The 288,358-nt window shown below is 32.8% G+C and overlaps 5 protein-coding genes across 7 annotated transcripts; 3 read left to right on the forward strand and 2 right to left on the reverse strand.

Annotated features, from left to right (window-relative positions):
- Window positions 1–3,784: 3,784 nt before the first annotated feature.
- On the forward strand, window positions 3,785–18,811 carry LOC118202412 (uncharacterized). Its single transcript, XM_085822781.1, has 8 exons — window positions 3,785–4,755; window positions 8,599–8,706; window positions 8,884–8,991; window positions 9,177–9,284; window positions 9,471–9,578; window positions 9,761–9,868; window positions 10,052–10,150; window positions 10,570–18,811. Exons 1-8 carry the CDS (start codon window positions 3,948–3,950, stop codon window positions 11,103–11,105), a joined length of 1,983 nt encoding a protein of 660 aa, XP_085678907.1. The 5' UTR covers window positions 3,785–3,947; the 3' UTR covers window positions 11,106–18,811.
- Window positions 18,812–84,159: 65,348 nt separating this feature from the next.
- On the forward strand, window positions 84,160–126,319 carry LOC118182705 (uncharacterized). The gene is made up of 2 exons (XM_035352090.2): window positions 84,160–85,343; window positions 125,608–126,319. The coding sequence occupies exons 1-2, from the start codon at window positions 84,329–84,331 to the stop codon at window positions 126,141–126,143; spliced, it is 1,551 nt and encodes a 516-aa protein (XP_035207981.1). The 5' UTR covers window positions 84,160–84,328; the 3' UTR covers window positions 126,144–126,319.
- Window positions 126,320–131,227: 4,908 nt separating this feature from the next.
- On the reverse strand, window positions 131,228–190,051 carry Hpr1 (THO complex 1-like protein Hpr1). Of its 3 annotated transcripts, none has more exons than XM_035352092.2 (20): window positions 189,852–190,051; window positions 182,472–182,551; window positions 182,322–182,382; window positions 182,140–182,206; window positions 173,947–174,065; window positions 173,818–173,866; window positions 171,168–171,263; window positions 166,214–166,346; window positions 160,920–161,028; window positions 155,826–155,960; window positions 155,632–155,732; window positions 153,994–154,060; window positions 151,558–151,608; window positions 150,680–150,774; window positions 143,764–143,814; window positions 140,105–140,170; window positions 137,344–137,418; window positions 135,591–135,741; window positions 131,801–131,918; window positions 131,228–131,624 (listed from the first exon to the last, which is right to left on the reverse strand). In XM_035352092.2, the coding sequence occupies exons 1-20, from the start codon at window positions 189,885–189,887 to the stop codon at window positions 131,350–131,352; spliced, it is 1,935 nt and encodes a 644-aa protein (XP_035207983.2). In that variant the 5' UTR covers window positions 189,888–190,051; the 3' UTR covers window positions 131,228–131,349. The 3 variants fall into 3 exon arrangements, with proteins under 3 accessions (XP_035207983.2, XP_035207982.2, XP_085678909.1); XM_035352091.2 differs by having other exon boundaries at window positions 135,588–135,741; window positions 189,852–190,050; XM_085822783.1 differs by lacking the exons at window positions 182,140–182,206; window positions 189,852–190,051 and having other exon boundaries at window positions 135,588–135,741; window positions 182,472–182,542.
- Window positions 190,052–205,695: 15,644 nt separating this feature from the next.
- Srp54k (signal recognition particle 54k) lies at window positions 205,696–264,527 on the reverse strand. Its single transcript, XM_085822784.1, has 15 exons — window positions 264,348–264,527; window positions 257,329–257,420; window positions 245,343–245,427; window positions 240,541–240,645; window positions 236,219–236,343; window positions 229,893–230,043; window positions 229,649–229,708; window positions 227,398–227,486; window positions 219,977–220,077; window positions 219,121–219,207; window positions 216,487–216,560; window positions 215,906–216,014; window positions 215,248–215,418; window positions 212,240–212,335; window positions 205,696–206,115 (listed from the first exon to the last, which is right to left on the reverse strand). Exons 1-15 carry the CDS (start codon window positions 264,423–264,425, stop codon window positions 206,027–206,029), a joined length of 1,512 nt encoding a protein of 503 aa, XP_085678910.1. The 5' UTR covers window positions 264,426–264,527; the 3' UTR covers window positions 205,696–206,026.
- Window positions 264,528–264,759: 232 nt separating this feature from the next.
- LOC118186706 (distal membrane-arm assembly complex protein 2) lies at window positions 264,760–285,608 on the forward strand. The gene is made up of 5 exons (XM_035356834.2): window positions 264,760–264,975; window positions 271,229–271,483; window positions 273,259–273,479; window positions 275,028–275,190; window positions 285,312–285,608. Exons 2-5 carry the CDS (start codon window positions 271,236–271,238, stop codon window positions 285,463–285,465), a joined length of 786 nt encoding a protein of 261 aa, XP_035212725.2. The 5' UTR covers window positions 264,760–264,975; window positions 271,229–271,235; the 3' UTR covers window positions 285,466–285,608.
- Window positions 285,609–288,358: the final 2,750 nt, after the last annotated feature.

The raw sequence follows: 288,358 nt of genomic DNA on the forward strand, positions 1-288,358 counted from the left end.
AAATGTATGTATATTTCTCGTATTGTGATAAAACAACGGTACATAGAGTCATCGAATTTTGAATAACGTAATCCTCCAACGAATATGAGCATGTGGAAGACCAAATTTGAAATTTGAAATTTGTTTTATGATCGATTTCCTATTTTTTAAAACTTTGACGAATTTTTGATTAACAAACTCAAGGATTTCAAAGCGAGCAATGGCAACGTTGTGCAGAAAAAACACTTTTATCTCCAGCGCGTGAGTCTCTGTATCGGAAATTCTAAAGATATGCTCGTTTTAAAACTATTTTGCGATATTGCTGTTGCACTGGATCTTATGGTTTAAGTGCGAGGAACATGATATTTAATAAAGAAAGGTAACACACAAAATGTTAAAAAACGCCCCTTTGGACGTAATTTAAAATCTGAAACATTTCAGATTTTTTATTTTTTATTTTTATTTATTTATTTATTTATTTATTTATTTATTTTTTTTTTTTTTTTTACATCCTCATGTGGAACATCTATAAATTAGCAGCTTTCGTGTTTAATATTATCAAATTACTTAACAGAATTCTAATAATTTATTACAGTTTGTCTTGACAACAATCTTAAAACAGTACAAAGAAATCACAGCTTTTATCTCGTACAGATTTGCTATTCTACAGACATACATAGCTTTGAGATTAGATTCAAACCCTCCAATATTTAAACTCCCAACAGAAATTGCTATCTCATAATAAAATTGAAATTATACATTTTTGCCTCCTTGTACGAAGTAAAAAGGAAGTAATCGCGAAATATTTCGGGTCTCATATTTGAACGAAAATATCCATTTTGACCGCTATCGAATGCAATTTAACGATGTTTTTGCATGACATCTGTACGTGAAGACATAATAAAAGACTCTTTTTCGCCCAAAAAAATTATGAAACTGATTTAAAATGGATTCTGAAGATATTTTTTTCGTGGCGTCTGTACGTACGTGTCTCTCATACTCAAAAACGAGTAGCCTCAGAACATTGAAATTTTGTATATAGGGCTGTTGAAATTTTGTATATAGGGCTGCTATAACATGTACATGTGAACCTCCTATTTTGGTTGCAATTGGCCGCACCAAAAGTATATAAATATATATATATATATATATATATATATATATGTAATAATAAAATTCCATAGTCAAGAATACACTTAAAATTCTTACTGTATGTTCTTTTCATTTTTAATGGCGACGGTCTCTTATTTGAAAGTACGTGGAATTAAATCCACAGCCCCATAGTTAAGTTGTTTTCCCCACCTTTTGTACACGTACAGTTATAGAATGTTCTGGAAATATTTAAAGCGAACTGGATTGGCTCACGAGGCTGATTTCTTGGAAGCTCCGCCTTTCCAGAGGCTATAAAAAGACTCGCAAAAGAATATCGGGGGCTTTTTCTTAAATGTCACGATGCAATAAACTTCATACAAAAAGTTATTAGTAATTTTTTTTATTTACTCCGGATATCTGATTTTGTAACTGCTATTTCTCCTGAATAATAATAAATGGATGCTGTTTTTTTTTTAAAACTTATCGTCTGATAATTTAAGCTACGACTAAAGCTGGTACATCACACGCACACACACACACACACACACACACACACACATATATATATATCCACTCTGCTACTTGGCTCAGTGAGCTCAATTACTTGGCTCAGCGCTTTGTAATTCTAATCATTTGCATGTCTTACCTCACTTTACATTTCTTGCAAGTTTGGATCAATTTGCATAATTCCTTCGCGGTGTTGCAATTTTCACAAACTTTAGTGTATGTTAAATAATTTTTGTAAATTTTCCCCTTATATTGATTTATGATTACTTCCTTTTACATGATATATCTTTATATCAATAAATAATTAATTATAAGAAAACACAATATTTTTGTCGGTGTCTGCCGAAAACATCGCGGTCAGGTCAAAAACGACGCAAAGAAAACAACGCAAGGCGAAAACGTCGTGGTGCAAAATATCGTCTTCGAAAATAAAGCAGTTCAAAACCTTTGCAGTTTAAAAACATCGTCGTCGAAGATATCGTGGTAAAAAAATAAAGTACCTACAAATTATCGCATGACGATAATATCGCAGACATGCGTTTTTCAGGCTTTAATAATTGTAAAAGCATACTCGCATAATGATTTATGAGCACAAGATGGAAAGAAGGATAATTTTTGCTTTACTTAACATATTTTTTATTAACTAAATAAAATTAAATATTTACTGAAAATTTAAAATGGAAACTTAAGCATAGAAAATTAATGCAACTTATAGCACTTAATAGGATTTTGAACTGGCATAGCTAACTAACAAATGTCATTAATAAATTATATTATTTTAGGTTTTGCTAGTAATTTTTTATGAAAGTATAATCTAAAAAAGATTAGAAAAAGGAAGATAAGTAACTGCATGCCCTTATCTATAAAAAAAACTTGCTAAGTTAATTATGAGATTATGTTCTTCCCTTTTGTTAATCTCTTATAGTGAAAATTATTATTATTATTATTATTTGTTTGTTTAAATTTCTTGTTTTGTTTTTTATAAATTTATTAGTTAATAAAAATATGAAAGTAAAAATTATCCTTCTTTCCATCTTGCGCTCCAAAAATCATTATGCAAATATCCATTTACAATTATTAAAGCCTGAAGAATGGTCATGCGATGATTTTGTAGGTACTTTATTTTTTACCACGATATTTTCGACGACGATGTTTAAACTGCGAAGTTTTTGAACCGCTTTATTTTCGACGACGACATTTTGTGCCACGATGTTTAAGAACTGCGATGTTTTTCTCTTTGCTTTATTTCATCCCGCGATATTTTTTATACCACGACGTTTTCGCCTTGTGTTGTTTTCTCCGCGATCTTTTCGTCCGCTATGTTTTTGCTGCGATGTTTTCGGCTGTAACCATTTTTGTTAGCAATGAGATATTTATTTTGTCGATAAAGGGCCAATGCTTAATCGGCTATCGACCCCCCTTGATCGTCATTGACTCTCTTTAAAATTTCATCTGTCTTCAAGTGTCCACACCGACTCCGCTGGGAACTCCTGTTTTAAATAAACATTTCTATTAAAACTTAAGTAATTAACAGCCTGTGCTTTACAAAATTAGTCTCGCTGCTGTGGGATTTAAGAAAACGTAAAATGTTAAAGTAAAATTTAAAGCAAATAAAATGTTAAAATGACGCTGAAAATTTACAGAGTAAAGTCTTAAAGTAAACTTTGATTCAGGATTTTAAGCAACATAGTTAGCAAAAGGCTAAATCTGATTTATGCAAATTTAAGAGTTGGGGAGACATATCACGAAGGTCAACATTGCTACCAAAAGCTGTTTCCCTAACTTTAAGAACTTCCTTTTATATATATATACGTCAACTTGTTTGCATCCTTGATGGGAGCCAATGAAAGAGACAGCAAAGAAGAAAATAATAAGGTAACGGATTAATCGGCATAGAACATTAAAACTAAACTAAGCAAGTTTTAATATTGAGTTACCTTGCTAATTAATTTTAAATGTTTAACAATATTTAGAAAACATTAATTTGATAAGTAATACATAACACGTGATCGTCTTAGAGAGGGCGCACGGCATTCAAATTATCGCTGGAAAGAAATTATAATATCCTATAACGTACAAACACTTTTTCTGCGCCGCCACAGAAGAGCATTTTGATTAAACTTCAACACTGAACTGATAAGAACACGATAATTTTGAATTGATAAATACACAATAAGGAGAAGAACGACCTATCAGTAACGGAAAATGTAAAGGTTATATTAAGAAGATGTGAATCATTCATGTTGCATCCCTTTTCAAGCTTGGTTTTAAAAGTATTTACAGAAATTTAAGTGATTTTCTAGGAGCTAAATGTGTCCCCTCGACCAACTGTTACTTCTATTTCTGAGGTTCTGGTGTATACTGCAATAATGTCCCAGTTTGAAGCGTATCGTGGAATTTTTATTCAATCAAAGGAGTCAAACGAAGAATTCATAAAAGCTTGCATAAGGGAACTTCAGCCAGTATGTAACAGTCCTATAAAAAGAGTTGTGCCTTATGGAGGTAATGGAATTCAAATGTATTTCAAGAATGAGAGAACAGTAGTAACTGTTCTGAGACGGAGAGTATTATTAGTGTCAGGGAAAAGATGTGAAATGTGTCCTTTAGTAACACATTTAACTATACATAAGGTTATTCCGAATAATGAGCATGATGTACAAAAAAAGCTTTCTGATAAGCTGCAGCTCTATGTAGGACCAGTACTAAAAATAAATGAACTTCCAATATCGAAGGAATATCCATCCATAGGCAGTGGTAATTGGAGAGTTGTTATTGATATTCCTGAACTCGAAGCCCTAAAAGTGTTTCAAAATCTCAAGAAAAAGATGCTTAAAAATTCATCGAACGAAACGAGCATTGAATTTTTTTACGCAGAAGACGGCATGAAACTTTCTTTCTTTTGTCGCAAGTGTGAAAAAGATGGCCATATTTCACAACGTTGCAAAATGCTATTGAAAAGAAAAAATAAACCAAGTGTTAATAAGCCATCTGGTAACAATATACGCAGTAATACTTGTTTTCAGAAAGGTGCCGCAGCCAGCGCATCAACTGCTTCTAACAATCCCATCCGAGAACAAACTTCCCGTGAAGCCACTGGACAACCGAAAAGAGAAACTTTCAGTACTTCTATGCGTAAACCAAGTGTAGATGATTATTGCCGGAAACTATTGCTTTTGAGTAAGTCAAAAGTTTTAATTATAGGTTTTCTATGAAGTCTCATATATATTTATTTTCCATAAATGATTTTACATGGACCTTTATATTTTAACCGTTGTTCGTAGATATACATTTCCATTTGCGAAAATGTAAAAATGTTTTAAATATTGCAGTATCCATATTTGGGAATTTTTAAATAAAAAAAAAAAGAATAATTTTCTAGAAGTCTAACATTTTATGCTGCCTCCCGATTCCTATAGTTAGGAAAATTTTATGCTCCTTACAAAAATAAAATACAAAAAGTGGGAGTTCTTACATTAAACCTTGATAGAGATATTTGGTATTAAATTCGGGGATCATATTGAGGGGCCTTACACAAATTGAAGAGAATATTTGCATGTGTAAGTAACTAAAAATAAAATAATAGTTAAATAAGAAAATGTTTCTGATGTTTAGAGATTATATGAAAAGCAATTTTATTCAGATTATTGCGAACATTATTTATTAATTAATGTAATTTTATTGAGATTTTATTCACACATTATTTTATAGAATTCGTAGTCAACTCGTATTATTTGCAGTAATTAAAAATGAATAATATTTTTATTTTAATGAATTATTTGTACCATTACCAGATTAATATTCTAATGTGATAAAATTTTATGAGAATATTAATGACGTAATTTTAGATTATGGGAACTTATAAATTAGTTATGTGAAAACACTTTTGGTGTACCAAATCTAAAGAAATTAAAGACATCAGTAAATCAGAAAACAATATCATTCAACGGCATTTAAAGGGGAAAAAATACACCTCAATTTATTTTTATTAAAGGATTTTTCTTTACAGTTTTATGTTTTTAAAACAATAGAGGTTTAGGAAATACTAATTTAAAAATCTACTTAACATCTAACTCTGACTAAAAATATTTTTTAATTTTTTATGGTTTTAATTTCATTTCTGTTTCTTGGAGATGATATATGAAAAGTTTTCTCATTATAAATTATTCGTTTATATATATATATATACAGTGGTGGCCAAAATTGTGGACACTTTTGGAAATTTTTATGTTTTTGAACTTTGTATGCTTATAAAAAACTTTACGTTTCACAAAATGCAAACTTGTATATATCATTTTAAACAGAATTTATTACTGAATTCAATACAAAACACAAAATTCAATTATTTGCAATACAAAAAAAAAGTTAAACGATAATAGTTATCGATATACATTAGATAGTGATGATTGCAGTGAGTTATCAGTACTTAGTAGGGTACCCTTTATTTTTGATTACAGCTTCACATCGACGTTTCATTGAGCTGACATGAGTTTTAAGCTCTTCTTTCGTTATTACATGATGCCAGGAAACAATTATAGCCTCAATTAGTTCCCTTTTATTTGATGGGCGCCTCATTCGGACAAGAGTTTTCAAACGGTGCCACAAATTTTCGATAGGATTGAGGTCAGGACTGTTTCCTGGCCATGACAACAATTTAATGCTCTTTGTACGAAACCACTCTTTCGATATTTTGGCCGTGTGGCAAGGAGCAGAATCCCGCTGAAAAATAAACGAAGCATTGTTGGGAAAGAGATCTCTGATGGAAGGTAGAAGTTTTGGTTCTAGAATAGTGTCAATGTATTTTCTGGCATTCAGTGTCCCATTGATGACATGAAGGCGACCCATACCATCTGCTGACATGCATGACCAAATCATAACACTTACTGGGTTCTTCACAGTTGCTTGAATGCAGTCAGGATGTAACTCTTCTCCTATTCTACGTCTTACATATTTTCGCCCATCACTACCAAATAACGATATCTTAGTTTCACCACTCCATATAACTTGTGACCACTGATCATCTGTCCAATTAATGTGTTCCTTTGCCCACTGTAGTCTTTTTTTTTTCGTTGCTGAAAATTAAGATAAGGCTTTTTTCGTGGAATTCTACCTCTCAGTCCAACATCTGTTAATCTTCTCCTGATTGTTCTTGAACTGACAGAAACACCAGCATCATTCAGATAACTTCAGTTGGCCGTTGATGGCATTTTTCTATCTTGGAGACATAGTCATTTTATTCTTCTGTCATCAATAGATGTGGTGCACCTTTTTCGGCCTTTTATTTCTTTGTTTTTTATTAAATTTGTCTCCTGATATCGTAAACAAAACTTTCGGACTCCAGATGTAGTCACTGAACCGCCCACCTGTCTTGCAATTTCAGCATAGGAAAGACCACTTTCTTGTAACACAATAATATTACATCTCTTTCTAGGTGTCCAATCTACTCTTTTATTTGATGTCATTGCTTCTTGACTAAATATTAAAAATTTTTACAAAAATTCCCACTTGTAATTGCAGCGTATAAGAAACAAGTCTTCCTTCTACAGAACAAAGCAAAATAATGAATTGTTTCAAGTGTAAACATGATGTCAGCTTCTACTGGCAGTTACTAACATTTAATTGGTTAACATTTAATTGGTATTTAATTGGTTCTCAGAACAAGAACAGTGATTGGCCAGGAAAGCTAGACATTACAAACCACTTCATAACTGTGTTTTTTAAGTACATATAACTTTTTTTGTATTGCAAATAATTGAATTTTGTGTTTTGTATTGAATTCAGTAATAAATTCTCTTTAAAAATGATATATACAAGTTTGCATTTTGCGAAACGTAACATTTTCTATAAGCATACAAAGTTCAAAAACATAAAAATTTCCAAATGTGTCCACAATTTTGGCCACCACTGTATGTACCGCCTGTTCAAACCGAGGTCTTTTGTATCATTCTTAAGGCCCTATGGTTTGTTAGAAACCAGAAGATTCACGACTACATCAAACTTGAAATTCTGCATGTTTTCATCCTAAAGGATATTTGTCAGTGTCTTCTTTCTGTCAGAGGACAAATCCCAGTGTGAGCTACGCCAGTGGTGTCAAACTGGAGACTCAGGGACCGCATGAGGCAATTTCTCGAAGCAATTTTATGCGACCTGAGAAGACATTTCAATTACGCATTTTTGCAAATACGATGTTGCAAAGATTTCAAACTTTTAGTTCTCTGAAGTTGGAAAAATAATTATTTTCATTCCCATTACAAATAAATATGAACAGAGCACCAGAAAATTTATCAATGTAGCTGCTTAATTCGTAGTGTGATATGTATATTACCTATATTCTTACCCAAAGATTCGAAGGTATAAATTTTATTAACTTTTTATTCGTATTTGTCATAAAACTAAATACGCTTACGAATTTTTCACTAAACGCTTTGTTTCGATTATTTTCACTCTTGAAAATTAAGAAAAATCTTATCTCAAGATCATTGGTATTGAAGAGATTGGGAAAGCCATAAGCAGAAAATTAAATAAAAATTCAAAAGATGAGTTTTGCGAAAGAATCAAGCAACGGTATTAAAATGCTAAGTATTGCACCGATTTACAAAGAATGTATCCTAAAAATTGAAAATTAAGTTCGCTATTTTCCTTGAGCTTAAGATTTAGAACGAAATTTCACCTCAACCATTGTAGACGGAGTGTATATAGTAAACACTTTAATATGTATGTTTAACTTCTCAGTCAGGGATGCTAATTATGTTACATCACGGAAATATCAAGATCTTTACTTTGTTACAGTGTCTTATATAAAGGTATTTTTTATCTTAAGCAAATAGATTTCATGTATTTTGCAATATACAAGTATAATAATTCAGTTTTTTACTCAATACACATTTTTGTTGTAGTGAATGAACTTAAGATCATCTATGATATTTTTTTCCAACATTTTAATGTCGCATGGCCTTTTTCATGTCTTGTAGATAAAATAACTATTTTAGAATATATTTTAATAGCATACTTTTCTATTTACAGAAACTAAAGTTCTTCAAGATACTTTAAGGGCTCCTTCCTTTGGTCAGCCAGTAACCACACCGCCTACAAAAAACATTCTTTCTCCTGTTACAGTGAAGAGTGAATCACGTAATCACGTATTTTGTTATATATAAAAATTGGATTCCTTACTTAATACACATTGTTATAGTGAATGAACTTGAGATCACCTGTAATATTTTTTTTTCCTTTTAATGCTTTCTGATGTCTTGTAGATAACATAAGCATTTTGAAATATATTTTAATAGCATACATTTCTTTTTACAGAATCAGAAAATGTTCAAAATACTTTAAGAGCTCCTTCTTTCTATCAGCGAGTAACCACACCGCCTGCAAGAAGCATTCCTTCTTCTGTTAACGTCAAGAGTGAATCACGTAATCACGTATTTTGTTATATATAAAAATTGGATTCCTTACTTAATACACATTTTTATAGTGAATGAACTTGAGATCACCTATAATATTTTTTTTTTTTTTTTGCCTTTTAATGCTTTCTGATGTCTTGTAGATAACATAAGCATTTTGAAATATATTTTAATAGCATACATTTCTTTTTACAGAATCAGAAGTTGTTCAAAATACTTTAAGAGCTCCTTCTTTCTATCAGCGAGTAACCACACCGCCTGCAAGAAGCATTCCTTCTTCTGTTAACGTCAAGAGTGAATCACGTAATCACGTATTTTGTTATATATAAAAATTGGATTCCTTACTTAATACACATTTTTATAGTGAATGAACTTGAGATCACCTGTAATATTTTTTTTTTTTTTTTTGCCTTTTAATGCTTTCTGATGTCTTGTAGATAACATAAGCATTTTGAAATATATTTTAATAGCATACATTTCTTTTTACAGAATCAGAAGTTGTTCAAAATACTTTAAGAGCTCCTTCTTTCTATCAGCGAGTAACCACACCGCCTGCAAGAAGCATTCCTTCTTCTGTTAACGTCAAGAGTAAATCACGTAATCACGTATTTGATAAATATAATAATTCAGTTTCTTACTCAATATGCATTGTTATTGTCGTGAATGAACTTGAGATTATCTATGATATTTTTTTCCCAACATTTTAATGCTTTCTGATGACTTGTAGATAAAATACCCATTTTAGAATATATCTTAATAGCATACGTTTCGTTTTACAGATTCAAAAGTTGTTCCAGATAGTTTAAGGGCTCATTTTCCTAGTCAGCCAGTAACCACATCGCCTATGAAAAACATTCTTTCTTCTGCTACTGTCAAGAGTGAATCACGTAATCACGTATTTTGCTATATATAATAATTCAATTTCTTAACTCGGTACATATTGTTGTTGTCATGAATGTCGTGATCATTTATGATATTCCCTTTTATTAGCATTTTAATGCTTTCTTATGTCTTGTAGAAACAATGCCCATTTTAGAATATATTTTAATAGCATACGTTTCTTTTAACAGAATCAAAAGATGCTCAAAATACTTTAAGAGCTCCTTCCTTTAGTCAACGACTAACCAAACCACTTGCAAGAAACACTTATTCTTTTGTTAATGTCAAGAGTAAGTAACGTAATTAAGTATTTGACGTATATAATAATTAAGGTTCTTACTCAATACACATCGTTATTGTCTTGAATGAGCTTGAGATCATTTATGACAGTGGTTCTCAACCTTTTGACTAATGCGTACCATCTAAACCAAAATTTAACACCTTTTGTACCACCTCTATAAAGTACTACTACCACTCTTGAACAAAGGTCAGATCGCATAAATTTAAGAGTGTTAGAGAAAGAACTCAATCAGGATTTTGGAGTTTTAATTTCTGAATTTAATACTTAAAAATACTTCTTTGCGTACCACCGGTTGAGAACCCCTGATCTATGATATTCTTTTTTTCAACATTTTAATGCTTTCTGATGTCTTGTAGATAAAATACCCATTTTAGAATATATTTAAATAGCATACGTTTCTTTTTATAGAATCAGAAGATGTTCAAAATACTTCAGGAGCTCCTGCTTTAAATCAGCCAGTAATCACACCGCCTACAAGAAACATTCATTCTTCTGTTACTGACAAGAGTGAATCACGTAATCCACGAAGAAATTCTGTGACTAGGGAAATCAAGATTCTTCCGAATTCGCGAACTGAGGAATGCATCCAGAAAGCCGGTGGTGCATGTAGGCTGAGTCAGCCTCAACTGGAAATTTTTTTTAACCATGTTAAGAGGAAGAAAGACATTCGTAGAATTCTGAAAATGTATAAGAATATGCATAAGATAAGCGAGAAAGCACTGGAAGAACAATTGAAGGAAATCGTGCGCTTATATTACGTTTCAAAATTACCAGAAACAAAGGAAGATAAGTCATTAATAAGATGGTTGGAGTGTTTAGTAGAAAGACTCAACAAAAAAAGTCGACAATTCAAGAAAAAAAAACATCTGGAAAAATCTCTCAAAGAAAAACCAAAAGGCAGCATTTTCAAACACACATGCACACACATAAGCGGCTGTATGTAAGAGAATAGCAGGTAAGCAATTAAAAAGTAGCAGCATAGTAAGAATCTTTTGCACCTGAAACAGAAACACTTCATAAATTATATTTGTCTGAAGGAAACTATAGTTTTGACATTTTGTCATTTTCATAGAGATTGTTAAGGGCTCGCACCAAGCAGTAGAATCAAATGTCAGCTACACAAACCAAAATATACTTTTGTGTTTGCAGCACAATATTTGATTTGTTTTTTGTAGATGTTGGCTACACCTTCCAGGTTTATTCTCAAGGACACTGAGGCAACAATGGAAGAGCATTTTGCAAACCTTGCTAATAAACTGAACTATGAGACGACGGCGGCAAAGCGAAAGAACGCTTAGACTTCCACAGTATTTTAATTGAGCCATCTTAATAATAAAGACTTTCAGAATGTCAAAAGAGCCCGAGTACATCTTTAATGGAAATTACTCAATATAGCTGATATGCATTGATGAAACACTTTTACTATATCACTTACTCATGCATGATCTTTATAATACCTCAGTTTGCCTGCTAATTTTTTTTTTCCTCAAATCAACCGATTTTTCTTCCTCTGGTTGCTCCTTCTGAGACCAAATTCCTTTTTCTGATGTCCCGAAAGCGTAATGACTTGTTTTCAGAAGTTATCACAGAATGTCAAACTATGCCCGTGATTCCAAAGTGAGCCTTTTTTTTTTTTTTTTTTTTTGGATCATTTATAGTGTGCCTTATACCTTTATCTCGACATTCTTATCAAGGGAGATTTAGCTTTCTGATTGTTTCAGTCTTTATATCACTTTTTCCAATTCCTTTTAGGTAATTTGTTCCAATTATGGGTACAAGTGATACTGTACCATTACAGTTAAATTTGTACGTATGTATTTATTAAAACTACGTACTTGTTAAAAACAATGTTGTAAAGCAGTTAAAACTGACCTTGAAAATACAGTCAATTTGTAAATGAATTACAAGTTTACTTTGATTTTCTCAGTAAAAGTATTGTAAATATGAATTCAGTTAAATGTGCACATAACTGTCAGGATTTTATATAACTATCACATGTAACCTGTACAATACATTGTAGTTAGTATATCTATGTGTTATACACAGGCTTTGTATGCCCATGTAATATTTGTATTTATATTTTTATACGGAAGAAATAATACTTTCTACTAGGATGACTATTAACATTGTAAGACTTTTACAACAAAGTCAGGTCAGTGGTTTTCCTAGGCGGCGACAGAAATCCCAATAGTGACAGAAATGAAGTACAAATTCGAGTTCTGGATTCTTGAATCTTTCTCAAGATTCATGCTAAACTGAAATATCCTATCCCTGTACGACAACCGATTCGGAATAAGCTAAGTAATTACTCAGTTGCTCCTTCTGAGGCCAAATTCCTTTCGAAAGCGTTAAATAAGCAAAAATTTTTAAAGCAAAAATATCAGTAGGAAGTCAATGAACCCAGTGTTATCTCGGAGGCTATCCTTTCTCAGAAAGAAAAAAGTACATTCATATCTGTTCGAAGTATCATGCGTTCGATTTCTTGCGCAGAAAGCTATTTTTTTATTATTATTATTATAATGGCGAAATTTTATTAAGTCACTAATGATTTGCAACGTTGAAAGTTCAAATTTACGGCAGTATACTTATTCTAACTCATACATTTTTTCTTCTCGTGATCTGTAACATATTTTATTATTGTATTGTTTTCACAAAATGAATTATGTTCTATTTTCCGAGCGTATATTTTCGAAAATTTAACATTCTCGAGAAAGTAAAAAATTTTAAAAGTTACAAATTATTGGGTTTATTTTTAATTTAGAGCAAATTCACTATTATATATTATGCTCTGTTAACATCAATGAATCGTTTCTCAGAAGACACAAAAATGCTTAAGACTCAACTGATGATGTAGTAATGGCTCTAAATAGAATTAATATACAATATATAAATAATAAATATCAAGCAAGTAAGCGTTATTTCTAAATATCAAGCAAATTTTGAAACTAATGCAATCTTCATAACAATAATGCAAATTAATATAATATATATGTAAAATAAACTGCATAAATGATAAAAAGAATATTTGCGCTCTTTTTTACTTCCTTGTGCGAAGTAAAAAGGAAGTATTGTAATCGCGAAAAGTTTCAGGCAGCATATTTCAACGAAAATATCTATTTTGACCGCTATCGAATGAAATTTAACGATGTTTTTGCGTGATATCTGTACCTAAGGACAGAATAAAAGACTTTTTTCCTCCAAAAAAAATTATAAAACTGCTTTAAAATGAATTCTGAGGAGGATTTTTCGTGGCGTCTGTTCGAACGTATGTAAATACGTACGTACGTATCTCGCATAACTCAAAAAGGAGTAGCCTCAGAACGTAGAAATTTTGTATATAGGGACTGCTATAACATGTAGATGTGCACCTCGTATTTTGGTTGCAATCGACCGCACCAAATAATGAGTGAATATATATATAACTATATATATATATATATATCCACTCTGTTACCCGGCTCAGTGATCTCAGTTTCTTTACTCTTATATGTTTGTAAATTGTACATTTTTTGCTTTAAAAATGATTGTATTATGTTGTTTTTATCTTCCAGTTAAGGGTTTTATGCCTTTAGTAAATATGTCTGCAATAATTTTAGAATTATCAACAATTTTAAAGTTGTTTAAGTGCCGCTAAGCCTTTTTTTATGGCGGACATTGATTGTTTACATTTGAAACAGCAGACTAGTGGATTTGTTCCCAATCTGAAGAAACTTAGCTTCGCAACAACAAAGATAATGCCTTCATTTATTATTTGCCAAATAAATCATGCTTAATCCTTTCTGGAACTTTTTCGAGGAAATAAGTGTTTAAGATTTACTTCGTAATTTTTAATACAGATATTTTGACTTTTCATGTATTTTTGCTTTGTCGCGAAGTGAGAACTGAATTAATTGAATGAGAAGTACTCAATAGTCTGTGAAAAACTGTTTCCTTTTTGTTTTGTTTGCTTAATTTCTTTTATACATAGTTCTAGCTTTATTATAGTATTTGAATAGGACATGTGGCAACGATTAGATAATTCTTCAAATAATATAAATTTTGTGCATTCTGAGTTATAATATGAACGAAATATAATACTGTTAAGTGAACCTAGCGCCAGAGTGTCGCTATGGTAAACAAATAGAGTGAATTTTAAGGAATGCATTTATTCTATTGTGGTTTATGCGCTGTCGGCGAAGTAGAATTGATTCAATCCAATAAGTTTAAATGAAATGCAAGAAAAAATGCGTATAATTTAATATTCCGTACAAGGAAGTCATGTGGTGTACACATCAGATTTTTTAATTATCTTAAAGTTTCGAATCTCTTGATGTACGTAGATTGCTGTGGCTAAACGTTTTGAGTTTTGCATGAAACAATTCATAGAAAATTACATGAATTGTGGCAAAATAACTCATGAGTCTTGCATCTCAATAATGAACTTGCTCCCAATGCTTTTGTTTGTAATGAATGTTTGGCCAAATATTCAGCATTTTCACAAGCTCTGTGTTCACCTGATATGACACCGTGGGATATTTTAATTATTGCTGCTGTTAAAACAGTCTTTTCGGTCATTGTTCACTTTAAGTATACTGATGCAATAAAATAAGATCCGCTGCTATCCCCGAAGGAGTTTCAGGTAAACGAATTTACTTTTCGAGGATTGTAAAAACGTTGGCCCAAGTATATTGTAGTTAAAGAAGATTAGTTTAAATGGTGTTCCGGCTTAGATAAAAACTTTTCTCTGCCTCGGAATGGCAATAGTCTGAACTTGAGAACTTGATTTTTGATTTGTTTTGACACAGTTTGAATGCCGCCATTGAGATGTTAGATTATAGGATATTGAATTAAATTCGTTTTTTAAACTAGATTAGGTATTTTGAATATAGAATTATCACTGATCCACTACATGTAGAATTTTAGCTGCGCTATTTGTATATTTGTCTAGCGTACAAACGGGATGTAATAAATATTAGGAGAAGAAATTGCGCTGAATTATGGAATACGAATATGTCTCTTCGGAAAGCACAAAAACGTATCCTTCAATCCACGGCTTGTTTATATGCAACATATTGAAAGATAAAAAAATTTGAAAGTTGCAGGCTATATTTCTCATTTCAAATGATAAGGTGTTGCAAGACATTTTTATTCTAAACTATTCGTTTTCTTATTTATTTATTATTATTATTATTATTATTATTCAAAATCCTTTTAACAATGTGTAAACAACCTCTGCACAATTTGTGAAAAATTCCTCATTTCTCCCATGGTCTGAATTACTGAACTTACATCCTTTGATAATTTGAAGATGATTTAATATTGGTGCGTTCTACGGGTTCATGGATCTGGAGTAATTGATAGTAAAAATTGATGAAGAATCAAAACAAAATTTATTCGCCAGCAAGCACTATTACACAGGAGAGTTCAAAGGCATATTACTGTCGTTTGAAAACTACGACAAACGCGCTGAAACAATCAGCAACACAGATATCAGGCTATCAGACAATAACGGGGAAGACAGCTTCACGGCATAGCATTAAAGTACAGCCCCCAAGTCAGTCGATCGCTCTCAAGCTAATCTCTGAACTCAAGTCACTACTACTCCACTACTGAATTCAAGATACTACTTTCTCCGCGTACAGGCAGGGTATATATAGCTTTAACCTACCTTCAAGAATATTCTCTAGAAAATCGCTAAGAATGTTCTCGCTCCGTCTACGGCATATCGTCAATTTTGTCTCCAAATATCTCCACATGGGCCATTTCACGCCAAATCTGGCAACCCTGACTTTCTCTGCCACTTTCTGGCAACACTAAGCTTACTTTGCGGGAAAGCTATCTCAACGCAGTTGGGCGTTTCGCAAAAAAAAATTTATTTACATCTGAGGTACATGGCATTTGACTGACTTTTTTCTTAACTTTATTCCGCTTTAAATTTTCAGCTGAGTTCTTCTATTCGGCAGTTTTACATATTTTAATGCATTTCGCCTGCATTTTCTGACAAACCTAAACCTGCTTCGCGTGGAAGCTATGCGTGGGGATTTCATAAGGACTGCACGTCCCGGGCAGTACAATCTTTGATCAGAAGCCAAATTCCATACAAACAAAACGTAATAAAACGAACAAGTAACATAACTAAAGAAACAAATATTTACACTATTTACAAATTATATACACGCATTAACCACATAACAATTTTAAATTATACAAATTAAAGTTCAGAATGAATTTCATTCTTAGTCTTTAAGTTATAGCCGGATCAAATACTTTTTCACTGCAGTTCTGATGTATTTCTGTTTTGCATGTCACAGTCTGAAAAGTCAGTCCTTTCAGACTTTTCAACCGCAGGAAGATCTGAAACAGTTTGTTCACAGCTCTGTAATTTATTCGCATCATGTATACAGTTCACCTAGGTAAATTCAGCAGCTGGTACGTGATCATTTTCAGCCGTTTCCCGGGAACCAGCTCCAAATTCTGCATCAGGGTTATGAACGGAACCCGATTCTTTACAAACACAAGTATCCTGGCTGAGAATCAAGTTCGTATCTGCACAATCTGTATTAGGAGACACACAGTTTGTGGAGTGGGTGAATTTTCTTGCAGCACTGGAGCACTCTGCATAAGTTGCACATCAGTTTCTCCCATCTCTGCATCAGGTGCATTTTCAGATGGTTCAATACTTGCTAACTGCGACTTCGTAATTTAACTATCCGTTTCGACGAACATAACAATCGCATTTTCACTTTCTTCTATCTCTGCTTCAGACACGTGCAAATCAAATTCTTCTTTGCCGTCTTTTATTTCTTCATGTTTTCGTTCTTTTCTTTAATCCCATTAAATGTTTCATCCATCATTTCTGGATCTTCCTCAGATACTTCACGAGCTATTACCTTCATTTCTTCATCTTCTGATTCTTCAGATGCCACTTCTATCATTTCCACATCTTCTTTTATGACTCCAATTTCTTCTGCAAGCTCCTCTTTTATCTGTTGGAGTTGCTCTCGCACCTCTTCTCGGCCGGCTTTCATCTCTTCTCGTCCGGCCTTCATTTCTTCCGGTCAGGCTTTCATCTCAGCTGTCATCTCTTCAAAACCAGCTTTTATCTCATAATATCCGGCTTTTATCTTAGCCAGTCCGGCTTTAATTTCAGCCTTCGTCTCTTCTGGTCCAGCTTTCATCTCAGCTATCATCTCTGCATATCCAGCTTTTATCTCATCATATCCGGCTTTTATCTCAGCATATCCGGCTTTTATCTCAGCCGGTATCTCTTCATATTCAGCTTTTATTTCTTCTTAGAATGCAGCAAAGGCAGTCACCAGCTGTCTTACTTGTTCTTCAATCGCTCTTATTACTGCCATTCACCCTCAAATACCACTTCTGACAGCAGTTGTTACTTTTTCTTCCTTTACGCTCGTACGGATTGGAGTGAATAACAACAACAGCACGTGATGAAGATGGAAACACAATTTAGTACCCAGTATTTTTTAACACAGCTCCAATAACACGTTTACAGTCGTCGAAGAACTACTATAATCACGCTGAAACACTCAGCGACACAGCCTTCAGTCTATAACGGTGAAGACAGCTTCACGGCAAAGCACCAGAGTACACCTACCGACTCTGCTCGGTCGTTCTCGGAACTCTACTTACTCTCGAGACTCTCCATGCTACAGCTCGCGATGCACTCGACAATACACTGAAGTACAGCTCCCAACTCGGCTCAGTCGTTCTCGGAGCTTAACACACTCTAAGAGAAAACTCGACGATGCACTAACTCGCGATACAATAAGAGACTCTCTCGATGCACTCGACGACCAACTCGGCGCTGGCACTCGCTCACTGACTCTTAGCTGACTCGACTAGGCTCTTTATGACTGATTACCAACTCGATGAAGTCGACACTGACCGTCTTTCCGCCTATCAGCAGGGTTTATATAGCTTGTGTTTGAGCACATTCTGGGTTAAACCAGTAAGAATTCGTTCCAGAAGTTTCTCCATCCGTCTATGGCATATCGCCAATTTTGTTGCCCAATGGGAAATTTCTCGCCAAATGTGGCAACCCTGCCTTCTCATGCCATTTTCTGGCAACCCTAAACCTGCTTTGTGGGGAAAGCTGTCCTACCGTGTATGAACATTTCGTAACAATACGGTAATTGCTTTAAAAATAATTGGCGACCTCAAAATTAACATTATAAATTTGGTGCTCTTCCCCTAAATTCATCTGTTCTCCCAAATTCGAGAATCTTCTATGCAATGTAACAACCTCAAATTAACCAATCACAGATTAACTCTACTTATACTTCAGACTTGGTATATATATATATATATATATATATATATATATACTCTTGGCACAAAAAACTACGTATATTACTGTACCAGAAGTTAAGACAGCTACCTATCTTGGTGTAGTCCTGAACAAGCAATTCAAATGAAAAGACCATATTTATTAAGGTCAGAAACAAAGCTCACACAGTTATGAACAATCAGACCTTACGCGGCTCACCTCACCTGTGACGATAATTTCACTACATAGTTGGCTTTCACGGATTTTCCTGTATATAGTGTATATATGTTATCTTCTATCATTTGTATCTTTTTATGTGTCTTGTATTTGCATTGTATGTAATATCTTACAATATCTGATTTAGATAATAAAACTTTTCTCAGACTTATTCTCATCTTTTAACCACCCACTTATCATGATACAACACTACCAGACACCCACTTGTATTTAGGCTCTCCATGCGCGCGGCTTTCTTGGTTTTCTTTCTTCTTGTGACGCTGGTCATTCCCCTTTTCCCATTTCCGACGCTTTCTCACTGCCCAACCTGTTCAACGTCTTGTGCCCTATTGGGATACTGAGTCATAGAGCCGGCAACGCCGCGTGCTCTACAGCGACAGCCCGGCATAACAGTATTTAAAAAAAAAAACTATGTCATTCCCTTACTAGCTTTGCCACTGCTATAATATCTCCATTGCTTCACTTCTTAACTGACTACGTCATTTTCTTTTTAAAATCCAATGTTCATAGGAATTTATCATATTTAATTATGATTGAATAAGTGTCTGCCAAGTTAACTGGATATGTGTAAAAATAAATATTAGTGATTTATCGAAATCCAAGCCCTTATCCTCATCTGTATGCTTTAACCACATGCCATGATTCTGGAAAGCTGTTAATAGTTACAGAATTATCAACAAGTTTAAATATCGCTAAGCCTAACGAAGCCGCCATTTTTTTACATTTGAAACTCTTAGTAGAATAGTGAATTAAGTCAGTTTCTGCACCAGCTTCTATGCCTATTTGCCCAGTGGGACTAAAAGTAAATGCTCAATTTTGTGCACAGAAAATTTTTTGTCTACCTGTTAGTTGGCGGAATTGCTTGTTTTTGCGTACAATCTTTAATTGTAGTTGCAAAAACTGTTTTTAACTGTATTTGGGGTTTTAGGTTTCTCTGCATTTTATAGTTTTTAATGAAGAAATTTTTAGTTTTTAAGAACTGAATTGATTGAATTCGAAATATATATCTAATGAAATTCGCGAAAATGCGTTTAAATGAAGTGCAGCAAAAAAGCTGTGAATAAATAACTTAACGGGCTGTCTAAGGAAGTCATGAGGATTCCAAATCAGATATTTAAAATAACACTTTAAATAGTCTAATCTTAAGTATCTGTAAGGCACTTGACTTGAAAATAAACGACCCTCTAACCAACGGGGATCAGTTTCGATTTCGTTGTAAACAAGTTCCATTCGTATATGAGTGTTGAGGAAATCTTCAAGGTTATTCAGAAGCGATCGTTGCGAGATTCTTCCCTTTTTTTTTTTTTTTTTTTTTTTTTTGTATGCGTCTTGTAGTGTTATTTATAGTTTATCAAGAAGTGGATAGTTAGAATTACTCGAGATCGGTTAAACATTGTTTATTCTATACCAGAGGTGGGGAACCTTTTTACCATCAGAGGCCACATTTAAATTAGGCAGCAATAAGAGAGGCCGCATAAGCTGATTGACCTAAGAAAGTGACTTTTGTGAAATTATTATAGTTTTTCTATAGATTTAACAATTTATTGCATTATATAGAAAAAATAAAGTATAATACTACAAAATTTTAAATATAATATACATATAAAATAATATAAAAATATTATAAAAAAATACAATAAAAAATATTTTTTTATTCACTAAGTTAGTGACTTATTTGGCTTTGTTTTTTGTGTGACAGTAATTCTGTAATTTGCGTTCTTAAATTTGTTTTTATTTTTGACATGAGAGAAAATGTTGTCTCGCAACAGTAGGTACTTCCGAAGCAGGAAAGTAAACGGCGAGCATGTTCTCGAAGGCATGGATATTCAACAGCATTTTTCCAGATTTATCTGGGTTCCTTTTTAGCGTTAAAAAGGGATTTGATGATACTATCTTCCCCTAAATCAATTAACTCCATTTGCAGTTCTGCAGGAGCCTCGGATATATCTATTAAATGTGGTTCAAATGCCAGTTTCATAGCAGGAGTGTGCTCGTCAAAATCAGAAAACCTATTAGTATACTCTTCTATTAAACAATCCAAGACACCTACATATTCATCGAATATTTTATTTTCACAGTTCCGCTCATTTAACATTTTAGCTAGCTCCGGGAAGTGTTGTGCAGATCTTTCCGATCGACAAAGCAATGTTTTGAAAAATGATAATTTTTTTCTAAACGCTTGGATCTTTTGCCACATTTCATAAATATACCTCGTTTTACCTTGCAGGCAAATATTTAAATTGTTTTGTTTTGTCATCATATCAGACAAAAATGCAAGGTTTCTGAGAAATACTTCATCTGATAGATCACATTGTTTTCCTTGTTCTTAATAAAAGTTTAAAATTTGTCGTCGTAAAGACAAAACTTTTATCAAAACCTGACCTGTTGATAGCCAGCGAACCTTGCAGTAGTATGGCAGCTCAACACTACACGTTTCCTCATCTAAAGAAAGCATCTGCCGAAATTCACGATGACGCATTCTATTTACGCGAATGTAGTTGACAATGGCAATGATTCTATCCAGAGTGTCTTGCAAAATGGTAGATTTTGCGCAAAGATTTTGCTGATGCAAAATGCAGTGAAATGATATCAATTTTTTCAAAATTAAGTTTTCCTTTTTTAACAAAGCAACGAATCCTTCTTTTTTGCCTCTCATGGAAGGTGCACCATCGGTGCAGACACTGACTAAATTACTGACATTCAATTGGAATTTATTACATACTTCTTTGAAGTTTTCGAAAATATCGGCTCCGCGAGTTCTTCCAGTTAGTGTACTCAACGCAAGTAGTTCTTCGTAACATTGAAAATCTTTAGTTATAGCACGAATAAAATATAAAACTTGTGCCGAATCTGTTTTATCAGTGCTTTCATCTAAAGCAATTGAAAAATAAACATCTTCATTTTGTATAATTGCATGAAGTTGCTCTGTTACATTTTGCGCTAATTCGTGCTGTCGATCTGTTACAGTTCTTCTTGAAAGAGGTAATTGTTTGTATTTGTCGACATTTCTTGGATCTAACATACTCACTGCTTCAACAATACATTCTTTAATTATTTCAATGTCACTATTTAATTATTTCAATGTACATCAACGCCATGACAGTTGCGCGAAAATCCCGCCAAAGACAGTCATATTGTAACATGACGTCAGAATACTAGTCTGAAATAGTATTATTTAGGGGAAGATAGTTGGTTTTTTAGCGATGTAAATCATTCTTCAATTTTTTTTTTTTTTTTTTTTACTTCTCGCCAAGCTATATACGTAGGAAACGGAGGATGTTTTTGGTTTAAAAACCTCATCGTGAGTTTTCAGTGAATAAGCACAAATTAGGGTACAGTCCCACAGTACGTTTTGCTATTTTTAAATTAATTTCTGTGTGTACGTGTGCGACGACTTTCATCCATAATAACTCTTGCACGAAACTTTCGAAAGTGTCTGTTTTCGGTATTTAAGCTTTCTACATTCATATAAAGAGTCAACTAGGTTATGGGCAAAATGGGACAACCGGAAGTGGAAATTTATATGAAGCCCGTAACAATATTTTAATGAACAATCATAATCGATACTTTATTTAAGGCCCATAACAATTTTTAATGAAAAATAAGAAAACTATGTCAAAACACAATCGAAAAGTTTTCAATTTTAGCATTTGACTTTCAGATCAATGGAAACGGCATATTAGATTTTAGCTAGAATTAATAAACTGGAAATAATACCTTATACGAAACTCTGAGAAGACTTCCGTTTTTAGGTTTGCCCCTTTTTCCAAGTATATGTGCTATTTTATACGTAACAGCAACTGCAGTGGAATTTTGATTTACAAAGGCACTAAAAGATGCCTGCTGATGATGCTTCTCATTTTTCAACTTTTGAAGTGCAGCTTTTCGTGATTCACTTTTTAAAGCGAAATATTTATGTTCTTTATGAGTCAAATAGTGTTTATTTGCATTCGCTTTTTTTAAAGTATTTAAAACTGTATTGCACAACAAACACATCATTTTATCTTTCTCAGCAGTAAAGAAAAAATCTAACTCCCATTCTACATTAAATGTTCTGTTTTCATCACCTAATTTTCTTCTCTTACTATTTGACATGATGGATAAAAAAACGAATATCAAATAATATCTTTAACAAAGTGTGTACTTTCTAGAAATACAATAAAACCGCGTACCTGTTATAAGCAAGCACTGTTAACTACAGTTAGCTGAAGATCGCAACAGGGAAGCGTTGAGAGATGCGAGTAAGAGAAGCCAAAGCAAGGTGTGACACTCAAATGGGAGATCTGAAACCGAGTTTTGTTTACTTCTTAGACAAGGTAGTTGGCGCTGCTAGCTGTGGGCCAGAGCCTCGCTCATGAGTGTTAGAGTCCGTTTCAGACTAGTATTCTGACGTCATGTTACAATATGACTGTCTTTGGCGGGATTTTCGCGCAACTGTCATGGCGTTGATGTACAATAGTTGTTTGAAACGAACTCTACCATTTTGTAATAGGTGGCAAAGGGCCGCACAAGAACCTCACGGAGGCCGCAGGTTCCCCACCTATGTTCTATACTGCTACTAGCTGCTCGTTATATGGTACATTTGCAGCATAGTATATGGTACGCAGTTTTTCGTTATACGATACACTATTACAGTTACAGATACGTATGTGACAGATGTCACTCTAAATGCTTATTGTTAGCTAAATCCACTCGGTTTTTTAGCGATGTAAATCATTTTTCATTTTTTTTTTTTTTTTTTTTTTTACTTCTCGCCAAGCTATATACGTAGGAAACGGAGGATGTTTTTGGTTTAAAAACCTCATCGTGAGTTTTCAGTGAATAAGCACAAATTAGGGTACAGTCCCACAGTACGTTTTGCTATTTTTAAATTAATTTCTGTGTGTACGTGTGCGACGACTTTCATCCATAATAACTCTTGCACGAAACTTTCAAAAGTGTCTGTTTTCGGTATTTAAGCTTTCTACATTCATATAAAGAGTCAACTAGGTTATGGGCAAAATGGGACAACCGGAAGTGGAACTTTATACGAAGCCCGTAACAATATTTTAATGAACAATCATAATCGATACTTTATTTAAGGCCCATAACAATTTTTAATGAAAAATAAGAAAACTATGTCAAAACACAATCGAAAAGTTTTCAATTTTAACACTTAGACTTTTAGATCAATGAGAGACTTTCATCCATAATAACTCTTGCACGAAACTTTCAAAAGTGTCTGTTTTCGGTATTTAAGCTTTCTACATTCATATAAAGAGTCAACTACGATTTGGGGCAAAATGGGACAACCGGAAGTGGAAATTTATATGAAGCCCGTAACAATATTTTAATGAACAATCATAATCGATACTTTATTTAAGGCCCATAACAATTTTAAATGAAAAATAAGAAAACTATGTCAAAACACAATCGAAAAGTTTTCAATTTTAACACTTAGACTTTTAGATCAATGAGAGACTTTCATCCATAATAACTCTTGCACGAAACTTTCAAAAAGTGTCTGTTTTCGGTATTTAAGCTTTCTACATTCATATAAAGAGTTAACTAGGTTATGGGGCAAAATGGGACAACCGGAAGTGGAAATTTATATGAAGCCCGTAACAATATTTTAATGAACAATCATAATCGATACTTTATTTAAGGCCCATAACAATTTTAAATGAAAAATAAGAAAACTATGTCAAAACACAATCGAAAAGTTTTCAATTTTAACACTTAGACTTTTAGATCAATGAGAGACTTTCATCCATAATAACTCTTGCACGAAACTTTCAAAAGTGTCTGTTTTCGGTATTTAAGCTTTCTACATTCATATAAAGAGTCAACTACGATTTGGGGCAAAATGGAACAACCGGAAGTGGAAATTTATATGAAGCCCGTAACAATATTTTAATGAACAATCATAATCGATACTTTATTTAAGGCCCATAACAATTTTTAATGAAAATTAAGAAAACTATGTCAAAACACAATCGAAAAGTTTTCAATTTTAACACTTAGACTTTGAGATCAATGAGAGACTTTCATCCATAATAACTCTTGCACGAAACTTTCAAAAGTGTCTGTTTTCGGTATTTAAGCTTTCTACATTCATATAAAGAGTCAACTAGGTTATGGGGCAAAATGGGACAACCGGAAGTGGAAATTTATATGAAGCCCGTAACAATATTTTAATGAACAATCATAATCGATACTTTATTTAAGGCCCATAACAATTTTAAATGAAAAATAAGAAAACTATGTCAAAACACAATCGAAAAGTTTTCAATTTTAACACTTAGACTTTTAGATCAATGAGAGACTTTCATCCATAATAACTCTTGCACGAAACTTTCAAAAGTGTCTGTTTTCGGTATTTAAGCTTTCTACATTCATATAAAGAGTCAACTACGATTTGGGGCAAAATGGAACAACCGGAAGTGGAAATTTATATGAAGCCCGTAACAATATTTTAATGAACAATCATAATCGATACTTTATTTAAGGCCCATAACAATTTTTAATGAAAATTAAGAAAACTATGTCAAAACACAATCGAAAAGTTTTCAATTTTAACACTTAGACTTTGAGATCAATGAGAGACTTTCATCCATAATAACTCTTGCACGAAACTTTCAAAAGTGTCTGTTTTCGGTATTTAAGCTTTCTACATTCATATAAAGAGTCAACTAGGTTATGGGGCAAAATGGGACAACCGGAAGTGGAAATTTATATGAAGCCCGTAACAATATTTTAATGAACAATCATAATCGATACTTTATTTAAGGCCCATAACAATTTTAAATGAAAAATAAGAAAACTATGTCAAAACACAATCGAAAAGTTTTCAATTTTAACACTTAGACTTTTAGATCAATGAGAGACTTTCATCCATAATAACTCTTGCACGAAACTTTCAAAAGTGTCTGTTTTCGGTATTTAAGCTTTCTACATTCATATAAAGAGTCAACTAGGTTATGGGGCAAAATGGGACAACCGGAAGTGGAAATTTATATGAAGCCCGTAACAATATTTTAATGAACAATCATAATCGATACTTTATTTAAGGCCCATAACAATTTTAAATGAAAAATAAGAAAACTATGTCAAAACACAATCGAAAAGTTTTCAATTTTAACACTTAGACTTTTAGATCAATGAGAGACTTTCATCCATAATAACTCTTGCACGAAACTTTCAAAAGTGTCTGTTTTCGGTATTTAAGCTTTCTACATTCATATAAAGAGTCAACTAGGTTATGGGGCAAAATGGGACAACCGGAAGTGGAAATTTATATGAAGCCCGTAACAATATTTTAATGAACAATCATAATCGATACTTTATTTAAGGCCCATAACAATTTTAAATGAAAAATAAGAAAACTATGTCAAAACACAATCGAAAAGTTTTCAATTTTAACACTTAGACTTTTAGATCAATGAGAGACTTTCATCCATAATAACTCTTGCACGAAACTTTCAAAAGTGTCTGTTTTCGGTATTTAAGCTTTCTACATTCATATAAAGAGTCAACTAGGTTATGGGGCAAAATGGGACAACCGGAAGTGGAAATTTATATGAAGCCCGTAACAATATTTTAATGAACAATCATAATCGATACTTTATTTAAGGCCCATAACAATTTTTAATGAAAAATAAGAAAACTATGTCAAAACACAATCGAAAAGTTTTCAATTTTAGCATTTAGACTTTCAGATCAATGGGAACGGCATATTAGATTTTAGCTATAATTAATAAACTGGAAATAATACCTTATACGAAACTCTGAGAAGACTTTCGTAATACATATAACATATATATATATACAGAGAGAGATAGATAGATAGATATATTGTTATATATATATATGTAAAACCGATTATGACATGAAACGGTGGTTTACTGATACATATGATGAGAAAATCTCAAACTTCTCAGATTGAGTACCTAAAATAGGTATAAGATTGAGAACAACATACTGTTACGAAATGTACAGGCGCGGTAAGATGGCTTCTCCGCAAAGCAGTTTTAGGGTTGCCATAAAATGGCAAGGGAAGATACGACTGTCACATTTGGCGAGAAATCGCCCATCTGGCGACGTTTGGACGGATGGAGAACCTTCTGGAACGAATTCTTACCGGTTTAGCCAAGAATGTTCTCGAACACAAGCCGTAAGCTATATATACTCTGCTGGTTCGCAGTCAGTGAGTGTCTTCGAGAGTGCCTCGTCGAGAGGGCGAGTTAGTGTGTGCCTTGCATAGAGTGCAAGATAGTTAGTATCGAGTTGGTGTCTCGAGTCAATCCCTGCAGAGTCGATCGAGTTAACAGCCGGGCAGCGAGTGCCGAGTGGGTCGTCGAGTGCACCGAAAGAGTCTCGTAGTGTATCGCGGTTAGTGCATCGTCCAGAGAGCGTGTTGAGCTCCGGGAACGACTGAACCGAAGAGTCGGGAGCTGTGCTCTGTGCGTCGTCGAGTGCATCGCGAGTTGTAGCGTGGACAATCTCGAGAGTAAGTGGAGTTCCGAGAACGACCAAGCAGAGTCGAGAGCTGTACTCTGGTGCTTTGCAGTGAAGCTGTCTCGACCGTTATAACCTGGTAGTGTGAAGCGTGTGTCGTTGATTGTGTCAGAACTACAATATAGTTCTTCGACGACTGTAAAAACGTGACTTTGGAGCTGTCCTGATCAGCATTGGCTAAATAAAGTGTGTTTCGATACTTCATCAAGTGTCGTCGATATTCACTCCAAATCTACGAACCCCGTACGAACGTGAAGGAAGAAAATATAACGTAACAATATTATAGCATTAGATGTATACTTGGAATTATACTGAATGCAACAAGAATAACCTCATTATGAAGACGAGCTCTTGAGCGCCGCGTGATTCCATTTGGAGTTTCGAAATGATCTTGGCATCATAATCACAGTGTTTTTGTTGCTCCTGTGTAGATTTCTCTTATGCTGGTTTTACTTATTTAATCTTCCTCCTCTTGTTGGAAAGAATTACTTGAAAAGAAATCGAGCTTACTCTAGAAGTGCCTTTTTCCCATTTTCTAATTTCCGTTTCTTTAAAATAGATTTTAAGAAGTATTAACTAGGCAAGGTTCTATATTTTTTATGATGACAATGCGAATAATAAACGATTTTTTTTTTCAAAATTCGATTTCCCTTTTTTTTTTTTTTTTTTTTTTTTTTTAGTGAAGAAACGATGTTTCGTACATATTTTTATTCAACGAAGGAGAAGTTTATTTTAGACATTATTAGACGAAATTTATTATTTAGACGAAAATGTTTATTTAGATTTAGACGAAATTGCTTGTTTGTTTGACCTTTTGACCAGAGATGTTGGAAATAAAGGCATCATTATTCATTGTCGAAAAATGGTTTTTCAATCGAATAATTATATTCATGATGTGTTATTTTGTCTAAAAAGATGAAAAATAAAAGGTTTTTTATAAAAAAAATTCAATTCATAAATAATTAAAGACCTTGTAAGATTCTATACTGTGTACTTCTATGTTACAGTTGAATACGAAGGATCTTAAGAACTAGTAAGCGAATAATCGCTTGAGTTCGTGGATAAGGAAACAACAAGTAAGAAAGGTGAAAAGGTGAAATAACCCTTTATTATTCCAATAAGGTGTAACAACACTCCGTCTTGGGGTTGTACAATAAAGCCGACACTTGGGCTTGAATTTAACAGACTAAGAACTAAACTTAACTAATCTTAACTAAAAAAATATAGCCGAAGCTATCAAACTTCTAACGGAGTTGGGCCCTTAACGTGAATTGACTGCGAAGCTATCAAGGGCCTAAAGTACGGCCGAGCGTAATAATAGCTTAAGAGAGAGTAGTCTAAAAAGGCGGACGCGGGCTAGCCAGAATCTCTGGTTCTCTCTGACTAAGACAGCAGAACTTCGCGGTTAAATACAGCTCTTCCTCATTTGCATTTAAACTTGGTTCTAAAACTACGTTCTGGCCTTAAGTTGTAAGCTGAAATTCAGAAATGACAGGAAAGGAAGTTTAACTCAAAATTTAACTGTTAGATAAATTAATATAATCCTTACAACCTAAACGTGAAAAATAATTTATCAGATTGTAAGGATTTATTTTATTCTAACCAATTATTTTTAGTTTAACTTTACTGTCCCTCCTGATTTCAGTTTTCTGCCGGAAATTAAAATTGTTATGACGTAACAAATTTAAACATGTTTCAGAAACAGTATTTAAGCTGCGTGTCAAGAGTTCAAAAGATTAGTACCGTACATAGTTCCGATGGTTATTCGGCGGTTATACCGGGCGCAGTTACTAATGAGATCTCCACATACCCATAGCTATAGCAAGCGTACGATTTTTCACCGCTTAAAATATGTCATAAAAAATATAATAGGACATCCATGAACAGATGTAGGAACGAACAGTTCCTACAGCAACGTTCTATGGCAGTGTTTACTTACTTTATCCTCTTTCGTTGGAAAATAGTAATAATAAAAAAACCTACAAGCTTTTGATTGCAATGAATGGTTAAATGTAAGACTGCCTTAGCCTAATTGTCTGCAAATATAGAACTTTAACTCTTTCTGGCGAATTATCATCGTCATAATAATTTGTCTATACTACGGCAAAATAAAAATTCAGGTTAAAAAGTAAAAAATAAAAGTTAATTTTAAAATTACAAATATGTTTACTCGCAAGAACTGAATTACAACAAAACAACAAAAAACGAAATTAGCAAGTAACCTCCAAGCGATTTCTTACCAATTTAAACCATGACTAATTAAACACCAGACAGCTAATAAATTTCACTTTTACAAATCTGGCTTCTGTTTCAGCTCAAAGGTGACCTTCCGAAGAAGCATGATACGCGTCAGTTACTTGTAAACGCTTTAACTATCGTATTTCTTCAACTTTAAGACGCATCTCTTTTCTCTACGTCTGTAAAAATGACGTGTGTTTAAAAATCGATGGTGTCTTAGAATCTTAGACTTTTCGAATTAATTATGACGTAATTAATTTTTTTAAATACTGAATTAAAAATAAATGCTATTATTGTTAAAGCCGAGGTCGATTATATTTTAATAAAATGTGTTTGCTAAATGAGTTGAAACATTTTATTTGCTTATAAAATTGCGCACCTTATTTTTATCTTATATATCACCTACCTAATTCGCATTCTGGTGAAGACTGACAAAAAGAACAGTAAAAAAGAATAGAGCTAACATAAAATTAACTCGTTAATTTAAATAACAACTTTCAGAATGATGTGGCTTTTCTAGTAGATATCATTAAGTAATTTAAATATGAAATTGCAAGTATCAACTTATCCATAAAATGTATACATTCAAACTTGCATGCAAAAGTTAAAATTATTCTATAAACCGATAATTGTAAATAAAATTGTCCGTTTCACGCCTTAGACTACCTTTGAGAATGACTTATAAGAGGAGTCTGATTGATTAAAAATGTTAGTTATGAATCTGCAAAACGATTTTCAGATCAAAGGGCACATGCAGTGAGGTTCTGAGATCTTTGTATACCTATGACTTCAGATAGCCGCATAGTAAAAACGTCATTATGGTTTTTATGTCTGGAAATCCCGATCATTTTCGATCTGAAAAATCCCGATGGATTTTTCAGATCGAAAGTGTCATCGTATTATTTCGCTCTCTCTAAAAGTTCAGAGACTGAGAAGATACATTGCTTATAGAAGTACCAACTCCCGGATGCTTCCCCAACCTGTATGAATGCTACAAAATTCAGTTTTTGCTTCTGTTCCTGGTCTGGAATAAATCAACTTAATGCTGATTTGTGACAGCGATACAGATAGTAATAAAGGTTTCCGTGCACAGCCTTCGACTTTTGCTACGAAGCTACTAGTGGCCAGCTACGAAGTTAAATTTATTCACAGGAAATCTTTTGTGAAGAAAATAAAAATTAGCAAATTGATTCAATACAATTACATATATCGCTTATGAATAGTATAAAGAAAACATATTGAAATAATTTAATAAATCTGAAGAAACAAAAAGTGCCACTAACGTGAAAAAAATTTCGTATGGTATTTGCATAATTTACGAAAGATATTTTCATATTAACCAAGTCATATTTAATGGTTGGCAGGCGCTTCTGTGACCTTTATTACATTTCTCAAACGTTGTGGCATAACTGTAACAATTTTTTTTTTTTTTGGTGGTTGTTTCAGACGAAATGTTGTTCCAAATGTCATGAATGGCCGTTTTTAGTTCAACATCATTCTTAATATGATATTTTTTGTGTTCACTACCGATTTCGTCCCATAAATGTTTGATAGAACTTACATCAGAAGACTAAAATGGACTATGAAACTGCTGTTTAACATCAGTCCCCATCCTTGAGAAATTTTGGATGTGTGTTTAGGATCGTTGTCCAGCTGAAAAGTTCCAAGGAACAATTTTTTGCACGGGTTAGGATGTTTTGTGTTAGAATGTCAAGATACATATACCTGTACATATATCCTTCTAAAAAAATGTAAATTACAGACACCAGCAGCACTACCCCTGTGTTTTTACTTAATAAATCTGCATAAAATCTTAGCATCTGTTGATTGGTTTTCTCCAAACCGTAAGTCGACCATCTGACCCATGGATATTAAATTGTAATCCATCACTAAAATGTACCAATTCCTTAGAAAGGTTCCTTACTTACATGCTTCTTTGCAAGCTCCAAACGCTTCTCTCATATTACAAAGACTTATAAAGGGCTTCTTACGGACCGCATATCCATTGTAATCTGCCTTTTTAATGACATTTCTCACAGCTTGTCGAGTCACCTCAGTGTTGTTAATCAGTCTTTAAATCAGATGCTACCTGAGGTGCACTTATTTGCGGATTTTCTTTAACCTTACGCATGATATTTCTTTTGTTCAGAGGTTTGGCTTAGGAGGTCATCCAGATCGATTTTCATACTCAGAATTTGAAAATCTTGGTATCTTTCAATAATATATTGTACTATAGACTTTATTATTGTAATAAATTGTACTGTAGATATTAACGTTTTCATTAGTTTTTTTTTTTTTTTTTTTTTTTTTTTTTTAGCATTTTGCGTCGCACTCATAAATGTCGGTTCACTTTTCAAACTGTTGCCACAAAATGTTAGAGTCCTGCATTATATTTGAAGAAATTAAATAATGAAAAATCTGCATAAATGTATGTATATTTCTCGTATTGTGATAAAACAACGGTACATAGAGTCATCGAATTTTGAATAACGTAATCCTCCAACAAATATGAGCATGTGGAAGACCAAATTTGAAATTTGAAATTTGTTTTATGATCGATTTCCTATTTTTTAAAACTTTGACGAATTTTTGATTAACAAACTCAAGGATTTCAAAGCGAGCAATGGCAACGTTGTGCAGAAAAAACACTTTTATCTCCAGCGCGTGAGTCTCTGTATCGGAAATTCTAAAGATATGCTCGTTTTAAAACTATTTTGCGATATTGCTGTTGCACTGGATCTTATGGTTTAAGTGCGAGGAACATGATATTTAATAAAGAAAGGTAACACACAAAATGTTAAAAAACGCCCCTTTGGACGTAATTTAAAATCTGAAACATTTCAATTTTTTTTTTTTTTTTTTTTTTTTTTAAGTTTTTTTTTAAGTTTTTTTTTTTTTTTTTTTTCCCCCAATAGATAGTTTCGTAACTGAATCACCAACTCATGTATAACTATAGAACTTCTATTTTAAGACAGGAAGTTAGAAGTTAGAACTAAACAACTGTTGTTATCATGTTTTCGTGAAGCTTACTTACGATTGAGTTTCGAGAATTTACTGCGGGTTAGTTGTAGGAGTCGTAACCCTAATTTACATATTGCTCACGAACACATTTTTTGCATATCACTTCACAATATTTCCTAAATATTTCAATTAAAGCACTTGTCGCATTATGTAAAGACAGACTATTTTTAAAGACTCAAATTAAACATATATCAGTAGTTACTGTGGATATGAAACAAAGATATATTCGTAACTTTTGATTATTATAACTAATACATTCGTAACTTTATATTGGTATAACTAATATATTCGTAACTTTTGGTTTCTTTACGGAAACATTTTTTACCCACTGTAGTTTGTAAGTAAAGCCACAGATTTAGTATTCCAAGGTATAATTGATGTCTGATGCAGAAGTCTCAAACTCAGATCACATGCGGTCTGAGTGGTCGATCTGAAAACAGCTGACACGTCCTTTTTTTTTAACAAAATAAAAAACTTTATTTAAAAAAAAAACTTTTTTTGATAAATTTTAAATTTTCTCACTAAATAATTATCAAAATACACATAGACAATAATAACAATATCGTAAAGGAAGAAAATTCAAATTTATATTCTTTTCGATCAAAATCTAAAGTTTGATACAAATAAGACATTTAATTAGAATTATATTTGTAATTAAAATATAATGACAGCTATATATTAAATTCATAGACTAACATTTTTTTTAAATAATTCTAACATGTGTAATTAATCAGTAAATAATTTATTTTAACTTATTTTAAAAAAATTCACGAAAATCTCCTAAGTTTTCAGAGAAAATTTATCAGTTGCAACAAAACTTGAGATTAGATAACAGCAACCTAGTTTATTTCCCTTATTTATTAAATTTTTCTTCGACGCATAAATAAAAATACATATGTTTATGATTATACACGTCTTTATTTCTTCCCACAGCTTGACACTTGTTTCCAATTAATTCCGATAAAGTTTGTTCCCTTGAAGAGAGAAATTACTAAAAATTGCCTTTATCATGGATTATAGATGCTTATTGTTTAATCAGGTTCTTTTCTCATTAAGTTTTAACTCCGAAAAATACTACTCTCGTATAAATTCATTTCCAAACAAAGAGATTATTCTTAGACCTAAAAAATTAAAGATAATATTTATCTTTTGATAAGTGTAGGAATAAATGTTAATATTGGATTAAAATATAATGACAGTTTTCATATTTTTGAAATAGAGGTATATCACATTGTAAATTAATTGGTTTTATTTACAAGATTTTCTGGTGCCTCATTCATGCCCATTTTTAATGATAGTGAAAATAGTGTAAACTTGGACTTCAAATAACTAAAATATTTGAAATGTTGTAACAAGTATATAAACTGTTCACGAGCCACATAAATTTGCCTCGGTGGCCGCATGCGGCCTACAGACCAACATCTTTACACCACTGCCTCAATAGAATATTACCATGGAACATTTTCCGTAATGAAATTCTTTAGAACTTAGCAAAGTATTGTTATGCGTTTCTGTGCTAATTGTGTTGTTACCTTGCATTGTAAATTCTCTTGAAGTACAGTTTCTTAAAAAATTGCTTTTTGACTTTCGGAATATGTTGTAATTATGAATTTCAGAAATTTTTACTTAACTTTCTATTACTAGTTATACAAAAACCACCGTTGCCTCCTGTGAAGGGACGGACAGGAGACCACTGAGTGAGCAGCCCAGAAGACTTTCAGCTTTATTGCTCACTCAGTGAGACCATGTTTATTTAGAATTTATAACTATAAAATTTGGATATATACATTAAATCATTATACATAAAAATATACATTAAATAAAGTTATAAGAAATATTTTGAAAAATATATATAAAAATTAATTAATTCTAATATGAAAGTTCTGTAGCAGCTTCTGAGATGAAATATCTTGAATCTTGGATTGACTTTATGTTCCTTTTAAATGTTAACTTTTAAATGTTTTCTATTAGATATTTGATTAAGTTAAACAGTTTATTACGAAGGAAATTACTTTTAAGAAGTTGTTTCAATCAGTTTTGTGCGTTGACAGCTGTGAAGGGTCGAAATTGGAGATCTCTGGTTATTGAGCATTCGAACATGTATTGATCTATTGTTCCTACTGAGCCACAGATGCAGCTGTCAGTATGATGGAAGCCAAAACGATGAAGATATGAAATAAAAGTTCCATGTGAGGTAAGGTAATAAGTTATTGCATTATTTGAAGTTATTAAATTCCCTGATGGGTTTGGTAAGAATAAGTATGTTCGTCTGCCTGTATTGTCTCTTGACCAATTTGCATTCCATTGTGCTATTATATCTTTCTCCAGTCTTGATTTTAATAATGAAATAGGATTTGGAAGTGGAAAAGGTATTGGAATAGTGGTATTGTTTGCAGCCTCTCTTGCTAATGTATCTGCTAATTCGTTTCCAAACGTTCCTATGTGAGCTCTTGTCCAGTGGAGTTTTGGTATGTACTCTTTATGAAAATTAGCAAGTAGGAGTTATATGTCTTGGACTAGAGGTGATTTATTTTTACCTGTTATTGCTTGTATGCTTGAGGCACTGTCAGATATTAACGGACGGACAGTTACAACTATGCCTTCTCCAGGAATCGAACCTGGGCCCATTGCTACGGCAGTCAGGGTCACTAAACACTATACTGGCTGAGCGGCCGGGAATACGAACTAGTTTTCCTTAGAAAATCCTTCACGAAGACATTCCTATACTTAAGCATATCGTCGTCATGGGCTTTGCCATATTCAAGTAATAATGACACAACATAACATACCTATTTGCATATTCCTTATCATATATAATGAACCCTTTCATGGCGAGTACCTTATTAAGAAGACCACCTCTGAAAATGACAAATATTTCCAACACCATAAGTAGTGATGAGTCGGTACTACCGAACCGGGTATTTTGTAACGGGTACTTAGTTGTAACGGGTACTGAAAATCGGTACATCCAAGTACCCGTTACTTCAGTACCGAAATCGGTACTTTTTCGGTATTCGTTACTTCTGTACAGAAACGGGTACTTTTCGGTATTCGTTACTTCTGTACCGAAACGAGTACTTTTCGGTATTCGTTACTTCTGTACCGAAAAGGGTACTTTTCGGTATTCGTTACTTCTGTACCGAAACGGGTGCTTTTCGGTATTCGCTACTTTGTAACGAAAATATGCGTCTCTTCTCGGTATTTCGGTATTCGTTACTGGAGGATCGATGAGGATTCAGCTCACTTTGGTTCTGGTACGAGGATAGTAGTATCTGGTTGTATTTGCGAAATGGTGATATGCGCTCCTTGTGTCCATGAATGGCCTGCTCCTCAGACACTTCCGTAGTTGACATGTTTTCTGATATTCAAAATCTTACTCCGTACAGATAAAATCAAACACGTGGTGACGTGGCAGAGTTCCTTCAGTGCGCAAAATCGTTAGCTGCGTATTTCGGTACTCCAAATCGTTACTAGGGCACTTCGGTACTCCAAATCGTTACTAGGGTACTTTGGTACTCCAAATAGTTACTAGGGTACTCCGGTACAGCAAACCGTTACTCCGTTATTTCGTTACTTCGGTACTCCAAATCGTTACTTTCGTACTCGGTACTTGAAATCGGTTTTCGGTACTTTTCAAAGTAACGGTTACTTGAGTAACGGGTATTTTGTACCGGGTACTTGTCTGTACCCGTTACTCTCGTACCGGGTACAAGAAAGTACCGAAGTTGCCCATCACTAAACATAAGTGTAATAATATGCCATTGGCAATTAATGGTACCAGGTACATTTCCCATAAGTTTTTAAATGCAGTTAGTTTAATCTTAAACCATGTTACACATTCATATGCAAGCTTCGAGCTATATCACTATCATTAATAACCCAAAGTTTACTGCGAACCTGATGCAATAAAACTTGAGCACCAACCTGCAAATGTTTAACATGATTATACCAAAATATTAATGCAATTATGGGCTATTGACGAGCCACATCTTTCCATGCCGATTCTTAGCTGGAGCGGATTGGCAACAGCGTGTTTTCTTTCTCTCGTAAGATAGCGGTATGTGAAATCGAACACCATTTGTGTAACTTTACTCCACCAAATTCTAGAAGACAGCTGTTCTAGAAGAATTCACCCTAGAATCCTCCACCATGTTCTAGAAGACAGATTATCTGTGAGTGAAAGGCCTTGGCTGCTTGGGGTAGAATATCAACTTCAGTCATAATCTACGTAACAGTCTTTTAGTATGGCTCTTGAGACACAAGGAATTTCAGTCGCATCATCCATTGCTAACTGCTTTAGGATCCTAGTTGCGAGGAATGGTGCAACTGGTGCTTCGTATGTTACAGTCTTCAGACAATTAAGTCAGCGCAGGGCTACCAGTCGATTCTAACCATAAGATTATCGCAGGTCTTTTGGTCTAATTGTTGTCTAAGTCAGTTATAGCGTATAGCGGATTATCCGTGTTTGGCAGTGCTGTTGACTCTATTGGATGTCATATACAGAGAAGCAAAAGGTTGGCCGAAAGTTAAAATAAATTACATTGGTTCGATCATGGAGAAAAATTCTTCGTAATATAGATATAGGAAATTTATCCAGTTTTGAAAAAGACGAAGTAATAACTGAAGAAAAGAACTGATGTAAAAATCTCTCAATATGTTAATCGGTAAAACATCGAGGAATGGTTCGAGACGGCGATTCCACTGAGCCAGCCTTTCAAATGTCACAATAACAGAAGAGGCAGAGAATGAAACTGAAAATAGGAGCGAAGAAGATATTGACAATAACATTAGTCCCGAGGCAGCATTGATTCTGCTGAAACTCTATTGGAATTCGTAGATTAAAGAGGATTTATCCAATACAATGATAACTCTCGAAAATGCGCGGTGTTAAATTCGACAAATATTTAAACATCCTGGGAAGTACAATTACTCATTTTTTAAACAAATAAACACATACATTATACATGAAATCAAATACTTTGGATTATCCTTGTTTTTAATTATTGCATTTTCGGCATTAGCTCGAATAATCATGAATACACTGTATTAATATTATGTTGTGTATGCTGTATTATAGGGAAAAATACGAGGAGGTCCATGAAAAATACCATTCCTTTAAAAAATGTCGATGTAAAAATTAAAATTATTGGGAATATCTGTTTTAAAGGTTCGGTTGTGAAAACAAAATCCATCAACACTTTATTCCATATTTTAAAAAGAGGTGTGAACGTAATTGGTTTCCTTCAGCCCTTATTATTTCCTTATCTAAACAGAGCCTTCTTCATGTACTCTGCAAAATAAATATTTATACGCTTAGAATCGAAACATTTTATCTAAAAAATATCCAGCACGTACTCTTTAGAACAGGAAATCATGTTAATGTGCTTCCACGCGATTAGATTTCGCTTGGAGTAAAAAATGAAGAACTGGGCTAACACCAATTAAGAATTTGATAATAAATTCATTTTGATAAATGCAAGCAGAAAAGTGCATTTTCATCGAAAGCAAACTGTAAATACAGTTTGGAAGTATAATATTCGAGTTACCAAATATAGTTGACCCGTCAATATAGGAGTAAGACGAAGGGAATCGGAACTAAATGTGTCTCTTTGAATTAAAAATTGTCTCCTAATGGATAAAGCTTCGAAGTTGTTTTAATAATTGCATCATTTGCGATTGCAAGCAATTATTTTGCGAGGGAACAACTCATTTTATTCATTTCCTTTTCTGTTTTTGAAATAATTTTCATACTACTAACATAAACCATCAACTTCTGAATCACTTCTAGAACTTCTGCTCCCGTTATCACTTTAATTAGTTTTTAAAACTTCTCATTTACTTCTTTTGCAGTTTGTTTTTCTTTCGTGGTAAGTTTTTCGTGGTAAGTTGGAAATATTTCATTATTAATTATTGCTTCGAAAATTGATGATTTCCCCGTAGTCGTTAGACACCTACCCACTTGTAAGATTTCTATCTTTTAATTTACAGCTAAAGTTGAACAACCTTAAGAACTGATAAGCGAATAATCGCTTTAGTTCAGTAGACAGATAACGGAACTCAAGAAGGGTTAAATACCCTTTATTATTCCAAATAAAGTTCACAGAAGACTCCTTCTTGAAGTTTACAAAAAAGCCTCCACTCGGGCTTGAACTCAGGAAATAAGAAATAAAACTTAACTAATCTTAACTAAAACGTTATAGCCGAAGGTATCAAAATTCTAATAGAGTTGGTCCCTTAACGCTAACTAACGTCGAAGCTATCAAAGGCCTACAGTACGGCCGAGCGTAAAAATAGGTGCAGAAATACCTTATACACCTCATGGTGATTCGATTTTGATAAAATTTGTGAGCTTGGAGAAAATTTATAATGAAATGTCTTCATCGCGAGTAGCAGATACTCATCTGTTCAATCTAGTTCTTTAATATTTATTTTACGACTGAAACTGCGGAAAAAAACTGCTGTGAAATAAATGTACTCCCAAACAAAGCAATTATTCTTACTGTGCAAAAATTCTTACCTGAGAGTCTCATGTTTGGATATGTATGAATAAAAGTTAATCAAATCTATACCTTCAAGTCTTTGAATAAGATTTATGTAACACTGTAAATTAATTAATTGCATTTGTAGAATTTCTGTGGCGTTACTCATATTTGTTTTTAATGAAAATAGTGCGAAACTGGACGCCAAACCATCAAAATCTTAGCTTTTTTCTTCCTATTTTTGTTATAATAGTTAGTGTCACAATAATCCTAATTATAAATGTATTCTAGGGCAGCATAAAATTGCTTCAAGGGCCTGCAGTTTGAGACTTATGGCGTATACCACAATTTAGCTGAAAATGTAGTTTGAAAGTTACATATACAGGGTGATCTTTTTTAAAGTGACAGTGTTTGGAGCGCCCTGTAGCGCGATATAATAGCCGAAATGGCACTAAACTTGGTATTCAGACTAATCAAGACATGCGAAAAAGGATTCCGTGAAAAAAAACTTTTTAGTTCCAAAAATCGTCACTAGGGCATTTTGTGGCGCTGCTGTAGTTTACAATAACGAGAATTAGCATAAAACACGGTACAGAACACGGCTGAATTCTCAGCTGAAGTAAACGAGCTCCAGTGGACATGCCTTTCACGTTACCGGAACGTGGGTTACTGGTGAAGTTGTATTACATGAACCAATGTAATGCATCCGCAGCTCTTCGGGAATTTCGAACGAGAAAAAAATTAAGAACGGAGTTTTTATTGCTGAATGGTCTTAAGAAAATGATTAAGAAGTTCGAGGAAACGGGGTCACTGACCATTCGCGTTGGGAGAGGATGTAAACCAATATCATAACATGTAATAACTGATGTGGCAACTGCAATTGTCGAAGGATCGCAAGGAACCATTGCTGGTACTAGCAGCGCCCGTGGTATCGCTCGACAATTGGACATGAATTATTCCACGGTATGGAGAGTTTTGCGGCGCGTTATTGGATTTTACCCCTACAAAAATCAGCCGTTTGCACGAACTGAAACCAAGTGATTATGATAAGCGAGTGACATTCGCTCTATCGTTTCTTGCCAGGGTAGAAATTAATGATGCTTTCCCATGGCACATTCTGTGGGGAGATGAGTGCCCATTTTATTTCAATGGGTCCGTAAACACACAAAATAGCCAAATTTGGGCTTCTGAGCAGCCTCACAGCGTGCACGAAATCCCATTAAATTCCCCCAAAGTCACTGTTTGGTGTGGTTTCACAGGCGAATTCGTAATTGGGCCATTCTTTTTTGAGACCATTACTCCGACAGGACCCCAAACGTGCACCATAAATGCAGAAAGGTACCACGAAATGCTGCAAACGTTTGTTGTTCCACAACTTCAGCAAAGAAACCGTCTCCAACAGACAATCTTTATGCAGGATGGTACTTCGCCACACATTAGTAATAAGGTAAAGCAGCTGTTGCGCCAAAACTTCACTGATGATAGAGTCATAAGTCGCAGTTTTCCAGTTGCATTCCAGTTGCTCGTTCCCCTGACCTCACGCCATGCGATTTTTGGCTCTGGGGTTGTTTGAAATCTCAAGTTTATGTTGGTGGAGTATCAAATTTGTCTATTCTAAAGGACAAGATAACAAAGACAGTGAGATATGTTACATACGGCTGTGGAGAACGTTGTGCACAGAATGCACGGTGTTATTTCTGAGAACGGTGCTCACATTGAATGTGGTCTAATTCCTCACCGGAGAAGTTAATATAGTAAATAAACATTAATAATTTAACTGTACGATTGTATGTCTTGATGTTCCATGTATTGATTAGTCTAAATACCACGTTTGGTGCCATTTCCTCTCTTAGATCGCGCTACAGGGTGCTCCAAACACTGTCACTTTAAAAAAGATCACCTTGTACATCGCTGAGTTTGAAAGTTACATATGACAACTGTCTGCCAATTTTCTCCTAAGAGTAACATTTTATGAAATTTATCGCCGGTTAGCATGTATGTTATAGGGCCACTTCATGGCCAGGCTGGCTGGCTGATCCCTTTATCTTACCAGTTACCTATCTACGGATTCCCCACTAGTCTTAATAACAGAAGAGGGATTTAAAGCACTATGACTTCGTGCTTCTTACCAACATGCCTTGAAATTCAAAACAGCTGTGTAATAATCAGAAAGCTCATCCCTCTGATTAATGCAAGTGCCAACCTTTGTTTCATTTTTAGTTAATAAGGTAAAAATTATTGAAACTCTAATAGTCTTGAATTATTAAAATAATATAACAAATATAAGGTAAAAGCTCAGACCACGCTGAATGGAGCTTAGTGACATCATAAATGGGGGGGACTAAGCTTGTGACATCATAATATAGTCTTGCATTTTATAGTACCTATATTTACTATTTTGTAATAAAAATAACAAAAATCAGTTGTTAATTGTTGTAAATTAAATTCTTTATTTTAAAGTTCCATTTCTAACAAATAAGCTTTGATTTTAATGAAAATGAGTATAATAAAGTATTTATTTTAGATTAACATAATAGATTAATTCAGTTCTACCATTAATTAAAACAGTGAGGCAACAAGTCTCGCATATTTGTATTTCAGACAGCTTCAGTATTTCTTAGCATGAATACAAATAAGAACAACTTTATTTAATTTAAAAACAATTCGTTGTTGTTAATAATCTCCATGTCTAGGAATATACTAGACGAGGTCCACGAGTCCATTCACCTTCAGAAAATCGAAAACAACTTAGGAGACTTGTAAAGATCCTCAAGAGACAACTCCAGGCACTCAAGGATATGTGCGGGTGCATTTTGACATTTAGAACAAAATGGGTGCATCTTGAGTCCTCTCTCAAAAGTAAATCCTTTCAGGTGTCCACTGAAGAATCGGGAAAGTGTTGTCTGAACACATCTATCGCAATCAATAGCAAGAGATCTTCCAGGACAATCATCTTGATACCAGGGATGATTCGGGGGAACGAGCCAAATTTGCCTATCTGCATGTCTTCTAATGGAATACAGTTCAAGATATGTCAATGAATTGGTAACTGGTAAAGGTTCTTCAGAACCCTCCTTCATCAGAATGTCTGCCATTTCATTCCCCCATATGTCAACAAGGGAAGGAATCTACTGAAGGTGCACTTCACAGAGTGACGAGACCTGCTTAAGCTTGCTAAGAATTGCAATTCCGGCCCTATCACCAACTCTTCGCCAGTTTGAAAGACATTGGATGGCGCTACGACTGTCAAACAAAAACCATACTGTCTTAAGATCTGTAAAGGACGGAACAGCGTTTAGTCCCTCTTCGATGGCTATAAGCTCACTCTTAAAAACCGAACTGAAGTCAGAATTTCTTTTCTTTATTTTAACGATATTTCCATTTGCGCATTTAATGACAACTCCACTACCGGAACGAGAGTCCTCGCTTTTACGCCCATCAGTACAGATAAGGGAAGCTTCAGAGGGAATTGTGTGTTATAGTTTCTAAGGCAGATTGTCGTAACATCGTAGAACCCTTTAGTTCTACAATCTTCACAAATAATTTTATTGCTACACAACGTCACAGTTCTGTATTAGTAAACAATATTCATATTAGCATAAAAAATTTAAGAAATTAATGTATTAATGAAAAAAGAAAAATAAATTTTACGGTAAATGACAGCTTTCATTTCACTATTTTTCATATCCCTAAATGATGTTATACTTTCTTTGCGTATATTAGTATTCCATACATCAATAACTGTCAAACATCTTGTAGCGTCATTAGATTTTTTTGAAGCAGGTGACGTGAAAAATGTGCAGTACCCTCGCCGTGACTCGAACCCTGGATCTCTCGAATACGCGTCAAGTATGCTTTAAACTACATCACGAAAGCATGCGGAAAGAAGAGAGAAAATACAGTATAATTTAATTTCTCACAAAAAAGAAATTAAGATACGAAAATAAAACATAAATTTGGAATAATACGCAATGTTTCAAGTAAAAAATATAATATCTAGTACATTTACAATACTAAGCACTATCTATTAAAATAACAATAAAGTTACTTATGGGGTGCAAGCTTTTTTTTTTTTTTTTTTTCGATTCTCTAAAGGTTACCAAATTACCGATATTTATCGTAAGTAGGAAAACATTATAAGCATTTAATAAAAAAAAAAAAAAAAAAAAATTCCAATTTGAAATACAAAAATGATAATTAAAAATATTTAAAATTTATACTACCATACAAATTAAAAATTCAAAAACGATGTATACAAACGACTGCATATAATATACGACTTACTACTGTTGTTTTCTTCATTTAGCAGCATATGGTCTGGCGTTATCATGATGAAGGATAACACCTGGACGATTGATGAGACCTGACCGCTTTGCTATCAAATGTGAATACAGCCTGTCTAACTGTAGATAGTAGAAGGCAGCAATGATGGTTTGGTTGAGTGGCAGGAACTCCCAGTGAATTATTCTATGCACATCCAACCACACACTCCACTCAAAAACACCTTCTTAGGATGAAGTTCGGCTTTCGAAGTCGATGCAGACGGATCGGAAGGGAGACACACACTCCTACGACGCTTTATGTTACGGTACATAACCCACTTCTCATCTCCTATCGCAAGTCGTGTCAAGAATGGGTCATTTTTGTACCCGGAAAGCAAGGAAACACAGGTGGCGATTCGGTCATCCAAGCTGTCAAGTTGTGTGGAACTCAACGATCCAACGTTCTCGCAAAACCCAACTTAACCAGCCGTCTCTCGACCGTTGTCCGGTGTACGTTGAAGGTCTCCTCTAATTCTTGCACGGTTGGGCTCGGGTTGTTCCTTATTAGCTTGATCAATATCGTCTTCTCCAACGTGTGATGGCCACCCACTCCTATCCTGATCTTGGCAGCTTCTGTCTCTTTCCCTAAATTTACGAAACCATCAATGATGTGTGCTTTCATCTACTGCATCCTCCCCATAAACTTGACAAACATTGTGACATGCTGCGGCTGCCGTAACCTTTTCCTCGAACTCGTATAACAAACAGTGTCTTATATGCTCCTTATCGCTTTCCATGTTACAGCTTCTGAGATTTTTTTTTTTTTTGATATGATTAACTATACGAGACACGATGCTTTTATATGTGAGGCATCCACAAGTTTGATTGGCCGATGATTTTCGTCATTACAATGCCATGTGTGACGTCAATTCCATTGCAAATTTGCATATCCAAAAATGAGTAGAACTTTTGCCCTCACCCAATACAGCGCATTCATTGACGAATTATTCAGATCATAAAACGTTTAACATACCGTGAAATGGACCACTAGAAAAGAATTACAATTCTTATTCTTATTTACCGATATTCGAAATACCCGTGAAATCTCTAATTCGATCCTCTACAGTATTACCGATAAGAATGAGACAAACCACACTGGTTAAGCCATTGTTCTCAAACTTAAATTGCATGTGATCCGAATCACGATTTGGAAACAAATAACAGACCATTTTTTTAACAAAATGAAATTTTTTACTTTTATAATTTTAATAAATTTTTAATTTGCCTTACTAAATAGTTATCAAAACATACATAAATAATAATAACAATATAGCAGACGAGGAAAATATCCAAATTTATATTTATTTTCTACGTGAATATTTTTTAGGTTTGGTATTTGGAAGTCATTTTTGATGGTTACACTGCGGAATTCAAATATATTTACAGCTAAATATTATATCTTAAGAATGACATTTGTTTCAAATAATTGCAACGTATTTAATTAATCAGTAAATAACTTACTAAAATTTGAAATAATAAAAAATAAATAACTTATGAAAAGTTTCCAAGTGGGATAAAATTTAAGAGTAAATAATGATAACCTAGTATCTTCCTATTATTCTTTAAATTTTTGTTCGACGTATAAATAAAAATACACATGTTTATACGTAAACAAAAACAAACTTCTTTATTTCTTATTAAAACTTGACACTTCGTTGTGGTTCGATTCTGATAAAATTTATATCCTTAAAGAGAAATTACTAGAAATAATTTTCATCACCGACTCAAGATACTCATAGATTAATCTGTTTCTTTTCTCGTTAATTTTCAATAGCTGTTCACCTATAAATGAAAAGCTAATCTAAAAAGCTGTTCACCTATAAATGTATTCTCAAACAAAACGATTACTCTTAATGTAAAAATTGGTAACTGAGTTTGTTTATTTTTTAATGAGTACAAATAAAGGTTAATAAAATCTGTGGCTTTTCGAGCAGCCACTCAACTTTCGGCAATTTCAAAAATTCGAAATTCTTGGACCTAACGCATAAAAGCTGTTTTACTCTAGTGGTAGAGAATTCTGCGCGCATGAAATAGATGGTTACAGGCGAAAACATCAGAGCAAAAACGTCGGGGAGAAAACAACGCCGTGCGAAAACATCGTCGGGAGAAAACATAACAATTCTAAAACATCGAAGGGCAAAACATCGTCGTCAAAAGTAAAGTGGTTCAAAAACTTCGTAGTCGAAAATATCGCCATAAAAAGTAAAGCACTTACAAATGATGTATGACGATAACAAAGCAGGCATGCTTTTTTTCAGGGTTTAAAATTTGTAAATGCACATGTACAAAATCCGAAATCCGGACGTCCATTATCTGGAATGAATCTAAAATCAAACCTCAAGCCACAAGCAATTTTTTGTATGCTTTACGCATGCGCATGTGATTTTTCCTTCCCTAATACAACGTGTGGAGATTTTCACTTAAAAATTCCGATTTTAAATTTCATTTGCGTACTAAATAAATACTCGTTATGGAAAAAAATCATGTAAGCATAAATTTGTGAGATTAATAATTTGGCTCCGTAGTTGAGTGAGTATCTGCATGACATACATCTCAAACCAAATATTTACCTATTTTATATCCCTGAAGCCGACCTGGCGAGTCATTATTTATTATTAGTCCAAAGGGATTTGAATCCCGAAGGACTATTAGTTTCGTTTTGGCATTTTGCGTCGGACTCATAAACGTCGGTTCACTTTTCAAACTGTTGCCACAAAATGTTAGAGTCCTGCATTATATTTGAAGAAATTAAATAATGAAAAATCTGCATAAATGTATGTATATTTCTCGTATTGTGATAAAACAACTGTACATAGAGTCATCGAATTTTGAATAACGTAATCCTTCAACGAATATGAGCATGTGGAAGACCAAATTTGAAATTTGAAATTTGTTTTATGATCGATTTCCTATTTTTTAAAACTTTGACGAATTTTTGATTAACAAGCTCAAGGATTTCAAAGCGAGCAATGGCAACGTTGTGCAGAAAAAACATTTTTATCTCCGGCGCGTGAGTTTTTGTATCGGAAATTCTAAAGATATGCTCATTTTAAAACTATTTTGCGATATTCCTGTTGAATTGAATTTTATGGTTTAAGTACGAAGAACATGATGTTTAACAAATAAAGATAACGCACAAAACGTTAAAAAAACGTAATTTAATTGGGACGTAATTTAAAATCTGAAACATTTCAGATTTTTTTAATTTTTTAGCATTTTTTTATTTTGCTTTCATCACCGCATGTTTATCAATACATCGCAGCTTCAGTAATAACTCATGCAGTGATATCTAAACATTTTTTATATTAGTAATTGAATATCAAAAGTATGGGAACCTTTTATGCTAACATTACACTTGACGATGATTATAGATTTTTAAATGCTCTAAGAAATGTTGACGCCGAAAAATTCAACGAATGATGAACGTTGATGATGAAAAATTTAACAAAAATTTCCTTTTATATGCTAAAAATAGATTTTGTTAATGAAACTCATAGGCCAAAAGATTACATTTGGTGCTATTTTAATTAAGAGTAACTGATATGTTATTCACCATAAACCCAAAAGCGGCGGTAGAATATGTCGGCACCGCACTGCAGAATTTTGGAAAGACGAAATTTTTTTAATTTGGGGAATCACCGAGCGGCAAAATTAAGGGATGAGAAATTTTTTATGATTTAAGGAAAGCACCTGGGTCCAAAGTTTAGGCGCGGTGAAAATTTAGAACTTAGGAAGGCGCTTTGTAGCAGAATTTAGGATTCGTAGAGACTGCACCAGGCGGTATCTAGCGCCGGCCCTAGATAAAGCGTTAAGTATATGTAGGAGTTTATTCATCTAGGACTCGGATTAGTTTGAAGCATATGCAAGAAATAAACGTAGGTATAGTAAATAACTAAACTAATACAATTCAGGCTTAATTCAGTACGCAGTATGAGCAACACAAAATTTAGCGAAACAACTTGGCTTTCGTCGCCAATCTTGTGATACACAGCCAATAATGTATAACGGACACTATTAAGCTAGGCTAAAATTATCTTTACTGAATCTAAGGCATTTCAGTTAATGTAGCAGACTGCGCTGGTCCCTAATCTTCTAATTTGGTCCAGCTTATTATTTTTTGCAGACTTTTATTATTACGGCAATTTTATAAAAATTAAGCTTGAACATTTGCTTATATCGAAAAGAGTTTCCGATTCTGGGGCTGCCTAAGGATCTACAAAGCGAAACCATGTTTCGATGTCCATTAAACAAAAAGTGGAATTGCAGCAAAAAAATGGATAAAAGCATATCCATCTCAAAATTATGCGAGAAGTATGGCATTAAAAAGTCGACTGTATGTAACATAAGAAAAAGGAACTTTTTGAATTTTTTGTGGAAACAACTTAAACAACCTATATTGAAAGAAATGGTTAATAAAGTAAACAAATAAATATTAAGATTTTCTTTGTAAATTTTGATACCCTTTAAACCATAATTGTTCTTTATTTCATAAATTACAATTTCATATTAATTTCTGCATGCCATCTTACCAGATTTAAATTGATGATCTAATATCCGGAAAAATCCCAAATCCGGAATCGCCAAAGTCCCGACGAGTCCGGATTTCGGACTTTGTACTGAATTTCAATATTTGGATTTACATTTATTGAATTATGGCAAAGCACACAAGCGCTATCTTCCTTTGTGAAGGAATTTATTAGGAACTGTCTTCCATCGAACCTTAGGAAACTCATGAAAATTTCATGCAGCCAGCTCATTCGTCGGATCTAACTATCGATGTTCAGCGAATTTTATCGCTCGGTCACTGTTGCTGTGGCCAGTTCAGCAGGGGAATATTAACGGAAATTAAGTCGCTTTTACATCAGTCCATTGGGGACACTTGAATTTAGCAATATTCTTCACTGCTTCTTGCCCTCCTAAATCATTCTGTGAATATGCATATACAACTTTTAAAGCATGAAAAACGCATATCCGCGATGTTATCGTCATGCAGTGATTTATAGGTGCTTTATTTTGTACCGCGATACACGATAATTTCGACGACAATGTTTTTAAGCGAAGTTTTTCAACCGCTTGATTTTCGATGACGATATTTTGTAATAGATATTGCTACGTTTTTTTTTTTTTTTTTTTTTTTTTTTTTAATTCTTCTGACAACAGTTGTCACGTTATTTTCTTTTCGTCAAGTTCGTACGGGGTTCGTGTGGATTTGGAGTGAATAACGACGACACTTGATGAAGTATCGAAACACACTTTATTTACCAAAATTGTCAGGAGAGCTTTAAAACACGTTTTACAGTCGTCAATGAACTACTATAAACACGCTGGAGCAATCAGCCGCACAGCCTTCAGGTTATCAGGCTATAACGGTGGAGACAGCTCCCTGCAAAGCACCCGACTCTGCTTTCCGGAGTACAGCTCCCGACTCTGCTTGGTCGCTCTCGGAACTCCACGTACTCTCCAGACTCTCCACGCTACATCTCGCGATGCACTCGACGACACACACAGCACAGCTCCTGACTCTCGGTTTAGTCGTTACCGGAGCTCGACACGCTCTCTCGACGATGCACTAATCGCGATACTCTACGAGACTCTTTCGGTGCACTCGACGACACACTCGGCATTCGCTGGCCGGCTGTCAACGCGATCGCCTTCGCAGGGATTGACTCGCTAGACGAGACACACTCACTCGATGAGAGACGCACACTCGGAGACACTAACTGACTGCGGACCAGCAGGGTTTATATAGCTTTCGGCTTGTGTTCGAGAACATTCTTGGCTAAACCGGTAAGAATTCGTTCCAGAAGGTTCTCCATCCGTCCATGGGATATTGCCAGTTTTGTCGCCAAATGGGCGATTTCTCGCCAAATGTGACAAACCTGCCTGACCTTGCCATTTTATGGCAATCCTAAAACTGCTTTGCTGGGAAGCCATCTCACCGCGTCTGTACATTTCGTAACAATATTTTAGAATTGCGATATTTTCTCCATGCTTTCTTTTCTCCCACGATATTTTGTTCGGTGGCGTTTTCCTCATCTGCTGTTTTCTCCGCGATGTTTTCGTCAAACACTGAAACCGTCAAGGCCAACGCCGACTCATGCATCGCACATCTGATTTCGAACCATAGATGTCACCACGAGCAAAGCCTCAGCTTAGAACGTCGAAAGCACAGAACAACCGAGCAATAATCAAGTCTCGTTCCGTGGACCTTCTTTACAATAACTTCAATTCAGGTCCTCATTGTGCATTCTCTTTTCCCTGCGCACTTCGATATAGATCCTAAGGAACAATTTGCACTAAAAGTAATGGTACGATACGCCACATGACGACAGCAATGTTTTTAATCCTGCCCTTTTTAAAAGGAATTGTAAATTAGTCCTTTAATTTAAATCAATGTATTGTAGAGTCATTAATTTTTTTGTAGCAGGAGACGTGTAAATGAGTAATGCCCTCGCCGGAACTCGAAACTGAGTCTCTTGTATACGCACCGAGTGTGCTACCATTACACCAGGAAGGCATGCTGAAAGGAGGGAGAAAATACCTTACATAATCCTTCTCTTAAAGGAAGAATGGGGATTAGGAGAACCAGGTACCAAATCCTGGTGCTGACGAATGATCAATCATCACCTTTTAGTTCGGGCGCCAATTGTACAGACATTATTATTATTATTATTATAGAGCAAGAGACGTGAAAAATTAGCAATGCCTTCGCCGGGACTTGAGCCTGTACCTCTCGAATACGCGCCGAGAGTGCTACCGTTACACCACGAAGGCATGCTGGAAGAAGGGGGGAAAATAGCTTAAGAAAGATTTGATTCTTTTTATAAATAACATTATCAAAATCAAGATACTCTCTTTTGATGGAGCCGTTATCCATGCTGTTTGTTAAAAAATTAATTAAAAAAAAGTCTCTTTGTATCTAAATCAAAAAGATCGAACTGGTACTGTAAGGATCTTAAGTTTTACTAACGTTTATTTTATTTTAAATCTTTACTATCACTTCTTATTTTCTACTTCCGGCCAGAATTATAAGCGTGAAGGAGTTTATGCAAAGTTGTCTGGCGAACGCCAAGTATTTAAGTGTGGCCTTTTTGCCAAGCAGAAGAGAGGAAGCAGTGAGTTCGAAGCAGGCCGCTTACCTTAGAAGTTACGCAGTTGCTATTTGCCTTCCAGGCCAGAGGTTTTAATCCTCTTGATAAATTAAACGTATTGTAGTGTTCACAGTCTCTGTGCTACATACGCTTCCTGTTATTATAAGGCCAATCTTATTCTAAAGTTAAATTAGAGTTTAGTTTTATTTTGATATCTTTTACGTTAGACCCCGAGTGGAGGGTCATTGTATTCCGAAGTACGGAAGTCATTGTATATAAAGAAAAATAAAGGGTTTTGTATACCCTTCGTCTGTATCCTGTCTACTTACTACAATTAGTGAACATAGCTTTAGTAAGCTCTCTGTTCTAGTCAGGTCATTGTATGTTTCCGAAGAAGGTAAGAAGAAACATTGAACCTGATAGTGGCGCCCGACGAAGAATAACCATGGCCGAGTTTCAGGAAGAACCTGTGCTGCCTGCAGAAACGGCTCAGAATCCAGAAATGCCAGCTGCCGCCCTTGAAGGATTTGGGTACATCGTCCAGACCATGCGCGCTTCGATGAAACCAGAAGCAACGTTTAATGGAAACTCACAGGTCACCAGTTTTTTGGAAAAATTGGATGACCACTTCATGCTCTACCCCGTGCACGAGTTTCAAAAAGTTACCTTAGCTACCAGCGCTTTGAGGGGCTAAGCGCTTAACTGGTTCAAATGTATCGGCAGAAGTCTCTTGGGTCAAGCAGGAAGTCCCACCTATACTTACGAAAATTTCAAGACTGCCCTACTAAAAGCCTTCCCTGTTGTAAGGGATCGTGCGAAATTAGAAACAGAACTTTTCAGTATATATCAACAAAGAATGGAAAACCTCTCGAGCTTTATTTTAAGAAAAATTCACGTTTTCAAGCTCTTGTATGGAAACCGTCCGGATCCTGAAATAATTCAAGTGATTTTGCCGAGGTTACTACCCCAAGTGCAAGACTTTATTGAATTACGAAATCCGACTACACTGGAAAAGTTATTTGAGCTAGCAATGCGGTTTGAAAGTAGAAGAACGGCGGACGTCGAAAGAAGACGCCAATATCAACAGCGAAACCAATTTGGTACGCCAAGACTACAGCAAACTCAAGCACATGGCTACGGAGAAAAAGCGAATCAGTGGGCAAGGAAACCCGAGCATTCAAAAACAGCCGGCGAACGTCGACAGTTCAATAGCAACCCAGGAAAAAAGTCTCAAGGCCAGTGGAGAAAGAAGGAAAGCACCGAAAGGAAAAATAATTTAAACTAAAACGAATTTCTGCTGACGAGAGGGTGCGGAAATCCGAAGGCCACGAAAACCCCTCTTCCTACAAGTTAAATACAGTAATGGTGAAAAATTTAACTCTTCCGAAGATTGAAGTCTTGGTAAATAATATCCCGGCCACCGCACTCCTGGATACCGGCGCGCAGTGTTCCTGTGTGGCAGAAGTCTTTTTTAGAAAGTATTTTCGCAAATACCGCATATACAATGCGGATAATACAACAGTATTAGCGGCGCAAGGAGAACAATGTAAGTGCGTAGGTAAAGTACCTTTGTACATCCGTATCAAGGACGAACAAGTAAAGGTGATGTTTTTTATAGTAAAGAATTTGCAAGCAAATTTAATCCTAGGAATAGACTTTCTTTCAGACGCACAAGCTACACTGGATTTTAATGCAGCGTCCCTTAAGCTGACGATGAAACCAGTGCGTGTAGAAAAGGTTGAACCGCCAAGGTTAAATCTTGACCACCTGCCTAATGACGAGCAAGATAGAATCCGACAAGTGGTAAGTGAATTTGCTTCCTTATTTAGTGATATTCCAGGATTTACTCAGGTTACTAACCATAGTATTGACACCGGAGATGAATTGCCGGTTCGTCAAAAACCATACCGGTATGATAAGAATAAGGAAAAAATTATAGAATGGCATATTACCGATATGCTACGTAAAAAGATCATAACGCCTATCTCAAGTAGTTACGCTAGTCCGGTGGTTTTATGTAAGAAAAATAATGATTATCCTTTGGAGCATCCAAAAAGGTGGAGATTCGCTATTGATTACCGTAAATTAAATTCCATAACGAAATATCCGGTATATCCGTTACCGATTATAGAAGAAATTTTAAGGAACATAAAATCAACCAAATTTATGACGACTTTAGACTTAACGAATGGTTATTTTCAAATAGGGGTCAGGCCTGAGGACGTCCCTAAGACTGCTTTTATAACCAAGTCTGGCACTTATGCATTTTTGCGAATGCCGTTTGGCCTTTCAGGCGCCCCAGCAACATTTCAGCGATGCATGGACATTGTGTTAAGACCTGTTCTTGGAAAGTCCACATTTATCTATTTAGATGATATCATTATTACTAGTGGTAATCTCGACCAACATATACAGGATTTAAGACAGGTGTTTTCTTTATTAAATGAGGCCGGTCTAAAAGTTAATGTCGAAAAGTGCAAATTTGCAGCCCCTGAATTAAAATATTTAGGTTACAAAATATCGCAAAAAGGGATCGAGACAGATGAATCAAAAATAATCGCTGTACAAAAGTATCCGACTCCAAACACGGCAAAGAAGCTCTCTTCTTTTCTAGGACTTTGTTCATATTATAGGTCCTTTATAAAAGATTTTGCGGCTATCGCTGAGCCATTGTTAAAATTAAAAAGGAAAAAGGCAAGATTCTCGTGGACTGCCGAAGCCAATAGTGCTTTCGAAAAATTAAAACAAGCATTAACGCAAGCCCCTGTGTTGAAATTTCCTGAAAAGGATGAAAATTTAGAAATTTCAGCGGATGCTTCGGATTATGCGGTAGGAGCGGTACTTTCGCAAAATCAGCAGCCCGTGGCATTTTTTAGCCGAACTTTAAATCAAACACAAAGAAACTATTCCGCGACCGAGAGAGAGGCACTTGCAGTTCTGTTAGCAGTGCAAAAGTTCCGAGTCTATTTTGGAAAGGCGCCGATAACAGTATATTCTGATCATGCGGCGGTAACTAGATTGTACTCAGGGAAAAATTTATCCCCAAGGTTAATAAGATGGGCACTCAAGCTGCAAGAATATAATCTGGTAATCAAGCATACCCCCGGAAAGGAAAATATCGTAGCAGATGCCCTATCACGAATTAAATTAGACGAACAGGGTAATACCGTAAAAGTTGCAATACTGACAGCGTGTACAATAAATTCCCTAGAAACTGTAATAACCGAACTGGGTAAGGATCCTGAGTTTGGAAGTATTTATGAGTATTTGAAGGATCCTGAAAATTTTAGCCACCAAGATATTGTGGCGATAAGAAATAGGGCGGCCCATTACGAACTAATAGATGGTCTATTATTCTACACAAAAACTACGAATTCCAACAACGAATTTCGACCTGTTATCCCAGCTAGTCTTAGATTAAATATCCTGCAAGAGCTCCATGACAGCCCTTTAGCTTCTCATGCTGGTATTCGAAAAACTATCCAACGCGTACGCGAGGCAGTCTACTTTCCTGAACTGCAAAAGTTAACAAGGGCGTATGTCCAGTCCTGCCCAACATGTCAAGCCGTTAATTATATTAATTTCCGCCCGGCCGGGTTTCTAAATAGTATTAAATCCGAATTTCCAAATGAAATAATCGGCATCGATTTATTGGGCCCTTTCCCAAAAAGTCAGTTAAATAAAAATCGCTATCTCCTTGTTATGGTTGATCATTTTAGTAAATGGACCGAAATTGTTCCCTTAAAACGAGCCTCCGCGAAATTAGTTACTGATTCTATTTTAAATAAATATATTTTAAAATACGGGGCGCCCCTAAAAGTTATATCGGATAATGGTCCTCAATTTGTAAGTAATATATTTGAAGACATGTGTCAAAAACTGGGCATACGTCATTTAAAAATGGTCCCGTATCGGCCGCAATCAAATATAGCGGAACGGGTCAACAGAAATATAGTGAAAATTATCCGTAGTTATGTTAAAAATTTTCATAAAAGCTGGGATAACTATGTCTATGAATTTGCTTTCGCCCTTAGGACCGCAAAACATGATACAACGGGCAAAACTCCTGCTGAGTTATTTCTAGGCAGAAAGGTTATAACACCGTTAGATAAACTATTTTATGTGCAACAAAGAGCCCCAGAATTTAAAATGGGTGATATAGAAAAACTAATAAAAGAAGCAAAAAAGAATACGGAAGTAGCACAAAGAAAACAGAAGTTATACTATGATCTGAAACGACGGGGAGTAACTTATAAAGTAGGGGATGAAGTTTTAAAAATTAAGCATTCACTTTCTTCAGCACCAGAAGATAAAACTGCCAAATTTTTTCCACGCTTTGAAGGACCATATGTTATAGAAAAAATAACTCACGCTGTTGTAGTGTTAAAGGCAAGAAATGGTGAAACCTGTTCCGCAAATATGGATCAAATTAAACCCTACTTCGATCGTAATAAAATGAAAATCTTTTCAGATCTTTTGCAGGATCCGGTACGGCAGACACCGCAGGTACAAGTTCCAGAGGTGGGAAAACGACAAGTACAAGGGCAAGCCAATGAGAGACAGAAGCAAGTGAAAAGAAAATTGCCCCGCGGAAAAACTGAAGGTAAAAAGAAAAAGAAGCCGTTCCACCGTCCAGAAAACAGAGTTCACGAACATCCCCAGAATGAAGAAGGGAGAAGGACGACGTATGTGGAAAGGACCGGGAGAAAGGACGGCAACTATAACCCGGCTGTGAAACGGAAGATTGACTCATCCGACAGAACTCTCCGCAGCAAAAGTCGCCGAACTGCGGAAGGGCCATCAGCGGCGGAGGAAAAAGTACAAGAAAAATTTGAACGGCCAACAACGAGGTCCAAGCAGGATCACGACAGAAGTTTCCCGGTTCCACCAAGACCAGCTGCCTTCAAACGGCCAAGACCACAAGCAGAGGACAGAAGGAAGATGTTCAAGGGTGGCCGTACTGGTGAAAAACGGAAGCTTCCAGAGAAAAGCACTGAAGGGCGAGCCCGTACAAGATGGAGGATCAACCAAGCTACTATCAGCTATACCTTTAAAGACTGGGCCCAGAAAAGGATGTCTGAATATTACAAAGATAAGTAAAATTTTATGTTACTTTACAAACTTAAGTTAATCTTTCATTCTTACTGCAAGTGGCAGATTTCAAGAAGTTTTACCTCATGCGAGGTCTACCTTTATCGCCAAAAGGGCGAGAAATGAGTTGTGACTGATTTTCTTATGTTTTTCAATTACTCGCGCGTAAAACTAAAGTTGATGTATAATAGCGTTGTGTAAAGACTTAAATATTGTAAAAAGTTATTGTATAAATTTTATTTAAAACATTCTAGCAAGAAAGAAGTTTTAGTCTGAAAGACTTTTTGAAATGTAGTATTATTTCAATGTAGAAAGAATTGGCACTTGCTTTGAAAAGAATAGAAGTTAACAATGTACTACTAATGTATGTTTTCAAATGTGTAAAATTAACGGCATGTTGATATGTTCTTGTATACATGTGAACTGTTATTTTGAATGTTAAGAAATAGCGTGATATGGTAAAAGTGAAAGTAATGTTAAAAATTTGTTATTCGTGTGACTGTAAAGATTAAATCATGACGAATATATGTTAAAGGTTGAATGATGTAGTTAGGCTCTCTGACGCTACACTTTAGAGTTAGCCACTTTCAGAATAGTACCTCAGGGTCTAGAGTTGAAATTAGGGTGTGTTAAGAGGTCTCGTATGTTGAATTTTAACACGTTAGTGTTTTGATTGTAGGAGGAAGTGTGGCACACGTAGACAGAAACACATTCGTGGTTGGTGTTCTTTTACAACACATGTCAGAGAGCACGGGGAGAGATAATTAAAATAGTCATGAATGAAATAAGAATGTTAAGAAAAGTATATTCTATATGTTATTTGCAATGTCATTCTGTAACATTTCATTAAACTAGTTTTCCTTCCAGATCTCTGGAAGGAACCAGAATTGAATAAAGCTCCTGTTTACATGCAGTACGGATGAAAAAGAAAAAAAAGATTGTTGTATATCCCGGGAGCTGCTATTGTAACAAATTTCTTTCTTTTAAATTTTCTAGTTTCTAGCTAAGTTATGATTGTAAAAGGTTGGCCTCGCGTTAGTTTTTAGAGTTAAAAGTTTTCAACAAGGTCGTTTTAGACCTCAGTTTCAAACAAATTAACTCTGGCGGGAAGTATGTAAGGATCTTAAGTTTTACTAACGTTTATTTTATTTTAAATCTTTACTATCACTTCTTATTTTCTACTTCCGGCCAGAATTATAAGCGTGAAGGAGTTTATGCAAAGTTGTCTGGCGAACGCCAAGTATTTAAGTGTGGCCTTTTTGCCAAGCAGAAGAGAGGAAGCAGTGAGTTCGAAGCAGGCCGCTTACCTTAGAAGTTACGCAGTTGCTATTTGCCTTCCAGGCCAGAGGTTTTAATCCTCTTGATAAATTAAACGTATTGTAGTGTTCACAGTCTCTGTGCTACATACGCTTCCTGTTATTATAAGGCCAATCTTATTCTAAAGTTAAATTAGAGTTTAGTTTTATTTTGATATCTTTTACGTTAGACCCCGAGTGGAGGGTCATTGTATTCCGAAGTACGGAAGTCATTGTATATAAAGAAAAATAAAGGGTTTTGTATACCCTTCGTCTGTATCCTGTCTACTTACTACAATTAGTGAACATAGCTTTAGTAAGCTCTCTGTTCTAGTCAGGTCATTGTATGTTTCCGAAGAAGGTAAGAAGAAACATTGAACCTGATAGTGGCGCCCGACGAAGAATAACCATGGCCGAGTTTCAGGAAGAACCTGTGCTGCCTGCAGAAACGGCTCAGAATCCAGAAATGCCAGCTGCCGCCCTTGAAGGATTTGGGTACATCGTCCAGACCATGCGCGCTTCGATGAAACCAGAAGCAACGTTTAATGGAAACTCACAGGTCACCAGTTTTTTGGAAAAATTGGATGACCACTTCATGCTCTACCCCGTGCACGAGTTTCAAAAAGTTACCTTAGCTACCAGCGCTTTGAGGGGCTAAGCGCTTAACTGGTTCAAATGTATCGGCAGAAGTCTCTTGGGTCAAGCAGGAAGTCCCACCTATACTTACGAAAATTTCAAGACTGCCCTACTAAAAGCCTTCCCTGTTGTAAGGGATCGTGCGAAATTAGAAACAGAACTTTTCAGTATATATCAACAAAGAATGGAAAACCTCTCGAGCTTTATTTTAAGAAAAATTCACGTTTTCAAGCTCTTGTATGGAAACCGTCCGGATCCTGAAATAATTCAAGTGATTTTGCCGAGGTTACTACCCCAAGTGCAAGACTTTATTGAATTACGAAATCCGACTACACTGGAAAAGTTATTTGAGCTAGCAATGCGGTTTGAAAGTAGAAGAACGGCGGACGTCGAAAGAAGACGCCAATATCAACAGCGAAACCAATTTGGTACGCCAAGACTACAGCAAACTCAAGCACATGGCTACGGAGAAAAAGCGAATCAGTGGGCAAGGAAACCCGAGCATTCAAAAACAGCCGGCGAACGTCGACAGTTCAATAGCAACCCAGGAAAAAAGTCTCAAGGCCAGTGGAGAAAGAAGGAAAGCACCGAAAGGAAAAATAATGTAAACTAAAACGAATTTCTGCTGACGAGAGGGTGCGGAAATCCGAAGGCCACGAAAACCCCTCTTCCTACAAGTTAAATACAGTAATGGTGAAAAATTTAACTCTTCCGAAGATTGAAGTCTTGGTAAATAATATCCCGGCCACCGCACTCCTGGATACCGGCGCGCAGTGTTCCTGTGTGGCAGAAGTCTTTTTTAGAAAGTATTTTCGCAAATACCGCATATACAATGCGGATAATACAACAGTATTAGCGGCGCGAGGAGAACAATGTAAGTGCGTAGGTAAAGTACCTTTGTACATCCGTATCAAGGACGAACAAGTAAAGGTGATGTTTTTTATAGTAAAGAATTTGCAAGCAAATTTAATCCTAGGAATAGACTTTCTTTCAGACGCACAAGCTACACTGGATTTTAATGCAGCGTCCCTTAAGCTGACGATGAAACCAGTGCGTGTAGAAAAGGTTGAACCGCCAAGGTTAAATCTTGACCACCTGCCTAATGACGAGCAAGATAGAATCCGACAAGTGGTAAGTGAATTTGCTTCCTTATTTAGTGATATTCCAGGATTTACTCAGGTTACTAACCATAGTATTGACACCGGAGATGAATTGCCGGTTCGTCAAAAACCATACCGGTATGATAAGAATAAGGAAAAAATTATAGAATGGCATATTACCGATATGCTACGTAAAAAGATCATAACGCCTATCTCAAGTAGTTACGCTAGTCCGGTGGTTTTATGTAAGAAAAATAATGATTATCCTTTGGAGCATCCAAAAAGGTGGAGATTCGCTATTGATTACCGTAAATTAAATTCCATAACGAAATATCCGGTATATCCGTTACCGATTATAGAAGAAATTTTAAGGAACATAAAATCAACCAAATTTATGACGACTTTAGACTTAACGAATGGTTATTTTCAAATAGGGGTCAGGCCTGAGGACGTGCCTAAGACTGCTTTTATAACCAAGTCTGGCACTTATGCATTTTTGCGAATGCCGTTTGGCCTTTCAGGCGCCCCAGCAACATTTCAGCGATGCATGGACATTGTGTTAAGACCTGTTCTTGGAAAGTCCACATTTATCTATTTAGATGATATCATTATTACTAGTGGTAATCTCGACCAACATATACAGGATTTAAGACAGGTGTTTTCTTTATTAAATGAGGCCGGTCTAAAAGTTAATGTCGAAAAGTGCAAATTTGCAGCCCCTGAATTAAAATATTTAGGTTACAAAATATCGCAAAAAGGGATCGAGACAGATGAATCAAAAATAATCGCTGTACAAAAGTATCCGACTCCAAACACGGCAAAGAAGCTCTCTTCTTTTCTAGGACTTTGTTCATATTATAGGTCCTTTATAAAAGATTTTGCGGCTATCGCTGAGCCATTGTTAAAATTAAAAAGGAAAAAGGCAAGATTCTCGTGGACTGCCGAAGCCAATAGTGCTTTCGAAAAATTAAAACAAGCATTAACGCAAGCCCCTGTGTTGAAATTTCCTGAAAAGGATGAAAATTTAGAAATTTCAGCGGATGCTTCGGATTATGCGGTAGGAGCGGTACTTTCGCAAAATCAGCAGCCCGTGGCATTTTTTAGCCGAACTTTAAATCAAACACAAAGAAACTATTCCGCGACCGAGAGAGAGGCACTTGCAGTTCTGTTAGCAGTGCAAAAGTTCCGAGTCTATTTTGGAAAGGCGCCGATAACAGTATATTCTGATCATGCGGCGGTAACTAGATTGTACTCAGGGAAAAATTTATCCCCAAGGTTAATAAGATGGGCACTCAAGCTGCAAGAATATAATCTGGTAATCAAGCATACCCCCGGAAAGGAAAATATCGTAGCAGATGCCCTATCACGAATTAAATTAGACGAACAGGGTAATACCGTAAAAGTTGCAATGCTGACAGCGTGTACAATAAATTCCCTAGAAACTGTAATAACCGAACTGGGTAAGGATCCTGAGTTTGGAAGTATTTATGAGTATTTGAAGGATCCTGAAAATTTTAGCCACCAAGATATTGTGGCGATAAGAAATAGGGCGGCCCATTACGAACTAATAGATGGTCTATTATTCTACACAAAAACTACGAATTCCAACAACGAATTTCGACCTGTTATCCCAGCTAGTCTTAGATTAAATATCCTGCAAGAGCTCCATGACAGCCCTTTAGCTTCTCATGCTGGTATTCGAAAAACTATCCAACGCGTACGCGAGGCAGTCTACTTTCCTGAACTGCAAAAGTTAACAAGGGCGTATGTCCAGTCCTGCCCAACATGTCAAGCCGTTAATTATATTAATTTCCGCCCGGCCGGGTTTCTAAATAGTATTAAATCCGAATTTCCAAATGAAATAATCGGCATCGATTTATTGGGCCCTTTCCCAAAAAGTCAGTTAAATAAAAATCGCTATCTCCTTGTTATGGTTGATCATTTTAGTAAATGGACCGAAATTGTTCCCTTAAAACGAGCCTCCGCGAAATTAGTTACTGATTCTATTTTAAATAAATATATTTTAAAATACGGGGCGCCCCTAAAAGTTATATCGGATAATGGTCCTCAATTTGTAAGTAATATATTTGAAGACATGTGTCAAAAACTGGGCATACGTCATTTAAAAATGGTCCCGTATCGGCCGCAATCAAATATAGCGGAACGGGTCAACAGAAATATAGTGAAAATTATCCGTAGTTATGTTAAAAATTTTCATAAAAGCTGGGATAACTATGTCTATGAATTTGCTTTCGCCCTTAGGACCGCAAAACATGATACAACGGGCAAAACTCCTGCTGAGTTATTTCTAGGCAGAAAGGTTATAACACCGTTAGATAAACTATTTTATGTGCAACAAAGAGCCCCAGAATTTAAAATGGGTGATATAGAAAAACTAATAAAAGAAGCAAAAAAGAATACGGAAGTAGCACAAAGAAAACAGAAGTTATACTATGATCTGAAACGACGGGGAGTAACTTATAAAGTAGGGGATGAAGTTTTAAAAATTAAGCATTCACTTTCTTCAGCACCAGAAGATAAAACTGCCAAATTTTTTCCACGCTTTGAAGGACCATATGTTATAGAAAAAATAACTCACGCTGTTGTAGTGTTAAAGGCAAGAAATGGTGAAACCTGTTCCGCAAATATGGATCAAATTAAACCCTACTTCGATCGTAATAAAATGAAAATCTTTTCAGATCTTTTGCAGGATCCGGTACGGCAGACACCGCAGGTACAAGTTCCAGAGGTGGGAAAACGACAAGTACAAGGGCAAGCCAATGAGAGACAGAAGCAAGTGAAAAGAAAATTGCCCCGCGGAAAAACTGAAGGTAAAAAGAAAAAGAAGCCGTTCCACCGTCCAGAAAACAGAGTTCACGAACATCCCCAGAATGAAGAAGGGAGAAGGACGACGTATGTGGAAAGGACCGGGAGAAAGGACGGCAACTATAACCCGGCTGTGAAACGGAAGATTGACTCATCCGACAGAACTCTCCGCAGCAAAAGTCGCCGAACTGCGGAAGGGCCATCAGCGGCGGAGGAAAAAGTACAAGAAAAATTTGAACGGCCAACAACGAGGTCCAAGCAGGATCACGACAGAAGTTTCCCGGTTCCACCAAGACCAGCTGCCTTCAAACGGCCAAGACCACAAGCAGAGGACAGAAGGAAGATGTTCAAGGGTGGCCGTACTGGTGAAAAACGGAAGCTTCCAGAGAAAAGCACTGAAGGGCGAGCCCGTACAAGATGGAGGATCAACCAAGCTACTATCAGCTATACCTTTAAAGACTGGGCCCAGAAAAGGATGTCTGAATATTACAAAGATAAGTAAAATTTTATGTTACTTTACAAACTTAAGTTAATCTTTCATTCTTACTGCAAGTGGCAGATTTCAAGAAGTTTTACCTCATGCGAGGTCTACCTTTATCGCCAAAAGGGCGAGAAATGAGTTGTGACTGATTTTCTTATGTTTTTCAATTACTCGCGCGTAAAACTAAAGTTGATGTATAATAGCGTTGTGTAAAGACTTAAATATTGTAAAAAGTTATTGTATAAATTTTATTTAAAACATTCTAGCAAGAAAGAAGTTTTAGTCTGAAAGACTTTTTGAAATGTAGTATTATTTCAATGTAGAAAGAATTGGCACTTGCTTTGAAAAGAATAGAAGTTAACAATGTACTACTAATGTATGTTTTCAAATGTGTAAAATTAACGGCATGTTGATATGTTCTTGTATACATGTGAACTGTTATTTTGAATGTTAAGAAATAGCGTGATATGGTAAAAGTGAAAGTAATGTTAAAAATTTGTTATTCGTGTGACTGTAAAGATTAAATCATGACGAATATATGTTAAAGGTTGAATGATGTAGTTAGGCTCTCTGACGCTACACTTTAGAGTTAGCCACTTTCAGAATAGTACCTCAGGGTCTAGAGTTGAAATTAGGGTGTGTTAAGAGGTCTCGTATGTTGAATTTTAACACGTTAGTGTTTTGATTGTAGGAGGAAGTGTGGCACACGTAGACAGAAACACATTCGTGGTTGGTGTTCTTTTACAACACATGTCAGAGAGCACGGGGAGAGATAATTAAAATAGTCATGAATGAAATAAGAATGTTAAGAAAAGTATATTCTATATGTTATTTGCAATGTCATTCTGTAACATTTCATTAAACTAGTTTTCCTTCCAGATCTCTGGAAGGAACCAGAATTGAATAAAGCTCCTGTTTACATGCAGTACGGATGAAAAAGAAAAAAAAGATTGTTGTATATCCCGGGAGCTGCTATTGTAACAAATTTCTTTCTTTTAAATTTTCTAGTTTCTAGCTAAGTTATGATTGTAAAAGGTTGGCCTCGCGTTAGTTTTTAGAGTTAAAAGTTTTCAACAAGGTCGTTTTAGACCTCAGTTTCAAACAAATTAACTCTGGCGGGAAGTATGTAAGGATCTTAAGTTTTACTAACGTTTATTTTATTTTAAATCTTTACTATCACTTCTTATTTTCTACTTCCGGCCAGAATTATAAGCGTGAAGGAGTTTATGCAAAGTTGTCTGGCGAACGCCAAGTATTTAAGTGTGGCCTTTTTGCCAAGCAGAAGAGAGGAAGCAGTGAGTTCGAAGCAGGCCGCTTACCTTAGAAGTTACGCAGTTGCTATTTGCCTTCCAGGCCAGAGGTTTTAATCCTCTTGATAAATTAAACGTATTGTAGTGTTCACAGTCTCTGTGCTACATACGCTTCCTGTTATTATAAGGCCAATCTTATTCTAAAGTTAAATTAGAGTTTAGTTTTATTTTGATATCTTTTACGTTAGACCCCGAGTGGAGGGTCATTGTATTCCGAAGTACGGAAGTCATTGTATATAAAGAAAAATAAAGGGTTTTGTATACCCTTCGTCTGTATCCTGTCTACTTACTACAATTAGTGAACATAGCTTTAGTAAGCTCTCTGTTCTAGTCAGGTCATTGTATGTTTCCGAAGAAGGTAAGAAGAAACATTGAACCTGATAGTGGCGCCCGACGAAGAACAACCATGGCCGAGTTTCAGGAAGAACCTGTGCTGCCTGCAGAAACGGCTCAGAATCCAGAAATGCCAGCTGCCGCCCTTGAAGGATTTGGGTACATCGTCCAGACCATGCGCGCTTCGATGAAACCAGAAGCAACGTTTAATGGAAACTCACAGGTCACCAGTTTTTTGGAAAAATTGGATGACCACTTCATGCTCTACCCCGTGCACGAGTTTCAAAAAGTTACCTTAGCTACCAGCGCTTTGAGGGGCTAAGCGCTTAACTGGTTCAAATGTATCGGCAGAAGTCTCTTGGGTCAAGCAGGAAGTCCCACCTATACTTACGAAAATTTCAAGACTGCCCTACTAAAAGCCTTCCCTGTTGTAAGGGATCGTGCGAAATTAGAAACAGAACTTTTCAGTATATATCAACAAAGAATGGAAAACCTCTCGAGCTTTATTTTAAGAAAAATTCACGTTTTCAAGCTCTTGTATGGAAACCGTCCGGATCCTGAAATAATTCAAGTGATTTTGCCGAGGTTACTACCCCAAGTGCAAGACTTTATTGAATTACGAAATCCGACTACACTGGAAAAGTTATTTGAGCTAGCAATGCGGTTTGAAAGTAGAAGAACGGCGGACGTCGAAAGAAGACGCCAATATCAACAGCGAAACCAATTTGGTACGCCAAGACTACAGCAAACTCAAGCACATGGCTACGGAGAAAAAGCGAATCAGTGGGCAAGGAAACCCGAGCATTCAAAAACAGCCGGCGAACGTCGACAGTTCAATAGCAACCCAGGAAAAAAGTCTCAAGGCCAGTGGAGAAAGAAGGAAAGCACCGAAAGGAAAAATAATTTAAACTAAAACGGATTTCTGCTGACGAGAGGGTGCGGAAATCCGAAGGCCACGAAAACCCCTCTTCCTACAAGTTAAATACAGTAATGGTGAAAAATTTAACTCTTCCGAAGATTGAAGTCTTGGTAAATAATATCCCGGCCACCGCACTCCTGGATACCGGCGCGCAGTGTTCCTGTGTGGCAGAAGTCTTTTTTAGAAAGTATTTTCGCAAATACCGCATATACAATGCGGATAATACAACAGTATTAGCGGCGCAAGGAGAACAATGTAAGTGCGTAGGTAAAGTACCTTTGTACATCCGTATCAAGGACGAACAAGTAAAGGTGATGTTTTTTATAGTAAAGAATTTGCAAGCAAATTTAATCCTAGGAATAGACTTTCTTTCAGACGCACAAGCTACACTGGATTTTAATGCAGCGTCCCTTAAGCTGACGATGAAACCAGTGCGTGTAGAAAAGGTTGAACCGCCAAGGTTAAATCTTGACCACCTGCCTAATGACGAGCAAGATAGAATCCGACAAGTGGTAAGTGAATTTGCTTCCTTATTTAGTGATATTCCAGGATTTACTCAGGTTACTAACCATAGTATTGACACCGGAGATGAATTGCCGGTTCGTCAAAAACCATACCGGTATGATAAGAATAAGGAAAAAATTATAGAATGGCATATTACCGATATGCTACGTAAAAAGATCATAACGCCTATCTCAAGTAGTTACGCTAGTCCGGTGGTTTTATGTAAGAAAAATAATGATTATCCTTTGGAGCATCCAAAAAGGTGGAGATTCGCTATTGATTACCGTAAATTAAATTCCATAACGAAATATCCGGTATATCCGTTACCGATTATAGAAGAAATTTTAAGGAACATAAAATCAACCAAATTTATGACGACTTTAGACTTAACGAATGGTTATTTTCAAATAGGGGTCAGGCCTGAGGACGTGCCTAAGACTGCTTTTATAACCAAGTCTGGCACTTATGCATTTTTGCGAATGCCGTTTGGCCTTTCAGGCGCCCCAGCAACATTTCAGCGATGCATGGACATTGTGTTAAGACCTGTTCTTGGAAAGTCCACATTTATCTATTTAGATGATATCATTATTACTAGTGGTAATCTCGACCAACATATACAGGATTTAAGACAGGTGTTTTCTTTATTAAATGAGGCCGGTCTAAAAGTTAATGTCGAAAAGTGCAAATTTGCAGCCCCTGAATTAAAATATTTAGGTTACAAAATATCGCAAAAAGGGATCGAGACAGATGAATCAAAAATAATCGCTGTACAAAAGTATCCGACTCCAAACACGGCAAAGAAGCTCTCTTCTTTTCTAGGACTTTGTTCATATTATAGGTCCTTTATAAAAGATTTTGCGGCTATCGCTGAGCCATTGTTAAAATTAAAAAGGAAAAAGGCAAGATTCTCGTGGACTGCCGAAGCCAATAGTGCTTTCGAAAAATTAAAACAAGCATTAACGCAAGCCCCTGTGTTGAAATTTCCTGAAAAGGATGAAAATTTAGAAATTTCAGCGGATGCTTCGGATTATGCGGTAGGAGCGGTACTTTCGCAAAATCAGCAGCCCGTGGCATTTTTTAGCCGAACTTTAAATCAAACACAAAGAAACTATTCCGCGACCGAGAGAGAGGCACTTGCAGTTCTGTTAGCAGTGCAAAAGTTCCGAGTCTATTTTGGAAAGGCGCCGATAACAGTATATTCTGATCATGCGGCGGTAACTAGATTGTACTCAGGGAAAAATTTATCCCCAAGGTTAATAAGATGGGCACTCAAGCTGCAAGAATATAATCTGGTAATCAAGCATACCCCCGGAAAGGAAAATATCGTAGCAGATGCCCTATCACGAATTAAATTAGACGAACAGGGTAATACCGTAAAAGTTGCAATGCTGACAGCGTGTACAATAAATTCCCGAGAAACTGTAATAACCGAACTGGGTAAGGATCCTGAGTTTGGAAGTATTTATGAGTATTTGAAGGATCCTGAAAATTTTAGCCACCAAGATATTGTGGCGATAAGAAATAGGGCGGCCCATTACGAACTAATAGATGGTCTATTATTCTACACAAAAACTACGAATTCCAACAACGAATTTCGACCTGTTATCCCAGCTAGTCTAAGATTAAATATCCTGCAAGAGCTCCATGACAGCCCTTTAGCTTCTCATGCTGGTATTCGAAAAACTATCCAACGCGTACGCGAGGCAGTCTACTTTCCTGAACTGCAAAAGTTAACAAGGGCGTATGTCCAGTCCTGCCCAACATGTCAAGCCGTTAATTATATTAATTTCCGCCCGGCCGGGTTTCTAAATAGTATTAAATCCGAATTTCCAAATGAAATAATCGGCATCGATTTATTGGGCCCTTTCCCAAAAAGTCAGTTAAATAAAAATCGCTATCTCCTTGTTATGGTTGATCATTTTAGTAAATGGACCGAAATTGTTCCCTTAAAACGAGCCTCCGCGAAATTAGTTACTGATTCTATTTTAAATAAATATATTTTAAAATACGGGGCGCCCCTAAAAGTTATATCGGATAATGGTCCTCAATTTGTAAGTAATATATTTGAAGACATGTGTCAAAAACTGGGCATACGTCATTTAAAAATGGTTCCGTATCGGCCGCAATCAAATATAGCGGAACGGGTCAACAGAAATATAGTGAAAATTATCCGTAGTTATGTTAAAAATTTTCATAAAAGCTGGGATAACTATGTCTATGAATTTGCTTTCGCCCTTAGGACCGCAAAACATGATACAACGGGCAAAACTCCTGCTGAGTTATTTCTAGGCAGAAAGGTTATAACACCGTTAGATAAACTATTTTATGTGCAACAAAGAGCCCCAGAATTTAAAATGGGTGATATAGAAAAACTAATAAAAGAAGCAAAAAAGAATACGGAAGTAGCACAAAGAAAACAGAAGTTATACTATGATCTGAAACGACGGGGAGTAACTTATAAAGTAGGGGATGAAGTTTTAAAAATTAAGCATTCACTTTCTTCAGCACCAGAAGATAAAACTGCCAAATTTTTTCCACGCTTTGAAGGACCATATGTTATAGAAAAAATAACTCACGCTGTTGTAGTGTTAAAGGCAAGAAATGGTGAAACCTGTTCCGCAAATATGGATCAAATTAAACCCTACTTCGATCGTAATAAAATGAAAATCTTTTCAGATCTTTTGCAGGATCCGGTACGGCAGACACCGCAGGTACAAGTTCCAGAGGTGGGAAAACGACAAGTACAAGAGCAAGCCAATGAGAGACAGAAGCAAGTGAAAAGAAAATTGCCCCGCGGAAAAACTGAAAGTAAAAAGAAAAAGAAGCCGTTCCACCGTCCAGAAAACAGAGTTCACGAACATCCCCAGAATGAAGAAGGGAGAAGGACGACGTATGTGGAAAGGACCGGGAGAAAGGACGGCAACTATAACCCGGCTGTGAAACGGAAGATTGACTCATCCGACAGAACTCTCCGCAGCAAAAGTCGCCGAACTGCGGAAGGGCCATCAGCGGCTGAGGAAAAAGTACAAGAAAAATTTGAACGGCCAACAACGAGGTCCAAGCAGGATCACGACAGAAGTTTCCCGGTTCCACCAAGACCAGCTGCCTTCAAACGGCCAAGACCACAAGCAGAGGACAGAAGGAAGATGTTCAAGGGTGGCCGTAGTGGTGAAAAACGGAAGCTTCCAGAGGAAAGCACTGAAGGGCGAGCCCGTACAAGAAGGAGGATCAACCAAGCTACTATCAGCTGTACCTTTAAAGACTGGGCCCAGAAAAGGATGTCTGAATATTACAAAGATAAGTAAAATTTTATGTTACTTTACAAACTTAAGTTAATCTTTCATTCTTACTGCAAGTGGCAGATTTCAAGAAGTTTTACCTCATGCGAGGTCTACCTTTATCGCCAAAAGGGCGAGAAATGAGTTGTGACCGATTTTCTTATGTTTTTCAATTACTCGCGCGTAAAACTAAAGTTGATGTATAATAGCGTTGTGTAAAGACTTAAATATTGTAAAAAGTTATTGTATAAATTTTATTTAAAACATTCTAGCAAGAAAGAAGTTTTAGTCTGAAAACTTTTTGAAATGTAGTATTATTTCAATGTAGAAAGAATTGGCACTTGCTTTGAAAAGAATAGAAGTTAACAATGTACTACTAATGTATGTTTTCAAATGTGTAAAATTAACGGCATGTTGATATGTTCTTGTATACATGTGAACTGTTATTTTGAATGTTAAGAAATAGCGTGATATGGTAAAAGTGAAAGTAATGTTAAAAATTTGTTATTCGTGTGACTGTAAAGATTAAATCATGACGAATATATGTTAAAGGTTGAATGATGTAGTTAGGCTCTCTGACGCTACACTTTAGAGTTAGCCACTTTCAGAATAGTACCTCAGGGTCTAGAGTTGAAATTAGGGTGTGTTAAGAGGTCTCGTATGTTGAATTTTAACACGTTAGTGTTTTGATTGTAGGAGGAAGTGTGGCACACGTAGACAGAAACACATTCGTGGTTGGTGTTCTTTTACAACACATGTCAGAGAGCACGGGGAGAGATAATTAAAATAGTCATGAATGAAATAAGAATGTTAAGAAAAGTATATTCTATATGTTATTTGCAATGTCATTCTGTAACATTTCATTAAACTAGTTTTCCTTCCAGATCTCTGGAAGGAACCAGAATTGAATAAAGCTCCTGTTTACATGCAGTACGGATGAAAAAGAAAAAAAAGATTGTTGTATATCCCGGGAGCTGCTATTGTAACAAATTTCTTTCTTTTAAATTTTCTAGTTTCTAGCTAAGTTATGATTGTAAAAGGTTGGCCTCGCGTTAGTTTTTAGAGTTAAAAGTTTTCAACAAGGTCGTTTTAGACCTCAGTTTCAAACAAATTAACTCTGGCGGGAAGTATGTAAGGATCTTAAGTTTTACTAACGTTTATTTTATTTTAAATCTTTACTATCACTTCTTATTTTCTACTTCCGGCCAGAATTATAAGCGTGAAGGAGTTTATGCAAAGTTGTCTGGCGAACGCCAAGTATTTAAGTGTGGCCTTTTTACCAAGCAGAAGAGAGGAAGCAGTGAGTTCGAAGCAGGCCGCTTACCTTAGAAGTTACGCAGTTGCTATTTGCCTTCCAGGCCAGAGGTTTTAATCCTCTTGATAAATTAAACGTATTGTAGTATTCACAGTCTCTGTGCTACATACGCTTCCTGTTATTATAAGGCCAATCTTATTCTAAAGTTAAATTAGAGTTTAGTTTTATTTTGATATCTTTTACGTTAGACCCCGAGTGGAGGGTCATTGTATTCCGAAGTACGGAAGTCATTGTATATAAAGAAAAATAAAGGGTTTTGTATACCCTTCGTCTGTATCCTGTCTACTTACTACAATTAGTGAACATAGCTTTAGTAAGCTCTCTGTTCTAGTCAGGTCATTGTATGTTTCCGAAAAAGGTAAGAAGAAACATTGAACCTGATAGTACATTGCTAAAAACACGCTCTCCAAAGAAAAAAAGAAGCAGAAAAGTTGATTCATTTCAAGATAATTTAACTTCTACTGTTAACATCAATATCTAAAGATACGTTACTAGCAAGCGTAATTGGGAAAGCTAAAGCAAATTTTTGTAAGCTAGGCCAAAAAGGAATTTGCGCTACAATTTAAAGCGCACCGTAGGATAATTGATTGAAGTATATTCCAATGCTAGCCTTAATTTTATATAAATCACAGTTTTATTTAAAAAAACTCAAAATGTTCTCCTATCCGGGAGGATCTTTAATAACATAAACTCTCACTGCGCTTCTTTCAGCCAAATGCATAAAACAGCATAATGATAGCGAGTCTCGTTTAGATAGGTTAAAGTGACCGGACGTCCTGAATAATGACGGACAGTGCCGGATTTTTGTACAGTGCCACTTCAAGGCATATTCCAGAAAATATCCAGGCTTCTGTAAATATTTCCTTATTCCGTAAACATATGACATGAATTTTATTTATTTCATCATAGAGTCATAGGTATCAATTTTGACAGGATTAAAAACAAAATCAACAGTTGAGTTATTATTAAACTAATTAATAAATATAATTAAAATACAGTAAATCTTAAAAAAAAATAATCGCATGTTTTAGACGTAATTTCTTTTTAATTCGGCAGGGGGAAGAAGTATTTGTGAAACACTCATGCACAGGAAAAAATTGTCTGTTAAAATATTTGTGGTTTAACTTTTGAACAGTGTTTGGTTAAGTTAAAAAATTACAGTAAAATTAAAGCATCTGCAGAACTTATATAGATCATCTTGGAAAATACTGTAGAATGAAAAATCGTGCATGAAAACAGGTTTTTCAAAAAGATATTTTGGTTAAGGAGAGTCTGAAAACAAAATATTCAGTGAAATGTTTTATTTAGAAAGACTGAGGTAAAATCAGAAAATTGTCCAAGTATAAAACCGAAATTCAATAAAATGAACACATCTTTTTCCTATGTTCAGAACAATCATATTTTTACGAAATTTGTAACACAAATAACTGAACTCTGCTTACTGGAAGCGACAAAACATAACTTTCGATAAACGTAAAATGCAAGGAAATCTTTCAAGGCTATCACCTCCCGTAGACTGCAATTTATAAAAGTAAACAGTATTTCCGATAATATAAATAAACACAGAAATGTAGATAATCATACATACTGGCACACGGCAATAATAATTTTCTCTAAGGCGAGCACCTCATCAGAAAAACAATTGAAAAAAATTCGAAATGTACATGTTATCTTAGTTATTAGTCTAAAGGAGCATGTAGGACTAATGTTCGTTGAACCCTGAAAGACTATTATTTTCGTTTTGCGATTTTGCGTTGGTTCACTATAAATGTCCGTTTCACTTTTCAAACTGTTGCCACCAAATGTTAGAGTCCTGCATTATATTCGAAGAAATTAAATAATGAAAAATCTGCATAAATGTATGTCTATTTCTCGCATTGTGATAAAACAGCGGTACATAGAGCCATCGAATTTTGAATGACGTAATCCTACTGCGAATATGGGCATATGAAAGCCCAAATTTGAAGTTTGGAATTCGTTTTATTATCAATTTCTTATTTTGTAAAACTTTAACGAATTTTTGATTAACAAATTCAAGGATTTCAGAGCGAGCAATGGCAACATTGTACAATAAAAACATTTTTATCTCCAGCGCGCGAGCCTCTGTATCGGAAATTCTAAAGATATGTTCAATTTAAAACTATTTTGCGATATTGCTCTCGAATTGAATTTTATGGTCTAGGTGCGAAGAATGTGATATTTAATTAATAAAGGTAACACACAAAATGTTAAAAAAACGCCCTTTTGGACATAATTTAAAATCTAAAACCTTTCGGATTTTTATTATTTTTGTTCAAATATTTTTCACCGTATTTTGTTAACTTGTTTGTTTTTTAAGTTTAGTCGATAAAATTGTCTTGCCTTGAAATGTTTGAAAAATATCTGATCAGCTGATGTCTGGCTAAAATAAATAACAAAATAATTGCTGAAACACTTCACGTTAATCAGAAATAATTAATGTTAAGTTAGAAACTAAATTCAAACCATCTAAAACCTTTCGGTTTTTATTATTTTTGTTCAAATATTTTTCACCGTATTTTGTTAACTTGTTTATTTTTTAAGTTTAGTCGATAAAATTGTCTTGCCTTGGACTGTTTGAAAAATATCTGATCAGCTGATGTCTGGCTAAAATAAATAACAAAATAATTGCTGAAACACTTCACGTTAATCAGAAATAATTAATGTTAAGTTAGAAACTAAATTCAAACCATCAAATGAAATTTTAAAAATTGAATTTATCGGAAAAACATGAAAAACAACTGATTAGATTTATGTCATTGTTTTAATATTTCTATCAGATTTTTAGAGAAAGTGATTTTGGAAACTGTACAATGGAAACTTTCATGAAGATTCCAAAGGTTCTGCAGTTTCAAAGCCAAGCTTGTGTATTTCAACAATTTTTTTCTAGTGCATATTGTTGCGGATTTCCTATATAAGTAAATAATATTAGTGAAATTACATGTGAAATTGCAGTACCTTTTGTATAATCTAACACGAAATGTCTGAAGACATTGAAGCTCTGCTGGAAAAATAAGATTAGAGGGGCACGTCTATTTCACATTGAGATAAATGGCTATCTGCGAAATCAAGCTGGCGTAGGCTTTGGTGACTAATTTTTGGCGCCAAATTTGGTGAGAAATAGTCAAAAGTCGCCAAACTTGGCAACCATTTATGGACATTTTGGTTCAGTCCCTGCATAACTGTAATTCATCCCTAAATGTAACTGTAACCGTATCTGTCCCTTATATGTAACTTTAACTCTGTATGCCTTCAAGTAATCTCGATAAGGAGAAAACTACATGAGCATCATTTCTCAGCGTTTGGTTCAGAGCTAACTTCGGAGTATTGAGGTACGGGTGCGATCTTCGCCTTTTATAAGACCTTTGCATTGCGTTGTGTTTAACGTTCTAAGTAGTTTGAAATATAACTACTGATTGTGCCTTATGATACTGAGAAGAGCTGTACGAGTAGTTTTGTGGAAAGTTCCAGAACTGAAAAGTGTTTCTTTTGGGAAAATAAATTTTTATCAAGCTATACAATTTGTCCTGTATGTATTCAATCCGTTACGAAGCCATAGTCAGGCAACAGAATGATTGCTATTAAACCTGATTAATAATTTGTTGTAATAATCTTTATTTATACTATGGATGGACCTGTCCCATATACAAAAAAGGATTCTTGAACTCGAAACTTTAGGAAGATTTCTTTTTTTTGAAACCCAGTAAATATGTTCATTAAAAAGGAATAAAAATATGTTTTTATTATCTTCTTAAATCTTTGGAGCTAAGAATTAATTAATCAAGAAATATTAAGACTTTTTTTCTTTATTTTCAGGAAAGAAATGAGCTTTTCATTTAATATAATGTATTTAAAATAATGTCTGTGTGAAATCTTGAAATAATTCTTCTGTCCCTACACTTGCTCTGAACTTTAAAAGTTCTTTGAAAAATATAAAAAATCTGAACTGTCCGAGTTTCTGTCAAATTATGTTGAGAAAATGAGCTTTAAAATTCAAGAATTTTAAATAAATATACAGTGGCTCACAAAAATGATCGGGCACTTTGATTTTTTGTATTCTTTAATGAACATAAAAACTAAAATAAATAAAAACAAAAAGAAAGGCTTTTATTTTAATTACATATAGATTCAACATTTTTTATAGTAAATACATTTTTGAAAAGATTAAAATTAAATTCAAAAATCAGTATCATTTGTTTAATGTGGAAAAATATTCTCTCAAAAATAATCGAACACTTTTAATAACAGCAAAAAATGACAAATACTTACATTGCTTTTGCTTCTTAATATTTTGTAGGATAACCTTTACACTTGTTACTTTTCGGCATTGACTCCACAAGTTTTTTTTTTTTTTGTTTTTGTTGTTATTTCTGGATTTATATTACGCCACTCCTCTTGAATTACTGCTTTCAGTTGCTGCCACGAAGATATGCTCTGTTTTCGAATTTTCGATTCTAGTTCCTGCCAAATATGTTCAATAAGATTAAAATTTGGCGATTGGGTTGGTGCCTTAATTACTTCTGGACATGATATAAAGGGCAGGGTTTAACATTGTGCGCAGTACGCTAGATCATTATCCCACTAGAATTTAAAACTATTTAGTCTGACGATGCCAAATTCACTTCAAGATGTCAAGATATTTATACTGATTCATTATACCATCTACAAACTCTATATTACCAAAACCGGAATGTGCCATAAATCCCAATACTATAACTCCTCCTCCGCCATGCTTAAACACTTGGCATTAAGTTTTGCTTCCAAAACTCCTTCAACACACCAACACTCGTTCATATGAGCCGAAAAAAGATGTTAAATTTGCTTTTTATTAGCAAACAGCACTTTTTTCCAGTAGTCGGGTGCCCTCTGTTTCATCGATTTTGCGAAAGCGAGGCGAAGTTTTCGTTTTTTTTTTTTTTACAGACATAAAACATTCTGCGTGCTACTCGCCCATAATATCCTGCAGATCACAGTACTCTTCTTACAGTTTCTGGATTTACATATAATTCACGAAGTTCCGCAATAAGTTTAGGAGTGTTGCGTAATTTGAAGGAAAAGGCTAGAGGGCGCTGTTGCTCGCATAGTTAAAAGAAATAAAGTTTGTTTATATTGAAGGCGGCGGCTTAAGAATACCCTCTGTATATAGTGAATTAAAATATTGTTAAAATGTAAAAGTATTAAAATTATTAAACTCACTGAACCACCATCATCTGATTTAGAAATGCAAAAATTATTTCATGGCGAATGCGGCCGAAAATTAAGGCTTTGTGAAGATTTTAGGTGTTCGATCTGAGTGTTTCAATTTGGATTTAACAATGGATATTTCATATTCAAGGGACAATGGAATGTCAAATAAAGGTAGGGAAACCTTAAATTAATTATTTAGTGATTATTTGTAGCAAATTAATAAGTATTTATTATTACTGTCGTGGGTGTATTTAAATTAAATAAAATGGAAGATAAATTAGACAGGTTGAAACGTAAACGTTCTACATTGATATCGTCTGTTACAAGGTTAATTAAAGTGATTGAAGATAAATTAAAAATTGAAGGGAAGGAAAATTCGATTAAAGAATTACGGGAATTGTTTGAATTATTAACCGAAAAGGAAAATAATTTGAGAACACTTGATGATGAAATACAAGAGTTAATTGATGTTAACTTAATTGAAGAAGATTACAGTATAAGCGAAGAATACAATGACAGATGTATGATTGCTTGTAGACAAATTAAGCGTTTCTAGATTCGCAATACCGCCAGCGCGGAATCCCCAAAGTTCTGATTTAAACCAGTCTAGTGGTAACGGAATTTTGCATGTAAGTTCCAGTTCTAGTGGGAGTAGTACGCTGAAATTACCAAAATTAATTATTGATAAATTTTGGGGAGACTCTAAACAATGGAATGAATTTTGGAATAAATAAATAAAATTCGATAGATAATAAATAAAATTCGATAGATAAAAACGAAACGCTTTCAAAAATACAAAAATTTGCATATTTAAAAACATTCTTAACGCGACAAGCTTCGAATGTTGTTTCAGGCTTTGAATTAACAGAAAGTAATTATGATACTTGTGTAGCATCTCTAAAAAACAGATATGGTCGAAAAGACCTGACCTTTAATTCATTCATGAATAAAAACTCTCAATTTAGAAGCCGTTAAAAATTCTGCTAACGTAAAGGCTTTAAATTGTATGACAAATTAGAAGTTTCGATTCGTAATTTGGAAACTTTAGAAGTAACTTCTGGCTCATATGGACATTTACTAATTCCAATATTATTAAAATTAATTCCGGACGATTTAGTTTTGGAATTTAATCGGCAAAAGGATTGAAAGATAAAGTTTCGGAATTAACACAATTTATTAAAATGGAAATAGAATGCAGGGAAGTTTCAAAACTAGTATTAAATGAAAGGAAAACTCCTGTGCCTCCGCAAGTCGATCAATCAAAATATGAAACTAGAAAATATGTAAAAAATACACCGACGGCTGCATTTCATACTGCAGTTAAAAGAAAATGCATCTTTTGTGATAATTTGCACGAGTCACTTAAATGCAAAGTGAATGTTTCTGATAAATTAAAGAAACTAAGATCCGAAAACCGCTGCTATTCGTGTTTTAAAAAAATTTCATACATCAAAAATGTGTAGAAATAAAACTAAATGTAATAAATGTGGCGGTATGTATCGCAATAAATCGATTTGTACTAATAAATCCCCCGTAAACAAAAAGTCGGAACTGTAGCCGTTCCTCAATAGACACTAATGCCCGGCTAGCTTTAAAAGGATTTATTAACAGAGCACACAGGAACGGTTACAAACAAAAGAAATATACATAAAAATGAAACATATACCAAATGGAACATCAAACAGTTGAATAACAGAGACATAGTAAACTAACATCATGGCGGCTGGAGGTCGACTGACGTTTTTTCATATCGCCACGAGATGGCGTTTTAAATAAAATAGTTCGGTTACAGTTCATGAGTTCATGGCGTGAATAAAATAGTTCAATTATACTTAAATAACTAACATCATGGCGGCTGGAAGTCGACTGACGTTTTTTCATATTGCCACGAGATGGCGTTTTAAATAAAATAGTTCGGTTACAGTTAATGAGTTCATGGCGTGAATAAAATAGTTCAATTACACTTAAATAGGTCTGTTACAGAACAAGGTTATTCCGAAAATGAAACTGAATCTCTGACTTTGAATTCTGAGGAAAGAAATAAAGTTCAAAACTTAAAATTGATTGCTTCTGTTCCTCAAGGTGATAATAATAATGACTGTAATGCCAGGGAAATATTATTACAAACTCGTACAGTTTATGCTTGTTCTAAGTATAAATGAAAATTAACTAGATTAATTCTTGCTCAAGGCAGTCACAGATCCTTTAAAACAAAAAAATTGGCCGACTATTTCAAACTTACTCCAATCCGTTATGAAAGACTTTCTGTTTATTCATTTGGTGCGACCAAGGCAATGAATTATTCCTATCCGGTCGTTAAAATCGAAATTCAGAATTGGAAACAAAATAATAAAATAAAAATTGAATGTTTGATCTCGGATGTTATTTCCCCGGCGCCCATCAGTGTGCCTAGTAAACAAATTGCAGACTTCATGGAGCATCTGGGATTGCAGATCGCCGATTGCTCAAGAAAAAATAACACAGATGTTAAGATATTAATTGGAGGGGATGAATTCTGGAATGTAGTTTATTCCGAAAGAATAAAAATATCTGAAGGGTTGTACGCAGTCAGCTCTGTGTTTGGTTGGGTTGCTGCAAGAATAGAGAAAAATTAAACAAATAAAAATTGTTCTGAAAATTTAGCGGTAATGACAAACACTGTTGTGTTGAAAGATTTAAGAGGTTTTTGGGAATTTGTACGTATGGAAATTAATGATTCTGATGATTATTCCGATATTGACTACGAAATAATAGACCAGTTTGAAAGACATTCACTTTAAAAACGGAAGATATGAGGCAAATTTATTCTGGAAACACAGTCCGAACAGTCTGGGAAATAATTTTAAAGTAGCTAAGAAACGATTCGCAAACCTTCACAATAAACTAAGTAAAACTCCGGAGATTTTTCATGAATATAAAATATAATTGAGAACCGGATATTAAAAGGAATTGTGGAGGAATGTCCGAATAATGATACAAATTTGGGATATTTTATGCCGCACCGAGCAGTGATACGACCTAGTGAAACTACTAAGGTAAGAATTGTGTACGATGCTAGCTCAAGGACAGAGGACACGAATTGGTTAAATGACTGCCTTGAATCGGGACTTAATCTAAATCCAAATATACTAGACAATTATGTTAAATTTTCGTAAGTTTAAGATAGCGTTTTGTGGAGACGTTGAAAAAGCCTTTTTGATGATAGGAATTGCTGAAGGTAATAGACAATTTCTAAAATTTCTTTAGTTTAATGAAAAGAATGACTCCTTTAAGATTATGCAAATGTGTCGCGTAGCTTTCGGTTTGACTATATCTCCTTTCATTTTGGCGGCCACTATAAAATATCACATTCGGAAATATAAAGATAAAATGCCGGACATTTTCCAAATGTTGAATTCTTCTGTATATGTCGACGACCTATATTTTGGAGCAGGAATGGTTGAAGATGCATATCGGTTATCTGTAGATGCGGTTAACATATTTAAGGATGCTGGGATGAATTTCAGAAAATTAAGAACTAATTCTAAAGCATTAAACGATTTATGGGTCTCAAATGGGATTAAGGAATCAGATAACAAATTGACTAGTGAATCGAATTTCTTAGGCATGATTTGGAATTCTAATGAGGACAATATAAAGTTAAATTTACAAAAATTAATTCACTTTTATACTGGAAACGATTTTGCTACAAAAAGGAAACTTTTGCAAATTATCGCCCAAATATACGATCCATTTGGATTTATTGCACCCTTTGTTATTCGGGCGAAAATTATTATGCAAGAAATCTGGTGTTCCGGTTCTGATTGGGATGAGGTCCTTCCTGCAGAGATTAAGGACAAATTCAACATTTGGCGGGAGGAACTTAGTGATTTAACTGAAATATCGATACAGCGAAATTTCTTTGATGACGATCCAATGAATATAAGCCTTCACCTATTTCCGGACGCTAGTCTTAAAACATATGGGGCCATCGCATATTTCAGATACCGTACGAGTGATTCAGAAATTAAAACTTCCTTTATCATGTCGAAATGCAGGGTTGCACCTTTAAGATCAATCACGCTTCCTCGTTTAGAGTTAATGGGAACACTCGTGGCTGCTCAAATGTATAAATATTTAAAAAAATTATTTGGTGATTTAATTGAGGATGTTTATTTTTGGAGTGATTCCGAAATCGCCATTACTTGGATTAAAGGTTCGCCAAACAATTGGAAACCATTTATCGCCAATCGTGTTACAGAAATAGAGGGTATATGCAACAAAAAATTGTGGAACCACTGCGAAAGAAAACAAAATCCTTCCGATTTACTGACTCGAGGAATTTGTGCTCGGTCACTAGTTAAAAATGATCTATAGTGGCATGGGCCACACTGGTTACGTTCACACTGGTTACGTTTTCCTACTGAAAACTTTCCGAAACAAAAGATATTACAAACAAATTCAGAATCGTTAGAGTTAAGAAAAAGTATTATTTTGATTGCACCTGTAATTAACAATGAATCCCCAATTTTGCATATAGAAAAATTCAGTTCTTTAGGAAAATTACTTCGAATTACTGCCTATGTATTAAGATTTATTGGGAGACTTCTGAAAAGGTCTACAGAGAATGGACCTTTAAGTGCTTTTGAAATTGAAGCAGCTGAACGTTATTGGGTAAAAATTACGCAACGGGAATCGTATCAAGTGGAAATAATTAAGTTATCAAATAAAACATCAATTCTCGATTTTTCCACATACACTCTTAATCCAAGGCTTGATGAGGAGGGAATTCTTCGGTTGAAAGATCGCATTCAATTTGCAGACTGTCACGAGTATTTAAAACATCCTATTCTATTACCCTCTAAATGCAAGTTTACCGAGTTGATCATCATGGACTCGCATGAAAAGGTATTCCATGCTGGAGTTAATTCGACACTAACTCAGATCAGAGACAAATATTGGATTATTAAGGGAAGACAGCGTGTTAAGACTATCATCAGCAAATGTGTGATATCCAGACGATATAGTGCTCGTCCTGGGGTACAGGATATCGCACCACTTCCTTCAACAGAATCCAAGAGTCGCCTCCATTTCCTGTGACCGGCTTGGACTTCGCCGATCCATTTTTTACGAAAGACAGGCAAGGTAAAGTTTACATGCTGTTGTTAATGTGTGCGGTCACTCGTACCTTACATATAGAGATAGTAACTGATCTCAGCACTGAAAGTTTTTTGCTAGTTTTCCGAAGATTTTTAGCTCGTCGAGGACTGTACCAATGTGTACTCCGATAATGCCAAGACTTTTAAAAGAACTGACAAAGAACTAAAACGTATTTTCAAACTTTGAGTGACTCATCTGTGAAAGAATTATTTTCTGCTAGAGGCATAAACTGGAAATTTATTATTGAGAGGGGTCCATGGTGGGGAGGGTTTTGGGAGCGTATAGTACGAACCAGCTTACTTCATAAAATCCAGCTTACGCAAAATTATTGGTCGATCATCCCTTACTGTGAAAGAGCTTGAAACAGTGCTCATTGAAATCGAGGCAATGATTAATTGTAGACCAATTACCTACGTGTTTACCGATCCCAATGAACCTTCTCCACTAACACCATCTCATTTTCTGGTTGGTAGACGATTACTATCTCTGCCTGCTAATAAAATAACATCAAATAATTTGATGGGATCAAGAAATTCATTTATTAAACGATATAAATACCATCAAGATATTTTAAATCATTTTTGGAAGCGTTGGAGATCAGAGTATCTTTTTAAGCTGAGATCTGCCAATATTTGTCCTCCACACTCTAACGCATCTCAGTTTAAAATCAACGATATTGTCTTGATTCATGACGATAAACATCCCAGAAATCTCTGGACAATAGGTAAACTTTTGGAATTAATGCCAGGCAAAGATGGGAAAATAAGATCCTGCATAATTAAAACACCTACTGGTATCTTAAAAAGGCCTATACAATTGTTATATAACATGGAACTCAACTAATGTTTGTATTGTATTTTTAGGTTTGATTCTCCTGACCTCGCTGATAGGTATCATTTAATGTTTTGTAAAATTTATATGCTTATAATTATGTATGCATGTTTGTTATATTTAACCATTTCTCTAGGATTGATTGTCGAAATATTAATTGACTATTCTAGAACCTATTATTGAAAGACGAACTCTCCACCGAGTTCAGGTGGGGAGTGTTGCGTAATTTGAAGGAAAAGGCTAGAGGGCGCTGTTGCTCGCATAGTTAAAAGAAATAAAGTTTGTTTAGATTGAAGGCGGCGGCCTAAGAATACGCTCTGTATATAGTGAATTAAAATATTGTTAAAATGTAAAAGTGTTAAAGTTAGAAAACTCACGGAACCACCATCATCTGATTTAGAAATGCAAAAATTATTTCAAGGAGCACTCAGTTTTGGATTCTTTTTAATATTCCTTAGAATATTAAAAATTTCATTCCCTCAGATAACTTAGATGGTCTTCCAGGTCTACTTTTGTTTTGAATACGATTCTGTATCTTATAACACTTAATTATATAAAAAACTGTAGAATCACTTAAATTAAGTAAATAGGCAATTTTTTTTCTAAATTTTCATTTTCTTTTGATGCAAATGTATAACTAATCTGCGGGTTTCTAACGATGTTTCCTTTCGTGACCGAGCCATTGCGAGAAAACATTAAAATAACGAATATTTTCTAAATTAAAAATAACGAACATTTTCTAAAAAGAAAATTCGAATTATAAAAGCAAATAATTTTTAGAGTTTTGCCGAGCTTCTTTATCCAAAATAATTCCATAAAATTTCGTTTTTTATTTATTGAAATTTTAATTAGAAATTATAAAAATGTCCGATTAATTTTGTGGTATCTTTTTCCTCAATTTCAGTCAAAAACGCAATTTTTTAAATTTACAATTTTGTTTTTCTAAATTTATTCAGTACAAAGATATAGCTAAGAAAATATGTATTCAAAGGGAAAATATTCCTTATTAGTAGAGTAAAAATATTGTTTTGCCCTATCATTTTTGTGAGACACTGTATACTTTATTTATTTAATTTCCTTTCCATCTTCTTATTCAATGTAAGTGTATCTTTAAAACTATATTCTTAAATTTGTCTTCTCCTTAAACGCGAATTTTGAATCTTGCTTTTAATACAAACTTTTAATACAAACCTTTTTTACTTCCTTGTACGAAGTAAAAAGGAAGTATTGTAATCGCGAAAAGTTTCAGGCAGCATATTTCAACGAAAATATCCATTTTGACCGCTATCGAATGCAATTTAACGATGTTTTTGCGTGATATCTGTACGTAAGGACAGAATAAAAGACTCTTTTCAAACAAAAAAATTATAAAACTGCTTTAAAATTAGTTCTGAAGAGAATTTTTCGTGGCATCTGTACGAACGTATGTACGTACGTGCGTACGTACGTATCTCGCATAACGCAAAAACGAGTAGCCTCAGAACGTTGAAATTTTGTATATAAGACTACTATAACATGTAGATGTGCACCTCGTATTTTGGTTTCAATCGGCCGCGCCAAACGTATATAAATATATTTATAAATATATCCACTCTGTTACCCGTTGATCTCAGTTTCTTTACTCTTATATGTTTGTAAATTGTACATTTCTTGCTTTAAAAATGATTGTATTGTGTTGTTTTTATCTTCCGGTTAAGGTTTTTATGCCTTTAGTAAATCTGTATGCAATATTTTTAGAATTATCAACAATTTTAAAGTTGTCTAAGTGCCGCTAAACCTTTTTTTAATGGCGGCCATTGATGTTTACATTTGAAACAGGAGACTAGTGGATTTGTTGCCAATCTAGAGAAACTTAGTTTCACAACAACAGAGATAACGCCTTCATTTATTATTCAAATCATACTTAATCCTTTCTGGAATTTTTTCGAGGAAATAAGCGTTTAAGATTTACTTCGTAATTTTTAATAGAGATAGTTTGAGTTTTTATGTATTTTTGCCTTCTCGCGAAGTGAGAACTGAATTAATTAAATGAGAAATACTCAATCGTCTGTGAAAAACTGTTTCTTTTTTGTTTTGTTTGCTTAATTTCTTTTATACATCATTCTAATTTATTATAGTATTTGAATAAAACATATGGCAACGATTAAATAATTCTATTCTTTAAATGATATAAATTTTGTGCATTATGAGTTATAATATGAACGAAATATATAAGTTAACTGTTATATAATTATTGGACTATATAACAGTTAACTTAGTTTCCGTTATAAAATTATTATATAAGTTAACTGTTATATAATTATTAATACTGTTAAGTGAATCTAGCGCCAGAGTGTCGCTATGGTAAACAAATGTTAGAGTGAATTTTAAAGAATGCAGTTATTCTATTGTGGTTTATGCGCTGTCGGCGAAGTAGATTTAATTCAATCCAATAAGTTTAAATAAAATGCAAGAAAAAATGCGTATAATTTAATATTCCAATACAAGGAAGTCATGTGGTGTACACATCAGATTTTTTTAATCCCAAAGAGGCTGTTTTCACAGAAAGGGCTATTAATTTCGTTTTGGCATTTTGAGTTGATTCACTATAAACGATGTTTCACTTTTCAAACTGTTGCCACCAAATATCACAGCCTTGCATTATATTTAAAGAGATTAAATAATGAAGAAAATGCATAAATGCATGTATGTTTCTCGCACTATGAAAACAAAAAGTACCTAGAGACATCAAATTTTGAATAACGTAGTTCTCCATTCGTATATGGGCGACTGAAAACCAAAATTTGGAATTTAGAATTTATTTTATTATCCATTTCATATTTTGTAAAACTTTTAACGAATTTGTGATTACAAACTCCATGATTTCAAAGCGAGTAATGGAAACACTATACGAAAAAGAAAAAAAAAAAAAAAATTTCTCCAGCGCGCCAGAATCGGAAATTCTAAAGATATGCTCTTTTAAAATTATTTTGTGATATTGCTGTTGAATTGAATTTTGTGATTTAAATGCGAAGAACATGATATTTAATAAATAACGGTAACACAAGAAACGTTAAAGAAACCCTTTGGGCGTAATATAAAACCTGAAAGCTTTCAGATTTTTTTAAAAATTATTATTCTTATATGAATGATTTCAGAGATCTGAGAATCTTAGGATCAGATTTCGGATTTTAGAAAATTTAGAATACAATCCAACTCTAATTTCTGCACACAAAATAATCTTCTATCAACACAGAAAAGAGAAAATAAATTGTACCACCTAATTAATTAATTAATCAGATCTTAAACGAATAAACATATTTTTAAAAATACTTAGGAATGCGAATCAATAATGAACTTCTTTAACACTAACTAAGCACTTTTATTCCATTTTCACTTTCATTGTCTACTTCTGAACACCATTCTCTTTTCTTTCTTAAAAGGAAATCTTCTCCCAAACGGGAAATGACAGCTATCCTTCCTATCTTCGTCATCACAGGCATGAGTTAATGATTTTTTATCTTTAAGCCGTTGAAAAACGCTGGCACGGATCCAAACTCTCAAAAACCTTGGCCATCCACTACAGCCTCGTTGCGTTGTTTCGATAACTTTTCGGCGTTCTGATTCGGCTATGTTCATTGGCTCATCGCTTGCATTTACCATCACAAGGGAGAAGCAAATGATAAGAGTGGGTGTAGTCAGTATAGTTGTTTCGTTTCCGTCGTGCTGAATGCGGTACGTGTGAGTTTGATATTTGAAAAGAAAATTGGTTAAAATGGGCGATTCATATGCAAATTATGGCATTTTGATTCGATCAGACAATAGCAGTGATCGTTTTAAAGGCGAGTGTATAAGCCAACTTCTGCAAATATGCAAAGGAGGTATAGCAAGGGTTGTGAATGATACGAAATACGATGGCTTTCGAATATATTTCAAGAATAAAGCTTCTGTAACTGCCGTTCTAAATCGTCGATCATTAACCGTATCTGGGCATAGCATTTTTATGTATCCCCTTATAACCCATCTCACTATACATAATGTCGATGCACACCATGACGTACAGAAAGATCTCTACGAGCAGTTGCAGAGCTGCCTAGGATCAGTTCTGAATGTAAGTGAAGTACCATTAGAGAAACATCCAGAAGTAGGCAGTGGAAATTGGAGAGCTGTTCTTGAAATACCTGAAGCTGAAGATCTGGAAGTGTTTCGAAAAAAAGGGCTACCGAACGAAATGTTTTTAAAATTACCGTACTTGAAAGATAATTTGAAAGTTACTTTCTTCTGTTCCAATTGTAAAATGAATGGCCATGTTTTACAAAAGTGCACAAAGCAAGATACTGTTCAAGATTGTATTACGGAGAAGAAAGTTTTATCTTCGAAAGAATTAAATGAGGCTGCTAAAGCTGAACTACTTGGAAATGTGCAGGTATTTGCAAGCCAAGTTGGTGAAGAAGAAGTTAAACGGCATTCTGAAGAGTATTCAACTGTGGATGTTCAGCATTCCAAACGTAAGCGGCCTTCTGGACAGAATTCAGGTATTGACCTTACCAGTCGTATTAAAATAGAATTGGAAGATACTGTGCCATTTAAAAGTAGTGCCAATAATGTAACTGCAAGTCAGTTTTCTAGAAATAATTCAGGTGATGATGTCCGTTTTGACTTACATCCTAAAGCTAGCAGCACAACTGCAGATGATGATGAGATACAAGTGCTGTCCGACTGTCAGATTGCTGACCAGGTGAAAAGAGCTACAATAGAGACTACTTGGAGTAATGCTGCACGAAAGAGAAGTAAGTGACAATTTTGTGTAATCTTTATGAATTTTGACAAACGTTTTATATTATTGTCATTGTACTATAAGAAACAATTTGTAGGGGTATAGTAAGATTGCAGTCAGAAGAAAACATTCCGTTTTCAAATGAAACGTACTTTAAAAACTGAATCCAGAGGAAATTTGTTAACTTTCATTAGTACTTTTTATTTTTGTTTGCTTATGTAAATTCAGATTCATATAACTTCATACAAAATGTACTTCAGAAATTACAAATTGCAGTTTTGTTACTATTTTTGGAGTTATTAAAAAAGGTCAAAAAATAAAATAACAAGAAATTGAAAATAGTAAAAATGTAACTGTGAAGCAGCGAATATTTTTTTTTCTTTCAAGCAGTTAATAATCATGTATAAGTCTTAACTTTCACAAATATTTTTTTAATATGAGCAAGCATGAACAACTTATCACTTAATCTCTGTGTGTATAATATAATTTTCCTGTTAAGCATCTTCTTACTCTAATTTATTTTCATAATTATACATGAACAATTTGTCTCTTTCTTACATTATATTTTAATTGAACAAGCTAAGAGAGAAAAAGAGCTGGTAAAAGATTTTTAAATGTTTATTTTAATAGTGCTTATGCATCTTTTATAAGGCCTTTTACATCGTAGACCTATAAGATAATTTATCTAACTATAAGAGTTTTCAAAATACGCTAAGAGAATGATAATTACGATGCTGGTCAACAAAATTTAATTTTCATAAGTTCGTCCAAGAACAAAATTGCAGTTAGCAGAATATTATTTATGTTTTAAATGCTAAGTAGTACTAAAAGTTACATATCTGTACTTGCAAACTTCTAAGACTGATTGACTGAGATCAATTTCCAGAGGACCATTTTATCGATCAAAAAACTTATTTCTAGCCGTATTTATAAAACAGTTATAAAATTTAAAAGAAAAAAAAATTCTGAAAGCTTTCAGTTTTTTTTTATATTAGCCCAAAGGCTCGTTTTTTTAACGTTTTATGTGTTACCTTTATTTATTAAATATCATGTTTTTCTCACTTAAACTATAAAATTTAATTCAACTGCAATATCACAAAATTTAAAAAAGAACATATCTAGAATTTCCGATACACAGTCTCACGTGCTGGTGATAATTTTGTTTTCTCCCGTATAGTGTTGCCATTGCGTGTTTTGGAATCGTTCAGTTTGTTACAAAATATAAAATAGGTAATAAATATTCCAAATTCCAAGTATGGGCTTCCAGATGCCCCTATTTGAGTGGAAAACTAAGTTATTCAAAATTTGATGTCTCTAGGTACCACTGTTTTTTGACAGTGTGAGAATCATACATACATTCATGCAGATTCTTCATTATTTAATTTCTTTAAATATAATGCAGGGCTCTAATATTTGGTGGCAACAATTTGAAAAGAGAAATGGCACCATTGCAAAATGCCAAAACGAAACTAAAATGCTCCTTCTGGTCAAATTTCCCCTATGGGCTAATAAAATTTGCTTCTTTTAACGGTGGTTAGTTCTGCAGCTTGTAACACATGTAAATAACTCTTTATCTTGTTTTAGAATGTAAATTACGCTTACATATGTAACGCGCAGATGTGGAGCATTTTGATTTTGACTTATTAAAAGAGGATTTTTAATAAATGAAGCATTTGCGTTATGGAAACCGCCTATTATGTTCATGTAGCGTTCTGACTCATAATGTTGAAACTCTTCTCTTCAAAATTTCTGCTTCCCCCCCCTTTTTTTTTTAATTTTTTTTTATTTTACTTTTTTTGAGAAACTTTGGAACTTAAGATGCATTGGGCTGTGCACAGTTCACGGGAGGGTGATTCCAACGTGACTACCACTGTCCAATCTGTGTTTTACAGAAAGGATGAATTTGAATAGTTTGTTTAGCTAATCTGTTGCACTTAGTTGTGCCATTTGTCTTCATTTAGATCGCGATATTAGTTTAATTATTCCAATCTAGATAACCTGTTTCAAAACTTGATAATTATTAATATTTCCAATATTTCTCATTGTACGCGTAAGCTGGTGACCACCCACGTGACAGGCTCCTGCCAATCATCTCCCTCCACTCCACCTACATTTCACAAAATTTGACAAGTTTCGCCTAGTTGGCGCGGCGTAAATCGCCTGTACCAACGCCTTAGGGCAATTTACCAACAGAGACGGTTAAAGTACCCGTTGGCTAATAATTGCCGCCTAGCCATTGACTCGATTTCGATTTCGGAACTAGGAGGTCTTAATTTCCACAACCGTGTCAGCGCACATGCCCCGGACCTATGCTTTTAAGGCGCCAAGTCTTTTTTTTTTTTTTTTTTTAATATGTTGTTTAAAAAAAAGGTCATCTGCACTAATTACTGTGGAGGGGTCATTCCGTAATAACTTGTTTATTTTGGGGGGAGGCAGGAGGTGGTATTTTCTTTCATTCTGGCTTTCTTCTGAGAAAACTTTTAATAATATTATGGATCCTTACTTTTCAGTAAATATCTTAGGATAGAATAAGAAAATGAAAAACTGGGAGCATTTTTATTTAAACTAATATAACATGAAAGCAAAGTAATAGGGAAAGTAAAGTTTCCTTTTTTCAGTTCAACTTTTATCCTATTAGAACAGTGGTCATCAAACTTGAGATCGCAAAGTAGCTGAAAAACTGCATAAAAGGGGTCCAAATATATTATAAAAGTATACATATTCCTAAGATTATGGTGTCGCAGTATAGATTCGAAAATGTTTGGGGACCATCGTATTAGAATATTCAGTTAACTGAAGCATTTTTAATTATAATTAATTGTTATTTAATAACAGAAGAATAAAGTATTGAAATGTTTTTCATTTAAAGTTTTAGATATCAAGTAAAATTTACAATTTTATTATTACAATAAAATTACAATTTATATCAAGTAAAATGACAATTTTTTTTAACATTTTCAAACTTATTTTTTAAGTAAAACAGACCTATTCCATGTTTGAAAGGAACTTAATTTTTTTTTTCCATTTAAATTAATTTTTTTCATATATTTGATTTTTGAAGTAATGAACAAATTAATTATATTTACTAGGTATCTGTAATTAAATTAAAATTTTTGGTAAAATTAATAACAATTTTTTAGAACCATTCCTTTCGTTTTTTCCTCTCCCCCTCCTGAAAAAAAATTCTGGTTTAAAATACGTAAGTTTATATTATTTTATACAATATGTTATAAAGGGGAAACATTAAAATAAAAAGTACAAAAGGCATGGTATATGCTTTTTTTATTTAAATTTGAATATTGAGTTTAGTTTTTTTTTTAGTCCAAAGGGGCTTTGTCCCTGAAGGACTATTGTTTTCGTTTTGCGATTTTGCGTCGGACTCATAAACGTCGGTTCACTTTTCAAACTGTTGCCACAAAATGTTAGAGTCCTGCATTATATTTGAAGAAATTAAATAATGAAAAATCTGCATAAATGATTGTCTATTTCTCGCATTGTGATAAAACAATGGTACATAGAGCCATCGAATTTTGAATGACGAAATCCTACTGCGAATATGGGCATCTGAAATCCCAAATTTGGGATTTGTTTTATTATAGATTTTATATTTTGTAAAACTTTAACGAATTTTTGATTTACAAACTCAATGCTTTAAAAGCGAGAAATGGCAACGTTATATAGAAAAAAAATACTTTTATCTCCAGCTCGCGAGACTGTGTATATCGGAAATTCTAAAGATATGCTTAATTTAACATTATTTTGCGATATTGCTCTTGAACTGAATTTTATGGTTTAAGTGCAAAGAACATGATATTTAATAAATAAAGGTAACACTCAAAACGTTAAAAAAACGTTTCTTTGGAAGTAATTTAAAATCTGAAACATTTCAGTTTTTTTTTTTTTTTTTTTAGTCCAAAGGGATTTGAATCCCGAAGGACTATTAGTTTCGTTTTGGCATTTTGCGTCGGACTCATAAATGTCGGTTCACTTTTCAAACTGTTGCCACAAAATGTTAAAGTCCTGCATTATATTTGAAGAAATTAAATAATGAAAAATCTGCATAAATGTATGTATATTTCTCGTATTGTGATAAAACAACGGTACATAGAGTCATCGAATTTTGAATAACGTAATCCTCCAACGAATATGAGCATGTGGAAGACCAAATTTGAAATTTGAAATTTGTTTTATGATCGATTTCCTATTTTTTAAAACTTTGACGAATTTTTGATTAACAAACTCAAGGATTTCAAAGCGAGCAATGGCAACGTTGTGCAGAAAAAACATTTTTATCTCCAGCGCGTGAGTCTCTGTATCGGAAATTCTAAAGATATGCTCGTTTTAAAACTATTTTGCGATATTGCTGTTGCACTGGATCTTATGGTTTTAGTGCGAGGAACATGATATTTAATAAAGAAAGGTAACACACAAAATGTTAAAAAACGCCCCTTTGGACGTAATTTAAAATCTGAAACATTTCAGATTTTTTTAATTATTATTATTATTATTATTTTGACGAAATACTTTGTACGAAGTATTTTACGTTTATATATGGAAGAAAGAATGTTTGTGTGTGTGTTTGTTCGCGATTAACTCAGTCACTACTGCAGCTATCGTCACCAAAAATTTCTACAATTCTTGTATTAATTAAAAACTTTGAAAACGCTAATTTTTGCCCTCATTTTTCCGAGTGGCAACAGTCTCGCACGCTGGAGATAAAATCTTCCGGAAGTGTTGTCACTGCTCGCTTTCAAATCGTAGTTTATTAATAACAAAGTTCTAAGATTTACAATGAAATAATTAAAAACTCTGAAAACACTAATTTTCGCACTCATTTTTCCGAGTGGTCTCTCGCGTTAGAAATAAAAAAATGCTTTACTTTGAAAAGTGTTGCTACCTCTCGCTTTCAAATCATAGAGTTTATTAATAAAAAATTTGTGAGTTTTACAAAAGCTCTCTATATAAAGAAGAATGTTTGTGTGTTTGTTCGTGTTATTGATTTCTGATCAATTATGATCAATGTTTTTGCACATTAAATCGGCTAAAAATGAATGTAGGTGAAATATTGGATGGAACATGAATTTTTAGGACTATTTGATTAAAAAGACGAAAATCATTAAAAACTGAGTGCCACTGCTGCTGATATAACGAGAGTGAATTAGTTTATTTTTCTATCGAAATTTTTATGTGGATTCCATATCGCATCAGACTGAAAAATGTATGATTACTGATCGTATTTTTTGCATCGGTATTAGAGGATTGCAGCGTTCTCTCTCTTGTTAGATACATTACTCTCACTCTAATATCTTAACTTGCATTGGGTACTTTCGCTGACAAAATATAAAGTACACTACTTACTTACTGTGGCATCTATTGTAAGTAAATAGTATTTCAAAATACAGAAAAGAGACCTGTCGTGTAAAGTAAAATAGTGCTAACTGAATAGTACTTTTGCATGTATTCCAATAAAAATAAATAAATACAAAATTAATATTATATACTCACTTTTCTACAGTGCTTAATAGAATTTACCAACTAGTATTTAAAATACGAAAAAGAGGTTTCTGTAGGAAGGGAAAAAAGTTAATAAAGTTTTAACTTGTGAAATTTAAGGGAGCACAAAATGTATCAAAAATAAGTATTAAATCTGTATACTCACTTTTTCTAACGAAGAAGAGATCTGTTATGTTAAGAAGGGGAAATCAAGTAGAACTTTTGGTTCCATATTTTGTATAATTTCAAAAGCGTTCGTCATCCTTTTAAGGAAAATAAAATTTCAAATTTATATGCATAAAATACTTAAAATTACAAAATTTTATACAGCGAGCATGCTCTGGACTGACAAACAGATAACAAATTAATTTAAACACAGTTTTGATCGGAAAAGAGATCTTTCACATAAAGGGAGGGGGAAGTTAAAGTAAATTTTAGGTTGTAAACGTTCTTCAGTAATTTCCAAAGAGCTCATTACTTACTACAGTCAAAAGTCGTTAATCCGGACTCGTCTGGACTTTGGCGATTCCGGATTATCGATTTTTCGGGATTATAGATCATCAGTTTAAATCTGGTAAGATGGCATGCAGAAATTATAAAATTAAAAATATGAAATCGTAATTTATGAAATAAAGAACAATTATGATCTAAAGGGTATCAAAATTTACCAAAAAAAAAAAAAGCTTAATATTTATTTGTTTACTTTATTAAACATTTCTTTCAATGTAAGTTGTTTAAGTTGCTTCGTTTTATGTGATAATACTTTCTCTTTAATTCTATAAACAGACATAATTTCTTCTTCAGGTACAAAGTTTCGCTGTCCTATAATTGCTGTGTCGAGAATACCGACTAATTTGTCAACCGAAATTTTTTCGTTTTCAATAACCTCTGTGTCACTTTCTTCGCTATCGGAAGTGAATTATAATGAGGAGGAATTTGATTTAAATCATATCAAAGACGGAGTACATCGAGATGAAATACTACATTTAGTAAGGAATTATAAGCCAAATAAAATAAAAACATCTGCCCTGAAGATAAGGATAGTGCTGACAGATCAACAATTCATTGCGCGCCGCGGCGTTTCCCTCCCCCCCCCCGCGCAGAGCAGCGTGAAATTGATAAACAGATTTCGGAATGGTTAGAGAAACGAAGGATATGCTTTTATCCATTTTTTGTTTGATGGACTTCGAAACATACTTTCGCCGTTTTGTAGATCCTTTACATATTAGTAAATATATATCGGAAATTCTATTTGACATAATCGAAAGTTCAAGCTTACTTTTATAAAATTGCTCTAACAGTCTGCAAAAAATAATAAGCCGAATCCAATTCGAAGATTAAGGAACAACGCATTCTGCAACATTAACTGAATTAGGTAATTTTAGCTTAGCTTATACCGTCCGTTATACATTAAACGCGCATGCGTAAACGTATTATGCGCATGCGCACACGCATATTTGCTGCCGTAAAGGTCTTACGCGCATGCGTCAAACGCGGCGCATGCGCAGAAAGTTTGTAGTTTTGAGGTACGGATTATAGATCATTCCGGATTATGGGTGTCCAAATTAACGACTTTTGACTGTACAATATTCGTTCACTTGAGATCTCGACCGCCAATCCCTCCTGACGGATGCGCTGTGATGATCCTCCTCCTTACCCACCCTCCAAGCCTCCATCCTGACTTCACTCGCTCATTACTCTGTGGTAGGGAATATGGATAGGTCATAGGTCTTCGCTTTGTGCACTTGAAGTGCTGAATGACATCCAATATGGCAGTATGTAACAGTGGCATAACTTTCGCAAAATAGCGATTTAACATATCTGAAGCATAACTTTGACATCGTAAAAGCAATTTAGCACATATAATAAAACTTTGGCGTAACTTTCTCCTCGTAGGTAGGAAGTAAGTCCTTTCTTACCTCCATGGGAGGGAAAGACAGGTCGATATACTCTCAGACCCGCATATGTATATATATAGAGAGATAAAGGCAGACACCTTTCGGCGACCTTGCATGTTTGTATGTAGTTTTAACTTCTTAATTTTATATGATTCATGTTATGATTTACCCCGCGCTGTCAATCCTCTCCATTGCTTATTGTTTGCTTGCTCTCGCTTGTCTTGTGACGCATGGCCACCCCCCTCTTATCATTTTCAACCTCCTATTTATGCGCCAGACTTACGTACCTTATGTGCTGCTATGCAATAAATTTACCCAGCTAGAAACGTCGCGCCTCGGCGTGATATTGCGGCAATACTCGTCCAAAACGAATCTTTCGGCGCTATTGCCTCCTGTGTAAACACCGCAAGACCAAAGGTCTCCTACCCCTCTTCCCGTACTCGAATCCCGGTGAATAGGCTGGCGGGTTGCACAACCATGGAATCCAGAAAGGGCCACACAGGGTCCGAAGCATGGATGTAGGAAATAATTATTCTTACTTCTATAGTGTGAGGTACTTCCTCCCCCTCTACTCGAGAATCTGTCTCTCTTAGGTCATTGCTGTGATAAGTGTCTACAACCTGTTACCGATATAAGATACATATCCCCTAAAGGACAGCCTAAAGAAAAAAGAGAAAAAAAAAACATATTTTTTGTAAAAAACAAAAAAGGTGCATATAAGGTGAAGAAAATGCGTATTGGGCCTAAGCCCGAACCCACTATGTCAAGGACTGCAGTCTTATGCTTTACCGACTGAGCTGTAAAGGTGTTGTCCTAGTCTGTGGATTAATCCTCCTCTTCTGCAAATTGAAGTATAATTTTAACTGCTTCGAAAGCTCCGATCAGTTTTTAACTGAGGTAGATTTTGTTTGCTTGATTTTCTTGATATTTGAGTGAAAATGTGCAATGCCTCCGTCGGGACCTCTCGAATACACTTGCAATTACACCACGCGAACATAGTCTGTCTCTCGATTGCTTTCTCTTCCCTTAACGCAGCATTTCTCAAACTGTGGGGCGCGACCCCTAAGGAGAGCGCATTTACATGATTGGTGGGGGGGCGCACTACAGATTAAAAATAAAATGATAATGATGGAATTGCTATAGATGGACTTAAAAAAACTTTATTTAAATTTTATTTAACAATGACAAAGAAACCTTCTAAGGCAGGGATGTCAAACTCATAGGTACTCTTGGGCCAAACAAACAAGGTTTAAACTTTAGTCGGGCCGGAAAAAAAAAAAAAAAAAAAAAATTCAATATTCATAGAAACGTAGATTTATTTCGAATACTACAATAATAAACATATATATATATATTTATATAGAAAAGAACAAGGAAAATTTAATGTTTACGTCCTGATACTTGACATCTCTTCTCTGCTATTATCGTTCCTATTTTGGGAGAAATTTTGTTTGCAGTGACAACTTTCAATGCTGACCCAAGGTGAGCATCATTAATACGGTTTCTAATAGGAGACTTATTACCTTTCATGACTGAAAATAACTGCTCGCACCGATAAGTGCTACAAAACATGGAAATAATTTCATATGCGAATTTTCGAGTATTTTCAAACCTGGCTGGTAAGTATTTGTAAAATTCAGGCACGCCCACTTCAATGAATTTTGCTTTCAAATTTGAGTTGCATTGAATCTCGATCATCTCCATTTGCATATGGGTAGGTACTGAGTCAATACTTATTGAGAAAAATCGAAGACAAAAAAAAAAAAAAAAAAAAAAAAATGTCTTCGAGGTATCAGGTTCAATGTTTCTTCTAACCTTCTTCGGAAACATACAATGACCTGACTAGAACAGAGAGCTTACTAAAGCTATGTTCACTAATTGTAGTAAGTAGACAGGATACAGACGAAGGGTATACAAAACCCTTTATTTTTTCTTTATATACAATGACTTCCGTACTTCGGAATACAATGACCCTCCACTCGGGGTCTAACTTAAAAGATATCAAAATAAAACTAAACTCTAATTTAACTTTAGAATAAGATTGGCCTTATAATAACAGAAAGCGTATGTAGCACAGAGACTGTGAACACTACAATAAGTTTAATTTATCAAGAGGATTAAAACCTCTGGCCTGGAAGGCAAAGTAGCAACTGCGTAACTTCTAAGGTAAGCGGCCTGCTTCGAACTCACGGCTTCCTCCTTCTGCTTGGCAAAAAGGCCACACTTAAATACTTGGCGTTCGCCAGACAACTTTGCATAAACTCCTTCACGCTTATAATTCTGGCCGGAAGTAGAAAATAAGAAGTGATAGTAAAGATTTAAAATAAAATAAACGTTAGTAAAACTTAAGATCCTTACATACTTCCCGCCAGAGTTAATTAGTTTGAAACTGAGGTCTAAAACGACCTTGTTGAAAACTTTTAGCTCTAGAAACTAACGCGAGGCCAAACTTTTACAATCATAACTTAGCTAGAAACTAGAAAATTTTAAAAGAAAGAAATTTGTTACAATAGCAGCTCCCGGAATATACAACAATCTTTTTTCTTTTTCATCTGTACTGCATCAAAACAGGAGCTTTATTCAATTCTGGTTCCTTCCAGAGATCTGGAAGGAAAACTAGTTTAATGAAATGTTACAGAATGACATTGCAAATAACATATAGAATATACTTTTCTTAACATTCTTATTTCATTCATGACTATTTTAATTATCTCTCCCCGTGCTCTCTGACATGTGTTGTAAAAACACCAAACACGAATGTGTTTCTGTCTATGTGTTCAACACTTCCTCCTACAATCAAAACACTAATGTGTTAAAATTCAACATACGAGACCTCTTAACACACCCTAATTTCAACTCTAGAGCCTGAGGTACTATTCTGAAAGTGGCTAACTCTAAAGTGTAGCGTCAGAGAGCCTAACTACATCATTCAACCTTTAACACATATTCACCATGATTTAATCTTTACAGTCACACGAATAACAAATTTTTTAACATTACTTTCACTTTTACCATATCACGTTATTTCTAAACATTCAAAATAACAGTTCACATGTATACAAGAACATATCAAGATGCCGTTAATTTTACACATTTGAAAACATACATTAGTAGTACATTGTTAACTTCTATTCTTTTCAAAGCAAGTGCCAATTCTTTCTACATTGAAATAATACTACATTTCAAAAAGTCTTTCAGACTAAAACTTCTTTCTTGTTAGAATGTTTTAAATAAAATTTATACAATAACTTTTTACAATATTTAAGTCTTTATACAACGCTATTATACATCAACTTTAGTTTTACGCGCGAGTAATTGAAAAACATAATAAGAAAATCGGTCACAACTCATTTCTCGCCCTTTTGGCGATAAAGGTAGACCTCGCATGAGGTAAAACTTCTTGAAATCTGCCACTTGCAGTAAGAATGAAAGATTAACTTAAGTTTGTAAAGTAACATAAAATTTTACTTATCTTTGTAATATTCAGACATCCTTTTCTGGGCCCAGTCTTTAAAGGTGCTGCAGACCGTAGCTTGGTTGATCCTCCTTCTTGTACGGGCTCGCCCTTCAGTGCTTTCCTCTGGAAGCTTCCGTTTTTCACCACTACGGCCACCCTTGAACATCTTCCTTCTGTCCTCTGCTTGTGGTCTTGGCCGTTTGAAGGCAGCTGGTCTTGGTGGAACCGGGAAACTTCTGTCGTGATCCTGCTTGGACCTCGTTGTTGGCCGTTCAAATTTTTCTTGTACTTTTTCCTCCGCCGCTGATGGCCCTTCCGCAGTTCGGCGACTTTTGCTGCGGAGAGTTCTGTCGGATGAGTCAATCTTCCGTTTCACAGCCGGGTTATAGTTGCCATCCTTTCTCCCGGTCTTTTCCACATACGTCGTCCTTCTCCCTTCTTTATTCTGGGGGTGTTCGTGAACTCTGTTTTTTGGACGGTGGAAAGGCTTCTTTTTCTTTGTACCTTCAATTTTTCCGCGGGGCAATTTTCTTTTCACTTGCTTCTGTCTCTCATTGGCTTGCCCTTGTACTTGTCGTTTTCCCACCTCTGGAACTTGTACCTGCAGTGTCTGCCGTACCGGATCCTGCAAAAGATCTGAAAAGATTTGCATTTTATTACGGTCATAGAATGGTTTTATCTGGTCAATGTTTGCGGAACAGGTTTCACCATTTCTTGCCTTTAACACTACAACAGCGTGAGTTATTTTTTCTATAACATATGGTCCTTCAAAGCGTGGAAAAAATTTGGCAGTTTTATCTTCTGGTGCTGAAGAAAGTGAATGCTTAATTTTTAGTACTTCATCCCCTACTTTATAAGTTACTCCCCGTCGTTTCAAGTCATAATACAATTTTTGTTTTCTTTGTGCTACTTCCGTATTCTTTTTTGCTTCTTTTATTAGTTTTTCTATATCACCCATTTTAAATTCTGGGGCTCTTTGTTGCACATAAAATAGTTTATCTAACGGTGTTATAACCTTTCTGCCTAGAAATAACTCAGCAGGAGTTTTGCCCGTTGTATCATGTTTTGCGGTCCTAAGGGCGAAAGCAAATTCATTGACATAGTTATCCCAGCTTTTATGAAAATTTTTAACATAACTACGGATAATTTTCACTATATTTCTGTTGACCCGTTCCGCTATATTTGATTGCGGCCGATACGGGACCATTTTTAAATGACGTATGCCCAGTTTTTGGCACATGTCTTCAAATATATTACTTACAAATTGAGGACCATTATCCGATATAACTTTTAGGGGCGCCCCGTATTTTAAAATATATTTATTTAAAATAGAATCGGTAACTAATTTCGCGGAGGCTCGTTTTAAGGGAAAAATTTCGGTCCATTTACTAAAATGATCAACTATAACAAGGAGATAGCGACTTTTGTTTAACTGACTTTTTGGGAAAGGGCCCAATAAATCGATGCCGATTATTTCATTTGGAAATTCGGATTTAATACTATTTAGAAACCCGGCCGGGCGGAAATTAATATAATTAACGGCTTGACATGTTGGGCAGGACTGGACATACGCCCTTGTTAACTTTTGCAGTTCAGGAAAGTAGACTGCCTCGCGTACGCGTTGAGTAGTTTTTCGAATACCAGCATGAGAAGCTAAAGGGCTGTCATGGAGCTCTTGCAGGATATTTAATCTAAGACTAGCTGGGATAACAGGTCGAAATTCGTTGTTGGAATTCGTAGTTTTTGTATAAAATAATAGACCATCTATTAGTTCGTAATGGGCCGCCCTATTTCTTATCGCCACTATATCTTGGTGGCTAAAATTTTCAGGATCCTTCAAATACTCATAAATACTTCCAAACTCAGGATCCTTACCCAGTTCGGTTATTACAGTTTCTCGGGAATTTATTGTACACGCTGTCAGCATTGCAACTTTTACGGTATTACCCTGTTCGTCTAATTTAATTCGTGACAGGGCATCTGCTACGATATTTTCCTTTCCGGGGGTATGCTTGATTACCAGATTATATTCTTGCAGCTTGAGTGCCCATCTTATTAACCTTGGGGATAAATTTTTTCCAGAGTACAATCTAGTTACCGCCGCATGATCAGAATATACTGTTATCGGCGCCTTTCCAAAATAGACTCGGAACTTTTGCACTGCTAACAGAACTGCAAGTGCCTCTCTCTCGGTCGCGGAATAGTTTCTTTGTGTTTGATTTAAAGTTCGGCTAAAAAATGCTACTGGCTGCTGATTTTGCGAAAGTACCGCTCCTACCGCATAATCCGAAGCATCCGCTGAAATTTCTAAATTTTCATCCTTTTCAGGAAATTTCAACACAGGGGCTTGCGTTAATGCTTGTTTTAATTTTTCGAAAGCACTATTGGCTTCGGCCGTCCACGAGAATCTTGCCTTTTTCCTTTTTAATTTTAACAATGGCTCAGCGATAGCCGCAAAATCTTTTATAAAGGACCTATAATATGAACAAAGTCCTAGAAAAGAAGAGAGCTTCTTTGCCGTGTTTGGAGTCGGATACTTTTGTACAGCGATTATTTTTGATTCATCTGTCTCGATCCCTTTTTGCGATATTTTGTAACCTAAATATTTTAATTCAGGGGCTGCAAATTTGCATTTTTCGACATTAACTTTTAGACCGGCCTCATTTAATAAAGAAAACACCTGTCTTAAATCCTGTACATGTTGGTCTAGATTATCACTAGTAATAATGATATCGTCTAAATAGATAAATGTGGACTTTCCGAGAACAGGTCTTAACACAATGTCCATGCATCGCTGAAATGTTGCTGGGGCGCCTGAAAGGCCAAACGGCATTCGCAAAAATGCATAAGTGCCAGACTTGGTTATAAAAGCAGTCTTAGGCACGTCCTCAGGCCTGACCCCTATTTGAAAATAACCATTCGTTAAGTCTAAAGTCGTCATAAATTTGGTTGATTTTATGTTCCTTAAAATTTCTTCTATAATCGGTAACGGATATACCGGATATTTCGTTATGGAATTTAATTTACGGTAATCAATAGCGAATCTCCACCTTTTTGGATGCTCCAAAGGATAATCATTATTTTTCTTACATAAAACCACCGGACTAGCGTAACTACTTGAGATAGGCGTTATGATCTTTTTACGTAGCATATCGGTAATATGCCATTCTATAATTTTTTCCTTATTCTTATCATACCGGTATGGTTTTTGACGAACCGGCAATTCATCTCCGGTGTCAATACTATGGTTAGTAACCTGAGTAAATCCTGGAATATCACTAAATAAGGAAGCAAATTCACTTACCACTTGTCGGATTCTATCTTGCTCGTCATTAGGCAGGTGGTCAAGATTTAACCTTGGCGGTTCAACCTTTTCTACACGCACTGGTTTCATCGTCAGCTTAAGGGACGCTGCATTAAAATCCAGTGTAGCTTGTGCGTCTGAAAGAAAGTCTATTCCTAGGATTAAATTTGCTTGCAAATTCTTTACTATAAAAAACATCACCTTTACTTGTTCGTCCTTGATACGGATGTACAAAGGTACTTTACCTACGCACTTACATTGTTCTCCTCGCGCCGCTAATACTGTTGTATTATCCGCATTATATATGCGGTATTTGCGAAAATACTTTCTAAAAAAGACTTCTGCCACACAGGAACACTGCGCGCCGGTATCCAGGAGTGCGGTGGCCGGGATATTATTTACCAAGACTTCAATCTTCGGAAGAGTTAAATTTTTCACCATTACTGTATTTAACTTGTAGGAAGAGGGGTTTTCGTGGCCTTCGGATTTCCGCACCCTCTCGTCAGCAGAAATCCGTTTTAGTTTAAATTATTTTTCCTTTCGGTGCTTTCCTTCTTTCTCCACTGGCCTTGAGACTTTTTTCCTGGGTTGCTATTGAACTGTCGACGTTCGCCGGCTGTTTTTGAATGCTCGGGTTTCCTTGCCGACTGATTCGCTTTTTCTCCGTAGCCATGTGCTTGAGTTTGCTGTAGTCTTGGCGTACCAAATTGGTTTCGCTGTTGATATTGGCGTCTTCTTTCGACGTCCGCCGTTCTTCTACTTTCAAACTGGATTGCTAGCTCAAATAATTTTTCCAGTGTAGTCGGATTTCTCAATTCAATAAAGTCTTGCACTTGGGGTAGTAACCTCGGCAAAATCACTTGAATTATTTCAGGATCCGGACGGTTTCCATACAAGAGCTTGAAAACGTGAATTTTTCTTAAAATAAAACTCGAGATGTTTTCCATTCTTTGTTGATATATACTGAAAAGTTCTGTTTCTAATTTCGCACGATCCCTTACAACAGGGAAGGCTTTAGTAGGGCAGTCTTGAAATTTTCGTAGGTATAGGTGGGACTTCCTGCTTGACCCAAGAGACTTCTGCCGATACATTTGAACCAGTTAAGCGCTTGGCCCCTCAAAGCGCTGGTAGCTAAGGTAACTTTTTGAAACTCGTGCACGGGGTAGAGCATGAAGTGGTCATCCAATTTTTCCAAAAAACTGGTTACTTGTGAGTTTCCATTAAACGTTGCTTCTGGTTTCATCGAAGCGCGCATGGTCTGGACAATATACCCAAATCCTTCCAGGGCGGCAGCTGGCATTTCTGGATTCTGAGCTGTTTCTGCAGGCAGCACAGGTTCTTCTTGAAACTCGGCCATGGTTATTCTTCGTCGGGCGCCACTATCAGGTTCAATGTTTCTTCTAACCTTCTTCGGAAACATACAATGACCTGACTAGAACAGAGAGCTTACTAAAGCTATGTTCACTAATTGTAGTAAGTAGACAGGATACAGACGAAGGGTATACAAAACCCTTTATTTTTTCTTTATATACAATGACTTCCGTACTTCGGAATACAATGACCCTCCACTCGGGGTCTAACTTAAAAGATATCAAAATAAAACTAAACTCTAATTTAACTTTAGAATAAGATTGGCCTTATAATAACAGAAAGCGTATGTAGCACAGAGACTGTGAACACTACAATACGTTTAATTTATCAAGAGGATTAAAACCTCTGGCCTGGAAGGCAAAGTAGCAACTGCGTAACTTCTAAGGTAAGCGGCCTGCTTCGAACTCACGGCTTCCTCCTTCTGCTTGGCAAAAAGGCCACACTTAAATACTTGGCGTTCGCCAGACAACTTTGCATAAACTCCTTCACGCTTATAATTCTGGCCGGAAGTAGAAAATAAGAAGTGATAGTAAAGATTTAAAATAAAATAAACGTTAGTAAAACTTAAGATCCTTACAGAGGGAACTAAAATCATTAAACCTCGTTTCAAATTCAGTTGTTAAATTTGCAATTTTTTCTGCGTATTTTTCATACGAACAAGTATCATCTAAACTTGATTTATTCATGCTGCACGTCGGGAAGTGCGTCAAATCTTCATTTTTAAGTTGTTTTTCCCAAAGAACTAGTTGACATTTGAATGCTTTAATTATGTCAAACATGTTCATAATGATATGATCTTTTCCTTGTAACGATAAATTTAAATCGGTTAAGTGTTTGGTTATATCAACCAATAAAGATAAATCTTGTATCCATATTGGATCGTAAAACAAACGTCTTGATTTTTCGTTTTTAAAAACTGACATATTTCTTCTTTCCAATCCCAGAATTGTTTGAGAATCTTGGAGCAAGATAACCAACGTACCTCGGTATAGTAGGACAAACCCGAATATTCACTAAGCAGTGAATTGACGCTGATTTAAACCTCGAGATTTTATAAAATTTATAACTTTTTTTATATATGACAAAACATTCTCCATATTTATTACTTTCGTGCATAGAACTTCTTGATGTATAATACAATGCATATGATGAATGTTTGAACCGTGAATTTCACTAAGTTTTTTTCTTAGTAATGTTACGAAGCCCTTGTTTTTCCCGGTCATTGATGGAGCGCCATCTGTAGCTACAGAATTTAATTTTGCCAAAGGTAGATTGTATTTCGGCAGAAGTCCAAAAACACAAGTAAATATATATTCTCCTGTGGTAGTACCAGGCATCGGTATTAGTTCCAGTAATTCCTCAAAAATGTTAAAATTCTTGTCACAAGAACGAAGAAACACTGCTAATTGAGCTTTGGCACTAATGTCCGTGCTCTCGTCACAGGCAATGGAGAAACTTTCGAAACTAGATGATTTTGCTTTGATCTGATCACTTAAATTCGCGACCAAATCAGTAACTCTTTCCGCAACTGTCTTTCCAGACAATGAAATTGATTGAAAAGCCTTCACATTTCCAGGACAAACAATTTCTCCAGCTTTCATTAGGCATTCCTTGATGAAATCACCGCCAGTAAAAGGCTTCGAATGTTTAGCTATCAACTCGGACAAGACGTAGCTTGCATGTATCGCCGCTTCACTTTCTTGCAATACTTTACTAAACATGGACTGTTGCTTTTTCACTCCTAACTTGAGCTCTTTCAACTTTTCCTCTCTCATTAATCCTTCGTAATTGTTATATTTCGATTTGTGTTGTTTGTAATGACGTTTAATATTATATAACTTTGGTTTATTAATAGTATTATTACATATCAAGCATATTATTTTATCTTTTATTTCACAGCAAAAATATTCTAATTCCCATTTTACTTGGAATATTCTATGTTCGTCAGCGAATTTTCGTTTAATTTTACTACCACTTGGTTTTGATATAGACATACTGAATACAAAGGGCTGGAATAAACACGGTTAACGTTAAAAAGTTAACAAAAATTTATTCTTTCCACAAGAGATAAATCAAAATGCTGAAATATTTCTTCAAAAATATTCTAACAATATCACAAAATGTCAAACGTTTAGCAAAAATCAATTCAAAACAGAGAAACTAATTCTATCTCACAGCGAAATCGCTACAAATCAATCACAGCATTAAGTAAACAAACAGTTCGCTAGAACTACAGCTACTACTGAGATGAGTTGTTTGTTCTCGGCTTTTATAAGCTTTATAATTAATTTCTCGAATATACTGGAAACATCTATAAATATCTGGATTTTTGTGGATGGCAACAGCAATTACGAGATATTTATTTATTAGGTATTAAATGCACGCGCTGTTCTACTTTTAACCTTCCAACACAGCTGTCTTTTCAAAAATCGTCTGCGTTGCTAAGGCAACATGAAGCAAATCTAATTACAATTCTAAATAAAAAAAAAACTAACTAAATAAATAACTATGAAATCCGTAACAATATGAATCAAGTAATAATTAATAATAAAGCAATGTGCATGCACCAATATATCGTACAAAACTATGATTGGAAAACTGAGACCATGAGTTCGGCCACATTCGGCTATCGGGGGATGCGTACAAGTTCTGAGTGCACGTGTCCCCCAAAAGCCGAAGGTAGCTGAACGCAAGCTACTCACACGCATTTGTACATAATTTAAGTAGTGTGTGTGTTAGCTCGTTGTGAGTAATCTAACAACACTGAATAAATTATCGTTAATTACTTAGCAGTAAACATTTCATTTTTTTCTTCGTCGATATGTTATTTTATTATTATATATTATTATTTGCCGATATATTGGCCGGGCCGCAAAAATATTTGTTGTGGGCCGCATGCGGCCCGCGAGTTTGACATCCTTGTTCTAAGGACTAATGGGCTAACATGAGCTTGTTTTAAGGCGCACAACTTTAAATTTGGTTTCATGTTAGAGATGGCCACTCTGAGTTCATTTTCTACTTGACGTTTATTTCTGTATTTAGATTTTAAGGCATCAAATGCAGAAAATACAGTTTGTTAAAGATTTGTTAATAAATTTGACTTTTGTTAACCCCTTCGAGCCGGGTAGCGAAAACGCGCGCTTATCGCGGAGGCCGGCAGTGTCTTCCCCGAGCGTCTCTCCAGGGCCGGGGGCTTTTTTGCTACTAAGCCTAAATCCATGAAATTTCCGAAGTATCAACGCATTGTTTAATAATGCTCTATAGAGTATTTAAACGGCTTATGCTTTATAGTTATTTTTATATATATACTTTAATTACCTTATTTCTTGTTTAAATGCATATTTTACACATTTTATTTTAATTACTCACCATTTTATGACTTTTAACATTATAATCTGAAAACTAAATATATTACTTAAAATTCTCTTTTCGTATGAAAAATTTTAAAACAGGGATCTATCTACACACAGTCCTACGTTACATTCCTTGAACTCGTAATAACTCATTTGCCGTTTTGGAGGATTTTTCCGGGAATGTGAACAAACGAAGCATCGTCGTCTCATTTTCTTATCAGTCTCTTCTGAACAAAGTTTTGGAAAATGTCTTTCAGTTAATCTTTCAGAATCAATATCAGAATATCAGAATTTCAGAATCAATATCTGAAATATTTTGCATCATTTCTGCTATTTCATGCTCTGTTAAACATTTTCGACGCTTCGACATTGAAACGGTAAAAACAGAAAGAATTCACGTCTAACAAGATCTAATTATTTTCTAAAAACTGAACTGTAAACCGAAATACTCAACGCTTTAGCGCATATAAAACTTCTGCTTACAATAAACAACTACCACGTGCGAATAAAGTGCGATTTAAAGAGACGTCATAAATCACGCCATTCGGAAACATTTAGTTCCCCGTTTGTTTATATAATCAAAAACACGTGTATGTGAGTCATGCTTCTCTCATTGCAAGTAGAAGGTCTAATGCACATGTATCTGAAATCATATGGATATACAGTGCCATCTTGTGGCAGAAATTATAGTTTGAAAAAATGTTCCAAGGTACTGGCACAAATACGTGACAGTCGGTAGAGAATGCAATAATGCTCTGGCACTCCTGCGTGTCGGCTGGTAGATAAGTGTGTTCGTTGCTGGCACGTATACGTGACATTCGGCGCGAAGGGTTTAAGGTACGTGTTGAAACATCTATCAGTTGTTCTTCTTCTTGTAGTGATAGTCTCACAGGTCTATTCTCAAATGAATTTAACATCCAGCTCCAGTCTGACAACTTGATATCATTTTCTGCAAAGAAGTGTCGTTCGAAATTCTCACTCAAGTTTTCTAAATGGCTTCCCAGTGTTTTTAGTATCTCAACTTTATGATTATGTTCCAATGGGGACTCTTTCATAAAACTGCACAACGTGAGAAACATTTCAAAACCGTTTTCTTTAAATTTGTTACTCCATAACTGCATTTTCTTACAAAAAGAGTCAATCTTTTGACTCAAATCAAATATATGTACGTCTTTTCCTTGGAGCTGAAGATTGAGTATATGAAGTTTCTCAAAAATAGCTACTAAATAAGAAAGCTTCAATAAAAGTAATCTGTCGTAGAAATCTGTTGGATTCTTATGATCCTCCTCGCTCAGAAATATCGTTATTTCCTTTCTTACTTCAAAGACACGCTCAAACGCCCTACCGCGTGACAACCATTTGGTTAAGGAATAAAATAGCAAAGATTGATGCTATTATATTTCATTATTAATGCTCCCATATCTTCACACAAAACAGAGAACACCTTAATTTTAGTGGGCTGATTTTTATGAAGTTAACTACATAATAACTACTTTCAAAACTATGTTTAGTCCAGGATTTAGCGATTTTGATGCTAACCCTTCCCGATGTATCATGCAGTGCGTCCAGATAATTTCTGAACATTCATTTTTTCCTAGTGCTTGCAAACTGTTGTATATACCAGACATGGCTTGAGCTCCATCGGTGCAAATCGCAACACAATTTTTCCATTGCAAATTCGTTTTAGTAATAGCATTTGTAATATTGAACATTTCGGTGGCTAGTTCTTCCTCCTATTTGTTTACAAAACAAAAATCTTCACATATTTTAGAACCTTGACAGAATTTAATATAGCAAATCAAATGGGAATCATTTCTGGAGTCAGTTGCTTCGTCAAGTTGTGTAGCAAACAATTTTCCACTAAGCTTCGATTCGAGTTGCTGTTGAATTATTAACTGATATATCGTTAATTCTTCGACCGATTGTATCATTTGACAGAGGAATATTGTTAATTTGTGAAGCAAAATTTTAACCAAACTATTTCTACAATGTATTTGCAAGCGGGTAAGATGAGTTGCTTTGCAATAGTGTTTTTTTTTTTGTTTTTTTTTCCATTTAGCTTCTTTGTAAGCCACTTTGTATGATGCCTAGAGAGCCTTCTCATTTATTGCCATCATTTTATGGAAGTTTGACCTCTGTTTTTTGAACAATCTCAGTTTTTTCTCAAAAATAAAATATCACACGGTTTATTGACATATTCTCTGTGCAGCGTTTAGATGGCTCTTCAATTTATATTTGGTTTCATACTATATGCAGCCAATACTTTTAAACAGATAATGCATTGAGGTTTTTCTTTGCCATCTACTTCAAGGCTAATAAAGCCGAAATTTAGATACGGTGGGTCATATTTTTTTGTTTTAGATTTCGGATGATCTCCACTTGAACCTGTCGATGTACAAGCCACATCATCATCAAGTTTTCGTTTTAAAAATTTATCCGTACTACATCTACTTATAATTCACAATAATGCTGCTGACTCACAATTTGACAAACATGTTTTTTACAATCCGTCTTAGTTCACTCTCTCGCACCTAGATGGTGCCACCTCTGGTACGTTCTGTCATTTCTCTACATCAAGTATTTTTACCTTTACTCATATACGCCTTACTTGGATATACACTCCACCACTCTTAAAGCCTTAAATGGATATTTAAAATAGGTCGAGTAATGCACTTTTATTAGTACGGAACTTGAATGTGAATGTTATGACCTGACCTGACCTTCGTGTTGGAAAACCTGAACTGAGAATATCGTGTGTGCACTTCTCTGTTTTATAGTCTCGTTGCTTCAATTCAGACAGTTCTCGAGAAAGGTCAGAAAGCTTGGATAGGCGACGCGAACTTTCCGACAGCATCTAGACTAGACTATTCGGCGCTCTACACTAGACAGTGTTGCCTAGTGTTATTTGAATTCCTAGGCCTATGGATTGGGTGGCGCAAAATTTTTCAAATTAAAACCGCGGAGGCGCAAAGAACAAAAAAAAAAAAAAAAATTTTTTTTTTTTTTGACAACCACTGCTTTAAAGAGTGGCGCTCTTTCTTGGAAACAAAGTTGGGGAAACGAATCCGAGGTTCCTCTTTACCGAGATCTGTCGTTTGGTATCTATCTCCCTTGCATCTCTTCTCAGAGAAACGGCAAGGCGATTGGATACCCTAATCATCAGTCGCTTACAGTTGTACCCACCATTTCTAAAAAGAAAACGAAATAATTTTTCAAAAGTAATTATCATAAACAGGAGTTTCATTAGTGATAGTTTAAGAATTTTGGATGATCATTGATGATATTTAATACGTTTTCCCCATTCTGAGTCAAATATTAAATGTTGCGAACATTATGCTGCTTATGGTGGCGATATTCTCCAACTGCCCTACATCACTACGAAGTGAAAACAGCGCATGTCGTCACACATCTAGATTAGAATACTACTACTTCGCACAGAGTTACAGATATAATAGTTCAAGATATGACACAAAATGTTTATTTATGTACAGTAATGTCACTGTCACTGATTAAATGTCCCTATTAACTGGAATTAAAACCCAAAATACGGAGCACTCCCCCACCCAGGGCGCCAGATGTATATTATGTAGTATGTTAATGGAAAAACAAAAGTTTGGGCATAACAATTCCGAAAGCTTTCAGACTCCTCCCTTTTTTTTAATATTCAACTTGTTCTCTTCTCTCTCTCTCTCTCTTTTTTTAAATTGTTTTTATCTTAGTTTCGATGGCACGGTATCAAACAAGTTATTCAATACAAAAATCGTTTTTAATAATAAATAATTATTACTATTTTAGTTTTATTCTATTATTACTATTTCAGTAAGTAGTAATTAATTTTAAAAATTGTTACTCTTTTTGTTTAATTCCAACAGTTCTGTTACATTCAACCTTTCTCACTCGAGAGCCACATCAATAAATTCACAAAGATCCGCGGGCCACATGTCTGTCAAAAAGTAGTGTAGTCAGAAAATTTGTGTGGAAAAGGGAGGTTTGTTTTACAGGACTACAATTGATTCTAAGCGAAGAGATAGTGTTAGATATTTGTATATATATATAGGTTTCCAAAAGTCAAGTGAAAATCGAATTAAAATCCTTTGCAACATTTTTAACTATGAAAAAAAGTATAAAGATGATTGTACAGAACGATTTTACAAAATGCATTTACATTAAAAAAAAACTCGCATTACTGGTGGGAGATGGTAATTACTTTAATGTGAAATTTGACAATGTTTTTGCTTGATTAAAGTTTCAATATCCGGTTTAATCTGTGTTGTTGCAATTCCTAAACTTTCCTCCAAATGTCTGTCTGCCAGCCGTGTTCTTGTTTTCGATTTTAGGATTTTCATTTTACTAAAACGTTGTTGACTTATGTAGGTAATGCCAAAGTTAGAAAACATGAAGAGTGCATGTTATCGAATTCTTGGATACTTTTCTCTGGTCACCATACTTGGAATAAAAATCAATTAATGTCGGATTTTCAAGAAACTTGCATATTACTGCAGAGTTACACTGTAAATCTATAAATTCTTATTGAAGTTCGGGCGGAACACTTCCAACGTCTACTCAAAATGGCGACATTCTCATGAACATTTCATTTTCACGAAAATCGGAAAATCTGCTTTTGAATTCCTCTTTCAACTTCGAAATGCATTATACATAATTATTTGAATTCCATACTGTAGAGTTCTTCATACTCTCCATCCATTTTGGAAAGTGAGTGGAATTTGTATTTAGCAACTGACTTTCCCACAGGATTAATTTCGTCTCAAAAGCTTTCAGAAAGAAATAAAGATTATGAACAAGTAGATCTTTTCCTAGTAAGCAGTAGTTGAAATGGCCTGTAATATCGACAAGAAATGAAAAGTCTCTCTACCGTTTTTCATCACTGAACTCATGAATCGATTTCTTTTGAGATTCTATAAATTGTTGAATTTTGCTCTTCAAAGAAAACACGCGCTGAAGCATCTTTCCTCGGCTCAACCAACGTACTTCCACGTTATACACAACATCACCATATTCAGCTTCCAAATCGCTCGATAACTGTCGAAATTGCCTGTGTTCAAGTCCATTAGACCGAAGGAAATTAACCACTTTTACAACAAAAATAAGAAACCTTTTTATGGAATTGAGATTTTATGCGTAGTCACATTTTTAATTTTAAAAATTACGTAAGATAAAGTGAAATTTTTGAAAAACTCGTCATTTTTAGGAAATTTTATCTCAAATAATATCAGTCATGTCAATAAAATGTTTTAAATATTAAGAATAAGAGAAAATTAATTTTTTTTCGACAAAAAGCTGACAAGGCAAATTTTCTTGAAATCAAAATTTAAAGAAAAATTTCAATTTTTCTTCAAATTCAAATGTGGGGCCACTAAAATGCCTTCAGCGGGCCACTGGTTGAAGACCCCCTATGTTACATTAAAGCGATGTTTTCATTTCGAAAACATTGCTTCACCATATTGTATTGTCATTCACAAATAGTGTGCATTCAGAATTAGAGCTCATCAGGAAATAATTTTAAAATCGATGACAGATTTTTGATTATAGCGAGAAGCACCATGAGTGAACTGAACAAAAGCTTATAAAAACGAATTGCACGTTGTGTGAATCAAGAACATTTAGTTATTTGACTGAACTTTGTCGAAAAATATCTTTAAAACAATTTTTTTAACATACATTTGTTTTGTATTTTGTTTAAACAAAGCTTCGTTTCTCTTAAACAAACCCTGATTCCTTCTATCTGTTTCTATTGCAAGTGATAAGTTAAACAGCTGTGTAGTGAGCATTTATTTCACACAAAAGTCACTTCCTCAAATAATCACCGTAGACACATGTAGAAAAAATACGCAACTTAGAAATCAGTGCATGTCCATAGTAATACGTTTATTTTTATGGGAACCTTTGCTGCTATTAGTTGGTAGATTCTAATTTTAATAATATAGTTGATATGTGAACGTTAGACTTGAGTTTCTAACTATAATGTTTGTAATCAATCAAATAGCAGTGGTACTCAGAATATCTATTTTATAGCAGAGAAACTGATGTAGGTTGAAGCTAGACCGGTCACCTGCGCATTCCCATAGGTATGTTAAATGTTAATCTTCCGGTCCAATTTTAGGGACCCCGGGGACGCGGTCCGAGGATTTCCTGACCCTCCCCTACTAGCAAATCACTCCAGAGGAAATTCGATTCGCGATATATTTCGAATATCTTCTTGCCTTGCAGACGCTTACAAACATCACCGCTTTCCGATTCATTGGCATGGCAGTCAATGTCAGTAACAGGTAGAAGTGAGCGGGCCACCAGTATTTCATAATTGGTCGTACAGTTATAGTCCCGCCACACTAACTGTACAACCCCCCCCCCATATTGAGAGGTGGAGTATATTCCACCCAGAGCCGTAGCTAGGGTTTTCAGCGCCCAGGGACAACTGAAGATTTCGTGGCCCCTACTGCTTGCCAAGGATGGAAAACATTTAATTCTAAAATGTCGTAACATCAGTTTGGCGCCCCTTGGATTCTGCGCCCGGGGACAGATACCCCCCTTGCCCCCCTCTAGCTATGCCCCTGATTCCACCCCTCTTCTTTAGAAAAGCTTGAGCGTTTGAAGATGCTATGAAATTGCTGGAAAACTGGAGGAACGGGGAAAATTGGATTTAAATATAGCTAAGACTTCTGCGATTTTGTTTCCTCGGGGCGGAAGGAAGGTGCGGGCACTGCAATTTAAATATCATGGTCAAAGATTCAAATTCACAGATGTTATTAAATATCTTGGTGTTACTATTGACTGACTGTAAGTCGACTTTTGTAGACCACTTCCGAAATGTTCACCAAAGTTCTGATAATGTATTAATGTATTATAAACGATCGTTCTCCGGAGATGCTCTATCCAGCAAAGCTCAGGGTTTTGAAGGATTATATTCAGCAATGCTATAGTGCCAAAAATATTTTACAGAATTGGTGCTTGGGGATCCAGATCGGGGGAATTGATTAGATTAAGGAGTAAACTTGACTCAATCTCAACGGAGTTGGTGTCTGGCAATCACAAGATGTTTTCGCAATGTGTCGACCGAAATGCTCTGTGTTCTCGCCGGCACGCCGCCTCTTTCTATCATGTATAAATTTTATTATGAAAAATTAAGAACTCATAAATAAGATTTTAAGCTGTATAATGATATTTTGATAACCAAATATATGTAAGGTTTTTTTTACTGATTTTGACATCCTGCTGAGAATTGTGTTTTTTATTTTGATTGTAATCTCCTTGTAATTGGTGAAATAGATATTTATGCTGACGGGTCGGGGCAGGACGGTAATTTCGGAGCAGCTTTTGTAATTTATTTCTATGGTACTGAAATTGTATCTAAAATATTCAAGTCGAATTGTTACAATTCCGTTTTTCAAGCGGAATGCTGTGCCCTTCTTAAGGCTTTACAATGTATCAAAGCTAACTGGACCTGTGCAAATATTACACAGATGTACTCCGATTGTTTTATCTATGCTGCAATCTTTAACCTCGGCCCGTACAGTCAATATTTTAATATATGAAATTTAGAATTTATTGAAATCTTCGACACAACGCATGGATGTTCATTTACACTGGGTAAAGGCCCATGCTGGCTTTATAGGAAATGAAAGAGTCGACGTGCTGGCAAACAAGCTATGTATGATGAAAGTGTTGAATATTTTCAAACGTCTAGCTCGAGAAGCTATGCCATTAGAATTATGAAAAGTTTCTATTTGAACATCTGGACAATACATTGGGAGGAATCTGAGAGAAGCGTGGGATTATTACAAAACATTAAAATTTAAAAAGGAATGAGGCCAATTAGCGACATTGATTTGAATCAGTTTTGACTGGACATGGCCGCTTTCCTGCGTATCTCTCTAGATTTGGTTTGCAAAATACAGATTTTTGTGTTATATGTCCTGTTGTTGGGACTGCAGAGCACTTTCTTAATCATTGTCCTTCGTTAAAAGATTTGAGAATAGAATGTTTTGGTAACAACTCATTGAATCTTAACACCTTAAAAAGATTTTCAAAGTATGCGATGTCTGTTATTAACAATATTAGAGAGGGTTTTGGTGTTTTTGTTTAAATTGAATTTTTTATGTTATATGATGCATGTGTTTTTATGTATTATTGGCATGTTTTGATCTTGTATTGTGTGTTGTCTGTTTTTGAAATTTAATTTTAAGCACATAACTACAGTTTAGGTACACTGTAATTACAGTACATAACTATAGTTTATGTACATTTTAATTGTTTTTAAGGTTCAAAATGTTTTTAATGTAATTTTATCTAATTTTAATAGTCACCAGTGGGCTTACATATATTTTGTTTATGCTAATTTAAATTATTTCTGAATTTTGAATCTTTTGATACACCTCTGATGAACGAGCCGCTTCTGTCCTAAGTCTGCCCAATAAGAAGTCGCCAATCAAAATTAAGTGCGGCCCGCCATACATCAATCTACAATGTTTCAACCCCACAGAGCAAGGGCAGACAAGGCAGCACCAGTACGGTCCCTGCCGAACCTTACTCTATCCCGAGAGCCCTCAAGCCGTCTGTGAAGTCTATTATTATGCCCCCGTGGTTGAGACGTTGAGACTGCCTAAGTACAGATCCTAACCAGTATTTCCCAGACGTTCGCCTGAGTCAATCCCCGGGGGTGGGGATCTTTTGATTCAGTTTGAAATCGGTTGTTTAACAGCTATTAGATAAAAATATGGTTTTTCAATCGTATTATCACAAACACTGTGATAATTTACGTTGCTCTGATATGGTCCTCTGCAGGTCCCTTTTTCCCCCTAGGAATTTCTCGATAAGTTCTGGTGGTGTTTTGGTCATTCCTGTTGTTTGCGTAATTCATTTTATCATTATGACTGATTCTGCCTCTCCTTTGTGTCTGTGTCTTGTATAATGTTTGTTTGTGTGTGTTTTATGTGTTTTTCCTTATTTTTAGTTGATTTTTATTAACCTTTTCTTATTTTTGGTTAGTTATCCTATGTTCTTTTCTTTCCTTTTGTGTTGTTTAAATCAGCATGTATAAAATAAAAAAATAAAATAAATTTAATGTCTGATTGAGGATTACGTATTATAATATTAATATATAAAATATATTATAATAATAATATATTATAATAATAATAATTATATATTATAATAATAATATATAAAATACGTATTATAATATTTTGAGTTCCTTTGGTTTTGTTATACTAACTTTTTAGTTACTCGGAACTCGGGCTTTGGGGACCCGGTTTTAATGTGCAATTAATCTAGCTTATTTTATTTTATTTTATTTTTGGTTCCTGCTCGGTCAATAAGATGGGGGAACCACGGGTCTCTGGCTGCCATCGTTATGGTTTGGAGGGGAGATGACCCATTTATAATCATACGGTCCTGGTGTGACGAGGTGGATTGGGTCTCCGTCGTATTATGACCCCTCTTCTTCTACTACCAAGATGTCGAGAGGAGGTTCAGCTCACGATTTTTTTTTTTTTTTGATTGCCCACTTGGTGCACAAACAGAATACTGTTTTACACATCCATCTCCAGGATTCGAACTCGAGCCCCTCCGGATGGCAGTTAGCGTCACTAACCAGTATACCGTATGGGTGTGAATATACCATTTAGATGGCAAAGAGAGGTACTGATGACAGTGCACTAGAAGATAAAAGGGTTCGTAGCAGTCCTTACAAGTGCGTATAAGTCCTTATATTTGAAAATAAAATATAAAGGCCCTTATAGGTGCTTACTTTTTCTTTAAAGCCCTTATTTTTTTGTTTTTAGCGCTTATTTTTTGCTTTTAGTACTTTTTTTAATGAACGCGCATTTCCCCCCCCCCCCACGTACCAAAGCCGAAACTAAATAAACAACTTTTCTTCCTTATATGGAACGTCAGATGGTGAATCATACTCCCAGAAATTGCTTTCTTCCCCCTTCCTCTGCATTAACGTAACCTATGGTGCGCGCGAGAGTACGGACAGGTGCATGTCGTTCTATTGGTCAAAGAATTGCGAAAACCGTAGAAAATTCGGGTACATTCGGTATTCTTTTTTCCTTTCACCCAAATAACTTGATATGAAACTTGATATGAAAGACCGAAATAGAAACACTCAAACGACGTTAGATTTAGCAGCGTGGTAATAAGAATTATCATGTAAACAAACTACCAGCAGTGAAGTTGAGTAGTTGCCATCCTTCTTCCCCTATACGAAAAGGAAATTTAAAAAAAAAAAAGTATTAAATATTTCTTTGCATAATAATAAAAATATGAGCTCGTATACAGGGTAACCAAAATGTAAACAACCACCATGTTTGTCCCTTTAAACGAGCGTCGCTGATTTACTATACGATATAAACTTTCATAACTCAAGAAATAATGCGAATTTTACAACATGGTTTTTTGCATTTTGTTCAGAAATGTTTATATATTCATAAAATGTAAAAAGGTACTTACGTATTATCGCAACCAGGTTGGCGCGATTTGTAAGTTTGAGTAAAAAAGTATGAATACAAAGAAACATTTATTAATTACAGATAATTTTTAATACAGTTTTTTATATTATTTTGTTTTAAAATATAAAATAGCAATTAAACCCTTCCGGTTTCGAATTTGAATAAGTTGCAGAATTATTTTTTCGGCGGAAATCTTTTGGCTATTGCTTTTACAGGGTTCGTAGCGGTCCTTACAAGTGCTTATAAGTCCTTATATTTGAAAATAAAATATAAAGGCCCTTATAGGTGCTTACTTTTTCTTTAAAGCCCTTATTTTTTTGTTTTTAGTGCTTATTTTTTGCTTTTAGTGCTTTTTTTTAATCCTTTGTTTTTAATGAACACGCATTTTATCCCCGTACCAAAGCCGAAACTAAATAAACAACTTTTCTTCCTTATATGGAACGTCAGATGGTGAATCATACTCCCAGAAATTGCTTTCCCCCCCTTCCTCTGCATTAACGTAACCTATGGTGCGCGCGAGAGTACGGACAGGTGCATGTCGTTCTATTGGTCAAAGAATTGCGAAAACCGTAGAAAATTCCGGTACATTCGGTATTCTTTTTTCCTTTCACCCAAATACTACACCCGTTTGAATTTCTATCAAGATTTTAATAATTTGCATTCTCGTTCCGCGGGGTCAGTTCATATTCGTGTTTATTATGATCGTTATGCTTATATTATGAGCATATGTATGAATATTTATAATAATATAGTTAGTTGCAGTAGCTGCTGAAGTGTAGATAAACTTCCAAAAATGGGTTTATTTTTTACACAGATTAGCTTTCTAAGGAATAATATTCGGAATGGCTTAAATAAAAGGAAAGTAATCAAATAGTCAGAATAATTTCTTTTCTTTTTTGCCAATACATCATTATACAGTACGGAGGTTGGGAGGTTCTCCCCTTTCTCCGAAAAATCTGTAATATTGAAGCAGCGGACTTTTTTTTTTTTTTTTTTTTTTTTTTTTTTTGTCACTGTCCAATTTGGATTGAATAGGACTAAAAGTTTCTGCAGTTGATGTCTGTGATCTAAACTAAATTTTTTTTTCAACTTTGGTACGCTTATATCTTCAGCTTATCTTCAGTTATTTCAAAAGCCTTTTCCTGTCTCATGCGTAGCTATGATTATCAGCTTCGTTCTCTTCGGAACATTCGAACCGTATCTTGTCTGTTTTACCTTTATGTTAAAGCAGTTGTATTAATCATGATTAGGGAAGTTATTCTGTCGCGGAAGGAAAGAGGGAAATTTACCGACTAGTCGCGTTAGAAATTTTGTTATTATTTAGAACATAAAATTTCTAACGCGATTAGACTGCGTTAGAAGTTATGAAATTTTGTAAACATTTCTGCGAGCTGCGATTTATATAATAGTTTCTCGGTCGAGGATTTAACATTTAGATTTCGGAGGGGGGACGCTAACCTGAAATGCAAGAGTGCCACAACTAATAAAAAGTTTAGATTTTAAAATTAAATGGAAATTAGGTTCTGCATTTCGTAATTGAAGTCTACTTTTAAAACGAACCAAATTCTGGAAATATATTCATCGTTGTCTATATCAGATTCAGATTACCCTTCAGCTGAACGACATTTTAATACATTTTATTATATACGCATAGGAAATTTTATAACTTTTATTTAGCTTATGGTGTTTGTTGGTGTAATCAAAAGGCAATTTGCCAAGAATTAATTTGGTTTTGGCATTTTGCGTTGTTTCACTATAAACGGTGTTTCACTTTTCAAATTTTTGCCACTAAATATTAGAGCCCTGTGTTGTATTTAAAGAATTAAATAGTGAAGAATCTGCATGAATGTGTATATATTTTTCGCATTGTGAAAAGAGAAGGGTACCTAGCAGTGGCGTAGCTAGGGTGGAGCAGGGGGGGACATCTGTCCCCGGGCGCAGCATTCAGGGGGCGCGAAATTGATGGTAAGAAATTTTAGAATGAAATGTTTTCCATTCTTGGCACACAGAAAGGGGCGCAAAATCTTAAGTTGTCCCCGGGCGCTGAAAACCCTAGTTACGCCTCTGGTACCTAGAGACATCAAATTTTGAATAACGTAGACCTCCACTCGAATATGAGCATGCGGAAGCCCAAATTTGGAATTGCTTTATTATCTATTTCATATTTATTAAAACTTTGGCGAATTTTTGATTAACACACTCAACTATTTTAAAGCAAACAACTGCAACATTGTACGGAAAAAATAAATAAATAAATAAAAATTATTTCTAGCACGCGAGACTGTGTATCCGGAAATTCTAAAGATATGTTCTTTTTAAATTATTTTGCGATGTTGCTGTTGAATTGAATATTTTGGTTTAAGTGCCAAGGACGTGATATTTAATATATAAAGGTAATATACAAAACGTTAAAAAAAAGGATTCTATGGGCGTAATATAAAATCTGAAAGCTTTCAGATTTTTTTTAATTGTTTTCTGATGAGATGTCGTATTTAAGTGTAGCATACGCTCTGTTTGTGAATGACAGTAGAATATGCTGAAGCGATTTTTCAAAATTCGATTTAGATTTTTTCTTAAATTTAATGTTGAAACGATGCTTCGCACATCACTTCGTTTTTAATAAAAATCTCCGAATTTTTACTCTTTGCACCATCGGATAGAGCAGGAAGAAAATTCTGTTCAGTGCATTATTTATGCAAATTTAAGCTTAATTTATGATTTTTTGTGGAATTTTCGAAAATTGCTTGTTTTCGACTATTTAACGTCTGAAAATTCTAAAAATCTAAAAATTTATCACTAACATCTAAAAATATATCAGTAGGAAAGTTTTGAAATTTTTCCTAATTATAGGACAATTTCTTCATCCTTTTTAAATTAAGAGTGATAAAAAAATATAAATTGCCCAATTTTTTACATAATAAAGAATTATGTTGAAGTATGAAGAAGGGGGTAGATATCTCTTCTTTCATTGGGCTATGCTTTGAAACATAGATTCGAGGTCATTATGTGGTACCGTGTTTCTTATTTCCTAAATTATACCCAATAAATAACCTATATTTTACCCTTCTGATTCACGCTGAAGCATTTGTTTTTATTCAGAAAGTGACCATATTAATATATTTTTAGTCCAAAGGAGCTTTGTCCCTGAAGGACTATTGTTTTCGTTTTGCGATTTTGCGTCGGACTCATAAACGTCGGTTCACTTTTCAAACTGTTGCCACAAAATGTTAGAGTCCTGCATTATATTTGAAGAAATTAAATAATGAAAAATCTGCATAAATGATTGTCTATTTCTCGCATTGTGATAAAACAATGGTACATAGAGCCATCGAATTTTGAATGACGAAATCCTACTGCGAATATGGGCATCTGAAATCCCAAATTTGGAATTTGTTTTATTATAGATTTTATATTTTGTAAAACTTTAACGAATTTTTGATTTACAAACTCAATGCTTTAAAAGCGAGAAATGGCAACGTTATATAGAAAAAAAAAAAAAATACTTTTATCTCCAGCCCGCGAGACTGTGTATATCGGAAATTCTAAAGATATGCTTAATTTAACATTATTTTGCGATATTGCTCTTGAACTGAATTTTATGGTTTAAGTGCAAAGAACATGATATTTAATAAATAAAGGTAACACTCAAAACGTTAAAAAAACGCCTCTTTGGACGTAATTTAAAATCTGAAACATTTCAGATTTTTAATTTTTTTTTTTATTATTATTATTTTTAAAAGAGGATGAAGTAGTTTTTAACTATTTTTTCAAATATATATATATGTATAACTAATTGAAATTCATCATTAATAAATTTCAAATAATCATAGAAATGCAATAATAAATTTTAAAATTTTAAAACCAAAATATTTCAAACAAGCAAAACCGCCTCTTCAAAAATTATGAAATTAAAAGAAATATGAACAAAAACAAAAGAAAAGTTCAATCAATCTCATTGTCTCTTCATCAGGAGGGAGGAACCTTGAAATTAATTGAAATCTGTCTTCTACAAAAATCCTTGCTTTTCTGTATCCAGAATTAGCCGATGAACCATTTCAATGTATTTAAATTATAATTATTATAGTTTATCCGAAAATTCTGGCCCTTCCCCAAAGCAAAGGAAATTTTTTTTCTTGATAAACATCAAAATCTTAAATAAAGAGATTTATTTAATAATCTTAAATAAAGAGAATTCTATCGCTTTAAAAGAATTGAAAACGAAAATGAAAAACAAAATTTATGTGATTTTTTTTTTTTTTTTTTAATTTAAATGTGAATCTTTAAACAGAAAATCCAATGAACTAAGATGTAGTTGAAAAACCTATTTATAACAAACAAAACGGATTGACTGTTTCTAGTATTGGATAAAGGGGAAAAAAGTCTTTAAGTAATGCTTATGTAAGGTTTTAAACATATTTTTTTAACGCAAAGGGGCGCTATCCCTGAAAATCTGTTAGTCTCAAAATGACATTTTGCATCGAATTACTAAAAGCGTTGAATCACTTTTCAAATTGTTGCCATTAAATATTACTGCCCTGTATTATATTTAAACGAAACTAAATAATGAAGAATCTGCATGAATGCATGTATGTTCTAGAGCCATCTCCTCGCATTGTGAAAAAAACAAGATTGCCTAGAGCCATCAAATTTTCAATAACGTATCATAAGTCCCAAAATCATGATTTTAATCCTGTCCTACCTAACGCTTTTAAATCTCTATTATCCTAATTTTTCAATTTTTCAATTTTGAGTAACGTAATCCTCCACTCGAATATGGGCACCTGGATGCATGAAACACTCTAAAGAATACAACATTTTATCTCCAATGTGCGAGTGTGTCTATCGAAAGTTCTAAAGATATACTGTGTTTAAATACACTGGTGAAATAAATTAAAAGAATTTTCGTATTTGATCTACGATCTCCAGAACTACTGGACAGATTTTAATGAAATTTGGTGTGAACATAGGTTGATATAATACAAGCAAACCCCTCTTACAGCCATACAGGCGTCACAGCGTGATGTCATATCGAAATAAGGCAGTTTATCAGTGCCTGTGGCAGTTGGTCCCACTCATTCAGCAACGCTGTTTTCAGTTCCTGGATGGTTCTCGGAGGGGGAGTGCAAGTTGCAATTGCCCTCCCCAGAGCGTCCCAGACATGCTCTATAGGGTTGAGGTCTGGAGACCAGGCTGGCCAATCCATCCGGTGAATGTCCTCACTCTCGAGGAATTCGTCGACTATGAGGCCTCGCGTTATCGTCCTGTAAGATGAATTCGGGGCTCACTGCACCCTGGAAAGGGCGATTAAAAGGCTCCAAGACCTTATCCCTATACCTCACACCAGTCACACAGGCTCTGTCATAGACGTGGAGAGCTGTGCGGCCATCCAACATGATGCCCGCCCAGACCATTACAGAGCCACCGCCATAATTGTTGATTTTGCAACATTGGAGGGTAGGTCGCGGGTCTCTGGCTCTCTCCATACAAAAGTATGGCGAGAATTGGTGTTTAGGCTAAAAGGGATTCGTTGGTGAACAGAACGGTCGCCCATTGTTCCGTACTCCAATCACTATGCTACCTACACTATGCTAATCGGACTTTCCTGTCCATAGACGTAAGCGGGACGCAAACAGCCGGTCTTCTGGCAAACAACCTTCTCTCATTCAGTCTTTTGGAAACAGTTACCTTTGTTACATTCGTTTCTGTGGCTGCAGACAGGTTTCGAGAGTGCTGAGAAGCTGTAGCCCCTCTGTTACGCCTCGCTAAAAATGGGCAAATAGCATTCTTCTCTGGCCGTCGGGGTTTGTGGACGATCTTGCCCAGGCTTTCTCTTGATGGATCCAGTATCCTGGAACTGTTTCCATAGGTTACACACGATGTTGGGCGTTAAATTAAACTCTCTGCATATCTGGACTTGCAATTGGCCTGCCTCTAGCCTCCCCACAATTCACCACCTCATTCCATCATCCAAACGTTGGCGGTTACTAATTTTTACTGTTCCGATGTGAGTATAACTGATTGCTGCAAGATAACACCAAGAAATTCGCCAAGATGTGCTAGCGAACGCAATTCGTCTTACACATGTGTACGCTTACGTATTTGTCATAAAAGATTTCCATTTTTATCTAGAAGCAGTGGTTTTTTTCCTTCAGTTCAGTTCTTTTCATGCAATTCGATAAAATATGCAAATTCTCTTAATTTATTTCACCAGTGTATTTTTAGCACAATATGGCATTAGCCGAAATGCTCTCGAAACGTGTTTGTATCTGTAAATAGGGGGGGGGGGAACCCCGCCGGTTTGAACCTAATATAAAATCTGAAAGCTTTCAGATTTTTTTCTTTTTTTTATATTATTATTATTATTTTCTAATGGCTGGCTCTAGCCGTTTATAGGCGTTGCCGACTACTGAGGCCAGAAGCGGTGGCCTCTTTATTATGGCGGCACCTAATAGGTGGGCCGCATCCTATGGAAAGGGACGGGCCTTCTCCGGGATTCAAACCCAGACTCTTTAGTAGAATCACCAACCACTTTTTTCCATCCGAGCGGCGATACGCCGTTTGTGGTGAACCGCAAAATCCCATTTCGGATCTACTTAGCCCCTTTTGCGCTAAAAGACTTGTTTAATAATTAACTGAAAATTACTGTTTACAATTTGGCGTTGTTTACAAGCTATGTAATTTGTAGAATGAGTTCATTTGATTACGTATGTTAAAGGACTTTTCGAAGCAAAAAGAACGCATTGTGCATAACGGAAGAATAAACATTTTTAGATTCGAAGAAATTAAGTTTATGTGGCACTAGAAAACAGTATTTCCTATGCCACTGGATTCATTTTCGGGGAAAAAATTCTGTTCTTTTGGTTTTTAACAATATTAATCTGGCAGATTGTAATTACTGTTAAACCACAGATTTTTCTTTTCTTTTACGTATTTTCACTAGTGCTGATTGTTTGTGGCATGTAATTTTTCCATCGTTCTGCGATAAGGAAACTTGGTATTTTTTAGACAGGGTAAATAGGTAGTTGATAGTATTCTCTTTCACCTTATTTTTCGGTATGAATTTTGTTATGAGAAACTATTAGTTCAAGAAAAAAATTTAATAATCATATAACAAACAAATTTATATAGATGCCATTAATAAAATAAAGTGGTTCTTAAATTCAAAAAAGAATAAAACATAAAATTCTTCAGAGATTTACTTTACATTTGCAAGACTAACTGGAAAAATGAAATTCTAAATTTCAAGATAATGCAGCAAAGAATAAACAAGAAAATGTGATTTAAAAAAGAAAATTTTAAATTTAGCTAATGTGGTTTCAGTGGAAGAAGAGGTAATGCTGGAAATATTTTAGGAACGTAAGGGGGAAGAAGCTTCATCCTGACCCCCCTCGCCCCGATTTCGACGAAAAATAAGACTTAGGTCAGAGATAAAGATGCCGTTCGGAGAATCTACTATATAGTAGCGCAGATTTTTCAAAGAATGATTCGTTTAAAGGAATGTTCTACAGTAAGTTACTATTTGTTTCTCTCAAAATTAATATTTTAAAAGAAACCAATCACAGTTGGCTTGTGTTAAAAGAAATTTCATTACTGTGCTTTACTTTCATAAAAATAAAAATAATTTATATTTTCAGATAGAAGAGGGAAGACTGGATAAACTTGAAACGAATATCTCCTCTTAAAAAAATCTTGTGTTATTAATGCGTTTCTTTGACAGAAATCTAAAAAAATCAGCGGACGATTCGTTATTTAAAAAAAAAAATGAATAAAAAAATAAATAAAAATCGGCAAAGAAGGATAACTAACAATGAGCATCAGCCGGAACATTTTCATTGGAATTTTTTTTTTTTTTTCCTTCCAACATGCCTTTGTGATGTAACGGTAGCACACTCGACACATATTCGAGGGGTCTAGGTTCGAGTTCTGACGAGGGCGTTGCTCATTTTTCTCGTCTCCTGCATCAAAAAACTTAATGACTCTACAGTAGCACCCGAACTAAAAGATGGTGGATAATAATTTTCACCACCAGAATTTGGCGATTGGATCCCTAATCCCTAGTCTCCTCTTTAAAGGAGAAGTATTTAAAGTATTTTTTCCTCCTTCAAGCGTGCTTCGTGGTGTATGTCCAGAGGTCCAGGTTCGAGCCCCGACGTCAGTGTTACATATTTTTCACATCTCTTGCATCAAAATAACTTAATGACTGTACAGTCAAAAGTCTTTAATCCGGAATGATCTATAATCTGGATCTCAAAGCTACAAACTTTCATAAGCTAAGCTAAAATGATCTAATTGTCTATTTCAGTTAATGCTGTAGATTGCGTAGTTCTTTAATCTTCTAATTGGATCCGGCTTATTATTTTTTGCAGACTGTTATAGCAATTTTATAAGAAGTAAGCTTGAACATTCGATTATGTCAAAAAGAATTTCCGATTCTGGAGCTGCCAAAGGATTTACAAAGCGAAAGCATGTTTCGATGTCCATCAAACAAAAAGTGGAATTGCTGCAAAAAATTGATAAAGGCATATCCTTTGTTTCTCTAACCATTCCGAAATCTGTTTATCAATTTCACGCCGCTCTGCGGGGGGAGGGACGTCGCGACGCGCAATGAACTGGAAGAGTTGATCTGTCAGCACAATCCTTATCTTCAGGGCAGATGTTTATATTTTTTTGGCTTATATTTCCTTACTAAATGTAGTATTTCATCTCGATGTACTCCGTCTTTGATTTGATTTAAATCAAATTCTTCGTCATCATAAATATCACGAATGCACATCAAATAGTTTTCTGGTTGCAATTTTCTAATTTCGACTATGCGTAATGTATGCTTTACGCATGCGCGTGTTGAAAGAAATGTTTAATAAAGTAAACAAATAAATATTAAGCTCTTTTTTTTTTTTTTTTTTTTTTTTTGTAAATTTTGATATCCTTTAGACCATAATTGCTCTTTATTTCATAAATTACGGTTTCATATTTTTAATTTTATAATTTCTGCATGCCATCTTACCAGATTTAAGCTGATGATCTATAATCCGGAAAAACCGATAATCCGAAGTCCCGTCGAGTCTGGATTAAAGACTTTTGACTGTATATGTTTTTCTCTTATGAATTTTCAACTGTGAAAACAGAATGGCGTTTTGCATTATTTCGTTATTGTGCTTAATAATATTCCAAACAAAGCGCATACATATTCTCTGCAAAAATTCGTAACTGAGTTTATTTTTTGATAAGTAAGAATAAAATTTAAAATCTGTGTTCTCAAATCTGTATCTGTTTTTTTCTTATGAATTTTCAACTGTGAAAACAAAATGCCATTTTGCATTATTTCGTTATTATGCTTACTATTCCGAACAAAGCGAATATTCTGTGCAAAAATTGTTAAATAATTTATTTATTTTTGATAAGTACGAATAAAATTTAAAATCTGTGTTTTCAAATCTTTGAATAAGATTTCTATCACACTGTAAATTAATTAGCTCCATTTACATATTTTCTGGTGCGCTATTTATGTTCATTTTTAACGGATACTAAAATAAAATAAACTCGTACATCAAATAATAAAATTAAATCTTTGCAACAGATGCATAATTGAACTGTACTCGCAGACCACATAGAATTGCTTTGGGGGTTTGAGGCCACTGCTGTAAGCCATATTTTGTATATCTATCGCAGTAAACCAAAATTGTCATTAATCATATATGGGTCACCTTGGGGCAGTTTCGATATTTTCTGAATTTGCCGCCCCCACTCGATACACAAACAAATAACTAAAAAGTGTAAAAATGGAAGATAGGAGAATAAATTCAAACTTTATATTTATTTTTGAAATAAAACTTTAGTTCCACCATTTTAAAACTATATTATTATTTTTTCCTGTTCACAAAACATAACCTCTGTCCGAATGGTTAAGACTGCTGAATACTGGTAGTTTCTACCTGGCTTGGGTTCGATCCCCGGCAAACGGGCTGACTACACGGTTGATTTTCATGGTTTTTCCCATGCATGTAACGTGAATACAAGCGAGTCTTCCATGAAGGCATCTCTCTCTTCTTAGGCAGATAACATTTGTGGGTTTACCATATTCAAATAACCTAACCTAACGTGTTCGTAAAACCGTTGTTTGCATTATAAAAGTCTATCTCATTGCTTCAGTTGCTGTTATTTAAAGAATATAGAGTAGGGCTTCTCAACCAGGGGTGAATTCTTCACTAAAGGGCAACTCCAGAGCTTTAGGGAGGAATGCAGTCAGCCTTCTATTCATCTGTCAAGTAGTCAGTTACAGATTGTGAATATAAAATAACTTTTATTCAAGTTTTGGTATTAATCAACATTTTCCATGTCTCCCCCCTTTTTTTGCTTAATTAATGAAACGAGTTAAAAATAATCTAAATTTAAATGAATTTCTATATGTAGTTTTCGAATTTTGGAAAGGAGACAGGGAAATGATTTCCAGTAATGGTAAAAAGGGTGCATGGGGCTAAAAAAAATTTAGAACCAGTGGCATAGAATGATTTCTAAAATGCAAAGTGTACAACATATTTATGTCTTAAATAGTTCTAAACTCTTTTTTTTTTTTTTTTTTTTTATTTCAAAAATGTCTTCTCACAGCTGGCACTTAACAGCAATTTTGAAGAACATTTGTAGCAATATTATAATTTTGCAATTTTGAAGAACATTCGTAACAATATTATAATTTTGCAACTTTGTTCTGGAGATCGTGTTTTAGAATGAACTGTGAAGTTTGTTCTAAACTTAAATGTAGTCAAGGAATGGAATTCTAAATGTACTCTGGAGACCATAATGAATGCCTTAGAGATCAATAACAGTATTCTTTTCAATGTCATAACCATCTTAATTGCTCATAGGAAAAAAAAAAAAAAAAAAAAAAAAAAAGAAATCTTTAACTGTGTTTTAATATCATTCATTTCTTCTTTTCAGATTCAGAAGATGATCGCAACTCGTTAAATGCTCCTACTTCTAGTCAGCCAGAAACCGTAACTCAGACAGCAAATGCCCACTCATCTAATACTGCTGTAACCGAACCACCGACTCCAACACGTCGCAGGGCTCCTCCCGTCGGAAGGATAGAGATTCCCCCCAATTCACGAGTTGAAGAATGCATCCGAGAAGCTGGCGGTAAGCTTTCGAAATCTGAGTTGGAAGCATTTTTTCAGCATGTTAAAAAGAAGGGGAATGTTTCGAAAATTGCAAGGCAATATACTGATGATGTCAAAAGATTGAAGGAACAGTTAAGTAGAATTGTGCATATATATTACCACTCGCCATTAACAGGAACGAAACAAGATAGGGTTTTCATGAAATGGCTGCAACAGTTGGTCGAAAGATTCGACGGCGTTCCTGTAAGCCGGAGAGATAAAAAAGGAAGTCAGAACATTCAACAAGAAAGTGGTTTCTTCTTTAAAAGTGAAACTGAGTACAGTAGTCATTCCTTTGCATCTGAAGGAGAAGCATAAAATACTCTTTCACGATTTCTTTTCATCTAACAAAGATCCATTCCATATTTTTCTTAATGTCAGTTTCCCATTGTGTAGTTTAGAGTTTTCTTCATTTCCTTTTTGACCTAATAAAATGTAATGAAAAAAATTATCTTTTTATAATAAAATGTGTTTTATATAAAGAGATAACAGAATTCATTTTCAAACATATACATACAGAAGTTTCAGGCAGGTCCATTTCTTTGAATGAATTTTTATAAATTATAAATTTTTGTTTTGATTTTTACTGATTCTTTCTACTTCTCCCTTTTAAATTATCAAAATTCATCCAGAAATATATTCAGAAAAGAATAGATTTTGGTATGTATTAGCTGCTCCTTGACAATGAACAGTGACATCATAATCACGCCTTCTGTTTGTTTTTCATTTGTTTGGAATATGGGATTTTGGAGGGGGGTTCACTTTGCTTTATATGATATCATCCTCCTCACTGTGTGTTTGACAAATTCTGACTATTAATTCCCATCTCCATCTATATAAAACTGATTTAACGATTTTGGCAAAACAAAATTACTTATTTACATTATTTGTAGAAGCCGTTGTGTACAATTTACTTGCTAAAGCAGTGGTTTTCAACCATTTTTGCCTCATTCACCCTCTTTCGCCATTGCTAAATGATCAACTCCCTTTTTAACAAAATTACTTATTTACATTATTTGTAGAAGCCGTTGTGTACAATTTACTTGCTAAAGCAGTGGTTTTCAACCATTTTTGCCTCATTCACCCTCTTTCGCCATTGCTAAATGATCAACTCCCTTTTTTCCCAAACTCAAAAGATATATTTACTTTTTACTTATGTAAATACATTTACATAAGTTTAGATTATCTTTTAATATGTTTTATTAATTAAACAAGAAAAAGCATAAAAAGGTGTTGATAAATGCCAAAACTTGAATAAAATAGTATTTTATATTCACAAACTACAACTAAATACTTAACAATAATACTGTTCCCTCTAGTTCTTGACTACTGATATGCAACTTATTTTGATCTGTGCACCTTTTTTCACTAGAGAGGAGTTGTTTGTGCAACTTTTATTTTTTACTTACTTAGATATTTAAATTAATTCTATTTTAATAATATCCATTATTTTCAAAAACACATGTATTTAAAAAATATTTATTAATTATAAGAATTAATATGAATATACATGTAAACATAACAAAACTATTTTCTAAAATATAACTTAACTTTAATTGTGAGTTATCAAAATTAAATAAATAAATGCTACGTTAAATATGAAGTATATATTAAATCTTTTCTATCTTTAAAATTTAACCATTCAGCATTATATACGATCCAAATTTATACTGAAATGAACAACGCAAGCATGTGTATTAAATTACAACAAATCTTTAACATATTTATTCTAAAAGTAATGTAAAAATTAATTATTATTATTACTGTTATTTTTGGTTTATGTGTGTGCTTGTTAATTTTCTTTGTGTGTTAAATTTTTTAAAGGCGTGCATGCACACCTTAGAAGTACTCTGCTTAACAGGTAAATAAAAGGCTGATGGCATTTTCCCTGATTGAGAATCCCTATGCTAAGGAAGAGGGGAAAACACACAGAAAACATTTTATTAATGCACAATGAGAAAAAAGATGCAGATTTGCATGCAGCATAAACATAAGCTGCATAAAAATAATTTTATTGAGTTTTATCGTGCGGTATCTGCTGTGATAATAAATTTAGGCTTGATTTTATGATTATTATTATTATTATTATTATGTTTTAAACATATACACTTGTTTGGGGACAAATTTGCTATAAGACTGCTGCTGTAAATGGAAGCCCTTTTTTTATAGGTGTTAAAAAAATACATGTTAATTATTAGTGTGTAAGTGCCAAAAAAAATCAAAACCCATTAATGGGCTGAGGGAATAAGACTGCCACTGGTAGTTCAGCCCAGCTACAGTCCTGGTAAACAGGCGACTGTATGGGTGGTTTCATGGTTTTTCCTGTGTGTTTAATGTAGACATAAAAACTATCCATTTTAGAATGCCTTCATGATGGCATTGCGGGTTTTGGATCATTAATTAAATAACATAAAAAAATAAAGGCATGAATAATATAATGATTTTTAGTAATTAATGAATGAATAGCTTGGTGATTTTTTAACTGCAACATCTATCTTCTGATAAAGTGAAGTTTGCAAACTGTGATACTAAAATACATTACAGTAGTTTTCATGCTTCACAGCACTATTTTCATACTTCAGCCTTGTGATCAACATAATATTTGAGTAGTGAAAACAACTGTGAAATGGCAAAAATTGTTGAAGTGATAGAAGAGCTAAAGGCAGGTGCATTGACAAAGCAGACATCTCATGACTGCTTAACACATTCTGGTTACACTGTGGAACAGGAGCACATTAATCATTATCAGTTAAATTTTAAAAAAAATTGTCATTTTGCAGAAAGGTTTAAGAATAATTACTAAATAAATGTGATTTCAGTAAGGAATTAAAATATAAAAACTTTAAAAGACGCAAGTTAAAATTTTATATACTTTTACTTCTGTGTTTAAACTACCTGATTTTAAATTCTAGTCCTAATTAATACTGTTTTAATCAAGTGGTTAAAATGGAAAGGCTATTTCAACATTTTGTTAAAAAAAAAGTGTGTCACAGCATAGATTGATTCATGAAGTATTTTTAAGTCTTTGGTTTCTTTCTACTTTTATTTCTTTTAAAATTTCTAAAAAAATTAGTTTAACTTATTTTTTATTTCCTTCTCCCATGAAAGATAAAAAATGGTTGTATTTTTTAAATGGAATGAATGACTTTTGAAGTTTTCAGAAAACAGCTTGTCCCTACAAACCCACATTTATTTTTAATGAATAATGTCATTATTTTGCAGCACCTAAAACTTTGATATCTATCCCCTTAAACATAAATATCTTAGATGTATTTGAATGTCATAAAATTGCTAGCTGCCTTACAGTTATGTGAGATAAATATCTCAAAAAGGAACAAACCGATGTAATTGGTTTATTTTACTTGACTACATTAATTACTTGACACAAGAAAATTAAAACTCTATTGTTGGAGAGGAAAATCGGGTTTATGAAGAATTAGTAAATCCATACTTCATAAATTTCATTAGAAATCAAATATTAATAAATAATGAAAAAAATAAATAACTTGGAGGCTAGGTTGCATGCTAATTATCAAGTACATCCTGTAAAGCATCATAAATGCTTTTATTAATCACTGTTAGTATACAAGCTTATTAAAGATTTATCAATTAGATATATTATAAGTTATACTAAAATATTCTTAAAACTAAAATAAAGATAAAATTGATTAAGAAATACCTGTTTTGTTTTTAATTTTTTCAGTTTATTATACTAATGCACAATATATTTGTATTTAAAATTTGGAAGCTAAATTAAAGGTCTGCCACAAGATTGGCAATATGCTGGACAGCTTGGATAATTAATACTGTCACAGAATCTAGCAACATAATAGGAAAAATAAGGCAGACTTTCTAGAAACATAATAGGAAAATAAGACGAGATTTTCTAACAAAATCTTAAAATTTATTGCTCTGTTATAAACTTAATAAGAGAAATTACAACCTTTTCACAGACAATACTCAGTCTCTGTAAGCGTGAAATTTCAGTGTGAAAAATCATAACATTGTTGATTGTATTGTATTATTTGTCAATGACAAAGTCCATTACAATAATAGCCCACCTAAGGGCAAGGATGTCTTCATGCAACACTTTTATACATCAGGAAAAGCACAAAAATGTCTATTCAGCTAACCCGTATGTTGGGACTTAAAGTTACGTCAAACTACAGTAATTTAGAAGTTTAATCCACTTTGTTACAGGTGAGGCTATCATGTTACAAAGTCACCAAAAACAAGTATTTAAACTAAAACTATTTAAGATGGAAACTCTTTATACAAATTTAGCTTTGTATATAAAAAAAAAAAAAAAAAAAAAAAGTATAAATGTGTGGTGGTTTGGCAAAGGGAATTCACAGGAAATTCGAAGTTAATTTTTGCCTTGTAGTAGGATATTTGGTTTCTATACCATAGACCCCTTTTTATCATTCCTCTAGCTTACCAAATTCAAGGACACTGAGGCAACCAGTGGAAAAATTGCTCCTCTAAGAGATAGCAAGAAAGTTAATGCCAAGTTCCTAATGAATGCATAAAAACGTATTACAGTACAAAGTCTGTAATCCGGAATAATCTATAATCTGGACCTCAAAGCTACAAACTTGCATTTACTCATGCGCGTTTAATGTATAACAGACGGCATAAGCTAGGCTAAAATTATCTAAGGCATTTCAGTTAATGTTGCAGATTGCACTGTTTCTTAATCTTCTAATTGGATCTGGCTTATTATTTTTTGCAGACTGTTAGAAAAATTTTATAAAAATTAAGCTAACTTTCCATTATGCCAAAAAGAATTTCCAGTTCTGAAGCTGCCAAAGGATTTACAAAGCGAAAGCATGTTTTGATGTCCATTAAACAAAAAGTGGAATTGCTGTAAAAAATGGATAAAAGCCTAGCCATCTCAAAATTATGCGAGAAGTATGGCATTGGAAAGTCCATTCTATATGACACAAGAAAAAGGAACTTTTTGAATTTTTTGTGGAAGCATCTTAAACAACACTGAAAGCAGAGTTTAATAAAGTAAACAAATAAATATTAAGCTTTTTTTCTGTAAATTTTGATACCCTTTACATCATAACTGTTCTTTATTTCATAAATTAGGATTTCATATTTTTAATTGTATAATTTCTGTATGCCATCTTACCAGATTTAAATTGATGATCTATAATCCAGAAAAACCCCTAATCTGGAATCGCCAAAGTCCCGACGAGTCCGGATTATGGACTTTGTAACTATTACAACTAGAGAACCATAACTAACCAGATTATGGACTATTATGTACTGTAATACAATGTTAAAAAATTGCTGAATTTTGAAAATAAATTATTTAGCACATAAAAAGTTTGGAAACACATCCAAATAAATTAATGTTTGAATGTCAAAGGAGTAGTAGAAATGCAATCAAGAAATTAAAAAGGATATTTCTTTATTCACAAAGGACACATGGCAAATAATGAAGATTATACAATGAAAATGTACAATATATTTAACAAAATATAAATCAGACTTAAGAATGCAATTATAAGCTCTCTTATTCTTGAGCAGGAAGATGTGGAAGTACATTGTTTAGCATGCCACAGCTTTGAAGAACTTTAGTAAATTCAGCTAGACTACCATCTCGCTCCATCCAAACAGTCAGCATCTGTTGTGTTTGTAATTTTTTCCCAGGAAAGTCTTGTTCAAAATATTCAATTTCATCTTCTTGAAATCCTAGATTTAATGCAAGTACCTGCCACTGGTCTTGCAGTTTCCCAGAGATGGTTTCAATTAAAACTTTGTTTAAAACATTTTCTTTTTTAGCTTTTTCTGCAAAGCATAAGACAAAAGAAAATTAATTTTAAGTTAGGAATTGCTAAGTAAACTGCAAATAATTTATTAAAGTATGATTGGATAATTAATTTTAATATAAAACACCAAAGAAATTTTAGACATTAAAAATATTTGCAACTACAAAATAGTTATAAATTTTGAATTTTTCGTACCTTCTTCTTTTGAATTTTTACTTTCTTCTTTTGAATCTTCTTCTTGTAAAAACTCATCATTTCCATCTTCTATGGAATCTTCTGCTACAGCAGCTTCAACTGTCACAATATCTTGTTGCTTTCAAAAGAATGAATTTAGCATTAAAAATTTGCATACAGCTAGAGTTATACATTAAATTATCTGAAAATTCTTGCTGAAATATAAACAGAGAAACTTAAAAGTTAGGTTATTTATTAATTCTTAAAAGTTAGGTTAATTTATTATTAGAAAACATTCAAGATGTCCAAACCTCACAAGGACTTTCAACATTGCATAGAGATAAAACTGCTCTTATATGTAATACAGGATGGAACAAGATATGCAAATGAATTCTTTTAAACGGGATAGCATTTTCTGCAATTTATATGTTTTTTAGTTTGCACAGCAAAAATATCTTTATCAGTATTCAATCTTCTACATAAATGCAATCTTTTTAATGTTATACATCTCTTAGGATATTTCTAAAGATAATGGTTTTGTGAAACTCGGCTATCTTTTAAATTTCTTTGTCAAAATAGTTGCCTTATTTCACTTCAGAACCTAAAATAAATCACATATCTAAAAAATAATGGCTATGGGAGATAGTTAAAATCAGTTACATTTTTCTTTACCATGAAACCATCTGATGATAATTTCTTTGTGCAAAGAGATTTTTTCATGAAACAGAAACCAGTTTGATTCTGATCAAGGTTTTTTGCTGGCTAAAATGTTGAACTCTTTTTCAGAAATTATTTCTTTGCATAAAATTTTCACTATCTACTGAGAATTAGTTTGCTGGAATTTATTATCTGCTCAGAATTAATTCCAACTAATCAAAGATACTTAAGTTGTTGCACAGGACTTCAAAAGCTGGAGTTTCTGTGACCAAAGGAAGTGCATTATGCCACCTATGGATATGTCTTTTTATGACTAGCATTTGTGTAAGGCAGGAAATTCTACCTAAAATAATAACTTTCATCGCTATAATTTGCTTGAAAAATTCAGACCAGATTTTGACATAAAGCAATCTGACTTCCTTTTGTTCTGCAATAAGTACATAAGATATTAAAAAGCAACCTCCCAATTCTTCCCCGGCAATTTTCTAGGCACTTTATTTATTTATATCAGATTCATATGCTATCCAAGCTATAGGCATTAGTTCATCACCAAAAGCTGCTGAATTTTTTCGATATTATTATCTGATCAATAAACTAGGAATACCAATAAAAACATTAGATGGCAAGAACATGTGATTCCATAAGTAGCTTGCTACTGAGTCAACAACAGCATTAATTGAATAAAATCAAAGAAATATTCTGCTCCTAACATGGCTTTTCTTTTCACAAACAATAGTTGTGAATATGATTTCAAATTATACAGAGGTTTTAAATGATGTAAATATTCAAGCTATGCACAGGGCTGCCACTCAAACAGGAGAAGAAAATTCCCTGACTTTTCCAGGCATGTTTTAAGAAAGTTCCAGTCTATCCACATAGTGTGCTTTGGCTGTGTTAAAGGTAAATTAATTATGGTACCACTTAAGAACACAAATATTTCACAATTACATATAACTTATAAATACTGGATTTTCTCCAACATTAATTGTAATACAATTATGTCATAAATGACAGCTATATTATTTTAAAAAGTATTACAGATAAATTCTGGAATAGCAAAGGAGCCAGTTATATCTATGATATTAGATAATATGTAATTGGCAAACAATCACCTCAGTAATATTACAAGACTTGCTAAATTCTGAAATGTCAAAAAAGCACTTTTTTTAAAGAAGTCAACAGACTTTTCATGCAGAACTTTTAATATAAGCATATGCAATAAAATTAAATGTAATTTTTTTAAAAAAATTCCAAGGCCTCCAAAATTTCAATCTGTGCTTGTACTTTCCTTTTGTTCAAAAATATTTTTTTACGTTTACTATCACACATTTTTTTTGCCTTCGAGTGCTTGATGATACGCACCACAGGCAGATCTGGCATATCATAACATATTTAGGAGGTTACTGGAAGCAAAGATGCTGGAAACTTGCATTGCCCTTCTAAAAGACAATCTGATTGGCTCTAACGCTCTAAGCTGCCTGAATAACGCTCACGCGATACATAATTCGGCAAGAAAGTGATTGCTTCCAACGTTGGCAAGGAAATCCCTTTTTGGGAGATTAAATTCCCTGAATTTTCCAGATTTTTGACTAAAACATTTAAATTTACTGACTTTTCTTTGACTTTCTTGGTCAGTTTTCAATTTGAAAAATCAATTTTGTAAAAGAAAATGAAATCTTTTTTATCTGGTCTATATACTTAGAAAACATTTATACTCATTCTAAAAAATAAAACATAAATTTGACTCTTGTATAATAATTGAACAAGATATTTAATTTGAAATTATTATAGATTTTACAGCACCAGAAAAACAAATTTATCGATCTCCTTAAAAGTTTGGTTTTAAAAAAATTAGGAGTATTTGAGATTGAATTCAGTCATTCACTGATATTTCTTTGTGATTTATGTGTGTAATATTTTTTTAATTACAAACGTAAATCAATAAGATAATTATAATATCTTTTTACAACTGCTGTGCCAAAATCATTTTCACGTAAGTACTTTATATAATTTCAAATGCTAAAAATATGTCAACAATATTTACATGTCTTTTAATACATTACATGAATCTAAAACTGTTTTTTAGCCCTACTTTAAATCTTTTTACTCATACCAGTTTCCAAAATTATTCAGAATTATTTTTAATCTCTTCTGGCATTTTCTAGGATGAAACTTAAAATCTGCAGTGAGAGAAACAGCTATATGCTCATTTGTTACAAGCAATCTGCTATACATTGTTTAAAAGAGGTTAATTTCTCAAATTATTGGCTGAGCAAAAATAATATTAATACATTTCCTTAAAAGAACATAAAAAATATACTTCAGCAATTTTATCTTGAATTAGGTTTTTCCTATGTGAATTTTTTTTAATGCAAAAAACAATAATGATCATTTAGGGTAAGTTTATACGATATAACAGCATACATCATGCATAACCTAATTTATTAAATATTTTGGCCCAATAGATATTTTACTTTGAAACTTTTACAATTGGAAGACTAAACTAAATTACCTCTACAGAATGCTGCCTATACAGTATAGTGGTAGGAGAGCGCGGGTTCGAATCCTGGAGAAAGCATGGATGTTTGTAAATGTATAGATAGTGCCTTTGTAGCACAGGGACACTAAATATATGGCAAGCGGAAAGTCATCTCATGTGGTTTGGTGGTAAGGAAGAGGGGTGAGAGACTCTCGGATTACAGTCTTTCAACATGCAATGTATGAGGAGCTAGTGTTGGATCAATAAAATGAAATTTGTGGTTCACAGGAAATTGTCTCGAACCTGCATTTTACAGTTCCTCTGGTTTATATGCTGACTAACAGTCAACAAATTGTTGATTCCTCTTGTTCATGGAAGAATAACAGCTTGCTCATTTCTTTGTAAATCAAACATTTTAACACTTTTTTTTCAAAAAAGAAAATGTTAATATGTGGAAATATGTAAATCAGAAAAACTGCAAGTGAATATTGGCATTAATTTTAAGATGTATCTTTTTAAAGATATTTATAACAGGGAAAAATATTGCATCTTACAATCAAAGTATTTAACTTCTTCTTTAAATACTTCTTATATAATTAAATAAATATAATGCATGACTTTTTACATCATTTTTAATTTAAATGAATATTCAGAATAATATTTAACACTCACTACCAAACATTTTTCCTTAGAAATCTTTTGAACTACTGACTCTAAATATTCAGAAACACTTTTTGATGTTGATGTGCTGGCAGTAAAAATATGAGGAGATTTCATACAAAGAAGTCTGAGAGCTTTCCATGTGTATTTGCTGTCCTCAAAATCTCTGGAAAAAAAAATATATATATATATATATATATATATAAAAAAATCAGCATTTCATCTTTAATTTTGTTTATTGAAATTCATGTCAGAATACTGCTCAAACGTATTTTCTCTTGGTTCATGTAATATTTTTAGCCACAGCTTATGGCCAATTTATGAATCATTAATTATGAATACAGAATTTTTTTATTTCTCCTTGATGCATTATAAAAATCTAACTGATCATAATACTTTATAAATTATACATTCATTTTACATGCATTTTCATATATACACAACCTGACAACTAAATAATGAGATTGATTTTATAATTGCCAATACAAAGACCAAGTTGCATCGACAATCTACCAATTTCAATGCTGCCTCCTAAAATATATCATGGTGCCATTTAGCTATAGAGAGAACATTGCTATAAGCAGGGACGGCATAAAACAATGTGAAAACATTAAAGTTTATTTTATACGAGGAAGAGATCTTATTGAGACATTTTAGTTAATAATAATAAGTTAATGTATATGAAAATAACTATTTCACACAGAAATATTCTAGTGGTCAATCCATTTCCAAAGTGGTGTAAAAATGAATGAAGGTGAAACTAAGCCTAAACATCTGATTTATGTTTGTTATGAGAAACTCTCTGTAGAAGTTAGAGAATACTTACAGAAAGTTGTAAAGATAATGGTACATGAGTGTAATGCTAATTGGGAAGTTATTTCATCAAGTTTTAGAGAAAGACACGGATAAGAAAAAACATGCTTTTCCATTTGCTTTACAGTTCTTCTTTCTTTTTTTTTTTTTTTTTTTTTTTTAATCTTGAACAAAAACATGTACTTAGTATATAAAAGATATCATTCTAATTTGTCAGAGAAATAAATAAAATAAAAACAAAAACTTTAATTGACTGCTGCAGAAAATGAAATGTTTTTATAGTAATCCTATAATCAAAAGCCATAATTCTAATTAGAAGTCACTATCAATCAAAGAAAAGAGATGAGAAATCAGCTTTAAACATAAAATGTGAATAGAATGTCAAGCGTATTTGAGCAACAGCAAGAAAACTTTTATCGTAAATAATTCTTGAGGGACAAATTATCAATGCGACTTTTTGCCTATGTTCATGTTTTTGCCTTCAATGCCTACGTTAGAGGATTCTCTTAAATCTGATACAGGTACTCAGCATGTGGCCATTGGTTTCTTATGAATATCAATGCAGCAGCTCTCAGAAATTTTATCTTGTCTTTGACAGCACTGAAAACGTCCAAGAGTTGTCTAATCAAATCTTTTGGAAGCACCACAAGAGGACACTTGCACAGGCAATTCTAGACTTTGTTAGATCATGGTACTCATTACTTTGAATAAAAAAATAAAAAACAAGCAGCCTGTCCTTTGTTTCATAATGTCTTGTAATTTAACTGTCAAATTGTGTATGCAATATATATCATATTAAAGAAATTAAGAAGTGAAACACAAAAGAGAAGATTAAATTATAAACTGTATGACAATGATCATAGCTATATTTTAGTGTAAATAATGATTTTACTTCTTAGTATTCTACTTTTAAATCATGATATATTTTAAACCTTACTCTCTTATGCAATGTTACCTTTTCAAATTAGAGGTAGCATCTGCTTTGCTAGAAGCAACACCAAAGAATGTTTCCAGAGAAGGAACAAAATTTCTAAAAAAGACAAAATTATTAGTAAAAATTTCATATTTAATAAGCAGAAAAAGAAATCACAGTGTCATTTCACAATTAAGTAACACAAAATATTTTTTAAAATAATTTACATGGCATCAAAAAAGTGATTAATGAAAGCCAATAAATTAAAACCTAGTGAGAAACATACCTATTATTTGTATTCATTTCCTGAATATGTCCAATATAAATTTCACAGAGAACTTCCACATTGATTTTCAGTAGAATATAATAAATTGATATTAATGAAATATTTTAATAAACCATAAATTTACTACTTAGATAGGAATCTGAAAGGTTTCAGATTTTAAATTATGTCCAAAGGGGCATTTAAAAAATATTTTGTATGTTACCTTTATTTATTAAATATCATGTTCTTTGCACTTAAACCATAAAATTCAGTTCAAGAGCAATATCGCAAAATAATTTTAAATTAAGAAGCCTATCTTTAGAATTTCTGATACACAGTCTCAGTTGCTAGAGAGATAAAAAAAAAAAATTTCTGTACAACACTGCCATTGCTTTGAAATTCTTGAGTTTGTTAAACAAAAATTCATTAAAGTTTTACAAGATATGAAATCGATAATAAAACAAATTCCAAATTTGGGATTCTAGATGCCCATATTCGTAATAGGATTATGTTATTCAAAATTGATGGCTCTAGGTACCGTTGTTTCATCCGAATGCGAGAAATATACATACATTTATGCAGAATCTTCATTATTTAAATTCTTCAAATATAATACAGGACGATAATATTTGATGGGCAATAGTATGAAAAGTGAAACGGACATTCAGAGTGATTTAATGCAAACTGAAAATAATAGTCCCTCAGGTACAAATTCCCTTTGGACTAATAAAAATATCTTTTCATATTCTGTGTTGAAACAGTTTGGTTTAAAATGAGTAATATGAAAATTATTTGAATTAGCCAAATTACTGATTGTACAATCTTATGCTAAAATGATTGTTTCTTCAATAACAAGGTATTTTATTTAGATTCAAAATGAAATTAAGAATCAGGACTCTCCAGATGTTTCATTATGCGCGGAGGGGGGGAATTAAATGCGCATTCGTAAAGCCTACGAGAAAAACGTTGGTGGTTTTGAGGTCCGGATTTTAGATCATTCCGGATATTGGACGTCTGGATTTCGGACTTTGTACTGTATTAGGCAAAAGCATTAATCAGAATTTGTAATCATCCATATCATAAAACTGTAAAACATTTTAATACAAGGCTCCTCAAACTCTGTGTGTTATGATCTAAAAATATAGTATTTAATCATTAATATTTCTTTTATATAAGTCTTTATCAACAATATTTAGAAGTCTTTCTGTAAGTCTCTCTCTTCTTTTTGGCAAAGTCAATATTTAATAATTTTAATAAATTACAATTATAGGTATAAAATTTTGTATATATATGTACTAGCGACCCGCCCCGGCTTCGCACGGGTATAAAATATATAGCCTATGTCACTCACTGAAAAAATGATTAATTAAATTAAAAATACTTAAAAAATAATTTGCTATTCGTGCAACTAAAAACAAAAGATAATCAACAATCATCAACAACAAAAGATACGTATTCTATTAAGTTCTTTTTCTGAACTTACATACCTCACCTTAAATTACGATTTTTGAAAATAATTTCTCTAATATTAAATTGATTTAACTCTAAAATTTAACCAAGATCTTAATAGAAAATTCCAATCCATAAATTATGGTTTTATTTAATCTAATCTTATCTAACCTTATGTACTTATAATTACTATAAGTGTGATTTAAAAATTAACCTTAGAATAGAATATCATTTATATTTTAAAACTACTATCATACAATTACTTATCGTAACTTACTTATAATTACTGATACGCTGCCGTGCTGAAAAGCAAGTTTTTATTAAGTATCTTGTTATTTTCCTCGCTAGAGAGCTCCGATAATAAACGCGTCTGATCGCTGCTAAATTCAACGTGCTATAGGGAGAACCGCGGCCTCCGACGTGCTATTTATAGGCACGCTCCCTCCACCCTGGCTGGCCGGTACTGCCGCAAACAGTACGTCCCACAGTTTTTAAATCTGTAGACCTTTTCAATGTGTACAATATTTAGTACATTATTTTGATAAATCTTGTAGGGTTCAGCCAGCGTTTGCAATGTAAGCGGAAAAAATGTAATTATTTACGACATCACATTAGAAACCTAAAAAATAACAGTATTTTTCCACTATTTAATGGATGTTATTATACATACAAACCTTCCTCTTTAATCACTCTATCTATTAAAAAAAACCGCATCAAAACCCATTGCGTAGTTTTAAAGATTTAAGCATACATGGGGATATAAGGACAGAGAAACTGTTTTTGTTTTATACTATGTAGTGATAAAATTTTTTATATAGAGGTATATGATTTTTTTTTTATTATAGGTATAAGTTTTTTTTATTACTTTTGTTAAAATAAAATTCTTCAACAAATGAATAATATACCATAATTAGCTACATGAATAATTATATGAAATAAAAGTATTCTTTGAAAATGCAATTACTATTATAATGGAATATTAAAAACAATTATCATATAATGATAAAAAATAAAAATACAGTTGGAAGCTGGTGCTTTGTAAAATAGCAAAACAATTTAAAATAATTAATGCAAAAATAATTTTCATACCTTTTAGCTGATCTACAAGCTTCCCAGTTGTTAGGCGTATTGCTCAATAATTTTGCCAGCTCAGGACTATAGAACAGGGGAGAAAAAACAAGATTTCTTTAAATCTGTGCTTAATGATTATATGTAAAAAATTATTTTCATTTTATAATGCAGACATTACAAAAACCAATATTATCAATACAAGGTTTAATTAAGCAGTAAAAATAAGGTCAATCAAAATGTATACAAAATCAGAAGAAAAATATTATTTTGACATATTTCTCCTTAAAAATAACCCAATAAGATGCCACCTAAAACAAAGTGACTTAATCTTTTTACAAGGAGATTAAACTTAAAAAAAACTAATACACTGTACTTTCATATTCAATTAATATTGAATAATTTACAATAAATATCAAGAGACACTAGCACAGAAAGGCAAAGTAACTATCACAAAAATTTAAATATGAATTTTAAGAAGTGGAAGAAAAATTTACTATCAGCAATTAAGGAATTATAACAATTCCATGCCAGAATAAAATCAATATTCATTGCACAAGCACACAGTAGGATCTAATTATCATTTCTGCAATTTTTTAAACATGAAAAACTGGTTTAGCATTTTAGATAAAAAAAACAAGTCATTTAGGGGGGGGGGGAAACCACCACTTTTCATGCAGCATATCTGCAAATTTAGATTTAACATAGCAAATACACAGTTTACAGAAAATATATTATTACAGTTTTAGTAATAACAGAGTTAATATTGCAATGAAATGCTTCCACGTATAAATAATACAATGTTATGCTACACATTTTAAAAATTTCAGTCAGTTAAAATTTTGGCCTTTTTATGTTATAGAGGGCACCATGAAACAAAACTGCCACCACACAATTAATTCTTAAAGTTGATCACAACTGAAAACTAACCCTATTTAACACCTCCACAGGCAATCGTAACAGTCAACTATCCTTTTGCACATTTTTAACTGCATCTTATACATATCTTCTGCTCAAAGTAAATAAACCACAGTGCTTTCATAAATTGTAGCCAGTAACTACAAAACCAATTCCTAATATAATCACCTTTCTTCTAGCAACTTTTAAAATACTGCATCTCCAAATGCTTTGACCAGGGCCAGAGCCAGCTTCAGGCATAGGCAACATAAGCAACCACCTTAGGTGCCAAATTTCAAAGGGCATCAGCTAAGTTTTCTTGCAAGGGAAACTGAATAAAGATATGCCAATCTTACTGTTTGTTCACCGAGACCAATGAAAATGTTGGAGCTAAGCCTGCTTTCATAACTGATATATAGGTATATTCCATGTTCATTTTTGCATATTATATTATGAGATTAAAACATCTTTCTTTTCCATGAAAATATTCTATGCACACCTCAGCACACTCCTGAGTCATACCTGAGCAGAATTTATGTGGCACCAGTGAAGAGGAAACAAAAACTCTTCTGAAACCGTATTAACAACTACCAAAACTATAAGCAAAATCATCATCAGAAACTATATGGAAGAAATACATGTAATTTTATTATATTTTAATTTTATAGTAACATTATTATTTCTGGATGTTTTCTGCTAAGTGGCTTTCTGCATAATTTTCGTTTGTGACTTTCTTTCATAGGATGTTATCATTCATTAGTACAACTTCATTAGTACAACACAAAATTTTAACTAACAGAAACTGATAAGGAAATAATAGAAGTAGAAGTATTATCTGTTTTTTTTTTAAAATTATAACAGAAATTCCATATTAAAATTTTTAAAGTAATTCCTTTAAAAAATAAATAAAATTAAATTAAATTTTAAAAAAATAAATAAAGTACCATGAGCAATTTTCATTTTAGTCTGTGAAAATGACAGGAGAAAGTCACAACATTAAATGCTAAGGAAATTCAAAATACAACTATAAAAATTATATAGGAAGGCATAAATGCACCTGAACAATGAGTATTTAATTTTCTTAATAGAGATTTTTTAGTAAAGGAAAATGAGAGATAACATCATAATTGCTCACCTCTACAGTATCAAATTTACAACATTTTGTCAAAAACACTGAAACAAATTAAAAAGAAAAAAACACCCCTTCCCCAACCTTGAAAAATGCAGATGACAGATTCCATATTGGATGAGAATGGTATTATGGTAAGTTTATAGTTAAACCTTTTAAAATCAGAACTGATGTGTGGGATGGTCAAATAGCAGTGAAATATTTCCACTAATTTACTTCTAATTAATTCTTGCATCAGTAGCAACTTTATTTTTTCAGAAATAACTGCAAAAGCTTGCCCATTGATTTTCTTAATAAGCTTTTCAATAAAATTAGGAAAGTAAATACTGTTTGTCACAATTTATGTATTTAAATTCATTTATATAAAGTTTGGATGTAGAACAGAATTCTTTAGCTTCATTTCAACTTCATTCTAATCTTTAGCCTTTTAATTCTTCAACAGCCTTTCTAAGTTAATGTAATGCTTGATTCCTCTACAGAATTTATCCTTTGGAATACTGTACGTTTCTGGTTATGGCTTTTTTAATACTTCAGTGTTATTAAAACATTGAGGTGAAACTTTAGAGAAGAGAATGAAGCCTGCAAGTGCCAAAATTGGTGGAAAATGGGGATGTTGAGAACGGGAATCTTTTCTTTGTTAAGAGCTGCTTTACAAGAATGGATCTGAATGATAATGCACTGAAATGTAGCAGAAACCAGTCATGTCATTTAGCAGTTATTCAATTAGATTTCTTATGTCTAACAAGCTAGATTCTCATTAAAAGTCTGTCCATTAACATAAAAAAATGGAGTTTATTTTCTGTTGAATTTATTGTGAATTATCCCTTCCTAACTAGAAAAGGCCCCAATAGGGCTTTTACACAACAATGATGAACCTTCTTGAATGCAAAGTAGATATTTGCTGTTTCATCTCAGGATCATAAGCAAGACATAAAATTTTATCTCGAGACACAATTTATTTTAAAAAATCAGGATGAATGTCCACCATCAAATCATGACACATAGAAATTCAGTCTTCTTTCTGCTCTGGAAACAATGCATGCAACACAAAACAAGAACAAATTTTTCTTTTTTAAAGATCTTTCGGGATAATTTTGTCACCATCCTTATTCAAGCGAAGCTCATCAACTATCATTCGAAGAAACGGGTGAAGATTTTTCAGCATCAGTTCTTGAACTTTTATATTTTCATTGATACGTATAAAGTGAACTCATGAAAGCATAAAGTGTGACATTTTTGCATTCATTATAGAATAATCTGTACCTATAAAAAAACATTGGATCATGTTAATACTTGACCTTTGTATATTTTACACTACGTTTCAAATGTCTCTGCTGCTGTTGAAACACTTTACAGCAAAACCTTATAGCTATGCTTTGTTCAGCTTTTGAAACACAACAGCAGACATTCAATAGACCAAAGTAAATTATTAATTGTAAAGAAAATTCTCTCCATACAGACGATATTTCAGAACAAGTAAGTTAAACTGTATAGCAACAAATGCTCTCAATTATTGTTTTACAGATTTGCTAGAATGTTTCCAAAGAGAAATTAGCCTTAAAACTTAATAAATGGATTGTGTATGTATATGTAACATTAATGTAAAATTATAATAAAATAAAATGATTAGAAAAACAAAACTGTGCAAACATACTTGGGTTTAAATTTGCTAACTTGCTGACATTCCCAGGGTCGTTTTAGAGGCCTGAAATTCATTAAAACAAATTAAGAAAATATTAAAAATTCATTCCTTAGTTTATAACATACACATACGCAATTTGATATGTATATTCATATGTATGAAAATAAAATATATATTCATATGTATATGTAATTACGTGAATATAAAATATATATTCATACATATATACAGAGTAAAAAAATGGACAGTTCTATATCTCCTGTTCTACTGTGCCGATTATCAAAATTCATCTAGTGTCTTTCATGTCTCCAAAAAGTGGTTGAATTAGATTTATATATGGCATTGTTTTAACATAGGCATTTTGGCACAAAATCTGACTTGGTTTCAATATGATATACCAAGTTTTTTACATATTTTAATCCTATGCCTCAAATTATGCAAAAGTTCCAGGTTTTGTAAAAGTCATCCTGGTAGTTTTCAGAATATTAGCTCCTCAATATTAATGAAATTTGGTATATATTTATTAATATTTCTTTTTTGAATATATAAAACTAACTCGATTCCTTCGCCATTTGAAATTTAAGTTCAATCCAAATAAAATCTGCACATGTTTCTATTCTTTAACTTTAAAATTTGTAACCTTAAATAATTTTTATAAATTTTTCAAAAAAAATTTCCGAATTATAACCCATAGAATTTTTATTATCATCTTAAAGTAGATTTATTTCTATGCATTAGATTTATAGTCAAAATTTCGCAAGATATATGTGAAGTTATGTACTAACACATTTTGGAATTTGGCATATTTGTGACAGCGATAATAATACCAAATGTGGTTTATGCACTTTCTTATAATTTTCAATGAATTGCACGAGTTATTTTGAAACTAAAATTTCCAAATAATATTTTATTGAGGGTTCTTCATGGGGAATTTTTTTTATTTTCATTTTTATTAATAATACATAAAAAGCTATTTTTTAAGTTTATAAGGAACGTTAAGATTTAAAGACCTCCCCCCCCTTCTTTCATAAAAATAAATTTTTACGTTGGCCATTTTATCACCATCTATTTTACTTAGCTGCTTTTTATATGCAACAAAGCTTATTTTGTTGATGTCAAAATTGAGCATCAAATATGCATTCAATATTTCTGAGTACGTCAAAAATATTACTAAAACCTACATTTAAAAAAATTTACTAGAATATTAGATTTTTATCTTCTCTTCTCTGTGTAGAAAAGGAAAAAAATAAAATAATTTTGAAGATATTTTATATTCAAAGATACTTCATGGCCTTTATTGCATAATAAATTCTTAAATAATCCGTTGTTTATGCTTAAAAGGGCCCCTAATTATGATCAAAGACTCTTTTTTTTTAAAAAAAGAAAAATACATTTTCATACAAAATCAGGATTTAAAAGAAACACATTTTTAAAAGACAGTTGTGATTTGTCAAGACTTGAATTCTAATCATTGTTATATTTATTTTCAAATTATTATTTCTGTTAAATTAGAAGTTATTAAAATTTTTAATAATTTCAAAAATTTCAAAAGTTATTTTCTGTGGAGACTTTGCTAACTTTATATCAATCAAAATTTTCAGACCTGACCTACTCTTTCTGTCAACTCTGCCAAAAAGTACAAATCAATTCAGAGACTGTACCTATCATATCCCCCCGACTGGATAATTATACTAGGCTTCAATGAATTTCTTGGTTTCAAATCTAGATTTAGAAATTGCGGTTGATTAATTGGTTATTCATATATGACAAAGCACATAGAGACTATCTGCCTAAGGGGGAGCAATGCCTTTATGGAAGACTCTTCTAAGGAGAAGTGGCTCATATTTGCATAGCACATGGGGAAAATCGTAAAAAACATGCAGCCAGCTTGTTCGCTTTGGTTGGTTTCTAGGTCAAATTATCAACAGTCTTTAAACCCTTGGCCACTAGTGGGACTGCTTAAATTATGAACCAAGTTATTATATTTATAAAGTATCTTATGTTTAACCAATTACTGTGATTTAAATTTTTACTATAACTTCTCCTTTCTATATTCCTCAACAGAATGCAAATTAAATTTTTATGTATTTAAAGTGAGGTTTATGTATTTAAGGTGAATCTATAGTTGAGAGAGCTTCTGGTTATCACATCTTGCTGTTAATACTTGTAGTCAGGTTTTGTTTAAAAATAATATTATGTCTTTAGCATTTTCACTAGCCGATGCTTTATATATGCACCAGTAAAATATATGAGGCAACTTATTCTATTTAATATGTAGTCTTAGACTACATTAATTGATGTTCAAGTTCAATTGTATGTTAATTTAGCATATTCACAAGTGGTAGAAATTTCGTGTATAGCATAAGTTGTGTCTTTATGTTCAAACTGAGAGTAAAATAAAAAAATTATGTAAACCTTCTTCTGTATTTTGCAAGTTGTTCAAGACGTAGCTACAACTCGCTGTTTGTCTAGTAGGCTGTGCAGGATTTTAACTCAAGTTTCCAGAGCAAAAGGCTGGCCAGATGTCACATTTGTCTTATCATCAGTGTCCACATACATAAACAACTGGGAGTTAATGGGCATACCCTCTCTGAGTGATCATTGTATAATTCAATATGAGATCAATAGTAGACTCATGTACCTAACAAAAAGATGTTTCAAGACCTGCTAGGGAGGACACAATACTTTAAAATTTTACCTCATGCCATGGGTGAGTGAAATCTTAAAACAACTGGATAACTGCGACTCCCCAGAGGAGCTGGATACTACATATGACTTAATCATAACTAAATTAACTCAGGCAGCAAGAGCTTCCTACAAACTTAAAAAAACTATTAAGCCGAAAACATTTACATCGTTGTGGAGCAACCACCTCAAGAAAAGAAGAAGCAAAATAGAGCCCTGAGAAGACAAGCGGAAAATGATGAAGAACATAAAATATTAAAGTTGGTACACTACAGGAAGGAACTAGCTCAATACAAAAAACAAATCAAGGCAGCAAAACAAGAGTCATGGCGTAAGCACTGCAGTAACATGCAAGCAACCTATGGTACATTACAGAAAATAGCCACCAATAAGATTTTTCAACCCCTACAATTTACCGCTAAAGTAAAACAAGATGCAAAAAGCAAAACAGAAGCTCTAAACACTATCCTAGAAACAATCTTTGTTAAAGACAAGATAGAATTTCATTTAGTAACTTACACAGAAATAAGGCAGAAGTTTAATAGGAAAAGCTGGAAAAGCAGCAACAGAGATATTACTCTTCTTACAGAACACAAAGTTCATAATATCATCAAAGCCTTAGCAGACGAAAAAGCACCAGGTCTCGATGGCATAGATAATACCATTGTTAAAGAAATTCACAAAGAATTTCCAGGTTTGTTTCTAAAAATATGCAGAGCCTGCTGGCTACTCGGCCACTTCCCTAGAAGCATGAAACTAGCCAAAATTGCACTCTTTCACAAACAGGGCAAAGACCTGTCAGGCCTGGCATCATATAGGCCTATAAGCTTACTGCCTTCAAACAGTAAGATTTTAGAAAAAGTAATTCTACAATGCCTTAATTTCCACATGTATAGGAACAAGTCTATAAACAAAAAACAATATGCCTTCTGTGCAGGAAAGTCCATAGACAATGCCTTAAAACAACTGGTAGATAACACAGAGCAGAACAAAGATCACAATTTGGACACATTGGTTATTTCATTGGACATCAAAGGGGCATTCGACTCGTTGTGGTGGCCAGACATTGTCGAATGCCTAGACATCATCAAATGCCCAAAGGAAATCCTGAATCTTATACGCAGCTACTTGCAGGATCATTAGATACAGGTTACAATGGACAATGATGTACTCAAAATCAAGTTGGAAAGAGGCTGTCCCCAGGGTTCCTGCTTGGGACCTACACTTTGGAATCTTGTACGGCACAGAGCCTTTGCGCTCTATGACCAACAGCAAGGAGTGGGTATCCAGGCGTACGCGGACGACTTTTTATTGGTCATTTCTGGTAGCACGGACATTAGGTTAAAGGCACAAAACGCAATCAATACTTTTCAAGCTGGTCAAATCAGCACAAATTAAATATCTCAGCAGATAAAACTAAACAACTGTTTATATGTAAGCATGGAGTGCGAAATAGGAATCCCAACATTAAGCTAAATGGAGTCTCTATAAAAGAGGTTACGGACCTTAAATATCTAGGTATTATAATTAACAATACTTTCCTGGTTACCTCACATTAAAGAGCTTAAGCAGAAAATAAATCAGCTTAGTAATTCCATGGTTAGAATAATAGGACCTCTTCGGGGCACTCCAATCACTAAGCTCAAAAGCTGGTACAGAACAATCTCAGAAAAGATCATATTATATGGGGCTGCCATATGGAGAAGGAAGCTTACTGCCCATATGAGGAGGCAGCTTCTCACCATCCAAAGAATGCAACTTTTGATCATATGCAAAGGTTATAGAACATCCCCAACTGCAGCACTGCAAGTGCTGGCAGGTATCCCTCCACTGGACCTTCTAGTGGAGAGAGAATCACTATTAGTAAAGACATTGTGCCTGAAAAATAATGTCTCTCTGTGGCAAAAAACATTCTACCACACAGACTATGAGAAGCACAAGCCGATCATGCTTGGACACCCTGCAGATACAGATTTATATATTTGATTTATACATTATCTGTATAAATATTACATATTTATACAGATGGCTCAAAGAGACAGAGAAAGGCACAGGCTGCACCTATGTACTCCAAGAAGGAGAAGTGGTTAAAACTTGGAGAAGACGACTGGCAGACAAAAATACCGTCTTTCAGGCAGAGCTTTTTGCATTAAAATCAGCCATCAATTTGGCAAAATATCAGTTAGGAATAAAGGTCAACATATATAGTGACTCTGCCTCAAGTTTGGAGTCCATCTGAGAGCACAAGACAAGAAGTCCTTTGGTGCAAGATATTCAGAAAATTCTTCTAAGTATCCCACCAGATGACAGACCTATCCCGATCTGGGTTCCAGCTCATATGGGTATTACTGGCAACGAAGCGGCGGACGTGCTTGCGAAATCAGTAGCCAATGACTCCAGTAGACTGGAAAATGCAGTAAGTGTTCTACAGTCCTATTTTAAAAAAATCATGCTCAATAGCCTTTTACAAGAATGGCAGAAAAGATAGAAAAGGGAAAGTACAGGGAGGAGAACCTACAAGTTCTTTCCGAAAGTTACATGCTCAATTAACACATACAGTGGAGCAAAAAAACTCAATTCTACACTGGCCATGGTCCCTTCCCACTTTATCTTAAAAGATTCGGCAAACGAGCATCAGAATTGTTTGAATGTGGTGTTGTAGATCACTTCCTCTTCAACTGCCCACAAACCGATAAACTGCATTTAAAAATGCCAAGCAGTGAATACTGGCTGCAATGGGTGGAGAATACCTGCGGCAACAAGCAGACAAAAATTAAAATAGAGGTGATCAGGCTATGCTGCACAAGGTACTAAGAAATTCTACCCCTCCCTTGAGAATTGTATCTTTGCGGCATAATTTTAATAGCAATTCAAAATACTACAACAACTGAAAATCAACACTAGAAAAAAAGCTCACCCCCGTAGAATAGTAACAAGATTGTAAGAACAAAACTATTGTAATGTAAGCATATTACTATCAAGTTTGTATGTACTTGGTAAAAATAATATTGTAAAGCAGTTTAAACGATATTGAAAATCCAGTCAATGTGTAAATGAATTACAAGTTTACTTTGATTATCTCAGTAAAAGTATTGTAAATATGAATTCAGATAATGTTTAAATCTACATATAACTGTCATGATTTTATGTAACTATCACATGTAACTGGTACAAGACAATGTTTGTAATTAACATATCTATGCTTATACATAGGCCTTGTATGCCAATGAGATATTTATATTTATATTTTTCACGTATGAAATAGAAATATTCCCTTTTGCCAGGATGACTATTAACACTGTAAGACTTTTACAACAAAGTCAGGTCAGTGGTTATCTCAGGCGCCGCTCAGTGATCATAACAACCCTACAGATTAATTACTATTTGATTTGCAAATACAATAAAGCATTATTATACTCTCAGGCACGAACAGCAGAGTTTTGTTAATGCATAAATTTTCAAACTGTCAAGTTTGTAAATGAAGTAGTGTGTAAATGAAGATTCCGTTACATTTGCTATTATTGTGTCACTTAGTGTTCTTGGAATCTAAGCTAAAGATTATCTCCCTACATTATTCACCATGGAAAGATTTTACAGGTATTTAAATTAAGTGACGTTCGGCTTATCTTACAAGCTCAGGTGTGATGTCTAAACATGTTCAGTATCATGGACAAAATTGCTTCACAGTAAAAAAAGTGAGTCAAGGTAAATTTTTGAATTACTGATTAAATTTCAGACCAAATTTAAAAAAAAAAAAAAAATTGGTTTTTAGGCATAATTTGAGATGTAGACTCAAAATATGAAATAAAACTGGAATGGTATTTCATAAAAAGTCTGATTTTGTGTCAAAATATGTATGTTAGAACAATGCTATATATAAATCTAATATATATTCTTCTAATATATATTTTAACTCGTGCTTTCAAGACATGAAAAACACAGTTTGAATTTTGTCAATGAACCAATTACAATGGGAGATATAGAAAAAATTCCCTTTTTCTTTTTTGAAATATTCCTAAAAACATTCATTGAATTAGACAGTCAAATGAACAACAATGTTTTGCCAGAGATTTTAAGTATTTCTCTTATCAAAAATTTTATGCAGGAAATAAAAAAAAGAAATCCTGACAACAATTTAAACAGATACATAACCTTTAACCAAAGAAAAGTATAACAGATTTAATGCCTATAACACGTCCTAAAAGTTCTTCAAAATGAATAAAATTAAGAGGAATAAATTTACCTTTTATCTAAATCTATTTTTTCAGATACTTGTTTAAAATCAGGGCAACCTTCATTTTTCCAAGCATTCCAATATTCTTCTCTCTGCAATATTTTCTATACAAACAGATAAATGAAACAGACAACATGAAACTTTTGAGGATGCTGACTTAAACTTTAATAAATTCAAAATAAAGAATAAATACAATGAATATAAAATTAAGGAACAAATGGATGAATACTGAATAAAATAACACAATTGCAATAAGACAGTAATGAGAAAGTCTTGAATGAGTCAATGCGAACTTCAAGATATTAAATAAAAACATTTAACTTTCACATTTTTATGATTTGCAATGTAAATAATTTAATTTGAATTATAGATTATTTTCTTCCCAAATGATTTAGCTCTGCAGGGTAAGGATTTCATATTACAGATTTGTGTTACATATCATATTTGTATTTCATATTATAGTATTTGTATTATCGACACTTAATTACAATACAAATTGCAATAAATCTTATTTGCTTCTGAAATGAGGACTATAAGCATGGAATTTTATTTCACAAATACATTACTTAAACAAGGTTAAAAATAATTATCTATTTAAGCAAAAAGACCTGACTCAAAACTTTACATTTTCCAAAGGTTTTCAAATTTTTTTGTATTAATTTCTTGAAACAAGAATGACAGGATGCATAATACTAATCAGGCACAGGCCTGACAGGATGCATAATACAGAACTAAAATCATACAAATGAATTTCCTTATTTATATACATCAGATAAAATCCTTTTCAATTTTTGATGGATGCTTAACAATTTTATTTGTGCTTATATTTGCTTTTCCTGCAGAGGTTAATAACATAATTCTGAAATGTATTATTAAATTTTCCTTACCTCAATGTGTTCAGCAAAAGCTAGTCCATCTGGAGGTGTTTCTTCCAAAAGCTATTAAAATAAAACAAGCAAAAAGAAATAAACCAAATTCCACACATCAAATTCTGCATCTACTTTCATTTAAATTAAATATATTAAATCCATTAATAAAATTCAAAATTTATTCTACTTTTCTAATCAGATATGATGAATGATATACAATATATATACACTAATGTTTCTCAACCTGTTTTGCCCCATGACACTCCTTTCATCATGCTTAGATCATCATCCCCCTTTTCCAAATCACAAAAAAATACATAAATACAGTCAAAAGTCGTTAATCCAGACTCGTTGGGATTTCGGCAATTCCGGATTATCGATTTTTCCGGATTATAGATCATCAGTTTAAATCGCGTAAGATGGCATACAGAAATTCTAAAATTAAAAATATGAAACCGTAATTTATGAAATAAAAAACAATTATGATCTAAAGGGTATCAAAAATTTACAAAAAAAAGCTTAATATTTATTTGTTTACTTTATTAAACATTTCTTTCAATGCAAGTTGTTTAAGTTGCTTCGTTTTATGTGATAATACTTTCTCTTTAATTCTATAAACAGACATAATTTTTTGTTCAGTTACAAAGTTCCGCTGTTCAAGTCCTGTTGATTGCTGTGCCAAGAATACCGACTAACTTGTCAATCGAAATTTTTTCGTTTTCACTAACCTCTCTGTCACATTCTTCATGTCTTTATCCATTTTTTGCAGCAATTCCACTTTTTGCTTGATGGACATTGAAACATACTTTCGTTTTGTACGATCCTTTGGGAGCTCCAGATTCGGAAATTCTATTTGACATAATCGAAAGTTCAAGTTTACTTTTATAGTATTGCTCTTACAGTCTGCAAAAAATAATAAGTCGGATCCAATTCGAAAATTAAGGATCAACGCAATCATCAACATTAACTGAAATAGATAATTAGATAATTTTAGCTTATACCGTTCGTTATACATAAAACGCACACGCAAATGCGCGGTCGTAAGAGGTCTTACGTGCACGCGTACACGCCTATGCGCAGAAAGTTTTTAGCTTTGAAGTCTGGATTATAGATCATTCCGGATTATGGGTGTCCGAATTAACGACTTTTGACTGTATATTTATTTAGAATTAAATTATTTTTTAATGTGTTTATAAATTAAATAACAAGAAGTATAGAAATTGGTGATAAATAACATAACTTGAATAAAAGTAGCTTTTTATATTCATAAATTAAAATGAAAGATTGAACAGCCAATTAATCCTGCAGGATCAAATTTATTAGTTTATAGTAAATTTATGGCAATAAGCTAACGTAGTTTGCAAATACGAACATTAAAACATAAATATGTAAGATTAGCTGATTTGAAATCATCTACAAAACAGGAAGACATTTTAAAGGAACAAACATTTGTGTATAAAGATATGAATATGTTTTAATCATCAGATTACAAAATCAACACTACAACTGATACATTATTGTGAAAATGTGATGGCTATAACAATAATAAGGAAAGTCCTTAGTGTTACAAATGTACCTAATGTTCTAATATGATATACTCACTAGTAACCAATCGTATGAAGAGTTTTAAACTTAACAAACATATAATCATGCAGGGAAGAAGGAAATCTTTCTTTGAAAAATAATTCTTTTATTAGGTAGAGGAACGAGATTTATTAGGAGAAAAGAAAAAGCTAGCTTCTCAACAAAATTCTAATATGACATTATTGCTAAATACTATACAAATCTTCACTGCACATAATTTCAGAAATGAAAATATTTCAGAGAAAGTGTTTTATCACAGCTCCTACACATAAAATACTTTAATTGATTCTCAATAATTAGGACATACCGAACAGAAAAAGTCTAGCCCAACTAAGCTAGTTAAAACAAGTAAATAGCCACCCTGATTAAATTTATTTTAAATTTAAGAAAAATATTCCAATTTAACATTTTGCAAAGCTAAAAAATTATTTACATAGAAGTATGAAATAAAAGTTCAATAACTGAAAAATTTAACATTAAAGCATTTGATTTTTTATGGAGAAAGAAATATACACATTTTATATTTTATGCACATGAAATATTTTAAATCTCTTAAAAAGAAATAATGATAAGAAGCCATACATTTTCCTACCTCAAATTTAATTTTTTATACTTCCTTTATTTTAAGAACAATCACTGCTCTTTTAAACAAAAAATATACAATTATTTTATGTACCTAACAACATAATCTAGTATTCACCACTTATGACTGGCTTAAATAAACACTTAACAATAAATACTTAAATAAAATTACAATGTAAATTCTTAAATCAGAAGAAAATCCAATGATTTTAGTTATAGCTAATAAAACATATTTGAATAGCAAAATAAGTATTCTGAAACTAAAAGTATAAAAGAAAATAAACTGACTTTGTAAACTTTCTTGGTGGTATCTTTGACCCATGTTTGCTGCTCATCACTTAAGACGAATGACTCTCTAAAATGAAAAAAGATCAATACATCAAATTTTCCTATGAATCTCATTTAAAACAAATTAGGTACATATTGAAATGTGATAAATAATTAATTAAAAAAATGCTACAAAGCATGCAAAATATATCAAACAAAGAATAATGTCAAGCCCTATACTTGAAAAGTAAATTTTCAAATTATAATCACAAGTCCATTATTAGACTACTCTGCTCAGTATAACCAGCAGTTGCCAACTGATGTTTGAATCCTGGAAAAAGCATGTAAGCCGTAGCTGTTTCTTTCTCACCCCTTCCTGTGGGTTGAGGATGAAACATCTAAATGACTGATGGGTTTAGCCACTCTTAACAAATGCTTAATTTCTGAGGAAAGAAAAACAGCCATTCAACCCACAATGAAGTGACATGGTTGATTTATTGATTTTAATTACCGCAAAGTTCTCAAGAGCTATCTGCCAAGGGAAGAAAAATTCTGTAGATGACTTTTCAAGGGAAAATGCCTTGAAGGCATACTACATATGTGAAAAATCACAAAAATGTCCATACAGTCATACTATTTGCAGGATCTGTCAAACAAACAATATTCAGTAATCTTATCCTCTCACCAATGTCAGCAATGAAATATAACATTATTTATAATTGGGTAATGAACAGGCTGCTACACTATTATAAACTCGTTTAAAGAATTTTTTTATTTATAATTTTTAACTGTACTATTTAACAAACGAAATTACACTAATTAATGAAATAATAAAAAAATTTTGAAAAAATCAGTTTTGATTGTCCACAGCCCTTGCCTCCCTGAAAAGGACTCATAAGGCAATGCACTAGGTAACCAAAATTTATTTATGCAGTAACCCAGTATGCAAGCACACGCCAGCAGGTCAGTGGGGATTTTCACCTTCAAATTCAGTGGTCACCAGTGTTGAACTGACAGAATTCTTTTTTTTCCTCTTGTAAGGAATCTTAATGGGACTGCTGAATTTGCTGGCTATGAAAAAGAAAGTGTTCTTCCTCAGAAATATGGCATTTTACCCAGCAGTATAGAATGCAAAAATTCACATTCCATGAAGTTCTATACGACCAAAGTTTATGGATTGGAATTTGTATATGTCTCCGACTTTTTTTTTAAGAGAAAACATTTAAGATTGTTGTGTACATGAAGTGAACAATAGCAATGTCAAATATAGGCAATTTTCTAATTTCTTTTAAACAAAAACAGATCATGTGCATAGTTGTAAATAACAGTGCTTAAAAAATTAAATAAAGATTTCTTAAGGTATAAAAGGTGTTTCATTAAGAATGTTTATTGTGTTTTTAATCTTACAAATTCATTACTATTTTCTAGGTGGGGGAAGCTTGAATAATATTTAATTTTGAAAAAGTTTCTTTTTTATACAAATGAAAATATGCACACTTTAAAATAAAATAAAACAGCTTAAGCAAATAATATCATAAATGCGCCTATTTTCAAATACTATCTTTGGGAACTTAAAACATTAATGCACCCCATGTAATACTATGAATATTGCTATTTGAGATTTTTTAATAAATACAATAAAAAGGAATTTGCACTTACTGTTTGAACTTTACTGGAGAGGTCAGATATTGAAAAAGAATAAGGAATTGCACAAGTACGTAGCGGCGAAAATGACTATCACTCAGCTCCAATTCTAAAAGCTACAAGAAAACTGGACATTGCAATTTCTCACACTAACAGCAATAACAGAAAAAGTTTATAAATTTTAATATTTGGGGAAAAAATTACTATACCTTAGGACTAGTCAAATATTTGGCAAAATAAAAACAAGCTCCATTAGGTGAAGATAATTTTGCATCTTTCCATTTTGATGAACTAGAACCATCAGATTTAAAGCTTCCAAATGCAACTAGTATGTCCGAAGTAAACTATGAAAAACAAATTTTAGATAAATAAAATCATATATATGCTTGCTTCACAATAAAGAAGTACATATGATAAAAATAAATAAATAAATAAACTATTTTCAATCATTATATGGAGCATGGCAGAAATAAAACACGCCTGGACAATACGTTGAAATGCTAAAAAGGGAAAAACATTCAAGAAAAAATTGCTCTTCATTTTAATTTATTTTCCTTTTCCATTCTAAAAATAATAACTCTTTATAATAAATTATTAAGCCGTAACATTTCAAAATTAATCCTTCTCACTAGATTCTTACATAACACAGATGATGCCGGTACTTATATAATACACCGGCTAATAACAATTTAAAATTTTACAAACTGAAATTCAAATAACCACATAAAAATGAAAAACCATAACTGTGTCAATCTTAGCCAAAGCTTCATTAAAAAACTGCACATTCTTCTCACCTTTCTCTGGCTTGCAAACATGCTGTCTGCTGCAGCACCTACTTTCTTCAGATATTTCCAAAAGAGTAAAAATACCATATAAATATTTGTGCTAAGTTATCTGTGCCTGCATTAAAATATTATGTCAAAAATGAAAAGTCTGTTGTGTTCCAGCACATGATCTACCCTCAATTCTATGTCTTAACATGGAATTGGAAGAATATTAAGGAGCTTTAAGTAAACTATCACTCCCGGTTGATTGTTTGTAAGTAAAATATAATTTGTTTATAAATGTTATGGCTCGATATTAATTATAAACACTATTTTTTTATTATTTTATCATTCCATATAAAGGACAGTGATAATTATACATGTGCATGTATACATCATTTCTCATGCTTTGATTTGAAAACACCACATAAATGAAAAGGATATCCCCTAATGATATGTATTTTGGATTCCCAAAACAATGATTTAACAATTAAAAAAAATTTTAAAGTATTCCTGATAGAGTGTTATGTGTTGAGATAGATACATTTATTTTTATATTCAATATTCAATGTTTTATTATTTACTATATTTCTTCAAAAATAATACATAGCAATAACATAAGGTAGCAGCATTATTTTATTTCAAAAGTGAAACAAACACACGAGGATTGAGGCTAATACATTTAATTGCTCCATAATGAGCTTATTCTCATTGCATTTAGCATAAATTCTAAAATACATTTAATGCTTATAAATGTAATATGTTATTCTCAATCACTATTTAAAATCTATTTTAAATACCAAATTTGGGAAGTTTAGGGTTATCTCATAATGCATTTTTTTACAGAAGGCTTATCAGAGCTTCAAGTAAAATACCATTTACAGTTTATTAATTTTAGCTAAAATCTAACACTTTGTTCCCATTGATACTAAATACTAAAATTGAAAAGTATGAATTATATTTTAATATAATTTTTCATTAAATACTGTTATAAGGATTAGGATTACTCAGTTATGGCAAATTACACGAGGGCTATCTGCCTAAAGGGAGGGATGCCTTCGTGGAGGACTTTCTAAGGGAAACTGGTTCGTATACATGTTACACATGGGGAAAACCACGAAAACGCCCATGCAGCCAGCCCGTTCGCGGGATTCAAACCTTGGACCGAACTACTAGTGTTGAGCGTCTTTACCGCTCGGCTGCTGATGAGCCACTAAATACTGTTATAAACTTCAAGTAAAGTACCACTTTCAGTTGTCCATTAAAGACTTATGAGCTTCCAGTAAAGCACCATTTCAAGTAGTCTAAATTTTAACCCAAATCTAATCAACTCTTTATATAAATGTAGGAAACAACAGAAATTTTTGGAAATTTCATGTAAGAGTTATCATGGACAAAAAACAGTTGCATACAAACAGATAGTCACATAGACAAACAGACAGATATCATTCTAATTTTTTTTTTTTTTTAAAGTGTTGTGGGGACTCTATTTCATGCTTATTCACTGAAAATTCACAATTGTATTTTTAGACCAAAACATCACCTCCCTTATTAAGGTATACAGGTTGGTAGGAGGTAAAAAATTTCAAGCTGTCACGACTACATCTTTATGCCATTGTCAACAATAATGCCATCTTAACTAAATCATCATATTTATAATAAGAATATTTTTAAAAATTTAATCATTCAGTTAAAAAAAATCAATAATTTTCCTTTTAAAAAAGTTAATTCTTGTTTTCAAGTACAACCTTACAATATATGAAAACCATTAACTAAACCATAAATTTTAAAGGCTTTCAATTTCAAAACCATTATTAGCAGAGTTGTTACTTGACTTCATGGTCTGGATAAAGTACTATGTCGCCTACAAGAGTAAAGAACTGTATTTTCCCAAGAACTTGAAACAGAAATTTGATTTCCAAGGAAAATGTCTCAATAAAAATAAGTTCCAGTTATATAATTGTATTTCTTTTTAAAGTAATTAAATATTCTACTCAGCACCAAAATTAGCATTTAATGAAGTTTAAATCTGAAACATTTCTGATCATGTATATATGAAATAATTACATAAATTTAAGTACATTAATGTTAAAAAAAATAAGTAATAAACAAAACATTTTAAATAAAACCAAACCTACAATAAATCCTTGCTAAAACAACTACCCACAGAAGATTTTGCTTCTTGTGAATAAAGCTGTCTTAAAGTGATTATATACAACATCCATCTTTATTTTTATTCTCTGAAATTATCATCCTTTCTTAAAGGATGCCAAAAGTCACTATATATTTTGGATTTTAGAAAAGTTTACAAAATAAGCAAAAATTAGGCAAAGCAACACCTATCAATAAAATTTAATAAAAATTTTAATTATTTAAGAACTTACAGCATATCTTGTCAGGGTAGTTTGAGATGCATTGGCCAAACTAAAAGAGTGTTGAAGTTTCGTATCAAGGAACATGAATCTTATGTCAAAAAGGCAAAATTAGCAAATCTTCTATAGCTAATCATAGTTGGGAATTTTATCCTAATTTTGAATTGGGTCATAATCCAAAAAGATTTTTTATTGGTGAATTGGATTTTCTTGGTTTCTTTCTTTCTTTCTTTTTAATTTCACAAAGATTTAGCTCTTTTAGTTCTTGACTTTAAGTCCAATCCAGTCCTTCCTAATGCATTTTAAAATTTTACAAACTTAATTTTTCAATTTTTGTTATTATTTCCGCAGATATGTGACACTACCTTCTCATTCTCTTTGCTCCTTTTGGGTATAAATGCAATCATAACCTTTCCCTTTGTTGCAGATTTCTTTGCTGCTGATGAAGGGAGACCTGTACTCATTTGCCCTCAAACTGATAGAATCTTAACTAAAATCTATGCCAAACACAAGGTTAATTTTAGACAAACACAAGGCTAATAAAATTAGGCTTAGGCTTAGCCTAATTTTATGTTTTACTTTGACATGATTCTTCTCTTCTTTACAAAACACGCTTTTATCGAGAGAAGCACATACTAAAAATAAATGCCAATTATGGCATTCTGACTGGTAAGACTGGTATTTAAAGACATTCCATAAGAATATTCATTAGATAATAGGAAAGATATACTTTAGCTAAAATGCACAACTCAATAACAGTGACTCATGCCTTTAATACTATTGATGATTGTTTGTCATGGCTGTAATATCATTTTCATAGAAAGACATATCAGAATTCTGGAGAGTACTTAATGATACATTGCAACCTACAGTCTATCTTTCTAATATACTTTCTAATTTGTATATACTTTATTAGAAACAAGTGGCATGATTTTGGAGATCACTGTGAAGGTAAAATTATTTCACTCTCCATATATCTCTAAAGACAACAAACTCTATACAATCATATATTAATTTCCACAAATATTACATCACTATACCCATTGCAGCAACAAGCGTATGAATAATAGGCTATAATATTTTATCTCAATAACAAACATCTATTGCTGAATCACCAGCAAAAAACATGTAGCTTTTTCTGCGCATTCATTGCTACTCCTGCCCATACTAGAAGACTGCTTCTATCGTAATGGTCTCTTTCTGTGCTATTTGCCACTTTGTATCAAGTCCAAGTTCCAAATCAGAACTCTAGCAGAATCATTCTGAACACTCATTCATAACAAATAAGTAGTTAATCCCATTGGCAATGGTTCTATTTTAGATGCTCAGGGGCAGAGTTCAACCGAATTATGACATGAAACAGAGACAAACATACAAAGATAACATTTCTCCTCGTAAAAAGTCAACTTCACAAGACATATACAGAACAATTTGCTGTGATACATGTCTTTCTGCAAAAACATCTGAAGCCAACTATAAAGCTATTAACGTTCTACTGCATCTTTCACTTTCTTCCTCTACTTAGTCTTTCTACACCATCTTTTCACACAGAAAGTGAATAACTGTTACAGAAATAGTCTTACAGCATTCAGATGCATGTCTTCAAGAAATAGTTTGTTGATGCTGGTAATGTTTGCACTGTTGCTTTATAACATCATGATGAACATGTTCTGTCATAGCATCAGTCTTGCACAAACTTGGCTATTCTTACAGACTGCCAATACACTTCATCATTCAAATGCTCTCTTTAACACAACTTCTAATTTACCTAATTCACATCTCTTGAAATGTTTCTTGGAATGAAATTTAAAGTTGAAGTCAGAAGTGCTTTATTTTAAATACTTCTGTTTTGACTCTGGAAACATTTTTTTGCAAAAACAAATTCCATATTTGTTATCGATGATAAAAACTATACCAAATATGAAAATTTTACACTTTAATTTCCAAATAATAAATTTTATATGGTTAGTTTTTTTTTATTTGCTCATTTTTAGCAGCAGTGTATGTGTACGTAAATATATACCATGAAATGTAAGTTAACTCAAATAAAAGAAAGATTATTCTAGCATATATTTGATAATTCAAACAATTTTACTGGTTTTTATGATTTTGAATTTATAAGAATGCACTGTATATATACATATATTTAAAATAGAAATTATCTTACATTTGTAAACTGCCTCCATTGAATTTTGTTGTAACAGGTATTAGGATTGCGAAAAAAGTCTTGAAGAGACCAAAACTTTCTATATAAGCTTATATCAACATTAATATGACTGAAACAAAACAAAACAAAAAAAAAAAAAAAAAAAGTCATTAAAACAAATTTTTCATAAAATACTTTTTCAGAATGTTATGCATGAAAGGAAGAAAAATACAAATTAAAATGAAACATGCAATATCAGCTTCAATAGTTATTTTATATGTTTACAGATGTGTTTATGAAGATTAAAGATATTTCACGAACTTCCAATGCAATTATTTTGCATTAGAAGTCCATCATAGACTATGCAAAATAATTGAATATTATCTTACAAAATAGAAACTACAACAGATGCCACTTAATGTGATCCCGATTAACGTTATCATTTGGATATTGTTATCAAATTGCCATAGGGTACTTATGTATTTATAGGGTACTTATGTATTATATGCCATAGGGTACTTATGTATTATATGCCATAGGGTACTTATGTATTTATGCAACCACCTTGGCAATTTTTTACAGATGAAAGTGTAAAAGTTACTTTATCAGGTGCAAGTTGGTGGTTTTTATGATCCCCCCCTTTTTATATAAAGATTCCAAAACTATCGATGTTTATCGTAAGTTGGTAAGCATTATCAACATATGAAAAGAAAACACACTCTAGCAATTTAAAATATAAATAAGGATAAATAAATTATTAAATAAGGATTATGTAATACATTAAAAAATGAAACACATTCGTCTTCGAATACTTCTGTAATATTTTTGTGCTATTGTTCTCCAAAAGTATACAGCCATCTGTTTTCGTTAAAAGACATCAGAGAATTGAGAAGACTCGGCTTCGTGCAAACCTCTACAACAGCATATATCTAGGAATTCTGTATTCTTGCAGAAATTTTACTGCAGTTATTTTCATCGCGGGCAAATTTTACAAGCCAATTTTAAAACTAAGTTTAAGGCAAAAAATATCATGATTTGTTTAAAAAATTGTTGGAACTTAGACTACAACAAAAAAGAACGCATACAAAAATGGTTGCATTGCTTGACTGAAAAATTATTATCAGCATGGTTCCCAGAAAAATGGCTATGCGCATGGTTGCCAGAGTTTGGTACACTCTAAAAATTTGGCGATTTTTAATAAGGTAGTAGCATTAATACATAGTACCTGCAGAAGTCCCACTCATTAGTACATAAGAAAATGGAAAATATGTTGCTTATTGTGATTAATGATTCAGTTAATATTATCAAAGAATTTTTTTTAACTGAAGTAAAGTTACAAAATAAGGGACAAAATATCCAAATAAGTCAAAAATGTTGCCAAGTAAGGAATTATATTGCTAAATAGCTTGCTTTGGTTTTAGAGAACCACTTTAAATTGGGAGGGGACAACTTAAATCTGGTTTAGATTTTGAATAACTCTATCGAATCAGAGGATGATGAAATACATCTTTCTTTTTCAGGAGAGGGGGGGGGGAATTCAGCCAAATTTTTCTCCTGATCCTTAAAACTATTACTACTACTAATAATAATAGTAATAATTCTCTTGGAAACATGTACACTAGACTAAGGTTACTATTTTCCCCATTTTAAAATTTTATATTTGCATGTTCACTTCCAGTGAATGAGCGATGCTCACAGAATATTAAAATTGGAGATACAGCATAAATCAAATAATTTTTATAAATGTTATGAACAGTTCATAAATTAACTGATGTGTTGAAGGCATTATGAGCAATTCATAAACAAATTTTTACATTTTCCTAATACAAATTCAGTGAAAGTACTTACATATTTCTTCTTGCATTTATATTAAATTAGTTAAATTCCATTGCTGTTTTGAAGGATATTTTTTTTTTTTCATTGTTACTGTTATCACTTGGTTAATGTTATCAAAATAGCTATGAACAAATCTGATCACATTATGCGGCATTACTGTGTTTCCAAAATAAAAATATTACTGATTAACTTTAGTAAAATTTAAATTTTAATCAAGGTAAATTAAAATGATATTTTGCTCTTAATAAGATATTAAAAAATTAGGCAAAATTAAGTTTCTGTAATAAAAAGTATAAAAAATAATTTACAAACACAGGATGGTTCCACATGAAGACCTAAGGATTTTGGTGTAACTCATATTCTAATGGAAAGAGTTACAGAAACACAATAATGGTATCTGGAGAGAGAAAAATTCAAAAAGTTTTACACGTCATAAATTCTCAATGTGCAAATTCTTTGTGCAAATTCTTGTCATTTTAAAATTTTATATTTGCATGTTCACTTCCAGTGAATGAGTGATGCTCACAGAATATTAAAATTGGAGATACAGCATAAATCAAATAATTTTTATAAATGTTATGAACAGTTCATAAATTAACTGATGTGTTGAAGGCATTATGAGCAATTCATAAACAAATTTTTACATTTTCCTAATACAAATTCAGTGAAAGTACTTACATATTTCTTCTTGCATTTATATTAAATTAGTTAAATTCCATTGCTGTTTTGAAGGATATTTTTTTTTTCATTGTTACTGTTATCAATCACTTGGTTAATGTTATCAAAATAGCTATGAACAAATCTGATCACATTATGCGGCATTACTGTGTTTCCAAAATAAAAATATTACTGATTAACTTTAGTAAAATTTAAATTTTAATCAAGGTAAATTAAAATGATATTTTGCTCTTAATAAGATATTAAAAAATTAGGCAAAATTAAGTTTCTGTAATAAAAAGTATAAAAAATAATTTACAAACACAGGATGGTTCCACATGAAGACCTAAGGATTTTGGTGTAACTCATATTCTAATGGAAAGAGTTACAGAAACACAATAATGGTATCTGGAGAGAGAAAAATTCAAAAAGTTTTACACGTCATAAATTCTCAATGTGCAAATTCTTTGTGATACAGCATATGTGCACGCTCTAATCTAATTTCGCCCACATTCAATCCACAGCTGCTTGGTTCTATCTGAGTGGTACTACTATTTCAGTTCCATGAAATCTTGAAAGACAAAGGCAGCTTGCAACATAAATACAGTGTACTCACGATTACCTGGGTTAATGCTGGGAAAGGAGGACACAAAATAACTGAAAAATGCAGATAATACTAACTATCAATTTCCATGCTTATTGCATGTGTTTATTTCTTAAAAAATCAGTAATTTTGCTTTGTTTTTGAGAATGTTTAAATATTTCTCAAATTTAACTGTGCATTTTGCAAAGTGTTATTTTATCACTATATTCGAATCTCCTTTGGTCAATGAAGCCCAATAGAGTGTCAATAAACATCTCTGCTGTCTTGTCAGTAGCTTCTTCATTTGTATTTTCAGTAGCATTCTCTGCCTCCTCTGTTCTTTTGAGATTTTAAACAATATCTGTATCACTTGTGCATTGAGCTGCCCAGCTGAGCCAAATCACCATTGAAACATTCAATGTTTTCCCAATCGATATTTATGCACAAATACGAAAAAAATGTGTATGAAACAAGAAAATCCCAATGATCAGCCAAAACAACATTTTTGACTACGCACATGCAAAATGAATTGCATGAGGAAATTGTTAAAATTAAACCTAAAGACAGAATTCAGCAGTTTTTAGAGCATGTTCAACCTTGCGCATATTCGCCTTTTACATATGCTCACACATAGTGTTCAGTGCGGATATGTGGCATTACCATGCATGACCAAATAATCTGCATCTGTGATAATGCATAAACCAAATAATCTGCATCTGAAAAATTGACAGCACACTGCACCAGATTCTTAATGTGAGCAAATAAAGATGAAATAACAGTGAGCCTATTATAAGTGTGAGCATTTTATAGTTATGCAGGATGTGACAGCTATCTATTTATAAAGAGCCGCATGGCCAAAAACCATACAGTAGTGAAACAAGCATAGATTGAGTTTTTTATAACAGAAGCATTTGCCATGCCATGAAAGAAAACATTGAAAATTTATAAAAACCATTATAAAATTTCAAATGTTTCTCTTTTTCTTTAGAAATTAAACATTTCTCTTTCCACTGCATTTACTACAACTTTCTATTATAAACTAAAGGCATGCCAAAATTCACCAGAGCTTATAATGCTCTCTAAATGGATAAAAGCCTACTATTATTAGAAGAAAAATTAAATTAAAATACATGCCAACACAATTTTAGATATTTAATTAATAACAAATTTTAAAGCATGCTCAACCAAAACAGAATCCTTGAAAAGACAGTATAGATCTTTTATCAATATTGCACATACTTTGGGACAAGTCTGAATCAGTTTAAAACAGGACAAAGGCGTAACTACTCTGCTATATTTTTAAAAAATTCAAATAATCAAAAGCACAGCAACTTGAATTTTAAAACTGGACAAAATCAGTTTCAGAAATGAAACATCCAATGCATTTCTAATTTTTCTAATTTATTATCAAACAAACAATTAACAATTATAAACTCTAAAACAAACAATTAGTTATTCATAAAATAAGTGTAACATAAAAAATAGTAAGAAACAGGCATACTATTTAAGTGTTAAGTAATTCAATTTAAATTAAGTAGAGAGCATTAAATAACTGTTAAGTAAATAGCTTTTAAATTCTGATGAAGTTCAAAAATTTAAATTCATTTACATTTGCTAAAAATAATTCTAATAGACAATATACTATAAAAATATCAAACATGAAATTTTAACATGATATGAAATACTTTCACATAATATAAAATTCAATTAAAACGAAATTACTGTATAAAACGGCTACACAGTCTAAAACATACAAGTTGAAATGACTTAAAGAAAACATATTATTGCGAAAAGGTATCATAATGTACTTCATTAAATTTTATAATGTTCTCTTTAAAGCAATGAAATCTGAAATAATTATTAAAAAATTTATAACCTGAAAACTTCAAATTAGAACTGAACACTAAAAATAAATAAATAAAATAAAAATGAAAAAGTTCAAATATATATATATATATATATATAAAGTACTCTTCTGTTATTGACCAAATTAAGAAATATATGTATGTATGCATGTGTGTATGTATGTGCATATATGTGTATGTGTATGCACACATATATATGTATACATGAATAAACACATGCACACATACAGCATTTCTGAATACATACATTTCATACATTTCTGAATCTGGTCCCGACAACAGAAGAGTATCAAAAAAATTTTAATTAAACATTATATAAAAAAATTTTTAATGATTTTATACCAATTATATCTCAAGATGCACATATATTTTACCTTTGACTGTTTGATGGAATTTCTCCTTCTTCAGGAATATCCCCCTTTTCAGAATTCAAATCACTGAACATTTCATCATTTGTGGTATATACAGTAGTATTTTCAAGATTAAACTCGCTTATGATATTTAAACCTTTAAAAAGAACAAAAAGAATAAGCAAACATTTTTTAATTGCACTTTCAAGATATAAGACTATACATAAAGTCTGATACCTTTAACCCATTAGCCGCTGGTGTTGCGTTGACGCAACGGTCAAAATAAATGCGTATATAAATATAACTACCTAAGATATTTTATACCAGCAGATGATTTTGTGTAGGGAATATTATGAAGATTATTTCTGTAAAAAATATTTGCCTTCAACAATCATTTGTTTATAATAATTAATCTCATACTTTAAGCAAAATTTTCGACCGGATATTTTTGCTGAAAATATTTAACGAAAGAATCGCCGTCTTTATGAGAGATCTATTTTTTTAAGTCAAGGTTACCGTTTATCAGAACATTACATCAGTCAGATGTTTATATTTGTGTTGGGAAGCAAGGGAAAACAGGTGTTGCGCTGACGCAATGTCAGCAGGAAACGGGTAGTCAATCTCCTTTTTTACTCATTCCTTTCGATGTTCTGGTTGTTCAAAAATATCTAGAACGAGGTATCTTACGTTAAGAGAAGCCCTTCAAAGATTTTTTGATGAAGAAATAGATTATGATAATGTTAATAATGACCAGAATGAAACTGATATTGTTGTTATTCCCCCAGAAATTGTAGAAACTAGTGACGAAGAAGAAAGAAAGGGCAATGTTTTAAATAATGATAATGATATTTTACCAAATGATACTGCTGGGGAAGTTGAAATCCATGTAAGAAGTAAGTTTTAGCCTTCTAAAAGCAGTTATAGTCGTACTAAAAAGTTTAAAAAGCAGAAGATTGAAATCTTGAAGTGGATAAAAAAGGAACTGTTAGTTATGTCTCAGGAAGAACATGAAGAAAGAGATAGAAGAGAAATTATAAAAGACAAAATACAAGGTAAAACTAGTGCATAGATTTTCGATTTTCGTTTAGATATTTACTCTTTTCTCGCTGAACAGACAAATATATACGCTCAGCAAAAAAATAAAAATTAAAAAATAATAATAATAATAAAATAAATAAATAAATAAAACAGAATTTATTGCATCTGAAGCCTATATGAGAAGATTTATTGGAATATTATTGCTTACAGGATATTATTCTTTACCTCAAGAAAAAGTGTATTGGTCTTTTGATAAGGACATTTCTGTTCCTGTTGTATGAGAATTGATATCACGTTTGCAGACTCCTATTGAGAGTGTAGAATTAGCCAGAAATAGATCAGCAACAGGAAGACCTAGTAAATTCAGCATCCAAAAACCACTGCATGGAGATAGTAGACATTTTATCGTAAAGTCCGTTGATAACAAAAGACTTTGTTGTAAAGAGTACCATAGCCAGACTGTTTATAGATGCAAAGTATGTAATGTAGCTTTACATCGTGATTGTAATCAAGTTTTTCATGCTTGAATCTTTCAATTGAAATAATCTGTATTTTTAAAAGAAATACAATGTATATTTAATATTAAATTAATTACAAGTAAAGTGATTTGTAGATTTATAAAATGTTATACAGCTAAAAAGTAATCCTGCGCTCTACTCAAAAGAAACATCACACGAGTACAATCCTACTCACTAAACATCCGTAGTCTTATTCCGCTGACGTTGCATGAACGCAATACTCACGTTTTCCACAGGTAAGAGCATTTTTTAAATTTTCAATGTAAATTTATGTTATAAATGCTTAATTTAATATTGTTATTATTTTTATGAAAAAAGAAACATTCCTTGTAGTTTTGGCGGTTAATGGGTTAAAGTACTACATCAAAATATTCCTTTAATAATAATTGCTTACACAAATAGAGAATTTTTATATTGAATATTCTTTAATACAATCTTTAATAATTATAAAAATATACCATATATATTATTATAAACATTTCTGCCAATTTATGCTTCTTTTCTGCCTAATAAATTATCAAAAATACTCCTTCAGAATACCTATCTGTGAAATACTGACGATACTAAATCTAATTAAATGTTACTGGTTTATTAATTGTAATAAGCATGCCAAATGAAAATGTTAATTGTCCTACAATGTGCTTCAAGATATTAAAAAGAAATTAGCACAGAAAAGTAATTTAGGTTAATTCATTAAAACTGGAATCATGGGAAATTTTCTGCAACAATATAAATGATGGTAACTTATGACTGCTTGAGAAAAAATTTAATTTAATTGCTTAAAAGAGTACTAAAATATTTTCATGTGATCTAAAAGCAACAAAATTCAATATCTTTCTAAAACATAAAATTCAGTTTGTCTGTTCAATAGTTCACCAGTATGTTTTCTTGATAAGTTCACCTGACATTATCTTGAACAATTTTCTTGTTTTTATGAGAATGATAATATTGCTCTTACACTATTGCTAAATGCATGATTTTATTTTCCCCCAAAACATAAAACTGACATTTTTTGAAAACAAAAGCAGTTTAAGGTTTCAAAGCATTTATTTTATAAAACTGCTTTGATGTGTTTTTAAAACAATTCTGCAGTCAAAAGTCTAAACTCTCAAATCATACTCTGTGATTATATTGTTTATAATATGGTTTTACTATTAAAATTTTGAAAATTCTGATTTTTTTTTTTTTTTTTTGCTTTGTTTTCTTATTTTAACAAGGGATTATGTTTCTAGCTTTATCAGTACATAATTGCCTTATGTACTGATAAAGCTAAATTACCAGTACAGATATTAGATGAGACAGAAAAAATAATCAAAGATAGTAAATTATAGATAAAATTATATCAAGAGCGCAAGCACGTTGCAATCAAAATAATTACTGTACAACATCTGAGATCCAGACTCGTCGGGACTCCTGCAATTCCGGATTTGGGATTTTTCTGGATATTAGATTATTAGTTTAAATCTATTAAGATGGCATGCAGATATTATAAAATTAAAAATATGAAACTGCGATTCATGAAATAATGTAGCATTTATGATCTAAAGGGTATCAAAACTTACAAAAAAAAAAAAAAAAGCTTAATATTTATATGTTTACTTTATTAAACATTACTTTCAATGGAAGTTTCTTAAATTGCTTTTTTTTTTTTTTTTTTTTTTTTTTTTTTTTTTTGTGCTAATACTTTCTCTTTAATTCTGTAGACAGACATAATTTCTTGTTCAGTTATATTGTTGAAGTCCTGTAATTGCCGTGTCGAGAATTTCAACAAACTTATCAATCAAAATTTTTCAGTTTTCAATAACCTCTCTGTCACTTTCTTCACTATAGGTAGCCATATTTTCTGGATCTAGAACTATACTACAGATTCCCCCTGCATTAATTTATTGACGATTGAGGAGCATTGTCATCACAATGAAAAACTTTTATATTTATCACATCACATTTCTTTACAGAATGCGTTAACTGGAAAATCTCACCTTTGGTTTGTGATATCCAAAAACCTTTAAAATTTACGGCTATCATCATAAAATTTAGCTGTCATTCACTATACATATTTGGCTATGTATCATGAGATTGGCAACGAAAGACAAGCTGTTCCGCTAAATTTTATCTTGCTTCTATCGTGCACTGTGACAATTAAGCCTGAATTGTATTAGTTATTTATTATACTTATGTCTATTTCTCGCGCGCCTCCTTTTGTTTTTCCTAAATTCTGCCGCCCAGTGCAGCCATACAAGCCCTGGTGCTGGTTCTGGGTTTATGTGAATAACAAATCTGTTATTCTTAATTCAAATATCCCTAAATTTAATCTTTTGGCCTATAAGTATCATTAACAAAATCTATTTTTAGTATATGGAAAAAATTTTTATTAAATTTTTCTCGTCAACATTTCTTTACACATTCAACTTAAATCTATAATAACTGCCAAGCGTAATGTCAACATAAAAAGTTTCCATACTCTTATTCATTTACTAACATAAAAAAAAAAAAAAAAAAAAAAAAAATGTTTAGGTATCACTACACGAGTCCTTACTCAAGTTGTCATGTATTGATAAACATGCAGTGATGAAAGCAAAATATAATAAATAATGATTCGCCAGTTTGGCATCAGGGATATACAATATTAGTAGGTGTAAAATCAGAGATGTATCTATTTAGAATGTTTCGGATTGAGATGTGTGCCAAGCAGATATGCATCTACGGAGCCAAATTACTGATCATACAAATTTATGCTAAAATGATTGTTTCTTCAATAACAAGTATTTTATTTAGTGCTGAAGTGATATTAAGAATCCGACTCCATATGCTTTATTATGTGCGGGTGGGGAGGGGATCAAATGCGCATGCGTAAAGCATGCTTTGTAATGTATAAACTAACCACTGATAGAGCTCATCAATTTTACAGTGACTCAATGAATCATGCTTATGAACTTAGCAACAGGAAGTATCTTGAGTAGGAGAGAAATTGAATTTACCCATTGCTAATTGGCATTAATTTATCTCTATAATGCGAATACTGCAGTGCTTTTTCATTTGCTAGTGAGTATATGAAAATCAGGCACTACTGTATCTATCACAGAAGTGTTAAACTAGACACTAAACCTATATATCCTAATAGTTTGAAAAGTCTACTTCTGGGACATAATCTGGATATCATAGATTTTAAGGAAAATGTTCTCTTTTACAATATTGTATTTGTTACAGGTGCATTTAATCCAATGGAATAAATCTCATTTTAAAGAATAAGGTATTAGCAAGAACATGCTAAACGTGTTTTCGGGGTTTGGCAGGCATTAGCGAACAGGAAGCAGAGCACTTGTTCATGCACTGCAATTTTATACACAAAAGTTTATTAAATATATATAAAAAATCAAGACAAAATATCAAATTTTTATTACAAATAATATAAAATTATTTACCTGAGCGCTCAGAAAGAGGAAATATGTGAGCTAGGAACAACAGTATTCGGCCACAAAATACTGTATTCTGAGATCTTGACAACCTCCGAAGCAAATCTAAGAGAATTTTTTCTTTAATTACATTGGAAGGCATAAAGTAATACCATAAATATTAAAAAAATTATAATAATTTCAATAATTATAAACAACATATATTTCTCAAAGAAACTACCCAAAAGTTATGAAAGCTGAAAATCAGTATGTATGATAACATCTCCAATTTACTGATATGTTGCTTTCTCCCCCCTTAAATCCTTCCCTGGACCTTCGTTTATCAACCATTAGTCTCTGTCAAGCAGACACATTAACATCTGCAGAATTACTACCTACAGTGTCATTAAATAAGAGCAACTGTAGAGGTGGTCACCAGTTTTGTCAGCCAGGGCACATTTGTGAGTTTACCAGACCTTATATGAGGGTTGGAACTTTAATAGTGGCAACACAGCTGAAAAAACGCTACGCAATAAAACCAAAGAATATCACGTATACCACATGTAAGCTACATACCTACCTTACCTCTCAGCAAAAAGACTCGTCCTGCCTACGTCATGCGCATGCGGAGTGACACGAAGAACGGATCCTTGTATTAGCTCGCGGTCTAAAGTAAATGTTGTCAGGATGTTTTCAAAACAAGAACAACGATGTTGGACAAAAATTTAATGTGCCAGAGGTCGTATAGAACAACAGTGTCATCAAGGGCTTCAAGAGGCTTGCGGGGAATCTGCATTGCCTTACAGAACCGTAGCAAGATGGGTGAAAGCATTCAATGAAGGATGCCAAAACGTGGCAGACATGCTGCGGCCAGGTCGTCCGAGTGTCAGCGATGCAGACGTGCAAGCTGTTGCCGCACTAATGGACAGTGATTGCCGCCAAACGATTCGTCAGCTGGCCGGACAAACAGGATTAGCGCATACGACCATGCTGCACATTCTGAAGGAACACCTGTCCATGAGAAAAATTGCTTCACGATGGGTTCCACATCCATTGACAGAAATGCAGAAATGGCTACAATACGATGCTGCCCGAACCCACCTAGAGCGCTATGAGCGTGAAGGAGATGCTTTTTTACGCCGTTATCATTACACTGGATGAGACTTGGGCCCGATCATACCAGCCAGAACTGAAACGCCAATCAAACGAATGCCGTCATCATGGGTCACCACGACGTTCAAATTTTCATCAGAACCCCAGCAATGTGAAAGTTATGGTGATTGTCGTGTACGACTGTGATGGTGTCAACCTAACGCATACCTTCACTGCGCAGTATTACTGCTCATTTTTGGTGCACAATCTCCAACCAGCTTTGAGAAAAAAATGGCGACACTTTCTGCAGAACGCTCCTCTCATTTTGCATAACAATGCTCGGCTGCATGCAGCACAAGCTGTGACTGATTTGTTCAAGTGATGGGGCTGGGAAGTGCTTTACCATCCACCATACTCCCCAGATCTAAGCCCTTGTGACTATGACTTAATTCTTAAGATCAAGGAACCACTTCGTGGCACTCGCTTCCAAACTGTTCCTGAGATTCTTGTGGCAGTAGACCGGTCCATTCAAACTATAAACAAAACAGGTGCTGCTACAGGTATTCTGCGACTTCCACATCGCTGGAAACGGGTTGTACACAATGCTGGCGAATATATTGAAGGACTGTAAAACATGGTGACATGAATCACTTTTGTATTCCTTGTAAATAAATAGTTGCCACTATTAAAGTTCCAACCCTTGTATGATGGAGAGAAAAAAAAAAAAAAAAAAAAAAAAAAAGAGATTGTGGCAGAGGTTAATCAGAATCAGCTTTCCCCAAGCCATTCACCAGGTCATTTAATATAAAATTACTAAATCTAAATTGAGCACTACCTTGCTAGGAAGGAATACCTTCATGAAGAATTTTCTGAGAGAAATTAACTTTCTTTAAATTAAGACACAGGAAATTTTATGTTCCTTTAAAATATAATCCACATTTAGAAAGACCTTCAGATGAGTATCTAAAAAAAAAAAAAAAAAACTTTGCGAAAATGGAAAGCAGTCCTACATTATTATTGAATCAAATAATAAAAATCTTGCAATAAATGCTTGTAATAAATAATCTAAAGCATCATTTTTACCTGCCACCTTATAACACTTAGATGTCAGTATTTTATCATTAATTTGTATATGTGTGATTTCATGGTTTCAATACATAAAATTACTTTTAACTTCCAACTAGGACTGACAAGTGGCCACCTAAGTAATTACAAGTACTTGATAACCAGCTAAAGCCAGAAGGGTACAAACTATTTATTTTATGAGTTTTTGCCATATAAGTGACAAGAACTGGCAGAAATTCATAATATAACTATCAAGTTATTGAAGTAGGAGACTAAAATGTATTTTAAAATCCAACTATGACATTTGCAATATTTATTTAAAAGTTACTTAGCAAGAGATTTATAATGAATGACTTAATTATGTGTACTGGTAACCATCTCTTTCTCACCAAAGCTAAAACGAGATAATTCTCATTTCTTAGATAATCAACAAGTTCCAAAAATTATATAATGGTCTTTTTTATGCCTGATAATTAATTATACAGCTATAAAATATTTGTTTTAAAAATAGAACAAAACTTACCATTGCAAGACCTTAACAAATGATTTTTGCACGTCTTAAAGAAAATATCCTAAAAATAAAATACCATTATTGACACGAAAAAGTATGAATAACAACTACAACTTCATGACATTAAAAATGAAAATGAACCTTTTTGAAAGTTTCTACTCTGCTTTCAACAAAAGCAAATATTTTCTCACATTCAACTACAGTAGAGGCTTCAAACATGTCTCCAAGCACAAGAACTGGAAGATTTCCAGGTGCTATATCTGAAAAGCAATAAAGAAGGAAATGGCTTATGTAAAATATCAAAACTAGTCTTTTTTTTTTTTTTTTTTCCAAAATTAACATACATAAGAATAAATAAAGGCAAACAATAGAACATCCAAATACAATTGTAAATCTCTGAGAAAACTAGACACCTAGAAACCAAATTTCAGGGTACAAAAGTAGTATAATCTCTTTTCTTTTAATAGTTTTTACATACTACTGCTTTCCAGTTTCAGGTCTGGAATTTTTGGAGTTCCATCAAACATGGAAATAGAACAAAATTTCTAGTAGTTTTTAAGCTGTTATCATTTTATTTGTTCTGGAAACTTAATGAGGAAAGGATCTCTTCTATCAGGCCATATTGATTCTGAATCAGATTATCAACCAGGAGGGAATGTGGTCAGCCTTTTATTTCACTGCTAAGTAATTAGTTTTACTTTTTATCAGTGTGGAGGGGGAGAAACCAGCTATTTTTATTCCAGTTTTGGTATTTACCAACACTTTCTACAGTTTATTTTGTTTAATTTATAAAACATGTTAGAAAATAATCTAAATAAATGTGTACTTGTATTTTTCAAGTGTGGGGAAAGCAGGGGGGAGGCCTAGCAGTGGTGAAAGGGGTGCAAAGTTCAAAAAAAGGTTGAAAAACACTGCTCACACTTTCATTTCCTTTTTCGTATTTTTATTTATTTATTTTCATTTTTTTTAACAATATGCCTTCTTAGAGCATTGTAAAAACATCAGAAATTTTTTTTTCATAATTTTAGGATGAAATTTTCAAATTAAAGACCATCTTGAGGATTTTCATATCCTTTTTACTTCCTTGTACGAAGTAAAAAGGAAGTATTGTAATCGTGAAAAGTTTCAGGCAGCATATTTCAACGACAATATCCATTTTGACCACTATCGAATGCAATTTAACAATGTTTTTGCGTGACATCTGTATGTAAAGACAGAATAAAAGACTCTTTTCCTCCAATAAATTATAAAACTTCTTTAAAATGAATTCTGAAGAGAATTTTTCGTGGCATCTGTACGAACATATGTACGTACGTATCTCACATAACTCAAAAACGAGTAGCCTCAGAACGTTGAAATTTTTTATATAGGACTACTATAACATGTAGATGTGCACCTCGTATTTTGCTTGCAATCGGCCGCACCAAACGTTATATATATCCACTCTGTTACCCGGCTCAGTGATCTCAGTTTCTTTAATCTTATATGTTTATAAATTGTGCATTTTTTGCTTTAAAAATGATTGAATTATGTCATTCTTATCTTCCGGTTAAGGATTTTATGCCTTTAGTGAATCTGCAAGCAACATTTGTACAATTAATCAACAATTTAAAAGCTGTTTAAGTGCAGTTAGGTCTTAAATTTTAAATAACATGGCGGACATATTTGTTTACATTTGAAACAGCGGAATAGTAGATTTGTTGCCAATCTAGAGAGACTAAGCTTCGCAACAACAAAGATAATGCCCTCATTTATTATTGTGAATTAAATCATGCTTAATCCTTTCTGGAATTTTTTCGAGGAAATAAGTGTTTAAGATTTACTTCATAATTTTTAATACAGATATTTTGAGTTTTTATGTATTTTTGCCTTGTCGCAAAGTGAGAACTAAATTAATTGAATGAGAAATACTAAATCATCTGTGAAAAACTGTTTCTTTCTTTGTTTGCTTAATTTCTTTTATACATTATTCTATATATATTACAATATTTGAAAATTTCACAGCTGAGTGTTAAACTGACTTGCTGCACACTTTTTCACATTTCTGATGTATGTACACTGCACAAAAAAAAAAAAAAAAAAAAAAAAAAAAAAGAGGGGACAGATCTATATCTCTCGTTCTACTGAGACGATTGAAGAAATTCAAACTACATTTTTCAGGTCTCGAAAGCAAAACTTAGGATATATATTACATTTATATATAGCACTGCTCTAATATAGGTATTCTGACACAAAATCGAATTTTCTGAAATGACATGACATCTTTTTCCATATTTCGATTCTATGACTCAAATTATGCCTAAATATTAATTTTTTTTAATTTGGTGCGAAAATTATGGAGAAATTTTAAAATTTATATTACAGCACTTTTTTCAGTTTGCACCAAGAATAATTCACTTGGAAACTTCTTAATTTATAGCAACCTATTTTCCTTTCCCTTTTTTTTTTTCATTGTAATTGAGCAGGGAAAAAAGTCATTGTTCACTATTTTAAATAATTTTAACAAAGTGCGTAAACCACATTTGGCATCATTATCGCTTATAACAAATATACCAGATTTCAAAACGTGCCAGTATGTAAATTAACATATACCTAGGAAATTCTGAATATAAAGCTCTAATTTTTTGCAGGTATACTTAGAAATACATCTACATCAAGAAGATGGTAAAAATTGTATAGGTTATTATTCAAATTTTTTTTCGAAAAATTTATAAAAATTATTTTAACATACAAATTTTAAAAATAAATCATAAAAAATGAGTGAATTTTATTCGGAATAAACCTAAATTTCAAATTCTGGAAGAAAGAATCAAGTAAGTTTAACAAAAAAGAGATATTAATAAATATATATCAAATTCAATTAACATGGAGGAGCTAAAATTTTGAGAGCCAATTTTTAAAAAACTACTCATGCGATTTTAAGAAAACTTGACAGTTTGACATAATTTGAATCAAAGAATCGAAATATGGGAAAAAAATTTGAATGTAATTTCAGAAAAAGTCCGATTTTTGTGTTAAAATACCTATATTAGAACCTATATGCTAAGTCGCGCTTTCAAAACATGAAATAGAACTGCCCCCTTTTTTTGCAGTGTTCATTTGATGCAATACAAGTTTTGTTCGCTGGCTCTTTCCTTGGTTCACCAAGCAAAAAAGGTCGCCAACAGGATTTATATTATATCTGCTTGAAATTTAGGCAGAAATCACGCATTAAAAATATAATATACTATAAAATTTACATTGCAAGATGGAATTTGTACAGATATTCTCTATCATTTATGATTTTAGTGTAGTTATGAAGCTTTTAAACATAGGGTGCACATTCACTGATGGAACACATATTTCTTGAAACAGTTTAAATAGGGTCTCGGAGCACTGAAAAAGCTGTGAATTCCATCTATTCTTAATAGTGCCTCTATATAATAGACAATCCCAGACATATAACTATAACATGATACTAAATAATGCATGAATATGGCATACACATATGATAAAATTTAATTGAACTATGCAGGCACCATCAACATGAAAAAGTAATAATGAAGTACACTGTATTGCTCATTTATTGTGCATATTATTTTCATTCTTTCTAACTGGTATAAAAAGTAATACATTCTGATTGTTAAGCATAATCCTCAAGGCATAATATGATATAGTATATGTACTGCATATTCCTAGGTATATTTCAAGATACTTTCTGATTGTATGCATCCCCCAGAAAATAGTCACAAGGAATGCAATATTATGTTGCCAAAATAAACAACCCCACTAAGTTGCCAAAATATATTTATATAACAAAACAGGTATGTGCATATGAAGCAGACGAGTGCCGGTCATTAATGCTTGTTTTTGCTGCACTGATATTGATCATCAATGTTTGTTGTTATTGTACTGAGTGTACTTTTTTCCTGTACGGAACTGTCACGAGATTGAGAGTTTACTGGTCGATGAAAAAAGAGAATTGCATTTCTTCAGAAATATGGCAGCAGAGAATGCTATACTTTGCATTTCATAAAGTTGTATTTCATAGATAATCAAATTTTAGAATAAAAAATTTGTCCAATCCTCTCATGTTTTTTAAAGTGAAAACAGATAGCTATTTACAAGGCATAACAATAGTGTGTGTAATGTCAAATCTGCCTAGTTCTTTGATCTATTTTAAGCAAAAACAGATTGCTGTGTACATGGAGAGAATAAAAGTGTGTGCAACGCCAAGTAATACAAGATGCTGAATTTCAACAATTATCTTATATTTTTTAAAGCTAAAGCAAATTGCTGCATGGGGGGAAAGCACAAAGAAAAGTAAAATTTTATTTTGGATGATTCTGGTATTTTTAATTTTGTTAACTGATTGCTGCTTTATGCAATTCTTAGTGGGCCACATTTTTTTTTTTTTTTTTTTTTTTTTGGCTGTTGTCTTTTGCACCTTAGCTTGGCAAAACATTAATTTCCAATGGTTGAAAACATTGCGAAAAATAAGAAAATACCACTTTCAGAGAACAGCAAAGTGCTAGAAATCAATGCCAAAAAACTCAGTACAAGTTATGAAATACTTGTTCAAAGTGCGCTTGTATATTTGCAGTTTAATGGTCATTATGCATTATGAAGATCATACTGTACATGTCTGGATTGCTGTTTTCAATCATGCCATGGGAACTTTTGCTTAATATGTATTTAAGAACCACTTATTTCTTTAATATACAGTCAGAAGTCTTTAATCTAGACTCGTCGGGACTTTGGCGATTCCAGATTATCAGTTTTTCCGAATTATAGATCAACAATTTAAATCTGGTAAGATGGCATGCAGAAATTATAAAATTAAAAATATGAAACCGTAATTTATGAAATAAAGAGCAATTATGATCTAAAGGGTATCAAAATTTATAAAAAAAAAAGCTTAATATTTATTTGTTTACTTTTTTAAACATTTCTTTCAACACGCGCATGCGTAAAGCATATATTACGCAGTCGAAATTAGAAAATTGCAACCAGAAAACTATTTGATGTGTATTCGTGATATTTATAATGACGAGGAATTTGATTTAAATCGTATCAAAGACGGAGTACATCAAGATGAAATACTACATTCAGTAAGGAATTATAAGCCAAATAAAATAAAAACATCTGCCCTGAAGTTAAGGAGAGTGCTGACAGATCAACTTCCAGTTCATTGCACGTCGCGACGTTTCCCCCCACCCTCGCAGAGCAGCGTGAAATTGCTAAACAGATTTTGGAATGGTTAAAGAAACAAAGGATATGCCTTTATCCAGTTTTTGCAGCAATTCCACTTTTTGTTTGATGGACATCGAAACATACTTTCGCTTTGTAGATCATTTTGCAGTTCCAGAATCGGAAACTCTTTTTGACATAATCGAAAGTTCAAGCTTACTTCTTATAAAATTGCTCTAACAGTCTGCAAAAAATAATAAGCCAGATCCAATTCGAAGATTAAGGAACAATGCAATCTGCAACAATAACTGAAATAGATAATTAGATAATTTTAGCTTAGCTTATACCGTCCGTTATACATTAAACGCGCATGCGCAGAAAGTTTGTAGCTTTGAGGTCCGGATAATGGACGTCCGGATTAACGACTTTTGACTCTAGTAAAAGTCCAGTAATTCAACATCTAATAATTCAGATAATCTGGTGTTCATACATCTGATCAAAGTGCTATGAGATGAGGTTTTGAGCAATTTTGTTTGGAAAAAATCAGAAGTGTTCATTATTTACCATGGGGCCAGCATCATTCTAGCTAAATATTATGTAGCAAAATGCTATTGAAAAAAGCAAAAATATCAATATTTTTATGATTAACCACTCTGAACTGCTGGATCTATTCCAAAATGCTGTTTCAAACAATTTTCTATGTGAAATGGGCTAAAGCAGGGTTTCTTAAACTGTGGGTCCCGCAGCAGGGGGTTGCCAAAAATTTTAGCAGTTTTGATATTTCTTTAACTTATTATAATAATTTTACAATTACCAAATATTTTTACACAATGTATCTGAAAATAGATAAAGATAAAACAATACAAAGAAAAAAAAAAGAAAAAGTTTTGACGTATTCCTTTTTGTAATATAAACGTTCATTTTCCTTGTTTTGCACATGATGCTGTCATTTCCTCTGTTACTTATTTTCACATTGTTCTAAGTCTTAAAATTAGGAATTAAAGTTAATGGCCTAAAACTGCAATAGTACGTTACAGTACAAGTGGAAAAAACTGACAGTTTCACTCACGCATGTCTCGGATTTGTGCAATACTTATGGGGTTGCACAAAATGTTTGTAAATATTATGGGGTCCCGGGATTCGTGAAAAAATCTCAGTGATAAAAAGGGATCACGACTGAAAATAGTTAAAAAAACCATGGGCTAAAGGAACTGAAGATGCAAAGATGAGCTACTTGTGGAAATCTTGGTAATGTCAAAAGAAGTAGACAATGAGAAGGAAGTAGTTCTAAATAATGTTATTTCGCATACAGCTACCAAAGCATTACATACACATGTGAAATCTAAACAGCTCAATAACTATAGTGGGAAAATAACAAACCTGCATATTTTCTTTGATGATGTTTTGACAAATTTGTGGTTATTCAAACTCTAAAATATTTTCATACAAAAGCAACACAGTATATTCAAAATTAAGAATAATAAATTGTAAATATTTTTAGTTCATCTCTTAATATGTTTTTAATCATTAGAAATTCTGCATACTCTACATAGTGCTTTGTTCAAAGTTTTGCATTCTTACAAAGGGTTACATAATGTTTATAAATTTGCTTTTGTCAAATTATCTTGATACAGTCAAAAGACGTTAATCCGGACACCCAAAATCCAGAATGATCTATAATCCGGACCTCAAAGCTATAAACTTTCTGCACATGCGTCAACACATAATGCGTTCAGGCATGCGTGTAATACGTTTATTCATACGCATTTAATGTATAACGGACGGTATAAGCTAAGCTAAAATTATCTATTTCAGTTAATGTTGCAGATTGCGTTGTTCCTTAATCTTCGAATTGGATCCGGCTTATTATTTTTTGCAGACTGTTAGAGCAATTTTATAAAAGTAAGCTTGAACTTTCGATTATGTCAAATAGAATTTCCGATATATATTTACTAATATATAAAGGATCTACAAAGTGAAAGTATGTTTCGATGTCCATCAAACAAAAAGTGGAATTGCTGCAAAAAATGGATAAAGGCATATCCTTTGTTTCTCTAACCATTCTGAAATCTGTTTATCAATTTCAAACTGCTCTGCGGGGAAAGGGGGGGACGTCGCAGCGCGCAATGAACTGGAAGTTGATCTGTCAGCACTATTCTTATCTTCAGGACAGATATTTTTATTTTATTCGGCTTATAATTCTTTACCAAATGTAGTATTTCATCTCGATGTAGACGGAAGTCTTTGATATCATATATTTTATTTTGATATGATATATTCACGAGTACACATCAAATAGTTTTCTGGTTACATTTTTCTAATTTCGACTTTGCGTAATGTATGCTTTACACATTCGCGCGTTGAAAGAAATGTTTAATAAAGTAAACAAATCAATATTAAGCTTTTTTTTTTGTTTGTAAATTTTGAGACCCTTTAGATCATAATTGCTCTTTATTTCATAAATTACGGTTTCATATTTTTAATTTTAAAATTTCTGCATGCCATCTTACCAGATTTAAACTGATGATCTATAATCCGGAAAAATCGATAATCCGGAATCGCCAAAGTCCCGACGGGTCCGGATTAAAGACTTTTGACTGTATAATAATGTGGCATACTTGATAACATGGCATTAATAGAATTCCATACTTTTATCCAACTTTTATTGTAGAATGGTAAGCAATGTACACTGAATGAGCAGGTATAGAGATATGCCTTTCCATAGAATTTTATATTGGTTATTCCCATTACTCAAGGAATCACTTCATTAAAACACAAACAGAGACAAATAGAATTATAAGTGTTATCCTTCTTTTAACATTAACAACCTTAAGGGTAGGAACAATAAAAGCATTACTACTTTTCCAATCAATAAATAACTTTCCAATGGAATAGTAACAATAAAAAATGTACTAATTTAAAATATCTTGCTAATGGTGGAGAATGTTGATGAGAATCCAGAGCATAAAATATGAATTACCAATATTATCTCTCTGACAGAGCTTTTTTATTCTACTTTGATAGTTATATTTAATATGTAAGTGGTTAAAAACATAATTTAAGAATGAACGAGCTACAAAGATATTATATTTGAAAATAATATTTAAAATTAAAATAGCAAGACATATTATGTTAAAAACTTCTTTTTTTTTTATTATTATTTACCCCGTAAAGCGGCATCAATGGAAAACTGGAAAACTCTTTCTAAATGTATTATATCTGTTTTCTGCATCTGAAAAAAAAAAGGGGGGGGGACAGAAAATGAGGGAAAAAAATACATGCAAATTCACTGCATTTTTATAACAGCATCTTTAACAGACCTTAAATTCTATTTTAATAATACTTACAATTAATTCCAGAAGAACTTCTCGTACAGTCAGTTCAATGATATTTTTTAAGTCATTTTCACTGCAAATAAATGGAAAAAAAAAAAGATTTAATTATACAAATTACAGTTACCTGCATCAGCAAAATTTACTTTACAGAGCATCACTTACTTTTGAGACTTTAGTAACTGGCGAGAGTTGGCAATAAAATCATCAAAACTATTTCTTTCAACAACATCTTTGAAAAGCAGCTGAAAAAAGGTATTTGCATGAGAGTAATTTATGCTATTAAAATTTTATTAATTGAAAACAAAATGAAGCATTCTATTTGCATTAGAGTAATTTATGCCATTTAATTTATTAATTAAATTTACATTAATTGAAAACAAAATGAAGCATTCTATTTCCATCAACTGGCAACTTTTGCAAAGATAACTGTCCTTGGAAAAGAAAACAGTTTTTTTTTATAATGTTTAGGAAATAAGCCATATTTTTCACTTTCTGAAGGCAGATATAAAATATAGCCTTTTCCACACTGAATTTTCGAATATTATGGTGGCACTGCTTAAAACCAGACATAAATAATAAAGAAGAAAAATTACAATTGAGGAAATTTTCCAATCTAGTGAAAGTAAGAACAAGTTGAATATGATAAGATGATTTTCTTTAGGTGCTGAAAGCTTTTAAAATATGTTGGCATTGGAAATTGTAAATATGCTGGAGCATTAAACATGAATCTCAAAATCTGGATTAACTTGAAACCACTTGATTACTCAAAAATCTAATTTAAAAAAAAAAAAAAAAAAAAAAAAAAAAATCAAGATTTTGTTAATACTCCCCCAAAAACAATTTTTTTAAAAATGCCGATGCCTAATATGACTTTTATTGCATATACATATATAAAATATAAAACTATATGTATTTACTTTTTGTGTACAACCTATTAACATTCTTTTTATTTCCTTTGCTGTTGCCTTTTCGGCAAAAATATATTTATGGGTGCCCCTTGGCAATAATTGGCAGTACATGGACACTGAGTTTGTGCAATTCCTTGTCTTTTTACTTTGACTTTGTGTAATGGGGAATTCTGTGCCAAAAATTACCGCTACATAAATTCAAAATAACAAGTCAAAGAATTGCACAAACTCAGTGTCCATGTACACATCGACCTATTTTCACTTAAAAAAACATCAGAAAATTGCAAAAACTAGGCATTGCACATTCTCTTGAGTTTGTCCATGTACATATCAATCTATATTCAATTAAAAAGTGAAAAGAGCAGCCAACAAAAAAAAATATATAATCTCAATAAACTACATTTTAAATCAAAGAATGAAATAACATAAAAAAGGAAATCCGTCTTAGCACTACACAAAGGAAATATCCACATACCTTATTTACAAATTTACGTGTCTTCAGTCAAACAAAATTCCTTAATAGCATCCAAAAACTTCCTAAAATTATCTGAACTACAATCTGTATACTGGCGTCGCCACATAAATTCACAAAAATATCCTCCGTAGTGCCAGTCTGGTGTTCAACCATTTCCTTCCTACAAACAGGACACTTAATAATGGCTACTAAGTAAACCTTCATTTACACAGCAGTCAATTAATGCTTTTTCCCCTTTTGTTCCAAATCGTACAGAAACTTAAAATGTATTTTACCACATTCAGATATTTTACCGTGTAAACCACAAAATAACAATGTACTTCTTATCCAAAATCCAACATACACTTTCCAAAGCTTTTCCCAACATTCAAATTCACTGCAATCATGCAACCAATTACGTCATAATAGAGTTTCAATAATATTCAACTATTCAGGTTACCATAAATGAAACAACAACATGGCAATAAATGAAGCAGAAACTTGGCGATAAATGAAACAACTTAGCAGTAATCCAAACTAAAATCTACTCTAACTGCCTTTTCTGTACTCTTTGCTAATTGTTACTAATATTTTAAGTTCAGTAAACAGAGAAAGAATGAATTTTAAAATTTAATATTAAGTACGTAAAAGACACAATTTTCTCATTTTTTGATAAATATCTGATATTTTCATCAGAAAAATCCTTCATTTCCGTTATGGTGTACCTAACCACATAAAGTTTAATTCTTGGTACCATTTGGCTACACCTGCATTAAAAGGTGTACAGTCATTAGGTTATATCATTGCAGGAATGTGAAAAACGTGCAGTCCCCTGCTGTGGTTTTACATCTGCATTTGAATTTCCTTTTTTAAAACTAAAAAACTGAATTTTCTTTTAACCTTTTACACGCCAATGTTCCATAAATGGAACATCGAATTTAAAATTTCATAAAAAACACAATTTTATTAATATTGCTTTGTATAAATTATTACATGGAGAGTAAATATGGATTGATGTTTTAGTAGCAATATAATTCTTCTAAAAGAAAAATTATCTTGATAAAAAAATTCATTATTTCACCCTTTTTCCTTCTTTTCTAAGAGCAAAATTCAGAAATTCATATAAAATTAAAAATTCAACAAATGTTTTTAAAACTCAATGAGAATATTTAAAAAAGATCATTTTATGCATAGACAGTAAGATATAATAGAAAGATGATTATTATTTTTTACTATGAGGTAAGAAATGAGGATGTTCCAGAAAGGGAACATTGGCATGTAAAGGTATATTTTTTAACATGATGAAATTACTTTGATTGCTGTGAATAGAGGCACGGAGAAAGATTTTCCAAATGTGAAAAGTTCCAGTAAGTGTGGAAAACAGATGTTTATGACTGTTAATCTGTTTTCGACTCCCATATATCCCCCTCCTCTCCTTTCACACATTCCCATAAGGGTTTGAAGGGAGTTATTTACAGGTGCTAGAGAAAAGCACGTGGCGTTTCTTGATAGGCTAGACGCTAGAGATTGTTTATGACTCAGTGAAAATGGCATATATTTTGGAGTGTGGAGTTCAATTATTTTCCCATTGTTTGCATTTTTTTTTTTTTTCAGTTCGTGAAGATATGCTACGCTGATAAGATGGCTCATTCAAAACCGTTTTAGACTATTGAAGAAGCATTGGAATATTTATATACATTATCAGATGATGAAAAGTGTATTGATATTTGTCAACTGCCTCCAGAAGAAACTGGATGTTTGACAGATGAGGAAGATGTAAATGAAGATAGTTTTGAGCCTGTTCTGCCAGCGGATGTATGTGGAAAAATTGAAATTTCTAATAAAATAGATGATAATGAAATATCTCAAGAAATTTTATTCGATCCTCAAGAACCTTCCTCTTCAAAGGGAAGGAGGAATTTGAAGCGAAAACTAAATGTGAAAGAGAAAAACACTGATCATCGGTGGGGGGGGGGATTTTAAATTTCAACAAAATTCTAAAAACTGACAGCATTGAAAGTATTTGCGAAGTGTTTCCTGAACTAGTTACTTTATCTCCAGTTGAGATTTTTCACAAGTTCCTAACTAGAGAATATTTGCTGCATGTAGCAAATATGACAGATCTTTACGCAATGCAGAAAGAAGTTTCAGCTGTAGATGAAAACCATATTGGACAGTTTTTTTGGATTACTGTTGTTTAGCGAGTATCATCGAGTACCCGGCGAAGATTTATACTGAAGCACTCAAGAAGATTTATCTGTCCCAGTAGTTTCTCCTGTAATACCAAGAAATAGACTTCGAAAACTGAAAAAATATTTTCATATTATAGATAATACCAAGTTGGCATTAGGAGATAAAGTAGGAAAAGTTTCTCCTTTTTATGAAGAACTGGGAAAAAACTTTCAATAGTTCGGTGTCTTTTTTGTATGGAGTGTGAATTTTTGTATGGAGATTATTTGTTACTTATTTCTACAACTCTTTTCCTTGTTTCAGTATAAACTGCTAACAATTAAAGTAAAATTCTTTTATAATTATTGCTTATCAACTATGTAATTTTTGTTTTAATTTATTATGAAAGCTTTTTTCTGTGGAAGCTTCATATCTTCTCCTAAGAAATTTTGGTGGAGTAGTTTTGCGGTTATAAAGGTGTAGGCTTCCTATTTTTCTGCTTAATCTATGTTACTTCCGAATAACATTGACAAATTCACTTGCTAATGCTGAAAAAGTGTAGACAAAAATGAAGCTTCAAATTAAAATATCGATAATCATGTTTTAAAAAAAATCATGTAGAAAAACTGTTTCCCGCCAATGTTCCATTTATGGAACATGTTATAAATCATTTTAAAAAATTAATTTTTTTTTTCTTTTTTCATAATTCTTATATTTCAGTTTTAAATCAATTTTTCACAACAAAACGTTTATTTTACTTTCGCATCATAGTTTGGCATGTAAAAGGTTAAAATCAAAAATTTATTTGCATTATTCTCCCTTTGTAATTTTAATTCTTATTTACAATTATATGCACTTCTGGCTAATGGAAAGAATGAAAATGTTTAAAATACTTTATATATGTATATGTGTGTGTGACTACTATATGTAAAACATCAAATGAATTGTGAATGCATATGATTAATCTTGCAGTACAGACAAAAGGTATATCTTAGTTTTCACTGTGGGACCTCAGGAAATCAGTCAGGTTTCATTGGTTCTAGGGACATCGAGAAGAAAATTGATAATGAGATCATGATTAAAAAATTTAATTGTTTAAACATATTTTAAATAAACACCTGAAAGCACAATTGAATATATAAAAAATTATCAGTCATCTTTACAAGAACTACAGCAAATCATATTAGTCGAATTTTTCATGTCTATTAATGCAGGTAATGTACATAAAAAGTTCACTTTATTCCTTCCCAAAAAAATTTACAAAATGCAATCCATTTGTCTTAAATTATAAATACACATCTCTCAATAATACCCAGTACAGTGATAGGAATATTCATAAGTTTTACCAGATACATCATCATAAATACTTCAGAAGTTTATAATCACTACTAGTCAGTTCTTTTAAAACTTTTATGATAAATGTCAACTAACAGTTTAATGCAATGCAAGTTCAATAAATAGTATCTAACAATATTCAATTAGTACCTACATATAACATTAATGAGTCATCTAATATGTTATTAAAAATAAAAGAGCTTCAATAAGGACATTATGCTCTGCTCTGGAAAATATGCAACTGCTTTGTACTGATAAGATCAAATATATATTTCTTTACAGATGATGAAAATCTACAGACATATAAAACATTATTTAAAAAACTACATATGTTTGCAGAAATCTGTATTATATTTAGCTTAAGTATATGGTTTGCTTATATTACTTATTATTTCTCAGCAACCTATTATTTTTCTGCAATTTGTAGCTTCAGTTTCTCCTTTAGTAACCAAAGAAAAAGTACAAACTACAATCTAAAGATAATGTTGATTTTGTTCAGAAAATTTTTATGGTTTATAAAAATGTAATTCATCCTGTTATCTCAGTTTATTCTTCTTCTTGTGAATCCATTAAGCAGTTGGGTAATATTTTAAGATTACTCTAAAGCTCTAAATGTAATGTTTTATTATTTGTTCTCTGGACCCTTGTATTTTTCATTTCATTTTATTGGTCATTTTAATTCAGTTTTCTCCAAATTCAAGTAATGTCAAATTAAAGAGCAATCCATGGTACATTTTACCTTGTGAAGTGCTTTGTCAGCTGTTACTTTCAGTACTTATGCATTGCACCATCAACCATAAAACTGTCACTATGTAATGCAATTTAGCACCCATTATAGATAACCATGACATAACAACACACTCATAAATCTATGCTCTTTACCCTGATTGATTCTCGACAAGCCATGTTTTGTTTGTATGAGCAAGGATATAAATTAACTGTTATTGTTGTATTTTTCCTTGCATTTTGGAAAAATTATTAAAATTTGGAGCCTGCCTTCGACAGAATTATAAGCAGTGGATTATTTTTCAGAGTTATAGAATGCTATCATCAAAACCATTGAAAAATGTGTGTAAGTATCAATGGACATGGATGTGGTCAGTTGAATATGGTCGACAAAACAGAAAAAGATGGAAACACCTATCTGTGGAAAATTTATATTCATAGCATTCTAATCAGACCTTCCAGTAAAATTAAACAGTAGAAATAGATGAAAGCCTTTTTACGAAGTGCAAAAATGATTGATCATACCATACTGATTGTTTATATATTACAATTTCTACAGAATTCAGCAGGAATGAATAATGCAGATTTGGCAGGATGTCTGGCAACTAACATGTTTCAATAATAGCCACCTTTTATAGTCAATGGAACAATACGTAAGTACTGTCAAAAGTCGTTAATCCGGACTCGTCGGGACTTCGGCTATTCCGGATTATAGATCATCAGTTTAAATCTGGTAAGATGGCATGCAGAAATTATAAAATTTAAAATATGAAACCGTAATTTATGAAATAAAGAACAATTATGATCTAAAGGGTATCAAAATTTACAAAAAAAAAAACCTTAATATTTATTTGTTTACTTTATTAAACATTTCTTTCAATGTAAGTTGTTTAAGTTGCTTCATTTTCTGTGATAATACTTTCTCTTTAATTCTATAAACAGACATAATTTCTTGTTCAGTTACAAAGTTCCGCTGTTCAAGTCCCACAATTGGCGTGTCGAGAATACCGACTAATTTGTCAATCAAAATTTTTTCATTTTCAATAATTTTTGTGTCACTTTCCTTCACTATCGGAAGCGAATTATGATGGTGAGGAATTTGATTTAAATCATATGAAAAACGGAGTACATCGAGATGAAATACTACATTTAGTAAGGAATTATAAGCCAAATAAAATAAAAACATCTGCCCTGAAGATAAGGATAGTGCTGACAGATCAACTTCCAATTAATTGTGTGCCGTGGCGTCCACATTTAATATTGTACGGTTTAAAAGTTTACAATTGGGTGCCCCTTATTTTTTGGCGATTCTTTTTTGACGCCAAGATTGACGACAGGAAGGCACAATTTCAGATGACTGCTACACAAAACCAAAATAAGAAGTCAAAGAATTGCACAAACTCTGTGTCCATGTGCACATGGATCTGTTTTCACTTAAAAACACATCCTAGAATTGCACAAACTAGGCATTGCGCACTGCCTTAAATTTGTCCATGTACACATCAATCTATTTTCATTTACATAAAATCAGGAAGCTAAAACAAAGTTAAAACTATCATGGTAACCAGAAGTGAGGTTTCATCGCCAAAATTTTTAAAAAATTGTCGCTAATCGAAGAGGCACCCAATTCTTCACTAGAGCGTGATATGGAAACAGGCTATCATATTTTATTAATTATTGAGTCTTAAGTTTCGAATTTAACCATAGCATTTAACCATAACATTATGAAAACGATAACTGCTAGCAGATATTCTACACTTTCCGAAAGTTATGTTTTTTAATAGCTCCATTGTAGATCAGATTTATATGTATAAACGTTTTGGAAAATTTAACCATTTCTGCAATGAAATATCACATAAATAATACGATCATACTTCACAAGATCATAGGATCACATGAATAATACTTAATACCAAATTTACATTAAATAAGAAATAACAAATGACTCACAGAAAGTTTCGATTTGAGATCCAAAACAGTACCCATATCAAATTAAATTGCTTCAAGCACAAATCAGTAATCTAAAAAATTTATTTTAAGATTCTTGATAACCATAGATAGGCATACAATTCGTTATTTAATTACACTCCACAGTTTTTTTTTTTTTTTTTTTTAAGCCGGAATGAAAACACTTCGATATTTCACTTCACTTCGAATTAAAGATCTATTTTAGTGCTGCCATATTAAAATCTTCATAAACTTTCCCGAAACTTCTTCTAAGCCACATAGAATTTTTTAAAAATATTTCCGTTTAAGAAGAAGAGAAAAAAAGTTATTAAATTAAGGTATCCGACTACGTTCGGAGCACTTTTTTTCAAAAAAGCAGTATAAGTATACTATAAACAAATTTTCTCATTTATTATCTACAGTGATTAATTATGCAATATCAAAATGTAATATATTCTATTATTATCCTGCAAAAAATATTAAATTTACGTTAAATTTTAAGCAAATTTTAAAACAATTTGAAACATTCTATACGAAACAATATTAAACTTATATTAAAAAAATTCATAGAATAATAAATTGCATGCTTTTACCTAGGGAATGGCATAGGGTTTTAAAATTATCTTTAATAGTAAAAAAATTTCAAAATTTTGTAATTTTTTTATGACATTTTCGATAAATTCACGATGTTATTCTTTAAATAACAAGCCACCATTTCAAAAATATTCAACATATAAATAATCTGGTATGTCATTCCCTAAATAATTATATATAGATTAAGCATACAACGTTTCATAAAAATAAAGTAATAATAATTTGGTTTATCTTGCACCAAGTGAAAAATAGATTTTGAGAAAAATACATTTAAAGTTTAAAATTTAAAAATTTCGAATATTGCGGAAATATTTTAATACCTTGAAAAGTATAATTTCTTACTGGATCATTAAAACATTGTTGTAATTATCTGTTTTCTAAAATAGGAATTCATCACTCTATCATTTAGAAAGTAATCCAGTGTTGCGTGACATCCATTTACATCTTTAGTGACATTATATTCATGGCACTGTATTATATGCTGCATTCATGTCATTCTATGGCGTTATATTAAAGTCGCAATGAGTTCGTTACATGAATGTCGCAGTATGACTTCACGACAATGTCACAGTGTACCTTCACAACAATGTTGCAGCGTGACTACGCATCAACGTCACAGTGGGATCAAAAAGCGGACACTAAGCCGCTTTAATGCCTGCAACATTGAGATCGTAACAGTGCGACACGTTTGCAATGTTACAGCAACGTGCCGTGCTGTTGGGGTTGGTTCATGCACTAGAAATAACACGTAATTCGTATCATAAGGATTCATGTTTTGAGATCACATATTCTTGAGCACACTGAAATGTTCTGCTTTTGGGATTGCATTACTATGTATTGCACAAATATGTCCATATATATTGCCATTAAGCGGGATTTAACAGTCGAAATTCATAAATCTCAAGGCAGTGTTTCATTTATGTGGTGATATTTTAAGAGAATTACATGAAATTCATCACAACTCAGAAACACTTTTCAATGCAAGTTTTTCAGGGTCTACCTCAGTTTTGAAACAAATAAATGAAAAATAATTTGATATATTTTCCGGGATTGGCAAGGAAGCAAACATGTTTCAGTATTAAAACCTAATCCACAGAATTCTATTTTCGATTACCTGTTTTTGGACTGTATGATTTTGCACTTAAAAGAACGTTTTAAACGCAAAGAAATATTGATTTTTTTTAATACTTTAATTTCTCAAAAAGAATAAGTTCCCTTTCCAATCTTAATTTGAAAGAAACTAAAAATACTTTTAAATGTATTTTCTTCTGATTTCTGAGATCGTAGCATTTTAAGAGATAGATATCAATTTTGGCAATGAAAAGTTTAGAAAACTCAGTGTTTAATTTTTTTTTATAAGTTTAATACATTAGCAGCTAACACGTGTATTGCGGAAAGACTGTTTCCTACGTTAAAATACACTGTTGGCCATTAAAATTACGACTTAAAGCATCCAAAATTAAAATTAATTTAGGATCAAAACGCAATCCCTTAACTATAATCACAAGCGTGCATAAAAGGTCTAACACTGCAGCTAAACATAATCAAAATTAATACAAGAACTCATCAGTAGGATAAACCCGAAAAAAATACAAGTATTTGTATATGTAATACACTGCTCGCCATTGAAATTGCAATAACAGGAAGGAATGATATGACGAACGTCAAAATCACATGAAAGGAAGAAGAGGTTGGGATATGCAAATGATTTTCATTTAGACGACGAAGGAGAGAGAAACAACGTCTGAAGCACTGCATAAAAGAAACGTTATATAGTATATTTCTCATTCGGAAAAAGCTTTGTAAGGTCGGATTTTGCTCAGAATATCGGGTTATGCCTAAAATAAGAAGAAATGAAATGCTTCCAACAAGTGTCGGAATTCGATAGAGGCAGGCTCGTTGCCTATCGACAGTGTAGTTTATCGTTCCGTGATATCGCCGGTCGCACTGGTCAACATCCAATCCGTGTCATGCGAATATGGAATCAAGGGATTGCTGATGGTCATACTGAACGGCATGCAGGAACTGAACGCCATCCCATGACTAACGCCAGAGAGGACAGGCATATTGTGAGGTCAGCCCTGCAAAACCGTACAACGGTATCACGGACCATCAGTCAGGAAATGAGCATGTTTGCAGCACTCCCAGTATCATCTCGTAAGGTGCGTCGACGGTTGCAGCAGCGTGGACTATCAGCAGGGTGACCATTATTTTAGCTTCCCTTGACAATGCAGCATAGACAGAAATCGCGAGTCTGGTGAGCCAAACGACAAAGCTAGGTACAGGAGGGGCACAATGTCGCCTTTTCAAACGAGTCCCGGTTCTATGTGAAGTATTCTGATGGCCATATACGTGTCTGGAGTGTCCGAGAAGATCGCACGTCGCCTGCTTGCATTCGATATCGACATAGGGTACCTGTACCAGTTGTGATGGTTGAGCAGCCATTGGGTACACGACACGCACATCTCTAGTTCGGATTGACGGTAATTTGAACGCAGATGGGTACGTTTCTAGCATCTTATGTCCGGTGGTTGTGCCCTATTTTCGAGGTCCCCAAACGCCATATTCTAGCAAGATAATGCAAGACCACATGTTGCACGTCGTGTTCTGACCTTCTTCGATAGACAGGGTATGCGATTGCTGCCCTGAACTGCACGGTCTCCAGCTCTGTCACTCACTGAAAACATCTGGTCATGGGTTGGTGAGAGACTGGCCCGCCACCCCTCTCCAGCTAATACGGTTGATGAAATGTGGCATAGACTTGAAGCAGCATGGAATGAGTTGCCCATTTCTGTCATCCAAGCCAAGTTTGACTCCATGCTTGATGGGATAAAGGGCCGTTTTAAGTGTTACGGGTGGCAGCTGTATCTACTAATTTCACATCCCTGCAAACCTCCAAAATGCTTACAAAATTTAATCATTTTGTCTTCATGCCATACGTCTCTAACGTAACCATGAATCCTTCCAGAATTGTATAACTGTAACTGCACAAGATCGAAATGCATAAATTCGTACAATGTACCAAATGTAGTGTATGCATCGTAATATATGTAAATAATGTAATGCAAGTCTCTAATGAAGTAATGTATGTTCCTAATGTATTTATCCAATGTATTGTATGTCTCTAACGTAACCATGAATCCTTCCAGAATTGTATAACTGTAATTATCCCAAATCGAAATATATAATATCCGTACAATGCACCAATGTAGTGTAAGCAACGAAATATGTAAATCATGCAACAGAAGCCCCTAATGAAAGTATGCAAATTATGTATTATGGTTACTGAGCATATTTCCGCATAGCGCTTCTGCTTTGCGCACACGTTACTATGTCTCATATGTTCTTCTGTGTGCAATATTTGCATTTATGTGCTCTACGTGTTTCCGTATGTATTCTATGTGTCATGTTATGTATTCTCGTGTGTGTTTTTATGTCTTTATGTTACGTAATTACGAGTGTGTTTTTATGTTTTTACGTTTAATTTTGTATATCTATGTGTTTCAGCTTATATGTGTGTTTTAGTGTTTTAATACTATCCTTTATATTCTTTTTAAGTTATTTTGTGTTATTAACAACGTCCTATATAAAATCTACTTGACATCTAGCCCCTGTATGGCCATGTAAACTCCCGGTGCAGCCTCCCGGGGTTCCAGCGAGTTGCTTCTTCGAGATAGTGGAGGACGTGGGACATATGCCTGTTTACCTATGTTATACGCCAGGCGTCCCCGTCCTCCGTCACCTGTCTTCATGTCATACTGTTTACGTGGAATAAATATCTTTTTTTTTTTTTTAATTTGCTTTCCTTTATGGTGTTGCAACTTTAATGTCCAGCAGTGTATTTAAAATTGTTTAGAAATAGCGCATGTGAAACGCTTTTAAATCGCATACATACATATAGAGAGATTGAAAATCCCAAAATTAAGTTCTAAGTACGCCAGTGACGCCCACTGCATTTTGTAATTCAAGTTAACAATGTCTTGCTCAAGTAATAGCATATATTCAATCGGCCTTGACGACTGCTAGTAAAACTATGTATTCACTCTGCTTTATGTTTGCGCCAACTTTTATATCAATCGAACATGTTACATGAACCCGTGCTGTGCTTTTTCTTTTTCAATTCCTAAGTTGTTACAAATACAACTGAACTCCGCGGTAAGGAACTTCAAGAAACCAAGTTTTGTTAGCTATATCCGACCTGAAAAGAAAAATGGATTATCTTCCCAAAACGTGTAAAAATTAAATGATGAATAAAGGAGGTAAAAACTAATTAATATTGTCATATTCACAAAAAAGTGAATAATAAATCTAATTTTTACGAGCAATTATTAAATTGGTTGTTCGTTCTTTTCGAGTATCTCCAAATTGTTTAGAAAATTGATTGGCTTTTGTCAAATTCACTGCCTTGATTTGTCATTTTTCGAATCGATTTTGTATTTTTTATGCATTTGTCCAGATACTGACAGATTATAGCTTCATTGAATGGCGAACAATTTCAGAAATACTTATTTAACATCCTATGCTCCACTTTACCTTTTTCTCGTATCCAATTTTTTTTTTTTTTTTCCAAGAGCAGTAGCGTAGCTATAGATTTTGCCACCTGGGCGGTTCTTACATTTCCTGCCTCTCTTGAAGCGCAGATAAGTCAAAACGCCATACAGGGGAATAAATTAAAATTCTAATGTTTATTTTTGAATCCAACATTTCAAGTATTATTTTGCTTATTTCTTTTAACCGCCAAACCACTGATGGCATTATAGAGGTCTATTTAATTTATTCAACTACTACTTAATTTGTGTAGACAGGAACAGAAGTATTTCTTAAATGCAAAATATACATATGCAGTTCTAAAAAATCTTTTTAATGATTTTATTTAGCAACCTTTCTGACAATAGCAATGCGTAAGCAGTTCTGAGGAAAATTCGCAATAGTATTAAAATATTTGGGACTTTTTTTTTGCAGCTTGTACTTACTTTGTTTGCATTAATTTTGGTTCTGAAGATTGCATTACTGATAAACTGCAAAAATGGAAAAGAAGCGCCCTTCTTGTTGTTTTGATTTCTTTGCCATAAAGGAAGAAAATTCTGACTAGGAAGAAATTCATCTTTATTAATATTATTGTGATCATAATTTAGTTGAAATTCATAATTTACATTCACAAGTTTTGATTTATTAAACAGGTATAACAAGAGTTTGTAGCTGTTGAAATCTCGTCGAGATTTCTTTGAATTCTTTATCTAGAGCAAAAACTATTTCTCTTAATTTAATTCCGTATGGGAATTCAGAATCTCATTATTCTTTACCTGCCTCTCGACCGTCCACATGATTAAACCCCTAAAATGATGCTTCAGGCAAAAATTCCGCCTCCCAAAATGTGCCGCTCGAGGCAGACCACCCCTCTATCTATGGCACTGTCCAAAAGCAGAAATTATAGAGTTTCGGGTGTTTTCACGAGGTCCTAACTGTAGATTTGTATAAACAGCATTTATGGCAGATATCGATTTGCCGCAACTATTTTGAATTTTTCGAATTTATTTTCAATGCAGAACAGCTCACCACGCAAATGAATTTTTGAAACAGAAATAGAGTACAGAGAGTTTGGTCGAATATGCGAGAGTTCTTGAAACGTACGAGAAAAGAAGATAATTTCGTTATTTACGTGTCTTATCCAATGCCCAATGAGAATACTATCATTTTCCCCAAGCTACGTATGGTTACAACACAAAAGATTCAACAACCTTATAAAGAATACCTTATTGTCTTGTAAAAGATCTAAAGAATTCAAAACTATGAGGATAGAGCTTGGACAGCATTTACACTCAAACAAAACAAACCATTAAGGATCAAAACATTTCATTTCCTTGAAAGATGAATCAACTGTAAAATCGCAAGCTTCTAAGATATACAGTCAAAAGTCGTTAATCCGGACCTCAAAGCTACAAACTATTCTGCGCATGCATCAACGCATAAAGCGTTCGCGCATGCGCATAGGCGTTTACGCATGCGCGTAATACTTTTACACATGCGCGTTTAATGTATAACGGACGGTATAAGCTAAGCTAAAATTATCTATTTCAGTTAATGTTGCAGATTGCGTTGTTCCTTAATCTTCGAATTGAATCCGGCTTATTATTTTTTGCAGACTGTTAGAGGAATTTTATAAAAGTAAGCTTGAACTTTCGATTATGTCAAATAGAATTTCCGATATATATTCACTAATATGTAAAGTATCTACAAAGCGAAAGTATGTTTCGATGTCCATCAAACAAAAAGTGGAATTGCTGCAAAAAATGGATAAAGGCACATCCTTTGTTTTTCTAACCATTCCGAAATCTGTTTATCAATTTCCCGCTGCTCTGCGGGGGGGAGGGCTGGACGTCGCGGCGTGCAATGAACTGGAAGTTGATCTGTCAGCACTATCCTTATCGTCAGGGCAGATGTTTTTATTTTATTCAGCTTATAATTCCTTACTAAATGTAGTATTTCATCTCAATGTATTCCGTCTTTGATATGATTTAAATCAAATTCCTCGTCATTATAAATATCACGAGTACACATCAAATAGTTTTCTGGTTGCAATTTTCTAATTTCGACTACGCGTAATGTATGCTTTACGCATGCACGCGTTGAAAGAAATGTTTAATAAAGTAAACAAATATATATTAAGCTTTTTTTTTTGTAAATTTTGATACCCTTTAGATCATAATTGCTCTTTATTTCATAAATTACGGTTTCATATTTTTAATTTTATAATTTTTGCACGCCATCTTACCAGATTTAAAGTGATGATCTATAATCCGGAATCGCCGAAGTCCGGATTAAAGACTTTTGACTTCACTACTTCCTCTTTACCTGTATGGTATAATGTTTCAGTCATAACCCTAGACTTAAAGATAGATTTGTCTGGAAACTCAGTCAAAGAATTTGAGAACCTATTCACGTTCTTTTTTTTAGTTCAATGGTCATGTAAACTATATGGTTTACTGTATTCTCCTTCTCCTAAGATAGGTTTCCTGTATCCTCTTTCTCCTAGAACTGGTGTGATACATGTCTTGCCTAGAATACAGAGAACAGTGGATGAGACGGTAGAGCATTGATTACTCATACTATGTCCGAGAAATGCGGTAGAACTTGAGTAGAACAATTTGAGGAAAGTAAAGACTTAGAACACTACAAAAGCATTGAGCTCCATGAATTTCAAAGTCTGCTGCCTTTTAACATACGTATAACGAATAGCAAATGTAGTGCCACTTTCCTGCTGTATAATTAATACTCATCTATACTAAAATTTTTGACATTCAGTAATATTGTCTGTTGTTGTCTTGTCCACGTAGTTCATGAAGAATGGTAGCCAGAGCCTCAAAGAGGTTGGACTTCTACTTTCACTCCAATTTCGAAGGACAACACCCTGGAAGGGGGGGCGGAGGGTCTTCCCCCTCCACGGAAACCACCCTATAGTACCTCTTCCTTACCACCAAACCACACGAGAGAACTTTCGATTTACTATATATTTAAAGTGCCTCCATCCTGCATAGATACTATACATTTGCAAACATCCATGCCTTCTCCGGGATTGAAACCTGGTCGCTTCGGTACTGCAGTAGGTTAGCCTAATAACTATACTGTCTGGGCGGTACTAATTTCGTCATAGCCTGTATTATGTGTACACATACATCTACATTATTTATATCTTTACACTATGATATATGTGATAGTGATCTATTTTCTTAAGTGATATACACACCTTTTGTTCATTAAGGTACTTCTTTAATGACACAAAATAAAGCTACAGCATTCATTTATAGCTTTGCAGCATAATACATGTGACAGTGGATCTTTCTCCTTTAAGCAATTTTTGTGTCATTAGAACTTTGTGTAACACCATTCTTGTACCTACACGCCTTTTTACATCTTCTATTCCAACAAACACTATTTCATTTTTTCTGCCTCTATACTTGCATTTCTCAAATTCCTAATATTTGCATTATCAGGCATCTTTTAAAGTATATTTAAGTCATAATATTAAAATTTCACTAGTTTTATCTTATGTGCTATTTGTAGTTCTATCTTATGTGCCTGTATATATATGCATGTATGTGCTCCTATGTGATGGTTCAATCTATTTACATGTGTGTGTTCCTATGTGATGGTTCAATCTATCTACATGTGAACTGCTGCTAATATTATTTTGCAATTACAGTAGAGTCCCGGAAAATTGGCCTAATGTGTGAGGGTGGGCTAGTTTGCGAAAATGCCGGGTTATTGGGAAAGGTTTTAAAACGTATAAGTACGAGTGTTTCCTCAGAAAATATAGTACTTGCATGTAGTGGTTGCTTTAAAATACAACAGTTTACAGAGAATTCAATATTGTAACACAAACTTAAACTACCCAAATACCCTTAAATAAAGGAAAAGTACGACTTTATGAAGCACAGAGCTTTTACTAATGTGACATTATTGAATACATACTGTACAGTAATTTATCTGATAAGAAAGACCTCAGAAAAATGAAGGCATAAAGCTGTCTATAATGAAAACTAAGTAGCCAATTTTGCAAAAACTGGCTACCTTTTTTAAAGAAATGTGTATTGTACTGTTTTCCAGAACAGCAGTTGTTTGAACTCTGTCCTTTGCTGCTTCATCACAAAGACAACGAAGGAACAGTAAGCCTATTATTACCGACGCACCTTGTTAAAAATACTGTAGGGTGGTTTTGACAGCCTTTAGTCCCTCACTATGTGATATTTTAGGGGCTTGCATGGTTGAGTCCTCAGAGCTAACGTCTTCACCATTTTCCTGCATTTTTTCATTAACTGTGATAGCAGCAATAATTTCTGCATGGACATACTATCTTGCTTGGTATCTTTTGGAAACACTGTTCGATGCCATTTTTATCGGCTTCTGCACATCCAGGAACTCTTTTCAGGAGGTCGAGTAAGTTTACATTTTCCGCATCATAATGTTCAATGAACTCACTTTGCTCATGATCAAGGAGTTTAGTGTTAATGACTCTTAACTTGACTAGAAGAGAAACACGCTAATGTGACAATCAAAATCGTAAAAACAACCTTGTATTTAGCGTAAGTATATTGAAACAATCGATTTCGAGGGCAGCTAAAGGTCCCTCCTCATCAGGAGAAAGAAATACCTAGAAAGAAGAAAATAAAGTACCAGTAATTCCTAAACAACCAGTACTTCTTAATTCAGTTATTTTTGCCGATAGATGGCGTTACCTCCTCGCGTTTGGTACTACCAGAGGGTATAAAAATCCGTTCAGTGGTTGCTTTCCATTGTTTGAAGTTCAGATTTTGAGCATGAAGGTGCATTTGCCCCTCGCTCCCTATTTTTAACTTCGCTAATTTTTCTTGTCCTTTATGCTTGATCAGATAGCCTGGCTCAGTAAAAGTAGGCGGCCAGTGCAACTCTGATTAAAAATCCAGTTATAACTACGTGCAATGCTGATAAGGACCATGTGTTTCTGAGACTCCTTCCCCTTTATTTTCTTCTTTCTAGGTATTTCTTTCTCCTGATGAGGAGGGACCTTTAGCTGCCTTCGAAATCGATTGAGTGTTTCAATATACTTACACGAGGTTGTTTTTACGATTTTGATTGACTCTTAACTTGTTCCAGGCATACACCACCCTCCAACTACATCTAATAGGTTATTCTTTTTAAGTTCTGGGAAAGACCTTGACCATTATCATTTGCAGAAAGAAGAGAGAATAATAGCTTGCGCCTATATCTTCCCTTGAGACTAACCAAAACTCCCTTTTTTTCAATTCCTCAATGTCTGGATGCGAAGATGCTTTGTCCAAAATCAGAATAGCCTTCCTTGGCAAGATTTTAGGTTTTAAAAACCGCTCAACCAATGAAGTAGATACTTCATGGAATCATTTTTTGAAAATTGCAGAGCTCATACAGGCATTTGCTGGGTTTATACACCAAACGTAAAGTTTATCCATTTCAATGTGCTTAAACGCACGTGGTTTCTTTGATTTTCCTATGACACTAAGTTTTAATTTGTTCACACCTGTTGCATTACGGCATGCTAGGATTGCTACCCACTGCTTGCTCCTTTTAAAACCAGGGGCTGACTATTCTTCCTTAAAAGCAAGACTTTTTGCCGGTAACAGTTTATAATTTAACCCTGTTTCATCACAAATGTACAATTGCTTTGCAGTCAAACCTTCAACTTCGGTAAATTTCTGAAAGTTTCCTTTAAACTGAGACATATGCTCTGTGTCCCCAGTTAGTCCCCTCCCCCACAAATACTAAGCTGTCGCACTCCATATCGTTTCTTCCAGCAATCAAGCCAACCAGCGCTTGCGACAAATTTAGGATCGGTGTCTTTTTTAATTCTTCATAAAATTTCAAGCCTTCTCTTGCGAGATTGGCCCACTAATTGGCATGACCTTCTCTCTTGTTTGGCGAAACCAAATGTAAAGCGCTTCATTTACCTCATTAAATTCACTTTCCTTCATATTTTTCCTTCCTTTCAATGTTTCTGTACACTTTCTCTTAACACAACATGATTCAATTTCTATTTGCTTCTTTTTCCTGTCTCCAATCATACTTTTTCCGACTTCCAAGTCCTTAGCCACAGCACTGACACTTTCTCCCTTATCCAGTTTTTTAATGCCCTCAACTTTTATTCCATAGACAAATTCACTTGTTTTCTTTAACAGAAGATGCCACTACAAAGTACTGTCCAGCACCCGCAAATTTTGAAACAGCTCTGAACAATACAGTACAGTCACTAAAATCTAATTTCGCTATGCAGCTAAGAAATCGACTAACCCTGGCAAAGGCTGCAGGTAGATTGAACAGCTGAATGTATGTGCACCAGCACCAGTCACGTGGTGGAAAAGTGGGAGTGTGACACGAGACAAAGAAGCACAGGAATGAGACGCATGCGGGCAATAACCTTGAGCATTTTTTGACCTGCCAGGGCATGGCCGAGTTATTAGGACTACCGGGTTATCGAGTTTACAGGACTCTACTATATTAAGTCTTTGTGTCTGCACCATGCCATATAAATTGTACCAAACTGCAAACTTTTAACTGCATTTTAATCTTAGTAAGTATTAAATGTGTACATGTGATGTAATTATAATTGCTTATACAGTCAAAAGTCGTTAATCCGGACTCGTCGGGACTTCGGCGATTCCGGATTATCGATTTTTCCGGATTATAGATCATCAGTTTAAATCTGGTAAGATGGCCTGCAGAAATTATAAAATTTAAAATATGAAACTGTAATTTATGAAATAAAGAACAATTATGATCTAAAGGGTATCAAAATTTACAAAAAAAAAAAAACCCTTAATATTTATTTGTTTACTTTATTAAACATTTCTTTTAATGTAAGTTGTTTCGTTTTCTGTGATAATACTTTCTCTTTAATTCTATAAACAGACATAATTTCTTGTTCGGTTACAAGTTCCGCTGTTCAAGTCCCGTAATTGCTGTGCCGAGAATACCGACTTACTTGTCAATCGAAATGTTTTCGTTTTCAATAACCTCTGGGTCACTTTCTTCACTATCGGAAGCAAATTATAATCACGAGGAACTTGATTTAAATCATATCAAAGACAGAGTACATCGAGATAAAATACTACACTTAGTAAGGAATTATAAGCCAAATAAAATAAAAACATCTGCCCTGAAGATAAGGATAGTGCTGACAGATCAACTTCCAATTCTCGGTGTGAAATTGATAAACAGATTTCGGATTTCAAAACATACTTTCGCTTTGTAGATACAAATGACACATTAGTAAATATATATCGGAAATTCTACTTGACATAATCGAAAGTTCAAGCTTACTTTTATGAAATTGCTCTAACAGTCTGCAAAAAATAATAAGCCGGATCCAATTCGAAGATTAAGGAACAACGCAATCTGCAACATTAACTGAATTAAATAATTTTAGCTCAGCTTATACCTCCGTTACACATTAAATGCGCATGCGCACAAACATATTAGCAGCCGTAAAAGGTCTTACGTGCTATCGTAAATGCCTGTGCGCATGCGTGAATGCGCAGAAAGTTTGTAGCTTTGAGGTCCGGATTATAGATCATTCCGGATTATGGGTGTCCGAATTAACGACTTTTGACTGTATATGGTTGATATGTGTATAAGTGTTTTATCTATTGTAAATGTTTTAATAATTGCACATTTTATGCACCTAAATGTCATTTATATGTTTATATGTATTTTGTGTAGTACCTATAAGTGTTGGTGAATATATAACTTCCATTCAAATATAATGTTAGTATCAAAATGTACTCCTAAACAACCAAAATGACTTGAATTAACAGCCCTTGTTTCACAACGTAACCAAAAAATATTTAAAATGAACTCTTAATGACACATCTCATGGCCTTTGAAAGTGTTGTCTCTACATATTGTGGTGGGAGTACGACAGACAAATGTTTGCCAATGTTAATTACCAGATGCTCTCATCCTCTGTCAGCTGCTACTAAAACTATCAAATTAATATTACCACAACAACGGTAATAGACGATACTACAAAATATAGTTAATGCAGTGGAGGGAATGACTTCAGATGAAGAAGAGGTGGGAAAGATATTAACAAGCAATTTAATTTTTATTCGATCTGCGAAATTTGTGTGAAATGGGGTAAGGTGCAAAGGTTCATAGAACATTCAGTTCCTGATAAAGCAGTGGTAAGCCACTGCATTTGCTTTATGAGTATTTTTAAAAAAATAGACAGAAACAAACCACATTGAATATATTTTTCAATGGAACAAAAGCTCAGTGATTCTCAAGTAGTCACCATTAATGTTATGGGAATGGGAGGAAAAACCCCTAGAAAGCAGCAGTTATCTGATACTTTTAAGGAACAGAAATTATCTTTTAAATAATAACATTTTGCAGTTTCAGCTTCTTCATCTACAATTTTCTATGTATGCAGACAACTTTCTTATCTGTGGAAAACAGTCTTTTATAACAAATGCATTCATGGAATGGATGGCATTGGTTATACAAAGCAACAGAATATATTATTCCATATAAGACTTTTTTTTTTTTTTTTTTTAACAATATAACTTCATGCTATTTAAAGATACAATGAGGCAGAAAAACTTCTTCACTTTTTTGTGACACAGCAACGAACAAAACTGAAGATTATGAAGTATCATTTTCTATTAATAGGTTATAGATTCCCAAGATTGGAAGCAATGACACATCATATTAAGTGGTACCCTTGAGGTGGCTTTAGATAAAAAAGCATGGATTTTCTTCTACATGGATATACGTCATCCAAGTAAAACAAACACGTTTTAATGTTTTTGATTAAGTGTATGAATTTTAAAATCTATGCAGTTTCTTTCTATTTTTTATGCTGACTTAAATATGAAAAATATTAACAAATGCTTCATTTCATACATTATTCCACAACAGGGTTAAATTTACAAATTACAACAAATTTAAATACCTCAATTCAAGCTTTTGAAAAATTTATATTCAATTTTCAAGATGGAAATTTCTTTCCTAAGTGATTCCTCCACACTGTGTTATATCAGACTGGCTGTTGAGCTACGTAACTCTTAGCTACTCCTTAAAGATTTGGAGTACCAGTCCAATGGTGGACATCTAAGCAACATATACAGAAATACACAAAGCAGTCAAACTTAGCATTGCCATCATGAGTCCTTGTTCCACTCAAATGGACCTTCATATAAATGATGCTTCTAGTGACCACGAAGGCAAATTATTTTAATCACAACATACAGACACTGCAAGAAAATGTTGTTGATGAATTCTGGGCCCATTAGCCATATGCCAAAGAAGCGAAGCATTTGTTGCAACCCCTCCATCACACCAAGACAATTCATAAATTGATTTCGGTAAAAAAAACTTTTCTTTGTGTGTGTCTTAAAAAAAAAGGTGCAATGTAGTAATTTAACATAGGAAGTTTTGTCTCGGCAAAATAAATTCATAGACATGATCATACCTCAGAAATTGACAGACAAGAACAACAAAAAGAATTTAGCAACAGCCCTTTCACAAATGTCGCTACTTCATGAAGTATGTATTAAACCCTTACTTTATCTTCCATGTTCCTTTGAGCATAGCAGATTCGCAGAACATTGCCACTTGGTAAGGCAAAAAATCTTTAGTTAATCTGTAATTGATTACAGTAATGTAAATGCAACTTCTTGCCATTTTTCAAAACAAAACACCTTTATCTCCCCCCCCAAAAAAAAGTGATTTAAAACCAACAAATGGAACTATTAATTACTCAAAACTTTTACTTTTTTATAATGTATTTACCTGATATAAATTAAAATACATTTAATTTTTGATATATCCAACAGATAATTTTGCTGCAATTAACAAAAGATGTTTCCTTGAATAAAATAATTTACTCTTTAAATTTTCATTACATTTTAAAAAATATTTTGAAATGTTTAATGGGAAAACCTTTTTTGAAGTGTTAGACTGTAATCCGAAATTTTCAGATTGGATTTCTTTTTTGTGTGCATGTGTCAAAGAAAATTATTGGTGCAGTTAATATGAAAAAAGCTAAAGAATTTTAAGTTAAAAATATATCTTTATTTAAGGCCCATGAAATGGAATTATTGTCTTCTGTACGATGCATCAAAATTGTGATATTTTTTAGAGTATGAGCTATGAAAAAATTTTAATCAAGAATATTCACTTACTTTTTCCAAACTTAAAACAACACACAAACATTTAGATTTTTTTTTAAATTTACGAATTAAAGACAAAAAATAATAATTTATAACAAAAAGACAAAATTAAACTAATCTGATACAAGCTTCTGACACAGTTACCCTACAATGATTATCACGTCACAACAATCTTTGCAAATTGATCTTTCTTTCACATAATCAAAACATGGCACTTAATTTACATGAAATTAGCAAGAATAATAAATAATACTGTCTTTTAAAAAGTCAATATAACTCTACATTTTCCATTTTTAATAGTTTGACAAAGAGCAATATACCTGAAAAGCAATGGGAATAAGATAAATTCTCAAATCTTATTAATAAAACTGGTTTGAAAATATCTTCTGAAAATTAAAAATTTCCCTAAAAGATCTTAAAAAAAAATTAAACACCTAAACAGGAAATAAAGTTTGAGAAGGAAAGAAAAAGAATGATATTATATTATCTGTTATAATCTATAATAAGAAAGTCTTATTTATAATTAGAAAATATTGTTTGTTCATTTTATAAAAGACAGAACTGCATTAAGAATATTTCATTCTTAAAATCAATCATTTTAATAATCCAATCTCTTGACAAATGGCTCTTTTGGCATATTTACACTTCATCATGTGAAAAAAGAATGCCACGATACATTTTGATTATCATGTACAATGATTTTCTTTTTTAGAGTCCATAAAATTGTGTACAAAAATTTAAATATACATATGGTAGGAATGGCTCACATGCATCTACCTTTATACAGTTTTTTAATATTTCTTTTCTTCATTCATCACAGTATGCCATTTGTTACAGTAAGGCTCATGAACTTATGAACATACTGCAACAAGTAAGAAATTTTAATAGTTAGGAGTTTGAACTTTGTCACTTGCCAGATCTCATAACATGTCCGAGATTGTTTGAAGCTGCTCCTTGTAGCTGGCGCATCATACTCTGCAAGCCACTTATTCCACCTATATGTGGAAAATAAGTGATAATCAGATCCTAGATTTAATTCTGTTAATAAAAGAACTACACAATGAATAAAAGTTATCAATAAGTCTACAATTTTAAAATCATAGAATGACTGACAAGTATGGTCTCTTGTTCCATGCGGTCAGCTAGTGTTTGATGTACAGAATCATTGAAGCTTGTTTTTTGTAGATGTAACTATCATATGCAGAAAGGATTTTAGTATCATTTGATTACTCTATCTTCTTGAATAACAAAATTATCCTGCCATGAGTATTACCATCGAGTTGCAGACTATTGCATACTATGAGTTCATACAGATCTCCTTAAAAAATTTGGCTAGATGAAGTAAAAGGCCGAGAACCTTTAATAGGGAAGGAGAATAGACCTTATTCAAAATCCTTTCAAATCACAAATTAGAAATATTTCAGGTCACTAAAATCCTTGCACAGCAAGTCTAAAGCACACTGAGCAGAAAAGTCTTCAACTGACTGTAAGCTGCAATGCAGCCTCATATTTAAAAGGACTGTTTAAGTGGGAAGATAAGCACTAAGCTTTGAGAAAAATTGCTCATAGGACTTTGAAAGCACAATTAGCAGAATTATATCCGAAATAATTCTCGGAAACTTCAAGGCCTATTAGGAGGATTTCTGACCATACTTCTAGTTTTACTAGGAATCCTTATGTAGGTCCTATGTGAACTAATTCAGATTTAAAAGATCTACAATATAATACAATATTATATATGGAATAAACATTTACAAACAACATTGTCACAAATGTTGTCACTAATTTGAAAGGAAATAAATTATATAATAAACAAAATTATTGTGCAAATTGCATCAATTAAATAAATATATAAACAAATTAAATGTAAGAACAAATAACTAAACAAATACATAAACAAACAAATAACAAGATAATGATAATACACAAACCAAATTTTAAACAAAGAAAAATACTTTCATAATTTATACAATGTAAATATGTGATTAGTTAAAGCATTTTGCAAGGCTAAAGATTTCATGTCAATTGAAATTTATAGACATGATAGCAATATCTGATGATTGTCATATGGATGAGAATAAAAGGCAATCCTTGGAATACTGCCAACACTACTTCAGATTCTCTGAATACTATGGAATTCAAAAGAATTCTTCCATCATATAAAAACAAGCTCTTCATTTTTTAGGATGCAAGGCAAATGTTTTACATTGAAAAATAAATGTAATGCCAGTTTAGTTCAAAAGAACATCTCACACTTTCTTCATTAATGGTGAAAAATAAATGTGTAATGTTAAAAAAAAAAAAAAAAAAAAATGGTTCATTTTAGTAGTATCACTTTCATTGTTTTATTGTAAACTTATATAATTAAGGAATCTACTTCTCAATCAACTTCATGCATAATTAGGCTTACCATAATATTTTTTGCTGAAAATGGGACAATTTTGAGAAAATATTTACAACAGAGAATAAAACTTACAAGGATAAGTACAGTCAAAAGTCGTTAATTCGGACACCCATAATCCAGAATGATCTATAATCCGGACCTCAAAGCTACAAACTTTCTGCGCATGCGTCACGTCCACGCATGCGCACAGGCGTTTACGAGTGCGCGTAAGACCTTTACGGATGCGAATATGTTTTTGCGCATGCGCGTTTAATGTGTAACGAACGGTATAATCTAAGCAAAAATTATTTAATTCAGTTAATGTTGCAGATTGCGTTGTTCCTTAATCTTCGAATTGGATCCGGCTTATTATTTTTTGCGGACTGTTAGAGCAATTTCATAAAAGTAAGCTTGAACTTTCGATTATGTCAAATAGAATTTCCGATATATATTTACTAATATGTAATTTGTATCTACAAAGCGAAAGTATGTTTTGAAATTCGAAATTTGTTTATCAATTTCATGCAGCGGATTGGAAGTTGATCTGTCAGCACTATCCTTATCTCCAGGGCAGATGTTTTTATTTTATTTGGCTTATAATTCCTTACTAAGTGTAGTATTTCATTTTGATGTACTCCGTCTTTGATATGATTTAAATCAAGTTCCTCGTGATTATAATTTGCTTCCGATAGTGAAGAAAGTGACCCAGAGGTTATTGAAAACGAAAACATTTCAAAAATTGACAAATTAGTCGGTATTCTCAACACAGCAATTATAGGACTTGAACAGCGGAACTTTGTAACTAAACAATTAATTATGTCTGTTTAATAGAATTAAAGAGAAAGTATTATCACATGAAACGAAGCAACTTACATTGAAAGAAATGTTTAATAAAGTAAACAAATAAATATTAAGCTTTTTCTTTTTGTAAATTTTGATACCCTTTAGATCATAATTGTTCTTTATTTCATAAATTACGGTTTCATATTTTTAATTTTGTAATTTCTGCATGCATTACCAGATTTAAACTGATGATCTATAATCCGGAATCGCCGAAGTCCCGACGTGTCCGGATTAACGACTTTTGACTGTAACTATAATTTAAAAAAGTAGTTGTTAGCAAAAAACAACTGAAAGTTAAAAGAAATTTTTAATAACTCAACGAAATATAACTTATTGTTAAATATTTATTAATATTCATCACTGGAGAGAATGTTCTTTAAAAAATTATTCATTTTTAATGGCATTGGAAAATTCACTGCGAATCAGTTCACAGTTAATTTTGTAGCTTTGTAAAGCTTTTATGGCGGATGTTCTACCTCTTTCTTTACAGCATATGATATTCATTACTGAGAGCACTTTTTTGACTGGTGCCAATGTTAATGGCATGCTGAAAATTTATTCTATTATTTGAGCAATGAAATGTTTTAATTTTTTTGAAATGTTATATCCATTTTTCAAATTTTAAATTAACAGGACCCTTCCCCAAGCCCGCAAAAAAAAAAAAAAAAAAAAGTTTTCAACAAACAGTTGATTTGCGACAGTTTCATTAACTTTTTCATCTTCAATTTCAGACCATGTTAATTCACTGTTGTTTATCTAAGTAAAAGATTCTGCTCCACTAAAACTGTTTTTCCATATCTCAGTGTAAGAAAGACATCTTGTCATCATTTTGAGAGAAAACAAATAAAAGTACTCAGATATAGATGCGAAATATTTAGACTGCCAACAATGAGTGGAACAGAGGGAATATTTTACTTGCTAAATCACTGTTTTATATGAAGCTGCATTATTTTTACTTCCTGTATATGCCAAACTTTTAAAATATTACCTAGTAACCGGGACAAAGTGACAGACTGGCTAAGATGCAAGGACCACATCATCAAACAGGGACATCAGTTAAGTCTATGTATAATGCTAATTTTCTGTGGCACAATTAAAAATAAACTACAGTCTCTCCCTAAGATCATTATAATTAAAAAATACTAAAGAAGCAAAATTGTTCATCTACCCTCGAAATACATCTGAAAACGCTTTATGAGACAAGATTCTGAAAATGATATTAAAGTATTAGATATTCCTACTACCACAACCCTTTTGAAAACAATACCACTGTTATGAAAGAATTCTACATATAGGATGCATACTTGCCAACCTATGACACTCAAAAATCAGGAGATTTTTTTAAGAAATCGGAAGATTTTTCACAATGTTAAAAAGGCTTTTTAAATGAGGAAAATATAGTTTTTAATAATGAATTAACTTTAAATAGTAACTAATTCTTAAATGCAAGCAACACAAAAATACCTTACACATAAAAAACATTTTTATTACTTGCATCATTTAAGGGGGAAAAAAAAAACCACCTTTAATTAGTTTTCGTACAAATGGTATAAACAGTGGTAGATTTTGCTTTCTTTAAGAAAGAAACTTAATAATTTTGTTCATAGCAATTGCCACGTAGGCCTGCTTTCACTAATAAAAGTTTTCTAATGTGTCATCACTAATATTAGATCTAAATTTAGTCCTCGTTTTCACAACAACACTGAAAATCCTTTCACACTCTGCATTAACTATGGGGAACTGTCAAGATGGCCAACATAATTCTAGACAGTTCACACAATTCCATCAGCATCTTTCAGTTTTCCAATTAAACTCCACTGTGTGTCAATCTTAGCTGATTTTATAACTTCATCCAAGTTTTCTAATTGTAAACTGCTATTATGCAGCTTTTGGACCTGTTTCAATTTTTCCTTTTTTTTTAGAACTCCTTTCAAGATAATAATAAATATCAACAATGTGTTCATCCACATTTATTGGTAAAGAAGCAACTCCTTTTTCAGCTGCTAAATTTAAGAGGTGACAGGTGCACTTCATAATCTGCAATTCTGAATTTTCTTTTCTGAAGATGCCTGCAACACCAGTCTTCAAGCCTACCAATACTGGTACATTATCGGCACCAAGTGCTAAGCAATTATCCAGAGGGACTGCATTTTATTTTAAAGTTTTAATAATTAGCTGTGCTATATTAAAGCCTGTCAAATGTCCTTCTAAAGTGGCAACAGAAAGTAAACTGCACTCAATTTCTGAAGACTGGATTAAAAAAAGAAACAACAATTGGATACAGTTTTGAATCGGTATTATTGCTTCCATCCGTAGAGAGGCAGAACAGAGCTGTTTTAATGCAATCAATAACTGAAGATTTATTTTTCAAATCCATTTCTTTAACAATTGCACCTCTTTTGGTTCTTGCACTTAAGTATTTCTTAGCGATTTCACTATCAGGAAACATTTTTCTAAATAAAGCTGCAGCATGATCCAATGCATTCAGTGGCAGGTTGTGCTCCAGTAAAAAGGCAGAGAACAGGCATTCTGCATTAATAACTTTTTGGTCCTTTGTTTCCGAAGAAAAATTCAATTTTTCGTTTTTTTTTTTTTTTCAAAACAACTCATGTTGCCCTTGTGTTTTTGTGTACGCACATGTTTGAGATCATCTGCCCTTCCACCATGCGAAATCGAAAAATCGCAACGACAGGCGGTACACATCGCAAATTTATTACATTTCCTTGAGGAAATAATGGAAGGAAAGTCAACTGTGTACGATTTTTGAAACGTACACGAGTATTTCACCTTTCTCGCAGACATAATAAAAGATGATAATTTCTAAAACTATTTCCCGAAGGCACGTGTACTCACACAACTCAGGACAAAATGACCGAAATAACTAAAGAACGTCCAAATAACAGCTTGTTTTGTCCTCATTGGCTAAGATATGCCAGATGACACGCAGTGGAGCACGATGCCCATTGGAGAACTGGAGAAGGACGTTTCTGGATACGTATATGCTCTCACTCACAATACAGAAGTTATCTAATTCGCAAGGTTTTGTTTTAGATACAATCTAGACAAAATTCATTTGCTTGGGACGTCCAAAATCACTTTTTTTGTTCATATAACAAAGTATTAAGCCAAGTTCCATAAAAATTGTGAGAAATTTTAAGAATAAGAAAAAGTCGGGAGAAATATATTGTAAATCGGGTTGGCGTTAAAGAGGTCGAAAATCGGCAGTCTCCCGCTTAAATCGGGAGAGTTGGCAAGTCTGAGGATGTTATCGAAACTACTGGAATTCAAAAATTTTATTCAGTAGTTTACCAGAACCAACAGAAACATGGCTTTCTGCAAATTACACTATAAAAAGGTTGATGAAACAAAATTATATTTAATCATAGTCTACATCCATTATTTTTTAAATGTTAAGAACTTTAAAATTGGATAAACTTTTAGTCAGACTGATGCTCTCAAAAAACTTGTCAGACAACTTTTTACATAAAAATGTCACAGTTTCTTTTTATTTTTTTAACTGACAGCATTTTAAAATTGACCATGCTTATTTGAAACTCTACTGATGAAGCATCTGCACACAAAAAATTTTGGAGACCAAAACTAACGGATTCATCTAACATATTATTGCTCAAATGGCTTCAAAGGCCCTCAATTCTTTTGCAAAGTACATCAAGCAATCAAGTCACAAATTTATTTTGCATACTAAATTTTTATACTCTTAAAAACAGATAATTTATTCATCTTTAGTAGAATTGTACATCAAGCAATCAAGTCACAAATTTATTTTACATACTAAATTTTTATACTCTTAAAAACAGATAATTTATTCATCTTTAGTAGAATTTTTGAATCTACCATTTAAATTTTAAAAACTTGTAAAACTGACTACTTACCCATTTGTTGTAGAACTCTTGGATCCATCATCTTTGCCATTTGCTGATTCAATTTGTTTATTTGTACAGAGTTAACATTTTTTGCTATATCACCACCTAAAAATAAAATACATTATATATATGTATATATATATATATACATATATAATAATTTATTTCCTAAACAGTATTGATTAATTGATTATATTATCTCCTAAGTTTAATTAAAGTAGAATTATTTTAAAAGTGTGCATCCATACTGGTAAGTTATATTTTGAAAGATGTTTTGAAGTAATTTGAAAGCAAAATGTTAATAATGTTTTAACGGGGACTGGAGTTAAATCATCACGAAGAATAATATTACAATTGTAAAAGTAAAAATTGAAACATGTAATTATTGTCATTGATCGGAAATTAGTTGACTTTTCAAGGGGAACAAACCAACTCCCGTTCAATGATCAATAATTGATAAAAATACGTAAATATGAAAGTGTTTCGTCTTTACTCGAGTTATAAGTTAAAGCCAAACCGGCAATTCTAGTCAGGCCAAATATTTCCGCGAATAGTTGTCACTCAAAGAACTTATTCTCATGAAGCATTTTAGTCAATTCAATTTGGAGTAAAAATCAATTACTGTAGAGAAATCCTGTAAAACTCGAGTAATCGTCCCCGACACTATCATCTTTATGTATTTGAGTACTATATTATTTGTAGAAATTAAACATTGGAAATTGTCATTATGAAATCGAAATCAAAGTAAAGTTGAAATAAACATAGAAGATTATAAAAAAGATAAATAATGCAAACTTTGTAAAAACAAATCAAAGAGAACATAAAAATAATATAAAAATAATATAAAAATAAAATAGAAAATAATATAAATAAGATCAGTGAATGTACATGAAGATAGGCCAGAAAGGTATTAAGTAACTTACATTCTTTCTAGTGGGGGAGTTGGCAATGTGTTCTCTTCGTGTCTGACTCAGAAGTGTAGGGTGTCCGAAAATTCTTAGCGGCAGTAGGGGCTTTGAATTATATCAGTCGGTAAGACTTGGGTGAAGAAATTTATGGTAGTGGGTGGGACTTGGAAATCTTGAGGGATGTATTTTGTGGAGTTCTTATCTGAGAGAGACCGTCTGTTAAGATTTTTTTAAAAATACTAGTGAATGGAAATTAATTAATTTCTGGCTAATTGTCGTGTCGCAATGATTAAGAATTTAATAAAGGAAAAAGGCATTTTCGCTGTCCAAGAGCTAGTAGACAGTCTAAAGGCAGGAAATAGGCCCATTTTTTTAGTAACAGTATAGTAAAACAGTATATGTCTGAAGACAATTAGCTTTTTACAATATATACAATATATACAATTGAAAGATTTGTATATAGTGTAATTACTCAATTGTATATATTGTAAAAAGCTAATTGTCTTCAGACATATACTGTTACTATACTGTTACTAAAAAAATGGGCCTATTTCCTGCCTTTAGACTGTCTACTAGCTCTTGGACAGCGAAAATGCCTTTTTCCTTTATTAAATTCTTAATCATTGCGACACGACAATTAGCCAGAAATTAATTAATTTCCATTCACTAGTATTTTTAAAAAAATCTTAACAGACGGTCTCTCTCAGATAAGAACTCCACAAAATACATCCCTCAAGATTTCCAAGTCCCACCCACTACCATAAATTTCTTCACCCAAGTCTTACCGACTGATATAATTCAAAGCCCCTACTGCCGCTAAGAATTTTCGGACACCCTACACTTCTGAGTCAGACACGAAGAGAACACATTGCCAACTCCCCCACTAGAAAGAATGTAAGTTACTTAATACCTTTCTGGCCTTTATATCTTCATGTACATTCACTGATCTTATTTATATTATTTTCTATTTTATTTTTATATTATTTTTATATTATTTTTATGTTCTCTTTGATTTGTTTTTACAAAGTTTGCATTATTTATCTTTTTTATAATCTTCTATGTTTATTTCAACTTTACTTTGATTTCGATTTCATAATGACAATTTCCAATGTTTAATTTCTACAAATAATATAGTACTCAAATACATAAAGATGATAGTGTCGGGGACGATTACTCGAGTTTTACAGGATTTCTCTACAGTAATTGATTTTTACTCCAAATTGAATTGACTAAAATGCTTCATGAGAATAAGTTCTTTGAGTAACAACTATTCGCGGAAATATTTGGCCTGACTAGAATTGCCGGTTTGGCTTTAACTTATAACTCGAGTAAAGACGAAACACTTTCATATTTACGTATTTTTATCAATTATTGATCATTGAACGGGAGTTGGTTTGTTCCCCTCGAAAAGTCAACTAATTTCCGATCAATGACAATAATTACATGTTTCAATTTTTACTTTTACAATTGTAATATTATTCTTCGTGATGATTTAACTCCAGTCCCCGTTAAAACATTATTAACATTTTGCTTTCAAATTACTTCAAAACATATTTCAAAATATAACTTACCAGTATGGATGCACACTTTTAAAATAATTCTACTTTAATTAAACTTAGGAGATAATATAATCAATTAATCAATACTGTTTAGGAAATAAATTATTATTAACTAACTTTGCAGCAATTGCGCAAGTAATAATAACTTGTATTCGCACTAAATGGATTTAAGTTTATATATATATATATATATATATACATATACATACACACAGAACTAGAACCAAAAGAAAAATTAGAACTAGAACCTAGCAATTAACTTTTGTGCTGCTCAATAGAAAATAAAAAATTTAAAACAACATATTTATTATACTTGTTTAAGACATGGGTTTCCATAATATTATCTAAGTTGTTATAATGCAGGATATATGAAATGCTTTTCTTATTTTTAGGATATAGAAACACAGGACAAATGGCATAGTGGGACAAGAATATTTAGCACCAAAAGAAGCATTCTTATTCCAATATAGATTTTCCTTTAAAAAATATGTGGTTTAAATTAAAGATGAAATTAACAACATAGGTTTATAAACAGTAGCTTATTATTAACCTTTAAATAAGCCTTTGATTCCTCCCATTTTTTTCACCATTGCAGCAAATTTTGTATACTGAGATAATAATTCTTGTACATCTCTTGTTGCTACACCTGCTCCCCTGGCTACTCTGGTTATACGACCTGGTTGTCTTGAGAAGAGTTTTGCTCCTTCTCGATGATCTAATTCTGTCGAAAGAGAATAAAAAAGGCGTAAACTTTAAGCAAATTTTATTTTTAAACATTGAATTAAATTCCCAACTTTAAAATTCACACTAGTCAAAATTTGCCATTCCACAGATGTTCGTTTTATTATATATATATATATATAAAAGAAAGCTATTTCCAGGAATCTGTAAGAGTTGCCTTAAAATTGTACGATTTTTTTTATACAGTAAATATTTTTTAATTCAATTTTATACATTTTCCAATTTAGTAAACATCTCTTCCGTACACAAATAAATTTATCTACTAGCATATTACGAAAATCGGAATCCAATATAAAATTTGCAATTAACATTAAAAAAGTTGTTTAATATATTTTTTTTAACTTTTTATTTATTTATATAGTATTATATTTTGTAATACTGAATTTGTGTAGTCAGAACATTTGTCAGTAAACTAGAAAGGGTAAAAGTATTATATTAATAATTTCAAAAATATGGTAAATAATTACCTCTATCATTCATACTATCCATGATTGTCATAAGTTTTTTAAGCCTAGCCATAGACTCCTGTTCATTACCTTTAGTCATAAAATCACTACTGAACCCAGGAATCATACCCTAAAATGAAATGGAAAATAATATAACTTGAATATACAAAGAAAAATTAGCAGTAGGATTAATTAGATAAAATTAAAAGTTAAAAAGAACATTTGACTTCCATATCATGAGATATGTGTCTCTCTTAAAATTCAAAACATTTTTTATTCAAAATTGATTAAACAATCAAACTTTTGCTTGAAACCAATGGTAAAATGAGTACTTCCAAATTTGATACATAATTTATCAACATTTTAAAGTTTTTAATAATCTTATTATATTCTGAAATATTTTTTATTATATTCTGCACACCAATTTCAAATAAAAAAAATATAAAAACAACAAATTCAGAGAACTGTAATTTTTGCAAAAAACATTCTAGATATAAAAAGCTATCATAGCAAGTAACTACAAATTTTTAATTATTCATAATTCTAATTATGAATAAATAGCTAATAATTTTTTAACTGTAAGAAAAATTTTAAATACTTACCATTATCTGACTAAAAGGACCCATTTTCATTATATTCTGAAATTGTTCATACATATCTCTTAATGTAAATTCACCTAAAAAATGAAAGCAAAATATAAATTATAAATATATTTATGACAGAGGATTATCATGACAACCTGAAAACTTTATCAAAACATTCAGATTGATAATACAAATACTCTTCTCTTAACAAGGCAGTTATCTCCAAACATAAATGCTGGTGCTAAATGCAGCCTGAAACAGTAATGGCATCCTAATGATACATCAAAGATGCATCACTGCATGAAAATATAATCATGCATTAATATGAAAAATATTAAGAGTTTTGCAAGATAAAAAATTTGCAATCCTTTTGGTATGACTGTATTGACAGCATCATTTTGCAATTCATTGGTGCAAAAACATAACTCAATGTTGTAGGTATTTAAATAAAACACAAAGGATAATTTCTTTTTATTTAAAGAAATCAATAGCAGACTTTTCATCATTTGCTAACTGAGAAATCATGCAGTCATTTTGGATGATTCTCCAAAACATCAGCAGTGCATTAAAAATCGAGCATGAAAATTGCTTCTGGATCAAGAGACGATAAGTCACAAAGATTAATGGTATTTGCAAGGGAAAACTGTTATTATTGGTTCATATTGGTGCAGTTGTTTCAATTTTTTACCAAAACAAACATAAATAATAATAATAAAGCCTTTTTGCTGGTTACATTTTATAATTCAAATACTATATCTATAGCTGTATACTATATCTATATGTTAAGTTTTCAGATTTACATTTATTTCAAATAATTCTAATGCATTTAAATAATCATTAAATAACTTACTTAAAAAAAAAAAAACTTTGTTTTCCCAGAAAACCTTTTAACTGGAACAAAACTTAACTGTAAAATTAACAACCTATTCTTTCTTATTTATTAAATTTTCTTCAATCTATAAATAAAAATATGCATGTTTTTAAGTAAAAAAATTATAATCATATTTATTTCTTACTACAGCTTGACATTTGATGGCTTTTCAGTTAAGTTAGCAGCCTTGGCGAAAAATTACTAGAAATAAGCTTAACCACAGATTTTAGATGCTTATTGGTCAATCAGGTTCTTTTCTTATTAATTATCAGCTGTGAATAAAGAGTTGTTCATATACAAAAATTACTTTATTCTGCCTAGATTTCTTTCCTCAAGCAGGGGGGGGGGATTTTTCAGCCTCAAAGAATTAGACCTCTCCTTAAGGCTTCACCTCAAAAACAATCTAACAGATGCTCATGCAAAAGGATATCAGCCATTCCGACATACCCAAAACAAAAGCACTGGAAAAAGAATATGAAAAAGTAATTACTAACAAATAAAAAGAAAGATAACAAAAAGAGAAAGGTTAAAGTAAAAAATCCCAAAAGAAAATAGAGATGAAATAGGAAAAGATTTTGAATTCAGAAACACAAAAGTCGTTGTGCTTAACTTTAGGAGATACCTATAGCGATTCTGATGAAGAAGAATGGGTGCAATGCTTAATTTGCAAAATGTGGGTTCACGTTAAATGTGTGAGAGGAAACAGTCTATCATTTGTTTGTGTTAAATGCAGTTTTTATGAAGACTACCTTTATGTTGATCAATTAAATGATTTTATTTCTGTTTTACGATAAATCACTTGGCATCAATCATTAGCACTACACCAAGTAATAATAATCACTAAATATTTTTTATATATTGTTACTATTTGCTCCAGGTCTATTAAAATTTACCTTAAGTCCAGAGTGAATTGCACCAGATAAACAGTTTTGATAAAATACTTGTGTTAAAATCAACAAAATTGCTGAATATTTATTTTGCGCATAAGATGAATGAATAGTTATACAGTACAAAGTCTGTAATCCGGACTCGTCGGGACTTCAGCGATTCCGGATTAGGGATTTTTTCGGATTATAGATCACCAATTTAAATGTGGTAAGATGGCATGCAGAAATTATACAATTAAAAATATGAAACCATAATTTATGAAATAAAGAGCAATTATGATCTAAAGGGTATCAAATTTTACAAAAAAAAAAAAAAAAAAAGCTTAATAGTTATTTGTTTACTTTATTAAATTTTTCTTTCAATGAGCGCATGCTTAATGTATGATTTCAATGAGTGCATGCATAAAGTTTTTGTCTTTGATGTCCGGTTTATAGTTTATTCCGGATAATGGACGTTTGGATTACGGACTTTGTACTGCACAATAAAAATAGCAGTAATAATAAAAGAATTGTAAATTTTCTCCCTTTTTTTAGTATGCCTTTGTTGGTGCCATGGTTAGCATGCTTGCCGTGTATTCGACAGGTCCAAGTTCGAGTCCCGTCAAAGGCATAGCTAATTTTTCACGTCTCTAGCATTAAAATAACCTAGCGATTCTAAAGCATTTAAAAATATAAATATTTCTCCAAAAATTGTCACAACTACTCCTAGTTGCCCTACTACATATTAAAAACAATTTTTTTCCTCCCCCCCAAAAATGCATACCAATAATTCTAGTACAACCTTCATACAATGCAAAAATTATTCAACATTAATTTAAAAAAAAATGGAATTTTTTCAATTTTTTTAAATAGCAATTATGAAGACACACTTTTAAGAACAAGAAAATAACATACCATGCTTTAGTTTTTCAATAAGTTCTTCATTATCGTCTAATTTTAATTCATTTACTTTATCAATAAGGCCTTCAATATCTCCCATACCTAGAAAAATAAAATAGCAGTGCACACATTAAGATTTTTTATTCATTTTTTTAAACAGAAACATTCCTAAACTAATTTATAATAGAGCTCAACAGTAAATTCAAAACATAGAATCTTTATTATAATAATTACTTATAAGTAAGTATAAATAGAACATCACAAAGAAAATACATATTTTTATTTTATATGGAATATATCAAAAGAAATTTTTATCAATATAAAAATTAATAAAAAGAATTTAAAATAATGTACGAAATCGCGGCTTTATAAGGAATGAATATCAAGGAATTTAAAATTTACTTAAATACCTGTTTCTTATTATCATTTTTATTATGAACTGGGAGTTTCATTGTAACTGAATTTTTAATATTCAAAAAACGAACTTTACTGTTGTCTGCTCATAAAATTTATCAAATAAACATAAAAATATGTATTTTAAAACCTGAGAAAAATAACATTTTTCCAAAACAAAAGTAAATAAAATTAAAAATGTTTTGAAAACAAAATTCACTATTTGTATCATCCCATTCCCTGTGGTATAGTGCATAAAGAAAATAACTGTATTAACATTAGTTAATGAAAAGATTTACTTTTATTATTTATTTTTTTCAATTACATCAGATTGAGTAGCCATTGTGTTTTTCTGTAATTTATGCATACTAGATCCCAAACAATTCTTATAGTTTTTGCAAGAAAATACATTTCCTTTTTAGTCACAAATTTACAATTTAGTTTAGTTCAAATATATTAAGACTTTAAACACACTTACCAAGTAGCTTACTAACAAATGGTTTCACTTTAAAAGGCTCAAAATCATCTATGTGTTCTCCTGTGCCAATAAAGATAATAGGACTCTGTGTTGCAGCCACACTGTAACAAAAAGAAAAAAACATATTAAACTATTAAGTAAAATTCTGATAATACTCACCATAAATATAAAAACATGCACATATTATGAAAATAACTTGCAACATAAAACACATACTTCAGACACGTATGGTTTGCTTAAACAGAGCTGACATATGATTAGTTATAATATGTAATAAAACAACCAATTTGAAGTTTCATATGAATACAATGGCATTTTTTTTTTTGCCATTTACAATCATCTAGGAAATGGATTTTCAACTTATACACAAACACTGCTATATATATATACATATTCTAATTGTTACTGCCATATCAATAATTGTTAAGTAACTTCATTATTAAAATATTACTAATGCAGGTGTAAAATAGAATTAATGCCATGGTGATTATACAGAACACATACTGTTAAAATGACAAATAAAAACAACAATGAAAAGAGCTTTCACGGATGACTTGACTGCTTTTTATTCAGACTTGGAATGAATGCCTCATGTTCACCTCCTTTCCCTGCAGTTTTATTCTTCATTTTTAATGAAATGAAACTAGAAAATTAGGTAAAATGAATTTCATAGCAATCTCAATCTGTCTTGTTTAACATGAGTTTTATGATTATTATATTAGTTTTGTGGGTAATCCCAGAACAGAATACCTCTAAATGACATAAAAATTTTTTGCTAAGCTGATACTTCAAGGATAAGAACAGTTTTAAAAATGGCAGTTAGCAATATTTTGAAATTTCAGCAGATCAATAAAATTTCAAATAAAAGAACCAATAACTAAATATTCAAACATATACAAATTAAAATTCATATTTAGTTAGTTTCTTAATCTGCAGTTCATAATTTGTAAATAATTTTAATGTACATTAAAAATGTAAAACAAATAATAATAATAAAGGCTCTCCAGTGTTTTTATAAGTCTCATGCCAGATAAAAATTTGATGGCGTCAAATAAATTTGGTAACTTGCCAATGATAATGCTTTAACATTTCACATTTTTGTTACTCTTGTCAAATGAATAATTGTACTTTGAAGCAATTAGTCCTCTCCCTATTATACATTATTCAAGGATATTTCTCTTATGTGATGTAACGATACCCTTTCGATTAACATATAAAACTGCAAGGATTTTTCCCTTTTATCAGCAAAGATAACTTATAAAGGGTTGGAGGTCTAAAAACTTATTCAAATATTTATTCAAAAATTATTATGAATTTTGTTCATCTAATGGTAGAAGAAATGGAACATTTTTATCTCATAAGGATGCATGCTTGCATTACAAACATTAAGACAACCAAAGGAAAATATTAAATTCTGCTTCAAAGAAAATACAGTAGAATTCCAGAAATCTGCAAAGCTTGGGACCAGAGGTTGTGCGGATTTTAGGATTTTGCAGATTTCAAGACAGAAAATATAAAGCATAATATTCGGACTAAAAGTGCAAAATGAATAAGGCGTATTAGATATATTTTATTAAATTATTATATACATTATTGGAATAATTTATTATATGCATTAAATTATTATTACATATATAAATTGAGTATATTAGTCATTGTATTATATGTACACAGCATCGAGGTTTGTCAATTTCGCCTCATGCAAAGATTTCCGATTTCGTATTCCGGTGTTAGAATCACTGTTGCTGTAAAATTCCAACAGCTTTTCTTTATTTTTCCGTATATCATACACAATCGTGTCTCAATTCCATACCATTCTGCTATAAATCGAGGAGTGGCACCTGCTTCCATCTTCTGCAGAATTTGCACTTTTTGAGTTACCATCAATGCAACATGTTTACGTTTTTCAACGTTGCAAGCAGTAAAATCACGAGTGTGTTTCTTATCTGTCATTGTGTTAAAAAAGGCTGAAGTTAAAAATATTCTTAATTTATATACAAAATATCTGGATAAAAAAAATGCAGCACTAAACAATCTCGTGAAATGAAATAACAAAGCTCAGAAAATACAACGACGTGAATCGTGAACTTAATCGTCTGCTTTTTTACCTCGATACAGATTAGAGGGAAAAAAAAACTTATTTATTTTATCTTTCTTTAAAACTTTTTTATATCAATAATTTGGTATTTCCATTCTGACTCATTATTATTTGGTAATTATTTTTTTCTTCGATATTTTGTACTCAATGTTGCAGCTTCCGAAACCTATAAACTGAATGTTTATATACTGAGAGGCAATGCAGATTTCAGGAGTTGGCGGATTTTTGGTATTTGACTGTACTCAATTTCCAAATGCAAGCCCAAATTAACATTATGAGTAAGTGAAGCATGAAAAAATTTTAAAGTCAGCAATAAAGAAGAAATTGGCTGAATGGTTGTCACAAATACAAGCTGGTCAGATTTGACATTTTGTTGCCATTTTGGTGGTTTTATTTCAAAAGGTACCTTATTCTAGAATAATGCAATTCTTTATTTATTATGAATTAAAACCTTATTTTGAAAGATGATCTTTGAAAGATTCTTTTGAAAGATGATCAAGTTTCAAGTAAGTACTTTCATAACCATTTTTTCAAAAACTTCCTAACTAAGATAATCTATGCCACTATCTAACATTTTGCACTTCATCAGATCTGCTACGAAGACAATTGTACGGACCATAACTTTATTATAGAAACCCACATGTGAAATTTTGTATTTGGTATATAGAGTAATATTGTATTAAACAGCCAAAAATCCAATATCCAAAATGATATAAAATTGAAACCTTCGCATTACTAGCAACTTAAAAAAAAAAAAAAAAAAAAAAAAACTATGCTTTATGCTTGCACACTTAACAGTTTTTAATCATGAAATCATGAAACAGTCCCAATTCTTAATTTCTTTCACACTGACACCAGCCTCACGAATCATTATTTATTATATTCTGCTTTCATCACTAAATGACTATCAACACATTGCAGCTTAAGAAATGTCTAAAAATTTTTTTTAAAAAATAGTAGTTGAGAGCATGGTAACCTTTTATGTTGACATTATGTTGGTTATAATTAATTGCACTCTTCAGCTAACTCTGTTGTGAAATGTTGAGTATGTTGACAAAGAGAAATATCAAAAATTTCTTTCCATATGCCAAAAACAGATTTTGTAAAATGATACACACAGGCCAAAAAATTATATTTAGTGCTGCCTGAATTGAGAATAACTGATCTGTTTGTTACTCAGGTAAGCCGAAGACTGGTGCCACAGTTGGAGCAGCTGAATTTAGGGAAGGCAGAATTTTCAGAAGCACCAAGCAAAAAATTAAGACATAGCAAAATCTTTAGAATTTAGGAAGATGCTTGGCAGCAGAATTTCGGACCCGCCAAAAATGCACCAGGCTGCAAAATGTCTAGTAACTGATTCGTTATTAAGATAAACCTTAAATATATGTGGAAATTTATTTATTAAAAACTCAAATAATCGTTAAGCATGCTTAGAAAATAGGTTTAAGTATATGGTGATTTCCTATATGTTTTTACCACCATTCCTCGAATTCCATATCACAGATTACGTTCTTACTGCATTGATATAAATATTAACAAGACATAGCGCACAATAAAAATTAAGCTTTATTTAGGAACATCGCGCATACTCCCCGACAGCCTGCATGTTTCGCTCTGCTCGCTACTCGTAAGAAACTTCTCCTCTAGGGTTGCCACACTTATCGGAGGGCGCAAGGAGCGCTCCTTATCGCCATCACCACAGAGTTTCCCCCCCAGTTCCTTTAATGGCTATTCAAAGGAACGACATAGGTTATGAAATTATCTCAGAGGATCCGTACTGTTGGGTAGTATGCGCGATGTTCCTAAATAAAACTTAATTTTTATTGTGCGCTATGTCTTGTTAATATTTATATCAATGCAGTAAGAACATAATCTGTGATATGGAATTCGAGGAATGGTGGTAAAAACATATAGGAAATCACCATAATGGTGACCCTCTACTTCAGGCTTAATTTCGCCAGCACATGATAGAAGAAAAGCAAAATTTAGAGGAACAACAACATTTAGCTGCTAATTTTGTAATACATTACAAAAATATATAGTGAACACTAGCTAAGCTTTATGATGTTAGCTGCAAATTTGAAGGTTTTTAAATATCGCAAACAACAAGCAAAATTTTCCAATTAATGAAATTTAAGAAATGCAGAAAAGTAGTAATAAATGATGATGGTAGAGCAGAAGTTTTTCATTGCAATACAATGCCCCAATCAACAGTCGACTAACAGACAGTGAAATCTGTACTATGGTTTGAAATCCAGAAAATATCTTTACCGATAGTAAAGAGAGGTTGTTGAGAACAAAAAAAAAAATTTCAAATTATTGGGCTTGAACAATGAAACGTTATTACAGAATAAGAAATTAGATCTATTTATAGAATTAAAGAGGAAGTAATAGCACAAAAAATGAAGCAAATTAAACAACTTACACTGAAAGAACTGTTTAATAAAGCAAACAAATAAATACTGAACGTTTTATTCACGTTCAAAACACATCTTCACCCTATGGCCTGCAAGAGGCCTGTGAAGTCTTTTTAATAAGTTAAAAATGAAACTGTCTCAAATTCTTTGCTTTACTTTGACTTTTTCCATAGAGAAGTTTGCGAGATGTTTGATATTTATCTCACCCAAATCTGTTTTGTTGAGGGTTAATATATTTTAAGTACCCCACTGTGTTGACCTTCTTGCTTAAAATAAACATGCAAGAAACTGTTCCAGGGGTCTTTATTATACTTTCCCAGTCACTTTGTTCAAAAATGTAGAGGTGAGGGGGGGGAATGAATGGAATTCTATCTCTTCCAATATTGCAATCAGGAGGTAAAGTAACACACGGATGTAAACATGGTGACTGATTGGAAATAAACAGTGTTTGTACAGTAGATTTAAGCTAGGTTATTTGATTCAGATTCTGAAATTTAGAAGCATTTTTGGTCTTTGAGTGAGTGCATAATGGCAAGTTATGATTTAAAAAAAAAAAAAAAAAAAAAAAAAAAAAGAGGAAGAAGAAGAAAGAAGCTGAAAAAAAGTGTAAATAAAAATGGTCATCTCTATATTTTTTGTTAAGCATAAAAGTAAGGCAGTTTGCCTTATTTGCAACTAGAGTGTAGTGTTAATGAAAGAATATACCATCAAGAGGCATTATGATACAAAACATTGAGAGAAATGTTCTGCATGAGAAGAATATTTTCGAAATGATAAAGTCAGTGAATTAAAATCAAAACTATACTGTCAGCAGCCCTTCTTTCTTCAAAGCAAATAAAGAGTCCCAAAACAGTATTCATGTCAACATTAAGGTAGCAGAAAAAAAATTGCTAAATATGGAAAAACCTTTCATTGATGAACAGTTTCTAAAAGCTGTACAGTCCTGTTGATGTGCTTTGTCCATCAAAGGCTAAATCTATTTCGAACATTAGCTTAACTGGTGTGACAGTAGTAAGATGTGTGGAGGATCTGGCATCAGCTATATTCAATAAGTTAAAATTCAAATGCAAAGATTTTGTTTTTTAAACCGTGCAATGGATGAACCAAAAGGATGCAACAGATACTGCACAAGCAGACTTTTTATTCATGGTGTTGACAGAAATTTCACAATTGTAGAGGAATTAGATGATGTTGTTACACTTAAAAGTATAACACAGGGATCAGATTTGTGTTCGAGTCCAACAAAAACCTTGGCTAAATGCAAGTTAGACTTGAGCAATATATCTACCAAAACCCCAGATGGTACTCCTTCTATGATCAGACACGAAAGAAAAGTAATAACACAACTCAAATCTGATGTGCAGGCATGCGGGAATATGATGGCTTTTTACTGCATTATCTGCCAAAAACATTTGTAAAAGAAGTCCATCTCAGACTTCGAACATGTGATGACTGTTGTTACAAAGATGGTTACTTTTATCCACTCCACTGGACTTAATCACAAACAAAGTTCTTGAATGACTTGAAAGCTGGACATAGCCACATAGTGTATCATGCAGAAGTACTTTGGTTGAGTCAAGGAAAGATGTGTCAGCGCCTGTTTTCCCGTTAAGGTTGAAATTCCACAGTTCATGAAATCTAAAGGAAAATCCATTTCTGCATTCCATGATGAGAATTGGTTAACAGACTTCATATTTCTCGTCAATACTACATGTATTCTCAATGATCTGAACTACCACTTACTGGGGAAAGGCCTATTTGCTCACAATCTTTATGACTCTGTGAAAGCTTTTAAGACAAATTAATCCTACAAGAAGGTCAATTGCTAAATAAGAATTCCATCCACTTTCCAAAATTGACGCAGTTGAAAAAAACTACAACACAGATAACTATGAATAGTGTATTTGAAATCAGAGAGTGGAATTCAAAAACAGACTTTCCATCTTCTGTGAGAATGAAATTTTCATGCAAAATTTTTCCTGGTCATTCTCTGTAGACATCAGAAGTGTTCAACCTGAACTTCAATTCGAATTTGTAGATTTGTAGGGTGACTCTGCAGTAAAGTTTCTTGAAAATCCTACATTAATTGATTTTTATTTGAAGTATGTTTCCAAATACAAGTATCCAGGAATACGTAAACATGCACTGTTCATATTTTCTATCTTTGGCAGTACCTAGATATGTGAATAATTCTTTAGTCAAATGAAGAACATAAAATGAAAAACAAGAACACTTCTGATAGATGAACATTTGAATGATACTTTATGAATCACAACAATATAGATTTTACTGGATACCAAAACTCTAATAAAGCAAAAATAATGGCAAGTCTCTTACTAAGCCTGAAGTGACTTCTAACCTGCCAGTAATGCAATTTTTTTGTTGTCAATAAATTTTGCAACATCATTATATACTATATATTATATCACCTCTTCTCTTTCAAAATTAAAAAAAAAAAAAAAAAAAAAAAAGCAAATGTACAAGGTACATTAATTTGACTCGCATGACTCGCATTGAATTTTATTTATTTATTTTGAACAAAAAACACAAAATACTGAATATTATAAAAATCAGTAACTCCATCTCTGCCCATAAAATTAATTGTAGTCTTGTAAACCTTTCTTTCTTTAAATTTTCGGCCTATGTTACTTATTTGACAGATGTGCAGACCGTGGATCCTTTATGAATTTACTGATGTGGCTCTCAGGCATGAGAGGTTGAAGATCTCCATCTTATATAAGTTCATCGCAAATTGGAAAAGAATATTCAAGATGATAAAATTCGAAGAAATAAGCGTTATGTTTCTCACATTTTAGCAGCTGAAAAGTTTTTACATTCTTGCTATATTTTTGCTAATTTTATACAACAGCATAATTTAAAATTTCTATTAAAAAAAATTCACTTACGCACTTAGTGCTCCACCACCTTTTGCATGACCATCTAATTTAGTTACTATTACAGCTCCAACATCAACTTTATCTTTAAATGCTCTAGCCTATTAGATGAGAGATAATAACATGAGTGAAACAGATAAGTAAAGCTAGATGAAACTTGGATAGTTAAAATTTTTTCAAACTACATTTAAAAATACCTAATTATTATAAAATCATTCATTAGCTGAAAAAAATGCTTTAAAAATTAAATGGAAAAACCCATCAAAACTGATATATTAGCTTGTTTGCAACAACTAACAACTAATACATGAATGGATAAACATTTATCCTCCCCCCTCCAGAACAAGACTAACAAGAAATGATGAAATCTATCAGAAATGTATAACAATAAATTCTCATGTTGAAAAAGCATCAACAGTTCTTTTCCATACATTTTGTTGCCTCCAAGAAATTTCATACACAGATTTGTATATAAAACGAAACTATAATAAATCAGCATTAATGAGATAAAATTAAATATTTTATTTGTTACTTTAGTTTAACGTAGGGACTGAAATTAATTATATAAATAAAATTATAATAAAAATAATAAATAAAACTTAAATGGGAAAAAAATTAATTCAGTACTAATAAAATAAAACAAAAATTACATGCTTAAATATTTGCCTTCTACCTTATCTCACATTTGATATAACAATAAAAAATTCTCTTCAATAAAATAAACAAATATTACAACAATATTTACTGCATAATTCTTCAGATTATAATTCTTTCAAAATGAGCTGCAGTCCCCCCCCAAGACATTTTATAAATTTGTAGGAAATCAATATTTCTGATGAACAGGTACATTATAACAACCTCTCACAGTCTAAACAAGGGGGAAGATGTTATAATGAAAATGATGTAATAAAATTCTTATCACTTGAAGGGATTCTGCCTAGCTACAATTTGTATAATGAATAGTTATTATTACAATCCTTGACTAGAAGTTAAATAAAAATTTTTATACACAAGATGTTTAAATTAATTTATATATACTTCATGGAACAAAGGTTTAAATGGGAAGGGAGGGATCCCATTCAAAATACATTGACGTCCTAAAGTTAAACACACAAACCAAATAAGTAACTTTCAAAAGCATAGTTTAATTTGGGTGACTGAAAATCGCTGCAGATGGCAATATGTAAATATCATATGTTACACCTGACCATGACTGACTATCAGAACGTATGCTTACTAGGCAGTTGTTAGTTAAATTTCGTGTTTCAATAAATCGATTAAATACGAATCTATTTAACAAATGGAGCTTAACACCTTGTCAACGGGATTTTTTCTAAAAAAGTTTATTTTATTTTGATTTTTGGACACGTTAAACTTTTATCCTTGCGACGGCTTTTACAAAAAGAATTTTGGAAAAATGATAATATTTTGTATTTTTAAAGGTTTTTTTAAATGAAGCTTCTGACTACACTTCTCACATCTTTAAAAATGGGATTTTGGCAACAATTTTCCTGTCTTATTGTTGTTGATAAATTTTTGATGAAATAGCATCATTTTGAATAGTTTCATTCTTTTAGAAATATGGGTTTGGCAACAATTTTTCATCGTATTTCTTATGTCACTGTTTTTAAGAGATTGGCATATTTCATTGTCATTTTTATATACATATATAATACAATTTTATTGATTTTTTTTTTATAAAGTTGTTCTGCAGAGTAAAATTCTGCACGGAATTTTATGTTTTTTGAGTTGCTTTCATGTTATGTTTTGCTTATTTCACTGTTTGTAAGATATCGAAAAGTTTTGCATGACTTTTTTTCTTCAATGAAAGTTGGTTAATTTTTTATTAGGATAATTAATATTTGTATTAAGGGATATAGCTTATTTCATTGTTCTTTTATGTTATTTATTGTTCATTTCACTGTTTTTAAGATATTGAAAAGTTTTGAGTGATTTTTTTTAGGAAACAAAGTTCTTAATCTCCTTTATACCATTTGAGTTCTTAAGATTTTGTAAAGGGAAGTTGGTTAATTTATTTATTAGGATAATTAATATTTGTATTAAGGGCTATTGCTTATTTCATTGTAATTTTGTTATACATAATAACTTTTTTTATGAAGTTGTTCTGCAGAGTAAAATTCTACACAGTTTTTAAATTTAACGTTTGGTGTTCCCTGCAGCCATTTTTCCAGTCCGGTACATTTAAAAGTCAAACGAAGGCTGGCAGTGAAGCTGCTAGTATAAGTATAAAAATAATATTTACCTGGGCTTCACAAGCTTGACCAATTGAAGCATCCATTACGAAGATAATATTGTCTGGGTTCTAAGGAAAGAAAACAGAAAGAAAATAATTTTTTTCTTTTTTAAATTAACAGCCTGCACATTTAATATTTTACCTTCTACCTAAAAATATATTACATTAAAAGTCATTACATAGAATATAATTAAAAATACACACATTTTTGCAAGCAGCTACATTTTGAAAAAGAATGGATATCACGAATTACCGTTGCATTTGAGACTTGTAACATTTCTTCGAATAATGAATCTTCTTGTTTATGTCTACCACTTGTATCTACAATTATGATTTCAAATCCTTCATTTTTAAATTTTTCTACACCTTCTTGAGCAATTACTACAGGATCTACTTCAGTGTAGCTATTAAAAAAAGTACATAATTCAAATTTACAGAAAAAGAAAACATTAACGAATCTTGAAATTTATGCTAAAAACATGAAAGTCACGAGACAAAAATAAACAAAATAATTTCAATTAAAAATGTGCATTTTCAATGATTTGCTACAGGAAGGCAGTTATGGATTTAACAATGTATTGTAACAAAAGGTAAAAAAAAAAAAAAAAAAAAAGGATTTTAGAAACTTATGAATTACTTTCACAAATTTTCTGTTTTAAGAAGCATTAAAATATATAAATATTTTTTAGAAAACATATTTTGGCAATCACCAAAAACATCTTTAAAGCAAGCAAAAATTTTCGAACACAATATTTATGTGACAAGATTAAATTGAATTACTAATTTAGATTAAACACATGAATGCTACCTACATAAGCTCCATCTCAGATCTGAATGAAAGATCCTGGAAGAACTGGGTGCAATAAATATTCCAGTTAGGATTATGGGAACAAACGCGTTTTGAATGATTATGAAACAGACTAACTCAATGACACAGGCTCTAAAAATGTCAAAACTATATATGCCTTACAGAATTCAAACTTAAACTGGAACCTTTTAGCTAGCTCTAATCTCCATATTATCCAGGACCACACATTTAATATAACCATACACTGAAGTGACAAAAGGTCATGGGATAGCAATATGCAAATATACAAATGGCAGTAGTATCGCGTAGAAAATGTATAAATGCGAAGTGCTTTGGCAGGGCTTTCATTTGTGTTCAAGTTATTCATGTGAAGAGGCTTTGACGTGATTATGGCCGCACGACGAGAATTAACAAACTTTGAACGCGGAATGGTAGTTGGAGCTAGACACATGGATCATTCCATTTCGGATATCGTTAGGGAATTCAACATTCCAAGATCCACAGTGTCAAGAGTGTGCTGAGAGTATCTAATTTCAGGCATAACATCCCACCATGGACAGCGCAGTGGACGACCACCTGCACTTAACGACCAAGACCAGCGACGTCTGCGTAGAGTTGTTAATGTTCACAGACAAGCAACACTGCATCAAATAACCACAGAAATCAATGTGGGACATACGAGCGACGTGTGCGATAGGACAGTGCAGCGAAATTTGTCTTCCTTGGGCTATGCCAGCAGAAGACCGACTCGAGTGCCTTTACTGACAGCACGACATTGCCTGCAGCGACTCTCGTGGGCTTGTGAGCATATCGGTTGGTCCCTAAACGAATGGAAAACCGTGGCTTGGTCAGATGAGTCCCGATTTCAGTTGGTAAGAGCTGATGGTAGGGTTCGAGTGTGGCACAGACCCCACGAAGCCATGGACCCAAATTGTCAACAAGGCATTGTTCAAGCTGGTGGTGGTTCCATAATGGTCTGAGCTGTTTTTACATGGCATGGACTCGGTCCTCTGGTGCAACTGAACCGATCATTGACTGGAAATGGATACCTTCAGCTACTTGGAGATCATTTACAGCCATTCATGGACTTCACATGCTCAAACAACGATGGGATTTTTATGGACGACAATGCGCCATGTCACCGGGCCACAATTGTTTGCAATTGGTTAGAAGAACATTCTGGACAATTCCAGCGAATGATCTGGCCACATAGATCGCCCGACATGAATCCCATTGAACATTTATGGGACATCATCGAGAGGTCAGTCCATGCCCAAAACCCTGCACCGTCAACACTTTCAGAATTATGGACGTCTATAGAGGCAGCATGGCTGAATATTCCTGCAGGGGACTTCCAACGACTTGTTGAGTCCATGCCACGTCGAGTTGCTGCACTTCGCCGGGCAAAAGGAGGACCGACAAAATATTAGGAGGTAACCCATGACTTTTGTCACTTCAGTGTAAATATTGATTATAAATTATTAAAATTTAGATTATTACTAATTAAAATATGTATTCACACTAACAATAGTTAAAAAATGATTACTACAATTCAATGAAGTTTAAACTAGCATGCTTTACTTGAATTTCTTATTTTAAGCAGAACTTATCCATATCAGCAAAGAATTTATTTTGAAGTAATTAAAAACATTTTACTTTATAAAATTTAGACACTTTCAGATGTCCTTCCATCAAAGTCAACCGGTTTTCTTCCCACCCCAAAAATTAATAAAATAATTCTTAAACAAGTTCTTGACTATTTTACTTGTCAAAACTCATATTTTTAGAAACAGGTGGTAGGATTACATGATAGCCCTACCGTAATTTAATTTTTCTCATTTCTTTAGCATCAGCAATACTACAGCTCCATATCTACATTGAAGCCTCATCACATTATGACCCCCTGTTTAATATGAAATAGAAACACCTTTTGCCTCAAAACCATCAACACCTGGTGAGGCACTAACTCGACAAGGTAGTCTGAGATATCTGGTACCAGGTACTCGCCAACTGATTCTACAATTCCCACACATTGTGAGGTGGTAGTGTGGCAGCATGAATTGAGTTTTCCAGGTGGAACCGAAAATTTTGATTTGATTCATGTCAGGTATATTGGGAGGCCAAGATATTACTTGAAAATCACCACAATGTTCCTCGAACCACTCCCTGACGATTCGGCCCTAATAACATGATGCTTGTTGGTAAATGCTATCATCTCCCGGGAACACTGTTGCGATGAAAGGCAATTATGTTAACACAGAGCACGAATCAAAGATTATTTTATGGGAATGATGGGTCCTAACGTGTCTTATAAAAACATTGCCCACCATAATACTGCACCCCCCACTGTCTTCTAACTAACCAACTGTGCACCCAGCTGCCAGTGTTTCCATTAGAAATCAGCATAATTTCACTTTCCTGTCAACGTGATTGACTAGAAAATGTGCTTCATTGGACCAGGGTGACTGTCTTCCATTCTTCTATGATGCAATGTCTATGTTTCTTGGCCCACTGCAAGCACTGATAGCGATGACATGCCATCAGTACAAATATGTGAGCACCAGCTGCATAGGAATGCGATCTGAGCATTATAGGCCCACACGCAGCAGTGTTTGCTATACTATGTGTTGATACCCACTGTTGTAGCTGCTGGTGATTTTACTCTTGTAGCCATTCAGTCATGGTAAACAATGCATAATAGTCTCCACTCTCCTCTGGAATCAAAGTGCCATAGGTGACAAACTGCTGATCAGCGACTTGCCATTTCACCATTCCTTTACAACTTTTGATAAATACTCACAATGGCTGCCATGTGAGCAATCCACCAAATGTGCTGCTAAATCGATGTTCCCAGGCACTGAGCCGTAATGATTTGACCATCGTCAAAATTATTAAATCAGCTGCCTTTCCCATTATGCCACTTAGTAGTCTATATATGGAAAGACAATGCACGTGTGCTTTATATACTCTAGCATCAGCCAGATATGCAATGTGGTTTTGTTTCTGGGTGAGCCCATTACTCTAGGTGGTCATAACATAATAGTCTTCACTGTATGTTTTTACCCATCTGCAGCATGCTTATGTGTTTATGCACTGGGCAGTAGTTATATCACAGGAAAAGAAAACAAAATTTGTAGAGCATCACATGGTGACTACTGAAAATACATTCAATTTTTCACAATAAGAGGTCTGCACTAATATTTTCACGATTCAAAAATTTATATTAAAGAAGGTGGTAAAGGAATGCATACTAGAAATGAAGCAGTAAAAAATAACTATATTATATAACTAAATTATTATTATTTTATAACATGCTTTTTAATTAAAATTTGTATTTATAAACCAACTAAATTCTGGATATGTATTCGAAACAATTATTTTAAATCATTATTATTTAATTAGACAATATTTTCTTACATTATTACCGTACATATACAATTTTTAAAAAAGGATTGTTTAGCATTGAAATTATGGCACTGGCAGGCAAAGGAGTGCAAACATTAATACAGTATAACAGTAGAAGAGGAGTGTAACTTTCCTGAAGTTTACTCTTATTCCAGAAGTCCAGCAAAACTTAAGATAATTAAGTTTCCTAGTTTGGATTTTCAGCATTTCTTAACGGTAGCATAGAGTTACTTTAATACATAATAGTTGAATATTCTAATTAAAAAAAGTTACTACTCTAGCTGTACGTATTAATTTAGCAGCTCAATAAATAACTTAATTACAGTTCAATTAATAACTTTTGACATTTGCATGCCTGTCGGAGAAATGTGGAAACATTGCTTAATATTTATGAACCATTCTCATTCAATGAGAAAGATTTTGCCTTAATTTTGTTGTTTTTATTAAATTAATGCTATAAGGCTAATTATACTAGATCTACAATTAAATTATCCAGAAATTATTTAAATCAATTAGAAAATTAATTCATGAAAAAATTTAAACTACAATAAAATGATAATATTTTAATACATTTGTGATGAAAGGAATTTTTTCTTCTTTCCCCTTGCAAATCAGTAATTAGGTTTTTTAATTTTAATGAAATTTAAACTGCTGCTAATTTTCAGATTTTCCTCTCAAAACTTCAAGAGCTAACATTCACCAATTAAAGGATATCCACAGCACTTAAGATTTTAGAATAATAATACAGTTCACTAAATATGAGGGCCATGCAGAAAGTAAGGAACGTTTCCGTCTGACATCGCTAGGCATGCACCGATCATGTATATTTTGGTGTCTGCATGCTCGGCATCTCAGTCGGCGTCCAGCCATCCCAACGGGAACATTTCCACACTGCCCGTTTTTTCGATATTCAAATTTAAAATGTGCGCTGCAATTGAAAATCCTGCCAGTTGTGAAGTGCGGTCTGTGATATGGTTTTTGTTGGCAAAAAACATAAAACTCGCGGAAATTTATCGGCATGCGAGTGAAGTGCATGGAAACAACGTAATGAATGAAAGTTCAATCCGGAAATGGTGCATTCAGTTTTAAAATGGTTGAACTAACGTTCATGATGAAGAGAAGAGTGGACGCCCTAACATTGTGACTGACAAACTGGTCGCTAGAGTTGACGAAAAGATTTGTGAAAACCACCGTTTCACAATAATGGAGCTTTCACTTAGTTTTCCACAAGTTTCATGGACTTTGCTGTTTGAAATTGTCACACAAAAGCTAGGCTACCACAAATTTTGTGCAAGATGGGTGCTGAAATTGCTTACACACATAAAGGTCATAACATAAAGTTAACATAAAGGTCAGCGAATGGGGGCAGCTTTGACATTTCTGGAGGCCTATGACAGACATGGCGATTCATTACTGGATCGAATCATAACTGGTGACGAGACGTGGGTGAGACACGTGAATTGCGAGACAAAATTACAGTCCATGCAGTGGGGGCACACAAACTTCCCCCAAAAGACCAAGAAAATGTTTGCAAACCATGTCACCAAAGAAGATTATGATGACTGTACTTTGGGATAGGCTAGGTGTGTTTCTGATTGATTTTCTTGAACATAGTGCCATAATGAACTCTGGGCAGTACTGTCAAACTTTGCGCAACCTTAGAAGAGCAGTTCAAAACAAGCACCGAGGAAAGTTGACGTCCAAAATTCTGTTTTTGCATAACAATGCCTGACCTCATCTCAAACTGCACTCAAGAACTTCTGAATTCATTCAAATGGGAGGTTTCCCTCATCCGCCCTATAGTCCCGATCTTTCACATAGTGATATTCACTTGTTTCCAAGAATGAAGAACTGGCTAGCAACACAGCGCTTAGACGACGACAAGGAGCTGCGGATGCATGTCACTGTGTAGCTGAGATTGCAGGCGTCAGAATTCTATGACAAAGGAATTTCAAAGCTTGTTCACCGCTATGATAAATGCCTTAATTTGTTTGGTGACTATGTAGAAAAGTAGAATTTTAGTCGCTCTTTCTGATGTATATAATAATTTTTTTTTCTTGCACTTAGTTTCTTTTTAATTTCAAAATTTTCCTTACTTTCTGAATAGCCTACATAATTCAGTAAAATAACGCAATAAGTACTAATTAAAAAGAAAATGATTATGTATATTAAATGTTCATTATATCAGAGGGTAGATCCATCAAGGCTTTTTAACACACCACTGCAATGAGGCAATCAATCATATATTAATTTTCATATATTATCATCGAAAAAGAGCATTCAGTTACACCCAGAAGCAAGCTAACTGTATAAATAACCCAGAAGCACCAGAAGCAAGCTAAACTGCTTGTTCAAATAATACTCACCTCCCATAGAAAGGTATTCTAGCCTTAGTGGCATTTTGTTTGAGTTGATCGAAGGCCCCTGCTCTAAATGTGTCAGCACAAACCAGGCATGTTTTCCAGCCTTTCTTTAAATAATGATATGCTAGCTAAAAAAGCCACAAACATGTTAAGAAACAAAGTAAGACAATGGAAAGCAAGAAATGTGAAATTTGTAATATAGAAATATGTTGCATAATCATAAAATAAACGAAGACAAAATATTAAAGTAATACAAAAAGGGTATAAAAAAGAATGATTATGGATATTAAAATGTTCAGATTAGAGAGACTATATGCTTAACACAAAATGCATATTTAATTAAAAATATTAATTAGATGATACATTTACAGTAATATGACATTTATATATATATATATATAATATAAATTATTTAATAGAATAGTGCTTTATTATCTCCTAGGAAAAGAAACGAAAAGAAAAATAAAAAATTGTAAACTTTAATGCTAGTATTGCAAAATTTTTTTAGTACTGTCTAGAACTATAATGAATCTCTAGACAGTGCTAAAAATTTTCCCCTTACACACAGAGGGTTTCCTAACCCCTAAATCCTGCAGTCATGTTGATTAAGCTCTCTTAAAGTATGAAAGTTTGCTTCATTACTGAAAATGATTTTCTGAAGAAACTGATCATCATTATTGATACATTAAAGAATGTCTGTAGAAAAGTCTTCCCGAACGACTCAATTATTATGTTGATCTGTTTACAAATCTACAATTTATATGCAGTCTTCTTATTCAATATCTTCATCAACAACTGGCCAAAGAATTCCTGTTTGCAGGATGGCAGGGCAAATGGAATAACTAGGATTGCTCACAAACGAATCTTAAATTGCCAAAACATTTTCATCACTGATGCATAGTGTAGCTGCACTGCACCTCCCTTGTGCAAAACATGTCCAATCTCTCGAAGTTCTTTTAACCTCTGACTGATTGTTCTTATAGTGGAGATTTATTAAATTCACATCGGAATTGTCTCAGAACTATTTTTGGAGATTTCGTTTCTCATTAAAATTTTTTTTTACATATTATTTGGAATACAGGAGAAAATTCAGGGGGATGACCTCCGTCATAAAATGAGAAAGGGAAAATGGTGAAATAAAGGTTGAAAACATCAGAACTGAGGAAATGTATCTTCATCTCTATGCTTTCTTTCAATAAATGTGGCAGATTTAAGCAAATATTTGACAACTTGAATAATGGCATGTACTGTTTTTCATTTTCACTTTAAAAGAATGGAAAATGTCTACTTTGCACAAAGCATGCAGTAAAAGGAATTTCGATTCAGATTTTCTCTTGGTAGAAATTTAATGTTATTTGGTATTTTTCGGGCACCCTAGTATGAAATCCATCACTTTTGCTGCTTGTAAAAAATGGCATTTTTCCTCATTCAAAACAGTAATTTCATCTGCAAAAACTGTTTTCATAAAAATTTTTTTAAATTAGTTTCTAGTCCATTTTGTGATCTCCTGTGTTTTCAAAATTACAAAGAATTTAACCTCCATGCTTAATAAACTACAACTTGTGAGCATGAACTTCTTTGCAAATTGGAATGTGACTGCCTTGACACTGTTTTCGGTCATAATCAATAATTTCTTGGTTTTCTACTTCAAAACTAGATAGCAACATCTTTTTTCCCTTCATAAATATATGGTACAGTACAAAGTCCGTAATCCGGACTCGTCGGGAACTTTGGCGATTCCGGATTAGGGTTTTTTCCGGATTATAGATCATCAATTTAAATCTGGTAAGATGGCATGCAGAAATTATACAATTAAAAATATGAAACTGTAATTTATGAAATAAAGAGCAATTATGATCTAAAGGGTATCAAAATTTACACACACACACACACAAAAAAAAAAAAAAAAAAAACTTAATATTTATTTACTTTATTAAACATTTCTTTCAATGTAAGTTGTTTAAGTTGCTTCATTTTTTGGGCTAATACTTTCTCTTTAATTCTATAAACAGACATAATTTCTTGTTCAGTTACAAAGTTCCGCTGTTCAAGTCCTGTAATTGCTGAGTCGAGAATACCGACTAACTTGTCAATCAAAATTTTTTCGTTTTCAGTAACCTCTCTGTCACTTTCTTCACTATCAGAAGCGTGCATAAGTAAACGCTTTACACACATGCATAGTGGATGCACGCATTAAATGTGCATGCGCAAGTTTGTGGCTTTGAGGTCCGGATTATAGATTATTCTGGATAATGGATGTCCTGATTATGGACTTTGTACTGTACTTTATCCTCATATTTATTTATGATTCATCAGAGTAGACTGTAATGTAAGTACGACATTTTCATCTAAATGTCCTTTAAAAAGTAAAGGGAACTGGACCACACCCAGATGAAGATGTGGGCTCTCAGGGAGGGGTGGTATTGATGTAATATGTGTACTACTTCATATATTAGTTTTTTATTTGTTTATATAACACTACTAAAATTAGTTGCTGCTTTAATCGTTCCTTTTCCTTGCACTTTTGATTATGAAAGCTAATATTATTTAATTAACAGATCTTCATCAAGCTTCTGTAAGATAGTAATTGATGTTTAGAACCTTTATATTAGTTCATATACTGTGTAGAACCTTTAGCTTCAAAATCACCCAGTACAATTCAGTTGTTAAAAGTATTCAATTGTTACTGTATACAGGCTTGAAAACGTTCTTTTGATGGTTTACAGTTCTATGTAAAGATGGGCGAAACCTTTCTTATATGGGATCGGATCAGAACGGTTCACTAAATGAAATGAATGGTCCTTTTTTATGACTTGCTGCTCATTAACAATAAAATTGATTAAAAAAATTCACAAGGATGGGTTAATCAGAAGCAATTTAACAGGATGGATTGAAGATGAGAATGACTCAAATGAGCATCCAGATCATGACTTGTTAGCGACGTTGGAATTAAGAGCGAAAAGAACCGAATGAGGAGTGAGATAAGAACAACTGAATCAAATGCTAACTCCCAGAACTGATTTCTTTCAAACGTAAATTTGAAATTCTCTAAAACATCCTTTCTACAGAGAACTAGCAATAAAATTTTGCAATAATTTTTTTCCAAAAAGTTGGGAAATTATAAAAATAAAACTCACTTTAAATTTGGGAGGGTAAATATTCTTTTCTTTTTTAAAATGGAACTGAACTTCCCTGGCATGCTTCCAACAACAGTTTCATTGTTATTTTTTACGATTAGGGCTAACTTCTTTAGCAACATGAATTAGTTCGTGAATGAACATCAGGTCTGTGTTCTTGGCATGTTTCCAAAGAGAGCTCTCTATGAACTGTAAAACAACTATAACTATTTCCTGGAATAGGAGTAAATTCCCTCAGTAAAGTGAATCAGTTCTGAAGTGGATCGAACTCTAGTTCTCCGGAGGTTGGGCCGATCATATGATCGGCCCAACCTCTTATTCAGGCAGCTCATCATTCATGATAACTGAGCCAGGTAACAATGTGCTGGATTATGGGTAGTAACAGTGCGGCTTCAATCAACAATGAAATAATATGTTTTGAGTTTATCTATCAGTTTGACATGCTGAGCTAAATAAATACCCACGGTCCTGCTATTCATTTGCCATGGTTTACCATTTATGAAATAGATAGCTAACTAAACGCAGTAGATTACATACTACACCAATATTCGCATCAAAAATATGGAAGCCAGAAAATAATTAATATGCTAAGTTTACTGCATATAAATAATCACAAGCTGTTGATATTAAAATATGAGGTAAGAAGAATGTAGGTCAATTTTGAACAACAACCTTTTCTGAGTATTCACCCTACCAGATGCTTCTGGACATCTATGGAGACAGTCCTCTTATACTACGAAGGAGGTCATGAGTAGAGGGGGCACATGTGGAAATTTATATAACCTCATTCATCTGGTTACAGATATTAGATTACTTACAGAAATTTCTATGCTGGTTACAGGGCAGGATCTGCATATTTATCAAAATAATATACATTTGATTTAATAATTAATAAAGCTCTATCTATTCATTAAAATCTTCTTTTTTAATTATTAAATCTGGTGAGCATTTCTTGCATTTAAAATGATGTCCAATTTTATATGATAAATCACAGAAATGATAAAAATGCTCTAAGAAAGTATTTATGAACTTGAGCTTAATCACAACATATATATTCTCTAGCAGTTACAAGAAATCTTAATGCACATTGGCTTGCAAATTAACAATCTTAATAACAGGTAAATGTACATATATCAGTAAATATAATAGAATTTTGTCACATAAATGAGTAAATAACTTATCACTTACTTTAGTACAAGTAGTTGTTTTACCACTTCCTTGAAGACCTACAAACATGATAATATTGGGTTTTCCTTTAGTTGGTTGCCAGGCTTTTACACCAGGATCCACAAGCTAGTATTTAAAGTGAATGTATAAGCATAAGAAACTTTTTATATAATACTTTCCAAATTAATATTATGGCTAAAATATACCAATATAGGCTTGGATTATGTATCCTATTTATAACCCTAAAATATTTCTTTGAATGCTTAATTAAATAAATATATTTATATATATAAAAAGAAATATATAAATAGGTTAAAAATTCGAATAATTTTTTTAAAAAAACCCGTCCTGCATTATAGCTGCAGGATTGAAGTAGAATTAAAGCATCTAAATTAATTAGTAAATTGGAATAAAAACAAGGCAATTTCTCTATAATATAATCATTGCAACCATGTAACACAATATCATAACTAATCCAATTAAACTGAGTATTCATAGTATAACAATCTCGAAAAATAAAAATGTGAAAGGGAAAATATACAAAATTATACAAATAAAAATTAATCTCCTTTTATTGAAACTCCAATTCAGAACTCGTCAAGAGAAAATCAATTAAAGCTTCATAAAAGTCGATTAATGCGTTTTGAAAATATGTATCTTCTTCTGGTCTATTTGAGATCAAAAACCATACAAAGATTTCAGTTGCCAAAGACAATAGCTTGAAAGGCGTTCAAGAAAAGTTTATGCATGCACACACACAGGCTGCTTTAATGCCAGAGGACTATGTATGTCTATGGACTATGTATGACTATGTATGTAATGCTAGCCTGATTATCCTGAGTTATCCCGGGTTCGTATATATTGCAGTTAAGTATTATCCTGAGAAAACTTGGATGAAGCAGAATTTGTCAGTACAATTTGTTTTATCACGGTTTTACTTGGCTTGAAGGAAATGAAAAGAAATATTTGGCTTTTATCGGCAGTTTGCCAAGTTTTGTTCGTTTTGCAGTTCTTTTGGCATGACTGGTCACGTGTTTTCCCTGTCGGCTTGTGGATTAGTAATGTATAAAGAATGATAGTTGCGTTGAAAAAAGTAAAATAATGGCGATGATGTGAGATAGCGAAAGCAATGATTTTTCAGATAGTGATTATAACCTCAAGGCATTTTCCAGATGTTATTCCTGCTACTGGGGGGGGGGGATCCAATAAAACAGTGCCTCTGTGCTCCCGTAAAATAGATTCCAGACGTAAGCCAATAAGAAAAAAAGGACCAGATATTAGCATATAGAATGTCAGGTATCACTTTGTGTTGCCCCTTGTTTCAAAAACTATCATACAAAGACTAATATTTATTTTTTTATTTGCCAGAGTTAACTCAGGATAATAAACTAATATTAAAACTAAATGCTTTTACACCTGTAAAAAATTAAAAATTCAACTTAAAACCTATATATTTTGTTTTGTTTCGTTTCCTTGTATTTAATAATAAAATAAAAAAAAATGTGATGATTTTTTGCAATTTTGTTCAAAAAAAATTTGTAAGGGAAGCAGTTAACATTGCAAGTAAAGTGTTTCAGTGGGAAGATAAATTTCTTGGGAGTGTGGTGCTCAGTGTTGAGCCAACTTTTCATCTGAAGAAGAAAATAAATATCCATATGTTCATATCTGGGGCTCAGAATATCCTTATGAGCTCGTAGAACACCAAAGAGATTCCTCCAAATTAGTTTTCTATGCTATGTCCCGATGTCAAGTGTACATACCATTTTGTTTCACTGAAGCTACCATAACAGGGGGGCTTATCTAGATATGTTACAAGAATGGCTTTTCTCTCAATTAGCAGAAGATGAACCGGTAGACATATGCAGCTCTTCCTCATTGGAATTTCTTTGCCTGAGAGTAGTTGAACATCCCTGACCATTGGATTGGTCATAATGGTCGAGACAAAGGAGCTTTTTCTCGCTGGCCTCCAAACTCACCTGACCTAATACCATGTAATTTTTTTCTTTGGGGATTTATACAAGACTGAGTCTGCATTCCGCCACTACCTAGTGATTTGCCAAAGCTGACACACAGAATGGAAGAGGGTATTACTTCCATTATTCTGGACTTCTTAACCAAAGTATGCGAAGAATTAGACTATAGGTTGGATGTGTACTATATAATTAAAGATGCACATGTTGAATATTTGTAGGAAAAACTAGGTTAGTTTATCTCTAACATCAATGCAATTTTCTATGCAAATTTTCCAAAGATTAAATGCTTCAAACTATCCATTTCTCGGAACTAATGAAGAATATGCTCTTATAGCTTCATCAATCTCATCTTTGGAATGAGACGTAAATTTTGTTTTAGATTAAAAAATAACTATATGAAGAAACAGCACACATTGCTTGTTGCCTTTTCATCATTGCTGGTTAGGGTTCACCTACAGAGTCACATACTTTTCTTTTTTAATGTGTAGGAACATAAAAAAAAAAAAAAAAAAAAAAAAAAAAAAAAAAAATTATGCATATATTTCATCAGCAGCTATGATTTTAGAAATAATGTATTATTCATTTAGTAATTTTAGGGTTTCTTTATTGGTTATGATACACCTCATTTTTTGGTATTCTGCTAATTTAAGGGGCATCCAATGACAAACTATTTTTCATATGCAGTTAATTCTCCAGTGATATGCCCAGTCAGTATAGTGGTTACTATACTGACTGGGCATATCACTGGAGTTACCCAAGTGCCAAGTGACAGTAACCCAAGTGCATCTGTGCAGACAGATGGACTTGGGTTCGAATTCTGGAAAAGGCATAAGTGTATACTGTCTGTGTAGCAAGGGGAACTTAAAATACACAGTAAGCCTAAAGTCCTCTTGAGAGGTTGGTGGTAGGGAAAGAGCTGTGGGAGAGCCTCAAAACAGACCCCCCAAGGTATTATTCCTCAAAACTGGGACAGAACTGCACAGTTAGTATGGCAGGACTATACCTGTATACCAATGGCTCACTTCTGGTATCTTGCCCACTTGTACCTGTACCATTAGGTAGATACAGAGATTAGCACTGATTAACATTTGCTAAAAATATATTACCTAATATAACATATATTAGCTGACAAAGGACTTGCTGTATATACCTCATTCAGGAGAGAATTTCAGCCCTTATGAAATTCTGTAAACCATTTGAATACAGTTGCACAAGATGGAGCTTTATTTCCATGTGCTAACTGAAGACGTCAAAAAGCATTATTTTAAAATCACAGAAGACCATAGTGCGATAATCATAATGCATCAGCTTTATTTCCCTTTCTTTAAAAAGTTATTCTATGACAGATAAATTGCAATTATTCCCACAAGTTATCATCTACAGAACATAACATTCAAATTTACATATCTAATTGTTTTTTAGAGCATACTGTGAGCTCCTGTCTAAAAAATTTCAGAGTTACCTCAATTATGATATGCTGGGAGGAAAGAAATTAAAAGGCACTTTTAAAAAAATTACAGAATATTAAACACATGATTTTACACATACAGAAAAGGCAGGAAAAAAGAGACGAATTATAAAAGTGGGTACATTTCCTTTATCTGCCTACAAATTTGGAAATCATATCTCATTATGTTTTGGTGATGACAGATGTTTCAAGCCATGGTGAGATATGTCAAACCAGTTACATTTTCTAACACTGACATCTTCTCAGCAGCCATTACATGGCCACCTAACCCTTTTATCAGTGATATATAGATTCATATCATAAAGATTTGAAAATTTTCAATTACTATGGAGAACTCCACACTGCTGGAAACATTCTACAAATCTTTTTCAGGGGATGATAATTCAAAGAGCTGCATAGCGAGATAAAAAAAACATGAGACTCAAAAAGAGAATTCAGACCAGGGGTTCCCAACCCTATGCCAGTGGGCATCATGGCACCTGCCAATCATTTAATGTGTGCCCGATGCTATGCGATCACAATAAAAATGTTTTCGTTTTCAATAAATTTCTATGTGACAGTTTACTCTTTTAATGAAATAGAAATTGCAGATACCAGTACAAAGCAAAATGCAACCGATCTCTCTCTCTTTTTTTTAATGTCCATATATTTTTAACTCCATCCAACTAGAAATTCACCTTGAAAACGTAAGTGGTGTCTTCCGTCCAACAGGTAGTCTAAAATGTGCTTTTAGGGACAAAAAGGTTGGGAACCCCTGATTTAAAGAATAAAAAGGACCACCAAAACATGAGAAACAATATCCAGATTTGCAGCCATCTAAAGGAAAAGTACCCAAAATTGCAGAAAAAAAGTTGGATATACCATATTTGCCGGCATATAAGATGCACCTTTTTCTTTGAAAATAGGTCTGAAAAACGGGATGTGTCTTATACGTCACTACGAGTTTATTCGGAGTTAGCATTTTGCAAATTTGTGAATGGGTTCATGCGATGCTGTGAAAACAAAGATAGTGGTTAAATCATTTAAGAAGTGTGGCATTAGTTATGCACTGGATAGTACAGAGGACAATTTGTTGTCTGAGGAACTCAGATGCTGATTTAGAAGAGGTTTCAAGTGACTCTTTATTTCGTTCTGGAGATGAGTGTCTGGATTTTGACAAAGATTAAAACATGTTCTTTCCCAGATAGATCAGGTATTTGCAGAAAGTATTACTTTGTATTTGTATTAATTTATATTTTAAATACTATAAATTCATTATAATGATCATAATGATCAGTCATAGAGTTTCATCCTTCAAAAATGTGTATAAAAAAGGGGTGCATCTTATACACCAGCAAATATGGTAACTATATCATATTCTAGTTAAAACTATAAAATTTTACCTTTACTAATTCTTTAAAGACTGCAGATTGGATCATACGTCGTTTATTCAAACCTGCAGCCATTTCATCAAAATCAATTACAGACCTACAAAGACATACAAAAATGAAAAAAATAATTCAAATTCTAGCTAGATATGCTTTTCTAATTATTTTTCTTGAAATATTTATACTCTGAATGCAAAATCGTCTGCTGAAAAATTTCTTGGTACTTGTATTTTATCAAAACCACTTTAAGTGAAGTCACCAAATTTTCAGAATGTGCAAAACTGGCAATCATGAGCATACTCATTCTTCAGGAAGTCATGCTCATAACAATCCTTCATTCAAGAAATATCCCCCTTTTCATATGCATTCTTTTTTATGTATTCCAAGTTACAATGATTTTTAGAAATAAATTGCGATACGTTTCTTCCCTGAACTCAATTTTAAATTACCGGTTTCTCGAATTTACCAGCAATGGAAGAATCTGTAGTGAAATTCTCATTTTTGTTTTTTCACAATACCCTTCTTTGTAAATGTTTTATGCTGGCAATTTTCATCATGTGTGTATCGTTTCAATGTCATTTACGGTTTTTTCTATGTGCTGATCAGTTTTTGCAGGAAAAAAGTGAATGTTGCCATTCAAAAATTTTGGAATTTTTCCACTGTAACTATAACTAACAGTTCTCATCACAATCTTGAGCACATACCTTCGAATAACAATTAACAATATGTGAAATTTCCTTTCGATTGGTTCAGTGGATAGGATATTTATATTTTTAGGGTTTATTTATCAGGGAAATTTACTTATGACTACCCTGTATATTCGATCAAATGTTTTTTGTATACCATCATACAAAGATCTCCTACTTCATTTGAAGCCAGTTTCAGGCACTGGAAATTGAAGCATTGCTCAAGCAGTTAAAGCTTGGAAAGATCTTGTAAACAGCTTAAAAAGTCTTGATAAACTTGCATGAAACTATTTAAAACCTAATATGAACAAGCCCTTGAACTTTCGATTATGTCAAAAAGAATTTCCGATTCTGGAGCTGCCAAAGGACCTACAAAGTGAGAGCATGTTTCGATGTCCATCAAACAAAAAATGGAATTGCTGCAAAAAAAATGGATAAAGGCATATCCTTTGTTTCTCTAAGCATTCCAAAAGCTGTTTATCAATTTCACGCTGCTCTGCCGGGGGGGGGGGACGTTGCGACGCGCAATGAACTGGAAGTTGATCTGTCAGCACTATCCTTATCTTCAGGGCAGATATTTTTATTTTATTTGTCTTATAATTCCTTACTAAATGTAGTATTTTTCTGTAGTATTTCATCATGTACTCTGTCTTTGATTTAAATCAAATTCCTCGTCATTATAAATATCATGAATACACATCAAATAATTTTCTGGCTGCAATTTTCTAATTTCGACTATGCGTAATGTATACTTTACGCATGCACACGTTCAAAGAAATGTTTAATAAAATAAATAAATATTAAGCTTTTTTTTTATAAATTTTGATATCCTTTAGATCATAATTGCTCTTTATTTCATAAATTAAGGTTTCATATTTTTAATTTTATAATTTCTGCATGCCATCTTACAGATTTAAACTGATGATCCATAATCCGGAAAAACCGATAATCCAGAATCACCGAAGTCCCGACGAGCCCGGATTAAAGACTTTTGACTGTATTACATGCGTAAATAAAATGAACAAAAATGCAGAACAGCAGTCTAGACTTCACAAAAATATATAAGTTCACTGGCCAAGTCATGCCAAAGTTTTCAAAATCATTCTGCAAGCATAATCTAAGGCCATCAAAGGTAGGGCAGGAAAACATTTAAATGTTCCACATGGAGGTACCTTTTTTGAACACTCACATAAATTATTTGATCTTACATTGAAATGGAATAGGTAACTTGCAATTTATCGTGACCAGATAACTGAGAATAGAGAGGAAAGACTCGGAATGCAGTCTATGGTGAACAGAAGGAAAGAACTTTTTGGTGCCTTCAACATTACAAGAAGAAATATATGGCTCATTTCACACATAGCAGTAATACAGATATAATATAATGAAATATTTTGAAAAAGTTATATGGATTGAGGATTGCAATTATAAGTGCCATTTCAATGGTTATATTTATTATGATATAATTTATTATCATCTGGTTATATTTATTTTTAAAAGAAATCATTAGTTTTGCATCAAATTAAAAAGGAAGACAGAAATTGTCAAATGCAAAATTCAAACATTGCAAGATTTAATGCTACTTGGATGCACATGTGCAGACACACACAGAAAAGAAAAAAGTTAACTAGTTCAAGCAGATAAATGAAGCACAATACTGAATTATTACTAAGGATCTCAGGTATGTGAAAAGCTTGGTGGAAATTTCATTGAGGAAAGTAAGTAACTGACTGATTACAGCAGAAATGAAAAATCTTCAGCCCTTGAAGGGATTTTACTGCAGTCTGCAGTCAATTTTAACAAAATTCATTAATATTATTGACTTTAGATGTTCTGATCAGAGCATAATTTTATACTTTTGATTACTTCATAGCAACTTCAGGATTAGTTAAAAATATTAAAGGCTGTCTTGAACATTAACTTTGGTAAATTTTTTTCGCAAGGAAACAGAATTCTCATCAACTTGTATTACATTTTAAGCCTTAAAAATTTATGGATATGAATATTTTACTTTTTTGCCTTTCCTTTTCTTTTTTTAATGAAATATTCAGCATATGAGAGACATCTAAAGCTATCATAAAGCCCATATAGGCCTACTCTGAACAAACAAAATCTGTTGCCAAACAGGGTGACGAGTGCCCATAATGATTGAGCATAATGTCAAAATAAAATTTTAAGACCTTTACTTAGGTTTTATGTTAACTTTAAATACGCTTATTTAGCATTTTAAACAAAGATAAGTTAAATGTTATTTACCTGTTTTACCCTCGTATTTTTTTTTTTTTGGGTGGGGGAGAGGGAATTTGGAAACTGACATAAATGAAAAAGCATGCAGCAGAGTATTTACAAAATTACAAGATCCTTCCATTAAGAAAAGAATGCTTCAATGAGCATGATACATGGCTTTATTTAGAAACAAATGACGGTGATATTATGTAAAAAATTAAGATAAGCGATATAAGTCTTTTAATTTGCTATATAGCATTTTATATGCTTGATCTCTTGATTACCTAACTAAATAAAAAGCAATCAGTTCCTTTAAACGTCTGTCAAGATGACTGGTACATATTTGGTAGAATTTCTACCAACTTTTAACTTTTAGGGTTGATAGATTGCAGAACTGGATGTTTTCCTTAAAGCTTTTAAGCTATCTGGGTACTTTTCTGTTAATGAAATGTCAGTTGCGAAATGTAATAGCCTCATAAACAGTTGTGCAATTATAATACATACAATATTTAACATGCAGAATTCCCAATCTGCAATTCTCTGTCTTCTTAAGCAAAAACTTATCACTATGCACATGGAGAGAGCAATAACTTTGTCCTTTCCGTGTACACAGTGACACACACACACACACACACACACACACACACACAAAAAAAAAAAAAAAAAAAGCAAGCAAACATTTTACATTGCAAACATTAAAGGAACTTGCATATTATCACAATCACCTTAGTACAAGTTGCCAAATTTTCAGAAGTCAGAAAACTCTGGCAATCATGTGCACAACAGTTCTTTAGGTACCCATACTCATTGTTAAATTGCAATCCAAAAATTCACCAAATCACCTGTTTCTTATGTAAAAAAATCAATACAGTGCACCAAGGTGTTGGGTTAATACATGAGTACTTATTAAAATAGTGATTCTTCTCATGAAAGCTTTATACATCATTTCATATATCATTAGAGTTTCTGCCACCTATTTAGATTTCACATTAATAGTTGTGTTTAATGCTTAAGTGCTTAAGTGGTGGTAATGGTTAACAGAAAAGTACCAAGTACTTATGTACTATCCTGTTGACCTTGAGATTGTTGCCAAGCGGCAAAATTTAGCATCAGTTATAGAGAAGCATTATATAACAACACGCTCATAACATCTACTTTTTTGTTTGATGTAATCCTGTTTGATTCTGAATAAACTACCTTTTGTTTTTATGAACAAAGGTATGAATTAATTAATTATAGCTGTATTTCTTTCATCCATTTTGAAAAAAAAAAAAAAAAAAAAAAAAAAAGAGTTAAGAGCTGACTTCTACAAAATAGAAAGCAGCCAGTTATTTTAAATGTTACGGGACCCTGCTATTAAAAAATATATATATTATCAGACACGATATGGTCAACTAAATATGGCTAATAAAGCAATAAGTGAGTGAAACAATTACAATTAGTGAGTGAAATCTGTACTGATAGTATCCTAACACAGCTTCTGGTTAAAATCAGATAGACAAACAAAACAGTAGTGAACGCATTATGTGTTGACGCATGTGCAGAAAGTTTGTAGCTTTGAGGTCCAGATTAACGACTTTTGACTGTATATATATATATGCATAAGTAAGGTACTGGGATGTTCTGCATGTGTACAACATTTGAGTGAAATAAACTGCACATGTCCCCCCCCTTAAAAAAAAACACTTCTACATTGATGTGAAAACCAAAGCAAAAGCCTAGTTTTGACTTTTGAATAACAGATCTTGATACTAATCTCACAAATTCTTTGTTTTTCACTTTGCTCAGTTCAGACAGCTAAAAGCCCGTCCACACGAGTACGCTCGAAACGTAGCTGACGAACGCGCTTGCGTCCAAATGAGTGCGCTTGCGAAGAGTGCATTTAACCAATAGAATTATTTTGCGCAAAAATCACGTGACGCTGTAATATAGCGTCAACAGAGCCGTATCTTATTACTTCACTGTTCTTCTGTATGTTTGCGGCAAGTTGTCCGAAAATAAATAACAGATGACTTTTTTTACAGCTGAAACTTTACCATTAAGTGCAATTATTAAGCAGAGACAAAACCGCAAAAAATGGCAAGAATGAATCCGAAAGATTTATTTAGAGCGACCTGTTCAAAGAGATTTTCTTTTTTTACTGCCTTGTTTGCGAAAGGAATATCCGGAATTATTAAATTCCTACTATTAGCTTACCCTATATCTTGTTCAAATTTTCAGTACATAAAATGCTTTTTATTCATCCACTCAAGTTCAAATACAATTTTTTAAACTTGTAGTGAATGACACTTGATGTTAATACAGCTTTTTCACATATTAAAATTTTTAAGTTTTAAAAAATTCTGTTTGTATTTTTATTTATTTATTTATTTATTTTTGTATCTAAAAAATTTTTCTTTGTGGACCTAAGTAGGAATTGACTTAATTTTTTTTTTGGGGGGGGATATATTACTTGTTTTTTAATTCCTTCAGAATGAGTATTGGCCAGTTTGACAGACTTGCAGATTCTATATCGTATGAAACTTAGGATTTATAAAATTGGTTTGGAATACAGTATATAAAGAGAATTAAATTACTTAATTCTCTTTATATACACCATCCACCATATAATAAAACCAACTTCATATTTTTTTAACTGCCTCTCCCTTGGTCTTTGTTTTTCTTTTTATTTATTTTTTAATTTAGAATGAGGTTCAAACTTTGGACAGTTTATGAGAAATTATGTGCAAGATAAAATATGCAATAAAGTAAAAATAAAGAGAGAATTTATAGATGATATATGATAAAGAGATGCAGATATATTATTACATAAGGATTTCTATTTGCACTGCACATTTTTAAACTAAATTAAAAACAATAATAATAATGAATAAAATAAGAAATGAAAACAATAATAATAGGTAAAATAAGAATACAATGATTCATGATTAAATATAAGAAACACGTTTCAAAATGAGAAAAGCTAACTGAACACCATCTACGGGTGAGGTTCGAACTCACCACCTTCCCATTCCTACGCCACCAAAGCAGCGCGCTAGCCACTCAGCTATCTGTGATAGCAGTGTTTGTGAAAAATAATGTAACAAGTAGAAGTCGCTACAAAGGTAATTTAATTAAACTTCAATAAATGATTGGTGTATGACACAAGTTGTAACTTTCCTCCAAAATTTCGTAATTGTATTTTATTGAATACTCTTTCACAGTCAACTGCTTTATTTTAGAAGTTGTTATATTGCTGAAGTTAGTTTTTGGTGTATTTAATATTGGGATATTTATAGAGCTTTTTATTACACATGATATAGCCAATATTTATAATAATTAAAGAGAATTTTGTAAGGCAGAAACTTTGATTTCGTAGAAACTGTAATTTATTTAGGTTCCTATTACTTACGGTGTTACAAATAGGTGAAGCAAGTGGATATACTGGTTGGACCATTGCTTTATAAATATACAGTTTTCCCCTTTAATGAGAATTTTAAATGTATACCAATATGTACGGTTTGAGAAATCTGAAGATGGCGTGAACAATGCTGATTATTTTATTGCTGTATACAGTTATATTTCTAAGCAAAAACTCATCTCTGTGTGGTTCTGACGCCATATTGAAATGGGTAATCAAGATGGTTTTCTGATTATGACACGTGATAAGAACTCGGCTATTGGCTATACGCGCGCGTCGCGGGCGAAAAAGCTGAACAGGAGTGTACTCAGTTTTACGTCTTCTGCGTCACGCGAATTTATGCCGGCGTCAAAAAAGTTACGTCAACTGCGTTGGGAGCGTCCTCGTGTGGACGGGCCTTAAGGCTTCAATGACCAAAAATGTATCAAAAACCAGTTATCAATGTATATGATTATGATGTATAAGGCATTTCTCCCACCTTCTTGGTGTGGGTTCCTGGTGTAATGGTTCTGCACACTGGGCCGATATTCCAAAGGTCCGCGGTTCGATTCCCGGTAAAGGCGATTGCTAATTTTTATTTTCCCTGCTTCCAAAAAAAACCTAATGTCTCTATAGTGGCGTCCGAACTAAAAGGGTTGTGGATGATGACTCTCCACACCCAGCATTTGGAGACTGGGTCCCCAGTTGCCCTTTAAAAGGGGGAGTATATAAGGTATTTCTCCCATCTTCTTGATGTGCCTTTGTGGTGTAGTTGTTCTGCATGCTGGGCCAGTATTCCAGAGGTCCGTCGTTTGATTCCCGGTGAAGGCGTTTGCTAATTTTCCATCTCTCCGACCTCCAAAAAAAATCCTAATGTCTCTACAGATGTAAATGACCCATTCTAAAGTAAATGGCCAACAGCCATAATAGGTAGTCTACCGGATAATGTAAACTAACTGTGGTATGTATCTGTGCTTCTCAATTTTTTTTGTAAATAAGTGTATATGTGTTATATATTGTGTAATGCAAGTTACTGTAAATTACCACAGTGCTCTTTTGGATTTGCACTTAATTTTTTTTCTTTTCCATGTGTGTATGCCATTCTTAGCTTGACATGTTATCACCAGCTCAATAGCCCTTCTTAGCTTTCCAGATGGCATTTTCATGATTTTTTGTACGACCCACTTATTCCTATTGCTATAACTTTAACTTTGTTCACTTATTTAAAATATATATATATATATATATATGTAATATTGAAGGCTCAATCAAAAGCCGGAGCAGTGTCGATGCGTGATTAGATCCATATTGAAGAAGAATTTTGATTGCGTAGTATTTAAAGAACTTGGCAGTCGAGGCAGTTTTAATTCCATTTTTATTTGCAAATGATATTTGTGGCCACAATTGCTTGGCACTCTAGTCGTGCCTTTCCACAGAAGATTTACATTTTTGATATCGTTGAGATAGAAAGCAAGCCAGCGAAATTATATCTTAGCAGAGTAGAGGGCAAAAGCTGAAGTGCGTCGTTATGAAAGATGGAAGCATGCGAAGAGAAAAGTTTTGGTTTATAATTCGGTGATTGGTCGTCAAGAGGCATCTGGAATAAATGGTTACGTAAGATCGCATGATTAATTTGAATGGCGCAATGCAGATAAGTTATTACGATTTTAGAATAGAGAGGAAGAATTAATGTTTATAGTTATATTATAATTCTGATTCATACATTTTTATCTTACATATTCCCCCCTTCAAAAAGAAAAAGGCAAAGCGACAGAAAATTTTTTTTAAAGAGAAAAAGTTAAAGTACTAGCAAATGTTGGGGGGGGGGAATAAATCATAAAATTTTTGTTCTGTAAAGTATAATTTATAAAGATCAATTTTTTTAAATAAATTTTGGTACTTTTCCGTTTTGCCGGCGCAAACGATAAAGTCGCCAATAATGTATCTTCGCTGGTAACCTTTTACGCCTCATTTTCAAAACAAGTCGCTACCATTTCTTATCAGATTGATTGTTTCTTTCAATACTGGCATACAATTACATAGAATTTTTACAAGACAGTTAAATTTTATGCCCTAAAACAATTCGCGGTAATTAATTAGAATGCAATCACACCGCTCACCTGAAAGTGAAAATATATCAAAATCAAAGTTAAGGCAAAATCAAGAGTTAAATTCATCTATTCTAATGAGAATGCATTAATGAAATAAAGCACTGCGGTTTTACATAATTTCTCAGTAAGCTTTTCGTACGAATTGAAATAATTCTTGCATTCAAACTTGTATTCCAAATTAAGCTTTAACTTGAAATTAATGTAGGTAATTACTGAGAGAATCAGATTTTTGTAGCGTAGTTTATGTGAAATGAGATCACTTGGGGTCACGTGATACGAACCGGCGAATCAAGATGTTGTACCATGATAGCATAGTAAATTCTTAAATTAATGTCTTTTTACAAAATTTTAAACCATATTAAAATGTTTATGGCTTGAAAATTAAAATTCTTAGAACTAACATTCGTTAACATTTTTTATGTGTATACTGTATGTTGTCGCCAACAAAGTCTGCTTGGCGAACTTTGCGCCGGCGAAACGGAAAAGTACCTAAATTTTTAATTTTTAAGAGTCCTATTGAATTTTTCAGCATTTCAGTCCAAAAGTCTTTTTGTTTGAGAGTTCGTATAATCATAATTCTTCAGGGAAAGTTCTTGTTATCGCAGAATATAATTAAGCCGGTAGGATAGTTTCCTGCAGCCTGAAACCTCAATGGAAAATTTAATTCAGCTCTTCAAATCATCGTTTTGTGATAAATCCAAGATAATGTGTAAGTGAATCATCAAGTTTGTTTTTTCAGTGTTTAAAAAATAACAGATCATTCTTCTGCTGTGGTGTTTTGCAAGTGCTTCAAAAAAATAATCACGTGTAGTGTTTACAGATTGAAAGTAATATCTCGATAAATTGAGAAGTTTGAATGCCTAATGAAAAGGAAATCATCAGTGAATTACCGTTTCGGAATTAAGCATTACAGCGGGTTCAAGGTCGATCTGAGTTAGTGTTTGCAAGTATGTGCGACAGAAAATTATTTGCACCTCTGCTTTTTCAACAGCTTAAAAATTATCACATTCATGTGAATCTAGTTCAGGAACTAAATTATTTAATGTGCTGCAGATTTTTAGTTTTCATTTCAACTTTGGTTAAAATTTCTGCAATTTGTTTTGAGAAAATCCAAAATTCTTGTTCATTAATTTTTCTAATTTTTCATAATTATGTGTGAGCAAATTAAGTAACGAATTTTAAGCTATTTAAATTATTCATAGGGAAGGATATTAAGATAAGTTATTACGATTTTAGAATAGAGAGGAAGAATTAATGTTTATAGTTATATTATAATTCTGATTCATACATTTTTATCTTACATATATATATATAAATGTGTATACATTATATTGAATTTATATTATTTTTAACATTTTCCTTCAGTTATTTTCTTATATCATTTGTAAACTACTTACTATTCGATTAAGGGGTAGGGTCTTTGACCCAGGCACCTTGGTGCTACACCAAAATTTTCTCCCTTGCAATTCTCTGCTTGCTACAGAAAGGTGGTAGAAAGCCCTATTTACCAAGCCATTTACAAGAATGTACTAAAAAAAAATATCAACTTAAATGGAAATTCAGTTAGAGTAGATTTAAGAGCGCCTCTTGGATTATCACTAAGTTGTTGCTTCATTTATGGTAACCCGAGTAGTTGAATGCTATGGAAACCCTATTATGACATAATTGTTGTGTGATTCTGGTGAATTTGAATGATGGGAAAGATTTGGAAAGGCTTGTTTATGTGTCAGATTTTGGATAAGTTATTATTTTGTGATTTATACGGTAAAATGATTGAAAGTGGTAACATTAAATTGAACTTTTTGTACAATTTGGAACAAAAGAGAAAAAAAACATTAATTGACTGGTGTGTAAATGAAGGTTAACTTAGCAGCCATTACAAGTGTCCTGTTTGTAGGAAGGAAATGCCATAGTCGAACCATAGTCCAATGTCGGTGGCTCTATGGAGGATATTTTGTACTCTTATTTTTGTGAATTTGTGTTGCAACGCCACTATACAGAATCTAGTTCGGATAATTTTAGGAAGTTTTTGGATGCTGTTAAGGAATTTTGTTTGACTGAAGACATGAAAATTTGTAAATAAGGTAAGTAGATATTTCCTTTGCGTAGTGCTAAGATGAATTTCCTTTTTATGTTATTTCATTGTTTGATTTAAAATGCAGTTTATTGAAATTATATACTTTTTGTTGGCTGCTCATTTGACTTTTTAAATGAATATAGATCGATGTGTACATGGACAAAGTCAAGGGAGTATGCAATGCCTAGTTTGTTCAATTCTCTGATTTTTTTTTAATGTGAAAAATAGGTCGATGTGTACATGGATACCGGGTTTGTGCACTTCTTTGGCTTCTTATTTTGGATTTGTGTAGTGGCTATTTTTGGCGCAAAAAATTGCTGCTACATAAAGCGAAAATAACAAGTCAAAAAACTGCACAAACTCGGTGTCCATGTACCGCCAAACATTGCCAAGGGGTACTCGTATATATATTTTTACACAAAATTCTAAAGGAATTGTGTACATATTATTTTTAACATTTCCTTTCAGTTATTTTCTTGTATCATTTGTAAACTATTTACTATTCGATATGAAGTAGGGTCTTTGACCCAGGCATCTTGGTGCTCTCCCGAGCAAGTCTCTGCTCGCTGCAGAAAGGTGGAAAAAAGTCGTATTTACCAACCCATTTATAAGAATGCACTAAAAAATATCGACTTAAATGGAGATTCTGAAGGAACTGTGTAGAATTTTTCAGCAGCTGAATTTACACTGTACAGATACTTTTCACAATTAGAATGTAAATAACTACCACTAACAAAAACCATACGCAGTTATTTGCGATACTCCACAAGTGCACTTTTTATACTTAAGAGGGGGTAGTCTATATTTTGGGGTACACCTTGGACCAGCCACACAGGTCTGGGGTTCGATCCCCGGGCTGGGCAAGGTCGACTCAGCCTTTCATCCCTTGAGTGGGTCAATAAAATGAGTACCAAGTTCGCTTGGGGACTAAACACCGGGGGTCTTGCGACAAACTGACCACTTGTCCAGGGCAAATGCTCATGCACCTCGGGTCCACAGTCAAGAAAGCAGATATAGGGGCACTGCTAGCCTTGGTCCACTAAGGCTGTTATGGCACAGGGTTTAGTTTAGAGTTTAAAAGTTAAAATAATTTAACACAGTTTTTGGATGCTGTTAAGGAATTCTGTTTGTCATACATCAAAGAGACAGAAATTTTTAAATAAGGTAAGTCTATATTTCCTTTTTGTACTGCAAAGGTTAGATAACATGCGTTTCCTTTTTTATGTTATTTCCTGGTTTGATTTAAAATGCAGTTTATTGAGATTACGTATTTTTTGTTTTAGTTATGTTTCATTGCATTTTGTTTAGGATGCCATTTTACTGGGGAGGGCATTGCACATAAACAGAAACGACACCAAAAAATTGCCAGTTTTCGCCGAGGGATACCCTGAAATATATTTTCCCCCTTAAGGGTTGGTTATTAATTAATTATCATATATGGTGCTATTTCCTATATGAATTCAAAAATAATTGTCCTGAAACTTAATAATTTTTTAAAGAAATAGACCATATTACATCCTACCTTACATTCTCACGCAACTGTTTGACCAATTTTATGTTTACATCGGCTTCAAGTAGGGCTGTGCATATTTCTTTTAGCATAGAATCTAATACCTGAAAAATAAATACAGAAGTATATGTATGTGTATATATAGTCTGGTATATTTCTAAAAACAAATGAATAATCACTATTGAAATCTGTGTTATAATAAGGACGTGAATTATGCATAAAAGCAAATGGATTTTTCTATTACATTTTAAATTGTTCAATGTTTCAAATGACATATCTAAAATTATGATAAATGGTAAACAAAATCAGATTTTAAAAATAAACAAATAAATATATTATGTAAGAAAATATTAAATGAATAAATATATTATACAGGTAACCCTCCTATAACACAGTAGATAGGTTCCTTGAAAATGCTGTGTTGTGTGAAACCATGCTGTACGAGACACAGAGCTAGTACAAAAAGGGGGGGTTATGCACCGAAAACGTAATAAAACCAAGTATTTTTTTTAATTCTACATAAATAACTTTAATTTATAAAAATATAAATGTATGCACAACACAAAATGAAAAATTTTTATCATTATTTTAATTTAATTAATTTCTTTGTCATCAATGCTCAGTATAATCAACCAAGAACACTTTTTCAGTGGAATGAGATCGCCTTCATTTTCAGAATTTTTTTCTTTATTTAAAGTTCTGGCACCTTCTTCCCTCTTTAAAAAATCTGTAATTTTACTTTGCTTACTAGTTCTTACCAGGTCATAGTAAATTTCTCGATATGGAGCTAGATAATTTTGCAGCTCCCTTTTAAATTTTCGGTTTCTTTCGGCGGAAGGGTCTCCATTCAAGAAAAATGACTTGAGATTTTCAGCTAAGTTTAGGGTTTCTTTTAACTTTTTTACTGTTAAATTATTAACTGCAAAATCTTCATCACTGCTAGTCTCCTCAGAATCGATTTGATTTACAGCTTCGGATGACATTTCCATCAAATATCCTTCGTCAGTTTCTTCTTCCGCTAATAAATCTTTAACGTCCTCAACAGCCATATCCAGAAAACATTCGTCTCCGATTGACTTAGCAAGTTCTAATATGCTACAGATTTCATTTTCTGACAATTCAAGCACATTTTCTATTTCAACTGAAGAGGGCCATATCGCCTTCCAACATGCATGTAACGTTGATGTTTTCAGTTCTTTCAGCGACAACGGTATGATGTCAATACATTTTTTTTGTTTGATTGTGTTTCATTGAAAATTTCTTCCAAGCTTCCACTATAATGCTCACTTTTCTTATGCGATACTTTTTAAAGGTATAAATAATAGCTTAATCCAGTGGTTGGAGTAACGAAGTAGTGTTAGGTGGTAGAAACAGTACTTCATGGATGTTGGGATGATTCAGTCTTGTGGGTGACATAGAACATTATCTAATAGTAATAGCAGCTTGAAGCTCAAATTTTTCAGCCTTAAATAATGTTCAATGTCTGGCACAAAACATTTTAAAAACCAGTCTTTAAATAAATTTCTATTTTCGCAAACTCTTGGATTTGCTTTCCAATATATCGGTAAGGTGTTTTTTATTTACACCTTTAAGTGCACAAGAATTTTGTCATAAGTTCCCCTGATGAGTTATTGCTCAAACGTAGTGTTAGACGATCTTTAGACACCTTGATTCTGGGTGCATTTTTCTCTTTTTCGATATAAAGGTTCTACTGGGCTTTTTTCCCAACCACAGCACAGTTTCCTCAGCACTGAAAACTTGATCTGCTGTGTACCCCAGCTCTTTGAATTTTTTCAGGAAACGTCCTAGCAGCTTCATAAACAACCGATGCAGATTCTTCTTGAATTCTTATGCTATGAATGGCAAAATGCTTTTTGAAATTTTTTAACCAGCATTTATTCACCACAAAATCTGGGTTGACAGAGGATTCTCCATGTTTTTTAAGGTGCTTTTGTTTTTCTGAGTGCTTTTTGTTTAATGATAATACCATCCAACGGCATTCTTTTTTGACAACTATCATCAACTTAAATGCTGATTGCCTTTTCCATCTTCTCAATTATTGGCCCCCCAGGGGCGAGCTGCACGTTTTGCAGATGTCAAAGATCTCACAGCAACTGAACTTCTGATTTCTTTCACTTCTCTTAATAGTCCGGACTGTTGCTTTATTCAAATTAAGACTTTTTCCAATGTGAGAAGCCTTACCTTCTTTTAAAAGACAAACCAAGATTTGTACCTTTACTTCTAAAGAAAAGATTTTTCTCTTAAACGTTTTTTTATCTTTAACGGACATGTTTCGTGACTGAAACTTAATGCCTTAAATGCAAAAAAGTTATTCTTTAACACACAGTGGCTCCACACAGACTGACGACCAGCAGTGTGAGACACTTTTGTTTTCAAGCCACGTAGATGAGGATTCGAATTTTGGAAGCCGAACGTTCAGGTTGTGCATTTTGGAGCTCTTATTGTTCCTTTTCTGCGATAGTGAGGTTCCTTCATTATCTGGTGACTGTAGTCTTTTTTGACCAGGTATTGTTCCTATTGCACTATACTTTGACGGTCATGGAAGAAAACGATTTTCCCTTGTTACCGGTTAAAAATGTTACGGTCAGTCTCCACCACGTGGCTCATCTTCCTGAGGATTTTTGCTCTTACGGGAACTGGATCTTGGAGGACAACTGGCAGGACTTCGAAACAAGGATTCTTATGTGTTAAACTTTATAGAATGGAAACTTTGGAAAGTTTTACTTAAAAAGGTGGGAAACAGGAATGTTACTTCCACCCCCTTCAATTTCTATTTCAATGTGAAACTACTACTCTTTTGAATAAGAGAATTCTTTCCTTTAAATGCCTTTGTTAATTTTCAGTCTAGGGCGAAGGCACGGAGGTCCTCAGACAAGTGGCAGGGAAGGTTGTTGGACAATGACTATCCCTGCAACCGGAAGAGTGAGGAGGTATCAAAAAACATCTCTGATCAATATTTGGGTCAGAGATGTTTTTTCAGACCCTGCAAATCTGGCCTATATTTCAGCCACCATTTTCAAAGTAGACTATGTTGGTCGCTTTGCTAAATATGGAAAAACTTTGTGTGGTGTTCCTTAAATTTCTTGGGATTGCTTGGGCAATTTTCTTATCGTATTAGAGTGAAACCGTGTTATAGGAGGGTTCTCGCAATTTATGATTCGTGTTATAACGAAACCGTGTTATAAGAGGGTTACCTGTATAAGAAAATATTAATATTAAATTAATCACCAAAATTAAATATTACAGCATTTTTATTTGGCATTTAAAAATCACTTTCATTTTCAACTTTATAACTGTGCATTATGTGGACACAAGTGATAAATAGTTAAAAAAGTTAAATAGTAAATGGGTTAAGTCAAATAGTTAGTTAAATGTATTTCATGCCTTAACAACTCTGAATGAAACAGATATAAAATCATTTAAATAAATTTTTTAGAAATTGAGAAAAACACTGCTTTGCTACACTTCTTTATTTAAAGCATTTAGTAATTTGTCAAAATTCTTGGTTTCTAAGCATAACAAAATTATGTTATATCTAAGTAATGTAAAAGTATACCCAATTCACACAGGAATAAACATTACAGTACTTCAAATACTACATCATAATAGAAAATTTGGTTGATCTTTACAATATGGTAACTGGTAGTTTGGTGACATTTTGGAGGCGATAAAGGTTACTACCTGGGACTTTGGAAATAATGTGAGCAGTACTCAGTTCCGATTACGCATTATTTTGTGTGAGGGAAATGAGAGATCATGGGATATGTCATGTGATATTAATGGACGAATTACGGTTCTTTAATCGGAAAAAGGGGGAAATCGGGAAATTTTGTATTTGGCTTTATTCTGTGCTGTGTGAAACAGTGTTCGTGAATTTTTGGATCCCATGGCCGTAACTAAAGTGAATTCGAAATGGGTATTTATGTCTGTATTAATTTAATGTATGTGCTCATTTATATTTTAAGTAGTGTTTTTGAATTTAATTATATTTTAATTAAATGATAGTTATTTTGTAAATTTTATGTTTGTAGGAATTTGGTATACGTTTTAGTTGAAGTAAACGTGCATGGAAATAATTTAAATATCTGACACTAAGTATTTGTAATGGTTGCGGTATGAATTCGTTGGTGATGTGTATAATGTAATAGATGATTTAGAGGTAAAAGTTTTTGGATATTTTATTTATTTTATATGTGGAAATGTTCATATTTGGAAAGGGTAAATACTTTTTCGCGATCAGGTAATTTCATATATGTTCCTTTTACCGGGTTTAAAGATTGAGAAAATTGTCATGTATTTTCGTGAAATTTTTCTAATTTATGAGAAAAAAGCAGTGTACATGGATATAGTGAAGAGTGTGCGCAATGCCATTTTTGTGCAATTCTGGGATTTTTTTTTAAGTAAAAATAAGTCGACGTGTACATGGTTTAGTGATATTTTAATTAAATGATAGTTATTTTGTGAATTTTATGTTTGTAGGAATTTGGTACACGTTTAAGTTGAAGTAAACGTGCATGGAAATAATTTAAATTTTTGATACTAAGTATTTGTAATGCTTGCGGTATGAATTCGTTAGTGACGTGTATAATGTATATAGATGATTTAGAGGTAAAAGTTTTTGGATATTTTATTTATTTTATATGTGGAAATGTTCATATTTGGAAAGGGTAAATACTTTTTCGCGATCAGGTAATTTCATATATGTTCTTTTTACCGGGTTTAAAGATTGAGAAAATTGTCATGTATTTTCGTGAAATTTTTCTAATTTATGAGAAAAAAGCAGTGTACATGGATATAGTGAAGAGTGTGCGCAATGCCATTTTTGTGCAATTCTGGGATGTTTTTTTAAGTAAAAATAAGTCGGTGTGTACATGGTTTATGTGTATGTGTTATTTTGAAAAACGCGTAAGGAGTATGGTATTGTGCACTTTTTCCCAATTTTGCAGTGAATATTTGTCATGATTAAGCAGTTTTGTTAGATAAAATTTCTAGCATAAGTGTAATTCGGCTAGTAGATTGTTGGAAGAAGTGTTCAGTAGATAAAAAGAAAAGAAACATGTCTTTACTTCGTGAAGATAAAATGGCGGCGGGAAAAAAAAATAGAGGGTTGCTGTAGAAGAGTTGGTCGCCAAATTTTTGCCAAAAAAAACGCCAAGTTACCATAATGTAAAGATCAACTGAAAATTTAAAAGTGAAATATTATCCCTTTGAGCTTTTCATACCATATAAACTATCATGAATGACAACATACCATTCTTAGATACACACACTACATCACAGCAACAAGTCTGTTCTGAAGTTTTTGATTTACACACAGCGGTACATCAACCAATTACAATTTTTTCAACATAAACTGCAGCTTTCACTTTTCATTAAAAAAATTTGTCACTTTTTAACCCAAAGGGAGAATTGGCCCAGCAGGGATATTATTTTCCTTTTGGCATTTTGCATTGTTTCACTATAAACACCATTTCTCTTTTCAAATTGTTGCTACCAAATATTTAGAGCCCTGTATTATATTATATTAAGGAAATTAAATATAAAGAATCAGCATGAATGTATGCATATTTCTGGAACTGTGAAAAAACAACAGTATCTAGAAACATTAAATTTTGAATAACGTAGTCCTACACTTGAATATGGGCATCTGGAAGCCTAAATTCGGAATTTGTTTTATTATCTATTTCATATTTTGTAATCTTTAATGAATTTTTTATTAACAAACTCAACGATTTCAAAACGAACAATGGCAACACCGTACAAAAAAAAAAAAAAAAAAAAAAAAAAAAAAATTAACAAGCATGCAAGACTGTGCATCAGAAATTCTAACGACATGCTCTTTTTAAAATATTGCTGTCGAGTTGAATTTTATGGTTTAAGTGTGAAGAATATGATATTTAATAAATAAAGGTAACACACAAAACCTTAATGTTATAGTAAATGGGTTAAGTCAAATAAAAAAAAAGGGCATCTTTGAGCGTAATATAAAATCTGAAAGCTTTCAGATTCTGCCCCCCCCCCATTATTTAAATCACAGGTCATTTTAGAAAAAAGCAGTTCTCTGGTACATCGGATGAGCAGATAATAGTTTTGGCTACACGATTCAGATTCATAAAACTATATGCAGAAATTTCTTTCATGTTTATGAAACCAATAATATAAGAAATATGAAATTTGAATGTCAGAAAAATTCATATTCGGCTTCGGTTTCAGAAATGTTTCGCGCAAGATCTATTACACTAAACGGTTTAATCCTAGTATCCGGTGCACAAGAGATTTGGCGACTTCATGATGAGTAGTAAACGGGACATATACGATGAGTAGTTCAACGGGTCATTTTGGTATTGGCGATAATTTTCAAAATCGTGCCGAGGCTGCACCGTATACTAGGATTTTACCCACTAAACAAAATGATTTGTTAAACAAATATTCTTGATATTAAAATTAGCCAAAACAGGAACCTTATTGAGGCATAGCTTTAAATTTCTTGATCGCGAAAACTGTTTTTTGCTCCTTAAGAAGAGAGACCTGTAGTTGATCACCCTCGAAATTGAGAAATTAAAAGCGACGCCAAATTAAGCTTGCCATTTTACATAATTTTAGGTTTTACATTGGCATATTTCTCTTCTTTTTATTCTTGATATTAAAAAATATACATGAATGAATAAAATTAATTTGAAGCTTACACTCAAGATAACGTTCGTTACCTTCGAACAAACTGTTTTGATATAGCCTGGTAATAAATGAGCAATTTTATCAAGGGAAATGATGTAAATAAATATTACATTTATATACACAAGCATATTGACACTATCGTAGAGTAAAAAACATGCCTAAAGGGTATAATGTATTGTGAAATATTTACGGTATTACAGATTATGAAATATTTAAGGTAGTGAGCGACAGGATAAATAACAAGTTTAAAAAATTCAGATAAATTCGAAAATAACTGTTTAACACAAAATATAGGGTACCCGAACATTCAAATATTAGCGAAAAAAATTATTTACCTCTTTATTTATAATTGTAGCATTATTAAGAGAACGCAAAGCGTTCGTTATTTTCCGTCCCAAATCTGCAAGAACCATTTTGAATTTTTAACACACAAACAGTACAGAAATAGAGAAGTAAATAAACAAGAACAGCAATTAAATCTGTTTAGGAAATAGCCATTGCGCTACACGTATGAGGAAGACTGATGCCAAAAATATGTAGTAAAGTATTTTTTTTTTTTTTTTTTTGCATATCAGCTGAGCCAATGTTAGAAAATAACTGTTTAAAATACAGTTTTCAAGCATTTTATAACTATAATATCTATAAAAGAAAATTTCTATATGCTTCAAATAGAAAAATTTAAAGCTAGCTATTGATTTAGAAATTGCTTGCACTTGCAGCACTAAAGTGTTGTAGTTATGACAAACTGTGTAATGTTTTGCACACATTGTCGTCCGCTGTATTTCCAGTTTTAGTTTTGCAAAGTTATTTTGGTTGTTTTATTGTAATGCATGTGTTATTGGTGGATGATTTATGAATGTATAAATTTCTAAATACCCCTTGAATCCCATTTGAAAATCATTTAAACACACATTTGAATCCTCCATTCCTGTCAAGATAATATTTGTTTCTTAAAATATCAAGGTAATATAATTAACACATGCAGTGGAAATTTTTGTTCATCAGTCGTATACTGCAGCTGTATGCTATTGAATTAGTTGTATTTGTACTAATGGAAAATTTTGTTCTATCACCAAACTGCAAACTTTTGTGGATTATACTTATATTCGAGCTCTTTTCCTTCATATAGACTGTGAAATGCTTATTATCAATGTCATATTAATTGTCAATGTCAAATAACTGTGAAATGTTTACTGTCAGTATCATATTAAATTCGACTTTCAGGTTGATCGTGAAATCGTAATTAAAATTTCATGTCAAAACATCGGTAAATTATATGCATAACGGTATTGCGCAGATAGTATAAGCATAATCAGGGAAGCGGACAGCCGACTACCCAGAGTCTTCACTCATTTCCTATTATTAAAAAAATATTTTTACTTTCACCGTATATCATATGTTCAAAACAGGGTTTATTTATGAAAGGCGTAATTGAGAGAACGCATAAAATTGAATCATATATGAAAATTGATAAAGGATATTTGTTTGCCGTATTCAGAATGACAGACCTCCCCCCCCCCAATTTTCTTTCTTTTTCCTTACATGTGGAAATACATTAAATTCATATCTTACATTTAAATAACTCTGTTACAAACCTGAGATTTCCTGAACTAAATTATTACTAGGGATTACCTGTACTAACAAAAAGTGAAAAAGCATACTAGTGAAATTATAAAATTTAATCATTTTAATAACATTGAAGTCAAGTAATAACTCTGATGTTATTTGCTTCATTTTCATTTCAGTATTTGTCCATTAATTTGTTTTACAAAATGTGCCTGGAAACAACAAAAATTCTCTCAAAACCACTTTCTTAGGTGCCAGTTTGATATACGTAATTTAGGTCAAGGATATCATGGGAGTGGTCATCTGTTTATCCATCATTACTTGAGGCAAATTTAATATATTTTTTATCATGTCCATACAATGTAGGTATGGATTATTTAATTCTAATTGTAAATAGTAACTGATAAATTTTATGCACTCTTAATAAACTATACAATTAAATTTTATGTTATATTATTTGAAAATATCATTCTTGGATTTTAAAAAGCAGCAACATTTGACTGGTTTTATATTCTTTGACCTTCCTATGCATAATAGCTGTTTCAGTTAATAACATATATTTAAAAATATAAAAAATTGCTGCTCTGCTTGCTAAGTATTCAATACATAATAATTTTAAAAATGTATACTTTACATATATCAGTGCAATATTTATTAAAGCATGGTTATTAAGTTAATAATTTTTTCACTTCAACATTTTTTAATTTTGAAGTTTTAAATTTTTACACTTAATAGAAAATTATACTTTGACCTGTTAAAACTGTTGGTTAATCTTTGGAATATGGTAACAAGTAGTTTGGTGACATTTTGGTAAGGTGATAGCTAGGACTTTAGCAGTGTACATGGATAAAGTCAAGAGTGTGTGCAATGCCATTTTAGTGCAATTCTGGGATGTTTTTTTAAGTGAAAATAGGTTGACGTGTACATGGTTACCGTGTATGTGCAATTCTTAAAAACGCAGCAAGCAGTTTTTGATTCTGCACTTTCTCCCAACTTCGCATCTAATCTTCGTCATGATTAAGCACTTTTGTTCCATAAAAGTTCTAGCATAAGTGTAATTCGGCTAGCAGATTGTTGGAAAAAAATGTTGAGTTAAAAAAAAAAAAAAGCCTTTACTTCGTGAAAACAAAATGGCGTAAAACAAAAACTAGCAGGTTGCTGTAGCAGGGTTGGTCGCCAAAAAATCGCCAAGTTACCATAATCCAAAGATTAAACAAACTATTTTTAATTATATAAGTTGAGCTACAATTTAAAAATGTTATGATAGTTTATTAAGTGAAGTTTTCTGTTTGCTTGCTTGATTCATAGACTTAATATGTTTCATAAATATTAACTAGCATTAATGGTTGATCTTTACATTACGGTAACTTGGCGATTTTTTGGCGAAAGTTTGGCGATTAACTCTCCTACAGCAACCCTCTATTTTTTTTTCCCCGCCGCCATTTTGTCTTCACGAAGTAAAGACATGTTTCTTTTCTTCTTATCTACTGAACACTTCTTACAACAATCCACTAGCCGAATTACACTTATGCTAGAAATTTTATCAAACAAAACTGCTTAATCATGACAAATATTCACTGCAAAATTCGGAAAAAGTGCACAATACCATACACCTTACGCGTTTTTCAAAATAACACATACACATAAACCATGTACACGTCGACTTATTTTTACTTAAAAAAACATCCCAGAATTGCACAAAAATGGCATTGCGCACACTCTTCACTATATCCATGTACACTGCTTTTATCTCATAAATTAAAAAAATTTCAAGAAAATACATGACAATTTTCTCAATCTTTAAACCCAGTAAAAAGAACATATATGAAATTACATGATCGCGAAAAAGTATTTACCCTTTACAAATATGAACATTTCCACATATAAAATAAATAAAATATCCAAAAACTTTTACCTCTAAATCATCTATTACATTATACACGTCACCAACGAATTCATACATGAAGCATTACAAATATTTATTATCAAATATTAAATTATTTCCATGCACATTTATTTCAACTTAAACATACACCAAATTCCTACAAGTATAAAATTCACAAAATAACTATCATTTCATTAAAATATAATTAAATTCAAAAACACCACTTAAAATATACATGAGCACATACATTCAATTAATAAAAATTACCTTACAATCCTAATTACTTTAAACTAAATCATTGCTAATAACAATTTTCCCAATAATACCAAATTCCTTTCCACCTTACATTTCCAACAATGCATAAAAATAATTAAAAATACTAACTTACCTAATCTCCTTCAGAATCTTCATTACGTGGCGGATACACTTTTCTTCATTCTCTTTCAGAATCTTTAAAATCATACTTATCTCTCAAAGCAAGATACCAGGTAAAATAAATAACATAATAAAACATGTTTATTTCTCTCTCACACAACCTTAAAAAAACATTTCTTATTATCCTTTTCAATACCACTAAATACCCATTTCGAATTCACTTTACTTACGGCCATGGGATCTAAAAATTCACAAACACTATTTCACACAACACAGAATAAAGCCAAATACAAAATTTCCAGATTTTTTCCCGATTTCCCCCCTTTTCCGATTAAAGAACCGTAATTCGTCCATTAATATCACATGACATATCCCATGATCTCTCATTTCCCCCACACAAAATAATGCGTAATCAGAACTCAGTACTGCTCACATTATTACCAAAGTCCCAGGTAGTAACCTTTATCGCCTCCAAAATGTCGCCAAACTACCAGTTACCGTAATGTAAAGATCAACCGCATTAATAATTAAATTATAACTGTGGAGGTAATGAGGTCAGTTGACAAATAATGATGAGATTGGTTAATAAATAATGATTCATGAGCTAAGTTAATGATTATATTTTTTGGTACTACAGTACAAAGTCCGAAATCCGAACTCATTGGAAATTCAGCGATTCCGGATTTTTGATTTTTCCGTATATTAGATCATCAATTTAAATCTGGTAAGATGGCATGCAGAAATTATACAATTAAAAATATGAAATCGTAATTTCTGAAATAAAGAACAATTATGATCTAAAGGGTATCAAAATTTACAAAAAAAGTGTAGTATTATTTGTTTACTTTATTAAACATTTCTTTCAATCTCAGTTGGCACAAAAAATTCCAAGAGTTCCTTCTTTTTTCTTTCATATACAGTTGACTTTCCAATGCCATGTTCTTTGCATAATTTTGATACGGATTGTAGATCCTTTGGCAGCTCCAGAATTGGAAACTCTTTCCGACATAATCGAAAGTTCAAGCTTAGTTTTTATAAAATTGCTGTAATAATAACAATTGTAAAAAACAATAAGCTGGGACAAATTAGAAGATTAGGGAGCAGCGCAGTCTGCTACATTAACTGAAATGCTTTAGAATTAGTAAAGATAATTTTAGTCTAGCTTAATAGCGTCCGTTATACATTAGTGGCTGTGTATCACAAGATTGGCGATGAAAGCCAAGTTGTTTTGCTAAATTTTGTCTTGCTCTTATTGCGTACTGAATTAAACCTGAATTGTATTAGTTTAGTTATTTACTATACCTACATTTATTTCTTGCACAGGCTTAAAACTAATCTGAGTCCTGAATAAATAAACTCTCACATATACTTAAAGCTTTATCTAGGGCCGGCGCTAGATACCGCCTGGTGCAGTCTCTACGGATCCTAATTCGCCTACAAAGTGCCTTCCTAAGGTCTAAATTTTCACCGTGCCTAAACTTTGGATCCCAATGCTTTCCCTAAATCATAAAAAACTTCCCATCCCTTAATTTTGCCACTCAGTGCTTCCCAAAATTCCAAAAATTTCGTTTTCCTTAAATTCTGCTGTCCAGTGCCGACATATTCTGCTGCTGCTTTTGGGTTTATGGTGAATAACATATCAGTTATTCTTAATTAAAAGAGCACTAAATGTAATCTTTTGGCCTATGAGTTTCATTATCAAAATCTATTTTTAGAATATGAAAAGAAATTTTTGTTGAAGTTTTTCTTCGTCAACATTTCTTAGAGCATTTAAAAATCTATAATCATTGCCAAGTGTAATGTTAACATAAAAGGTTCCGTACTCTTGTTGTTCAATTCCTAATATAAAAACGTTTAGAAATCACTGCATGAGTTATCACTGAAGCTGTCATGTATTGATAAATATGATGAAAGCAAAATATAATAAATAATGACTCACCAGGTCCGTGTCAGGGACGTAAAATAGGCGAATGTTTGGGTTTGAGATGTATGCCAAGCAGATACTCAACCAAATTATTAATCTCATAAATTTATGCTTACATGATTGCTTTTCCATAACGAGGTATTTTATTTAGTGCATAAGTGAAGTTAAGAATGGAATTTTTAAGTGAAAATCTCTACATGTTTTATTGGCGGCACGCAATGAATTGTAAATTGATCTGTCAGCACTATCCTTATCTCCAGGGCAGATGTTTTTATTTTATTTGGTTTATAATTCCTTACTAAATGTATTATTTCATTTCGATGTGCTCTGTCTTTGATATGACTTAAATTCCTCGTCATTATAATTCGTTTTCGATAGTGAAGAAAGTGACACAGAGGTTATTGAAAACGAAAAAATTTTGATTGACAAATTAGTCGGTATTCTCGACACAGCAATTATAGGACTTGAACAGCGGAACTTTGTAACTGAACAAGAAATTATGTCTGTTTATAGAATTAAAGAGAAAGTATTATCTCATAAAACGAAGCAACTTAAACAACTTACATTGAAAGAAATGTTTAATAAAGTAAAATGAATATTAAGTTTTTTTTTTTTGTAAATTTTGATATATATATATATATATATGTTCTTTATTTCATAAATTACGGTTTCATATTTTTAATTTTATAATTTCTGCATGCCATCTTACCAGATTTAAACAGATGATCTATAATCCGGAAAAATCGATAATCCGGAATCGCCGAAGTCCCGACGAGCCCGGATTAACGACTTTTGACTGTACTAACCAGAAAAATTACTGTTAAATTTCAAAACTGCAAATCCGCATATACTCCAACTCACATGTACTATTTGCACTCCAGATTTGTTACATAAATAATTTTTGATGACGTGCATTATCTCATCAATACTTTTTTTAAAAATTGTTTGGTGGGGTTATATAAATAATCAGAAGGTACCTTAAATTTTGCCTTATACCTGTTCAGTCCATAACAAAAGTATGTTGTCGAAACAACTGCTGATTTGCTTAAATTGTTTTGGTAGTAATTTATCTGATGAATTTGTAATTTTATAAAATTATTAGTATATTTTAGTATTATTTAGCAATAAATGGCATATTAATCTTGATTAGAATATATTTGTTTGCAAAGAGTGAAAAGTGTTGGATGTCCTTTTTTTGAATTTAACATTAAAAAACAAAAAAGGTTCTCTAACATAGTAAAATAAAAAGGGATTGTTCAAAAAGATAAATTCAACTGAAGTTATGAATTATTGAAGAAATTCATTATAAGATGATCTCTCATTTGTCCTTGAATGCAACATTACATGGAATTTGATAATATAGATTAAAAATAACTATTTTAAAGTTTGTGATTTCTGTATGTAATTTTACACTCAGCTAAAATTGTTTGCCAATAATGGTAACTTGTTTTAAATTATTTTTTTAGGGCAAACATGCTATCTGGAAGAACCATATTAAAGCCTGTGACATACTTACCTTATATAGCATTGCAAAGAGGCAGAGTTCGTCTGCTACCAAAAGAATATTATGATGAGTATGAGACACCTTATATGAAAGCTAGAAGGCCTGGTAGAATATTTGTAACAGATTTTTATGCATTTTTTCACCAGAAAGACCTAATACTTGCTGCAAAAAACTGGTATAAAGAGAAAAAATTTGAAGCTATGCGGAAAGATCAAATGTACGTTAAATTTTGCTTTAGAGTAAAATCAAACTGTATACTCTTTGCTAGAGAAATATTGCTTTGGTTCATAATTTACTTGCAGGGATAGCTGCTTAAGGTTTGTTTTGTCTTATAGTTTATTTGTTTGTTATCTTATGGCACAAGAATAAAAGCAGAAAATTGTTTTTTAATCATTTAGAAGACTAACACACTGGTATGAACCACAAGAATTAGATATAATTCAACTTATCATCATTTTAGTAGAAATACTCTAGCCCTTTTCAGGAAATCTGTCATGGAGTCCTCTTCTCAAGAAGCAAACATTTCTGCTATGTAGACTAAAGATATATAGTTTAAATAGGGGGAAAAATTGCAGTATAAAAACTTCAGATTATTATCTGACATTTCAAATAAAGGTATATAATTAAAATTAAAATATTAAAACTTGGAAACTTATTTAAGCAAAGCAGTTCTTTAAGTTAGTAATCTAGCAAAATTTTTTTCAAAACAGTTATTAATTTAGAAATATCTACAATTCTAAGACTTTGTGGATTCCAAGATATCTTTCGATTTTAAAGATGTGTATGTAGGAAAAAATATGGGGTGAAGTGCAGAATTGCCCATTTAATTTGCCGCATATCAATGTGTACATGGGCAAAGTCAAGGGAGAGCGTAATGCCAAGCTTGTGTAATTCTCTGGTGTTTTTTTAAGTGAAAATAGGTCAATGTGTACATGGATACTGAGTTTGTGCAATTCTTTGACTTGTTATTTTCAAGTTGGCGATTTGAAAAAACGGGCCAAGCAGTGCACGATTCTTCACTTTCCCCAAAATATGTATCTTACAATTGAAGCAATTCAATATTTAAGAGTTGTTCAGAATATCAGTGTCTATTATTCCATCAGAATTAACATAACAAAAAGACTTTTATACTTATTTAATAAGTAGGGGTGTTACTCAAGATGTAGTTATACATTTATTTTTGTTAGATCCCTTAAGTACAAAGCCTTCAACAAATATTTTTCTCAGATTAAGTGGTGGCATATTTTGCATGGATGCATGTGGGAAAACAACAATACTTCTCTAGAGGTGTTGATAAAAAGAGAAGCAACAATGATAGTATCCTACAATGATCCATCTGTAGGACAAAGCAGAAACAAAATGTCCAAAAATAATGAGATGGTTCCTTTAAAAATGTTGGGTAAAAATGGATTAGAGCAAATATTATTAAATTAAATTAAATTAAATATAAAATTAAATGAATTCATGAATTAAAGCTGGTAGTTTTATATATATATATAGAAAACTTCTAATTTTAATTCAACAGCTGAAGAAATCATGAAAATACTTTAATGGAACTAAAGTTAAAAAAATTGTGAAGTGACCAATAATAATTACTTATAGAACATTTTAATTTTTTCTCCCATCTTTAAGAGTCATGTTCTTTCATATAAAATTTTAACCCTGTTTTATTGTGGTTGATATTGGCTGAAACACACTGGAAAAAATATGTTTTTAACATCAAGAATTAATTCTGAAAGTATTTTAAGAAATGAATAATAAATTTTATTAATAGAAGATAATTTTGTGTGGAAATTGAACTTTGGGAAAATACAAGCAGTTTTGTGATTACTGGAAGGAAAAGGTAGGTGGCATTGAAGAAAATCTGATTGCCACTAGATGTAATGACCTGTCATAAATAATTTTTAAATTAATTCAGTTGTACTAAAATAATTTTAGAAAGCAAAGTGTAAAAAGAACATTACAAAGTTTTTAATATTTCTTTCATTTCAGGTACATACCAGATAGACATAAAACTCTTGGCCCAGATTTAGCAACAACACATTTTATTGCTCATCGTGGTGGGAAAATTAAGTTTAAAGGAAAAGATTCCTGGTCAACAGTTGATCATATTCGGAGTGGAGAAGTACCAAGAAAATATGAACCAGGGTATCATGTTGAAGAATTGGATGCATCTGGTCTAAACATATGCTATGAAGGTTTTGAAAATTTACGTAAGGCAATTTCTTGCTAGAATACTCATATTGTCTGAACTCGGAAAAAAATTTTTTTTTAGACTGTGCATAAGAAAATTAATACTGAATGATGAATTTATTAAGATAAATGCTTAAATTGATTTTCGCTCTAAAAAATACTTGGTATAATGTTCTTTATCTGTAGGATGCAAAGGGTCATTGTTGTAAATGTGTCCTGTATTTAAATGTCCTTTTTTTTAAAAAAAAATGTTTATCCTGGGAGGATGTTCATAGTTCAAGTGGCCAAATGAAATGAAAGATTCTGTATTATCCTATGCCTGGAAATGTTGAGGTCATCGACTGGTAGTTTTGTCCGAGTGATTCTGTACTTGTAGGATTTAGCTGTCAGTTCAACTCAAACTTGTTTCTGTCAAAGCTAGACCCTGACAAGTTTTACATTTCTGTAACTTTTGCTATTCAAGTTATGAAAATAAGTAACTTACTAAGCTGAACAAGAAAATAGAATATTTTTTCATATTGCTTGTAACGCTGCGCGCCTCCAACTTGCACGCAACCAAGGGGTGACTGTGAAAACAGGATAAAACACAGAGTCTTGTAAAGGGTTTAAGTCCATTTTTATTCAACGTAATAAATTACAATTGCGTGCTCTTGACGCTTACAGACGGCGCCAACTCGGCGGTCAAATAAAAAATAATAACCTGAAAAGAACTTAAAGACAAGACTCTAAGTACGAGGCTCTCTAAAATAACTAACTCACCGCGTTTTACAATACTGCTGCTAATTCAGCAGACTTGAAGCTCACTTGAACGATTAACACTACTTCCCGCCAAGCACATAGGCCGAAACGCGGGGTTCTTCAATTTCTCGCTAACTACCTCTGCGCTCGTGAAGTAAGAATATCATACACCGAACTCGTTTCCTTCCTATTTAAATCATAATACTTCCGCTGATAATTTGAATCCTTGCGCGTTCTACTAAAATTTACATATTCTGGCATTGGCAGTTCCAGGGGAAAGTAAGGCTTGACAGGAAAGATAGTTTAAACTTAAAATAAATGTTAGTTAAAATAAATATAAACCCTACATGCTAACTTAAAGCTGTAAAATAGCTTACTGTTTCTGTAGATAAGCTTAAAGGGAAATTAAAATAACTTTTATATTAACTCCCATCACTGAAATTGTCCAGAAGCTATGCATTTACATTTAAAGTATAAAACTGATTAAAAAAAAAAGACTCATTATCATTTCTGTTCTTGCAAGATTTTCATTAATAATGGATTTTTATCATACAAGAAATAGCTGAAAGTGTTTAATGAGAAATTTGCAAATATTATAATTAAAGTTAATTTAATATTTAAATTTAATTTAATTATAATATTTGCATAAGCTCTCATTTTTTGTATATCCGGTTTTCAAGAGGTCGTTTTATCTTCATCATATGTTGCAAAAAATTAAATAGATAATATTTTGAAGAATTTTAAAACTCTTTGTAGAATTGTTATGTATCATTAATAATTGCCCTTCAGCATGTACTAATTATCTTTTTATTAATTATTTTTGGTGTTAGGTGATTTGATTTGGTTGAAAAAACTATATCTTCATAATTGTCCAAATGTTGATGATTGGTGCCTTAGTCGATCACATTTATTTGAAACTTCTTTGGAATATCTTGATATCAGTGGATGCCATAATGTAACAGAAAGAGGCATATGTGCTTTGCATGTTTTGAAGTAAGTTTTTTACATAATTAAAATTATTTCCATAGCTTAAAGAAAGATTTTTATTTTGAAAGTAATTATTATCAAGTTCTGTTCGGATTCAAGCTGGAATAAGATTTAAAAAATTGGCAAGTTGGAAAAAATATTAAAAAATAGTTATCATTGTATTTAAGCCCAGAAAAAATTTTTAAATTAAAAAAATAAAAAATAGATACCTAATGTGGACACCACATGACTTCCTTCTACAGTTTATTAAATTCTTTGCATTTTTTGCTGCATTTCATTCAAACATATTTCCTTAGATTTCATTAGAGATATATTTTTCATTCAGTTAAGGGGGCACAGGACCTTTGGGCTCGTCGAAACGATCATAAAAATACTCAAACTTGAAAACACAAAATCTCATATTATATAATTAAAAAGTTATACTTTTTTTTTACTTTATAACTTAAATAGATTTGGAAATGAAATAAATAAATGAAATGAACATAGTAAATAAATAAATAATTTGTAAATTAAAAATTTTAAAATGTACATAAGAGACATGTAAATAAAAATTGTCAAATGTTGCGTGCATCATAAATGTGAAAATATTGCATAAAGAAAACAATTTTTGGTAAAAATGTATTCGAAATACATTAACCTCTAACGTAAAACCAAAATATATAAAAAAATCAAATCTTAAATTTGAAAAATTAAGAAAACATTTAAAAAATTTTAAAATATGTAATTTTTATCACTTTTTAAAGGTAAATATATGTATATATAGACATATGTAAATTTTTTGGTTTTAGCATGCACAGTAACAACAGTAGCATACACACACTTAAATTTTTATAGACATAGCATATATGGTTTGATAATAAGACTGCGCGCAAACTTGAAAATTATCAATTTGAGAAAATCGAATTTAAAGATACAATATCCTTTTTCTATAATGTATATTTTTCAAAACACATTTAAAATGCACCAGAAGCATAAACTACTCCTTCATTTTGTTTATGAAGCTCATCAGCTTCCTTTTTTTCCCTTCTTCTGGTAATTCAAGCCTCTAAAGTATTGCCCTGTGCTCATTTCTTTCTGTGCGAATTTAATATGAATTCTATTTGCTTCTGCCACAAATGCTACACAGTTAGCTCCAGGTATACATACTAGTTCTTTCCTGACGAACAGCGTTGTCTGTTTTCCATCATGAAAGCTGGCTACTGCTAAATTTGCAGAAATTTCTACAATTTTCTTACTATTGTTTGTTGTTTTCGGACAAAACGTCCAGATCAATGAATTTAGTGACTCGTTCACATTTTGTGTTCGACCACCAATGCATCTCTTTAGCAAGTCTGGGTGGGACAAATCTTTAAATACAGGTTTTCTAGCATCCATAATTGCTATAGGAACTGAAATTTTGTGTTTAAAGTTTTCATTTGTGCCATTTACAACTGCTCTTTTGTATGCACACCAAGAATCAACACCATCGGGGCAAAAGTCATGAGTTATTTCATTATCATTTGAACGTTTATGGTACAAATAGCCCATATCGCTTTTTGCATATCATGGTAATTGTCAGAATGTTTCCTAATGGCATTACCATAATATGATGTAATTTGATCTACCAGCATATCCGTAAGTCGACCTTTACCGCTAAGAGGTTTCTTGTCATACAGTTTCTTGCCACGGAATTCCTGTTTTAACTTCCTCAAACGGGCACCCATTCATTTTTGAATGTGGCCTACACATTCTATCTTCGAAATTGGAACATTATACGGGCTATCCTTCATAAGGACTAAGAAAGTTTTACAATCTCCATCACCTATATAATTAACGTAACGAACGTTATACTTTTCTTCGGATCGCAAAAACATATTTAACATACCATTCACTTCCATTTGTGCAGATGAACCTAAATGATTCTTACTGCATACTTTGTTATGTTCCATTTTCCATTTCAAATAGCTTTCCTTTGAGGATATATTTTTTCCAGTCTCACAACCTTTGCAGTAGGAACTTGAAACATAATGATCAATAACTTTACCCGTTTCACCACCAATAATGGAAGTTACACCAAAACGTGAAGAATGTCCTCTGGTTTTCCATGTGCTATCTCCACTGACGGTCAAATCTGAAGAACCAGTCATTTTTATTTCTTCGTCAGCTGCTATCTTCATACTATTTCCCGCAATGTTACGTGTAGCAGCATGCATATGACTTACAATTTTGTCATATAACTTCTGTGTTACAGGTGGTGGTAGATCCATAATTCCACAAAATGTTCTGGATTCTGTCAATCCTTTTCCAATATACCTCATTGCTAAAGTAAATCTTCTGTTTAAATCAGAAGCATTTTGTTTTTCACCTACAAGCTTGGAATTTCTTATAGATGTTAGCACTCCACAAGAGCAGCATGAAATATTTAGTTTTATGATTAAACCATATACTACTTCAGAAGTAATACTAATTTTATTACGGCAAATATGACAGCATAAGTATTCTTCTAATCCAAAAAATAATAAACTTTTATCAATGATTGCATACCCTTCAAATTCGCCATCACTTGATACTACTAAATGATCTAGAAGTTTTTTTGCTGATGCAGAGACATTTGCATCTTTATCATTAATTTGTGTGTACTGATTTCCACAAAAATTATTCCTTTTCCTTTTCTTAGGTCTTTGACCTGAAGCCCTTTTGATATTATTATTCATTTTTAAATTTCAAAACAAATATCTTTACATAAACGTTTACTCAGTAAAACAAACTTGATATGAAAGACCGAAATAGAAACACTCAAACGACGTTAGATTTAGCAGCGTGGTAATAAGAATTATCATGTAAACAAACTACCAGCAGTGAAGTTGAGGAGTTGCCATCCTTCTTTCCCTACACGAAAAGGAAATTAAAAAAAAAACAGTATTAAATATTTCTTTGCATAATAATAAAAATATGAGCGAGCTCGTATACAGGGTAACCAAAATGTAAACAACCATCATATTTGTCCCTTTAAACGAGCGTTGCTGATTTACTATACGATATAAACTTTCATAACTAAAACAATAATTTTACAACATGGTTTTTTTTCGCATTTTGTTCAGAAATGTTTATATATTCATAAAATGTAAAAAGGTACTTACGTATTATCGCAACCAGGTTGGCGCAATTTGTAAGTTTGAGTTAAAAAGTATGAATAGAAAGAAAATGTACATTTATTAATTACAGATAATTTTTAATACAGTTTTTTATATTATTTTGTTTTAAAATATCAAATAGCAATTAAACCCTTCCGGTTTCGAATTTGAATAAGTTGCAGAATTATTTTTTCGGCGGAAATCTTTTGGCTATTGCTTTTAGCACTGATTGAAAACCGTATTCGCCATAACCATGTACACGTCGACTTATTTTGACTTAAAAAAACATCCCAGAATTGCACAAAAATGGCATTGCACACACTTTTGACTTTATCCGTGTACTCTGCTATTTTCTCATAAATTACAAAAATTTGCACGAAAATGCAGGAAAATTTTGTGAATCTGCACATGCTCTTTTTACAAAACTACGTATAACATGTAGGGTCGCCAAATTTGGAAATTTATGCGAATTTTGGCCTGGTTGCGTTAATACGTAACTACCTGTAAGAATTTGAAAATCAATTTTTTTTTGAAGATTTAAAGGTCCTGTGCCTTTAAATCTTCAAAAATAGATAAATAGATATCTAATGTGGACACCACATGACTTCCTTCTACAGTTTATTAAATTCTTTGCATTTTTTGCTGCATTTCATTCAAACATATTTCCTTAGATTTCATTAAGAATCTTTAAATACAGGCATTTCATTAGATTCATTAGCAAAGAATTTAATAAATTGTAGAAGGAAGTCATATGGTGTCCACAAGAGATATCTATTTATTAGATTTCTATTTATCTATTTTTGAAGATTTAAAGGCACAGGACCTTTAAATCTTAAAAAAAAAAAAAATCGATTTTCAGATTTTTCATTCAGTTAATTCAGTTATCATTTTGTGGGAAGCCAAAAATACATAAAAACTGAAAAAACTTTCATTAAAAATTTTAAAATACTGAAAAATATAAAACACCAAATACAGTTAAAAACAGTAAAAAGAAAATTACAATTAAAATTAGAATTTCTATGCAGAAACAAGCAATTTGGACAGGGGGCAGAAAGACAAAATTCCCGATGCACAAAATTAAAAAATAACTTTTAGTCCAAATGGGGGAAAAGTCATTGACGTTGGTGCACCAACTGACTTAATTTACTATTCTACTAGGAGTTTCAAATGTAAGAAAATAACGGCCTCATTAAGCCTAGTACTGCTTAAACTTTTAAATCACTGATAATTCTACAATTATTGCACGCAGATTAACTGAAGGCATAAAAATTTTAACTGGAATGTAGGAACAACATAGATCAATCACTTTTAAGCAAAAAATGCACAATTTACCACCATATAAAACTAAAACTAAACTCATCGGCATAACAGGCCTAGTGGACCACGGCTTGCAGTGCCCTATTTCTGCTTTCTTGACATTTGGACCCCAGAGTGCATTCACATATGCCCCAGGTAAGTGGTCAGCTTGTCGCAGGACCCCCGGTGTTTAGTCCCCAAGTGAACTCGGTACTCATTTTATTGACCCACTTAAGGGATGAAAGGCTGAGTCAACCTTACCCAGCCCGGGGACCAAACCTGTGATCTGTGGTGCAGCTGCACAATGTGCTAGCCACTTTGCCACTGGGCAGTCTTACCACCATAGGTCTAAATAAAATGAACTCATCAAGCCGGGTAACAGAGTTGAATATATATATACACGTTTGGTGGGGCCAATTGCAATGAAAAAGGAAGGTGCACAACTACATAATATAGCAGTCCTATGTACAAAATTTCAACACTCTATGGCTACTCATTTTTGTGCTGTGCAAGATACATACATACAAATGTCACAAAACATACGTACATACCAATGTTATGGAAAAAATCTGTTCTGAATCTATTTTACAATCCGTTTGGGGGGGGGAAAGTCATTTTTCTGTCTGTACATACAGATGTCATGCAAAAACATCGTTCAAATGGATCGAATATGGTCAGAATGTATATTTCCGTTGAAATATGATACCCGAATTTTTTTATGAGCTCAATACTTCCTTTACTTTGTATAAGGAAGTAAACATGGTTTTATTTTAGATACTGAAAAATACCTGTTAAAAATCATGTTGATTTCTATGTCTATAAGACCCAGTATTTGAACAGAGATAATTATTATATATTAAAATATTCACTTTGAGTTTAAGTTGTATGATAATTTTATGTTTTAAAAGTTTGAATTATGTGTGGTTTAAATTTGCACTAATGCAGTGTTAATGATTTCATTCCCATTGAAGATTTATATCATGCTATCTAAAGTATACTTCAGTTGTTCAATTTTTAATTCTTTAGAAGAAAAAAATTGAAATTTTAATGATAATTAAATACATTTTTGGAAATATTCTTTAGACAAAATACAGTTGAAATATTAGCTAATAGATTGAAATAGTGCTATTTTGAGCATCATTGATCTCTTAAGCTGTAATAATGTGCATTCCCTATTTAATGTTATTAACATTATCTTTGGTAAAGTTGGCGCCAAACAAAGGTAATGCCAAACTCTTTTCGTTTGCGATGTCAAACTTCATAGTGCCATTTCATTGCATGATTGCCTATTGCAAAAAGAAATGGCAGTGTAAAATCTAACATTGTCAAATGAAAATGATGCTCAATACAGTCAAAAGTCGTTAATTCGGACACCCATAATCCGGAATGATCTATAATCCGGACCTCAAAGCTACAAACTTTCTGCGCATGCGTCGCGTTCACGCATGCGCACAGGCGTTTACGAGAGTGCATAAGACCCTTACAGCTGCGAATATGTTTGTGCGCATGCGCGTTTAATGTGTAACAGAGTTATACGCTAAGCTAAAGTTATCTAATTCAGATAATGTTGCAGATTGCGTTGTTCCCTGATCTTCGAATTGGATCTGGCTTATTATTTTTTGCAGACTGTTAGAGCAATTTTATAAAAGTAAGCTTGAACTTTCGATTATGTCAAATAGAATTTCCGATATATATTTACTACAAAGCGAAAGTATGTTTTGAAATCCGAAATCTGTTTATCAATTTCACGCTGCTCTGCGGCAGAGGGGGGGGCAGAAACGTCATTATTAGATTATGATAGATTAGAAAGATTATGTCAAATAGAATTTCCGATATATATGTACTAATATGTAATTTGTATCTACAAAGCGAAAGTATGTTTTGAAATCCGAAATCTGTTTATCAATTTCACGCTGCGGATTGGAAGTTGATCTGTCAGCACTATCCTTATCTTCAGAGCAGATGTTTTTCTTTTATTTGGTTTATAATTCCGTTCTAAGTGTAGTATTTCATCTCGATGTACTCGGTCTTTGATATGATTTAAATCAAGTTCCTCATCGTTATAATTCGCTTCGGATAGTGAAGAAAGTGACCCAGAGGTTATTGAAAACGAAAACATTTCGATTGACAAATTAGTCCGTATTCTCAACACAGCAATTATAGGACTTGAACAGCGGAACTTTGTAACTAAACAAGAAATTATGTCTGTTTAATAGAATTAAAGAGAAAGTATTATCACATGAAACCAAGCAACTTACATTGAAGGAAATGTTTAATAAAGTAAACAAATAAATATTAAGCTTTTCTTTTTGTAAATTTTGATACCCTTTAGATCATAATTGTTCTTTATTTCATAAATTACGGTTTCATATTTTTAATTTTGTAATTTCTGCATGCCATCTTACCAGATTTAAACTGATGATCGATAATCCGGAATCGCCGAAGTCCCGACGAGTCCGGATTAACGACTTTTGACTGTACAACACAAGCATAAATTTCTACAAACTAAAACATAAGTTTAAAATAAACTGCAAAAAATTCAAGTCGCAAACATGAAACTAAAAATGCAAAAATAAATTACTGTAAAAATAATACATATCAAATGTCTCTTCACTTATATTTAAAAATTGTCAACCGAGTAAATATATTCACATTCACTAACAATGCATCATAAACTCACTAAAATATACAAGTTACTATCATCGTGGAATTCAACACACTGAACCACTTTCGTTCAACACTTTAAACATACAACATGTTTTGGTTTTTGCCACATGTGCAAGAAACAAAACTAAAAATTAATTAACTAACCCGAAAAACATTAATTAAATAAAATTAAAACATTCATAAATTATAAACTACACATTATCTGAAATCCAAAAATTTCCCACCAACAACAGCTTAACCTCCTGCAAACATTAAACAGTCAAACTTTTAAAAATAAACATACTTCAAAATTAAATTTAAAAAAAAAAAATCTTCTGCCTACACTAAATTCAACTCATTACAATTATCAAAATAAAGCTTTATGTTTGGCACAAGTAAACAAACGAATCACATAGTACAATATAACGAGTATTTCTGTCTAAAATTCCAGAGTTCTGAAATTTTGCTTTTGATAAAATAAATTTTGTTAACCTATTATCGGACTTGTGTATTCAATCTGTTACGATCCTGTATGCACACAGCAATATATTTTCAAATATAAGCTGAGAAGTTAAGATTTTATTGCAAAAATTCAGCCAAAAACTGAGAACTCATATATCAGACAAATTTAAAATCACCGTATAAATCCTGCCAGCTGTATATTTCACCAATATTGTGAATAAATGATTGTCTGACTTTGCTAAACCTATCAAGATGAGCCATCACCAACTGCTCATCTGAGTGCCATTCATCTTTAGTTTCCATTCAAGTGTGTGTGTGGGGAGAACATTATACAAAGAAAATTTTTTTGCCAGTGCTTTTTCTTTCTTAATTTTTGCAATTTTTAAGCTGCACACTAGGCACTCTCACAACGTATCATCTTGGCACTCAGCAGATTGTCATCATACCCTTCCAAGTAATCAGGAAGGCAACAATAAAGCAAAATTACTTAATACAGTCAAAAGTCTTTAATCCGGATGTCCATAATCCGGAATGATCTATAATCCGGACCTCAAAGCTACAAACTTTCTGCACATGCGTAAACGCATAATGCATTTACGCATGCATATAATACCTTTACGCATGCACATAATATCTTTACGCATGCACGTTTAATGTATAACGGATGGTAATGTATAACGTTTAATGTATAATGCACGTTTAATGTATAAGCTAAGCTAAAATTATCTATTTCAGTTAATGTTGCAGATTGCATTGTTCCTTAATCTTCAAATTGGATCCGGCTTATTATTTTTTTTGCAGACTGTTAGAGCAATTTTATAAAAGTAAACTTGAACTTTCGATTATGTAAAAAAGAATTTCCGATTATGGAGCTGCCAAAGGATCTACAAAACAAAAGCATGTTTCGATGTCCATCAAACAAAAAGTGGAATTGCTGCAAAAAATGGATAAAGGATATCCTTTGATTCTCTAACCATTCCGAAGTATGTTCATCAATTTCACGCTACTATAGGGGGGGAGGGGACGACGCGGCGCGCAATGAACTGGAAGTTGATCTGTCAGCACTATCCTTATCTTCAGGGCAGATGTTTTTATTTTATTCGGCTTATAATTCCTTACTAAATGTAGTATTTCATCTCGATGTACTCCATCTTTGATATGATTTAAATCAAATTTCTCGTCATTATAAATATCATGAATACACAACAAATAGTTTTCTGGTTGCAATTTTCTAATTTCGACTATGCGTAATGTATGCTTTAAGCATGTGCGCGTTGAAAGAAATATTTAATAAAGTAAACAAATAAATATAAACCTTTTTTTGTATATTTTGATACCCTTTAGATCATAATTGCTCTTTATTTCATAAATTACGGTTTCATATTTTTAATTTTATAATTTCTGCATGCAATCTTACCAGATTTAAACTGAAGATTTATAATCCGGAAAAACCGATAATCCGGAATTGCCGAATTCCCTACGAGTCCGGATTAAAGACTTTTGACTGTATTATGTAATTAATGTATTTACTATTGTGGTCTTTGTAATATTAAAAATTCTTTGAATTTTGATTTTTGACTTTTGGAAATCTGAAATTGTCACACGGAACCCCAAAGTTCAACAGAACACAGTCTGAAAACCACTGGTCAGGGTTATGAGTAATAAATGCATATACTATTAAGATAGTCATAATTATATTAAGCTATTCATTAAATATTTATTCATTGCTTATGAAATTATTAATTTTCTTATCATAAAATAGCTACAGTACAAATTTCTGTAATCTGGACATCCATAATCTGGAATAATCTATAATCCAGACCTCAAAGCTACAAACTTTATGTGCAAGCCTAATGCATAATGCATTTACGCATGCACGTTTAATGTATAACGGATGGTATAAGCTAGGCTAAAAGTATCTAAGGCATTTCAGTTAATGTTGCAGATTGCGCTGTTCCTTAATCTTCTAATTGGATCCGGCTTATTATTTTTTGCAGACTGTTAGAACAATTATATAAAAATTAAGCTTGAGCTTTTGATTATGTCAAAAAGAGTTTCCTATTGTGGAGCTGCCAGAGGATCTACAAAGCGAAAGCATGTTTCGATCTTCATTAAACAAAAAGTTTAATTACTGCAAAAAATGGAGAAAGGCCTATCCGTCTCAAAATTATGCGAGAAGTATGGCATTGGAAAGTCCACTATATATGACACAAGAAAAAGGAACTTTTTAAATTTTTTGTGGAAGCATCTTAAATAACTTACATTGAAAGAAATGTTAAATAAAGTAAACAAATAAATATTAAGCTTTTTTTTGTAAATTTTGATACCCTTTAGATCATAATTGTTCTTTATTTCATAAATTACGATTTCATATTTTTAATTGTATAATTTTTGCATGCCATCTTACCAGATTTAAATTGATGATCTATAATCCGGAAAAACTCCTTATCCGGAATCGCCGAAGTCCCGACGAGTCTGAATTACGGACTTTGTACTGTATTTTATTCTGTAAAAAAGTGTTTCCTGTTCTGAAACTGAATTTGTGTAAAATACTTGCACGCTCATTATTGTAAAAACATTTAATAATAATATTTTTCAAATATATTTCAGAAATCTGAGAACTCTAGTCTTGAATGATACACCAAATGTAGGAAATAAAGAGCTTGTATCATTATTACTACAAGAAATCATCCCCAAATGTGAAGTCATTGGTGTAAATTATGAAGATCCTACACTTTTAAAGAGGATAGAAAATTATATATGATGAAACTTTTGTGTACTTTTTAAATAAAAATTAAAATATGTAGGTTGCATGCTCAGTGTATATAGGATAAAAAATTGTGTAACCTTTTACCAAGTCATGTCATTTTTCTCATTTAAATAAATGCAAAAATCTTTTAAAGACCACATTTGGTGTTTTTATGCTGTTTCTCAATAATAAATTATTGAATTTTTCTGAGATATTTAAAAATGATGTATTTTGTTTTATCTTTGTACATTGATTTTTGATCAACTGAAAAAAAAAAATTATATGTGTTTTGAATATTTTAGTATATTCCACACACAAAAAAAGGGATATAGAATAAGTTTTTATTTTGCATAAATGTAGTCAAAATGCTTTTTTTTATTATGACATTAGCGGGCAAGCCCGCCCGCATTTGTTCGGCGGGATTCGAAAGTTGGACCGAACTACCAGTGTTCAGCAATTTTACCCAGGCTTCATTTAAGATGGGATGCCTTGATAATCTCTCCTAAAATAAATCACATGAGATTAGATCCTGGTCAGTACATTAATGCATTGTATCACCATCCTGTGGGTCGTATCCACCTTAGAGGCAAATTTTGATTGAGATAGTCCTACAAAATTTCTCCATCTCTATGGCACATAGTGACTAAAGGACTCTTGAAAATAATCTTGATAATCTTCTGTATTTCTAACCTGGTCTACTGTCTTGACACTGCTTTCATTCAACTGCAGTATCAGCTTTCTTATACACCCATGAAAATTCTACCAGTGTTGCAGAGATGTGTGTCATACCAGCAAAGGTGAATATATTGGATATTTGTGGAATATGTTAATAATTATAATAATAATGAATTTATTTTTATTTCAGTGTAACAAAACTTGGTTTAACTCTGTGTATAAAAAATGAATGTTACCTGAATTGTTTGCATGTTGTTACTCAGTCGCACAAATATTGCTTGACAAGTAGACTCACAAAATGGTGGTGAGCAGTAGGTTTAGTTAGAATATAGGCCTGGAAAAGGATGTAAGCAGTGCTCCCAAAAATATCCATGATTTTTTTATAATGATAAATGCCACATATTTTCATATTTATTATAGAGTGTAGCTAATATGAACACAACCAGCTAAAATAGCAAAGCTTAACAGAAGCATGTCTTAATGGTATTCTTTATTATGATTAATACTGCAATTTAGGCATCTACTAGACTATTATATTTTATTTATTGCTTCTGGCTTTTAATCTTTCCCCGCATTTCTATAGTGAGCTAGGCAGAGGCTAGTGGTTTACATGTCGAAGTCAGGAGGTTTTGCAAATTAATTACTTGTTTGAAAGTTCTATGCTGGCTAACTAGCATTTATATAAACATTACAGTTTACAACAGTAATAGCTTGTAAACCAATATATGTAGTTAAAAAACACATTAAAGAAGTATGCAAAATTAAGTTCAATATGATTATGGTTTTAAAGTCCTTTGTACAGGCATTTGAAAGTTCTTAAGTGTCTTATGTTTTCACATATGTACAGTACTGAAAATCTGAATGAATAGATAGACATATATAGAAAAAAATATTGATACTGTCAGTCAGTGAGATTAAGAATTGACAAACTTGTGTAAAAATTACTGTTATAAAAGAAATATAGTTAGTGACTTATTGATCACTTTTTGATTACAAACTTCATCCTTCCCAACTTTTGCTGCATGAAGATGATGTCTTAACCATTTAATTTGTGGCAAGATTTCTTTTTCTTCTATCTCATCAAAATGTTGATACTGATCATCAAAAGTTTTTATGAGGCCTCGCAAATTAACTTTGGAAATTCTTCAGTTTCTGTTTCAATAAGGTGTGATGACTGACTGCTGCACATGTTTTATAAATTTTTTGTATCGGTTCTGACCTAGTTGTGAGTTTTTTTACAGAAAGTATTCATAGACTGAAGCATGCATCTTTTTAGTTCTTGTTTCAGTGTCTTCATGTCTTGCTTCTTTTGGCACTATCTTCTTAAACCTTTTTTGTCTAAATTTATCAATGATCCAAAAATTATAAGTATTTTAAAAAGGCATCACTTAATGGGAATGATGTTTTGTCATGATTATAAAAAATTCATACATATTTATTTTACTAATTATAGTTACTATAGGGATAATATCCAGTATTTTAAACTGCTGTAACCAGATTTAGTTTATTTTATCTGCAAAATTCTGAATTCTACTGATTACTTAACATGTTTGCTGCCAACCATGAGTTCACTCATAGATCGAAGTAGTTCGCTCGGCAGCGAACATGTTAACCTTTGCAGTCCAGCCTCATGACTTATATATAAAAAAAATATTTATACCTTAGCTACATTGAATAAAACAAGTTCAAGTTTATAAATCTTCAACAAAAGTTTTGTGAAAATTTTGTGTTCTGTAATTGTCATAGCAGGACATTTTTGGAAACAATCACCCATGTGCATATAGGGTTTTCCATGGCAAATATTGCAAAATGCACTTGTTTAGTTAACTAGTTATTGCTTCTAAGAAGCATGTCACCACTGCAGTGACTGTGGATTTAAAGTTCATGTTTTGAATGTTGCATTATCAATGATAATGGAGTGCAAAGGGTTAATATTCTATTTTTAGTTGTATTCTGATAGGTGTTATTAAGGTACCGAAATAAAAAATTATATTATTGGTTTTACTTAAGTTGATAGTAAGTTTATAGGGAAGAAGTGATGAAATCATACATGTCCTACATTTTTTTCTTCTATGTTTCTTCGTTATTGTTGAAGTAAACAAAATCTATGAGAATATGAACTAAGAAAACAGTAAGACATATGAACAGCAAAATTATATGTTTTATTTTATATTGCTTATTATTTGACAATTAAATAATGGCAGTTTGTAAAACAAAAATATAAGCATAAGAC

The sequence above is a fragment of the Stegodyphus dumicola genome, chromosome 8 (genome assembly GCF_044657685.1).
Source record: "Stegodyphus dumicola isolate Sdum_Otavi_A_Nest chromosome 8, ASM4465768v1".
Classification (NCBI taxonomy): domain Eukaryota; kingdom Metazoa; phylum Arthropoda; class Arachnida; order Araneae; family Eresidae; genus Stegodyphus; species Stegodyphus dumicola.

Bases quoted from the DNA above. Each gene is read 5' to 3' on its own strand.
- LOC118202412 (XM_085822781.1), top strand. From the start codon at position 3,948: ATGTCCCAGTTTGAAGCGTATCGTGGAATTTTTATTCAATCAAAGGAG. The intron at 9,285-9,470 runs GTAATCACGTAT...TTCTTTTTACAG, and splicing joins TAACGTCAAGAGTGAATCAC to AATCAGAAGTTGTTCAAAAT. The intron at 9,579-9,760 runs GTAATCACGTAT...TTCGTTTTACAG, and splicing joins TAACGTCAAGAGTAAATCAC to ATTCAAAAGTTGTTCCAGAT.
- LOC118182705 (XM_035352090.2), top strand. From the start codon at position 84,329: ATGGGCGATTCATATGCAAATTATGGCATTTTGATTCGATCAGACAAT. The intron at 85,344-125,607 runs GTAAGTGACAAT...TCTTCTTTTCAG, and splicing joins TAATGCTGCACGAAAGAGAA to ATTCAGAAGATGATCGCAAC.
- Hpr1 (XM_035352091.2), bottom strand. From the start codon at position 189,887: ATGGGTACTGTTTTGGATCTCAAATCGAAACTTTCT. The intron at 182,383-182,471 runs GTAAGTGATGCT...ATTTATTTGCAG, and splicing joins CAGTTACTAAAGTCTCAAAA to TGAAAATGACTTAAAAAATA. The intron at 174,066-182,139 runs GTAAATAATAAT...ATTGCTTTTCAG, and splicing joins CATTGATGCCGCTTTACGGG to ATATAGCACCTGGAAATCTT.
- Srp54k (XM_085822784.1), bottom strand. From the start codon at position 264,425: ATGGTTCTTGCAGATTTGGGACGGAAAATAACGAACGCTTTGCGTTCT. The intron at 245,428-257,328 runs GTAGGATGTAAT...ATGTCTTTGTAG, and splicing joins CAGTTGCGTGAGAATGTAAG to GTCTGTAATTGATTTTGATG. The intron at 220,078-227,397 runs GTAAGTGAATTT...TTTTTGTTACAG, and splicing joins GGTGGTGGAGCACTAAGTGC to TGTGGCTGCAACACAGAGTC.
- LOC118186706 (XM_035356834.2), top strand. From the start codon at position 271,236: ATGCTATCTGGAAGAACCATATTAAAGCCTGTGACATACTTACCTTAT. The intron at 271,484-273,258 runs GTACGTTAAATT...CTTTCATTTCAG, and splicing joins GCTATGCGGAAAGATCAAAT to GTACATACCAGATAGACATA. The intron at 273,480-275,027 runs GTAAGGCAATTT...TTTTGGTGTTAG, and splicing joins TGAAGGTTTTGAAAATTTAC to GTGATTTGATTTGGTTGAAA.